Source organism: Vicugna pacos, chromosome 10 (assembly GCF_048564905.1).
Source record: "Vicugna pacos chromosome 10, VicPac4, whole genome shotgun sequence".
Classification (NCBI taxonomy): Eukaryota; Metazoa; Chordata; class Mammalia; order Artiodactyla; family Camelidae; genus Vicugna; species Vicugna pacos.
Genome location: NC_132996.1, coordinates 16,165,370 through 16,453,727, shown reverse-complemented (window position 1 = coordinate 16,453,727; position 288,358 = coordinate 16,165,370). Strand labels below are relative to the sequence as shown.

General features: G+C 37.6%; 3 protein-coding genes across 4 annotated transcripts; 1 reads left to right on the top strand and 2 right to left on the bottom strand.

Moving 5' to 3' along the window:
- Nucleotides 1-4,314: 4,314 nt before the first annotated feature.
- On the bottom strand, nucleotides 4,315-13,478 carry FZD4 (frizzled class receptor 4). Its single transcript, XM_072969033.1, has 2 exons — nucleotides 12,836-13,478; nucleotides 4,315-10,707 (listed from the first exon to the last, which is right to left on the bottom strand). Exons 1-2 carry the CDS (start codon nucleotides 13,118-13,120, stop codon nucleotides 9,379-9,381), a joined length of 1,614 nt encoding a protein of 537 aa, XP_072825134.1. The 5' UTR covers nucleotides 13,121-13,478; the 3' UTR covers nucleotides 4,315-9,378.
- A 52,541-nt stretch (nucleotides 13,479-66,019) lies between these two features.
- On the bottom strand, nucleotides 66,020-69,071 carry LOC102531656 (uncharacterized). Its single transcript, XM_072970711.1, is given in 2 exon segments — nucleotides 66,020-67,557; nucleotides 68,650-69,071. Coding segments are annotated over 2 exon segments (1,029 nt in total). The 3' UTR covers nucleotides 66,020-66,950.
- TMEM135 (transmembrane protein 135) lies at nucleotides 68,862-278,038 on the top strand. 2 transcript variants are annotated; one of them, XM_072969031.1, is made up of 15 exons: nucleotides 68,862-69,210; nucleotides 89,452-89,579; nucleotides 91,684-91,776; nucleotides 106,064-106,097; nucleotides 152,699-152,764; nucleotides 208,899-208,945; nucleotides 259,453-259,494; nucleotides 262,549-262,695; nucleotides 265,160-265,229; nucleotides 268,277-268,444; nucleotides 271,459-271,522; nucleotides 272,504-272,580; nucleotides 273,071-273,169; nucleotides 273,967-274,034; nucleotides 275,438-278,038. In XM_072969031.1, the coding sequence occupies exons 1-15, from the start codon at nucleotides 69,070-69,072 to the stop codon at nucleotides 275,568-275,570; spliced, it is 1,377 nt and encodes a 458-aa protein (XP_072825132.1). In that variant the 5' UTR covers nucleotides 68,862-69,069; the 3' UTR covers nucleotides 275,571-278,038. The 2 variants fall into 2 exon arrangements, with proteins under 2 accessions (XP_072825132.1, XP_072825133.1); XM_072969032.1 differs by lacking the exon at nucleotides 89,452-89,579.
- The last annotated feature ends 10,320 nt before the right edge of the window (nucleotides 278,039-288,358 follow it).

The window sequence follows — 288,358 nt, the reverse complement described above, 5'->3', positions numbered from 1 at the left end:
CCAGTCACTCAGAATGACTCGCTGCCCGCACCCCACCACAGGCATCTCTCAGCCAAGTTTACTCACACATTTCTTCCTCTTACTCTGGGTAGATGAGGTTGGCTGGGCAATTCCTTTAGCTTCTATAGGGTAGTCTCTTTGGATTTCTAGGATTATGACACGAGAGGAGCAAGCGAGCAGGGCTCAGATGACATAGCGTAGACACACAGACACAAACCACCTGCTCGGTGCAGGTGATATAAATCAACACATGTGCCAGAAACAATGTTCAGATGGAGGCGGCTGATCTGACGAGGAAGTGTCTCCAATGGCACCTCACAAGTAGGTTTTAATATTTATTTTTTACATTTTGGACAGAGGGTGGGGACAAGTAGACCAAGGTTTAGAAAAGTCTGGGATCTGCGTTTTCCCTTTCCTCTCCCTGCACCCTGCCGACGCCATCACCTGTTGGGTCAGAGGTATCCTTTCGGGGATCAGATGGTGGGATGACAATGGTTCAGACAGTTTTCCCATTGCCCTCAGCCCTTAGAAGTGCTCTATGCAAACAAAACCAGCAAGGCCCTGGGACTCAGATTAGGAAGAAAGTGCATAGTAAATGTGATAGGAATAGTAGCACTGAACCCTAGCAGGTTCGGATAGCAGCAGACGGGGTTGGTGGTGGGGGAATGTGGTTTGCTGCCATGAACCTCTGGAAGGAAAAGTTGTGTCTTATTTATCTTGGTGTACCCTACCAAGCTGGCACATGATGGACCCTCATTCAGCTAGTCCATAAATATTTACCAAGCAATAGAGGATTTGTTTTTCCAGGTTTGGAGTTTTAAGCTTGTTAATAACAGATGAATTCTTTCTCTGTTTCATCATCTGCACTTTTGGACTCAGAGTTGGACCTTGCCTTTTGCGGTTTTTTATAATCACTCCCCCTCTCCCTTCTACAGCCCACTCCAGTATTCTGCATACAGTAGGCACTCAGCAAATATTTACTGGAGGAGGAGAAGACAGAAGGAAAAGAGATGGTGTAACAATAAGCAACACAGTAGGCAGGCGATCATTCTCAAACCCATCATTGAGACTAGAGGGTTTCCTGCGGCTGCAGCCTAAGTGTCTATCCAGACAATCCTGCCTGTGTGATGGCTTTTGTTGCTACCTTTGGTTTCTTTCCTATGTTGGCCACATTTGTCACCAAAGCCCCTCCGTTTCCCCACCTAACAAGGTAAAACCCTCCTTCCTTCTATCTCCCCATCCTTCCTTCCTCCCTCCTTCCCTTATTCTTTCCATTGATATGTTGAAACTCATGCCCGGCCGGGAGCACACAGCTGGGAACCTTTGGGTGCTCAGAGTCACGGTCAGGGTGCTCAGTCTCATGGGGAGATGGACACATGAACGCATCGTTACAAACTGTGCAGTGAAGGCTCCCAGAGTTGCAAGCCCAGAGGCTTAAACTTACCTCTGGTAAGAAGGAAAGCGAGGCAGGAAGTGGCAAGGAGGGTCAGGGATGACTTCCCAGGAGAGATGAACTAAGATTTCGATCTTGAAGGAAGAAGAGACTCAGTCTCGTTGAAGAAAGAGGGAAGGGGCATTGCAGGCAAAGGGAAAGACCTATGAAAAACAAGGGCGTGAAAGGAAAACAATGGAACGAGGACAGGGTTTTCTCTGTGACTTATCAACCCCATCTTCCATCTCAGAGCTTTATACTCTCCCCGTTTACCTCTCATCAAGTGAAGTGATGCAATCCTCCGGCATGTTGGAAATTTCAGATAGCCAATCATTTAATCTCTTAAAGAGAAAGGCACCGATAATGTGGGCTCTCCGTGAGATTAAGCATGTTCTTGGGTGAAAACCGGATCGGGTGCTTGTAGGAAACCCTGCGGGAGGCTGATGAAATCAGGCAGTTGATGTGAAATGTAATAAATGTTACTTTTTATTCTTTCTTGCCAGGAGTTTGAGAAGTTGGAATCCTTTTGCCTTGAGAGCAGATGAATCCAGGGGTTCAACCTTAGCCTAAGGATGAGACAGAAGGAAAAGAATAGGGTGATTCCAGGAATTTCAGGTGGGGCCAAGGTCCATTTTGAAAACTTTCTGGACTAAACCTTTTCAGGGCCAACATTTTCAAAACAGTCAGCGCGATGTTCCCAGTCCTACACTCCAGCTGCATAGTGGAAACCGAGCCGAGGACAACGCCCTTCTCCCGATGTAGTTTATTTCTGTTCACAGAAACTCTGAAGACAGGAGGCCAAGGCTGACCTCTTCAGTCAAGAGTCTGCTCAACTTTAAAATTATGATTGCATGTGAAAGCTAAAACGGGAAAGAGAAAAAATCAGTTCTCAGGACAGAAATGCTAAAAACCCTTGGGCCACATTCCAGTCAAGGTCCCGGCCCTGCATACATAGCTCCCGTTGGGGGTGGGTGGTGGGAGACCAGCTAAGACCAGTTCAGATCAGCTGAGTGTCTGGGATATTGGGGTTTATTCTAGAGGTATCCAGCTTACAAAGATTATGCTACGTAATCCTTAAACAACAGAAGCTCGTGGCCAGATGTCATTACTGCTTTGCTGCCAAAACACTTACCCATTCCCAGCGAACTATTTGCAGTAAAGAAATCAGAGGATGGAGTATGTATTTGATTCCTAGGTCTACCGAAACAAATGGGGTGGCTTACGACACAGAAGTTCATTCTCACACAATTCTGGAGGCTAGAAGCCCAAAAGCAAGGTTTTGGCAAGGTCGGCTCCTATTGGAGGCTCTAAGAAAGAATCTGCCGTGCCTCTCTCCTTGATACAGAGATACCTGCCTGCCCTGAGACTGTGTCACCCTAACCTCTGCCTCTGCCTTCACTTGGCGTTCTCCCGCGTCTGTGTTTAAACTTCCTTCTTGTTATAAGGACACCAGTCACTGGATTAGGGCCCATACTCATCTGGTGTAAGCTCATCTTAACTTGATTATGTCTGCAAAGACCCTGGGTCCAAATAAATTCACATGCACAGGTACAGGGGGTTAGGACTTCCACATATCTTTGGGGCAGGCACAATTCAACCCACACTGAGTGTAAAACAAAAACGAAACCCTGGGCTAGGCACGAGCAGTCGTGGCTGTCCCACAGGCGACCCACCCGCGGAGCTCCCCTCGGCAAGTCCCTCACCCGAAGTTTCAGTTCTCGTCTCTAAAGCAAAGTAAGGCCTGCCCTGCCCGCCTCAGAGAGGCCATGAGAATAAAATGAAATCATGTAAATAAAATTATTCTCAACGTGGAAAGTGTTTCTACAAGTGCAAGGGATTATTATGAATTCATTCCAGATCGTTGTTGACTTTCCCTTAACTTCATGACTACCTGGTAAGTAGGTAATGAAATGAGAAACAGAGCCCGCCTCACAGGGAAGAGAATTTAAATTACACGCCTGCCTTCAGTTATGGTTTGAGATGAAAGTACAATAGCATTCTGCAGTGGAGAAGAGCGTTGCAGATTCTTGTTCCCTGTGCTTCTCACTCCCATCAAAACAGGGTGGTGTTCAGGGGAACCCCATGGGTGGAAGCAATTTAAAGGCAACCAAGAAGGCTGCTACGCTCCTCTGGGACATCAGCAGGCACCTCCAGTGGCGGCGACTCCCCTTCCCTTCCCTCTGTGTCTGTGTGGTCCACGGTATTACTTGCTCCCACGACAATGTCCTCATAATGGCCTTGAATCTGCTTTGTCTGGTGACTTTTCTGGCTATCGGGACACAGACCACCCAACTTATAAAATTATCTAAAGAGGCTGTTTTCCTGGCTGACTGATGTGACACACTCCCATGTCTACTGCACAAAACAGACCATTGTGTAGCCAGAAAAAAATTTTTTCTTTTAATGAAAATCTGAAGTTAAAAAAAAAAAAGCTCCCTTTCCTACCTTTGTAAGAGGCCTGAAGTTCTAGCAGTGATAGGAAAACTTTTTTCAGGCTGCCAGATGAAGTCAAAGGGACTTGGAAGGTGTGTAAAAATGACCACACATGTTGGAAATGCCAAAGAGGGGTGTCATGGGATGACAGCTTCAGAACTGCAGTTACATCTGAAGCATCACATGACCACTTGAGTGTTACTGATGGCCACAGTAGTGATAAAGTCTGTTGACCCTGGACATCAGGGGTTTGCTGTCCCAGGAGAAATCCCAGAGGGGAAAAATACCACCAGCAAAAAAAAAAAAAAAAAAAAAAAAGACAAAGAGGCTCTCAGAAAGAGGCTCTCCCTCCGCCCTGCAAACTCAATTCTCTATTTCTCACTGCTGGGTGAGTGTGCATCCCAGGGGCTTTCAGACACCTGCAGGAACAGACCAAATCATACACCAGCTAATAAACAAAACTTTATTTTCCTTTGATACAAAAATTAAATAGCAAAGTTTTTTTTTGTACAGTGATAAATTAGAAATGTACAGTACAGACATCAATGCAGACACATTTGTACATCCTCAAAAGCAGGGTCCATTTCCTCTGATGTTCAGCAATTCACTCAGGGTGTATAGTAGGGGTTCGCCTGGTACCTCTATGTTGAACATCTGAAAATCCCCCAGGGTGGCCTCGAGGTGGCTGGAGCTGTGGGTGGCGCAGGGGCCCGAGGAAGGCCACAGAACGCGAGCATGTCTGCCACACCAGCAGGCCGCAACTCATCTTTGCATAGATCACACCTGATATTTATTCTGCCTTCTACAAAGAGCTCAAGGGGCCTTTGTCCTCATCCCTTCTAAAGTCTCACAACATCCCTGTGAGGTAGGAAAAAATTCAGGACCACCTCGGTGCTCCACTGGGTGGGACCTGGAAAGCCACCTCTCCCTCCCAAAGCCCACAGCCATGCTGGCCCTAGCTGTCAGCAGGACGGGTGAGAGAGGTTGCCTCCCCTGGGAGAGCAGAGGGACCCAGCCTCCAAGGGGCAGGAGCCCTCGCCCCCTCCTCAGAAGCCTTCTGGGATGACAGTGGTCATGGACTGAGTATTGTAGGCAATCAGGGGGCTACAAAAGCTTGGAGGACACGGCTCATATAGGACCCCAAGCAGGCCCTCTACAAATCGCCTGGGAGAATGCTGGGAATGTGCTGGTGCGAAGAAGGGAAACCAGGCAAAACAGAAACAGGCAACTGGGTTTACCAAGGGGAGGAGGCCTGTAGGGGGGATCAGGGCTCACTTCCCTCCTGAAACGCCCAGTGCACCATCACTGCACATGTGCGTGGGGAGAGGCAGCAGCAGAAGAGAGCTCTGCCCAGGCCACAGCGAAACAAAATCCATTATTTAAGGCTCTGGCATCTGATCCTTGGTTGGAGCAAAATGCTCTCCTAGGAGTTTCCAAGATCTACAACCTAGGCCCAGAAGAAAACTGAGAACCCAGGTCCTTTGCCAGATATAATACAAACCCAGACAGGGACCCTGAACCCAAATACAATAAAGGAACAAAAAGAACCGTCGGAATCCAATGACTCGACATAGTTGGCTGGAACAGCAACTCCCTACAATCTCCTCCATCACAGAATGAAATTCAGGATGTAGATCAATTCTGGGGCTCCTTCCAGAGTCTGTGCTCCACGGCTCTCTTCCCTAACTGCTCCTGTGGCCCCTTCACCAGAAGCCGAAGATTGCACCATCCTGGTGAAATCCCCTTACGTAGGGTCTGCCCTCCAGGGCTGAGGTTGTCAAGTTCATCTTTACATCTTCAGGTCCCAGCATGGTTCCCAGCACTGAATTCAGTGACCAGGAGGCTGAGGGGGTTCCAGAGAGGACAGAGCCGGGGGTGCTGGTAAAGTCACAATTCAGAACCTAGGTACAGATGTTTCCCCAGTTCCAGATTTGGGGGGGGGGGGTGAGGGAGCAACTGGGGAAAGCAAAGTCAGAGAGTATCTCAGGGACATAAAAAGTGTCACCCCTTCTCCGGTTTCAGGTCCCTGAGTAAGCTGCCAGCTCAGAAGCAGTTTCAGAAATCAGGAAACGGGTCTCCACAGAGGAAAAAGGATATGAATCAACCAAGGAGCTCCACCAGGCAGTTCTGGCCAGTTCCACCCTCCCCAGGTTCCTCTGTCCTGGGGAGTGGCCTTTACCAAGGAGGAGAAAGGAGTTTGCCAGAGAGGAGGCTGGACAGAGGTGCCCTTGGGCCCTGCTGAGGCCAAGGGATTTTGTAGGAAGCTACAATTATACCTATTTATTCTAAATTTCAGAGAAAGAAAAAGAACCCGAAACTTTCCCCTACCAAGATGCTATCCTCAGATTCACCTGCACGAGTCACTGGAACACCCCAAGCCCTGAACTGCCTGCCCCTGAAGCCACATTAGATGTGGGAGCTCACATCCATACAGCCAATGTTCACAGTCTTCCTAGGAGATTTCCACAGAGATTGTCACGAAGCAGGGCTGATGCTTTCTGGGAGAACCCCTGCAAATCGATTTGCAAGGAGTCCCGGGAAAGGATGAGTGATGTGTTAAAGACAGAAAAGACCCAGGAAGAGGTTTCTGGGATGGAGACAGTCAAACACATGGCAATTCTGGAGCCTCTGCTCCTTCCTGAAACCAACAGCAAAGTTCAGCTGACCCAGGAGCATCCCAGGCCAGGCCCAGCAGAAGAACAGAGCTTACCCTCCCCGACATCCACTAAGGTACCTAACACTGGGCTTCACACAGCTGGCACTCAATAAATGTGCTGATAATTAACTTTTTTTTTTTTAAACAAACACCAACTTAAGAGGTGACAGAGTCGCCTCAAGGTAACTGGTAACTGACTCCTCAGCCACAAAGCTCCTTTCCTGAAACTGTGAACACTCTCCACGGTCTGGAATGTGAAAGGAACGGCCTATAGCCCCGTGACACTGCCAGGGTCACTCATCCAGTCTGCACCGATGGCCGCTTCCGATCAAATACACTTCCCCTGAGAAGGCAAGAGATTTATGGAAGAGAGATGTTAAAAGCCAGAAAGCTCCAGAACTCAGGTGTCCAGGTTCATCCAAGTCCTCTTATTGTTTCCATTTCATCATTCATAAACATTGAGCACCTATTCCGTGCCTGGCCCTCTGCTAGGTGCTGCCTTGGTCACACAATCACTGGAACATTACAAAGAGAACTGTGTTACACACCCCTACACTCCAACAGCAAGGTCTGTGCCTCACTGCCTGGTCCTTCTTCCCTTTCCTGGGCCAGCGTCTCCGCACAACTCCCAAGACACTGGAGCAGAGCGTGAGTAAGGGCAGGCTCTGCCCCTGGGTGTGTGCTCCAGGGCCCCGGCCAGCTATGGGAACCGTCTGCAAGCAGCACGGGGCGTTCACATTTTACATTTCATAGGCGATGCAGTCTCAGATGGAGTTCAACTGGTCCTTCTGGGGACCATTTCTCATGCTCCTGGAGCCCTGACTCAGAGTCCAGCCAAGATACTTAGGCCCAGCACACACAGCCGGGACCACCCGTGCCCACTTAGTGTGTGTCCAAAGCCCTAAGACTTCCTCTTCCAAAACACACGACAGGCCTTACACGCATCTTCCTCCCATACTGCTCAAGAACCATGCCAAACAAGAGAAAGAAGGAAGGGAAATGTCAAACCAGGGGCATCAGGCTCAAACAAACAAAAAAGACATGCTGATTTCCAAAATATGGACTCCTACTTGGAACTCTGAGTCCCTGGAAATACTTTTCCACAAAGAAACACGATAGAAGAGACTGCCCACCTGCTTTAAGGCGGGGGCGGAGGGCATGAACAAATAAATGAATGAATCATCGCGAAGCAGCTGCTGAAGCAAAGACAGGTATAAACTTCAAGAAGAGCTACCTGTGACATCGTCAACAATTTGTCCCAGAGATCTGGTGATTAGAAGGCCTCGGGCGGGTTAGGAGAAAGGCCAGCTACCATTTTAAAAGAACTGCAACTTTTGAGAGGCTGCTAGGGGAGGAACCCCTTGTGAGGAACAGAAAGCATAAAATTTAAAAGCTCTGGATACCTCCACAAAAGGCAACTAAGACCTGTGCTGTTAGAGTTTGCAGTTCATTTCATATGGTCTACACTCTATTCCCTCCTAACCAATCAAGCTCCTGGCTGGCATTCTGGAGATTCATTAAGCACCATACAAATACTCCAGGCCACACTGCCTCCAATGAAATCTTAAACGGAGCCTTTGCCAATTACTAGGAAAAAATTATGCACCAAATAGTTGGATTAGCTGTCCTTAGCTCCCTCTACAAAACTGAAAAAGTCTCCATTGTAGTACATGAACCAGACTCTGATAACATTCTTATGCTAAAGGAAAAAAGGCACTATCACTCTGAGAATGCAGGCTGACCATAGTTTTAAAGTCAGCTGAGTAACTATTATGTCACGGTCCAAGAATGTGCTTTTAATTGTAATTGACACACACAAATTACACAGTTAATCTGTGTGAATGCAAAGTTGCCAAGAAATTTAACATTTTAGCTCTTCCAGACTGGCGTCTGCACAGATGCAATCACACAAAGTAAAATATATTAAGTCCCCACTGCTCAGCGCAGTAGGTCTCTGGGGTGGGTAAGGTAAGTCGACTTGGTAAGTCTCATTTTCCTCTGAATTAAGTGATTGTCAGAAGGTGAATCACCCTTCCTTTCCCCCTGATTAGGTGTGCTGCAGTGCAAAAATTCTTATAAAAATACCTCTTTTGAGTATTAACATAGAATGGAGAAAGCAGTAGCAGCCTAGTACAGGGCTGCTGAAATTCAAGAGGAAGAGAGAGAAGAAATATTCACTGGATACCTTATGTGTGTTTGTATAGTACTTTTGTTTGTTCAAACAATTCTGCTTTATGACAAAGGCACTGAAAGATTCTGACACCACCTCTTGGGAGAGCAATCCACAAAGCTCTAAACAGCAGACAGTGCACCGCAGAAAATGTTTATGTTAGATCAGCCAAACTATAAAACTCTTGTAACACTTCTCTGAACCCAGCTTTCCAGTGTTTATAGATCGCTTCGCTATCTGAAAGACCCAGTTAGGATTTAAAATTTTAAAGGGTTAAAAAAGTTAATCTTTGTCCCTGCAAGTTGCCTACTCACAGCTCAAACCCCATCCTGCAGGGAAAAGCAGCATTGCCCTGGACCTCCTGGAATCTAGGCAGGACCTCCACGCTCCAAGCTCCAAGCTGCGACCTGCTAAAGTGATCAATGTTTTGATTTTTCACAGCTTTGAAAGCCTCTAACTGGCTTTTCCATTTTGGATCATTCCAAAGTCTGCAGCAAAATCATTAGTTTTATGATTCTAGGGGGAAGCGGGGAGAGTGGCAGTGGGCTATTGGTATGTGTGGGGGGTCACTTAAGTATTGCTAGTTGGTTGGAACTGAGATTCACTGCATGGAGCTTATAGTAGCATTTGCACTGAAATGCTGCCATTCCCCCTTCAAAATCTGGAAAGCGTGGAGGCTGGCTAGCCTTATACCACAGTTTCACTGCCTCTCCCGGGCTTCACCCAACCATTCCCTCTCTTTTGTCTCTTTACCCTCCCAGAATTCACCAATCTGTTGGAACACTTCTGCCACGTGTGAAGAGTTTTGGCAGACCAAATCCACATGCCTGAAGTGATGCCTACCAGCAAAGACATAAAAATTTTCAACATTTCAACCGCCATATTGGAATCATCTGCAGAATACCGAAAGAGCGCCCAGTTGGAGATTTCATAGAAATAACAGGCAATCACACAGGTTGCGGGCACTGTGTACAGGACTGAGAAGACCCCAATCTTAACCATGAGCCTTTCTAACTTGTCTGTCTTTGTCCCATCCTTTTGAAGATTCGACCGAATTTTGAACAAGGCCACCAAACCCGCAGCAATGAACAAAGTTCCGATCACCAGGTAAGTGAAGAGGGGAGCCACCACAAAGCCCGTAAGGGCGTCCAAGTTTTGGTTCCCCACATAGCACAGGCCGGTCAGTTCATCGGCATCCACCAGTCTCATAATCAAGATGACAATGGTCTTCACTGCAGGGATGGCCCAGGCTGCAATGTGGAAATAAGAGCTGTGCATTTCAATGGCTTCGTGACCCCATTTGAGTCCCGCTGCCAAAAACCAAGTGAGTGTCAGAATTACCCACCAGATGGAACTGGCCATTCCAAAAAAGTACATCAGCAAGAAAATGATTGCACATCCTGTGTTCTTAAGTCCTTCTTGGATGAGAACAGGTTCTGCTGCCTCTTCAAAATCGCAGGATATCCTTTCCCGGCCGACAGTCAGCCTGACAATATAAGCAATGCTATAAATATTATAGCACATACTGAGAAATATGATGGGGCGCTCCGGGTAGGAAAACCTGGAAGAATCGATCAGGAAGGTGAGCACAGTGAAGGCGGTGGAGATGAAGCACAGGCTGGCCCACACGGCCATCCAGATATCGGTGAACTCCTTGGCCGAGCGGCTGTGTAAGCCGGCATCGTAGCCACACTTGAGAACACAGTTCAGGCTCCTCTTCACCCAGATGTACTGATCAGAATTGGTTCCCACAGAATGGCACTCTTCCCCGGGCTGGACGGGGGTTTTGTGGGGTAAGGGCACCTCCTCATCACCTGGCCCTTCCATGCACATGTGGTTGTGGTCATTCTGTGGGGGGAACTTGCTGCAGTTCAGGCTCTCCGGCCAGGCAAATCCAAATTCCTTCAGGACAGGCTCGCAGCGTCTCTTGACAGAAAGACACATGCCGCCACAGGGGCCGATCGGGATGTTGACCTTCTCTGTGCACATCGGCACATACACCGAACAAAGGAAAAACTGGAAAAGTCACGAAATGAACAAAGAAAACAATGACTTGGAAGTTTGACCTAATGCTTGCACAAAACTGACTTGAATGCTTCTGAGCAAAGTACATGCCTACTTTTAAACTAGCCTATAGGGAGTTCAACTGTTGACTCTGACCTCAAACAAGCGTGCCTAATAATCCATCACTTACATACTTTTCTTCTTTTGGGTCTCGTAATCCTTTCCAGGAGAACATAGATAAATAATATATAAAAGGGATCCAAGGATCCAAAGAATTACATAATCCCTTTTTGCACAATACTTAAGGAAATAAACCTTAAGAAATGGACTTTGAGTCTCCCTCCCCTTTCAGCTACTATTTGAAAGAGCTGAACAGACTAATCAAATGACTCAGTCATTTAGGTGATGGAGTGATTTATTTTTAACCTCATACCTTTATAACCACAAAAATAAGTGTTAAAAAAATGTAGATCCAACTTTTCTCGGGTTAATATTCTCTTCTTTCTCTACTTTATGCCCTAAAATCACTTTTTAATCAGTCTCATATTGAAACAGAATATGTCCAAGTTGAGATACTATTAGACCCCAAGGAAAGGATGCAGGTTGAAGTCTTCTGGATACCAGGGGGTTTGTTCGGCCAGGTTTCCCCAATGAATAATAGTGAAGCACAATAGGAAAATATAAATGTTCAGTCCCTGAAACTGGAATAGCAGCAGGGGAGAGTCCAGTTGCTGTCCTCAATTCCTCCAGCATTGATAAACAGTCTGCTTGGCTCCTTACAGATGTTGTCTATGAAGTCTAGAGTTACAAGTAACTATTTTCCAGCATGTAAAGGGATCCAGTCCTGTCCTTCAAAACAGCTTGGCTGCCTCCCCAGGATACATGTAATTAAAAATATATATCCTTGCAAAAGCTGTTTCTTCAACAAAATTGCCACTGATGTCAGGATATGTGCTGTTTCCAAACTGAGAGCTAGAGAAGCATTTTCTTAAGCTTTTATAACCTAGTTCTAAAGTCCTGAAATTTCCAAAGGGACATTTCACCAGCGACAGGTTTAATCCCAACCATCTTTCTGAAACCACAATCCAACTTTTCCAATGACCTATGTAAAAATATGAACCTAGTAAGTAAGCTGCCTGCCTGTTTCTTATCTCTCAGAAGTTACAACCAGAACCACAGATTTCTGAAGCTTTTAGCCTGGATAACTATCCTCTATTTTTCTTTCCCAACTTCTCTCTTTTCTAAGTTTCTAAAAATCACTCATAGCCTTCACCAACCACAACACAACCAGTGCTAACATTTTTTAAAATTTCCTTTCAGTTTTTTTTTGCAATGAACTGATTGCTTTTGTAAGATTATAATCACCCTGTATAAGCAAATTCTTTCACTTCTTTATGGTAGGATGAATACTTTCTATATTATTACATAAGCTTTAAATTTTTTGAAGACTGTAAAAAAAAAAAAACTTCCAGTATACAAACAAGCGTCTGGAGCTTGACCATACCAACACCTTTTTCCCAAGTGATGTCTTCTCTCCCTCCAAGCACTAGACCTGCCTTTAACCCTGAGAATAAGAAGGAACTCAAGCTACAGCAACCATTCCTTTCTGCATGACCTCTAAAATCTTGCGGGACGACGCGAGAGGCCATTCTGCAGAAAACGGGGCAGAGGTGTTTCACTAAATAACATACCCAAAAAATATGGGGGAGAAAGGAGGTCGGTGAGGGAGGAGAAGTTCTCGTCTCCTTATCTCTCCTTCCAAGTCTTAGCTGCAGCTGGCTGCCCCGCCGGGGACTCGCCCACCGAGCAGCGGCGGCCAGAATCCTTGGCAAAGATAACTCTGAACTCCACTGGGGTTAGGGGCTTGGCCAGACTCGGGTGGGCAGGGGAGAAAAACGGAAGGGCGGGGTGTAAGAGTGGGTTCTTTCGCAGGCCAGATGACTTACACAACATTTTGGCTCCCAGTCCCTGAGAAGGGACAGAAAAGTGGGGGTGGGGATGGAAATCACTTTTCCAGGATAGTTACACCCTTCAGCCTAGGAAGAGGACAGGGGGCTCGACTTGGCAAGGGCTCCACGGAGATAGTTTGGGGCGTCCCTGCCCAAGGGGACCCGCCCGGGGTGGGGGTGGGGGCGCCCACCTGCAGCTGGCTGGAGCAACCGTACTGGATGAGCGGCGTGAAAGTAGTCAGCTGCAGCTCAGCGTCCGTCTGCAGCTCGTGCCCCACCAGGTTGGGCATCTTGGTCACGTTGTAGCCCAGGTTCTGGCACATGGAGATGCGGATGGGGTCGCAGCGCCGCTCCTCCTCGTCTCCGAAGCCCCGCGCCGGCCCCAGGAGCACCAGCAACAGCAGCAGCAGCCGCAGACTGAGACCGACACCCCCGGGAGCCCCCAGGACGCGCAGCCCTGCGCCCCGCCCGGCCATGGCCAGAACCAGGGGCAGCGGCGGCGGCAGGGGCTGCTCCAGCAGACACCCCCAGTTTGCACGGGGGTGCCAGCTGCCCGCGCTGCTCCCAGCTCCGGGAAAGAGAGTGTGATAAGGCGCCAAGAGCGACGAGGGGGCAGCGGCCGGCTCTCCAGCAGCTGCGCGCGACTGTATGAGGTATTAGACGCCCCGGGCCAGGGTCGAAGGACAGACTGCGAGGGTCATGGTTGCAGGCGGCGAGCCCCAAGCCCGGCGCCGGCAGCGTCCGCTCGGGGTCTCGGAGAAGCCCGCCTGCACCCTGCGCCGCGCGGCTCTCAACGCCAGAGCCCTCCGCGGCGCTGGAGGTTCGCTGGGCGGTGGCGGGACGGGACGGACAGCGCGCTTCTCCAATGGCCGGGCGCCGTGGCCAGCGAGGGGCGGGGCCACTCTGCCCCGGGCAGGGTCAAGCCGCCGCCCGCCAGCCCCCCTCCTGCGTCTCTCCCTCCCGCCCCGGAGCGCCCCGCCCCGCTTCCCGGCTCTCGCTTTCCTCCCACCGGGTTTGCGGCGCTCGGGGGCCAGGCGGCGATGAAGCCAAGTCGCTTGGCCGGGCCAGCCTGCCCCTTCTCTCTCAGGTGAGAAGTGCTCCCAGATCAGTTGGCTCCCTTTCCTTCCTTTCTTCCAGCTGTCACTTCGCCCGTGGCCACCTCCCCATCAGGCAGAGAAACGTACACACAAAGAACACGGGATTTGGATTTACAAAGGTTGTGGCGTTACATCCTGGCTGTGTGACCTTGAGCAAATTGCCCAACCTCTCAGCGTCGGTTTCCTCATCCGTAAAGAGACTTGGCAGGATTAGAGATAATGCGTAAAACGCTTAGCACGGTGCCTGGTACAGCGCGAGCTCGTAGCTATTTTCACTCCTAGCTTGCTCGAGTTGGAGCCCGGCCCCTCTCCCCGCCCCCAGCCTCGGCTCGACCTGCACCCGGGAGCTGCCTGTCTCCAGCCGCGAGTGGGGGAGGCGCCCCGGAGCAGCCGACCAGCCGACGGTCTTGCGCTCCGATTTCCTCACCGTATGAAATGAAATTCCACAGGGGGATTCGAAAGGAAATGAGACCGGGACGCTCCGTGCTTCTCGGCCCGCCGCCCTTCCTGTCTCGGGGACACGGTTTCTAAATAAGGTTGGGAGGGTGAGAGGGCGGGAGGGGAGAGGCTTGACCTGTGCATGGGAGGCTGAGAAGGCGCGCAACCACCGGGGCTCCCTTCCCCCAGCCTCACGGGTATCCCTCCCCTGAAGCCTAAATCTCTATTTAACTTATTCTGCGTCCGCGAGGGTCCTGGGGATCACGCGACCAGTGTTTGGATCCAAATTTCCCCTCTCATTCCTAACCCTCCTCCCGCCCTCCTCTCCTTGGACGGAGCTTTGTGCTAGCCCACCCTCTCCACTTTCCAGTCGGGCCAGTGAAACCCTCAACAGGTGGATTCCTAAATCATTTACTAGTTGCAGCACTGTGATCAAGCTGCTGTGCCTCTCTGAGCCTCGTATTGGTCAGCTGTAAAGTAAGGAAGCTAATATCTACCCCACACAGTTGTTCTAAGAGTTTAAATAAGATAATGCTTGTAAATCATTTAGTACACAGTAAGTGCCGAATAACTTGGTTATTGTTGTGGGGCAGCCTCCTTCCTTCCAGCCTGGTGCCAAAGACATCTCCTGCAGCCCAGGTCTGAGGATCTGGGTAAAGATCTTTCATGAAAAAGAATATATATAAAACTGAATCACTATGCTGTGCAATAGAAACTAACACAATATTGCAAATCAACTATACTTCAATTTTTAAAAAACGGGGGGCTTTCTACTCTCTTCTTGAGATCTTTCTGTCCAACACTTACCACTCTTACCCAGGGGTTTAATGACAGGGACCAATTTTTGTGTGTATTTATATCCTTCCATTTCAGCCAAGTCTGGCACATGGCAGAGACTGGCTACAAGTTGGAAGGACCTTTGTACCACTCATGTGGTGCTCATATTATGTCCTGTATTTTTAGTTTTCTTATATTACCAACTCCACCTGGCCGAAGGCAAGAATGGAATCACTTGTTTTTTGGGTATTTGGCTCTGTGCCTAGAACTGGTTGGGCACATAGAAGCTGTGTTGTCTCCAGCCATCATCATACTCTTCCAGGGAAGGAGACTGTGCTAGCCCCTTAAAGAAATGAAGAAAATGAGGCTAGAACCAAAGTGATTGTTAGATGTGAAAGACCAATCAAACAGTGGGCCAAAAGAGGCCTTTCAAAGATAGAGGCTAGGGTTATTTCCCCAGAAAAGTTCCGAGCTGAAAATGTACATACTTAGCAGTAGGGTTGAATCTTCTGTATGCCTGTGCTGAGGCATGCATGAGACCATTGCCCTCCAGAGATGAATAAATGATTAGATGAATGAATCAAATGAATAGATGATTCTCACCCTGTAGCAACTCATAGGGGGAGACAAAGAATAAACAGACAACTGTAACTCGATGTGATAAGTGCACACAGAGAGAATTGTGGGTAAATCAAAGGTAGAGGTAGATGAGTTTGGAGGGCTGCTTAAAGGGAGATGCACTGCCGAATTCTGAGCTACTTGACAAAGCAGAGCTATGTGCACTTGGCACTTCTAGGGTACTTGCAGGGAGGAGAGTGGGGCTTGCTTTGTGCTAAAGATATGTGTACCTGGCTTATTAAACAGTGGACTCCATAGGGTCAAAGAGCAGGATCTCTCTGCATAGAGCCTGGCACACAGCAGGAACCCATTAGTGTTGGGTCAATCAATACTATTATCAAATCAATAACAAGTGAGTCGTACAGAACCTTTACTCTGTGCCAGATACTGTATTACATGCTTTATATGCATTATCTTATTTATTTTGCTTAAGAACATTGATGTTCTGAGAGGTTAAGCAGTGTGTCCGAGATCACACAGTAAGTGACATAAGAGGACTCATGCATATCTGCCTGGCCCAAACGTCTGTGAGCACGCTAACTGCTCTCACAGAGGAAGTTGCTCGACACTCAGCCTAATCCACAGTTAAAGATGACCCTTTTGTGGTCTGGACCTCTTATTTCTAGAGCCCTGGCAGCCCTGCCTCAGCCTGCTTGAGGCGACTGTCTCCTTTGAGAGCACTTGAAAAAGCCCCTTGCCCGTCAGAAGCTTTGCCTGTCAACAGCTTTTCTTTCCCGGCATGGAACTCATCGCAGGTATTTTCCAAAAAAGAGAGCCAGGGGAATCACATTTCAGTCTGAATGTGGAAAGAAAACAAAGACCATGACTTAGAGCTAAATCTGAATGGCCTGGAGCCCCTCAGCCTCCCTCTCGCAGAGTGGTTTACACAGTCACCAATCTGCTCCCGGTGACAGGCATGGCATATTTGTCTTTGTTGCAGAAAACACTTCCCCAAGGGAGTTGCAGGCAGAGGGCTAGCCACTCTGTGACGTGTAGAGCACTTAGGAGATGTTAGGGGTAGAAGACAGGGACATGGGAATAGACCTCCCATTAACCTGGAGTGTAGGCCATGGCTCCCTAGTGACTCTGGCCTGAGAGCCTGGGCAGCTTCCTCCATCCACTCTCTGAGTAATAAAGAGGCAGCCACTTTGGAGCGGCAACAAACATGACTTCAGCCAGCAAGCTGTTGGGCAGTTGGAGGGCTCTCCATTTGCATCTGATGAGAGGCTGAGTTCTAATTAACTCCTGTGATGTGTTAATTTTTCAACCTGACATTTTCTGCTCTAACAGATTCTTGTAATGGTTCCTAAATTAAAGGCTGCATTTGAAGACTAACGTTTAGGTTAAAATCCACCACCTGAGGGGGCGGCTGGGGGGAGCCCATAAACATCCTTTCCCTCCTAAGGAAAACCTCTCATTTGCAGTTCTTTGCTAACCCAATTAAGTGCTGAAGTAGTCACCCTGAAGCCTGCTTTTTATTTCCTGTGAAACAATCCAACTAATCCATATTCAGCCGCTTCCAAGAAAAGTCTTATTCCAACCACTCATGAAGAAACCAGCTTCTTTGAATCTGGACAGAACATTTAAAACTCACAAAGAGCTGTCTTGATAGAAAATGCAAGAAAGTGGCTCATTATTACACTGTTCAGTGTTTTGAGGGGAAAATTCACTGGGACTAAAACCTCATCATGGTTGGGAATTTACCACGGGACAGCAGAAGCGTGGGGAGAAGCCATGACCCCAACCCATCGGTGTATAGACTATAGATAGTCTGGGTGCTGCATCTTCCCCTGCACCCAAACTAGTTCTAGAACAAGAACATGTGTCCTGAGTGAAGCGGAGAGGAACTCTAATCTTGCCAGACCACCAGAAACCAGGAGGGAAACTCCCAGATCATCTGCTGCAGAACTCAACAAAGAATCTGAGACCCACTGGAGGGAGATGACTTATCCGAGACGGGGCTAAAACTAGGTATCCTCTACCCTGCCTCCAGGACTCTTCCCCCCGCCTCACACCGTCTTCCTGCCACCTCCTTGCTGAGAAGCCAGGATTGCTATAGGAACCAGGTTCCAGGCAAACGGCAGCACACCCGTTTCTCAGACCAGAGGCTTCAGACTGCATATGCAGGGAGGTAGGTCATAGATGGCTCTGCAGACCAGGCCCTTTCTCATTCTCAGTAACACTGCCGCACATGACCCCTCATGCGTTGAGAACAACTAGACTTGCCCCACCTGCCTGCCCTTCAGAGCGGCCAGTCAGTCCTCTACCTCAGCCAACCCATTTCTCCTTCCTCCTTGTCCATACACTGTTTCAGAAATGCCATATTGAACGACTTCCTCATTTCTGCTTTTGTGACTGTTCAAGCCTCCCCTGAGGGGCGAGCCGAAGCACCTGGCTATGAAGTCTGAATTACAGCATCCTCACAAGGCCAGAGTGATGGGAGTGGCTCAAAGAATGTCAGGACTGGAAGATGCCTTAGAGACCAAGGAGTCTACCTCATCATCCTATTTGCAGATAAATGTGGATACAGAGAAAAAAGTACATGTCCATTGACTGTCCACTGTGATGCTGCTCACTGGACACAGAGAGGGGCTAGAACCAAGGCTTTCTGGCTTTATGGTTCAGTACCTCCTACATCGTGCTGAAGCCTTGGCACTTAGAACACGGGGGGGGGGGGGACACACTGAGCCCCCTGGACAGGGTGTTGACTAAATGACAATATCTTCCAGCAAGGAAATCAGAAAATTATGTTTCCTTCTTAGAATTAAGCCCCACCGTAGTAACTCTCTACAGGGAAAACAAAAGCAATAACAAAATTTCTTTATCATCCCAGGGCTTTTGTGAGAGTCAGACATACATATATGAAGGTTCTTACCATTGGGCTTGGAGGATTCTGTTAGCTTTTCTTTGTCATCGCATTGAGTTAAAACTTGCCTGTATTGTTTTACTTAAATTCAAGAATTCTTCACTCCTCATTCCAGAGGTGAATTTTCTGTGTCTTTTGGTAAGCGTGATGCTACAGTGAAGTTCCAAGGGCTTCTGACAGGCAAGGGGCTTGGATATGGTGAAGTCCCAGGGGTCCACAGACAGACCTGCGAACAGAGCAAACAAATTAGAGCCAGAGAAATCTGACTGGAAATTTTAACTTGACAGTTGACTAGCTGTGTGATGCTCAATCAACTCAATCTTTCTGAGCCTCAGTGTCCACATCTTTAAAATGGGATAATAGAAATTATGGCAGACACTGTAGGTTGTTTAGCCAGTAGCCTCCCCCCACCCTTACTTGTCACATTCAAACCTTTTTTCCTTTCTAACAACAACATAGTACAACAAGCTGGCAAGTGCTTCAGAGGAAGACGAGCTCTTTCCTAGTTCTAGGGCATGGAAGTAAATCTCTCCCCTTGCAAATGATTGGCTTAGGGATGGCACAATTCTAACCAAAGAGATCAAAGTACAAATGGGAAATAGGTGTGGAGGGCTCATCTCTGGGATGGTTTTCCTAACTTTTAGAAAGGATACAGAAAAAGATCTGCCTCTTCTTCCTCAAGTTTTTGGATGTTGTGTGAGGATGTGATGACTGGAACTGTTGCTGCCATTTGGCTACCAAAAGGAGTGCAGGCCAAATGCTAAAGATGAATAAGTGGTTAATTTTATGTGCCCACTTGGCTGGACCACATGTGCATATATTTGGTTAAACATTATTCTGGGTGTTTCTGTGAGGATATTTTTGGATGAGTTTAACATTTAAATCAATAGACTGAGTAAAGCAGGTGGCCCTTTCTAATGTGGGTGGGCCTCATCCAATCAGTTGAAGGCCTAAATAGAAAAAAAAAAAAGATTGATCCTCACCTGAAACAAAGGAATTCCTCCTGCCTTACTGCCTTTGATCTGCAACTTTGGTGGTGTTTTCCTGCTTTCAGTCTCGAACTGAACTATCAGCTTTTCCTGGGTCTTGAGACTGCTAGACTTCAGATTGTGACTACACCATCAGCTCTTCTGGGTCTCTAGCTTGCCAATTCACCCTGCAGACCTCCATGCACAATTTGTTGCCTAATATATATTCCCTTGCCATATATATATATACATATATATATGTATACACACACACACACACACATTCTATTGGCTTTGTTTTTCTGAAGAGCCCTCATACAATGAGAGAGCAGGAAGATGGAAAGAACCTGGGTTCTTAGAGATATGATTGAGCTACTGAATGAATCCATCACAGTAGTTCCTATGATTGAATTAATCCACTGCAGTAGTCCTAATTGCTAATTAATCAACCCCAGTGGTCCTTAAGTGAGATGATACATTTCCCTTCTTGTTTAAGCCACTTTTAGTTAGATTTCTTCCTAATTTCTTGCACCTGAAGGCACTATAACTGCTCCAGCAATCAAACCAGTGGGATTATTGTGGAAAGTTAATGGTGGTTAGTAAACATTTGTTCTCTTCTCATCACGTAAATTTTAGTGCAAGACTCTCTTCTTAATAATGATAATCCCTTAAGCGGTATAGTCTTTTGTCATAGAATGCTTCCATAGGCATTCTCTTACTAGACTGTGAATTTCTTGAACACTTAGATCACATTTACTCTGTCTTTAGCTCTAGTTCCTAGCACAGGTGTTGAATGTTTCTTAGGCTATATCTTTTAATGAGTTTGTTCTTCAATGACACTGATGCTCACTTGGAAGTAATTACCTAGGAACTGGGCAAAGTGAACTGATGCAACTCTAGATGTATGCCTCATAGTATAGTCGTTGGTTATGGAACAGCTCGGTTTGGTTCTTTGATTGGCAAGCCTTATGTTAAGGTGCTTAAATATTAACTGCTGTTATCTAAGGCCTATGATATATTGAAGGCATCATTGACTTTATAACCCATCATGTGAACATTCCCTGACTGTTAGGATTTCCACCAAGGGCAGAATTAAGTTGCTTGGAAGGGCTTAGGTAACCCAGGGCTCTAGGAAGAGCAGTAGAAAATGCTAGATGTGATCCTAAAAGATAAACAGGAGTTTTAAGGTTAGATAACCATCACCTAGTTGCCTCTGTCTGCTGGAGGATGTGTTCCTCTATACACCACAGACCATAAACATGAGAGGGAGGGAGAAGGAGAGGCCCTGTGAGAGATGATTTTGGGTCTGTGCTGGGGGAATGGGGTGTGGAATGGAATAAGGTTATCAAGGGAAAGGAAACCTTTGACTGTTAGTACCTCTGGGCTTCCAAGGGGAAGAGCCTCTCTAAGGAACATTCAAGTCTTCATCATGACTCCCATGGAGACTTCGTGAATGAAGGGGATCCCTGACCAAGAAAGCCTTCTTTTTGATCAGCAAGCCTGTGAGGGAGTGATTAATATTATTTCAACAGCTATTCTCTAATTTAACCTTCACCGTATGTAGAATATAGAAGGTCAGGTGTATGGCTTGGGAATAGGCATCCTCCGTCAAGCACACTGAGCGATGGTATCAGTAATTTTTCAGACTTTACTTTGTGTGTTACTGATAGAGTAGACATCTGAACGAGGCACCCTATTTTGAGGTGACCCCTGCCAGCTAATGACTGTGGCCAAAAATGTCACTGTCAGGCTTTCTCTGTGAGGGCAGGGCATGGAGGTGGGAGAGCATGACCCTTAGGTCTTCTCTTTATGAGGTCTTCATGGTCCCTTCTGCCCACAAAAGGGACCTTAACCCTGAACAAAGGGCATGAACAATGTCAGGGCTGCTTCTAGCCCATTTTCTGTGAGAATTAGTAAATTATCCCCTCTCGGTGGACACGGCCTGAGGGGTCCATGGCTTGGTGAGAGAAGGAAGGCTAGATTTTAGCCCTACTTGCCCACAGTGGGGTGCCTTTGGACACTATATACAATCTACTCAACCATATAGGATGACCCTCCATTTTATGAGACCTTTCCCTTGGTCTTCTCCAAGTGAGGATCTTAGTCATCTGAGAGTTAATTAAAATAAATAAATAAAATAGCTTTGGTGGGGGGTCCCCTGTAAGGCCCTAAGTAAACAGTATCCCTTTTTCCTACTTGGTTCAAAACAAGTTGAATAAATGAATAAATAAGCTAAACATGTTACCTTTATTAGTGATAGAGGCCAGAATGACCAGCAGATGCTACAGGTTGGGTCTAGAAAAATAGCTGCCCTTTATTTGCCAGGTGCTGAACTGACACTGTATCTAAACTCCTCAGAACTTTGGTAGATAAATATCATGGTCCCCGTTTTATAGACGAGGAAACTGAGTTCATAAGTTGGAGAATTCAAACCCAGGCCCGACCAGCTCCAGAGCTGCCCACGTCTTACTTGGCACTGCCGCTTCTGGAGAACCAGCTGGAACACCTACAACCAAAACCCAATTAAATCAAGCAACGGTTCTTCTGAGATTTCCAAAGTTGTCCTCTGGCAGAGTTTTTCCCTATTCCCAAAGCTCTTTTTTTGGCACCAGCCAAAAAGGCCTGGCTCGTCCAGCAGATAGAGAAATGTGTAAAGCCTCAAGTCCTCCAGATCCGCGTTATTTTTCATTGCCCCGGGGAGCACTAGGTCTAATGCCAGCACGGACGTACTATTTTGAAACTAAACGCATTTCTCAGAAAACTCAGGCATAGTGCCATTACAAGGATATATTTTATATCATCACCCGGATCTTTGGTCCCACAGCGCAGTATACTGCCGCTGTCCTTCAGGCTGGGCTTTGCTGCCTGTGGAGAAGCGCTGCTTTGTTCAGCATTGCTTCCCAGGCACGTTGGGAAAACCACATTCACAGACGCAAGACGCTATTTTGATCTCATGGATTTTATCATTACAAATATACATTTTTCCATGGGATAGTTCTAGCTTTAGGTCAGGTTCCTTAGAGGCAGAGCCTGAGATGAGTCTTGTTCAAGTGATTTATTGAGTTTTTTCAAGGAGAAGGAGAATCAGAGAAACAGGATAGGGCAGGGGAAAAGGGCTAAACAAGAATTTGGCTCCAGCTGGAGTCTAGCTTCCGTGTGATCCCATGGGGAGCTCTGGGGCGAAAGCTGCACCACAGGGTTAGGTTAGGAGGGCTGGCCCTTTGTACCCCCATGACAGTCACTTACTGGCCACTGGCCTTAGAGGCCACGTGTCTGTGCGCCTGTCCACGTAGCCTCCTGGTCAAGGTGGCTCCTGTTTGCTCAAGGTGGCTCCTCTTAGCCAAGGGCAGTACTCCAGAGAAAGGAGTAGTTTTGAATTGTATCAGCCAACTTTCCCAGCAGCTCAGGGAAACGGCCTGGGTGCACTGGCTGGTAAAAGGGATCTGGGCAGGGCACCAACACCAATTCTGAATCCCAAGACACAAAAATCATTTGAATCTGAGTATTGCTTCATTAATCTCTGTGTTCCCAGAGACGATGCGTCAATATTCCTTTGTACACATGTAACTGGCGAATAAACCAAGGCAAAAATCAATAGCAAAATTGTCCTGCACTTCTAAGTAGCTGTAATTAAAGATACTGTTCAAGCAACAGTCACCCTATTTCAACATTCAGCCAGCCTGCTGAAATACAAAACTGTGACAGTAACAGCATAAATTCCATTTTATATTCATTTTCATGATCAACAATAGTACAGATGGTTTGATCTTACAGTATGACCAATAGGTGGCACCAGAAGCACCCACACTTATTTCAACTAATTTATGCGTTTTGTATATATTTGCTAAAATGTCAATTCCTCTCTACTTAGATTTTTCATGTTAAAAAAGGCACTTATAGCATGAAATCCAAACCAAAATTTTGTAACTTACATTTTCCATTTGCTATTTGACCTCTTCCTTGTAAGGTTATTTGAATGTGAAAAAAAAAGGGGGTGATAGGGCCAGTGAATTCAGAAAGAAAACATCTATTCATTAGCAAAAGGAAGGAAAAAAGACTGGAGTCCTGCATCCTTTTCCTTCAAGGTCTCTTGAGTGTATAAATGCCGAAGATTATTAGGAAATATTTGAATAACAGGATAAAAAAGTCAAGGATACTGCCTCCAAAACATGAACTTTATTCCCCACTGAAAACAGACTTGGATGGCAACCAAGTTGTTCAAGGATTGCCCTGGCCAGTATCTGACCACAGGGCTCCACTCTGGGAAAGGTCTTTGAGTCCAGCATTCACCATTTTCAAATTTGTTTCTTTTGAAGTTTGTACTTTATTGTTGGTGAGGGGAAGTAAAGAGGTGGGGTGGGGGGCGGTGTGCTGCATCTTCAAATTTTTTTTCCCCAGCAATCCAGCATTGCACTTTTTTCCTCTGTCAGGCTATTCCAAGGAGCAGAATGACTTAGTGGAAAAAAGCACTGAACTGAGAATTAACCCAAGATACACTGAACTGAGGAGAAGGAGGCCACTTTTATTATGTGATTCTTCAACTATGTTAAAAATGGGGGTACTGAGCCTCAGAAAGGTCACTCAGGTCTAGCCAGGACCTCCATCCAGTTTCTCTGACCCCATGGCCGAGTTAAATCTAGATGTGCCATGAACTCACCGTGCAAATCTGGACATTTCACTGGACTGGGCTTATAGCTTCATCTGTAACATAAGAGGCTGGGCTGTGTGGCCCTGACACATCTTCCAGCTAGAAACCTCCAGATTCTGGATAGTACGTGTAGAGTGCAGTGTCTTGTGACAGATCGGGCCTGGAGGTGTGGTTTGGCACCACAGTCCGTAGGAAGGGAGGGTAAATCTCACTTTGATAGTGTTCCAAAGTGGAAGGTGACACGGCTATTACACAATGCGTTCAACAGTCTGGTTCTTGTACTTGGGGGGAAAAGTAAATATCAGGTCCTGATTAGCCTTTCCTATACCTGTCGTCAGCTTATTATACTGTAAACATTGTGCCTCTGGGAGCTTTCCTTTGCAAATGAAATGATCCCAGGGTTTGGAATTCCTTTTCATGCCATGCTCTTCTGCCATGCATGCCACAAATTATTTTCATTGCCCTTCTCTGAACTTTTACTATTTTTGCTCTGCCTTTTTTGACAGCAAGGCTGATTAAAGGGAGTTTTTGTTTTGTTTTGTTTTGTTTGCTTTTTTACTTAAAAGAGGCAGCAGGACTCTTTTTTAAAATTGAAGTATAGTCAATTTACAGTGTTGTGTTAGTTTCTGGAGTACAGCCTAGTGATTCAGTTGTGTATATATGTATATATATATATATATATATATATTCATTTTCATATTCTTTTTCTTTATAGGGTCTTACAAGGTATTCAGTATAGTTTCCTGTGCTATACAGTAGGACCTTGTTGTTTATCTATGTAATATATAGTAGTTACTATCTGCAAATCCCAAACCCTCAATTTATTCCTCTCCACGTCCTCTCCCTGCTGGTAACTGTAAGTTTGTTTTCTGTGTCTGTGAGTCTTTCTGTTCATTTGTATCTTTTTTTTAGATTTCACATATAAGTGATATCATATGCTATTTGTCTTTATTTTGTTGACTTACTTAGTATGACAGTCTCCAAGTCCATCCACGGTGCTGCAAATGGCATTTTTATTTTTTATGGCTGAGTAGTATTCCATTGTGTGTGTGTGTGTGTGTGTGTGTGTGTGTGTGTGTGTGTAAAATGTCTTCTTTATCCAATCATCTGTCAGTGGACATTTAGGTTGCTTCCATGTCTTGGCTATTGTAAATAGTGCTGCTATGAATATTGGGGTACATATATCTTTTTGAATTAAAGAGTTTCCTCCAGATACATGCCCAGGAGAGGGATTGCTGGATCATATGGTAAATCTATTTCCAATTTTTTAAGGAATCTCCATACTGTTTTCCATAACGGCTGCACCAAACTACATTCTATCTAACAGTATAGGAGCGTTCCCTTTTCTCCACACCCTCTCCAGCATTTACTTTATGTGGGCTTTGAATGATGACCATTCTGACCGGTGTGAGGTGATACCTCATTGTAGTTTTGATTTGCATTTCTCTGATAATTAGTGATATTGAGCATTTTTTTCACATCCCTATTGGCCCATTGGGTGTCTTCACTGGAGAATTGCTTGTTTAGGTCTTCTGCCTGAGGCCACAGGACTCTTGAATCATACATATAGATTCCTTGCTCATTTAGATCTCCATAATGTGAATGGGAAAAGTCAGGAAAGAGGAAGAAAAGAAATTAACCTTCACTGAGTGCCACAATCTGTCAGGCTCTCTGCCAAATCCATTTGGTGTCTTATCTCTTTTCACCCTCTTGAGTGGGAGGCAGTGCGGTGTAGTGGTTACGTGCCCAGGTGCTCCAGTTGGACAGATCTGGCTTCTCATCCAGGACCTGGCCCTGCTTCACCATGTAACTCTAGGCAATCAACCACCTTTCTAAGCGTTGGTTTCCTCAGTGAGACGATGTACATGGAGTACCTAGTTATTAGCGCAGAGTAAATAAATGCTCAGTGAGTATTAGCCAACATCTAGACGCAAAAACCGAGGTCCTAAGAAGTTAAGTGAAAGATTTTCAAACTCAATTTTGATCTGACACTGTGATGGATGGCTGTTCTTTCTTTACCCCAGTGCTCCTCTTCACTGGGGAAACCATCCCACCACCCATGATTTTGCTAGAACCGGCCCCTAACCTACCTGTCTCCAAGCTACTCGGGGCAAGGATCGGGGAGCAGGGGGCGGGGCACATGACTCAGATCGGGCCAATTAGAGTGTCCTATCTTGTTTACCATGATTGGTATGGGGCAGGGTCAGCAACATTTTTCTGTACAGAACGGAGAGCGATATTTCAGGCTTTGTGAGATATAAAGTCTCTATAGCAGAAAACACAACCCATAAATGAATGGGTGTGGTGTGTCCAATGAAACTGAAATTTGTGGACACTGAAATTTGAATTTCATATAATTTCCAGGTGTTACAAAGTATTATCCTCCTTTTGTTTGTTTGTGTTTTCAACCATTTAAAAATGACGAAACTATTCTTAGCTCACATACTGTCCAAAAGCAGGAGACAGGCTGGATTTGGCTCGTGGGTTTGTGGACTCCTGGTCTAAGAGATGGGCATGTGACCCACACACAGCCAAAGTCCTGCCGTGAGACTGAATAATACGTGGACACTGGGAGGGAGTGTGTGCCTTGTCCCTTTGGATTGTGTCTCATGGCTTTCTTGCTTTCCACGTGGAGAAATCCTGACTGTGGCAGGAGAGAATGAGACCAACAGCACAAAGAATCAGAGCCAAGCAGAGCCAGCTAAGGGTGAAGAAAGAAACAGAGCCCTGAAAACTTCATTGGAGCCTCTAGATCTAGCCATGCCTGGCAGTTCCACGAGGCAGTGGATTCTTTTCCTTTTTTCCCCCAATCCAGTTTAAGTCAGGTTTTTTGTTGTCGTTTTGTTTTTGTTGTGGGGGGGATTAAGGTTATCTGTTTATTTATTTTTTTAATGGAGGTACTGGGGATTGAACCCAGGACCTCTTGTATGCTAAGCACACACTCTGCCACTGAGCTGTACCCTCCCACCCACCAGTCAGGTTTTGATCACCTATAGTGAACGGGTTCTGAGAGAGACTTATGGGTTTGTTTTCAGCACACTATGCAATACCACCTTACAAAATTATTATGAAAAATGGAAAACTAGCATGTATTGTGTACTTACCGTGCGCCAGGCAGTTTAGTAAGTTACTTTCACAGGTGATCTCTCATTTAGTTCTTGTAACAATCCTCTGAGGTGGGCATGATTTTCCTCATTTTACCTGGAGCACACACACACTTGACGCCAGGAGATTGCTTGCTCAGGTCCAGTGTTTGATGGCAGAATGGAGAAGCTTGAAGGGATTTTAGAGGGTTGGGGGAGTGGACTTCTCAGGTCCCTTTGCTCTCCCATGTCAACACTCCAGCAAAGAATGATGGGAGAGTAAACTTTGTCAGAGCATGCTTAATCCCTTTTCTGGGAAAGAGAGCATGTACTGATCAGGAATCCTCACTGCTCCTTCTGGCCATGTGGGGCGGTGGGGAGTGGCGGTCCTGGAGTTCTCACCCAGCTGCCCGGCAGAGAGTGGATGAGCAGCTGAGGCGCTGGTGAACAGCCTGGGTTAATCCAGGCTGCAGTTTGCAAGTCCCTTGCAGGACCGATCCAGGATTTCCTTCAGAAGTATCACTTCACAGCAGCTGGCTGGCTTGACTTTGCCAACTGCTTGACCCCTGGCTGCACAGGAAGCTTCAGCAGGTAGAACTTGGCCAACCTGAGGAGCAGGCACCCCCTGAACTCCTTAGGACAGAACAGAAAGGTTTGCACAAACAAGGTTTGCATGATACAGGATGAGAAAGGAGCCAGGGAAAATAATCCTCCCCATCCATTAACCCTCACCGTGATAGGTCAGCCCTTTTGAGTTTTGACAAAGAACTACCATACTAATAGCTATGGTTACTTATTAGACAACTGCTGTATCTCATTCCATTTCTTATTAGAATAGCCACCATTGTCTATCAAATAATCGCTATGTGCCAGGTACTTTACTTAACATCATTCTTAATCATTGCAGCAACCCTGCAAAGTAGACAATAAATATTGCCTCCTATTTTGTGGACAAGGTAACTGAGGTGACTAGAGGTCACGGTTTGATGAACACGAGGCGGGAAGGGGAATTTGCACCTGGTCTGTCTCTATTTCCACCTCACTATCGTAGGGGGTGAAGGATTAAATGAGAAGGGAGGGGCAATACTTTTCGAGCCTCCAAGAGTTAGTTGCTCAGGACGGGTCAAGCCACCAGAAATAGAAATGGAACTTGAGGCTTGAATCCCTCCTCAGGCTCTGGGACTCTTTAAAGGCAGAGTTTTTTGTTATTTTGTATTTACCTGGTGTATCCTCAGCACCTAACTCATACTTCACCCTGAGCAGGAACACAAAGAATGTTTGTTGAATGAATGAGTGGGTGAGTCCAAGTGTCTGCTTCCTGTAAAACAAGAAAAGGCCGAGGGGACACTGACTTGATAAGGTCTTCTCTTTGTATTTGTTACTTTCAGGATCTCTTAAAAGTCATGAGATACAGGTGTCAAGTCAAGAGCCTAAATTTGGAGGCTGTGATGAATGACTTGGTAACTTCTTTTGTGACATCTGAGATGTTTCAACAAGAATTTATTACTACTAATGTGATTGAAAGGCTGTAAGTTTGCCTTTTTTTAATGGAGGTACTGGGGATTGAATCCAGGACCTTGTGCGTGCTAAGCATACACTCTACCACGGAGTTGTACCCCACCCCCCAAAAGGTTATAAGGTTTGCCTTGAGCTTGTAAGGAAGAATATACATCCTGGTCATAATAGATAAGATTTCTGCTGAGGGCACTGGCATTGTGACAGAGTTTCAGAAGATACCTGGCAGAATCTCTCATTTGTGGTGGGTTATTTAAAATTACAACATACGCACATAGTGCTTATGTACTTCACAATAAATAGTGTAAAAAATTTTTTAGAGAGTCATGAGAACTCACAGGGCATCCACACTACAATTTAGTGCAACAGACTAGAAGTTTACATAATTTCGCAGGTCATTTTCTAGGCAGTGATTTACCTAATGACACCCTAGTGGCCTAAAAGAGTTAATGCAGCTTTCAAAAATGCTTCCCACTGGACTGCTGATGAGTAGCTTGAAGCAGGGAAACAATTTGATTAAAAAAAAAACCTTTTTTAGGCCTTTCTTTTCTTTTTCTTTTTTTGCTAAAACTTAATCAGGCAGAGATCAAGGGCTGGCGCTAACAACGTTAACCAGAGACTTCTAGAAGGCAAGTCTTTCACAAGAGGAAGGAGGACAGAGGTGGAAGAAATTGGGCAAAAAGCTCAAAAACTGGAGCTCTGACTATTTCCTGCCTAGCAGGCAAGCCCTGAGCCTAGTTACCCTTTGCTTGCTCTTTGAGGCAAGGCTGAGTTAGCAAGCTATAAATTCCACTCATCTAAGTGTGAGGAATGTGGAGATGAATGTGGGGAAGTCTTCGTTCCAGAGGAAAGGGCGTGAGAGTGGGCCAGCTGGAGATGGAAGACAGGACATACCCCAAGTGCGAGCCAAAAGAGATTTGAAATTAGAATCTGGGCTCAACCTGCATCTAGGTTTTAAGAACTCTGCTTGTAAGTGGATAGGGCTGTCAAGTAGTTGGAGGACATTTTGTAGAGACCTGAAGTGACACAGCATTGATTTGCCCAGAAAAATTAACAGCCTATTTATCTGATCATTTGAGTCAATTTATCTTATTGGCAAGGAGGAGCATTTGTGCAGGGAACACTGACCTGCAGGGTGAAGGTAAAAAAGAGGAGAGGCCTGCAGAGGTGAGCAGGAGAAGGTCAACTGTGCAAAGAAGCTCATCTGGCTTTGCCATCAAAGGCAGCTTGATGGAGACGGCTTGTCTAAACAACTTGCCAAATTTCCCATGGGTTGTGGAGGACGGCCTCCCATAGAACTCATGGCCTGGGATCCAGGCCTGGCGCTTACTTTGGAACTTGTTGTGAAGGATCATTTTTATTGGGAAGTGTGGTTTGGAATGTAAAACTGTAGAGGATTCTGTCTATCTTTGAAAAATCAATGTTTGCTGGCACCAGCTAAGGCTCTCTGGGTTCTTGGATGTTTTACAACTGCCTCTTTCCTCACTGTGACTAGACTAGGTATAAACAACGACTATGTGGGAACTAAGAATTCAAGGATGATGACTCAGGGTGGCTCTGAGTGGAAGGACTTAAATGTATATTCTCTTAATGTGACCTCACCCAGTCATAGGGTGGGTGGATAGTAGAAAAAGTATTGCATTAAATGGCCATAAAGTGGGGACTCCAGGCTAACTCTACCATTGATGTGTGAAGTGGAGCAAGTTATTTAATTAATTTCTTGTATCTCACTTCTTGTCCTTACCTTTAGTATTTTCTTTCCTCCCCAAAGGAGTTCTTATCAAAGTTAAATAAGTGACCACATGCCTTTTTTAAGAATGAAAATTGATTCAGCTGCATTACATGAAGAAGGCTTAAGGGTCTGGGTTTAAATCCCAGTTCTATGACTTACCACCTGTATAACCTTCGATGTGCTTCTGAACTTGTCAGTGCCTTGATTTCCTGGTCCCTAAATATCTCTCTCAAACAGTTGTTGTGAAGATTGAATAATGTGTGTAAGGCATCTAGCTTACAGACGGGGCTTGCTAAATTATGCTGTTATGATTATGACTCCTACCAGTAAGAAACATGGTAAGTTCCTAGACTAGCACGTAAGCTGATATGTGGTAAGTATTGATGATGATTATTGTCATTAATGTTTCTATCAGATACGAAAAAAAATATTCAAAGGCAGAATTTCTCTGGCCTCTCTAGAGAATGGCTGAATAAAACAGAAGTAAATCCAATCTATGCTAAGCAACCTGGGCTTTATTGGCCTTAAATCTTTCCCTGCCACCTCCCTAACTTCTGTTTCATGCGAGTTTTCATTTTACTCATATAGGAGCAATGAAGGGACTAAAACCACTCACAGTGTTTAATGCATAGGCAAAACCCAAACTGGGGATGGGCCCTGGATGTGACTTCTTAGCAATAGCTCAGCAACAACCACAGCCCCACAAGAGTGATGTCCTGCCAGAGGCCTCAAAGCCAGGCTGTATCCTTCCACCAACTCACCACAAGGGCCTGAACCGAAACAGTGGGGGAAAGAGAGCCCTGCTTTAAAAATTATAGGACAAAGACATGCAAGTCCAAAATATTCATAGGCAGAATGCATGAAACAATCTTATAACACCCATAACTGCTGAGAGAGAAGTAACTACACACCAAGACCGTTTATCTAGTGAAAACTTACTGTTGGGTAATAAAATAGGTTAAGCTTGCTGGAAAGCTAATAAAACACCTAGATACTCATTTTTCTAGCCCAAAGGCACATTCATGGTTACATCTAAAACTTTTTCCTGCCCATTTAATCTTTTTAGAGGCAGTTCTATTTTTGTGTTTAATGAGCTTCTGAAAACTTACATGAAAAGTTTAATGTATAAAAATCAAGCAATAGCCTTGCATGCTATATGAGGAATTTTATCCCCAAGAACTAAAAAAAAAAAAAAAGATAAAGTCCCTCGTATATATTAAAAATGTTTTAATCTTAGATTAAAAATAGAAACCTGAGTGTTACATATATATAGTGACTATTTTATATATTTTATACTATATATATGTGATTGTTTTAAATGGTCAAAACACAATTTAAACATTAAATACAAACAACGAAATTTCCTTTCTAAAATAATTTCTTACCTCAAATTCTGCTCTTAGCCTATTTGAAATGACATTGTGAGGACATAAATATTGGTTTAAGGTTAGGAAGGAAGACTTCCTGATGGTAGTTTTTCACTGGCTTGGGCAGGGTATTTTGCAGCAGAATGAGGCTATTTAGTTTTCTGCCAAATTGTTATCTTGGATTAAGATGGTAGAATGATTATACAAGTTAATCTTGTTTCTTCCACCCTCAGAAACCCTTAAAATAACATAAATGATAATGAAAAGGAATTAGGGTTGGTATATTTAACAAAAGATAGAAAGGAAGAAAGGAAGGAAGGAAAGAAAGACGAAAGAAAGGGAAAAGAAAGAAAGAAGAAAGAGAAAGTACAGGACACCCAGTTCAATTTGGATTTCAGATAAACAGTGAATGATTTTTTTAGTATAAATGTGTCCCAAAAGCAATATTTTGGACTTTACTGTATTTTATCTGGCAGCCATAAAAAGAATACATCTATCACATTATACCATTAGTGTATCAAAATTAGGAAGAATTTTTGGATTGCATCTGCCTGGATTTGTCCTACAAGTCTACTTCTAGGCATTTACCCAATAGAAATGAAAAGGTATATCCACAGATACACTTATATAAGGATTTCACAGCAACTTTATTTATAATAGTTAAAAATATAGAAACAACCAAATTCTTATCGGCAGTATTATGGATAAACAATTTGCATTCCTGATGAGTTCCCAGGTTTTGTTGATGCGCTGGTTCAGGTACTACGCTTGGAGAACTACTGTTGTAGAGAAACCTATAAAAAAATAGATTGGAGCAGAAAGAAAGATGAAAGATTAAAAGAAACTCTCAGCTCAGATTAAGGGTGGCTGTAAGTCAAGAATAGTAGGGGGACCCAAGATAACTAATTATCTGGATAATTAATTACGAGATCATTTGGATAATAAATTATCTGGATAATTAATGACAGACTTGCATTCAGAGCAGCAAGGCCAGTCATGTCCCTGACCCCCACCCCCACCCCCATTGCCACCACCAGTGAGTTGCCAGCAGCAGCAACCTTAGCTCCTGGGTTACAACCCCGATAGAATATCTCTCCAAACAATGTGAACTTCTGATCTGGGACAGGATAGTGACGTGTGGGGGTAGAAGGCTGAGAGAGAGAAAGCGAAACTTCCAAAATGGATTCGGAAGAAATTTTTAAAAAATTGTCATCTTTGCTTAGGGGAAAAATTCATTGATGTCGTCCCATGCCCACGGAAAGCCCTACTTGTCTGGCAGTGAGGGGAGGAGGTGGGGTGGAGAGGACAAGGGGTTTTAGCCTGCCTGCCTGCCCCCCAGCCAAGTCCCTGAAGTGGGATCTCTTGGTCAAGGCCCTGCCCACTTATATGAAGATCTCAGCCACCCTCTCTTCTAAGGGAGAGGCCTGCTGGGGAAAGTGAGCCCGAGCCGCTGCAGAGGGCGCGCACGCCAAGTGCCTAAAAGTCGTGCGCATGTGGACAGACCACTGGGGATGAGCAGGCATCTGAGGGCCACCAGCATCAAGACCAAGGAGCAAGAGGAACAAACTGACCAAAGGGAGCAAAGCTAACTTAGCGAGCAGAGGAGAACCTGGAAAAAACACTAACTTGTGTAACTAGGAGCTATTTGAGAGGCTACTACATGTATTTAAAATATATATATATATATATATGTATATATATCTATATACACACACACACACAAAATTACAGCCTAAGGCTGCCAAAGAAATGTAATAGAAGCGACGACCATGTGGCTTAGGACTGTCGCTTACTGTTTCTCTCTTGTTTTCTTTGTAAATAATAATGGCTAGATGTAATAAAGTAGGCACCAAAACTGCCAAATAGAAAAAAATGTGCCCCTGCCAAAGCCGAGCTGTGGGTTGGCAGGTGGTGCAGCCGTGGGAGACCTCAGATTGCTCATTAAACTCCAAGTGTAGGAAATTCCAGATTTGGTGTGGGAAAGGCATTTTAGGGGTGGCATGTGTAATGTGTGAAAATTGGGTTGTATGAAAGCTGAATATGTGAAAGTTAAGAACCATCTGTGTCCACATTCCACTGGGTTTTCCCCAGAGCTTAGTAATACAAATCTTTCAGCTTAAACTTGGGGTCACCATAAGAATAACTCATATCTGTATGTCACTTTGCCACTTAATAGTTTACAAAACACATTTACTAATTACAATATTTAAGCCTTATCCTGAGAGGCAGCTAATATCCTATTTTACCCTTGAGGGATCAGCAGCCAGCAATTTGCGTCTTCCTTCCAGGAAATCTAGAAACTCGTCAGAAAGGCAATTGTGCAAATTGTTTCCCAAAGGATGATTTGCAGATTGTTGATCCCATAGGATAGTGGTTCTCAGACTTCAGTGAGCAGCAGAACTGCCTGGATGGCTTGTAAAAAAAACACAGATTGCTGCCCTCTCCTTTTTCCTCCTCCTCCCCCTAACCCCAGCTTCTGAGTCAGTAGGTTAGGTGGAGCCTGGAAATTTGCATTTCTAACAAATTCCTAGTTGATACTGCACCAGGATCCAAACTTTGAGAACCACAACCATAAGATATAATCTGAAGAAAGGGTTCCATGGTCAGACTGAGAGATATTAACTGTATAATAGAATACAAAATAGCTTCTGCTCTATAAGGGAAAGAGGAGGAAAAATGAGAATAGTTATACTAAAATAACAGGATTGTGAATAATTTTTATTTTAAAAATCTTTCAAATGCCATGAGTATCTTGTCTTTTAAAGTAAAATTGAGGGGGATGAAAAATAACTAAAATAAAAGTGTACCTACAGGTGTTAATGAAAAATACTTAATGATCTGGGGAAATATTAGTGATGTCTAATATGTTTTTAACCATAGACCTTAAAATAAATCTGTTTTTCCTATGTGCCAGAGAGAAAGATATATACGTACATACACAGAGAGAGAGAGAGAGAGAGAACTACCCCTGAGTTTTTACAGTGGTTATCTTTGGATTTTGAGCTTACACATAATTTTTAGTTTCTCCTTTGTGCTTTCTACAGGATGCACATATTATTTACACAGCCAGGAAAATAAACCTGTACTTTTAAAAAAGGTGCTTAGTGTCTGCAGGAATCTCAATTTTTAAAAAAATCCCCGTGCTGTTTTGTTTTTTCTTTAAGATCACCTTTAAAATTCTACCTTTTTTGTTTAACCAGTCTCTCTGATAGAAGTACACATTGCTTGTAACATAATTCATACAAAAGGCAATTTGGGGGCTATTTACTAGCGCAAAAAAGGGATTATACCATTAAATCAACTTGGATCAAATTACCACATTTCATTGCATTGCGTATGGGCTGTAATTAAGGCAAGTCTAAACTAGACTGATCTTTTTTCTTTCCAGCTTCTCATAACAATCTAATTTCATCTTGCCTACTTATGTAGTTTACTTAACTGTATTCTTATGTGTTTTACCCAACTAACTATATTTGAAAACTGCTCCAGAGTTACAGGCCAGCCTCTGACATTTATACATAACAATAAATGTCTTGTTAATTTCAGAAAAAGAATGATATACCTGTGCTTACTGGGATATGTTTATTGCAACAACCACACACTGGACAAGTGGGCTCCCATCGTACAAGTTCATACTGTACGAGTTTCGCCATAGGCAAAGTACTCCCCCTAGAGAAAAAAATGAATCAATAGTTTAAATAGCTGAATTTTAGAAGTTCATTCACTGAATTTTTAAAACATTTCCCAGATAGACTCAATACAATTTTTTTTTGCAATAGGTAGCTTAAATCTGACTAGGACCATTTAAAATAACCCCAAATCATTCTTATTCTGGAACATGTTCATCACAATGTAATATGCTCAAGAAAACTGAGTTAATAATGCATTTGTTGTTTACCTGTTAAGTGCCCAATTCTGTAAGGTCTACAAAAAGTGTCCTGCCATGAAAGAGCTTCTTTCTAAATTGGTAGAGAGAAAATTTACACATATAAAACAAATGAAGGACAGTAAAAACGGGTGGCTCAGTGAAGTTAGTCCACTAACCAAGAGCAGGAGCTGTATTTGCATCATCTTTAAAGCTCTCTAAACACTACTCTAACAGATCAGTGGCAGTTCAGGCTATTTAGCAGTATAGCAATTCCTCAAGGATTTTTAAACTGACTAAACTGAGTTCTTGCTCTGTGAGGAGGCGTTTCTCTTTTTCCCTCCTTTCTCCTACTGCCTTCAGTACATTTATTGTCCCACTACAAGCTAGTGAGGGAAATAGACAAGGGGGAGCTTTTCCTCTTGGGGAAGTATGGCACCTTGGATGCTCTTGGCTGCAATTAAGAGTAAAGCCCACTCACATGGACATAATAAAAACAAAAATCACCTATCTCAGAGGATAAGAAGCACAGAATGAGGACGGGTTCCAGGTGTATCAGGAGTAGAGGCTCCTGTCAAAGCACCAGGCTTCTTATCTGCACCTGTCCGTCTCCGTCCTCAGGATGGTAGGAAAATGGCTGCTGCAGTTCCAGGAGGCGTTCCCAGATGTGGACAGAGCCTGGAGCAGGGCTGGGCAAACTACAGCCACCACCTGATTCTGTAAATGAAGTTTTATTGGGAAACATCCTGCTGAGTTCCTTTATGTATTGTCTGTGGCTGCTTTCACATTAGAACAGAATTGATGCACCAGAAAGTTTGAAAAGTTTTCACAAAGCCAGCCAAACCAAGAGACAGCGGGACCACTGCTGCTCCTTGTTCGCAGTATCCGCGCCTGTCTCTAATGATCCATCCATCTGTCCACCCACCCATTGATCCATACTTTCAGAAACATTTATTGGATACTGTCTGTCTCTGCATGGCTTATTTTATTTTATTTTATCTGGGGGGGGAGGGGTAATTAGGTTTATTTATTTTTATTTATTTTTAGAGGGGGTACTGGGGATTGAACTCAGAACCTCCTGCACGTTAAGCATGCGCTCTGCCACTTGAGCTATACCCTCCCTCTGCATGGCTTCTTTTAAACACACATACGCACACACACACACACACACACACGCATGTGGCAATATTTTAAGAGACAGAAAGATTCCAGACACCTTCTTCTTAGAAACTTGTTTCTGACCTGCTTGATTCTGAACATTTCTAAACCCTTGTACCTTGTTGCTCCCAGTCCCTGGACTAATCATTCTCTGTCTTCTCCCCACCTCCTTCAGGCTTAGAGTGTCTTCTTCACGGGACTCCCTTGCACACTGATTCTTTAATAAGCTGAGACTGTGAGAGTGCAAGGTGGGGATAAGAGAGGACAGGAACACAGAACGGCATCTGCTGAGGGTCTCATTGTGCAGGACATCCTACGTGCTTCTTATCTTCAATTCTGAAGTCTGAGCAGGCAGGTATGAGGAACCTTGGCAAGCAGCGGAGGAAGGGAACGCAGAAGCACACTTTCATTAATAGTTACTGGGGAGAGTTTGTTGCTCCAATTTGTTTAACAATTACCTGGGATCTTTTCATACTCAGGCTCCTGCTAAACTAGATATTCTTTTTAGTCCTTCCCTTTCCTAGCCTTTCTGAGGCCTTGGAAACTTAAAATTAGAGTGAAACTAAAGATGGCACTGAAAAATATTCCATTCTACATGACTTGTTCTTGAGAGGAGCTTGTGCAAAAATGTTAACAATGCTGATCACAAAGGGAACGATATCAATTTTCTGTGAAATGAAATGTGAAGAGAACCATCATTTATTGAGTATCTACTATGTGATTTGCATATTAATCTCATCTCATATTCACGATCAGCCTGGGATATATTAAGATTACTTAGAGTTAGATATGGCTGCAAAATGCATAAAATCTGACCAGAGTGGTTTAACAAGTTAAGGGTTTAGCAGTCTAGTAATTGGTGCTGGCATTGATTCTGTGTCTCAGTGATGACATCAAGGAACTAGTCTCTTTTTTTACGCATTAGTCTCCTTAGCAAGTTGGCATTTAGTCTTATGCTTGTCTCATGATTGCAAGCTGGCTGCATCAACTCCAGATATCACATCCTCATTCAAGGTAGAATTAAGAGGGAAGTCGAGGCCAGCCACGTTAGTCCCCATTTTATCAGGAAAGCAAACACTTTTCCAAACCCTCCTCATCAGACTTCTAGTTAGTTATCATTGGCCAGAACTAGATCAGATGGATACTTTTAGTAGCAAAAAGTGGAGAAAGTAGGAGCTAGGTGGTCAGGGTGGCCCTCGACTAGGGATGGGCAAATAGCAACCACACCTGGACCACAGCCTGTTTTTGTAAATAAAGTTTTGTTGTGACATATGCACACTCATTCATTTAGGTATTATCATGCCGTTTTCAACGGCAGAGTTTTCACAGAGACTTGATGGTCTGCAAAGTCTAGAATTTTGCTTTCTGGCTTTTTACAGAAAAGTTTGCTGACTCTTGCCTTAGACCACTCGTGAGCCATCACCTAGTTTAGTTGCTTTCCTCCCCCAAACAAAACTGGGAGAGCTTCTGAGAGCAAAAAGGAGGGCCACTGTCACTGGCTAGGCCACCAACAGTATCTGCCACACACAGCTATTGTTAACCTGTTTTCAGTGAGGAGTCTGAGGCTCAGAAAGGTTCAGTAAGCTGCCAGGGACACAAGCCGAATGAGTACAGCCCGAAGTTCAAGCTCAGGGCTCTCTGACTTCGTGTCCATTTGACCCTATCATATTTTTCTGAGTTTTCTCATCTGGGAAGGAGCTGTGAGATATCCACCTGTCATTCAACTCAGCCCTTAAGTGAGGGCTACAGAAGGACAGAGAGCCAATGGATCGATTTTGGTAGGTTCACAAGATAGTGAAGCATTTACTTTTAAATTCTATTTCGGCGTTCATTTCCCACCTTGTTCTCTCTCCACTACATATACACACGGGCTAGTAGACCCTCATCTACTTCAAGAAAGGTTTTTTTTGTCTCATCTTTTCTCCCCAGCACTTCACATAGCACCTAACACATAATAAGGACTCCGTGAAATTCAGTTGTACTCCCGACTCCGCTACTGTCTCATAACAAGTGAACAAATCCCGCTCACGTGTGCATGTATTACCTCCCCAGTGAGCCTGTGAATTACATCAGTGGATACCCACTCTGCACTCAGCATATGCAGAATGACTGAAGGACATCTCTCACCCCAGCACCAGCTCCGTTTCCTTGGAACAGAAAATGATCACAATCGTAGTGTTTAAGGGCCCCCTGGATCACCTCTGGTCTGGCTGGTCAGTCTCATCTCTGGGTGATGGATCTCAGACCTCAACCTCGGGCAGTTTCTGACCCTTCATTTCCTCTGCAGCCTTCAAACGACAGCACAAGGGTTAAGAGAGCTGACAACAGCGTACAGGACAAATTAAAGGGCAAAGTTTTGAAACGAAGAAGAAGAAGGCTTTGGCAAATCTATTTTTCTTCTTTGTCCTCTCTCCCTTCTTCATAACTCAATCCAAGGGGAACAGGAAGAAACCACTTCCTCTCTCCCTGTCTTCCTTTCCAGATGTCGTAGGCTTCCTCAAATGCTCCCTCTCTCTCTGGCCTGCAGGTCTTAGCTACTTCCTTAGCCTGGAAGATGCTTCTTCCCCATCCTTACTCACCTTCATCAGGCCAACTCCTCTTCTAAAGTTTTACCTTAGAATCCACTTTCCTCCAAGGAGCCCTGCCCGGTGTTGGAAGATGTGGCTGATATCACAGGCCTACCATCCTGTATCCTGGGCCTAATTGTCTGGCTGACAGGTTACCTCTTGCATGGGTCTGTGAGTAAAACCTCTGAGGAGCCACATCTGGCTCATCCTACGAGCTCAATTAGTTACTGGCCAGTGAAAGAATGAGAGCAGGAGGAAGAATTCTGAAGGCCCCTAACCCTTCCCACGGGTCAGGCCAGGGAATTCCTACCCGTGTTTGATTCCCTCTTCCCCGGAGGTTTCTGTTTGCTGCTCAGACTTTGGAAGCTGTTAACCAGGACTAACGTCTTTGTTTGGAGATCTTATCTGCCTCCTTCACCACCGGGCATCGTTTTCCTCTGCCCCTCCAGCCAGGCATTCCTCCACAGCCAGAGAGGCCCACTGGTATGTGGTGGAGCCAGGCGCCCTGGACAGGGTGCAAAAGCTACAGTGTAATCTCGCCTTCTCTCAGGGCCACTGACCAGAGGAGACAAAAACAGCCCCAACTGGGCTCTCCTGACGAGAACCAGCCAGTGGCACTGAAGTTTCCTTCTGTGTTTAAAATTCCTTATCTGGCATTGCTGGCAAGTCAGCAGGCCCACAGGTCAATGGAGGCTTATCTCCAGCGCTGGCTCTTCAAAGAGATACAAGCACACCACTCCCCTGGGTCAGATAGCTGTGCCAGTGAGAGACGGGAGTAATTGGGATCAGCCAATTCAACATGTGTAACGCAACCCATGAACTGGTTTTTAGAAACAAAGGTTTTTCAGGGTTTTTTTTTTAACCATTATAAATCAGTGCTCATTATAAAAAAATTTGGCAAATCACAAAGTGTGCAAAGAAAATTGCTTAACAATTTAGGATTTTTGATATGTTTCTCTTTAGTCTTTCACTAGGTTATTTCTTTAATAGTTGTCATCATATACATTCTGTAATAAATATAAAAATTTATATTCTGGCTTTTTTTTTTTACAGTTAAATAGGAATATTTCCCCAACTTTTTACATAATTGGGTATGAAGTCTTAATGGCTACCTCATGTGTATTTATTGAGTGATTTATTTTCCTATTTCCTCATTGTTAGCTATTTAGATGATTTCCAATATTTTTTATCTGAATTGTTATGAATGTCATTGAACATAAAACCTTTTTTAAATTTACACTTATTTTCTTAGACTGGATTCCCAGGAAAGGAATCAAATAACATGAATATTTAAGGTTCTTGTTTTATCTTGAAAGACAGTTTGACAGAAAGGCACTCCTAATTTATGCCTCTAACAGCAATGTTTGAAAATGTCGGTTTATTACCTCCTAGCCAAGACTAGATAGCATCTTCAATGTTGTATCTTTTTTTTATTTGATAGGGGAAAAAAAAATTCATCGTGGGTTTAACTTGCATTTCTTTCATTACTAATGAGGTTAAACATGTTTTCTCAAGTAAATGTTTCTTTTTTGGGCCATAATTTATGTCCTTTTTCTGCCTCTCTATTTGGCCCTGTACTGTTTTTCTTATTAACTTTCATGTGAATTAATTCTTATCTTCCATATACACTGTGAATATTTTCTTCCTATTTGTTGCTTTCTGTTTGATTTTGATTTGTCAGGTGTATAAAAAATTATTTTTTGTACTTTGAGGTATACCTTTTTAACATTGTGTTATCCTCTGTTGCTTTTAAATAGTCTATCTCCTACATATTTGATAATTATTCTTTATTTGCTTTGACTATGATAGATAGTTTATTATGTTTGTCTGGCTTATGAGGGCAGTGATTAAGAACCCAAAATTCAGAGTTAGATTGCGTAAGTTCAAATACCATCTCTACCATCCATCAGCTCTATAATGTGGGACAAGTATCTTGATTTTCCCATCTGCAAATGGGAACACTCATGTACAGGCACCACAAACAATTGTTGTGATGATTGAATCAGCTAATATATGTAAAGCACTTAGAACTGTTCTTAGAGACTTACAGTAAGTGCTATAAAAGTGTTGGCTATTAGGATTTAACTAGTGGGGACTTATATTGATTTAAAATCTGAGAAAGCTAAGTTCTATTTTGCTATCTTAAAAAAAATTTAGTTTTTAAAAATTCTTGGATAATTTCGCCTACTTGATTTTCAAGGTGAAATTTCAGTCATGATCCTAAAAGGATTTTCAACGAGAATTTTATTGGCCTTGCCACATCCTCTTTTGTGTAGGCTCACAAGGTTGTATAGCATGGTAAGAGACAATGGAGTTGTGGTTGAGACAGGAATTAAAGCATCAGATACCCCTGGGTTTGTGTACATCTCAGTTGCGCCACTTTCTAGCTGTCTGACCTTGGTGAAGTTACCTTCCGAGGTTCAATTTCCTCATCTCTAAAATGAAGAAGTAGTAATCATAGAAGCTGCTACAACCCAAATGTCCATCAACTGATGAATGGATAAGCAAAATATGATATATCCATACAACTGGATATTATTGGATCATATAAAGGAGTGAAGTATGACACATGCTACAACATGGATGAAGCTTGAAAACATGATGCTAAATGAAAGGAGTCAGTCTACAATGATCACCTATTTTATGATTCCATTTATATAAAATATGGAATAGGCAAATTTACAGAGATAGATAGTAGACTGGTGGTTGCTTAGAGTTTGAGAAGATGAGGAACCTGGAGGTGATAACTAAAGATTTCTAAGCTAAGTCTCATATGGTTTGAACTGATTGATGGTACCAAGATTGTGTGCCTGCATCCTTGTTGCAAAGGAGAAGGACAACTACATTGTAAAATTTACTATTTAAAAATGGGAATTTCCCCTAACATAGGAAAGGCTATTTAAAAGACAATGAACAGTCATGATTACAATCAGATACAAGGACAAAGACTCCCAGGAAACCCCAAATCTAGGGAGTGGGAAGAGGAAGAGGACCCAGAGAAGAATACAGAACGGGACAGTGATACAGATGGAAGACAACACAAAAAGAAAAATAATGGAAGAAATGGATTAAAGAGTTTCAAGAAGGAGAGAGCAGTGGTCAGAATGTTAATTCTATTATGGTGAAAAAGAATATGAAAAAGAACATATGTATGTTCATGTATGACTGAAGCATTATGCTTTATACTTGAAATTGACACAACATTGTTAATTGATTATACTTCAATAATAAAAAATATATACATAAAGAATATTAGTTCTATGTAGAAGTAAAATAAAGGCTGAGAACTATTCATTGGCTTTGGCCATTAGGAGTTCATTTATGTCCTTCATAAGAAAAATTTAATTAGTATGATAAGGAGGAACCCTAATTTTAATGGACTGTAAAGGTAATGAAAGATGATGATATAAAGACATATACTCTCTCAAGAGTTGGGGATCTAGTCCCACCGTGGGGATGTTGTAATAATCGTCATGATACTTGGGTCTTTGTAAAGCCATATGAAGTAGGACTGTTATTCCCCTTACATTACAGGCGAGACTCAAGGTCATACAAGGGGCAGATTTGGATCTTAACACCCATGCTTGCCTGACATCAGAATCAGAAAGAAACCCTAGGTAGTAGATCACAATGCCAGTATTTTACAATAGTTTGTTTTAGGGCAATTCCCAAAGTAACAGATTCTCACAATAAGAAGGAATTTGAACTCTGTTCCACTTCTTGATTCCACTTCTGTGGTTCCTTCTTAGATCCTTAAAGCCAGAGTATGTCTCTACCCCATCTTCTCATCATTCTTTATTTATATTTTGTTTTTGAATCATGTCTCCCTCTTCTGGTAATAGACTTCTGATTTTATTTTTTTTTTTTCTCTGAGGAATCACCCATTCTCTCAAGCTCGGCTCACTTGCTTTGGCAAGTGCTGACTCCATCCTTGTGTCTAGGGCTGGGCAACGCACTCAGTCCTGACCAGTTAGACCATGGCATCCCTCTGGCCACTGTGATAAGTTTAAGGATAAGCTTGCGAACAAATTCAAGCCCCTGAGAATCACATACAGGACTTAGGTCGTACTGCTATGGGGAAGAAGCCCTATTTTCTGTTATATTTGAATCTTGGAAGATACAGAACTAGAGCTCTGGGAAGCTATCTTCCCTTCACATAGAATCTGAGAGTACAGCTTACACTTGGAAGAGCAGATCCAGAAGGTGGAGAGAGTTGAGTCCCAGTGAGCCCTTGGATCAAGCCCCATTTGAGGCCAGCACCTTGGTACTTTTCATTACATGAGCTAATAATTTTTGTTTGTTTAAGTCAGTTTGAATGGGCTTTTCTCCCACTTGTTACCAAGAAAGACCCAGTATGTAGCTTATCACTGCCTGTATGGTGTTTTCTCCCCCAGTAGAAGTTAGCCACAGGGTGTGTGAATCCTTCCACACTTCTTTTTGTGCTCCACCCCCACCAATGCCTAGGATTTTTAAAGTAGTAAGTACTTAAATGCCTGAAGAGTTCAACAGAATTGAATGTGGGCTGATTCTTCCAACAGTCCCTAAAAGTTGCTCCAGAAAAGCTTCCTGTCTATAAGCTTGCTCACTGTCCCTTTTGTGTCTTAATCACAAAAGTAATCTACAAAAGAAGTTTCAAATATTTGATCTTTCTGTTTGTTTGATTTCATGTTAAGCTGGAATTTAGTGTAAATATGTACTTGGAATGTCACTGCACGCTCCAACGAAACAGCTTGCAAGATGCAGAGTGGGCTGCTCTCTCGGTGGCTCAATAAAATGAAATGCTCATTTTCTGTCCTTTGTGAAAAACTAGTTTTTCTCTGGGGCTTGGCTCCTTTCACACAAAGAAACTGATATCCTCTCAAATAAAAAAGGGCCAGAGAAATAGGATGGCTTTCTGTTTATTACTGTGAAAACTTGGCAGCAGTCCTGTGCCCAAATGGCCATAGCTGTTGCTGTTGTGCACAGTTTAGGAACGCTGCTCTTTCAGGCTGGCTGGGCTCATTAAACAAGAAAGCTACGGACAGAAAGAAGTACTTCCAGAACACACTGAGGAACACCATTAAAGGATGTGTCATAGCAATGGACAGTTGAAAAATCCTGATTTGCTTGTATTAACAAATGCTGAGATTTTTGTTTCCTGCTGAAATGGTTGGGAGAGTGCTCTATGCCATATCTTTAAGACAAAAACCAGAAACACTAGAGGAAATATTGCAAGTTGATCATAATACGATTCCAATTCATCATAACTATAATTGTAGCTGACCCTTACTGAGTACTCATTATGTGCCAGACACTTAACTTGCTCAAGGTCACATAGGTTGTAATGCAAGAGCTAGAACTCAGACCAGGTAGTATTGCTTCAGAGCTTCTGTTGATAACCATCAGGCTTTATTGTTTTTCAGACTATTTGCACAAATAAGCTGATAAGCTTGTGGGAATATGGGAATGTGACCTTTGGGGAGTCATCTTGCAACATCTATTAAAATTTGAATTACACATACCTTTGACCTAACAATCTAGGAACATGTTCTAGACAAGAAATAAACTGTGAACTAGAGAAGAAATAAACTGTGAACTAATCATCTTTGACAGGTATATTTTGAATGAATTTGTTGACCTAGAGGTATATCCATGATGGATCATTAAATGGGAAAAGCAAAGAACGGAGACCTGTATGTAGTGTGATTGATTTGTATAAAACAAGGATCAAAGAATATCTATATTTGTATGTAGTTTCATGAGAACTGAGTGGCAATAGGATACAGCAGGCTGTTAAGTATTCAGGGGGTGGGGGAAAACGGACACAAGGAAAGGCGAGAAAACAAATACTTAAAAACAACTTGGAACAATAAGCATAGTATAATGTCAGGCTAAAATGTCCAATATGAAAGTCCATATGAGTGTTACTGCAAATATGTAATACTTGAGTAAGCATTTAGGGAAGAACTAGATGGTGACAAAGACAAGTGTTATATCAAACATTAATCTGCTTAAATAATTGTGTGGAAAAATTTTTTCTTGGATTTTGTTTATTTTCAAAGATAGATTTTTATAATAAAGCATCACTAATGGGAAGAGGGGAAAGGATTTAAACCTTTTTAGGAGAGGAACAAGTCTGGAACCCAATGGTAAAATTAAGATGAAATTGAATAGTGTGGCCAACAGGGTGCAATGCGAACACGGGCCATGGGGGCTGTGGTGGAGGCGGCACCGCCGAGCGTCACGGGCTGGGAGCCCACGAGGAAGCAGTTAAGGCAGCACTGAGCTGATATGGGACTAGATGCTGTTGCCACCTTTGCCCACATCCTTTTTCTTGGTGGGGGGAGGTGGTTAGGTTTATTTATTTATTTCCCATGTTCTTGATTTGTGACTTGTTTAGCCTCAAATCACAGCTTCTTGTTCACTCAACTAGTGTTTGCTGAGTGCCTACTGTGTGCCAGGCCAGATGCCTGGTACCTATTCTGTGGTAAGCTTGCTTCTGTCACAGAGGATAAAACAACTGTCTCCTTCCTCCCCCAAATCTTATCTGAGTATATCTGCCTTCCCCCTCAGCAGAAGAGAAAGGGAACGCTTTTTCTTATATTGGGGTGGGGGTAGGCAGTAGGCTTTTCACTGGGATCCATGTTTTACTCATAATGGCCCTCTTGAATATCCATGACCCACCATGGCAACATGAGGCTCTCCATAACCTGACCTATTTGATCTGTCTCCTCTCCTACCACTTCCCACCCTCTATCTAGACCACCATCCCACATTTCTGAGCATCCCCTGGACATAGCATGCTTTTGTAAGCCTCTTTGCCTTTATAATTGCCAGTCACTTCGCCTGGAAAACCTCTACCCATCCTTTAAGAATCAACTCATGTATTACCTCTGAAGCCCTCAGTCACTTTCTTAAAGGATTTATTCCTCCTTTCCGGTCATCAGTACTGGTTGTTGCTGGTCCTTGAGGTCTAGAATAAGTTCAAGAAGTTGGAAATCTGTGAAATAAAGTTCCCATGTGACATTGAGACCCTAAAGACAATGAATCTTATCTGGTTCAGAGCAGATGTGAAAAATCACCTTAGAGGTAGGAAAATTCCCAATCCTATAGGATTTGACTGCAACTTGATTGAAAGAAAAAAGTCACAACTCTAAGAGAGATTTTTTTTTCAGTTACAAAGCACAGAAAAAGAGTCTTGAGAAGCAAATGTATTTCCCATCCCAGCATTGCCCTAGAGGGAGATACTTATTGCTGGACATACAATTTGAGTTATTTCCAGGTCTAATGACAAGGGGGTCCCTACTATGCTGATGGACACAGGAAGTTATCAATTTCCAGTCCCATCAGCAAGACCATCATTATTGTGAGAAAGATACGACAGAATATCTTAGCCGGGCCCACTAAGCAATATTATAATTACAGCCTTGTTACATAGCTTAATAACAAGGAGCAAATGCATCCTTCAATATAATATTGATATTCCAATCTATTTGACAGTTTTAGTTCTCACTGAAAAATTGTTAAATAATCATTCTGGTGTCTGTTTTTGGTCTCCTGTGCACTTTATTTATCTTGAGTCATGGGCAGGCCCTTATCATCCCTGAGCACTGAACTCATAGAGTGTTTGTACTGACAAAGCAGAGGGAGAGGTCTTGGAGTTTGGTGGTCATCAAGACACAGGCCAGTGGTTCTCAGCCTTTACTCCACAGCACCCATGGTGAACGGTGTCCGTGTGAACGGTTCCCCTTGGTAGTCCAACGCTTAGTGACTTCCCACTGTGCTGGCTCTAATTCCGTTTCTTTCTTTTCTACTTGAGAAAGCATATCAGAATTCAAGTGAGTACCAGACGGCTGTGCAGTTGCCATGGAAACCTTGAATCTGCTCTAATTTTTTTTAACGTAAATGACTCTTTCTCTCTCTCTCTCTTTTTTTTCAGCAGCCCCACCCTGGTCTGTCTAGTTTTGAGGATGCAGTCTATAAAGGCCTTTAGTAGGTAAGTGGCATGATTATATTTGTATTTTAGGAATACAAAATGGCAGCTATGTAGAATGCTACTGCAGTATTGAGCAAGAGCTAATGATGATCTAAATCATGGTTGTGGCAGTGAGGATGGAGAAGAAAGGATAGATTTGAGAAATGTTTAGGAGTCGAATGAATAGAATGATGGGGTATTGGGGTGGAAGGACTGATAAGAGAGAGGGAGAAGTTATAGATAAAGTCAGTTTGCTTGAATGACTGGGGAAATAGTAATACTACTAATAGAAAAAAGACCACAGGATAAGGAGCTCGTTGGGATGGGAGAGGACATATTTCACAATATATTCGCTAGGTCCGAGGTTCCCAAGGGAAATTCCAATGTCAAGCAAGGTGTCAAAAATACAAGTCTAGAGATTTTGATAGAAGTATCAATATAAGTTTAAAGGTAATTGGATTATAAGTGACCAAAGTCAAGGGAGTAGTGTACAAGGTGAAAAAGAAAAACAGGTGAAGGATTAAATCTGAGAATAGTAATACCTAAGGGCTGACCAATGAAGGAAGAAGATAGGTAAGAAATTTGAGAAGAGGGATGTTGCGACCAGGAGAATGGATTGTCATGGAAACCAAGAGAGGAGAAAATTCCAAAAAGAAGAGAGTGTGTGAGGATGTCAAATACCCCAGAGAAAACAGGAGAAACAATGAAAAATAGGCATTGGCCTTGGCAATAAGGAAGTCATTGAAGATTTTTAAAAGAATATGCAGAGTGTGTGGAGCATGGGCCCTGGGGTGCAGTGGGTTCCAGTATGGACATGAAATAAGGAGTAAAAGGGAGCAGAGAGGAGTTTGGTGATGAAGGAAATAATTATAAATAGGATAGCTACTATTGATTGAATGCTTATTCTGTGCAGGCACAGTGCCTGACATATAACTTCTCATTTCATTTTACAAACTGTATACAATTATAATAGAAACACACTTTGGAAGTTAAGTGAGTTGCTGAAGATCATTCAACTAATAGGTTGTAAACAAACATGGTTCCAACCTAGTGCTGACTGACCCAAAGCCCAAGATCTTAACCACCACACTGAAGCCAGAAGATAAGGCAGGGCCAAAGGGTACTCTTGTTTATCTGGTTTTAAAATTATAGATGGAATGCTTCTTCTGAAACGATAGATTTCATTTTTAATAACGAAAATTACACACACACACACACACACACACAATCAGAAGGAAACAGTTTCCTTAATTGTCACTTGGATCTCATGTCTGGAATCGATAATTAACTACATCAGTTCTTTCAATATCAAAACTTTGCACTCAGCCAGCTGGCTGGTCAGTCATTAACACAAGCTGAGCACGCATCCTGCAGGATGGGGAACTTGCAGTGGAGTTACAACACCAGCTTTAGCCTTCTGGACCTTCGAGGAAAAGCAGCAGGGGAAATACAGAACAGCAGGGAGGGAGAGTTCCAGATCTATCTCGGTATTTCTGACCTGTAGTAGAGGCAGCCCAGAAAGGTGTTTTGGTTATAGTGTCCCTCTGGGGAGTCAGGCCTTTCTTGAGTTGGCCTGGAGTCTGTTTCACTTTGGGACTCAATCTGAAAAGACTTGAATTCTCAAATTTATTTTAAAAAGTGGACGTCCTGAGATCCCTTGGTCTCATGGATCCCCCATTGTGGGCCAGCTATGTGCCAAATGCTCTGAGCTGATCATGATAATAGAGAAGATAAAGCCCTTATGACCTCTTTTACCATCTCGGAATCCAAATATAATCATCTCTTTAACTTTTTCAGTTAACTGCTCTACCCTATATGCCTTCATTAGCAGAAAGTCCAATATCTCTCTCCCCTGAGTTATTTAAGAATTCAAAACATTTCCTCAATCCAGAAGGTTATAACTCACTTCCAAAAGCCAAGTTGAGAGAAAAATCAATCCAAAGTTTCTTTGTTTGCTTCTGTCATCCTGTGTCCCTGCTGCTCCTTTACAGTCTGCTGGGCTTGTCTCCTGCTGAGGTAACACTATCGCTGGTCCAGATCCTGCCCTGGCCGCGTGATGCACCAAGGCTTGCCTTCAGGGTTCAGCTCCTCGGCTCTCTTGGTGCGCACTCCATGTGTTCTGTCATTGCTTCCCAGTGGCATCCACAGAAAGCTTTGCTGGCCCCACCCTTTGACGACAGCCCTTCTCGTATGGCAGTGCTTCTCTGGGGCTCTTCATCTTCTTTCCTGCCAGCAGATCTCAGTGAGCACCATCCCAATCCACTTAAGATCCAATAACCTTGAACCTCAAAGAGGAAAGTGTCAGAGCCCCTTTCCTTTCCTCTTCCTAGGGCTGCCTCCTTGCACAACTCCAGGGGCACCATCCGTATTGTATTCAGAAGGAGTGGTATCCCTGGGAGCACATCATCAGAGTATATACATCCATCACACTAGACTGTAATACAGATGGTGCCCCCTGGAGTTGTGAACTGCGCACTAACCCCCTACGCCAGCTTTCTCCAAGGGGAATGGGAAAGAACAGATATTTCAAGACTAAGACATTCTATTATTCCCTCCTTCCAAGAAGTAGTAGGTCTCTTGTAGTTGCATAAATAAAAACAGTCATTCATGTGACTCCTGCAAAACAAATGAGATCGGCTTCAAGATGATTCTCTGAAGCTTTTTTTTTAAAATATGCTTTAAATAAGCTATGATTTCTGTTCCCCCAGGCACCCCGTTACATAAATAATAGTAGCTATCCTTTATTCAGCTGATAGGGCACGGATGCTTTACATGCATTATCTCATCTTGTAGAAGAATTCCGAGCCTAATAATGGAGCTAAAATGTACAGAAATTATAGTCTAAGGTAGAATATGAAAAAAATTACATGAGTGAGGTAAGTGCAAATCATCGAGAGAGCTCAGCGAAGGGAGGGATTATTTCCAGCTGGGGAAGCTCATTCCATCCACATTCGGCACACAATTATCGCGTGCCTCTTATATCCTGGTCTTGAGAGTCTCACAGACCATGGGGGAAAGGAGAAGGAAACAGAGCATCTGGACAGTGTGATATCATTTGATAACTGCAATCTGGCCATCAGGGCAGACTCCTCGGAAGAGGAGGCACGTGAGCTACAAGCACTGAAGGTTTGGGGGCCTTCTGAACAGACAAGGTTGGGGATCCCTGATATCCCAGGGTTGCACCTGGATTTCATTACAACCCCATCTTCTAGAATAGAAAGTGAAACAAGCGGTTGTTAACTTCCCCATTCAATTCTCCTCCGAGGCCCTAATTTTGAAGCCTTTAATGGTAACCAGTCCTTCCACTGTGCAACTGGCTTTTCTCCCACTGAAGATTGTGCTGCACTTTTCCCCACTTAACTCCGTTCAGTTGGTGACCTCCTTTCCAATTTACCAATTCTGATTCACATCCTCCATCTTTTCTCCCACTGAGAAGAAACAGCCAACTTTTGGATTTCCAAGCCTCCTGGAAAAAGGCCAAAGTTCCATAAACTCTAGAATATTATTGTGTGAGTTAAAATATTCACATGGTATCAACCGTGCAGTTACTCCAATGTTTATTTTGGAAAATATTACGTTTGGAAAATGGGAAGTATTCCAGGGCATTTTCTTACCTTGAAATATCAGTAGACACAAGGGTATTTTGAGACCATTTTTTTGCTCAAAAGTTAGCAAACAATCTGTACAATTAGACACGTAAAATTGCCTTAAATAACGTTAGTTAAGGGCTCTGGGGCTTAAAAAATGCCCATAGAATATTTGTGGAGAAATGTGGGGCAAAAGGCTGCAGTTCTAACTCACTGAAGCAACTTTCAAAATGCCTTTGAGTTAAATCCTAGTTGGCGCTTACTGAACACTTCTCTTCCAATGACTGACGACTAGACCTTGCTCAGGTGCACAGTTTCCAAGGGCTTGCGTACTTCAAACTCCATCCCTCCGGCTACAGGAGGCAATGCAGGCTACAGCCCCAGTGGGACCTACAGCTAAACCCAAGGGTCTGAGGGGCCTGTTTACCTTTCCCTCTCTCTCCCCTTCTCCCCACGTGTTTCCCCTCGGCGTGGTGATGCCGTGCAAAAGCCACAAGAGAAGGGTGTCAGTACGTCAGCTGCCCCAGGGAGCTCTTCCTGACGCATCTCTGTCTTTAATGTGGTGCAGTTCCCGGTGACTGTGATACGTTTGCAGGGTGAGGCTGGAGGGCCGAGGGGAGACAAAGCCTGGAGTGATGGCTGGTTGCAGTCCTTTTCGTGTGTTTTCTCAAGCTTTGAAACTTATAATACCTGAAACTCAACATTGTCTATGATCGCATTTATGAGAGAGAAAACACAACGCATATGTGCGCGAGTGTATGTGTGTGTAAATGAATAAAGAAAAAGTGGGACATACACTAACAGACAGCAATAGTTAGCTCTGGGAAAGGAAGTGCCATTAGATAGGTGTAGGTGATTTACGCGTATCACTGTTTTTCCATTAACAATTTATTCCAATTTATAAAGAAAAATGATTTAAATTTTTAAAAAATTTAGAAGAATTAAATAGTTTGATGTACTATTTTAGAAAGCTAGCTAAAACATGTTAAGTTAAAATAGCAAGTTTAAAGTGGTAAGTATCATAAGTTCGATTTAGGGGAAAAATGGAAATAGCCCCACACATAATTGGTAGTATATGCATAGAAAGGAAAAACAAAAGAGGAAAAAACAATAAATTATTGTAGTGATTATTTTGGGGAGATGGAATACTTCTGGGAGATGGAGATGGAGACGGGGATTTTAACTTTCTACACTGTGTAGTTTTGAGAATATTTACATTTTTAAATATTAGCATGTGTTGATTTTTCTAGCACACAAATTGACTGAGCAGTATTATACCCTTGTTTACTTGATATTGCCCTCAAAAGACTGCCTGGCTGGCATAAATGGACCAACATGTAACACCACATTGACAGATCTGAACAGCAAACTCACATCCCAACCCAAATGGTAAGGTTCGTGGGAGGTTCTCATGTTTAATAAGGTCCTACTTTTCATACCTGTACCTGCCTCAGACAAGCAGTTCCTTCTGCTGCAAGCTCCCTTCTTCCTCTTCTTCTCCTGGTAAACTCCTATTCGTCCTTTAAAACACAGCTCAACCATTAATTTTCCCCAACTCCCCAAATAGAATTAGTGATTTCTACTTTGCATTTCCACATACCTCTGTTTCCACAAGTTATTTTGTGTATTCTAGGACTGTTTTCCAACCCGTCTCCTCTTCTGAATTGTTAGCTCCTCAGAATAGGAATAGTATCTTCTTATTTTTTTAAATATATCTGTCTCAGGGCTTAATATCGTGAGCAATACTTAGTAAGTGTTACATTAAAATGGTTTGCTTCCTTAGCATGCCCTAGTGTAAGAGTTTTAAATCCAGAGGACCCCAAACATGGCTATGATCACAATCTCCTGGGGGAGCACTTACAAACACAGGTACTGACACCCAACTAGAGCTATTCTCAACTCGGATCTCCCAGACAGTTCTTCTGCTTCCTCTCCCCACTCCCCTTCCCATTGTTTTCCTTCCTGAACAATTCAGTCCAAAGCCATTAACTGGCTCTGAACAAAGTAGGCATCCCACATGATGGTGGGGGGATGGAGACCCAGCACAGGGCGGGTGACAAAGCCCAAGCTGGGTGAGGAGGGTGTCTGGGTGGGAGGGTGACGTGGCTTGGATGTCAGAGCCTGGGCAGAGCGACGGGGGCATTTACACAGCAGGGGGTGCAGAGGTGGCCTGGGATGGAGTGTCAGAGCCTGAGTCAGAAGGGTGTCCCCATGAGATGTTCAAGCAAGATGAAGGGTGTCTCATTGTAGCATTTTTCTGCTTAGATGGAGCATCAGTGCCCCAGAGGGGTAAGGAGAGTATCTCCATGGGTGTTAGGGGACTAGGGTGAGAAAAGATTTAGAAAATAAGTAAATTTATCAATGGCAAGTCCCTTACTGTCAGAGAATTACAAATACGGAACAGAAGAAAACTAGAATGAATATTATGTCAGATTAGAATTGGAGACTCTCATGGTTTCCAACATAGAAATAGATACAGAAATAAATACAGGTGTAAATAGTGTGAATTATAAATATGTATGAATTAATTTTTCTTTTATCTATCTATCTATCCATCCATCCATCTAATACTTAGCTGTTTACTCAAAGTGCTTGGGAGCAGCAACACACAAGGAGCAAAGAGCATGTTTAGCCTCTCGATTTCTAAAAGGAACCGAGTTCTTTGCAGGCTCGACTGATTCCAGTGCTGTGACAGTGAAAGTAAAAAAATGAACCTTGATATCTTGTGCCAAAAAAAACAGGAGTGCTCAAAGGATAACAGGGACATGTCTGAGGAGGACATGAGCCAGCTTGAAGAAGATCCCACTGGCCATAGCTGGGACAATCTGAGCATCAAAATAAGTAATGATAGTAGTGGGTTATAACCCACTGGATAAAACTGGAATCTATGAGTATATCGTGGTATAAATTAATAAATGAATAATTTTAAATTTTGATGAAGAATCAGATATTTACATAATCTTGAGGTTCTCTCTCATAAAAAAAAAATTAGTAATTACAAAAGTAGAAGAATGACTTCCTAGTGGACAGCCTGGCAGATAGCACCTTAAACAAATGATCAAAGTGCCCATACTGGTAATGGGACAAATCGAAAGTATACCAACTGATAGGATGTGATGAGAAGACCATGACATCACTTCTATGAAATTTCTTCCTAATTATGAGAAAACTTCAGACAAGCAATTTGAAGGTCATTCTACAAAATAGATGGACTGTAATTTTGAAATGTCAAGGTTGTAAAAATCAAGGAGAGACTGAGAAACTGTTTTCAGTGTAAGAGGCATGACATAAGTACAATACATAATTCCCTGCTCTTTTACTTTAAGGACAATTTTTGAGAACAATTTGCAAAACTTGACTGGGGTCTGAGGAGTAGAGGATGGTGACATATTGATGCTAATTTTCCTTATTTTGATGGGTTTTCTTTGGCGATATAATAGAATGTCCTTGCTTGTGGGAAATACTAAAGGATTTGGGAGTGCTAGGACTCCATGTCAACAACTAAGACTTAATTCAGAAAAAAGAAGTTATTTGTACTCTTCTTGCAACTTTGCTGTAAGTTTGAGACTATTTCAACTAAAAAGTGAAAAGAAAATTCCCACAGAGGTCCAAGGCATCTCTGCTGGAGCAAAAGCTTCCCCGGTGATTCCAGCTTTCTATGTTGGAAACTACTGGGTTAAACACTGTGAGTGGATCCTTATTAACTTGGATGTTCCTTCTTCACGTGGGCTTCTTTGTCCTATAAGAGTGCTTGGGAAAAATATAGAGTCCTAGGTCCAACCTGAAGCCCTCTGGATCAGAATTTAAGAAAGTAAAGCCTGGATAGTTTTATTTCTGATAAGTAGCCCTTAGGATCAGAGAAGTTTGGGAAACATTAAAATTCATCATAGAGATCACTGAACCTTTTGTCCAAGGCATGCAGGTATGTCAGTTATTATCAAAATAATGAATGATATCTGTGCACCAAGGAAGAGTAGGTGGCCAGAGCAAGCTTTCTAAATCCCAAGGAAGGGCCTTTGGTGTCCAGGGGCCAACAGAAAACTGCTGTCAGGAGAATGATGGCCCTGGAGATTGCCTACATAGTCACTTTAGCTGAGAGCATTAAAGGGTCTGTTGTCTGAGAGAGGAATGAAAATAGCACTGCAGTATTTTTACGGTTGAACAGGAAAGTCGGCTGGCCTCTGGTGGGACCCCAGGACTGGAAGAGCAGTGGTTTTGCAGTCTGAGTGCTGTGATGACGTGATTGGTGCTGGGGCTGGAAGAATAGTTGTGTGTGATAGAAAGGACTGAGCACTAAATGCCGCAGACTGGGAGATCCAGTGAGGGCCATTCTCTGTTGATCGGGAGAATGGAGTCTCTCATGAAGTCACCCTCCATGAAGCTACCATGCCGGCCTGTGCAGTGAGCTGGACCAGCATCTGGTAGTGCCTGGTCGACAGTGTGGGACCAACTTTCAACAGAGTACCTTGAGGCATCAAGGACTAGCAAGGATGCTTGGATACCAGGGCTTATCTTGGTTTGAAGTAGAAGTCAGATGGACTTCCTAATTGAACAGTGTACACCCTCTAGGGCTCCCACAGGATCTAGAAGAAGGGAAAGCAGCCCTAAGAAAGTGACACCAGATTCCGTAGTAACCTAGCATGAGAGGGCTCAAGTCATTTTTTCTCTTTAATTAGGAGAATTGAATAAGTGATCCTAATTCTACCTTGAGCATTAAGGAGCACTTTATAGCAGCTAGTTTCAGTGGATCCACTTTGATTTCTCCCGTACTGCTTGGCACATGCTGGAGTCCAGTACATGACTGCTAATAAATGGATAAACGGCATATGATCAATATGATTTCTACAAATTTGGTTGGGAACCTCTTTTAGGCCTGCTTTTATGTTCTGCAAACCTTATGGTAAATAAGTTACTAAAATACAAAGACTGTATTTTATAGAGTATTCCAGATGCATATATCCAGTCTCCCAGACCTCACCAGACTATGATTAAAAATGAGGTCAGGTTTACCTTGTAATGTCCAAAGATGGTGGCTCAAGCTTTCATCTTACCTGGTGACAGGAAGTCTGATCTTTTATGAGGCTCTTCTCCACATGGAAGTCTTTACTCTCCCCAGAGGCTCAGGTCCTCCGCAAACCCATACTGCCCCCACCACCCACGTGCTTCCGGATTGTTCGGCACAGCTCCTCCACTGTCGCCTCTCACCTCCCGCCACCCCACGACTTCAGCCACCATAGCCTCATTGGCCTCAAAGGAAGGCTTTTCTTCCTTTGACTAAATGTTCCCAAAGGTGGACACAGACTGTTCCTTTCATCTCCGGTAGCACGACCAGGACTAGAGCGCAACATTTAGCAAAATTTTATGGAAAGGTTAAGGATAAGAGAAAGGAATGATGAAACTGGCAACTTTTTAAATGGCTACGCAAAGCACAGGCTGTGTCAGGGCCGCGGAGGTGCCTTCCTGCCCAGTTCCCAGGCTTGGCTCCCTGGCAGGGGCTGCTTATCTGCTCCCTTCGGGAGTGACCTCCAGTGAGTTCACCCCGACGAAAGTTCAGGCCCGGATCTCCAGAGGCCCCGGGAGAAGACCAGAGCTCTCCGCGAAGTCTCTCCGGTCTCAAGCCTGCCCCCACCCCCGCTTCCTGTCCACTTCCTCTGAGGAAACTCCAGCCCTCCCCCACTCGTGGGGTCAGTCCGCTCCGATGGCCGCTGTGAGAGCATGACATAAAAGCAAAATATCCGAGAGACGACGTTGCCTGAGTCTGTGTTTGAGTATTTCCACGTGTGAGATAATGAGGCCAGTCTTTTGTACTAAGCCTAGACCAGTCCCATTCCTTTTTATGGCATTTAATCCACATGAAGTGAGAAACCAGAACTGCAGCTTCCCTATAGCCCTAAAGCCCTCAGTCCCCGTCTCCTGTGAGAGGCTGTTCAAACAGGAAGCCAAGCATCTCTACTAAAATAAACACTCCCATGCAGGCTAAGGGACTCCACACTTGCACCTTAAAGGAAGTATTTCTCCTAAGGCATCTTAAACTACAGAGATGTAGCTCCACCCATAATAAAGGCAACTTTTGATATTATGACGCAGAAAAGTTTAGGTCTTTGGAGTTGGAGCTCTCAAACTTCCATTCCAGAAAAGGGTTTGGTTCAATATTAGTATATCTAACCTTGTCTGTTTAGATCATTTCCCCCAAACCAAAACTACCCCTGAAAAAAAAACTGCTTAAAGATCTGAAATTACAAAGTTTAAGCCCACCCCCCTGACCCCGGCTTTAAAAATCTCAGACCCATTTTTGTTAAGAGCTCTGGTTACAAGCACCATGTGCCAGTCCACCCCTGGAGATCTCGGCTTTTCCCAAGGGCCTCACTCCCGAAGGGGAGTCAGGCTCCAAGGTGAGCGTGGAAGGGAAACTGCTTCTTCCTTCCAGGGGCCACAGCCCTTTCCCTGCCACATAAATATGGAACTAATTTTGATTTCTTTTTCTTGAACTGTAGATACCTGGCTTGTCAACAGTCATTCAAAAAGAATTTTATAAAGGTTAAAGAATTAGAGTTAGCCCAATTGTGAAATTGAGACTCTTTAGGGATTCAATTTCTGTAGTCATAGGTCATGCAGGATTAAACGAATTTGGAGGTGTGGATTTTAGTGGGTTTAGGTTGTGGAGATTGTCAACACAGATAAACTGAAGCAAAAGGTGAATTTTCTCAATACTGTTCTCAATAGGCTTTAAGTATAATTAACAACAGCTGGCAAGAGCTCAGGTCTATTTCCATTTATATTGGCCACTAGCCCAAACAAGAAAAATGGATTTTTGCCAATCATAAAGCTAAAAACTATCAATAGGGAATGCCGTTTTTAATTTCAAAACCGCAAGAGGACATGTAGCATACAGAAAGGAGTCCGAGAGAACTTTCCATTCTTTTCTCTCGGCTTCAGCTCCACTCATTCAAGTTTGTTTATTGCCTATGTGTCAGGTCTTGAAGTTGCTTTCAGGGAGCGGCAGGAAACACTGTTAACGAAAGTGTTAAAATGAAATGCCTGTTCTCAGTTGATAACAGAGGTGTGAATCATGCATTGTAGAAGCACAAAGAAGAGCAACTAACTCTGCCTGGAAAGCTTCACAGAGAAGATGCGTTTGAAGCTGACCTTGAAAGATGAGTAGAAAGAAGGTCACTAAAAGAAGGGCCAAGGAATTCAATATTTGATGCTGATCCTTCTTACTGCACTGACTATAAATTCCATGTGGTTGGGCTCATTGTTGTGTGCCTGGCGCCAGCTCAGGACCCGGCACGCAGCAAATGTTCTAAAATATTAGCTGACCTGATTGACGGAAAATATCTTTGGCAGAGAGAACCACATGTACAATAACAAATAAACAACACAATGATTTTTCTGGATTGTGATTTATCATATCAGCACCATTAGCTTCTGGAAAGGAAAGAGACATCTCCTAATATAGCTCAAAAGAGCAAGCACTGGAGAAGAAGCCACAACCTGAGTTCTAGTCCCAGCCCTGTTATTAACAAGTTTCCTGACTGAATCAGTGATTATCCTGTACCACCCTCAGTTTTCTCACTTGTAAAACAACCTTGGAAGGGTTTATGATTACAACATTACATTTTCTAAAAAACGGAAACAATTAATAGAAGGGGAAAATGTAGCACTGCAATTTTCCTTCTTTTTCTAAATGCAAAATTAACACAAGCATCCCAGCTTTCAGATGGCAGGCGGAGTGCGTACTGGTCATCTCTTCCTCCCTCGCCAAAATTGCAGGACTGATAAAAACAGGTTCATAAACATTTAAAAACAAGAAGGAACTTTCTTTCGATCCAAAGCTGTGATCAAGTGGGAAACCAGAGCGGTGAGCTGAGGCTCCTGCTGCCTCAAAGTGTTGCTCTTTGTCACATGCTTCCTGACTGGGGGCCTTCTGGTTCTCTCTAATCTAACCAAAGAGATGAAGAGATAGAAAAAATTGAAACTGAGAGGAAAGATAAGAGGCACTGAAGATAAGAGGCATGGAGAATGTATCATCAATCTAATGCAGGTGTTTTTAAAATGTTTTATGCTGTGGATCTCTCTTCAGCAGCTTAGTGAAGATGATGGATCCCTTTTGTCTCAAGTCTGGTCCGGCTGCTATAACAAAATACCATAGTTGGGGTGGCTTATAACAACAGAAATTTATTTCTCATAGTTCTGAAGGCGGGGTAGTCCAAGATCAAGGTGCTGGCGTGGTCGTGTTCTGGTGAGGGCTATTTTCTTGGTCTATAGCCAGTGCCTTCTTGCTGTGCCCTCACATGGTGGAAGGGGTAAGGGAGCTCTCTGAGGCCTCTTTATAAGGGCACTAATCCCATTCATGAGGGCTCCACCCTCTTGACCTAAGCACTTCCCAAAGGCTCCACCTCCTAACACCATCACATTGGGCATTAGAATTTCAATATGTGACTTTTGGGGGGACACAAACATTTAGGCCATAGCACCTTCTCAGACTAATACCTTCAACTGCATAAAATAAAATATATAAGTAATCAATTATATTGAAATGCAGTTATCAAAATATTAAAATTTTGTCATTTATTAACATATTAATGAATTAAATAAGATGTGACAGCCAGTTTATTATCATTTTTGAGATATCTGCCCCAATTATAATATAATATGAATATATCTATGATTTCTGTTGGTGATAATGTCACAGATATTGCCAGTATTGCTGTGTTTTTTTTTTTTTTTGCCTATATGCAAATAGTGGAAAATGTTATGATTCAGTTAGAGGTTAATGAAAATTAAAATATAATAGTTTTTTCCATCCAAGTTTATGGATTCCCCTGAGTTCTATTCACAGACCTCAGGTTAAAAAACTCTGGTCTACTAGAATTTCCAGATTTCCCCAAAACAGAGGAAATGTGATTCTTTAATGTTTTAGAACTAAAAAAAGATGCGATAACTCAGATGAATAGAGTTCACTAAATTCTAGCAGAATAATAAAAAAAATGAAATAAAGAAATATGGCTGAACATAGAAGCAACCTAAATGTCCATTGACAGATGAATGGATAAAGATGTGGGGTGTACACACACACACACACACACACACACACACACACACACACACACACACACAGGAATATTACTCAACCATAAAAATGAAATAATGCCATTTGCATCAATATGAATGTACCTAGAGATTATCATATTAAGTGAAGTAAGTCAGAGAAAGACAAATATAATATGATATCACTTATGTGTGGAATCTAAAAAAATGATACACATGAAGTTACAAAACAGGAATAGACTCACAGACATAGAAAACAAACTTATGGTTACCAAAGGAGAAAGGGAGGGACAAATTAGAAACTTGGAATTAACAGATACACATTACTATTTATAAAATAGATAAACAACAAGGACCTACTATATAGCACAGGGAACTCTATTCAATGTCTTGTAAGAACCTATAATAGAAAAAATCTGAAAAAAAGGTATATATAGATATATAAGCATAGCTGAATCACTTTGTTATATACCTGAAACATTGTAAATCAACTATACTTAAAAACAAACAAACAAAAAAAAACCAAACACATGACTGAAACATATGGTAAAAATATGAGCAATAAAGAGGAAACCCTAAAAACTACCAGAGTAGAAAGATGACCTACAAAGGAAGAAAAACCAAATAACCCTGGATACCTGATTAGCAACATTCTATGCAAGAAAACAATGCAGAAATATTTTTTAAATACTGAGGGGAAATTTACTTTGAATCTACAATTTTATTCATAACCAAATTATCAGTAGTTTGAGGTAGAGTGCAAGTAAATTAATGCCATTTTTGGACATACAAAGACTTAGAACAATTAGCACTCATAACCTAAAATAAACTATCAAGAAAAAAAATCCAGAAGGAAGTGTTGGAATGCAAGTATAATGTACACTAAGTGGGAAAAGTATTAAATAATATAGTAGTGCAAAAAATAAAAAGTGAAATAGCTCTGTCCTGACCCCTTTATGTGTTGTGTATTCTCCTGTACCTTTTTCAAAGCCAGTGTAAACATGTACACAAATGCAGATATAAAAGATATTTTTTATTCTTTCAACAATGAGCTCACTCTATATAAAACAGTTTGTAGTTTTTCCCACATTCAATGTAATGTCATGCACATCCATCAATCTTGATCCATGCAGATCTATCTTACTCATTATACTTTATCTGCATTCCATAATAGAGATATTCATTTAATGTGTCCCAAATGTGGACATTGAGATGATTTTTAATATTTTGCTCTTATAAATATAAGCTTGGAGAATTTTTCGGTATTTCTATAGAACAGAGGCCTAGAGTTAGAATTCCTGGGTCAAAGAATATGTGTATTTTAAATGTTCAGAGATCTTGTCAAAATGACTTCTAAAAATATTGATAATTTATACTCAGACTAGAAGTACATGAGATGCAGTGTTTTAAGGAAGGAAATTTTGACCATGAGACTAGACATCAAAACATCACAAAATCTTGAATGAAAGAAGCCAGATGCCAAAATATTAATGTATGCTTCCGTTAATGTAAATTTCAGGAAAAGGCAAACAGAAGCAATGAGGGTAGAAGTCAGAATTGCAGTTACCTCTGTTTGCAGGTACATCAACTGGGAAGGGGCACAAGAGAGCCCTCTGGCGTGATGGAAATATTCTTTTTTAAAAATAGTTGTCTCAGGAGTGAAGGCAAATGTAAAAATTCATCAAGCTGTACACATAAATATTTTTGCACATTACTGTGTACAACGATTGAAAGTTATACACAAAAAAATCAAACAAGCAAAAAAAAAAAAAGTGACCACTGAAAGCCCAGTAAAGATAGAGGAAACTTTAACCTTGAATCACTAGCTGGAGGAAAGTTGCCCTGAAGCGGTGGCCCACTTGCTTTGGACTTGGTGTGAGCACAAAACCCCTGAGATTTAGGGGTGTATTTGGTATCACAGCATAGCCTAAACTTTCTTGGCTAGTACAGTACTCATCATCCACAAACTGCCAAGGTCAGAAACATGGTTTGGTCAGCACACCAAGGCAGGTCTGCCTCTCATAGGCTAAGTGACACAAAACATGCTCATAAATGAATGTGTAAATGAAAATGCCAGTTTATTAAATGAAAGGGAGAGGAAAAAAGCCCTGTCATTCTAACTAGGATATCTAGTGTGTTACCATGATCAAGCCCATTCTCTCAAGACAGACCTGCACAGAAAGTCAAACCATAATAAAAATTTGGTGCATGTGTTCTAATAGTATTAATTAGATGAACCAAATGTTTAATGCCATCCTTTCAACAGAGCTTATGAATCCATTTCATAGTAAAGACAGCTTTGTCAGTGGGTCCCTAGGGAATACCTCAGGTCCCTAGACTGCAGTTTTCACTCCCCTGGGCACATACCTGAATTGCCTCAAGGAGTCCCATCTCCCCTGATCCCCCACCACCCCACTTTTTGCTTTCAATCCTATTAGCTTTTCTTGTGGGGCATGTTATTGCATTTTGTCTTATTTTTTAGATAGATGTATCTGGTCTCTGAATCATTCTTTTTTATATATCTACTCCTAACTATGTAGTTACGTATTTTTCCTTTCAAAGAACAATCATAGATCTTTTACTTTCAAATTCTTTGGTGGAAGTAATAGGAGTTTGAGGTGGGGGAGAATGGTGTCCTAACCATAGTCTCCAAGTACTTATAACATCCAAACTAATACAGACACTAGGAATTCTATACAGTGTATCTGAATATTTCATAAGGTTTATGGGAGCATTTTATAGAATTCTTGAAGGCTTGATGGACAGTGAAGAAATTGTTATTAGAGGCTGGAGAAAAGGGGGTTCCTGTTATGTACCTATTATATAGTGGAGGAAAGTTTGGCAACACTGTTACTTGCTGAATTGTGGAATATGGAAAATATCTTTAACAAATTGGCACATTTGGTAAGGAAACTTCCAGGCAGAATGTTGATAGTACCAAATGATTTTTTTTATTTAACTAAGTGTGAAAAGACACAGATAGAGATGAGATAAAACAACTATTCAATTTTTAGGCAGAATTGAGAGAAAATATAAAAAAAATCTAGGGTCTTTAGGTTAAAAAATAAAGATGTTTTTCATTCCTAGCCTGTCCAGAGGGCTAAAAAGTAAGGAATTGCTTTAAGGCAAAGGCTACAGCCAGGGTAGACTCTCTTTCAAGACTGTAGAAAGAGTTAAGAATGTTCTTTCTAGATCTTCTCAGCTTGATAAGAGGGCTTCTAAATATTTTAAGGCAATTTCCAACAGTTTCCTGACAGCTCAAGATGGAAAGTGTCTGTCTCAAAGAAATTTGTGAGTGGTTATAATTTGATCTATAAGAATCCCCCAAATTTTTAAAGAGAATTGTATTGGCAGAAGCAATACCTGTTTAGACTGAAAGAGCCTAAGTAGCTCTCAATATAGCAATGCTCAATTTTTATATGGGCAAAAATTTATATTTACATCTTAAAAGCTGAATATTTTAAATTAAGTGATGTGGAAAAAAATGTGAGGTAATGTTGCAACCAAAATTGGTAGAGAATCAGAATCATATGTTGCTATTTTGAAAAGCTTGCCTACTATCAACAAAGAGAAAGTGTTTCTGAATATTGCTGGAATTAGGCGGTACCACAGTGTCATGCTTAGTTTGAGCCATGCTTTGTCATTATGCTATGACTGATACGCGTTTCTACAATGACTGCCTGTAAAGCTGAACAATTTAGTGTGGTTACATTTTCTGCATAAGATCTTAAATGTTATTCCATTCTTTTTCAAAGACATCTTTAAAGCCAGGATCTTGCAAGAACAATGTGAGTAAGGCATGTCTTCAAAGCCTTTGAATTCCGTGACAGATTGTCAGGTTAGTTTCCTTCATTCACTGTGTATCTTCTTTGAAGAAACTCTTTGTTTCACCTTATTGATGAACCCTAAAGGTTTTTTTTTTTAATTTATATTTTTTATGGAAAAGAAGCAACGATGAAAGATCAAGAGAGTATCCAGTCACACTACTGCTCATACACAACCTAAAAGAATAAATGATCCATGCAGGTACAATGTGTAACATTACCCTTAAAATTAATGGCAACATTGTAAGAAACTTTTCTTTTGAATAACAGCCTTATGTATCTTATAATGACATAAAAAAAGGAATTTACAAATGTAAACTACTGACTTACTACAAACTGCTCCTTTTTTGCAATTTTTTTTTTCCTCTAAAGGACAGACCATCTTCCCTGGGAAATTATCAATGCCTCCTTGTTCTGGAATCTCTACAGTAGCATCACCAAACATAGAGAAAACTCTTTCCATTCCTTTGAATCTGAGAATTTGCCTTCACCATCCAACTCACTAGCACTGTCCTCTTTGGCACCTGTGACAGTAAGTGTGTTCTTCCCTTCTCAAATATCTTTAAGCTTCAAGTCTCCATTGAACAGTTAATTAAAAGAAATTGCCTGCTTTTAATTGTAATTTAAAAATTTCCTTAGTTATTGGTATGCATTTGCTGTGCCATATGGTAAACATAATGTTTATCATTATGCATGCAGACTACATGCACTGTTACACTCAAAAAGCAACTGATAATTAGCAATTGTATCAATTGTTTGGTGATTATAACGCTATTCTTTAGATATTGTACATCCTAACATGATAGTCTGTTACTCATATTTGGCATTTTACTTTATTTTAAGTACATGTTAAGAATTTGGGGGTTTATGTGTAACACATTTTATTTTTTTCCCCATTTAAAAATAGGCTCCCATTCAGCGTTTTCTTGAGGATCATCAGATTTTCAGGGGTGGATTATTGAAATGAAGCAGGATAAGCCTACATCACTATTCCTATAATAACCTGTGGACAAGTTTATGCTGTGTTTCTGACCCTCGCATATTGTGAATTGTAATTTTTAAAAAATTGTTATTGTTTTGTTCCTATACTACGATTGTTTTCGGGTATGTTAAGGTGGGGGATATTGAACATGAGAGTTGTATTTGATCCTGCGGAGGATCCTGGATGTTGAATAGGATAGGGTTACTGCATGGGAATTTAGGTTGTCTTCCTTGAGAATGAAAGGGTGTGTTTATCTGTGGGCAAAAGGATGTACCCAGATATTCCCAGATATTTGGGCAACCAGAGGTATAGATCTATGGTAGACACTTCTGGTAGCCGGTGGTATCTGTTCTTTTCGTTTTGCTCAGTAATAAAACTCCAAGCTTTAGCTGGGCATTTGTACAACCAATAAAAATAAAAAGATTCCATTTCCCAGCCTCTCTTGCAACTAAGTATGGCCATATGACTAAGTTTTGGGCAATGGATTGTAAGAAGTGGTTTGCATAGATCTTCTGGGGAGTTTTCTTGAAGAGAGGAAGTATTTCCTCTGTTCCTCTTTTGCTGGTCTCCCTGGCTAGCATGTGGATGATATGGCTCAAGGTGAAGCAGCCATCTCATAAGTTAGGAGGGAAATCACAGGTAATAGTTGGCAGAGCAAACTGTCAGAAGGAGTCTGGGATCCCTGATAGGTGTGGAGCCACCATTTTAGCCTAAGACTGCTTATGTTTATCCGAGAGAGACACAAACTTTATTTTTTACCACTGTTATTTTGGGCTTTCAATCTGAGCAATGCTCTTTTATTATCTTTAGTTTATACTGTCTCATATTAATACACCTATTTTATATTATCTTGTTTATTTCTTGCCTATTTTTTTCCTCTTCCCCCTCTAGAATGCTAGTTGTATGAAAATAGACACCTCTTTCCCCCTCTCCCTTTTTGGTAACATGTTACAATTTTTATTGTGACAATGGCCTTCTGGTGAGGGTGGGGAGTTTGATCTCAAAACTATTGCTCCATTTAAGGTTTAGTTATATGGAAATTGCCATCATGACTGATAAGTCAACCTATCTTCAGTGTTGAAAGACTCACATGGTAAACATAAAAGTACATACACGACTTAGTAGTGTATACTCAGTGGAAAACAAAAGAGCATTCATAACAGCTATTTCTTTTAAGACATGCAGGTAACACAAATAAACACTGCGCTACTAGGAATAAGTTGACACAGTTGCCACAACTTACTCAGCATTCCTTTTAGGGGTGGGGGTGGGGTTAAATTCATTACAAAAAAAGTGCCTTCAGTGCTTAGTGTTATACCCGTGCTGCCATGTCACAAAAATAGGCTTGCCAAGGTGGGCGAAGTGTATGAATGCTCGAGCCTCACAGAACTGCAATCAACTGCAACTATAATGAGACTGAATGAAGTTTACCATTTGACCAGTGGGTAATACTTCCAAGGCATTCAATTAGCTTAACTTCTGCAGTATTCTAAGCTGTTCACATTGACAATCGCAAACATTGTAGTGCTTGTTGCAAGGGAGGCATGTTGTTATGGAAATGACAGGCCAGCCAAGAAACAAGCACCACTCGGAGGGTTGGAGTACTCAGATGTATTACGCCGGCGGGCTCAGAGGGGCTTCTGCTCCGAAGCTCTGAGCACCTCCAAGATGTGCACATGAGGTTTTATAGGGTTAATTACAAGTATGGGGCTATTAGCCAATAAGGCTCAAACAACAAAAAGCAAGGAATCAGTACACTGAAGCTTATCAATTTGGAACAGATCATGTTACTGACACTTGTTGAGCTTGGATTTACAGTTAGCTTGTTAGACCAGTAAACTGACACTAAACTTCAGATTTACAAGTTAGCCCAGCAGAACTTAGATCAGTAAACTGACACTTACCACACTTAGATTTGTGACTTAGCTTGTTAGCCCAATTGGGCTTTTCCTTCACAATGTAACTAGCTGTTTCGTCTACAGTATTCTGGGAAAGCATTCCTTGGGTTCTACATAAAAGTAATAGTATTAAACAGTCTAGTGGCAATCGCTGATAGGCTGTTTACATGAATGGTATTTCCTTCATTAATTGTTTTGAAAGGGCCAACTAGTGAAGGGGAAAAACCCAAAACAACCCCCAGCACTATTCCAGTTGGCTGAGCTACAGAAGTGGAAGCTCCTTACCACACAGATGGCATTTGACTGTCATTTTAGAAGGGTTTTCCTTCAAGTGAGACTACTGCATTGTCTCCCAAGTTCTCTCCAAGTGGTGAATGCTTCATTATGTCATCCATGCCATTTACATGCCACTCATGTTTAATATCTCCAAATTTCTTTTTAATGACATCTTTAAAGCTGACATAAATAATCTTGCTTTTTAAAGGTGCACTCTCAGAAGCCCAGAATATAAATTCTTTCTTGGACTCTTCTGTTTCTCATGTGGCATCATACAGAGCCGATTAGCAATCATTTGGAGGTACCAACGTCACAACAGATGTATAGGGATCCTCTGCAGTATCACCAGTGTCATTCCCCAAGATCTGCTTTGCTTCCTTTTCAGTCTTTTTCTCTCCCCTTAAACAGAAGATAACAGTTTTATTTCTTTTTTTGATCTCCTCTTGTGTAGATTTCCTTATTTTCTTATCGTGAAAAACTCTGGTGATGTCATCATTCACTGTAACTCCTGAGCTCTGGCTCCAGCTCTGTGGCACTAGGAGGGGGAGAAGGAGGGGTGGTTGAAACTTCTCTCTCTTGTCCACATCTGAATCTACAGAGCTTAGAACAGTGCCTGGAAAATAGCATGTGCTCAGTAGATATCTGTAGAATGAATGAATGAAGACTAGATTAGAATCGGATTCCTCTAAAAGTAATAAGCGCCTGCTCTGAGAAGCTAAATTTAGAATTCCAAGGAACCTGGAAGGTTATTATAGGTGAGGAAACTGACATTTTAGAGGGGTTGTAAGACTCATAAGCCACTCAGGTTCCTTGTCATGCCAATTGTTGGCCTAGTTTTTCTAGCCAGGTGTGAGTTCTAAGATCACTGCTGCCTTACACATGTACTATTTGAAGCCGAGTCCCCCTAAAACTGAGTTCCCTTACTGAGTTTATGATTAATCTATCTAAAACTTAATTCCCTTTCTTATCCCCCGCTGACCTCAATCCCGTGCTGACTGAACTAATCAACCAGAGTCAGATGAGGAAAACTGCTGTTGTCAATAACATGGTTAATGTACTGATTGCTATCCTAAACCAGAAACATCCTGACTCACGAAACTATGATTAAGAAATGTCTCAAGATGATGATTAATCCCAGCCGCTTTGTTTTTACTATTTAAGAAACCTCTAACTCAAGACCAGGTGGGAGTGGATCTGAAGCTTGGCTCCCACAACCTTGCTTGACGCCCTGCAAAAATCCCTTACTTTTTTACAAGCACTTGCTGTCAATTCGGCTTTCTGTGCCTCTGGCACATGAGTCCTTGCTAGGTTACTTATTTGACTGATCAGCAACTGTGAGGATACTGTAGACAGGGCTGTTCAGTAGCCCAGAGTTTTGAAAGGATGACCTCCTGCCTTTTCCCCACACAGGAAGTGCAAGAACATGGCTAACAAATTTTTCAAGCCTTCCCAAACACTGAAGAGCTTAGAAAGCCCAGCAATGGAGAGCAGTGTGGTCCCAACCAGCAGTCAGCCTTAGCTATTTATTACCTGGCACTCTAGGGCAGGAAAGCTGGCAATTCTGAGGAGGACAGTTGTCCAGGCTCTCCTCTGGCAACCATCTTCCTCCACCAGCTCCCAACAAAGACATTTAATCCTTTTCTTCCACTGCCCTCAGTTCTACTTGGCTGGGCTTTGAGAGGACAGAGACTGGAGTACGACGTGACGCAAGTCACCTCTCCGCGCATCCTTTACAGCACGCGCGCGCCCGCGCGGGGCGTGGGGAGTGCGGAGGCGGGCGGCAGGCGCGCCCGGCTCCCTCCCTTCCTGCTCTCCCCACGCCCAGCGGGGCTCCGAGGGGCGGGCGCGCGCACCCTGCCGAGGCGCGCTGGAGGGAGCGCGCACGCCCCGCCTCTCCCCGCCTCCCCGGTGCGCGCCCCGCCCCCTCGAGCCGCAATACGCCGAGCGCTCAACATCCGAGGACGTTGGCCCAGGGTAACCCTGCTGGCGTGACCTTTCGCCTGTATTCCGCACCTCCCCCGGGCCCGCCCGGCGAGCCCGCGGTGGTTGGGCGCTCGCTTTCCTCCTTCCTTCCTCCCTCCCGAGCTTCGACTCTCTCCCTCCCTCCCGAGCTTCGACTCCCTCCCTCCCGGCCCCAGCGCGCGGCTCCTCGTCATGGCGGCTCTCAGCAAGTCCATCCCTCATAACTGCTACGAGATCGGCCACACTTGGCACCCTTCCTGCAGGGTCGCCTTCGTGCATATCACCAGGGGCGCCCTGGAGGAGTCCCTGAAGATCTATGCCCCTCTGTACTTGGTGAGACCCATCAGCCCTTCCCCTAGGATGAGTTGAGTGTGGAGGCTGGGCCAGGGGGTGCAGCAGTGCTCCGGAGGGGCCTGGGGCACTCGCCCTGTGTTACTTTCTCACTGGGAGGGGTCAGGGAGTTTTTGACTGTTGTGGGTGGGATGTGGAGCGGTCGTGAGGGGCGGATATCCTAAATCCTACGGGGGACGGGAGAAGGGGGAGGGGAATCAGAGGTTGAGTTGTCATCTGAATGCCTGTAGTTGGGGAGAGGATGGGGTCTCAACTTTAAATTTGGGACACCTAAAATTGTGAGTTCAGGGACCTGCGTTATTTTTCCTCTCTCCTGCCCTGTGGTGGAGAGAGGTTTGTAGGTCAGCGAGGCAATAAGAAATGGCCTGCAATCATTCCTCATCTAATTCCCTCTGTTTTGGCGCCCAACTCTCTAAAAACAATTTTTTAAGGGCATACTTGTTATCAAGTCTCTGTGGACTCAAATCTTGTCTCAGCTTGGGATGACAGGATTGTGGTCTGAGGGTTTTACAGATACTTTTGCAAGTTCGCGAAGTGATTTATTTCCTGGTTGAGCTTTTGCTCGGTGAGTCTTTGAGTCAGTGAAAATGAGTAGGAAATTTGACTTTATGTCAGGTAGCTCCTTTATTACACAACCTTATATGTAGGGCAACCTAAGTTTGGGCTTTTTAATAGAGAATCTTTGGAAATATGTATATGTATCACTGATAATTGTTAAAGAAGTTTATTCTTAAATGCTGTCACCAGCATCTCTTTTTTTCAGTAATCTCATCCTTGGTATTAGTGATTTATCACACGGGCTATTGAAGTTCATTCTCTCATTTTCTTGGCCAATAGAGCCTGTGTCCTAAGAAGGCAGCAATATTTATTTTTGTATGTTTCCTAACAGTTCCATTCAGTATAAAATGGATGGTCAATTTCCTACTTCTCATTGAGTAATAATTTAGATTTATACCCTAATATTCCTGAAGGTGTGTTATGGCCATATCTGCAGTACTTCTTGAAAAGTCTGATTATTTATTATAGAGATAACAGAGAAATGATAACTTTCTCTGAGGTTGCAGAAACCAGTTTCATTTGTGTCTTGTACACCAATGTTTTTCAAACTTTAATGCATGTTAGGAATATGCTGATGGCGCGTGTTAGAATCAGGGTTCTGATTTCAGTAGGTCTGGGTGGGGCCTGAAATTCTGCATTTGTAGCAAACTCCCAGGTAATACTGATGCTTCTGGACTCAGAGCCACACTTTGTATAGTAAGGATCTAGAGTAGAAGTAGATAGTGAATTTAATTATTAGAGCTGGAAATGTCTTCCTTGATTTTCTTTAGCAAAGAGCCATGTTTATCTGCAATTCCACCTGAGTTGTGGCCAGTCAGTAGCTCATTTTTAAAAACAGAATATCTATAAACATGGCTGAGCTCTTGATGTGTTCAGTAGTGCAAAGAGATTGTGCCTGCCCTTAGAGGATTGTGATGTAGGTGGGGAAAGAGATCATGGTATGTAATTTCTCCCTCTTTTATTGGGCCTCATTTATTTATTGATTCATTCGATAACTATTTGTAGAGTGTCTGATATTTTTCATGTCTACTGCCTAGATAATTTATTGGTTATGTTCCATGGTAGGGGAGTTCAGGAGAGCAACAGGAAATGGGTTCTTCTATTCCAGCAGGTGGGGTTGGAGCATGGGGGTCAAGAAATGTTTGTGTTTTACTGTTATATTTCCAAGTAGATTAAATATTACTTGAGGACAAATCCTCCATCTATTTTGGCCTTGTATCTGTATTTGAAATACAGCTGGTATTTCAGACTTTGGGTTGCTGTCCGTGGGTGTTTGTGAAATAAAATTGGTGGGAACTGATCAGTTTTTTATTTTAAGTGAAACAGGAGAATAGAAAAATCAGAGTCCATTGCAAGTGGTACAGATAAGCATTATTTCATAACAGTTTTGTTTCGGTTATATTTGTATGTGTGGCTGGGTCTCTTAGAGCTTGTAGCAACACTTTGATCTTTGTCAGTGTTGGGCAATTTTGATTAAATGTATAACGCCAGGTGCCAAGATACAAAGTGATGTGGGAAGAAGTGGGTGGACTTTTGAAAAGGATCTCAGCTCTGTCAGTTACTAGCTATTTGACTTTGTGCAAGTTACTGTGTCTTTCTCTGTGAGAATTAAGTGAAATAGTGCACTGGAGATGTATCATATTTTCTAGTTCATAATAGATCTTGAATAATTAGGCATTTTTTTCTTCCCCGTTCCCTCAGTGGCACTTAAGTTAGGTGTGAAGTTTGTTGCGGGTCGCTAGGGAGGGCTTCTGGAAAGAAGTGGCATTTGACTTGGGCCTTGAAGATAAGGATGTACATTGATTTATGTAGTGGATAGTTATAGAATTACTTACTCTTAATGGAGGGGAGGGAGAATAGTGTGAATTGAGGCAGAAATCTAAGCAGTTTTTTAAGAGAAGCAGTATGTATATTGATTGGCTAAAACAGAAGTTTTGTGTATAGGACATATGAGCGATCACAACTCTTATTTATTGAACACTCATGTGCTTAGACCTTCACATGTTTTCTCTTATTTAACCCTTACACAACTCCGTCTTCTTAGCCCCATTTCATAGGTAAGAATATGAAGATTAGAGACATCAAGCAATTTCCAAGATTCAGAGTTAGTAAGGGAAACAGACAGGATTCAGTTCTAGGTTTTTGTATTTGTTTGTTTTCTTTTGGCTCAAAGTCAGACTGAAGTCCAGACTAAAGGAGCCATTGAGATTTTTTTTGAACAAAGGGGTTACAAGTACAGAATGGTGCTTTAAGATGATGAATCTGGTCGAAATGGTTAGACTGCATTGGAAAGATTTGTTTAAGAATTGATGCAGTAGATTCATTTAAGTGGTGGAAAGAATCAGTTCCCATGGAATCCCACTCTGCAACTTACTAGCAGTGTGACTGTAGGAAAATTACCTTGCCTTAGTCTCCTTGCTTTGCAGAAGATAATTATACCCATCATTTAGGGCTCTTGTGAGGATTTAAATGGGATAATAGTGTGTAGGAATAGTAGCTATCACATCTTGGGGCCCTCATAAAGTGTTGCTATTATTAAAATAGTGCATTCATTATGGGTTATGTCTCTATCTCCAGTTAGAATGGTGGTTTTTATTTAGAACTAGCACAGTACTTCAGTAAGTGTTTCAGTGAGTGTCTGAATGAGTGCAGGTATGAATGAATGAACTCATGAATAATTCAGGAGTGAGGAGATAGTATTTGGCAGGTCTAAGGCACTGCCAGAGAGAATGGAAGGGCAGTTATAGAACCATTTCACAGGAAGAATGAACAGGACTTGGGGTAGTGTGAGGACTTAATTCTGCTTCCAGGATTTCAAGTCTGATGGATGCTGTTGCCATCAAGGAGATGTTTTGAAGGGAAGCTGGTTTGAGGGAAAATTTTAATTGAGAGTGTTTTCTGGAGCCTATAAAATGGGTCTTGTATATCAGCTTTACATTGGAAGTATTGTCATGTGTGTTATACTAAGCTGCTTCCCTCGGTTCCTTTCAGATTTACTCTCTTGCTCTGTACATCTGCTCCTAAGCTTCTTTTTCATCTTAGTATCTCCAGCTGTTCTTAGTAGTCACCCTATAATGCTTAAGCCATGTTGAAATATAGATGAACTATTCCTTTCCACAGGAAAGGATTCCACAGTGAATCTTTGTGTTTTCACAGTTTATAAAAACATCAATCCTCATCATGAATTCACTTTATGTAGTTTTTTTTTTAAAGAATCTAACATGTACTATATGCCAACAATTTTTGCCTGTACCAAAAATTATTTCAGGAAGCTATCTTTTATTGGGTGTTAGTTATCGCCACACATTCATAAGAAATGGTACCCCTCGCTACACACATTGAGTGAAACAGTTGTTGAACTGTTTAAACCCTTATCTCCGACTAAAATTAATGAAAGCGTGGTGCCCTAGGTACTTTGTGGCAAATTGGGAATACACAGTTGCCCATTTAGGGAGATGGATTCTATCTGTTCAAATTCTTAGGTACCTTTGCTAAGAAGGAAAACTTGTTCACTTATCTCAGGTGACTCTAAGGTTCTTTCTTATGCTTTTCCTTGTGTCTTTCCACAGGACCTCCGGATTAGGGTACTGGCACTTACTGTTAGCTGACTTCAGAGTAGAACATTTGCACTTTTGGAAAAGAAGAATTTTTTCATTGACCTTTAGATGTTCACACCCTTCTTCAGACTATGAAAAATGTTTACTTAATATTTACTCCCCTTGAATTGTATAATCTTAACAGACTTGTTAGATTACAAAGGGTCAGTTCATCGCTCCTAGACTCTGAATAAACACTTAAGCAAGAGTTGGACTTCTTAGGAATAAAAGAACAACTTATGGACAGTCCTTAGTTGTGAAACACTTCGAAACCACTGACTGTGAAATCATTTCAGTGATATGGATGGAGGTTTTTTGTTTTTTTTTTTTTCCTCTCACATGGTTTTATTTTGTGGAAAAAGTGGGAATTCTACAAAACTTTAAAAGCTTAACTCTGCTTGCAAGTTGCTGTTCAGATTTCTGTATTGATTTATCCTGGATTCTGGGGTCAAATTGCCTTTGTTAGAATTCTGGTTCACTACTTACTAGTTGGATAACCTCAGACAAATTACATAACTGCTGTAAGTCTCAATTTTTTTACCTGTACCATTGGAGAAATGGTAAAATTTAACTCCTGGTGGGGATTAAGTGGAGCGTAATATGTGGAGTGCTTCTGAGCACATAGTGTGCGCTGAGTTTTTACAAGGCATTGATTTAATGGGTTTTTCGAAGTTTTTGGTAATAGGCCATTTGTTTTTTTTTGTTTTTTCTTAGAGAGAGAGAGAGAGAGAGAGAGACAATGAAGTCATTAAGGAATATAAACTGCTAAGAATATTTGAGTTACTTGACCTTTGGAGATCATGGAATTTGTAAATAAGGTGGACTAATCCCCCTTTCATTTTTGCCTGAGGCCTACGTAGAGGTGGAGATGAGGGGCTCATTTTTTTCTTTCTTTTCAATAAGTAAATTTTTTTTTTTACAGGATTTCTTATTATCCTTTTAGAGGTATAACAGTCATTAGGTCTTTTCCTTTTAAACAATTAGATGATGAATTTTACTGTTTATTAACAAGAGATTTTGAGTCTGTTGAGCTTGTTTTTGTATGTGACTTGTTATTTTTGGTCGATCTCTGCTGAGTACAAAGTACCTTCTAGCACATTATTTCTAGTTCCAGGTTGCAGGTTTACGTTTTGTACTAAATTCTTTCTTAACTCACCCTTTTTTGTAGCAAATACATCTGAGTGAAGCTGGTCAAATCTTCTTTACGGTTGTTTGCCCCTTTATTTATCATAAATCAGGGACAAAAAATAAACATTGGAATATAGGATCTAAGTAATGATGATCCATTGCTGTTCATGTTTCTCAGTGAGTAGATTCTTATTAAAATGGACATTTGGTTGATTTAAAAAAATTTTTAAAAGCCTTCAGATCCTTAATAAGTATTTTTCATGATTATAAATCAATAAAAAATGTTAAAAAAAAGTATTTTTCAATGCCAGCATTATTTCCTTTTGCCTGGTTGTTAGAGAATTCTCTTCAAATCAAAAGGAGTGGTCCTCTATTTAGGAAAGTTTCTCCCTTCAGTAGAATACCTCATTTTGGTAGGGAGAGAAGCCCACCTGGAGAAGTGAGGGAACCAAATCCACTCTTGGGTGACAGATTTTTCCGTCGGATTGCCTTTACAACCAGCTCTCAAGTCGATTCACTGTGATACACATTATTTTGAATAACCAGTACTACTCAGGTACTATTTAGAAAATGTTATTTTTCATGAACTCTTGACTCATTGAAACATTTTTTTTGATTATTTGCTGATAAATATTTATGAAAAAATATACACAAATGGAGCAGAGACAGATTTGATGACTAGGTTTAGTAATATCTCAACTGTTAGTATTGGAATATTTGTCCCCTGTTCATTTACCAGTTATTTATTGAGTCTGCTATTTGCAGGGTGCTGTGTGCTGTGTAGTATGTGCTATGTGGTATGGTGGAGAATAAAAAAATGAATGGGACGTACTTCTTATATTGTAAGTTTACAGTCCAGGAGGGGAGATAAGGCATGTATTATCGTGTAGTAAATTCCATGAAGATAAATATTATAAGGTACAGATTAAAGTGGTTTGAGAGATGGAAGGTATAAGATCACATTTGGCTGGGAGGTAAGGGGAAACTTAATGGAAGAGACGCATTTCAGTGACTTTGAAGGAAACGCAGGACTTGAAAAGGTAGAAATAGGTGGTAGATAAGGGAGAGGAATGGCTTGAACAAAGACATTCAGGTAGAACAGGATATGGCATGCTTTGGGGAGTGGCAGGTGGAATTCAGATTTTATTTGATGTAGTAGGCGATCACTGAAGGTTGCCAACATGTGGTAGTATGTTTGAAGTTGTTTCATAAAGCTTAATCTGGCAGAGATGTATAGAAATCTTAGATTTAGTGACCCAGATGTGAAGCAGGGCGAAAAATTCAACAAAGCTGTTAAGATTTTAAGCCTTGTTTATTGGAATGTGTGGAAGGTAGTGCTTTGGAAAAAATATTTTCAGTGAAATATACTGGACGACTATGGGGCATATTAAGTTTTAGCAGCTAGTGCCATATCTGGGTGGAAAATGACCAAGAGGCATTGAGAAATGCAGAGCTGCTGTTCTAGAGTGAAGGTGGGGCTAGATATTTAGGTTTAAATACCAGAGAACTAGGGGTGAAAGTTGAAGCTGTGGTAGGTCAATGAGGAAGAGAGGTCCTTAGGGCAAAAGGGAGAGAATTTAGAAAGAAAAAACAACTTGAGGAATGCTTGTTTTTTCAGTGGGACAAGAAGAGCAGTCAGAGAGGTATGAAGAGATGGAGAAGAAAGTGTTGCAAAGAAGTCTTGAGCAGGGAGTTTGGGAAGGTATTGTTAAGGGGTAGAAGGAGCGTGGACTTGAATCTCAGTCCTGCCACTTATAAGCTTTGTGACCTTGAGTCAGGCTCTTAACCTCTGTGAACCTTAGTGTCCTCATCTATAAAGTGGTGGTAAAATAGTCATCTCATGACCCTTAAACTGTGAAGCAGCACTTGTTACACTTCTGCGCAGGGCGCTCCAGTGGTTTTCCATCTCAGTGAGATGTGCGGGCTTTACTGTGGCCTGCAGGGCCTTGCGTGATGTTGACTGTTGCTTGATAGTGTTTCGTATCATTTTCCCCTTGCTTATTCACCTCCACCCAGATATAATTATATGATTTTTTTTTATATTTTGGAATCTAAGTTTTGTTATTTAGAACAGAGAATTCTTATTTTTTATGGAGTGTCTTAAATTGGACAATAGATTGTCAAAAACAAACATTTCTATGGAGTGAATGAATATAAGGTGGCTTCCTCTTTTTGTAAGTTATGACCTTGAGACAAAAATCTTGCCTCATATTTGTGCATAGTCAATATACATGTAAGTAGTTGCTTTTATTGATCATGACAAGACAACCTGGATTGAAAGTCTGGATTTATGGAACAAACTTATTTTCATAAATCTATCTGTATAAGTTTTGATAATGATAAAAAATGTGATAAGACTTTGATAATAGATTTATAATTTATTCATTAAATATTTATTGAATAGCTAGCAGGCACTGTGGTAGGTGATAATTAGGGAAGGGGAGTTAATTAAAGTGACTGCTTAACAAAGAGCTAAATAAAAGGTTTTTGGAAAGTCTTTTCAAAATATATTGGTACAATTTCTTGCATTACTTGTATAGTGTAGTGAATATGAAATATATTTACATCCCCAAGGACTACTCTAGGCACATAGTAATGCATAATATTAGTTGATGCTTTGATGATTAAGGATGTTAAAATATTTTATCATAACGATAGTGTTGAAGATTTGTTTTAATCTCTATTGATCTGAAGTCAAACTTTTTTTTTAAGTTTAATTTTTTAAAATATATCTTTACTGAAGTATAGTTAGTTTGCAGTGTGTCAGTTTCTGGTGTACAGCACAATACTTCAGTCATGTAGGAACATACATATATTTGTTTTCATATTCTTTTTAACCGTAAGTTACTACAAGATACTGAATCTAGTTCCCTGTGCTATACAGTATAAACTTGTTGTTTGTCTATTTTATATATAGTAGTTAGTATCTGCAAATCTTGAACTCCCAATTTATCCCTTCCTACCCCCTTTCCCCCATGGTAACCATAAGTTTTTTTCTGTATCTGTGAATCTGTGTGTGTTTTGTAAATAAGTTCGTTTGTCCTTTTTTTTTTTAGATTCTATGTATATGTGATATCATACGGTATTTTTCTTTCTCTTTCTGGGTGAAACTTAGATTGTCTTTCGGTTTATCACTGTCATAGCTTTCTTTCTACTAACTGATCTCCTCTATAAGAGTGTTGTGATTTAAGGTATTTTTGGTGCATTTTTGTCTTCATATTTAGAATGAGATGAATCTGTTTCATCTTGGGAAACTAGGAGTATAGTTAATAAGCATTTGTTAATGAGCCTGATTTATTAGTGAATCAAATTAGTATTATAAACTGGTATTATCAGTTGCATATGAGGCTCGCTCTCTCATAATTATACTTGAGGAGAATCAATTGAAGTGAATACATGCAGATTTTGAGTAATTTTGTTTTTAGCAGCATGGAAAAATATTCAGTGAAATGAATTTAAGTATGGAAAAGAAAGTATGGAAAGAGGGAGAGTGCTAGGTCAAGTATCGTCACGTTTGAGCAGGTTCCTTTTATAAGACTGCTGAATTTACAGTGCTTTCAATTTATCATCCTTTATTTTGTATAGTCTTTTGACTCATTACATGTGTTAGGTTGCTTTGGTTTCTTGATTCTAACTAGATCTTTAGAGTTTGGATTGTGATTAGTTCAGTTTGAGAGTTGCCTTGAAGGATTTTGTATCTCTTAACAGTGATGGAAGGAGGCCTGTTCTGATCGTTTTTGACTTTAAACCTTGAAAAAAGTAGGCATGGGGCCATCTTTTCCAGACCTGTATCTCAGAGACTGTCAAGCCCAGGGGACGCTGAATTAATCAGGACCACACTGAATTTCAGAGTGTGTTCATAGTTCCATTTGGAGCCCACAGAGTGTTACTGTAACTGTATTTACTCTGAATCTTCCTTGTTTTTCTCTCTTTCCTACCCTCATTTTATTCTTCAAGTGTTTCAGATTGCCTGCAATGTGTCAGAAACATAGGGATAAGGGGAAACAAGATATATGTGGACATTACAGTTAAGGCGGAAGATCAACTTAAAAGAAACATACAAAAATTACTTTGTTTTCAAAAAAAGTTATTTCAACTGTGGTAAGTGCTATGAAGAAGTACAGGATGTCACTGGAGCGTGTTACGTGAGAACGCATTCTAGTGTGGTGGGATTTGTTTTCCTGGTGTTGGATCCCAGGTTCGGGGTGCTGTATATGTGGTTTAAATGCTTTACACCCCAAGGAGGATCTCCCAGCCTGTGATATCTCTTTCCTCTATGTCCCATCCTCAGGGTGAAGGTGCTGACCTGATCACTTCTTTTTTCTGTGTGGCTCTTTACAGAGTCTGTATAAGAGTCTGGCAATCTTGTTTGTTTTCAGTGAGAATTGCTCCATATGCAGATGTATTTTTGATGTGTCCATGGAGGGAGGTGAGCTCAGAGTCTTCCTACATTGCCATCCTAATCTCCGCTTTTGGTGGAAGGAAAGCACTGGAGGAAGCAGTGCTTCTCAGATGCTGGTGATATTCTGCTTTTTCATAAGCATCCTTATTCACTGATGAAGAGGGATGAGTGAAAACTTCTGGTTTTTAATAAGCTGGTTGTCAGTGTATGATGAGGCAGCATGGTGTAGTGCATTGGGTGTAAGGTAGAAGATCTGAGTTTCTGTTTTGCTCTGCAATTTATAGTACCACCCCCAGTTTCCTCATATATAGATAGATGATAATCCTGCTTAACTACTTCATAACATGCTGTCGGAATCATATGAGATAGTACCTGTGTGAAAGCTTTGAAAACTGCAAAAAAAAAAAGTAAATATTAGTCTACTTGGTTTTTGTCTTTCTGTTTTAGAATTTAAATTTAGCCTTGGTAGCTTAAAAATAGTGTACCCTTAAAAGTAAAAGTGTTGGAAGCACTTTAAATGCAGTGTAGAGACACAGAATCTGAAGGGTGTCTTGAGAGTGTGTGGTTGTATGTGTGTGTATGTATGTATATGTACGTACACACACCACACACACACGCACCTAGAGAGACAGACAGACAGACAGACAGACAGACTTGTAAGGAATTGACTCACACAATAATGGAGGCTGAGAAGTTCCATGATCTGCAGCTGGCAAGCTGGAGACCCAGACAAGCTGATGATGTGTAGTTGTTTATAGTCCGTGTTGTAAGGTCTAAGAACAAGGAGAGCTGATGGTATAAGCTCCAGTCCAAAAGACGACAGGCTTGAGACCCAAATGTAGCAGATGCTTCATTCTGGATCCAAAGGTGGAAAAAGACTAATGTCCCCATGTGAGGGCATGCAGGCAGGACGAGTTCCCTCTTACTCAGCTGTTTGTTCTGTTGAGATCTTCAGTTCATTGGGTTGGCCCACCCACATTAGCGAAGGTAACTCCTTTACTCAATATACTGAAAATGTTAATTGCTGTCAGAAACACCCTTCCAGACACACGCAGAATACTGTTCGACCAAATAAATATCGGGCAACCCTGTGGCCCAGTCAAGTTGACACAGAATTAACCAGCATATGCAGCATAAATTTATATGTGACAACAGAGTAATTTAGCCTCCCTTATTATGCTAAATATATATTTCTAAATGAGGTCTTATTCTTTTAAAAGGGTTTTGAAATTTGTTAGAGAAGAATATAGGAAGTCTTCTGACCATAGATGACTATCCTACTTTAATTCTGTTCGTTGGTGTTCTGTTTTATTTTGAATCAGTTGATGCTGTAAAAATGTGGTGTACTGTTGTTTCTCATGAGGACCACTTAACTTCTTCTATAGTTATTTTAATTGCCATTTATTTTTTCAAACATCTTGATTTACTAGAGACAAAAGTGTTTTCACAACACTTAATAGAACACACGTGCATAGCACGAAAAAGAATGGGTTGAAACAGGGAGCCATTGTGCAGAGTGAAGGAAAGTAATATTTTTAAAGTGCCTACTATGTGCTCTTCAATTTTTTGGAAGAGTTTGAGCAGGATTGGTGATACGGAGAGTTTTAATGGTGTGGATGAAAGATCAAGCCAGCTACAACATTCCCTTAAACCAAAGTCTAATCCAGAAAGCAAGGCTCTCATTCTTTAAATGTGTGGTAGAATTCAGAGATGAAGCTGTTAGGTCTTGGCATTTTCTTTTTTTGTGTGAGGTTTTTGATTATTGATTTAATCTTGTTTGTTACTGGTCTATTCAGATTTTCTGTTTCTTCATGATTCGATATTGGTAGATCGTGTGTTTCTAGGAATTCATTTGTTTCTTCTAGGTTATCCAATTTGCTCATTGTGTTAGTAGTCTCTATGATCCTTTGCATTTCTTTGATATCAGTCATCATGTCCTCTCTTTCATTTATAATTTTAAGTCTTACCATTTTTCCGTAGTTTAACTAAAGGTTTTTCAATTTTATCTTTCAAAACAACAATGCTTTGTTTCATTGATCTTTTGAATTATCTTCCTAATCTCTGTTTCATTTATTTCTGCTCCGCTCTTTATTATTTTCTTCCCCCAGCTAACTTTTGGGTTAGTTTGTTCTGTTTCTAGTTTCCTGAGGTGTAAAATTACGTTGTTTACTTGAGATCTTTCTTTTTGCTAAATATAGGCATTTATTGCTATATACTTCCCTCTTAGAACTGCTTTTGTTGCATCCCAAAAGTTTTGATATATTGTGTTCCTACTCGTTTCAAGATTTTTAAAAATTTCTCTTTTGATTTTCTTTGAATCATTGGTTTTTCACGAGTGTGCTGTTTAATTTCCACATATTTATGAATTTTCTAATTTTGCTCCTGTTACTGAGTTCTAGTCAGTCTTCTTAAATTTTTTAAGACTTGTTTTGAGCCCTAACACATAATCTGTCATTGAGAATGTTCCATGTGACTTGAAAAGAATGTATATTTTGTTTTCGTTGGATAGAATGTTCTCTATGTGTCTGTTAGTTCCATTTAATCTATATTGTTGGTCAAGTCCAAATATTCTTTATTGATTTACTGTTTAGATGATCTATCCATTATTGAAAGTGGAGTATCACAGTTCCCTGTTATTGTTATGTTGCTGTTTATTTCTCCCTTCAGTTCTATTGATATTTGCTTTATATAGGTGCTCTGATGTTGGGCATATTTACAATTATTTTATCCCCTTGATTGACTGACCCCTTTATCATTATATAATGACCTCCTCTGTATCTTTTTACAATTTTTGACTTAAAGTCTATTTTATTCTGATATAAGTATAGCCAACCCTTCTCTATTTTGGTTACTATTTGCATGTAGTATCTTTTTCCCATCCCTTCTCTCTCAGCCTTTCTGTGTCCTTAAAGTTAACGTGAAATGATTATCACAATAGAATTAGTGAACACTCATTATCTTGTATAGATACAAAATTAAAGAAATAGAAAAAGCGGAAAGAGAAGATCTCTTTATATTTAATCTATTTGGGATTCTTTGGGCTTCATGGTTTGGATGTCCATTTCCCTATCCTGAGTCAGGAAATTTTCAATTATTATTTCTTTAAATAAGCTTTCTGCTCCTTTCTTTTTCTTTACTTGTTCCTGGAACTCCCTCATTGTGTATATTATTTCTTTTGATGACATCCCAAAATTCTCATAGGCTTTCTTCATTCTCTTTCAATCTTTTTTCTTTTTGTTTTTCCATCTGGGTCTTTTCAAATGATCTGTCTTGAGCCCACCGATTTTTTTCTTCACCTAGATCAAGTCTGTTGTTAAAGCTATCTGTGGAATTTTTGTTTGTTTAGTCATTGTGTTCTTCAGCTCCAGAATTAATTCTTTCATTTCTTTCTCTCTTTCTTTCTTTCTGTTGTTTCCATCTCTTTAACTTCTCATTTTGGATGTGTATTGTTTTCCTGATTTTGTTTAGTTGTCTTATAGCTTACTGCATCTCTTCAAGGCAACTATTTACAATTCTTTGCCTGTCAGTTCATTGTTCTCCATTTCTTTTGAGTTGGTTACTGTGCTTTATTCTGTTCCTTTGTTGGTGTCATGTTTTCCTGAGCATTCGTAATTCTGTGGCCTCGTTTTGGTGTGTTTGCATTTAAAGAAGCAGGCACCTCTTCCAGTCTTTACCTCTGGCTTCTGTAGTGAAAGCCAATGAAAGCCACTTGGTGGAATCTGTGGGGTTTACTGCTAGAGTCTTCAGGCAGGCTTCTGGTGCCTGGGGGTGGGTTTGTGGCCTGGGTTCACTAATGTGCACGTTATACTTGGGTCCACCAGGGCAGGCCTGATGTCTGGGACTTTGGTTTTTGGCCTGAAACGTGGGTCCACTGGCTGAGCTTGGAGCCTGGTTTCTTGGCAGTTGGCCTGGCACTGAGATAGGCCTGAAGTCAGAGTCCACGGGGGCCGTTCTGCATTCTGGATCTGTATGGCTGGCCAGGCACCTGATTTTACTTGGCAGGCCTGATGCTGTGTTTTGTTGTGAAGTTGGGTGCTCACTTCATTTGTCTTCCTCCTTTGGATGGGTGTTCCAGGCTGGGTTGCCTGGGGTTGGAGGTGGGTGATGTGGGTAATATGACATTGTCTTTCATACCCTCTTCAGTACATCTTATTTTGTTGTTCTTCCTGGGTGTTTTAATCTCTTACCTGAAATCCTTAGCTCTTGTGAAGATATTTTTGCACATGGATATTTGTTCAAACTGATGTTTCTGCGAGGGGATGAGTGCTGGAAACCACTGCTCTTCTATCTTATAATGTCACCTCTGTCATTTAAGTCAACACCTTTATTTAATAAATGAGGAAGATGAAATCTAAAGAGCATTGAAATAAGTATCCATCATAGAATTTGTTGTCAAGCTGAGATTAAAAATCATATCTCCTGATTATTTTAGACTCCATCATGCTGATTATTTCTATTCTTTATTCAGATCTTTTTCTATAGTAATTAATCCCCACTTTCTCATACTTCTTCCCCTCCCACCAATTTTCTAAATGTAACATGTTTATTGCACAATGTCTGGAAGATACTCAAAAGCAAAAAGAAGATTAAAATAATCTTTTACCACCATTTAAAGATAACAGATGCATAATGTCCTAGGATTTGTTCCATATGTTCACTAGAAAATACTGTTTTCTAGTCTGTCTTTTTGCTTTATGTATTTTGATTCATTCATATTTTGATTCATTTTCCCCAGGTTATTAAATAATAGTCTTCTAAAATTATATAAATATAAATAAATAAATACAAGTATATATTTAAATCATAGTATTATTGTGTACTTTGCTGTTTAGCTAACTGTTCATACACATATTTGGAAAATTCATAAAGAATTTATTAATGTGGAATTACCTGGTCAAAACATGGAAACAACGGCACCATTTTTGCTATAAAATGTGATGGTTTGTAGGTGTCTGATGATGCCTGATAATGGTTTTATACATGTGTGTGTGTGCCATTACAGTTACTACATGGCTAGTACAGTTACTGTTGTGTTATTTGGTTTGATGAGTGCTTCTAAACTTTTTTCACACTGTAGCATGCTGTGATGTACATAGAAAATGATAAAAAATCACGTGGCATGCTAGGGAAAACTAAGATGGTTGTCACCCTGCCCTGTTACTGTAGGCTTGGCCTGCCTACCCAGTCTGTGGAGAGGATCAGTATTTTGGCCACTTGTAAATCCTGGTTGGAAGCTCTGGTTACAGCACAGTGATGATAAGATCTTAGATTATTTCCCAGGTGTTGTGTCAGATTTTCCCTTTTTCTCACAGTAGACTATACAATTTGATCTATCAATATTGCAAATATGTACAGTTTATTTACTTTACTGACATTTAGTTTTTTTGTGCTGTTTGTAATTACAGAGTGTTATGAATATGACTTTTTGTGGGAACAAGCAGTTATTTCTCTTGGGTATGTACCTGGGAGTGGAACAGTTGGATCACAAGATAAATATCCCTTTAGTTTCATTAGATAATACCAGTTTTCTGAAGTTAAGTATGCACAGTCCCACCAGCAATATGTGATGTTTCAGTTACTTCATTCCCAACAGTGCTTTACATCATTTCTTCTTCTTTTGACGTTCTGGGGGGGGTGTTTGTGTGTATAGTGGTATTTCATCGTGCAGGTCTTTGATGACTAATGATGCTAAGCGTGTTTCATATGCCCATTGACCAAAGGGATAACTGATTTTTTTTTAAATTGAACTTTTTATTTTGAGATAATTGTAGATTCTTACGCAGTTGTAAGAAATTGGTTTCTCCCAATGATGTCTCTCTGCAAAATGATAGTAAAATATCACAACCAAAGTAATTGCTGTTGATATAGTCAAGATACAGAACATTTCCATCACCACGAGGATCTCTCATGATGCCCTTTTATAGCAATCCTCACTTCCCTCCCACTTGCCCACCTCCTTTTAATGCCTGGTAACCGTTAATTTATTCTTCATTTCTATGAATTTGCTTTTCATGTATGTTATTGTATATGTGTGTTGTATGAGTGGAATTGTATACTTTGTGGTCTTTTGGGATTGGCCTTCTTCACTCTGCATAACTCTCCGGAAATTCATCAGTATTGTGTCACTTCAGCTTGTTCCTTTTTATTGCTGAATGGAATTTCATGGTATGGATACACCTCAGTTTTTTAAACTCTTGAAGGACAAATGGGTTGTTTCCATTTTTTCACTATTGGAGACAAAGCTGCATTTGTTTGCAATACATTTGTGCATACATTTTGTGTGAATATACATTTTCATTTTTCTAAGGTAAACATCCAGAACTGCAGTTGCTAGGTCATATGACAGTTGCTTGTTTAATTTTTAAAGAAACTGTCAAACTATTTTTCAGAATGCCCTAGCTATTTCACATTCCTCTCAACAACGCATCAGTGATCTAATTTCTCTGCATCCTTGCCAACCTTTGGTGTTTTCAGTTTTTTTTTTTTTTTTTGAATTTAAGCATTCTGACAGCTGTATAGTGAAGCTCATTGTGGTTTTATTTTCCATTTTCTTAATGCCTAACGTGATTGTCTTCCATTTGCACATCCTCTTTGGTGAAATATCTTTTTCTACTTTTTTGCATTTTCTGATTGGATTGTTTATTTTTTCACTGTTGAGTTTTGAGATTTCCTTACAGATTCTAGATACTGGTTGGATATGTAGTTTACTAATATTTCTCCCATTCTATAGGTGGTCTTTTTTTTTTAATCTTAAGAGAAGAGATCTTTCAAAGAGAAGAAGCTTTAATTCGGAAGTATAATTTATGATTTTTTCCTTTTATTATGAACTGTGCTTTTGCCTAGCCTTAGATCCCTAAGATTTTCTCTGATTTTTTTTTTTCCTGAAAGTCTTGTAGTTTTGTTTTACATTCATGTCTCTGGTTTATTTTGAGTTCTTGGAACATCTTTGCCATCATTACTTTAAACTCTTTCTCGGATGAGTTGCCTATCTCCTCATTACTTACTTCTTCTGGGATTTTATCTTGTGCCTTGGCCTGGGAGATATTCCTCTGCTGCCTCATATTGTCTTATCTTTCTATTTGTATTTTTAGGTAAGTTAGTTACATTTCTCGACCTTGGAGAAGTGGCCCTCTGTGGGAGACGTCCTGTGTGTCCCAGCAGTACACTCCTCTCTTGTCACCCAAGGGACAGGGTCCAGCCAGTCCCAGTGTAGAGTATGGCCTGTGTGTGTGGATTCCTTCCACAGGCTTTGGGATTGTTGTTTTCTTATTTCTGGTGTCTGCCTCGTTGATGGGTGAGGCTGGACTAGAGGCTTATGAAGGTTTCGTGGCTAGAGGAATCGGTGCCTGCCCACTGCTGCGTGAAGCTTGGTCCTGGACCTCTGGTGGGTAGGGCCGTGTCTAGATTCATTTGTGGCTCAGGAGGTCTGCTGATGGGTGGGGCTGTGTTCCCACCCAGTATGTTGTTTGGCCTGAGGCTTCCCAGCCCTTAAGCCTATAGGCTGTTGGGTGAGGCTAGGTCTTGGTGCTAATGATCCAGTCAAGATGTCAGTCTCCAGGAAAGCTCATGTAGATAAACACTCCTGGAATGTCCGCCACCAGCTTTTATGTCCTCTGGGTGAGCTGCAGTCATCCCCTACCTCCCAAGGAGACCTTCTAAAATTTAGCAGGTAGGCCTGGCCCAGGTTCCTGTGAAATCACTGCCTCTGCCCTTGGACCTGGCGCGCATGAGATTCTGTGTATGCTTCCCAAGAGAGTGAAGTCTCTGTTTCCCTCAGTCCCATGGGGCTCCTGGAGCTAAGCCCTACTGGCCTTCAAAACCAGATGTCCTGGGGTCTCTTCCTCCTCCCAATGCTGGAACTCTGGGCTGGGGAGCCTGACATGGGGCTCAGAACTCTCACTCCTATGGGAGGACCTCTGTGACCTAATTATTCTTCAGCCTGTGGGTCGCCCACAGTGGGAGGTATGGGGCCCGATCATATTGTGAGCATGCCTCTTCTACCGTCCCCCTGTGGTTCCCTCTTTATGTTTCCAGTTGAAGAAGGTCTTTTTCGCTAGGTTCCAGTCTTTTTTCCTGATTGGTGTTTAGCAGTCGGTTGTGGTTTTGTTGTAGTCAGAGGAGAGGCGAGCTTGTGGTCCTACTCCTTCTCCATCTTGACCAGAAAAAATCTGGTCTGTTTTGAGTTAATTTTTGTATAAGATGTGAGACTTTGGTTGAGGCTAATTTCTTGTTTTTGCCTATGGATGTCCACTTGCTCCAGCACCATTTGTTGAAAAGGCTGCTTTTCCTCATGGAATAGCCCTTGACCTGTGTGGAAAATAAGTTGGACGTATTTGTGTGAGCCTGTATCGAGGTTCTCTACTGTATTTCATTAATCTGCCCCTCTGCCAGTATCACAAAGCCTGATTGCTGTAGCTATGTGTGATAAACTTTGAAATTGGGTAGACTGATTCTTCCCACTTTATTCTCTTCTTCAAAGTTGTTTTAGCTCTTATAATTCCTTTGCTTTTCTATATAAATTTCAGGATAATCTTGTCTATATCTACAAATTTTTTCTGGCATTATAATAGAAGTTGTGTTAAACTCATGTATCACTTTGAGGAGGATTGACATTTTTACCATGTTGAATCTTCCTATCTATGAACATTTATTTGTATGTTTTTTGATTTCTTTTGTCAGCATTGTGTAGCTTTCAGCATGCAAGTCCTATACAAGTGTGGTCGACTTTTCCCTAAGTATTTCATATTTTTGAAGTGTCGTAAATACTACTGTAGTTTTTATTTGGGTGTCCATATATTCATTACTTTTATATAGTCATACAAGTAATTTTTATGTTTATCTTGTATCCTATGCCCTTGTTAAACTGCTTTATTAGTTCTAGGAGGGGTTTGTATGTGTGTGTAAAGTGCTTGGGACTTTCTATGCAGACAACCAGGTAACCTGCAAATAGGCAGTTTTGTTTCATCCTTTCCAGGAACAGAGGGGAATTTTTTCTGTAACTACTCGAATATATAACAGAGAATATATAATATATATTCTGCCCACTGTTAAGTCTAAAAGGAAAGAGACATTATATTCTAAAACCTGAAGATACACTAGGAAATCATTAGAACTGATGAGATGGTTGAGGATCCAGGGAGTAATTGAAAATGACACCAACATTTTGTTTCTAAGTATTTGGGTGGATGTGGTGCTATTTCTTGAGGTTGGAAACTCAGGAGTAAAGGCATTTCTGGAAAATATAACAAGTTCTACTTTGGTCGTGCTGATTTTTTTGATGTCTATGGTGCATCTTATGTTGACATGTCCAATAGAGAATTTAGGGGAGACATTGCAGTTATAAAAGAAATTCCTACTTTGATATGATAGATGATGCTATGGGAGAAAGCACATATAGAATAAGTAGAGATCTGAGTGAGAAATGCTAACAAAGGAATAGCATTTCGAGATATAATGGGAGAATGAAAAGAATGCACTGTCACAGAAACCACAGAAACTTGTCTTTTGTCAGAATTGACCTGTTTGTCAAGATCCAGCTTCCAGACCTTATTACCTGCCTCTCATCTCCTTTTCTGTCATTTCCTAGTATGTATTTCTAAAGCAGTTTGTCCTTCCTCTAGTCTAGCACTTAACCACACTGCTATCTTCTAGTTTATTGTTTACATGTTTCTTTCCATGTCCAGGTTTTATGTTCCTTGAAGGCAGGGATTCAGTCTTATTCATCACTGTGTTTCCTGTGTATGGCATAATTCTTAATAACTGTTCAATTGAATGAAGTAGGTGATGGTCAGAGTCTTCGGAGGGGAGAGTAAGAAAAGAACTGACAGTTGGCCATTAGATTTGCTGATCACTGACCACAGGGAAGGTGTTACATCTGGAATGGTGAGGAGTGAACAGAGAGTTCTCTGGTCTTCCTTTTCTCAAGTCACCCTAGCCCTTTCTTACATTTCCTCCCTCATTCCTTAATTCTGGTGTCTTAACTTCTGTTCCTTTAATAATATTGTTTCATCGTGATAGAAAAGTATTTCTTCCTGGTGACCTGTGAGAATTTACTCTTCTTCCAAATCCAGCTCATATCCCCTTCTCTATGAAACGGAATGAATGAATTTCTCTGTTTTTTTTTTTTTTATCACTGAAGCTCTTTAATATCCAGGTTGATAATCTCTGTCGTGTAGTTTTGTTTTAACATTCTATTTCCATTTTAATTGGACTTTATTGTTCCATTGAAAAATGTGTTTTATTTTTCAGTTTAAGACTGTTCTTAAGGCATTATAAGTATTTACCTCAGCATTTGGAGGTTGCTTATCATGTGATCCAGTTTGTAATTTCTTGGTGTTTATTTTACCCATTATACCTTCAGTAAATTAAAGTGTCTTCTTTTCCATCCTGGAAATTGTATTTTTGTAGAGGATCCAGTAAAATACCAGAGTTCTTAGTTTAATTTTTAAATAGGTGCTGTTATTCAGTGTCTTCCACATGAGAACTAATTTAAGTGGGAAAAGTTGGTTGGATTAAACAAAAGAGCCTTTTTCTTTCCAGATTGCAGCAATTCTCCGGAAACGAAAATTAGACTATTATTTACACAAACTGCTCCCTGAGATCCTACAATCTGCTGCATTTCTGACTGCTAATGGGGCCTTGTTTATGGCTTTCTTTTGCATTTTAAGGTTGGTACTCATAATCACCACTGGAGGTTATTACAGGTTCCTTTGTTGAAACTGAAACAAACAGATGTTTATATAAACGTTGTGCAGGTCACTGCTTGTTTATTTTTTTCTTTCTGTGAAATGATATTTATTTATCTCAAAGAAGGCTTGTAAAACCAGGGGTTGTGGGCCTCTTGGCCTAAAGATACAAGCTTCAAATTTTTGATGTGATTTTACAGCAAAAGTGCTTTAATGTATCATTCATTTTCTGAGGCCCACTGTATTTACTGAGTTGTTAACTAGGATTTCTTAGCTTCTCAGTTTCATAGATTAGGAATTCAGAGCAACTGTTCATGATATAGATTAGGTCCATATGCAGTGAGCAAAATTCAAAAGAACTATAAAACGCTCATGTTTATATATAAAACTTCTGGCATATTCTACTGATGAACCTTTTGGTCCTGATTTAGTCTTACATGCATTGCTTGTGTCACATGCTTTGCAAAATATAGATGCAATTAGAATTCAGTTTTAAGTGTTGTGACATACCTAGTATGTTTATTAGACGTTTACTTTTTATCTTTTTCCCCACTGATTGTTGAAAACCCAAACTGTTTTTTTATTTAATTTGTCAAGTTAAAGTACTAACTTCACATTATAAAATTTTAGATTGTGTAGAAGATAATTGATAAAAGTTATACTATTAAGTCACGTCTTTAAATTGACTTGCAGATCTGTGTAAGATACTCTTTATCACACGGCAAACAATAATAAATTGCTCTTGCAGCATATTTCTTTATGTTCTATGAACCTGTTTGGTTAAGTTATAGAAACATAAAATACTTATCTGTGTTCCTCCTGTAACAGACTCATTGGGTTATTTTCCTTTAATTTTTATATTCAATGACTTGTTACATCCTTTGTGGATTTTGTGTTGGAGGGAGAGCCACCTCCAGTTTTCTCAGGCAGAAAGTTTCTGATATCCATTGCAGAATAACCCATGTTGGTTTTCTAATTTTTTTTTAAAGCTAAGCTTCAATTGAAAAGATCATTTAATCAGTGATTCTTGATCCTTATCTGTATGTATATAGTATATGTTTTTCCCTATAATACATCATTTAGCAGTTAACCAACTTTGTTCAGATAATTTCTTGCAATTTTTCTGCTTCTCCCTTTCTTAGGAGCATATTGTCTTTGAAAGGAGAAAAGAGTCTTCCTAACATCTCCAGATTTCTTTCTATTTTCTCTTTAAAAACCCAGGCAGCCAATGGCCATTTATAATGTGTGAGACACTGTGCAGATTCTTTCTTTCAAGGGATACATGAAAATGAAAAAATTTCTATACATGTATAACTAAAAAGTATAAAATACTTTAGTAAGTGATGTAAGAAAAACTTAGCAAGGGTTGTTGAAGCAAAAAGGAGAGACATTTGTTGAATGTCTATCATGTGTTAAAAAACAGCAGTAAATAATGATGGTAACAGTAGTGATCACAGCTAATACTTTCTGAGTACTTCCTATGTGCCATGTGTGGTGCTGGAAAATATCTCATGTAGTTGTCATGACAACTACATGAGATAGATAATACTAATATTCCTATTTGATAGATAAGGAAGCTGAGAACATAGAGAGTTTGCTTAGTGAGCAGTGTTGGATCTGGGGATGTCTAAATGGATATGACTGACTAAATTATTGGAAGGAGACATCCCTGTTAGGTTGCTGTTGTAGCCTGAAGAAGAGACGGTAAGGAACTTAACTGAGGCAAGGGTAGTAGGTTGGAGAGGAATTTGAGAGATCAGTTGCATATGGAAATATTTAAGGGAATGATTTCACGTACGGAATAAGGGAGAAAGAGGAGACAGAGATGTCTCAAAGGGTCACACGTAGGTGGGTAAGTAGATGTTGATGTCATTAGCCTGGGAAAAGAGAGGAGAAAGAACGAGTTAATGGAGACAGGGGAGAGAGATCATGAGTTTGGTTTGGACATGTTGAATTTGAGGTGCTGTGGGTATTAAGCCAGAAGGTGGACTGAGAATGGGAACTTCTATGAGAAGGGGAGCTTTTACTTAATAACTGAAATGAACAACTAGAAATTTCATACAAACATTCCAAATTTCAATTTCAGGAAGATACTTGGAAAATTCTACTCATGGAGTCCCGGCTTTGGTGCCGCTTTGCCAGCATCTTATGTGGCCATTCTAATTGAAAGAAAAAGCAGGTAAAAATTTACATATCTTTGTATTTAACAGAACTGTTTTCCTGTTCCTCACCCCAACTAGAGATTTTTTTTTTGATTATTGTTTATCGTGGTCCAGGGGTAAAAAATATTTCCACATATATTCTTCAGTCTTGCAAATATTTGATGGACAATTTAATTTTATACTAATATTATTTGTTTTTAAGCCTATAAAATATAAAGACTGACATTGTATAGCAATAATGCCCATGGGTCTTTGTTTACTAAAAACTTAGAGAGTTCTCTGATGTGCCAAACTAAAGCAGGGCGTGCATAAATTCTAACTAAAGATCTTTTCCATAGCCATAACACTAGGAAAATTAACAATAGTTTTCTGTTATCATCTTGTTTTGTAATTTGCTTCAGCCTCATTGACGTCTATTAAATCAATTATTTTTAAGATGCCTTCTCATTAAAAACATTTTTCATTTTTATCAACTTGAAAATGTTTCATGTGGAATAATAAGATTTCCATAAAATGTTATAGACTGTTATGTAAATTGTTTAGTCAGGTTAATAGCTGAAGTTAAAGATTTTGCATAAAAGAATTTTTACCATCTCAGGAATAATTATTTTTATTGCTGAGAACTGCTTTAATTCCATCTTTATCCGAGAGAGTCAAGATGTGGTCATGTATTTATCAAAATGGGGTCATGTTTCAGTTTATGAAGATGTTTATTATAATCATTGATCCAGTAGTTGGAATATAGATAGATCTTATTAGGTAATTAAATATTTACTTAAATACCTGGAGCCATTTTAATGCATTGTAAATTTAGTAGTATCTAAATTTTGTGATTCTCTGTTTGATTATATCATAATACTTTCAGATTATTAAAATTACTAACATCAAAGGATGTTATAACCCCAGCAAAATCAAGTCAGCATTGCTAGAAACATAGGTTACCCTACCTGAGAGGACAGTACAGAAGAGTCATTAAGAGTGTGGATTCTGGAGCAGACTCACAGACATAGAAAACGAACTTATGGTTACCAGGGGGGAAGAGGGTGGGATGGGATAAATTGGGAGTTTGAGATTTGCAGATACTAACTACTATATATAAAATAGATAAACAACAAGTTTATACTGTAGAGCATAGGGAACTATATTCAATCTTATAGTAACCTATAATGAAAAAGAATATGAAAAGGATGTATGTATATGTGTGACTGAAACATTATGCTGTACACCAGAAATTGACACACTATTATAAAGTGATTATACTTAAATGAAAAAAGAAAGGGGTGTGGATTCTGGAGCTATCTTATCTGGCTTGGGAGACTGACTCTGCCACTTACGGTGCAACTTGTATGGCTTATTCCTTACCTGAAAAATGGAGGTAGGGCTAATCTACTCATGAAGTTGTTCAGAGAATTAAATGAGTTAATTATATATATAAACGTGCTTAGAAGGGTGCCTGACACATGGTAACACATGGTTAATTGTTAAGTATTTATTGGGTTTTGCCCAGAAGTAATGAGAGAGTAGTTCTGGTGATTGCAACTTCCTGATCAATTTAAGAGTGTGAATATTCGTTTTGGAAACATGATTCCAAAAATATGTTGCTCATACATGAAACTTTAAGGACGCTTTAAACCAAGTTTGCTTTGATTTATTTATTTTTAGCACTTGCATAAGATAGCATTTTTGAAGTTATCTGCCTACTTTTCAATAGAAAATGTTGAAATGAATACCTGTGTAATCATCACCTAGTCAGCAGTTGTGAACATTTTGCTATTTTTACTTTATGTGTCTGTGTGATTATATGTCCATGTATGTGTGGTATTTTGTGTGTGTGTGTGTGTGTGTGTGTGTGTGTGTGTGAACCACATGGAAGTATACTGTAGACATCATGACATGTTACTCCTGAGTACCTCAGCATGCATATTCTCAAATAAGGATACATTCTTACATAGTCGCAAACACTGTTACCACACATAAGAAAATTAGCAGTCTTTCCCTAATACCATCTTACCCATATTGTCCTAAAGTGCGTTATAGCTGTTTTTTAAAATCAGAATCTAGTCAAAGTTGGTGTATGGTGTTATATTTCTTCATTTTCTTTTAATATAGGTAAATCTCACCACTTTTTCCACTATGGAATTGATTTATTGATGTGACCAGTGCAGTTGTAAGACATTTCTAGTTTTGTCTGAAATTTTTCCTCAAGAAATTGTTTAATTGCTATTTCCTGTGAACTTGAAGTTCCGTCTAAAGACTTGATTAGATTCAGATTAAACCTTCTTGGTAAGAATTTACTTCATAGATGATGCCAAGGCCAGCAGGAGGTCCATAGTTCTAAATAGTTACAAGTGTGAATATGTGATTAAAGTGATAATCACCAGATCTTTCCAATAAATCTGTTATTTATGGTGAATTAGATGAATGGATTTCCTGACATTCCACAGTCCTTGCTTTGATAGAATGAACCTCAGTTGATCATGACATCCCTGTTTGTGAAATTGGCTAGTTGTGTGTGTTGTTTGTGTGTATAGTCTTTATCACGTTTAGTATCAGCACCATGTTTATAAAGTATGTCACAAGTTTTCATTTTTTTCCCCCTTCTCTGTATAGTTTAAGTAGCAAGGAATTTTCTAGCCTTTGAGTATTTGGTCTGTTCCTCTGTGAAACATCCTAGGCATGGTGACTCTTTCGGGTATGGTAGTTCTTAGAAAAAGTTATCAGTTTCCTCTGTGGAAACTGATCTGTTTAAATTTTCAACTCACTCGGTAGAGAAAGAATTTTAGGAACTTTGTGTAACAGCTAGAAAGTTATCCATCTCTTAAAAAATTATCCATTTCCCAGAAATTATCCATTTTATAAAGATTTTTGTATTTGCATGGAATTTGTACAAAATAGTCTATTGTGATTTGATTGAATTATGTTTTCAGTGGTTATTTCTCAACTTGTTATTTATTTTGTATAATTGTATTAGCTAGTAATTTTGTTAATTTTGCTTTTCAAGGAATCATCTTATTTATTAGGTCTTTATTTTGGTTTTTTAATTCAATTTTTGCTTTTATTGTTTTTTTCCTTCCTTCTATTTTGGCTAATTTGCTTTCCTTTTTAAAATCTCTTTAGTTTGATGTTTTATTTCCATTCTTAAAGTTATAATGATACAAGTATTGAATGCTGTGAATTTCTGATCACTGCTTTAATTACATCCCATAGATTCTGATATGTAGTATTTTCCTTATCATTTCTAGAAATTCTATAACTTCAGTTTATATCTTTCTTTTGATATAAGAATTATTTAGTAGAGAACTTAAGAAGATGGAAGAGCCTCTTTATTATTAATTTCTAGTTTTATTGCTGGCTCATGGTAACTCTGTTTAACCATTGGAGGAACTGCCTAAGTGTTTCCTGAAGTTGTTACACCCTTTTCATTCCCTCCAGCAGTAAGGAATCTCATTTCTTCACATCCTGGCCAACACTTGTAACTGTATGTCTTTCTGATTATGGTCATCCCAGGGAGTGTGAAGTGGTATTTAACTGTGTTTCAGATATGCATTTCCCAGGTAACTAATGGTGTTGAGCAACTTTTCATGTACTTACTAGCCATTTGTATATCTTCTTTGGAGAAATGTCTTTTTAGATCCTTTGCCTGATTTTTAAAATAGGGTTATTTATCTTTTTATTATTAATTTGTAAGAACTCTTTAGAAATTCTGATACAAGTCCCTTATCAGATATATGGTTTGCAAATATTTTCTCCCATTTGGTGCCTTGTGTTTTTTTGTTTGTTTGTTTGTTTTTTTACTTTGTTGATCATGTCCTTTGAAGCAGTAAGTTTTTGATTTTGATGTAGTCCAATTTATCTATTTTATCCTTTTCTTGATTGTGTTTTTGTGTCATATTTAAGAAGCCATTACCAAATCTAAGGTCACAAAAATTTACCGTTACGTTTTCTTTTCTAAGAGTTTTATAGTTTTAGTCCTTGTATTTGGGTCTTTGATCCATCCACATTGAGTTAATTTTTGTCTATGATGTGAGGTGGGGGTATTGTTTTTAATATCACTTTTCACATGTTTATTGCTACCACTTAAAAATTGGCTTTTGAGTGTGATCTTGACTCCTGGGACCTTGCTGAATTCATTCATTATTTCTGGGAGTTCTTTTGCATATTCTTTGAGATTTTCTACAAGGAAAATTTTGTTGTTGCAAATAGAGACAGTTTTATTTTTTTCCTTTCCAGTCTGTATATCTTTTATTTCCTTTTCTTGCTTTATTGTGCTGGTACATCCTTTCCTTGTGTGATGTGTGATCTAAGGGGTAAGAATCCAGTCTTTTACCATTAAGTATGATGTTAGCTGTAGGAAGTTTCTGTGGGATGATCTTCATCAAGTTCAGGGAAGTTCACATCTACTCTTAGTTTGCTGAGATCCTTGATGCCTTTAAGTTTCCTCCATGCCTTTTCATGGCTTGCTAGGTCATTTCTTTTAGCACTGAATAATATTCCATGATCTGGATGTACCAAAGTGTATTTATCCATTGACCTACTGACAGACATCTTGGTTGCTTCCAAATTTTGGTAATTATGGATAAAGCTGCTATAAACAGCCATGTGCAGGTTTTTGTATGGACATAAATATTCAGCTCCTTTGGATAATTATTAATGCTTTGAATAAGAAATCTGTTCTACCAAGTTTAAGACACATCATTTTTTCTTTAAGAGAGGGGTATGACTGCTGGATCATATAGTCAGAGTATGTTTGATTTTGTAAGAAACTGCCAGCTGTCTTCCAAAGTGACTGGCCAGTTTTTACTGCACTAGCAATGAGTGGGAATCCTGTTGCTTCGCATCTTCACCAGCATTTAGTGTCATATGTGTTCTTAATTTTGGCCACTCTAATGTGTGTGGTGGTATTTCATTGTTGTTTTAATTTGCATTTCCTTGATGTATGTTGTGGGGCATTTTTTCATAAGCTTATTTATTTTAATCTCTATGTGTCTTTATGTTTAAAGTGGGTTTCTTGTAGATGACATACAGTTGGGTTGTTTTTGGATTAACTCTGACAATCTCTGTCTTTTAATTGGTGTATTTACACCACTGACATTCAAAGTGATTATTTACCATATTTGTTATTTGCTCTTGTTGCCCATGTTCTTTGTTTTGATTTTTGTCTTCCACTCTTATTCTACCTTTTGTGGTTTTAACTGAACATTTTATATAGTTCCATTTTCTCTCCTTTCTTAACATGTCAGTTATATTTTTTTTAGTGATTGCCTTAGTTTTTACAGTATACACTTAGAACTCATTCAAGCCCACTTTTAAATAACACTATACTCCTTTACCGGTAGTGAGATTTATAGTAACAAAATAGTCCCAATTCCTTCCTTCTGTGTTTTGTATCATTGTTGTCTTTCACTTATAAGGATACATAGCACACACACAGATACTTAGACACGCAGACACACACACACACACACACACACACACACACACACACACGATACATACATAAGTGTAACTAATCAAGTACGTTGTTGCTAGTATTTTGAACAAATTGTTATCTGTTAGGACAATTAAAATTAAGAAAAAAAGAACAATAACATTTAAAATCTTACCTTCACCTCCTTGATGCTCTACCTTTCTTCACGTAGGTGAGTTTCTAACTCGTATTTTTCTTCTCTCTAGAGAACATTTAACATTTCTTGCAGAGCGGGTCTCCTGGCAACAAATAGTCTCAGTTTTGTTTGTCTGGTAGAGTCTTTATTTGTCCTTCACTTTTGGAGGATAATTTCACAGGGTGCAGAATTCTGGGTTGGCAGTTTTCTCCTTTCAGTGCTGTAAATGTTTCACTCCACTCTCTTGTTTGCATGGTTTCTGAGAAGTCAGATGTAATTCTTATCTTTGTTCCTCTATAGGTAAGGTGTGTTTTTCCTCTGGCTTCATTCAGGATTTTTCTTTATCTTTGCTTTTCTGTAGTATGAATAAGTTATGCCTAAGTGTAGTTTTGTTTTGGCGTTTATCCTGCTTGGAGTTCTGTGAGCTTCCTGGATCTGTGGTTTGGGGGTCTGACATTAATTGGGAAATATTCTCAGTCATTACTGTTTCACGTATTTCTTCTGTTCCTCTCTTTCTTCTCCTGCTATTCTCATTACACAAATGTTACACCTTTTGGAATTCTCCCATAGTCCTTGGATATTCTGGGGTTTTTTTTTCAGCCTTTGTTCTCTTTGCTTTTCAGTTTCTGAGGATTCTACTGATAGATCTGTAGTTCAGAGTCTCAGCTGTGCTCAGTCTACAAGTAATCCCGTCAGAGGCCTTCTTTATGGTTCTTAGGATTTCCATCTCTTTGCCTGCATTGCTCATTTGTTCTTACATGCTGTCTACTTTGTCCATTAGAGCTCTTAGCATATTAATCACTGTTGTCTTAAATCCCAGATCTGCTAATTCCAACACCCCTGCCGTGTTTGGTTCTGATGCTTGCTCTTCTCTTCAAGTTGTGTTTTGCTTTGTAACTTTTTCTTGTTAGTCAGACAGGAGGTACCAGGTAAAAGCAATTGCTATAAATAGGCCTTTAGTAAGGTGGTGGGAAGGGAGGGGGGAGGGGAAGTGTTCTATAGCCCTTTGATTAGATTTCAGCCTTCCAGTGAGCCTATGCCTGTGGACTGTGAACTTCACAAGTGTTTCTCAATTTCCCCCTCCTGCTTGGCGGGGCGGGTTGGCTAGTGTGTGCTGGAGTAGGCTGTTTCACTTCTTTCCTGTGGAATTCTGGAGCCACCTACAGCTGGGTATTTTCCTCCCCAGGTGAGTTAGTTCTGATAATATCCCAGCACGCCAGGCTCTGTTTAACTAGTTTCTCCTGTGGGCACGTCTTAAGAACAGGGCGCTCTGGCTTATTTCAAAACGGTTCCTTTTCCGTCCCCCTGCTTGGAAGCATAAGAGGATTTTTCTCTGATATTCACTGTGAGAACTCAGTCAAGCTCTAGGAGGTAAAACACAAAAGTGTGGGGCCCCCATAAGGCTGGTGCCCCTGGAGTTTTTAACTCTGACTGTGCCTCCTACTATTTGTCCCAACTCCCGCACTGAGCCTCCTGCTCCTTATCGGTTACAGTGTGGGTTTTCCTGTCCTAGGTCTCATTCCCTCCCTCCGGGGCTTGAGCTTGTGCCTCTGCTCTGGTACGTTGTGATTCTCTGTATCTGCCTGCAGTCTCTCCAGTTTTGGGCACACCAGTTGGCAGTGTGACCTTACGTCTCTTATGGATACTGACTTTTCAGCTTGTTCAGCTTTTTATTTAGCATTAGAACTGACTGATCACTTCCTAGCTCCTTACATGGAAACTGGAAACTGGAAGAATAGTTTTTTTTTTTTTAGAATTCTATTTTTTCTTCTTTCCTTTCCTTTTCCCTTTTCCCCCTTTCCTTTCCATTCCTTTCTTTTTTGTTCTTATTCTACAGACTGTTATCTTTAACTTTATAGCTTCTTAGTGTTAATATTGTCGTCTCGCAAAATGTAGAAATAAGTTTAGGTCCATCTTAGAGGCTGCTTTCCATGGATCTCTTTTTTTCCCCTTTTCTTTTTTTCTTTTTATTTTTTTTGGGGAGAACAGTCATTTACTCTGGCACTAGGAATTCAGTTGACTGCTCTTTCTCCACTGGGTTGTAATGCTCCTTGTCGTTGATCAGTTTTTCATATAAGTGTGTGTTGTTGATTTCTCAGTTCTTTCCTGTTGATGTGTTAGTCTAGGTCTTATCTTTACAATTTTAGTTTCAAAGCAGTCAAACTTTTCTTTGAAGATCAACATTTGCTTGACTACTCTAATACCAAACTAATACTGAGTTTTTAAAAGCTGTAACTTTTTAAGGCATAAAGAGATTTCCTGAAAGTGAGGTGATAACTTGGATTTTGGTTACTAGTTTACTTCCTATTCTTTTTTTACGTTTAATAGTTGATTTTTTTTGAAGCTTTCTGCTTTTATTTTTTTCAAGTAAGCTATTGCACTAGTGTTTTATTCATAGACACTGGGCATTCATAGAAAATTTATAGGTGTTCTAGATTATGACCTGTTCTAAATATTAATTGGAGTAATTTACTGTTTTGAGATCTATTCAGAATTTTAAACTTAGCTTCTTTTTAAGTATTATCCCATGGTTGCTGAAGAAAAATTGATTTTTATCTTTTTGTGATTGTTACGTAGTTGAACTTTTGTGATATATGTTGATTTTTATTTATTAGGTGATGCAGTTAATACCTGGAAATAGCTCTTGAGTTCCTTTTTTGAGAGATACGTGTGTATACATACATCAGCCACAAACACTAGTTTGGGGTCTAATTAAAAACTTTGAAATTTAATTTTATAGTATTGTTCAGCAGCTAGTGACTTAACTTTTTAAAAGGCGAGTTTAAAAATTGTTTTTGGCGTTAACTTTAAAGCCCAGGAAAGCGAGTCTTTTTGCTTTCTTTCTTTCCAAGTTGCTTTATAGTGTGTCTTATTTAAGAAAGTCTGGTCTGTGTTTATCTTGAATTGTGCAAAAGTTAACTTAGTGGTCTTACTTGCTTTGAAAAGTTTTTTTTACTTACTATAGATTTTTATTAAGATTTCATTAAATATGAAAAAAAGATTTCATTAAATATCAAGATCTCTTAATAGAGCGTAAGTAATTTACAAAGTTTTAAGTTGTGTGTGTTTAAAAATGATTATATCTAGTGCCCCAAGTGAAGCATGTTAGTATTATAGTTTTTACTTTAAGGAAAAGGAATTTGTAATTATGCCTTTAATTCACAAAGAAAATCGATGATGTGTTGGTGGAGACAGTAGGCAGCTTGAAATGTGAGTGTAAACTCAGGAGAAGCATGGAAGTTATAAAAGTAAGAAGGGACGTTTCCTCCTTGTAGGTGGCCATTGAAGCTCTGGTAGAAGATCAGGGTCTCAAAGCTCAGAATAAGGAATGGTCTGAAATTTATGACATCACTTATACGTGGAATCTAAAAAAAATGATGTGAACTTATTTACAAAATAGAAGGAGACTCACAGACAGAAAACTTACGGTTACCTAGTGGTGGAATTGGGCAGGGGGGTGCAGATTAGTTTGGAGTTCGGGATTAGCAGATGTACACTGCTATGTACAGAACAGATAAACAGCAAGGTCTTCCTGTGTAGCACAGGGACTTATATTCAATGGCTTGCAGTAACCTGTAATGAAAAAGAATATGTATATATTTATGTATAACTGAATCACTATGCTGTACACCAGAAACTAATACAATATTGTAAATCAACTATACTTAAATTAAAAAAAAAAGGCAGTCTGAGGTTAGAAGCTGGGAAACAGCAACATTTAAGGAATCAGTTTTCCTTGGATCTTTTATCAATGGATCAGTTGTCAGATCATCCTTTTAAAAATAAATATTTATAATATATTAGAAAAAGTGGAAGAAATAGAATGTGGAGGATTGGAAGTTTTTTTAAATTAGCAAATAGTGGTAATCTTAATTTTTAAGTCTAAAGCTTTATTTATAATGAAATCTTTATTCAGATTATACATTTTGTACTCAGTTGTATAATCAGCTTTTCAAAAAGCATTTAATGAGGTACAAACATACAATATGGTTATACACACACACACACACACACACACACACATGTAGGATGGATGTATAGATGTGTAAGGGAAGATCTATCTATATTCATAAATATATCTTCATCTGTATTGATTTAACTTTCTTTCCTCTCTCTCCAGCGTATTCATCCACTCATCCATCTATCCATCCATTCATCCATCCAGCCATCCTTCCCAGTCTGCCTTTACAGAATTAAGCATGCTTTGCCAGCTAGTTCTTGACACCTTGTAAGAGGGCAGCTTACTTAAATCTTAATCGCATCGCTGTGGGGTTCTTCGAAAGCTTTGAAGTTGTTTCCAGGGTTGCTTAAAAAATTTGTGCCACAAAGAACTGTGATCATAGTGACTCAGCAGGAAGCGTTGGTAACATCTAGTTTATCCCTAGGTGGGCTGTTAGGAACTAGTCTTCTTTCTCTTTATCTAGGAAGTGCTTTGTTTGTGATTCAGAAAGAAGTTGTTCTGATGGATTTTGTTTTGTAGAATTGTTATGGATTTGCTTTGATATTTAGTATTAGTTTAGATAAATTAAAACTGCAGGGTGCTCAAACACGGACATGGATTAAAGTATCAAAAACTGCACATTTATTCTAAGCATATTCATGGGTTCAGTTGTTAAATTACACTGTTAGTTGTGAAACTTCTAAGCAGATATAACCAAAATAATGCAGCTATATAATATGTGAATAAAAGAATACCATGAATTTGGCCTATAATAAATAATTGGTATTTCCAAGTTTCAGTGTCATGTTATCTTCACCAAAAGAAAATTAAATTACCTTGCAGTCTTCTGAAAGGCATACTCTGTATTATCTACTGTATATATAATAGAACATAATTATAGACTCTTGTTCTAGACTGGAAGTTTATCTTATGCATTCCTATACCTTAAAAAAGTATTTTTACACTCTTCTAAAACATTCTAACAGATGAAAATCTGTTATATCTTGAAAGACTTTCTAAAATGATTAAATAGCATCTCTTAGTAAACCATTACAATGTTTAGGAACATTCACTTTGCTTTTCTTTAATCTCTAATTTCTCCTTATCTGTAGAACACATATGTATATATAGAATATATAAATATTTAGAATTTAGACGTTATACCATTCTAACTGTATTCTGTAGTAACTTTAGTTATGAAATGTGTTACCTACAGTGTTAGAAATTTGAGCAAGTTAGCTAAAGAATATACACACTGAAGTTGCCAGAAAAAAACATTATTGTCCATCTACTTAGATAAAATAATGTCATTAGAAGGGAATACTTGGAATTTCAATAGAATGTGAGGATACCTTTTAGTTTACTGAGATGTTAAGAAAATTTAATTATTTTTACTATTTTCCCGTAGGAATAGTGATACTCTGATTACATAGAGTTAGTTCTTACAGCAGGGGTTCTTAATACTTTTTTAGATAATACCCTCTGCTGTGCACACCCACTTGCATTTTGCTTGAAGGTTTGAGAGATTCAGCCCCTTCCCCCATCAAAAAAAAAAAAAAAGAAACTTATCTGTAGTTTTAAAAAGTACTCCACTAACTTTAGACTGCTTATTCACTGAGCTTCACCAATCTTCTGATCTAGTGATGCTCAGTAGACTGGGAGTATTTGTGTATCGGATTTGTGAAGTTTAAAAAGATAGTGTCCTCCTTCTTGACCCCAGCCCTCCCTCTTTACTCCTAGGCAGTCTTTTGTTCTAATTGGCACCTCCCCCTTCCCCATCACTGTTGTAGCAGTGTTTTAATGTTATAACTTGGTTTCCAGAGAGAAGTTAACCCACTAGGAAGGGAGTGACATGTTTGTCTTCAGACTTAGGCTATATATAGTCAAGTGTTAAAATAATAAAATGGTATTTAATTAACTTATCAGTTTCCTGTAATACTGAACATCTCTGGAGAAGTGATAAAATAAATTAACTGTTCTGATATTCTGCACCTACCAGGTTGACATTGGAATGGAGGTGGAAGACACTGTAGCAGGGAAATGCACCAAAGAGTGGCTATGTAATCCAACATATCATGACCTTCACAGATACTGACCTCTCATTCTTGAGGCTGTTTGCTCTGGGTTGGAATTCAAATAAAGCTGGGAAGGAGGTGATCTTCCTCATTATTTGGAAACGATAAACTGAAACTTGAGACCAGAACAGGACATAATCTAATAACAGTACATCCTCTGCTTTTTTCCAGTGACAAGAGTGTGTCAAGGCTTTATTCATCCTTAAGGCACAGAAGCCTGTTAGGACACCATATTAAGCAAGTCAGTGAATTTTAGAATTAAAACTTAGTAATGCAAAGATTTTTTTTTGCTGTAGAAGCGGAGCATTGGAAAAAAACATGAAACTGGAATTGGATGAGCTTGCTTTTTGCTACTTTTTATCTTTAAGGAAACCACTTAATTTCTCTGCTTCTTGGTTTTCAATAGACTGAGGAAAATTGTATCTGTGTTACACTACATAGAACTAGTGAGAAGATAAAATCTGATTTCATGATATTAAGTATACCTTGTAAATTATTAAATTTTATGCAGGTGTAAGATAAAAGGATCATGTTTTTGCTTGCTAGTAAATTGGTATCATTAATCGGCCCTCCTGTCTAGTGGCTATCTTTTGTGACTATATTTCTATTAAGTATGTCTACTATGTGTTCTTTTTTATAAGGCTGGGTTCCTCTACCATTTGTTTAGTGCCTATCCTGGTACTATTGCAGGTTTGTGATATTATGAAGGTGAACAAGATAATCTTTGCTCAGTAGAGATAAACAGTTACAGATGGAAGCTAGTGGTGATTCTGGAGTTGGATTACTTGTCAGTGTTAAAGGCAGAATTGGATTAGAGGAACAAATGTTTTTGAAGATAACATACATTAATTCACTTTAGAATGAAATGTATTTTCAGGTACTACCACTGAAATTACAGAAATTATATTTTTATTTTGGTTTTGTAATTAAGAATTTCTTTCCTTCATATGTAACCAGCCATTGGTAAGAATAGGTGTCACCTGAGAAGGATTTAGCTTTGCTGTGTTTGTGTGACTCTTGGATGTTGATGTTACCCGAACTTTTCTTGATATAACTTGTGTAAAATAAGTACTATTAGAACATTTATGATTTAGAATCCGTAGGAACTATAAGATTGGTAAGAATTAGGAAGAACAATGTCAATTCATATGTACAAATCATAGACAAGAACAACTAAAAAGGGGTCTTACACATCATCAGTGATTCTGAAATTCTTTTTCAGGGGAGCAATAGAATTCTGTTGTTCTCTTGAGTTGCATTTCAGGACCTGCTGAAGAGGGACATTGGGGGAGTATGGCTCAATGGGTATGTCTGGACCCCTTCCCATTTCAAGCAGGGTGGGCCCAATATTATGTTTTATATATTGGTGATAAGTGTAAGTTTTTTTCTTTAAATAGGTTTCATGTTTAAAAACGTAAGTTATATAACTAGTTTTCTTCCCATATTTTAATGACAAAACTACAGAATGCTAGAGAATTAAACTTACCTGGAACCTGGATTTCCTCACTTCACTTCAGTGTTGTTCAGTTATATCATACTGCCTCCATGTGGCTTCAGTAATATTAAAAATCCTATTAAGTCATTTTAAATGATGAACAATCAAAACTAAGCATGACTGGATCTGACATCAAGATTTGACTGATGATGTTAATATCAACACCTGGCATTTAAATGAAAAGTGATTTGATTTTGGTACTTACCATGCTTTATACACAAGAAATCTTTTTCTTTGAGTAATAAAAATGTTTATAATTGAAACTCAAATAAATTTTTATAATTTTCAGAGTTTTTTCCCTTGAACTCTTAAAATGTTAAAGACCTCCTTCCGGGAGAACAGGATATATTTCATTTATGGTCTCATATGCAGTATAAGTATAATAAAATGATTCAGGCATAAAATTGTTCTTATCTTTGAGTTTCTTACCTGAATTCTCATTAGGTAGATTTAGTAAGTATGCAATTTTTCTGTCAAGTGAGTGTTTACAGAGCTTTTATTTATCCTTTGGTGTTAGAAAGTTCACTTAGTGCCTCGCTTTTCACTTGACAATGAAGTTAAAACAAGATGATTTAGTATGATTTGTCATGATATCTAAGGAACAGTTCCATTGTGTGTGAAACAAATAGAATCCCTGAATTTTAGAAAATAAATTTGCACTTAGTTAGAATTGTTCCAGCCTTGACCTCTTGGCAAGATGAATTTGTTAGGTTTCTTCACTAAATTTAGAATTCTCTAGCATAAACATGGACTAGTAGCAAATTGTACCTCTCTTCCTATTAATAAGTAATGATAAAGCAATAATGATAAAGCAATAGTAATTTTTGAAATTGAGATATGATTGACATATAACATTATGTTAGTTTCAGTTGTAGAACTCAACGATTCGATATTGATACATACTGCAAAATGATTACCACAATAAGTCTAGCTAACAATTACTAGGCAATAGTTATTTTAAAGAGAGAAATTAATGACCAGTAAACAGAGTGTTTAATGACTGCTGAACAGAATGAGTTGTATAATCTATTCAGATCCAACGATTAGGGTACTAAAAACTTAGTTCAGCGTAATGTACCCCTTTTTCTCAACTCCGATAATTGCTTTGATAGATTTCTAAAAAAAATGATAAAGTGATTATTAAGTCACATTGATGCTTAGTCTCATTCTGTCTCTTAAAATTATTTGCAGGAGAGGGCTGCTCACAATTTATATGGCCAACTTGGTAAGTAATTCTTTTTTGTTTTGCTTTTGAGGTTTCTCCATGTGCTTTTTTTTAACCTCTTTTTTTTTTTTTAAATCAAGTTCCCTTACAAGAGAAGGGAAAACCCCTTAAATTTGAGAATATTTTCTGTGTCTGTTTTTAAAGAACAGACTTAAATGTTTAAAATAGCCTTGCTGCTATCTCGTTCACTCCCATCACATGGACTGAATTGCACTTATTTCAGGAGGAAAGTGATTCACTGCCCTGTGCCCTTCATGATTCTTTTCTTTTAAGCTTAGATCTTCGTCTTTGATAGGATATATATCTGTATCTGTATCCCTCTCTTTTTCTGTCTTTAATTTCATTTCATGCTCTGCTTCTATTGCTAACTTCTTACAGGAAAAATGATTTAAGGATGAGCTTTTATGATGTACATTCTTCTTGGACATCAGAATAGCATTGATTCTACCTCCAAATACTGAGTATGTTTAATAATATAATTAGCCAGGCTTCTAAATTGTTAAGTTTACAGAATTGACATTACTGTCTAGTTTGATGTGCTTTATGGTAAGTAAATAATCAAGGTTATGTAATTTTCATTGCCAAATTTGTGTTTTAAAAAACATATCTATATTAAAATCTTTCAGAGTTGTTTAATGGAATTGATAGTAAACATTGAAAAATTCAATTAAGAAAAGAGAAATAATTATTTACCTAAGGATAGGTTTTTGAATTCTGTAGCAAGAGAGTTATATTTAGCAGCTTAATTTCAGTTCTAAAATATTTAATTTTTACTCTGTGCTTACCATGTATCAGTGACTGTGCTGTGTGCTGGAAGGCATGCTAGAGACAGTCCTTGTACTCCAGGAATTTGCTATTGGGTAGAGTAGAAATAATGTCTGAAGAGGGCTGAAAGATGAATCAAAGGGTGCCCTGGAAACTGTAATAGTAGCATCAAACTATTTCAGGTGCTGCCTTCCTTTCTTTTTTGTAAAAAAAACTTTGAAAATTATGTCTGCATACTAGAATGCATTTGAGTTTTAATGCATTTTTTTCCCTTTAGTCATGCACCTGCTTTCCTATGCTACCACATGGTGATACTTTAATACCCAAACGTTATATGTATTTATACATTTACCTTTAAGTTCTACGTAAACTTCCATAAACTATTTTTATGTTCCTTGATTTAGATTGTAAATACCTGGAGAGAAGATACTTGATTTTGATTGATATGATCAATGTTGGAAAGTACCCTAAAATTACTGTATTTTTTTAGACTTTTTATTTTGAAATAATCATAGGTTGATATTGCAGTTGTAAGAAATAATAGAGAAATATCATTTTCTCTCTACCTAATTTTCCTCAACGGTATTATCTTTAAAAAAATGTTAATAGTAGCAAAATTAGGACATTTACATTATTTACTGTGGTCAAGACAGAGAACACTTCCTTCACCGGCATTCTTCACGCTGCCCTTTTGTAGTTACGTTCACTTCTCTCTCACTCTAACCTCTATCGCCCAACCTCTGGCAACCACTATTTATTCTTTATTTCTATAATTCTGTAATTTCTACAGTCATTTCAAGAATGTTATATAAATAGAATTATATAGTACCTACTATTTGTCATTGTCTATTTTCACTCAACATAATTCTCTGGAGATTCATTCAAGCTGTTAGGCTTATCAGTAGTTTGTTCCTTTTTATTGCTAAGTAATATTCCATGGTATGGCTGTACTAGCTTATTTAACTGTTCACCCATTGAAGGGCATCTGGCTTGTTTCTGTTTTTTGGCTATTAAAAATAAAGCTGCTATAAATATCCATGTGCAGGGTTTTGTGTGAACATGAGTTTTTATTTCTCTGGGATAAATGCCCAGGAGTGCACTTGCCAGGTGGTATGGCAGATGAATGTTTAGTTTTTAAAGGAACTATTAAAATGTTTTCCAGAGTCACTGTACTATGTTGTTTTGATAGTATTTCAATTGTAGAGTAAACCTTTGAATTGTGTTCTTTCAAAATGGAAAATTTCTTGTGTGTGTTAGGGGAGTGATAACATATCTAAGTAGATTTGTATTTTTTATGTCCAGATTAATACATTTCAGTATTAGTAAAGTTTTTCAGAAAATGTAGTATATGAATTGGCATTTTATCTTTTGTCAGCCGGTTTTAAAGGGTCTATAATTTAAAAACTTAATGAGATCGAAGGCTTTACACATGGACTTTACTATGTCCAAAGGAAAGTAAATTTTGTACATGATCTGTTCTGGATACTAATGATAATCTTAGTATCTTCATACTTCCCTTTCTCTAAATAGAGCCTTTTATTTTTACTATTGCTGTGTAACTATTGCTATAGTAAGATGGTGATTAGTGCAGAATAGATAAGACTTTAAATATTTTCAGAGACTGAAAATAGCCTTAAGAAATAATTTTATTCTATAACTCTGTTACATCGCTCACTACACTAAGCTGAGATTGTTGGCTTATTTTAACATCAACAATGAAAATTCTAAATTTTGGGAGGTTTTAAGAAAAGTATTTAGGTTTGTGTTTCTGATTTGGAAAGTACAGAAAAGCCTGAAGAAGAAAGTGAAAATCATCTGTAATTTTACTGTGTAGTAATTACTTAACATTTTCATTTTTTGTATTCCCTTCCCTTTCCTCCAGTGTACATACATAAATGCACACAAATAGATGCACATTCACATTACCCATTATATACCCATTAAAAAATTGGAGGCATATTGTTTTGTGACATCTTTTGTTACTATGCCATACAATTTTAATTGCTCATAGTATTAAATAATCATTTTTTAGGGGGTCTAATCCTACCTTTTCACATACTTCTTGGTAATATTTTTATTACAGTGGGTTGGTTTTATACATATACATGTATACACAGTCCCACTGAAAATGCTGGGAGATAATAAAATACTGTTTGTTCATAATGGTATCATTTTGTTAGTTTTGGCTGTGACAGCTACCCATTCCTTAATTATTTTGACCAGAAAATGTCAAAGGCATTGCCATGCCTTTGAATGAATACCTGATAGAGAAATATGCAAAACTGGCTTCATACTGTCTTTATCATCTTTGTCTTTATTTTTATCAGGGACCAATTATTGAGTGCAAAACACTTTGGTAGGTATTTGGACACAAGTATCAGCCATAATTCTATCCTTGAAATTAATTTAGTTGAGGGAACAAGATATATCTAGATCTGAATTTTAGATGAATAGGTAATAAATAGTCCAAGATAGTAATATCCATGTCAAATATGTGGTTAGACAGTACAGTCTTTATAATTTTAGAAAAGGGAGTTAGCTTTGGGCTGGGGAAATCAGAGAAGGTTTTATGAATCACTTGGGACTTGAACCTCGAGGAAAGGAGAGGACTTGGAGGTAGCTGCATCTTAGGGACGTGACACTGGTGATCACAGGACAAAATTCTTGCCTTTCCGAGGATTGCAGGTTGAGGCCAAGTTTTAGGAAGAAACAAAGAATAAGCAACATTTGATGATTATCGACTATTTAGGCACTGTTGGTAAAATTGGGGTTACCAAAATGAACAAGGTATAGTCCTTGCTTCCAAAGACCTTATACTTTACTGGGGGAGAGAGTTGTAAACCAGTGGAAGTAAACCTCATCTGTGTTTTTTTGTTTTTGTTTTTTAACGTTGATAGTTGTCTCAAAACAGAAAACAGAACAGTGCTTATACTATGTAGCTGTGAATATAAATGTTGCTAATTGTGTTTATGTTAGTATCATAGGAAGCAGGTGACGAGCTATGTACTCTGAATAAGAGACATCTCTATTAATACTTCAGTTTTTATAAAAAAAAATCTGTCAAGCTACTTTTATTATTCATGATATCTGTCAGTAAGCCCTGGTGAGTCTCAGTTATTAGATCTAAGTTTTTGGCCTCAGTGATTAATGAGCAGTTTTAAAAATTACCAAGTCTTAAAATTTAATTAAAATTAATTTAGTTAAACGACATCTGAAAATGTCAGTCTTTCTTGTTACATGTTAGCATATTTTGAAAGGAAAAGTGTACTGTACAGTTTTTTAAGATTTTTATAATTGATAGAGACTTAGTTGTTAAAGGGCAAAATGTATAAAAGTTAGGCAGAAAAGGTATGACACAAAGAATTAAATATTTTCTCTGGCTTCTGCCCAAGATATGGCTATAAAGTGATAGAAATGTTTTCCTGGGGCTAATACGCCAGAACCAATTACCCACAAGAACACCAGCTGCTAGGATTCAGCCTTGCACAGTATGATTCAAAAGAGAACACAGAAGAGTTTACATTTACATGACTTCCCTTTATTTATGTTGGTTGTGACAATGACTGAGGATTCTAGTCTTTCAAAATTCATTATATGCTGCTAACAGTTATTTAAGATGCGATGTCAAGAGTAGTTCATTTCTGTTTAGTTTAATTATAGTTTATGACATTTAAAAATCTTTCTTTGTAAGTTCTTTTGAAAACTTCTGTCTACAGTTTCATTTATGCACTGGGCATTCAACAATGCATGCATTTTAAAATTGTAAACATATATCTAGCAGGCTTGTCTCTAGCATTTTTTTTTTTAATTTTAAACACACAATGTCTGTGATTAAAACATGTGTATTTGATTTTTCACATAAGGTTTGAAAATGTTGATTCATATGTTTTCTTGTAAGGCCACTTCAATTTAATTAGATTTAGCAGGTAGTTATTATATATCAGCTGTGCTGGGCACATGAGGATACAAAGGAAATACAAAACGGACTATAAACTAGTTGGAGAAATTTGATGGATGAACTTGAAAAAAATAAACTGAAAGTATTAAATTCAAAAAACAATTATAAATACTTTCTCTCAAATTGCCCCCCTAAGCTTTCCTTTTGCAGCAAATGGCATCAACCATCCATCCAGTTGCTCAGGCCAAAAACTTAGGAGTTTTAACTCTTTTCTCCTTACACCTTTGGTCTAGTCCATAACGAAATCTTATTCTACTTTGAAAATATACTCTGGATCATACAGTGACTCATTACCTACACAGTTATAACCACAGTCTGAGCCCCAGCATCTCTTGCCTGAGCTATCTGAATAGTATAACTGGTTTACATCTTCCCACCCTTGCCTTCTTATACAGCCTGTTTTCCACAGCCATCAGAGTCGTGGAAATGCAAATATAGAGTTTATCGATCTTCTGCTGAAAATTCAGAAGAGCCTTCCCTTCCCACTTCTCACTGCACCCCGAATACAATTCAAATGTCTCACAAAGCCACTACCTCTCTGACTCTGTCTACTGTTTCTTCTCGTTCTTTCCACTGGATTTCTTTTTGTCTGTGGAATGCTTGAAGCTTGTTATTCCTTTATAGCCTAGCACTTGCTTTTCTTTTTGCTTAGAAATCTCTTTCCTTAGATTTTTCTTGGCTGCCATCTTTTCCTTATGTCATTCTTAACCCAGTGTCACCTCCTGAGAGAGCCCTTCCTTACTCGCATAGTTAAAGCGGCTTCCCCTCACCCCTCTAACTCATAATCTTATCTTTTTTTCATGGCACTTATAAATACTGAAATTTTCTTACTTGTTTGTTAAGTTGTCTTTCTTCCCTCACTGTATATAAGCTGCTTAAGGGCAAGGACTCTTGCTTGTTCACTGACATTTCCCTGTTACCTATAAAGAGTGTTTAGAATATAATGTATGCTAAAATGAACAATTTTGAATGAATGGAGATTGGAAACAAATACCTTGGAAAATGGCAAAGCTGAGAGAGAATGACCCTTCTCTCTGGTGGTGAATAAAATATCTCTTCTTTCCCTACCCCAATCTGTTAGCCTTGAGACCCAAGTCCTTTAGGCCAAGTAAATTACCTTGTTTTCCCAGAGGAAGGTAAACAAAGGGGCAAGTGGATCTGTCCTCAGTTGAGTTCCTGAGCTAGTAGATTCTTTTGTTGGAAGCTTTCTTACAAGTACCAGGATTAGGGCTAATATTCCTCTCTCTGTTCTTACTCTGACTCTTTCAGTCACACTGAGGAATGTGTTTCTGGTACCCAGTATAACATTAGGCAATGTTGAGCTCTTCATTTTGTAGAAGCTGAGATACTTTGCTATCCAAGGTGAATAGGTTCCTTAAAGTTGCCATGGTCTTCTTGATCACAGAGGCACACATACAGGGGGACTTGTGAGTGTGAAAAGGGGAATTATTAGAGACTCTCTCTTATTTTTTTTATTGGACAATTTCATACTGTAATTTGAAGATCTGCCCATATTGTTAGTATTATTTACTTTGAACTTGACACCCTATTTTCAAGACCTGTGTGTGTTGCTTCTGACTGCTGCATAGTGTGCTAGAATATCCATCCCCTGTATGTACTTTATAACAGCTTTATTGAGATATAAGTTACATACCATAAAATTTACCCTTTTGCGCTAAAAACCACTGGAATGTAAACTTCATTCACAGAGTGGCTTTTAATACATTCACAGAGTTGTGCAACCATTATCACTCTAATTTTAGCATACTTTGTCTGCTACATTTTACATGTTCATTCTTCCAGTGAGAGATATTCAGGTTGCTTCTAGCATCTCGATATCACAAGCAGTATGGTGCTAGACATCGTTGTACATGACTGTTTTGTGAATTTCTCTGGGTGTGCATGGATGAAAGCTAAGAAGATGGATTTTAGATCATATACTTTCTGATAAAAGGGCAGAATGGTTTGGAATGTGAGAAAATATCATTATTCTAGTTGCCATTTGGAGGCAGGTTTATTGGTACTTCAGGCAATAATTCTGCCTTACACTTCTTTGTCCTTTGTTTCTATCTGAGTAAGTTAATTATTCCTCCTAAGGATTTCAGGTTTGGAGGTTGACTTTGAAACTAGTAGGTTCTCTGCTATAAGTGGCTTGAAGGACCACCACAGGGTCAATTAGGCCAGAAGAAAAAAGGGTGCAGTTTTCCTTTGGGCATGAGTTTTTATCATAACTAGTCAGTCTCTATACACCTTTATTTTCTGTTTGCCTTATAAAGATAATACCAAATATATGTCAAAAAATTGAAAAGCAAATGTAAAGAAAAATTACTTAAAAAAAGCAGATGTGAAGGAGCAGAAATTTACATGGGACTATAAATAAAAGAGACAAAGGAGAACAGCATATGAGAGAAGAAAATGGAAAATAAAAAGCAACCCACATAGTAAACATTTGGCTTTTGTTGGTGCCTGGAGGGAGGTGTGGCTCCTCTTTGCTGCTGGGTGGTCATGATCTGCACTGACAGCCCTCGTGGGGACAGGGGAGCAGAGGCCCAGTTCCAGCTGGTGGTGGGGATGCAAGTCTCGTCTCTCAACTTGGTCTCCCCTGACTCCTCCCCACTGAGGGTGTTAGGGTGCCCTGTTATAGCCTCGTGAGGGCAGAAGTCTAGGCTCTCCACTTGGTCACTGCTGGTGGGGTTGGGCCACAGTTTTTTCCTGTGGTGTTTACCTGGAGTAGAGTGGTTATGGTCTAAATGTTTCTGTTTTGATAGGCTGCCCTTTTCCTGGTCCTTTAGGAAGACAGAGCAGGCTTCTGCCTGTGCCTGTTAGCATTTCTGGCTTGCAGGCTTCTTCAGCTCCAAGACTGGGATATACAATGCAAAAAGAAACCCAGGTACTCACCCCCATGCCAGTCTTTGGATCTCAAGGTCTCTAGATGGTCCACCTTCTTCTTTCCACCTTGCAGTCTTTAAATGTTTGTTTTATATATAACGTCCACGGTTTTTAGTTGTAATTAATGGGAGAAATAGGCAAAGTATGTATACCTGATCTTCCCGGAAGCAGAAGTCCTTCACATACAATTTTTGTGTAGTAGTCAGAAATAATCAAGTACGCAAGGGAACAAGGCACAAAGATCAAGATTTGCCAGAAAAAATAACAGACACGGACCTTCAAGACTACATGTATTAGAATTATCTGAAAATGTGAAAAACGAGTGTGTTTAAATGTTTAACATAAAAGATGACTTCTGATTCAGGTCAGATTGGAATAACAGGAAACAGATTTACTTTTCTGCCTGAAACAACAAAAATAATTGAAACAACAGTTCTTAAGACATTGTACCTTAAGCAGTGAAGGATGGTGACCCCTGAAATGTTAGACGCTAGTGAGATGAGCCCTGTGATTGCTTGGCTTCCTACCTGGAGAGCATTGCTAGGCCAGGGAGCAGGAATGTGGAACTGGGGCAGAGCCTGGCTCTGTCCTGGGGTTGGCAAGGCACAGCTAGGAGTCCAGGGAGACATGGTGGCTAGAGTTTGCATGTAGCAGAGGAGAAAGGGAGAGAGCTCCCGTGGTGTACAGAGGGTCGCAGAGTACTCAGCTCAGTTCTGATCAGTGCGTGCATGTGAGAAATCTACCTGAAGCTGGTGAAAGAACCAGCCAAACCCACTAGAGGGAAAAGTCCTCTGAGCTCATGCAGGGCTAGGGATAGTTGCTATTCCCACCGTTGAGGGTAGAAGATTTAATAATTCACGGGGCAATGGGAAGATTATTTAGAATAAGGGTTTTTACCTCAGTGTGGGGCAGAGGTTAGTCCTACACTAAACACTGTTCTGGCCTCAAATTAAAAAGAAGGAAAAAAAGCAAGGTGTGAAAGGATCTATATCTGCAAAGGAATCTAATCTAGATAAAATCTATGTTAGTATAAAAAATATACAGCACCCAACAAGGTAAAATTTACAATGTCTGGCATACAATAAAAAATTACTAGGCATGAAAAGGATCAGGAAAATATGACCCATAATGATGAGAAAAATCAAACATTTGAAATCAACACAGAAGTGACACCTACGACAGTATCAGTAGACAAGGCATTAAGACAGTAATGTTACTGTATTCCATATACTCAAGAAGCTAGGGGAAATATTAAGCATGTTAAGCAGAGATATGGAAGATAGAAAAAAAACCCCAAAATAAACTTCTAGAGATGAAAGCTATAAAACCTGAGATGAAAAATACACAGCATAGGATTAATGGCATGGCAGACTTGTCAGAAGAAAAAGATTACTGAACCTAAAGGCATAACAATAGAAACTACCCAAAATGAAACACCAAGGGAAAAATTTTAAAACTGTGAACAGAATATTAGTGACCTTATAGGATAACTTGAATTGGCCCAATATGCATACAGTTGGAGTTGCTACAAGAGAGACGGTGTGTGGTCAGGAAAACATTTGGAGAAATAATGGCTAAAAATGTCCCAAACTTGATGAAAACTCTAAACTCTTATCCAAGAACCTAGATAAACCTCAAACACAAGGAACATGAAGGAAATTAATCACGTTATAGTCAGTTAAACCAGTGATAAAGAGAAAATCTTGAAAGAGAAATATCTTATACAGATGAACAGAAATTATAGTGACAGCAAATTTGAAGAAGAAACAGATAACCTGATCAGCCCTGCATTTATTAAAGATATTGGATTTATAATGAAAAGCCTTTTCCCAAAGAAAATTCCATGCCTAGGTAGCTTCCCTGTTGAGTTTTAATATTTAAAGAAGAATTAATACCAATTCTACTCATTTCACTCAAACTGTATCAGAAAGTTGAAGAGAAATAATCACTTCCAGATTTGTTGTGAGACCAGCATAATTTTGATACCAAAACAAGACACAGACATTACAAGGAAACTACAGACTTAGTATCCTTCATGCATTTAGATACAATATTCTTAGCAAAATTTTAGCAAATCAATCCAGTATTATATTAAAAGAATAATATACCATGACCAAGTGAGGTTTAGCCCGGGCATTAAAGTTTAGCTTAACATTCAGAAGTCAATGTAATTTATCATTTTACAGACTTAAAACATAAACATCTCAGTAGAGTCAGAATAAACTTTTGACAAAACTCAACATCCATTTCTGATTAAAATTCTTATAAAACTAGATCAGTGGTGTTCAGTCAGGAGGAGTGATTTTGTATCCTAGGAGTGATTGATATTGGCAATATCTGATCTGGAGATACTCTTGATTCTCATGACTTGAGTGAATGGTACTGGCATTCATCAGTTTGAGTCCTGGTTTACCATTTACTAGCCTTTGTCTCAGTTTCCTCATCTGTCAAATGGAATAATTAATATATCACTTTTATAATTATTATAAAGATTACTATGATCCAAGAGAAATAAGAGGCCTTTAAACATAGCATTTCTTTACTGTGATAATCATTCTAAAAAATAAGAAAAGACAAGTAATTTAAAGAAATATTTGATTGCACATAGAGCTCTATTTTTTACTGCTTTTTAAGATATATGTGTATATACCTACATATGTGTAATTATGTTATACTAAAATGGTTAGCTTGTTAAGGATACACTTTAACATTGTAGACATTGTTCCAAAAAGGAAATAATATCTGGGTTATTAGCACTGCATAGTCATTTTCATAATATGCGATTAGTTTCCCAAAAAGCTTGCTTGAAAGCTGATGTGAAAGTAGGTTCTGGGACCCAGACCTGCCATAGATGCCTTATTTACTGGAGTCTAGGTGTTCACTTTCCTAGTTTTGCATTCTTTTACTAAATCTAGACTATACAAGTCATTGTTAATGAAGTCTGGAAGTATAACTGTTCTTAACATGGCTGTGGGGTGTTTATAGATCAGCACTAGGATGTGGCACTCTTAGCAAGGGAGAAGACAGAATAAACCTGAGTTTATTTTTTCCCTTCTCTTCGCTTTCCTTAAATAAGCCAAGAAATATTTGTTGAGGGTATATTTTTTGTCATGAATTTAAAGGGAAATAAAAGCAGTGTGATTTTTTTTAACCTTTCATATATTTAATTTATTTACTGTATTTTTTGTATCTTTTTTCTTTTTCTTTTCTTTTTTTTTTTTTTCCTGAAATAAGCTCTTCAGAGTTTGGGATTTTGTTTTCTACTTCTGTCTTTCCTGTAGAAATAACCAGGATGCTTTGTATTCAGTGACTAATACCTGCATAGTATCATGTTTATCTGTTGCTTTAAGAAATGCTTTTCCCATACTGTTTTTCATTTAACATACCAGAACCACCGTGTTAAATAGGCATGATAGCTTTCATTATCCATTTATAGATTATGAAAATGGAGTATGGAAGGATATGTGACTTCTGAACTCGTATTGATATATGATAAGGTAGTATTGAAAACTCAGGTTTTAATTGGGTTTAGTGCTTTTTCTAGGCTACTGTATCCTACCTAAATGTTGTTGATTGATGACCTATTGATATCTAGACTTTATAAATGGATATTAAGAAGCAATCCTTAAATGTGGCAACAGTTGCAGTACAGAGCACGATTGTTTTCATTTGTGGTCTTGTAATGAAGGTTAAATCTGGAGGTCTGGAATGTAATGATGGTATTTAAAAAAATTTAGCACTGCTATGACAGCTTTAGGCAGTAGCCTGGGATGTTAACTCAGTACACTTCTGTGTTAAATCATTTTATGTCACTTTGGTCAAGAAGGTAAGCATTAATTGTATTTCTAGGAATTAAACTATTCAAGTGTGTTGCATGTTTAAGACCAAAGGGAAAGTAATTTATGTTTATTTAGCCAATAATTTAAGTCCTTAAAAAACTTTTTACTAGTTTACTAAACTTGAAAAAAATTTCTTTTTATTGAAGTATAGTTGATTTGCAGTGTTGTGTTAGTTTCAGGTGTACAGCAAAATGATTCAGTTATATATATACATCTATATGTTCTTTTTCAGATTCTTTTCCATTATAGGTTATTACAAGATATTGAATAGAGTTCCCTATGTATACAGTAGATCTTTGTTGTTTATTTTATATATATTAATCCCAAACTCCTAATTTATCTCCTCCCTGGCTTACTAAATTTTGTAGCTCCTAGTCATCTAACTACATTACTGGGTTTTTGTGATTTTTGTGTGTTTCTAGTACTTTGATATCCAACAATATGATTTAATGTAACATTTGATCATTTTTAAAAATAGAAGCAAAGAACTATGACTTTTGTAGTGTGGTATTTATCATGCTCATTTCTGTTGAAAGATACAAATTTAATTACAAGGCTAAATATCATCTTTTAATCATCTATATAAAATTATTAAAATACTTAAATCACCCTTAAAGGAAATTTAAAGGTAAGGAATAAAAACACATTTACTTATTCAAGGGCTTAAATACCTTAATTTTAAAATAATGCATTTTATGTTAAATTTTTTGGAGGGAAAGATACAGGTTCTCCATTTGCTAAATTATATGACTGAATGACGTGATAAGAGGTGTCTGTGATTGTTTTTTCTATCAGTAAATCTTGTACCGTTTAGTGGTACCTCTTAGCAATTTTCATAAATATAATATGAGCTTAAACTGACAATTAACTGTATTGCATGTTAGAAATGATATGCTGTTTGAGAAATTACATTTAGGTGTATCCTACAACATATAGGTTCTGGAATTATTTGCATTCTGGCGTAAGATACACTAATTGGTTCAATAAAGTGAGCAGTAAATGAAGAAATTTAAGAGATATAAATGGGTTTAATGTGTAGGAGAAAAATAGCTCATTTGGAATATGTCTCTAAGGCATGCCCTTCACACCTCTAATAACAATTAACAAAGTAGAGGATGAAAAGCCCTGGCCCAGCTTGTAAATGCCGTTTGGTGAAAGACAGTGGACTTTGCTGTTTTCATTTTGCTGAAAAAGTTGCAGGAGGCAGGTAAGGACTACTTTTCCTAAAACTTGATCTTGTATTTGTGAAGAAGTATTTATTTAAAGAAAAGTAGAAAAAAAAAAGGGGGGAGGGGGTAGGAGAAAAAAAAGGCATTTACTCTAAAATGTAGTTTGGCCACAGGGACCTGAATCTGTCAGATCTGGCTTTTATTATTTTACATCTACATTTTTTTTGTTGTTTTTGTTCAATGTTTAATATAAATAGAAGTTCAATAAAGATATTTTAAAGATTTAACTCTGTTCTCTAAAACCAATAGTTGTGACAGGATCTGGTTTAATGTTAAATTGACTTTCTGTCCCTGAAAGTGTGGCAGCAACCTGGTACAGGTCGAGAGACAGAAAACAGAAGAATGGAAGGCACACTGGTGTGGAACTGGCAGACTTAAATCCTGGTGTCAGTTTTCACACCAGTTAGTGTTCATGTTACTTGACTCTGTGGCCCCCGGTTTATTAGTCTGGGAACACTGAGATCTTTTCAGTACTTTCCAGTACCACTTCAGTGCTTTGTTTTTTTTATCACGAAGAAAGACTTTTGAGCCACTGCTGCTTGCTTATTGGTTGTATGATGACCTTGGTCAAACCATTTTGTTTCTGCCTCCCCAATCTTTGCAGCTGTGAAACTGGGATCACAGTAGTGCCAACATCATGGAATAATATGGTGAAAATTAAATAAGCTGATGCATATAAAAGGCTTACTAGTGAATAAGAAGGTCTCAATAATGTTTGTTTTTATTGTTATTTATGTCATTGTTATGACTGTGATTTTGACCATGTCTGTGAAAATCTTCATAGCATGAAAACCCTTATCAAAGGTGTACCGTAAAGGCAGCGAGGTTCCTTAGGTTTGGAACAGTCTTCGCACTTTAATCTGATCTTGTAGAATCTTGATACAGAGCTCAACTAAATGAGGTATCTAAAAAAATTTAATTCCCTTTCTTCTTTCTTTCCCTATAAGGTGGTGATTAGGTGAAGTAGCGATTAGAGGAAGAACAGTTGATGTTCTGTTTTATATGCTTTTAGTAGGTTTGAATTAGAAATGAAAATATAGTCATTGACAATACTGTTTGGCAAATTATATTTACCGTCCTTCCTCCAGGGAGCTCAAAACGTCTTAAAGATTTAACTAGACATTTTATAGACACTACTTTAATTATCTCTCTTTTCCTGAGGTGAAACGTGGAAAGTGTAAGAGTTGAGAATATTTGTCATATCTAAGGGATTTGGAAGTGCTAAAATGTTTTCACTCTTAGGGAAATTGTTTCTCTTATGCTATGGATATTATAAAAAAAAATCTTAAAAGTAATTTGTCCTGAAATTATCAGATAAATAAGATAAAGATTTTCTGCTTGTATGCAAAACAAACAAACAAACAAACGAGGAAAACCTGAACTTTTGTTACGACATCAAAGTCTGATTATAGACTAATCAGAGACATTATTCTTAGGTATCTGAAATACAGATTGCAATACAGAGAAGATGTCACCTGGCAACAAGTTGTCTACTAAAAAGAGAAAGAAACCATTCAAGCACGTCCTTGATGATGGGCTGGGTACAGTCCTTTGTCCTTTCCTCCTTTCTCTCAAATTTAATGAAGTGGTAGCAAACATTTGCAGAAAGGGAGCTGTCTTTAAGAGTGTTGGAAGAGACTAGAGATTTTAATGAATTTCTGGAAATTGGAATTCTAATTCTAATAACTAAAATCTATTATAACTGAAAATCCAGGGAGGAGTAGACCACAGTCTGGCACTCACAGGTGCATGCTGCTGGGGAGGCTGGGACCATTCTCCGTGGTGGAACTCTGGAGAGACCTCAAACCGGGAGCATGAATAAGAGCAGGAATCAGCAGGAGTATATCTGGAAAAGTGGAGTCATTTCCCATAAGTAGTGGGATGGAGTCAGGGTAACTTTGTCCAAGAGTAAAATTTATTAAGGGATTTTGAGCACCTGGGTAGCCTCTCATTCTTGACTTTCTTACCTGCTCAATATTTATTCTGTTCAAGTGACGTCTACCAATCGGTATTCCTAGTTACGTATATATTTCACAGTTGGCTTCCTATTCAGAGGAAAAGAGTGTTGGACAAACCACCCCTTAAGTGCAGTGGCCACTTCTGTTGTGTATGTGTTTGTGTATCTTCCTAGTTTTTCATTCATAAACATGAATATACAACCAAGTTTCACCAGACATTTTAAGAAAATGAACGACATGAATAGCTCATCTTGAATAAACAATTGATTTTGGAGAAAACGGAGTTTAGGAATAAGAGCAAATCTGGGGAAAAAAAAAGAATTCCTTCAGAGAATTTTGAGAAAATATAGCAATCAAAAAACAAGAATGGATTTTTTGGTAAAAGAAGCAGTTAGAGAAATAAATTATTCTGAGAAGTAAAAAGTGTGATTGATTTAGAAAGACCCATAAAAATGAAAGGCTGAAAGATTAAGCTGAGGTTGTTATGCAGAAAATAGAGTAAAAGCTGTAGATGGAAAACACTGAAAGATACACTAATAGATACGGTAGACTGTGATTAATTAGGAGTTCAAGAAAGAGAAAATAGGAGAGTGGCAGGTAGGGCTCTCTAAGGGCATAAAAGGAACACAGGTCCTGTTCACCATGTCCTGGACCCCATCAGGAAGCCTGCCTTGGAGTTGCTGGCGATGCTTTGCCTGCAGATTTCCCAGTTGACCCATGGACAGCCTCAGCGTGCTGTGCCCCTCACCCACACATCCCCCCACCCTGTAGTTGGCTCCTGGTGTATGCTCCTGATGGTGGTGAGAATGACCCTTTGCAGATGGCTGGTAAGCATGTGCAGAAAGCTGGCCTGACTCTGTGGGCCTGGGGGAAACCATAAACTTGAGCATTCAGCACAACCCTAAGGGAAAACATGAAGGAAGTTGGCTCTGTAGGAGTGAGAGAAGGCATACACGCTTAAGAATTCTTCCATAAGAAGGAACAAAAAGACTAGAGCAGGCATACCCATAGAAGGGTTCTGTGAAAGCCTTGGAATTCCTAGCAGGGCTGAGAGAAGGTGTTTCTCTCCTGAAGCAAGTCAGTAAGGAATGGAGAAGGTGGCTGCTTTTTCAGTTGTGAAGTCAATAATATAAACTTTAAGGAGCGTGAAAAATCAAGGAAAAATGACACCACCAAAGGAACACAGTTTTCCAGTAACCAACCTGAAGAAATGAAGATTTACAACATGCCAGATAAAGATTTCAAAATAACTGTTTTAAGAGAGCTCAGTGAGCTAATAAGAAAACATAGAAAGACAGTTCAGTGAAATCAGGAAAACCACATATGGTCAAAATGAGAGATGTAATAGAGAGGAATCATAAAAAGAACCGAATTCTGGAGTTGAAGAGTCAGTGAATGAAATGAAAATTGCAGTAGAAATCGTTAGCGTTGGACTGGATTAAGCTGAAGGAAGAATCTGTGAAGTAGAAGATAGGACCTTTTGAAATTATCAAGTTAGAGGAAACCAAAGAAAAATGAGTAAAAAAGAGTAAAGAAAATCACAAAGTGACAAGTGGGGTAATGTTAAAAGAAATAATCTATGTACTATTGAACTGTCAGAAGGAGAAAAGAAAAAGCAGAAAGCTTATTTAAAGAAAAAATGGCTGAGAACTTCCTAAATCTGGGTAGAGATTTAGGAATCCAAGTTCATGAAGCTAATAGGTCCCCAAACAAATGTAACTTAAAGAGATCATCTCTGAGACACATGATAATAAAACTGTTGAAAATTAAAGATACAAAGAACATTTTAAAAACAAGAGAAAAAAATCCTACACATGAAGAAAACCCCATAAGGCTATCAAAAATTTCTTAGCAGAAACCTGGCAAGCCAGGTGACAGGTGACAGTGGGATGATATATTTAAAGTGTTGAAAAAAAAAAAAAACCCCAAAAAACCCTACCAACTAAGAATACTTTACTTGGCACTTGTCCTTCAGAAAGGAAGGCAAGATAAAGAATTTCCAAAGCAAACACAACTTGAGAGTTAATCACCACTAGACCTATCTTACATGAAATGCAGAAAGGAATTCTTCAAGCTGAGAAGAAAGACACTGATTAGTAACATGAAAACATAGGAAAATAAACAACCAAGTGGTAAAGCATAGGGAAAAAGCTCCTTGACATTGGTCCTCACAATGATTTTTTTGGATGTGACACCCAAAGCTAAAACAACAGAAGCAAAAATAAACAAGTGGGGCTACACTAAAGTAAAAAGCTTTTGTACAGCTACAGAAACAATAAAATCAAAAGGCAACCAAGCTATGGGAGAAAACATTTGCAAACTATCCATCTGATGATAAGGGGTTTATATCTAGAATATGTAAGGAACTTATGCAACCTAATGGCAAAAGGAAAAAAAAAAGCTGATTAAAAATGGACAGAGGACTCGAGTGGACATTTTTCTGAGGAAGATATGCAAATGACCAGCAAGTACATGAAATGATGCTCAGCATCTCTAATCACCAGAGAAGTGCACATTCAAATCACAGTTAGATATCACCTCATACCTTTTAGAATTGCCGTTATCAAAAAAAGATCAGAGACAACAAATGTTCATGATGATGTGGAGAAAAGGGAACCCTCGTACACTGTTGGTGAGGATGAAAATTGGTACCGTAGCTATGAAAAACAGTATGATTATTCCTCAGAGAATTAGAGGTAGAATTGCTCTGTGATCTAGCAATTGCAATTTGGGGTATATAGCTGAAGGAAAGGAAATCGCTGTCTTAAAAGAGATAACCTGCATTCCCATGTTCATTGCAGAATTATTGACAGTAACGAGACATTTAAAGAACCTATTTGTCTCTGAGTGAATGAATGGATAAAAAATGTGATATGTGTATATGTATGTATGTATGTATGTATATATATTATTCAGCCATAAAAGAGAAGGAAAAATGCCATTTGGAACAACTAGGTTGGATATTGAGGGCATTATGCTAAGTGAAATAAGTGAGATAGAGAAAGGAATTCTGTTTGATCTCACTTACATGTAGAATTTGAAAAAACAAACATAGAAAGAGAGTAGAATGGTAGTTGCCGTGGGCTGGAGCTGTGAGGAGATGGGAAGATGATGGTCAATGGATACAAACTTCCAGTTCTAAGATAAATAAGTTCTGAGGATTTAACAGATAGCAATGTGACTATAGTTAACGATACTGCATTATATACTTTTAAAGTTGCTGAGATAGTAAATATTAAGTGTTCTCTTTTAAAGGTAATTACGTTGGATGATTGCAGTATTAATTGACCTTATTGCAATCATTTTGCAAGATATATCTGTATGAAATTATCACATCACATTGTATGCCTTAAACTTATACGAGTTTCAAGTGTATCTCAATTATGTGTCAATGAAACTGGACAAAATAAATATATAAGCATATTATACAGATTTATGGTGATAACCCAGCTGAATGACTAAAATCATAAATAGATGAATTGTGGGTTACCAGTTGAACTCAGAGTTGAAATATTCACTTTCATTTTATATCATTTGACTTTGTTTTTTCCCTTACTATTATTATTATTATTATTATTATTATTATTATTATTATTATTATTATTATTATTATTATTATTTTATTCAGGGGCAGTTATGAGTTGGGAGTTCTCATTATCAAGATCACTATTGTTAGGATGTATAGAATAGCCAGAATTAGTATAACAAAATACTCACAAATCCCTACTCAAACCAGTCTTTTAGGTTAACATTGTCATTGTCCTTGTCAGTCTCTAGATGATGTCCTATGTTGCAGACATTTGACAATTCAGTGCAAGTTCAATACAAATGATTGCAAAATGAAATTGCAGGTCTTGTAAAAGATAAAGCATATCATGAAGCCCCTAAAAATTAATATTTACAAAAAATTAAATCACTGAGAAATGTGGACCTAGCAGTTAACAGCTGAAGAAACTTTTTGAAATTTAGCTTTATTTTTCAAGTTAAACCATTTCCTCACTATTTACTTTAAAATTTTAGTCTTTATTATAATTTGACCAAATTTCTTTTTGTGGTTTTTATTATTCCTAAATAATGAGAGCCTTCTAAAGTTCTTAAATTTTTTTTTTATTTAACTAAGGAATAAAAGTGCTTAGACTATGACTTAGGAGCCCAAGTACAGAAAATAAAATCAACATTGTTCTGTCAGTCAGTATATTAGACTTAGTCCACAGGGTTGAGATTGCTTTGTAAAGTTTCCTGAATGAAGTTCATTTTATTGGTAGTAAAGTAGGGCTTTCTCTAAGCTACTCGTTGAGCTGTATATGTTGGACTCATAGACTACAATATAACACAAGCTATTCTTGTATGTGTTACAAATTACTGTGAGCAAGAAGGGCAAAAGAGACACATACTTATGCTGATTGCAAACTGAGGGACATACCTGTATGTTAACTATACAGATTAGGCAACCAAAGATGCAGTACTTGTAATGGCGTGTTACTTTTACAACAGGACTTTGGCAAACTAGCTGGGTGTGCAAATAGCTAGAAAAATTGAAGTCTAGAATAGACCACCTGTCATATTCCAGTATATTCACACATAATCATCTTTGAACTCAAACAGAAGCTGGATCTACGAAGACGTTTGGAAGATTGTTGAGTGTTGAGCTTGATAAGAGAAGCCCTGGAAGTTAATTTGTCAAAAACAAGGACTGATTAAGTACTTAATGATATAATTTATATTGTAATTTAAAAAATATATGAAAGATGAGGGGAGGGTATAGCTTGGTGGTAGAGTGTGTGCTTAGCATGCACGAGGTCCTGGGTTCAATCTTCAGTACCTCCATTAAATAATTAAACCTAATCACCCCCAAAATAAATGTAATGATTTAATTAATTAATTAGAAAACAGATGCAGAATTTGGAGAAAAAGTATTAAAGAAATTTGTTTATTTTTAAGAAAACTTTGTAAGCCAGATCTTAAAGAATATTTCTATATTGTCCATTATTCTTTAAAAAAATTCATTAATAATGCTCAAGGCCTGTGATATTTTATTAATACCTTCTTAGTCATTTATTAATAAATTAATTTGCCTAAATTCTAGACCATTTTAGCTTGTAGATTTTGTTCTCTACATTGGAAATGTCTTTAGTAACTTTATTCTTTGAAGATTTCTGTCTCTGTATTTCAAGTTGAACGTTTTTTAAGGTAAAGTGATTTTATTCATCTTGAGAGCTGTGGTTTATCCCTACCCTACCTCATGCCAGCCTCTCTTTTTTTTAGTAAACACTTTTAAAGTCACCTTCACTTTTATTCTTATGAAACTGAACTATATTTACATTGAGTTTACTACCTGTGAGGTCTGTAAATTGTGTAAGCTTAGCTGGCATTGACTTTTCTATCAGTTTTTTACATCTAGCTGATATTAGGTAGGTAGTTGAATTTAGAAATATTCACTCTTTAAATAGAATATTCATGATTCAGCTTTCTTTGGGAGTACTGTTTATAAGAGAAGTTTTCTTAGAACTTCAAGATTTTCCTTTCTAAAGCAAAAGGAAATTTTATGCACAGCAACTTTAGTTTAATGTCACAAGTGAAAATGAAAAAGAGCAAAGCCTGTAATACTTGAACTAATTATTGGGCTGGTCATTTTTGAATCTCAATCTAGGAAGATCTTTGGGAACCCTGTAGCATAATCTTACAATTCACTAACCATTAAATTAATTATGTAGAATTTGACTTATTTATATATCAGCAAAATAAGTAAAATTAAAATATCAATCTATTGTTTACTTTTCATTTTTGTAAGAATACAGATTAAAGGTAATTTTACTTTAGCAAATCTGAAGATTAAAAATAGATCTATAAAATTACTTGTTTTTTTCTCTTGAAAAATTAATTAAGATTCATTCTGTTTTAAGATTAATCAATGAAGATTCATATTGTTTATAATTTTCATCTCCCACCAATTACATATATTTGAGTATATGCTAGTAGCTGTTAATTGGTGTACTACAGCTTTGTGTATTGACATAGTTTGCAATGTAAAATTCCACATTTTCTACTTCTAGAATTGCCAGAATTCATCTGGATAATTGTGAGCCTTTGTAAACATACTTTTATTATGCTTAAAGTCAGAAAACAGTGACATTGGAAGCCTGTGCTTTTCTAACATATGGCTTCAATTTGCATTTTAATCAGAATATGGAAGTCATTACTCTGACATCTGAAACTGAGGTAGTAATAAAAAATTATCACTAACAGGACAGCAGACACAATTTATTTTGTGTTTATTACTGGGTGGCCGTCTTGAAACTTTCCTGAACTTAATTGATTCCAGATATTAGAAAATTACAATTAAATTATGACATTTATTTTGGATATATTTAAGTTGAACTGTCTTAATAGGATTGGTATAAATTATGATAATATCTATTAAGATTTATATCATGTTCAAACACTATATATATGTGTATATATATGTATATATAAATGTATGGAGAAAGGGTCATTTGAATATGTGTATGGCTTTATTATTGTTAACATCCCTGAAATGGGAATGTTGGTGAAAAAATTAGATTTTATTCTAAATATTTTGAGTCTTATGGTGGGGATATTTTATTGCTACAATAATTTGTGACAGGAGATGAAATTTCACTATACATTTTATTTAAAACGTGCAATCATAATTGTTTAAAGACCTGTTCAATAAATTATTAAAACAAGGTAACTTGTAATGAAAAAAATGCCTTAATATACACTGTTATGAATTAGAACTTTTTTGTTATCTTATGTTTCCAAAATAATTTTAATTTATATAATCAGCAAATATATTTTGATTTCTCATGTGCTCCATACATTGAGCTAAGTGTCAGGGGAAACAATAATGAATAAAGCATGGCTTTTGTCCTTGAGAAACTCAAGGTTTAATAAAGTGTAAGTACGAGCAAGTAGAAACATTACAGTATGATACGTTGCATATTGTCTTAGTAGTGTGGAGGAAAGGACCATTTGCTGGGAAATAATAAGGAAAAGTTTTACTGAGGAGACTGCATTTGAAGGATGAGTAAAGAGTTTTCCAGACAGGTAAACAAGGCAAAGGTAGTTCTCAGCAGAGAGGGAGCATTACGGGCAAAAAATGTGGAGTCCTGAGTCCTGGCATATTTAGTCATCCTTGTCAATTTATTCATCCTGTTTTTAACTTACATTTATTGTACCAGTTATTGTGTGGCATGCTCAGTATATCATAGTGAACCTGACAGACATGCTTCTATCGTAAAATTCAGTTTAGTGTGGAGGAATAAACAAGTAATGAAAATCATAATGGGTGTTACAAAAAGGGAAGCCTAGGGTGTTATAGGTGTATGTAACTAAGTTCAATATAGGAGAAGCTTCTGGAATATTGAGGAGTGGTATGAAATGGGACTGGATGGGGGCTGGGTCTTATTGTGAACGGTATTATATACTGAATGTAGGAATTTAAATAATATCTTATTAAAAAATTAACTACAAAAGTTCCATAGTATGATCAAACTTTGTATTTTAGGGCAATCATTCTGAAAGTACTCTTAAGGATGGATTATAGTAAAGATAGATTTATAACATGGCCATTTGGGAGATTTTTGTAATGTTTAGTCAATAAAAAGTTTTAATTGATTAGCAGTGGCATTTAGACTGCAAAGAGAAGTCTAGGATGTATTAACCTATGTCTGATTTTTTAAATCACTTTCTCGGTTCTATCTGACACTGTTTTCGGGAGACCTCTATTAGTTGGTTTCTGCCTATCTGAAGTGGTACATAATAAAGCAAATTAGTAGTCTTATTCCACATCCTTCCACTGTGCCCAGCTTCTTCATAACAATTACTAATGTCATCTAACTTATTTCACAAAGTGAGACATGTCAGACTATTCTTTTTTTAAGTTTATATGTTTATTTATATTTATTTAATTTAAAAAGTTGAGGTATAGGTGATTTACAATATTAGTTTCAAGTGTACAACATAATCAAAATTTTTATAGCTTATACTGATTTAAAGTTATTATGAAATACTATATTCCTGTGCTGTACATCATACCCTTATAACTTATTTACTCTGTACATGGTGGTTTAACTCCTAACCTCTACCCTTGCCTTGCCCCTCCCCTCTTTCCTCTACTCACTGGTAACCACTAGTTTGTTCTCTGTGAATGTATTTCTATTTTGATATATTCTTTCATTTGTTTTATTTTTTAGATTCTACATATAAGTGAGAACATACAGTATTTGTTTTTCTCTGTCTGTGTCAGACTGTTCTTGACTAGCATCTTTTTCCAAATCCTGATTTATTTTAAAACTTGACACCATATTTCTCATGATAAAAATCCCTTGGTCTTATGTTTGTTTGTTCCTTTAGGTTTTTAATGTCTGTAGCTACTGCTTGGTCCTGCCTTACTGGTAGAGATTGGTTTTAGAGCTCTACCATTCATATCTTAGGCATTAATGCTCAAGGTCAGGGGTAGTCAGACTCTATATAGAGCCAGATAGTAACTGTTTCCAGCTTTGAGGGCCATGTGGTCTCTGTGGTAACTGTTCAGCTTTGCCCTCGTAGGGCAAAAGCAGCCCTAGAAAATATGTAAACAACTGGGTGTGGCTGTGCACAGTAAAACTTTATTTATGAACAGTGAAAGTTGAATTTTATACCATTTTCACATGTTGGGAAATGCTATTCTTCTGATTAAAAAGAGCACCTCTGTATTAGTTTCCTGGGGCTACCAAAACAAATGACTATAAACTGAGTGGCTTAAGATCACAGAAATGTATTTTCACACAGTTCTGAAGTCTGGAAACCTGAAATTAAGGTGTCAGCAGAGCCATGCTCCCTCTGAAGTCTCTAGGGAAGAGTCTTTCCTTACCTCTTCTGGCTTCAGGTGGCTCCTGGTGGTCCTTGACATTCCTTGGCTTTTAGCTGCAGTGTTTCAATCTCTGCTTCCATTGTGTCATGGCCTTCTTAGGCCAATAAATACCGTTATTGGACTTAGAGCTCACCCTCCCCAATATGACTTCACCTTGGTTACATCTGCAAAGGCCCTGTCTCAAAATAAGGTCACATCTACAGGTACCAGGGTTATGATTTCAACATATTTTGGGGGAGAGGGGTGGACAATATTCAACATGCAGCTTTATTTAAAAATACGAAACCCATTCTTAGCTTGTGGGCCATACACAACAAATAGTAGGGTGGATTTGGCCCATGGCTGTATTTGCTAACCCCTGTCCTAGCCAGAGTATGTTTTTCATTTATTCTCTGATTAAACATCTTATTCTTACTGAAAAACATGGTGAGAATTAACATTGAGCTCTTACTATCTTCCAGACATTTGGCTGAGTGTTTTGACATCTTTTATCTTGTTTCATCTTCAGACAACCCTGTGAAGCAGATGGTATGATTGTCATCAGTAGCTTAGGAAGCAGACGGAGAACATTAAATTGCTTCTTGAAGTTCACATCACATAGGGAGCAAATAGTGAGTCTAGAATTTGAATCTGTATCTGAGAGTGAGTGACATTAATGTTTTTCTCTTCCTACTTTATCACTATAGTTTTTATGTATGTAGTAACTGCACATTACTTGGAATAGAGCCATAATCCTTAATCTCTGTTTTAGCTATTCATTAGGATGATTGCATATTTCAAGTATTTCACAGTTGCTTTGGTTTTATATGACAGAAACCCAATTTGGCTAATTTAAGACAAAAGTAGGGATTAAGGGAAGGACATTGAGATGGCTCACAGAATCAAAGGTAGTACTAAATAATCAAGTCTCAGGAAAGACTGGAACTAGGGCAGCTGTGGGGAACTCAGTGGTAGCCCCCCCTTTTCAATAGGATGCTTTGTTTAAGTGGCTTGACTCCAACATCTCCATGCCACCCCCTACCCCTTGCCTTTACCCTAATCTGATAGGCCTACTTTGAGTGTAGGATATCTGATCCCAGGTCAAACGGCTATAGAAGTGTTAGGGAACAGCAAAGGAGGAGGCATAGCCCAAATGTGACCTCTGGAGTATTCTTCATGAATTAAATAGCATCCTGAAATTTGTCAAGGACATCTGTTATAATTTACACATTCATGGCATTTCTTTGTGGTAGAAAGGGTCAAATGGAATCATCCCCATTTAATACTTGGTATGTGTCATTGTTATTTCCTGGTCTTGTACCTAAGACAGTGGCAAATCTGAACTCAGAAGTCTTTCCTCTAGAGTAGGTTACATTCTCCTCTGTTCTCCCATGGCCCTTAGTTTAGATTCTGTAGTAAAGCAGTGTCCCTTCCTTGCCCACCTTCTCCCCTCCTCCCTTCTTTTCTCCCCTCTCCTCCCTTCTTTTCTCTTCCTTCTCTCCCACTTCCACTTCTCTTCTCTGGCATTACACTGGTAAGCTCTTCCAGGGAAGAGATTTTATTTTAGTCATATCTGTATTCTAATGAGCCAGATGTTGAGAAGATCTTGTGAAAGAGTGTTCAGGGAGAGTGAACAGTAAGTAAATTAAACCCTTAGATGGAGCAAGCTTGGTACATTTGCTTTGCAGCCAAGAAGACTGTCATGGGTGGACAGAATGGAAGAAAATGAGATTGGAAAAATAGGCAAAAGACAGTTCGTCTTTAGGACATTGTCGCCATAGTAAGGAGTTTAGATTTTATTTTGTATTTAATAGAAAACCATTGGAGACTTTTAAACAAAGAATGATATGAATGATTTGCCTTTTCAAACGGTTACTCTAGCTGATTAGGCAAGGTATAATTATAGGGGAGATGGGCAGCAGTATTGGAAGCCTTGGGGCCAGTTCTCAGGCTGTTGTAGATTACAGGCTCTCCAGAAAATTTAAATTTTGGTTAGCCTCTAGAATTTGTCCTAATTTGTTTAATTCTTTTACCAAAGCAGAATTTGTAATCAGCGCACGGAATATACCTTCTGTCTCAGTGCCATCCCCAATTCTCTTGTATCAGTTGTTTTTGGCAATTGTATGAAGAAACAATATTGTATTAAGGTCTGCTATGAGGCATGCTCTAGTAAATTTTTACTTGTACTAGTGAAAATAATATAATTATCCTTTTAGTAACATAACTTGCCCTGAATTACATCCTGATATACTTTTTTGAGTGAGAAACAAAGGGGTGAGTTACAGCTAGCATGATGTTAATTACTCATAATCTTGGGAACACCCATGGGATTGTCAAGTCAAACATCTTAGTGGTCATTATGCAAAAGAGGTTAAAACCACTTTCCAGATGAAAGGTAACCATTTTGTTTATTTATTAATCATTTTATTTTTATTAAAGTTAGAAATTAAATTATTCCATATATGAAGGTGATTTGTTAAAGTACTGTGCAATTATAGAGTGTTTCAATTTACAGTATAAATATAAATCTATTAATTGCTTTGAAAAATAATTATAATTCACAGCTTTATCAGTAGGCTCTTGGCAGCCTTTGTGGCTGCCTCTGTAGAAGTCTGGACTATTGTGCCTTTGTACATAAATGTCTATTTTTACATATATGGTAGAGTAAAAATTTTTAATCTTAATTTTATTTCACTTTCATTAAATATTTTATTTAATGGTTGATAATTATTCATTCTTTCATTAAAAATGACAGTTTAAATGATCATAATTAAAACAATTACATTATTTAACTTTCTTACAGAAAATTTAGTATACTGTATTCTTGTGCTTTTTTTGAGAAGGAAATTTAGTCCTTGCTAACAGTATATAGATGCAGAAGTGCTATGGGTTTTTTTTCTCATGTGGCACAGTATTTGTTTATATAAACACTTGTGGGAGAAAGGGACTTACTGATTGTACTATTATGAATCTGATGTTTTTAAAAAGGCATATTTTCCATTTTTGGTGTTAAAAATTGCTAGTAAAATAAAGTCCCTATGAAGTATATGCATATTTGAAATATGCATATTTGGAACTAGAAAGGCAGCATTACATTTAAAGAAGGCTGGTTTTGATTATTAAGTAGGCATGTATACTGTATGTGTTTATAAAATTTATGTATGGATTCTGAATTCTTATTAGGGAACTTTATGATGGAAATAAAAGGCAACAGCAGTGGCAAACGAATACAGGAAATGGTGAGAAATTGTGGATTTAGTGGGAATGATTAAGAATTGGAATCTATTACATTCTTTTTAAAAACACATACACAAGTGTAGATTAAAAAAAAGGCTAAGTTCATTTACAATATATTTATTAACAGCCTAAACCTGGTAGACAGCAACATTGATTGAGCAATTTTGGATTTTTTCCAACTCCTGTTTACTTTGTTAAAACCATAACAAGGTCTGGTTCCTTTCCACTTAAATAAGACAATGAATTCAATAGTGAGGTACTGGAACATTTATAGGTTGTTAAATATTTGTTTGGTGTCTGAGGATAATGTTTAGCATTGTGTTCAATTAGGGTGAACCTAGCCAGTTGAAGGGCCAGATTCTTAATGTCGTACTTCAATTAATACAAAACATTAAGGGTTCCATTCATCCCAGGTTACTTGCTCCGTGGGTGCCAGCCACACAGTCTCCATGAGCAGGCTTTTCTGGGGACTAATCAAGACTCAGAGCCGCCAGGTTTTGTGCCACTAGCATGTCAGTATCTGAAACGTAACTTTTTCTTTTTATGAGCTTCTCTGTTTTTATCCCTAGTCCTCTCTCTCATTTTGAGTTATGTGTGGACTAGAACTTGTATGATTGTACTCTAGTGTGGTTAGAAATGAGAGCAATTTGATAGAACACACTGGAAAGTTATAACTATAAATAAACACACTCAGACAAAGTTTATGCCAGTTTAGAATATTGGTCTTCAGTAGATTGAAATTCCTAGTCAATTAAAGACTGGTAATTTTGGGGCCAGATATCAGTAAAATAATGAAAGTTGGCAAAATTTTTGTTTAGTATTCTCCTACCTTCCTTTTCAGGATATGTGTTCCTATTTCTGTTTTTCTTCAGGTGCCTATCCTTGTCAGCTAATTTTTTCATAAGTTTCCTGTGTCCAGAGAGATTTGCAGCTCAATGCAAATATTTGTTAATGAATGAAAAATCCTGAATGTCCAACAAAACTGAATAATGCAAATGTGGTTTCAGGCACAGTGAGAGGAAATGAAGATCTGTTTTGGAGGTGAGAGGGACTTTCAACATCTCTTAAATCCAAATAGGCAAATAAGTAAGTTCTCTGACTCTGATCACACTGGGTGTAGAGTATCACTTTGGCTTTTGTGTCTAGTCCCAGTTATTCTCTTGAGTTGGTTAAGTAGATAGCAGAGAAATTGCTGTAGATAGTTACAGAATCTAGTAAAATCCTTGGCTTTTAATCTTTTATAATTTCCTGTTAAGAATATTAGAGCTGGAAACAAAACTATAGCCCCTCTACACTTTGACAACACCGTTCCTCCTAGTCTTAATTGTGCACGTATATGTACATGCATGTTAGATGTATGATTGCACGTGCACATATATGTGTGTACATATTTCCTTCAAACCTTATACTCCTCTGATGCTAGATTTTTGCTCCAGCTGTTTCAACTTTATACTCCTTTTTTTTTTCTTGTAGGTTTCCATTACTTGTAAGAACAGAATAGTTAGCACAGCTAATGTCTATGATTTTGCTACTAGGAGAAAGCTAAGGAAATGCTTTTGGTTACTGAGTTCCTACCACATGTATGGTACCATTATGTAGGTAGTCAAGACATATTTATTGACTAAATTAATAGTTTCATTTTGAAGTTTCATTAGATACTTACAGGACACTTAATGAACTTTCTTTTGTTAACTTTGAGAGAAATATTACTAAAAATAATGAGAACTGTTATCTGTTGCTGGTAAGAGTGAACATTAATACAACCACTTTAAAAGACAGTTTGGTACTTTTTAGTGAAGTGGAACAAACACACAGCCTACAATTCATTAATCCATTCTTAACTATGTGCTAGAGAAATTTTTTTCTCTTGTGTAGCAGGAGAAACCAACAAAAATGTTTTGAGCAGTATATTCATAATTATAAAAACTCAGTTCAAGTCAGGGATCCACAAGCAGTTAAGTCTATCAGCAAATTGTATTGTATTCATATACTGGAATACTATATGGCATGGGAGCTTCAAGTTGGGTCTAAAACTTCAATGAATTATTTCTTCCAAATGCCCATGCAGTTTCCTGTTTGGAAATTAAGCAGCTTTAACTTTATTTTTCTTAAGAGTTATGGCTTGACTCTGAGTATCTGGGTATCTTTCATATCATCTCACTTTCTGATTTTATAATTTATAATCTCTACTTTCTTTTAAAAAAACTTATTTGTCTGTAGGTATAGATGAAAGGAACAGCAAGGTTTGTATTATCAGCACAGTTTACTTTTTGTCATACGTGTTCCTTATTCTTTTTGTCACAAATACTATAAAACTTTATATTTTTTCTTTGGGTAAAAAATAAGCCCCAAACTAATAAAATATAAATATTTAGGAAACTAGTTTATAATTTGCTAGACATCTAGAACTCAGAATATTTCAAGAGTGATAAATAAATGCAGAGTTCCACTTTAAGGTAAAGATTTCATTTTAACAAATTTGGAGGCAAGTTCTTCATTGGGTCTATAGATTCGTTTGGATGTTAAGTAGCTGGATACACACCTGCAAGAGACTTAAAGTATAAATACTTAAATTTTTTCTTAATATTTTGCTTATTTAAAAAAGTTAATTTCAAGGAGTTTTAAGAGTAGCAGTTTCAGGATTCAGTGATGTCATCAAGAGCTTGGGCTATTTAAATCCTTCCAAAACACCATTTTGGTTTGTTAGCCTTTTGCTTTCATACTTGTCTATAAATTCCATGATAATGATGATGGTGGTAAAGGACATACAGTTTCTATTTGGTTTTTTCTGGGAAGACCTGGATGAACAGATTGGACAGTAGGATGTAACTCTTTGAAAATAATGTTCTCCTGGTATTTTTGGAAATCATATGAGTGAAATTCTGACATCATGGAAAGGGAATGGCCTTCCGTATTTTCATTCCCTCCTTCTGTGTTTGCTCCTCCTTTCCTTACTGTCCTTTTCAGTGGCTGGTAGAGACTGGACTGCATATCTGGCTATTACAGTCATTGTTAATGATTACTCTAGTACAGAATGAGTAGTGGTTAGATGTTTTAAATAAATTTAAATTCACATTGTCATCTAAGTTCACTCACTTTTTTGGTATTTATTAAATTAATTTGGTTGTATAAAAGGTGCTATTTCTAATTTAGTTTTGTTAGTTTTTTCTTTTATTTTTTACCTTGGTATATGACTTCCCATTTTCATTTTAGTTTGAACATATATACTTTTTAAAACTAGACTGAATTTTCAGAGCAGTTTTAGGTTTACAGAAGACTTGAACAGAGAGTACAGATAGTCCCCATAAGCTCCCTTATTATTAACAACTCCCATTAGTGTGGCACATTTGTTACTGTTGATGAACCTGTACTGATACGTTACATTACTATTAACTGAAACCCATAGCTTACATCAGGGTGTACTCTTTGTGTTGTACAGTTCTATGGATTTTGACAAATGTGTAATGTCATATATCCATGATGACAGTAGCATGTACAATAGTTTTCACTGCCGTAAAAATCGCGTGGGTTACCTATTCATCAGTCCCTTGCAACCACTGACCTTTTTTATTTTGTTTACTATCTTTATACTTTTGTCTTCCCTAGAATGAAAAAGTTGTTGTTTATTTTTTTAGCTATTATTAGAATGTCATCTGGAAAAATAAAGAAAATTTTACTTTTTTTTAACATTTTTTATTGATTTATAATCATTTTACAATGTTGTGTAAATTCCAGTGTTCAGCACAATTTTTCAGTCATTCATGGACATATACACACTCATTGTCACATTTTTTCTCTGTGATTTATCATAACATTTTGTGTATATTTCCCTGTGCTATACAGTGTAATCTTGTTTATCTATTCTACAATTTTGAAATCCCAGTCTATCCCTTCCCACCCTCTACCCCCCTGGTAACCACAAGTCTATATTCTCTGTCCATGAGTCTTTAGATTCCCACATATGAGCGATCTCATATGGTATTTTTCTTTCTCTTTCTGGCTTACTTCACTTAGAATGACATTCTCTAGGAGCATCCATGTTGCTGCAAATGGCGTTATGTTGTCGGTTTTTATGGCTGAGTAGTATTCCATTGTATAAATATACCACATCTTCTTTATCCAGTCACCTATTGATGGACATTTAGGCTGTTTCCATGTTTTGGCTATTGTAAATAGTGCTGCTATGAACATTGGAGTGCAGGTATCATCCTGAAGTAGGGTTCCTTCTGGATACAAGCCTAGGAGTGGGATTCCTGGGTCATACGGTAAGTCTATTCCTAGTCTTTTGAGGAATCTCCACACTGTTTTCCATAGTGGCTTCACCAAACTGCATTCCCACCAGCAGTGTAGGAGGGTTCCCCTTTCTCCACAGCCTCTCCAGCATTTGTCATTTGTGGATTTTTGAATGACGGCCATTCTGACTGGTGTGAGGTGATACCTCATTGTAGTTTTGATTTGCATTTCTCTGATAATTAGTGATATTGAGCATTTTTTCATGTGCTTTTTGATCATTTGTATGTCTTCCTTGGAGAATTGCTTGTTTAGGTCTTCTGCCCATTTTTGGATTGGGTTGTTTATTTTTTTCTTATTGAGTCGTGTGAGCTGCTTATATATTTTGGAGATCAAGCCTTTGTCGGTTTCACTTGCAAAAATTTTCTCCCATTCCATAGGTTTTCTTCTTGTTTTATTTCTGGTTTCCTTTGCTCTGCAGAAGCTTGTAAGTTTCATTAGGTCCCATTTGTTTATTCTTGCTTTTGTTTCTTCTAGGAGAAAATTTTTGAAATGTATGTCAGATAATGTTTTGCCTATGTTTTCCTCTAGGAGGTTTATTGTATCTTGTCTTACGTTTAAGACTTTGATCCGTTTTGAGTTGATTTCTGTGTATGATGTAAGGGAGTGTTCTAGCTTCATTGCTTTACATGCTGCTGTCCAGTTTTCCCAACACCATTTTCTGAAGAGACTGTCTTTATTCCATTGTATATTCTTGCCTCCTTTGTTGAAGATGAGTTGACCAAAGGTTTGTGGGTTCATTTCTGGGCTCTCTATTCTGTTCCATTGGTCCATATGTCTGTTTTGGTATCAATACCATGCTGTCTTGATGACTGTAGCTCTATAGTATTGTCTGAAGGCTGGGAGAGTTATTCCTCCAGCCTCTTTCTTTCTCATCAGTAATGCTTTAGCAATTCTAGGTCTTTGATGGTTCCATATAAATTTTGTTATGATTTGTTCTAGTTCTGTGAAATATGTCCTGGGTAATTGGATAGGGATTGCATTAAATCTGTAGATTGCCTTGGGCAGTGTGACCATTTTAACAATATTGATTCTTCCAATCCAAGAGCATGGAATATCTTTCCATTTTTTAAAGTCTTCTTTAATTTCCTTCATCAATGGTTTATACTTTTCTGTGTATAATTCTTTCACCTCCTTGGTTAGATTTATTCCCAGATATTTTATTACTTTGGGTGCTATTTTAAAGGGGATTGTTTCTTTACTTTCTTTTTCTGTTGATTTATCGTTAGTGTAAAGAAAGGCAACTGATTTTTGAACATTAATTTTGTAACCTGCTACCTTGCTGAATTCTTCAATCAGCTCTAGTAGCTTTTGTGTGGACCTTTTAGGGTTTTCTATATATAGTAACATGTCATCAGCATATAATGACACTTTTACCTCTTCTTTTCCAATTTGGATCCCTTTTATTTCTTTCTCTTGACTGATTGCTGTGGCTAGGACTTCCAGGACTATGTTGAATAGGAGTGGTGACAGTGGGCATCCTTGTCTTGTCCCAGATTTTAATGGGAAGCTTTTGAGTTTTTCACTGTTGAGAACTATGCTGGCTGTAGGTTTGTCATATATAGCTTTTATTATGTTGAGATATGTTCCCTCTATACCCACTTTGGCAAGAGTTTTTATCATAAATGGGTGTTGAATTTTATCAAATGCTTTTTCTGCATCGATTGAGATGATCATGTGGTTTTTGTCCTTTCTCTTGCTGATGTGATGTATTACATTGATTGATTTGCATATGTTGAACCAGCCTTGTGTCCCTGGGATGAACCCCCCTTGGTCATGATGTATAATCTTTTATATGTGTTGTTGGATTCTATTTGCTAAAATTTTGGTGAGGATTTTGGCGTCTATGTTCATCAGTGATATTGGTCTATAATTCTCTTTTTTTGTAGTATCTTTGCCTGGTTTTGGTATCAGGGTGGTGGTGGCTTCATAGAATGAGTTTGGGAGTATTCCCTCCTTTTCAATCTTCTGGAAGAGTTTGAGAAGGACTGGTATGAGTTCTTCTTTGTATGTTTGGTAGAATTCCCCGGTGAAGCCGTCCGGTCCTGGACTTTTATTTGTAGGGAGGTTTTTAATTGCTATTTCTATTTCCTTTCTAGTGATCGGATTGTTCAAGTGTTCAGTTTCTTCTTGATTCAGTTTTGGTGGACAGTATGTTTCCAGAAACTTGTCCATCTCCTCTAGGTTATCCAGTTTGGTTCCATATAGTTTTTCATAATATTCTCGTATGATATTCTGTATTTCTATTTTGTTTGTTGTAATTTCTCCATTTTCCTTTCTTATTTTGCTAATTTGTGCTCTCTCTTTTTTCTTCTTTGTGAGTTTGGCCAGAGGTTTGTCGATTTTATTTACTTTTTCAAAAAACCAGCTTTTGGTTTGGTTGATTTTTTCTATGGTCTTGTTAATCTCTATTGTATTTAATTCCTCTCTGATCTTTATTATTTCCTTCCTTCGAAAATTTTACTTTTTTCTTTGCCATCTGGATGCCTCATTTCTTTTCCTTGCACTGGCTAGGACTTCCACTACAGTGTTGAATAGAAATCAAGCTGACCTCTTGCCTTGTTCCTGATTTTAGGGGGAATATATTTCAATCTTTTCATTCTTAAATATGTTACCTACAGATTTTTTGTAGATACCCCTTTTCCATTTGAGATAGTTCCCTTCTATTCCTAGTTTTTATCAAAATTTTTATTATCAGGAATAGACTTGATTATGTCAGATGTTTTTTCCGTATCTCTAGAGATGATCATGTGGTTTTCTCTTTTAGTTTAGTATGGTGAATTACATCGCTTGATGTTTGAATGTTAACTTAACCTTGCATTCTAGACAAAAATCCACTTGGTGTAGTATTCTTTTTATGTATTGGATTCAGTGTGCTCGCATTTGGTTAAGCATATTTGTATCTGTGTTCATGGGGGATATGGGTCTGTAATTTTCTTGTAATGTCTTTGTCTGGTTTTTGTTGTTTGGGTAACACTGCCCTCTTAGAATGAATTAAGAAGCATTCCCTCCTTTTCAAATTTCTGGAAGAGTTTGTGTAGAACTGGAATTATTGCTGCTTTAAATGTTTGTAAGAATTCACCAGTGAAGCCGCCTGGACCAGGAATTTCCTTTGTGGGAAGATACTTTGCTATTTCAGTTTCTCTTGTGGACGGAGGGCTGTTGAGGCTGTATTTCTTCTTGTGTGAGCTTTGGTCGCTTGTGCCTTTCAAGCAATTTGTCCATTTCATTTAAGTTGTCTAATTAGCATAAGATTGTTTTTATAGTCTCTGATTATCCTTTTAACTTCTGAAGACTCTGTAGTGATATTACCTCATTCCTGATAATGGTCATTTGTGCCTTCTCTCTGTTTTCTCCAGAGAATAGTCTGTCTTGGGGAATGTTTTGTATGGATCCGAAAAGGATGTTTATTCTACTTTGGTTTAATGCAGTTCTGTATAAATATCAGTGAGGTTAAGCTGATTGATAGTATTCTTCCAGGCTTGCATCTCGACTGATTTTCTCTCTCCTTTTCCAATCAGTTATTGTAGAGGGGCATTGAAGGCTCTGACTGTAGTTGTGGATTTGTCTTATTTGTCCGTGTAGTTGTATCAATTTTGACTCATGTTTTGAATATCTGTTTTTAGATTCATAAACATTTAAGTTTATTATGTCATCCTGATGAATTGACCCCTTTATTATTATGAAATTTTCTTTTTTATCTCTGGTATTATATATCTGTATCTTAAAAAATCACAGGCAAGAGGAATGGGATTAACGTTACTGGTTTAGTTAAGCCAGTAGCCTTGTGAAAGAAGGTAGATGATCTAAACAAAGTCAGCATTTTGTTAGAATAGAGGAAGGAACTGAAGGAAGCGGGAGAGATGTTGGGTAGTCATCTAACAATTATTATATGTGCTAATCCTGCCTATTTAAAAATACTATATATGCTGATTAAGTGAAAGGTCAAATTTAGATGTAATTCTTTATTCCCACTCTTGAATTTGAAGTTAGACTCTCAGTTATTAAATTTCACATTATCACCATTTAATGGTTGAGAAAACGCTGAAAGAGTGACTCACCTCTGTTTTTTTTCTTGTTTTGAAATAGAATTGAAGTCTAACTCTAAACCTCAGCATTTGTGGGTTTATTCTTATTTGTTGTTATCCTTTCTTAATTTGTTTTGATGCTAAGTCTGATAACATTGTGGGGGAGAACCCATGCTTTTTGTAAGTTGTATTATGTTCGAAGAGGAAAAGCAGAACATAACATAGTATGTTATTTCATCATGTCACGTTGGATAGAACATGACAGAATATATATTTACAAAAGTACACTCTTCTTTAGAGCCAGATGACTGCTATCAATTTGGAAACTAACCATCTGCTTATTGTTTAAATTTCTGGATAACTTAAACCAACCTGCATCTATAAACAGAGGTAACATTCTTTATAGCCTTAAAACCATTGCTAAGGTCCATTATCTCCATATGTAATGCATATTTCCTGTGTACTGAATGAAAACAGATTATGACTTTTGTGTCGGAAAGGATCAAGTTGATTTCATTAACGTGAAAGTCTCATGAGTTATACTTTCAGCAATTGAAATTGTTAAAATATAGTTTGGGGCATATTCGTTCACACCTTGGTAAAGCACATATCCCAAAACTATCAGTAAATAAGGGCTTACTAGACATAGTCCAAATAACAACTTACTCATTAGCTCTTAATTCTTGGATTTGTTCAGCAATTATTAAGTGTTTCTCAGGTGTTAGGTGCTAGGGGTAAATTGATGAGTGAAGTATAACCTACTGTGTAGTGAGAATTTTAGATGAATAAGTAATTGCTATAGTAAGTATCATACTCTAATAAATATTATCAGTATAATATTATAATAAGTATTACTTATAGCAAGTATTATAGATTGTTGAGAGGAAAGAAAGATTCAGAAATGACTCAAGTTTCTGCTTGGGCAAACAGTGGATGGAAACACAGGTACAAGAACATTCACCTGCAAGTAAAGGTGAGATTGGTAATGCTTGTTTGCCAGTTGTTCAGTTTCTATATATAGTACTTATTTTCCTGAATTATCAAGTTAAGTGTATAATAGGGCAGTGGTTCTTAAATGGTGGTAATGTAGAATTTTGTATGGAATGCAGAGTTTTAATAACAATTCACTCTTCTTGGATCCCTAAGTCTTCCTATGACTGTGACATACAGATTATATCTTTCCTAGATTCATCTCTTGCGTTTATTGTTGACTTTAGTATTATTGCTAATTTTCTTCTGCCTGTGCCCCCAGTTTGTATGAATTAAAGATGAAATCTATTTCTAAAACATGGAAATATTCTTCCTTACAAGATTTGTCATTAGGGTAGTACCCAGATTCTTTTTAATGGTTGGTGGTGATTGAATTACCAATTAGTTGGAAACTGCCTTGGGGAGGGGGACAGGTGTGCTTTCTTTTTTTAAAAAATAGCTTTGTACTTAATGAACATCATCTGTTTTAAGTATACAGTTTGATGAGTTTTGACAGATGTTTATAGTCATTTGACTACAACCATAATCACACACTCTTCCCTAAAAAAGTGCCTCTGCCTCCTTTGCAGTCAGGTCTCCCCACCTCCCCCCATGTCTCTCAGGTCCCAAGCAATCACTAATCTGCTGTCACTGTAATTTTGGCTTTTCTGTAATTCATACAAATGGACATATGTTTTCATTTCTCTTGGGCAGATACCTAGGGATAAAATTGCTGGGTCTTATTATGGTAAGTGTATGTTTAATTTCATAGGAAGCTGCCCAACTGTTCTCCAAAGTGACTGTACCATTTTGTCTTTCCATCAGCAACAGATGAGAGTTCTAGTAGCTCCATATTCCCACTATCACTTGCTGTTGTCATTCTTTTTAGTATTTTAGCCCTTCTTGTGCATGTATAGTGGTATCTCATTATAGTTTTAGTTTGCCTTTCCTTAGAGGTTGATGATATTGAACATCTTTTTGTTGACTTTTTGCCCATTCATGTATATATGTGTGTTGTGTTTTGTTAGTGTATATGTACATACAAGATACATACACACATATATGCATGCATACATATATATGAATATACTATATGTATGTGTGTATGTACCTTTTTTTTGGATGAAGTGTGTTGAAGTATTTTGCTTACTTTAATTTTTTTGGTTATATGTCTTATTTTTGAGTTATAAGAGTTGTTTATATACTCTGAATGCAAATGCTTTGTCAGATATATATTTGCAGATATTTTCTGTGAGTGTGGCTTGCTTTTTCATTTTCTCAGTTTAGTCTTTCAAAGAGCAAAAGGCTTTTAATTTTGATGAAGCACATTTTTATCAATGTATAGTTATCTGATGCTAGGTAACAAACCACACAAAATTTAGTGGCTAACATTAACAGTAGTATTTACTTTGCATAAATCTGCAGTCTGGGAAGGGCTTGGCCAAAATAGCCCATTACTGCCGTACTTAACATTGGCTGGTGCAACTAGAAAGCTAAAGGCTGGAATCATCTGAAGACTCACTGGCATGAATGGCACCTTGGCTTGGAGTTCTGGAATAGCTGTGTGTTGAAATAGCTGGGGCATCTCTAGTTTTACAAATCTTCTAGCATGGTGGCTCCAAGGTAGTGGGAGGTGGCTCAGGGCTCCAAAGGTGCATGTCTGGACAAAGTGAAAACACCAGGCAGAAGCCATTTTGCCCATCATGATTTAACCTTGAAAATGAGCATCACTTTGCCCATTATGTTTAAGGTACAGTTTCATAGGTAGTTTCAAAGGGCAGGGAACATATGACATAGGGGAAAGGCAGTGTCGCATTATAAGAAGTACATGTGGGATAGTACTTATTACTATGCCCATCTTTGGACAACAGCTGCTGTAATGAATTTTTTTCTTTAATGTTTTGTTCTTTTTTTCCCTTTGGATGTCATCTTTGCCTAAATCAAATTATAAAGTGTTTCTTTCCAGTGCTATCTTTTTTTTTGGCAGATGTTTTATGGTTTGAATGCCAGCATTTAAGTCTGTATTCCATTTTGAATTAATTTGTGTGTTTGGAGTGAAGAGTTGGTTGAAGTTCATATATTTCCATTTGGAAATTCAATTTTTAAAGCTCCATTGGTTGAAAAGACTACTCTCCCCATATACCTTAGTAATTTTGTAGAAAATCAGTTGAACGTACAGGGTGGGTCTGTATGTAGGATTGTTTCTCTTTAACCTTAGGAATTTCTTTAGCATTTCCTTTAGAGCAGTTCTGCTGTTAACAGATTCCTAGTTTCCTTTACATGAGAATGTCTTTATTTTCCCTTCATTCCTGAAGGGTATTTTTGCTGGATATAGAATTCTGGGTTTATAGTTCAAAATCTTTAGAGATATTTTCTCTTCTTGCTTCCATGGTTTCTGATAGCAAATCCATAATCATTTTGATAGTTGTTCTACTATGTAATATGTATGGGCTTTTTTTTTTTTTTTTTTTGTGGGGGGAGGCTACTTTCATGATCCTTTCTTTACATTTGGATTTCAGCGTTTTGTTTATGATCTGTCTGGGTATGGTTTTCTTTGCACATATCTTACTGGGGGTTCATGGAGCTTCTTAAATCTGTAAATTTATGTCTTTCACCAAATTTGAGAAGTTTTTAGTTATTATTTCTTTGAGTGTTTTCTCTGTATGAACCTGTTTTTCCTCTCTTTCTGGATCTCTAATAATATGAATGCTAGATCTTTTGTATGCAAGTCTGTGGGGCTCTGCTCATTTATTGTTTGCAACCTTTTTGCTTTTTGTTCTGTAGAATGGATAATTCCTATTGATTTATCATCAAGTTCACTGATTTTTTTTTCCTCTTTCATCTTCATTCTGCTGTTAAGCCCCCAGTCACTGAATTTTTTATTTCACATACTGTATTTTTTAGTTCTAAAAGTTCTATGTTTTTTAGTTTCTGTTTCTTTGTCAAGAACTTCTCTTTCCAGCCATTGCATGTATGTTTAATCTTACCTCATGGACTATAGTTATAGTAGCTCCTTCACAGGCCTTGTCTGGTAATTTCAACATCTGATTGTCTTTCCTTTGAGAAGTGGTCATGATTTTTTGTTCTTTGCAGGTTGAGCAATTTTGGATTGATCCTGGACATTTTGAATATCATGTTGTGAGACTCTGGGTTCTGCTAAATCCTTGGGAGAGTGTTGATCTTGTAAACATTTATTATTTTTTATTTATCTTTTTTTTTTCTTTAGGAGTAGGCAGTCACTTGTTAGATTTGGACTGAAAATTCTTTCTCGTCTTCAGTGGGCAGTGGTTCTAATGTCGGTTGCCTTTCCTGCGCTGCTTTGTGTCTCTCCTGTCTGTGCGCCCCTCATGGGCTATTCTAGGAGTTGGGTGTCAGTTTTAGTTGTAGTTTTGCTCAAAGCCTTTGCTTTGCTACTTGGGTCTGTTCTGTGCATTTGCTGATGAGGGTGAGCTCTGTACTTGGTGCTAGTTCAAACACAGATTTAGCTAGGGGATTTCCTTTTCTAGCTCATCCTTTCTAGGATTGCCCATTTATTCTCTTCTTCATGGGGCCTCCTTTTCCTGGTTCTCTGGCCAGGAAGATGGGGTTTCTCTCAGAGTTGTAGCTGCCCACACTGCTATCTAACTGCACACACTCATCAGGTTCTGCCTTTGGGACAAAGTGAGTAGAGAAAAGAGAGTGAAAAAAAATACATATAATGAGGATTCTTCCTTTCTCCTTTGGACTCCAGAGGTTCCCTTTCCATATGCCTTCTGCAAAAAAAAAAACAAAAAAAAAAAACAAACCAAAAAAACAATTTATTTTTCAGTTTTAACTTCCTGCAGTGGTGCTGCTTCATCTTATAACTAGGGCCTGTCCTTGGGGCAGAGTCAAGAGAAAGAAGACACCTTCCAAGGCCTTGGGTTAATTCCCTACACATTCTGTTCCCTCTGTTTTACTTGAGCCCCTCTTCCCTGTTTTCTGGCCAGAAGGATAGAGTTTCTCTCAGAGGTTTTGCTCTCTGTGCTGTAGCTGCTGCAGGGCTTGGGCCCTGAAGTTATGAATCGCAGTTAGTGAGCTGGAAAGGGTTGGGCTGTAGGCAGCTGCCTGGAGGAAAGAGAGAGTGGTTTGGGGACCTCACAAAGGTCTTGGCTGCTATGCTAATGCAGTTGTGTATTTTGAAGTCGTAGTATTAGGTTTGTATCATGCAGCGCTTCTTTAGTGCGAAGCAGATAGCTAATGCTCAGTTTTTCTATTTTTATTTTGTATTTGGATCATCATAAAGAAGGAAAGCAGCTGGTGCATAAAACCCTCAGTATTTGAATCTTTTTTCTTCTATGGCCAGGCTAAACAGCTGGGGATTGACTTTTGCGTATGATTTCTGAAGACTTTTGCTAAATTAATCTTATTGAAATAATGTAAGTTTTCTTTTTTCTGGTTGTCTTGTCAAGAATTTTAGCATAAATACATAGCCCTATGGCATAATGTGCTCATTGTGGTTGACTGTTTTACTGAGTACATTTTTATTACCATCTGGTGTAATTTTAATTCCAATCTGATGACCACTTTTTAAGGTAGAATTGGAATTCTGCGTTTCCTTTGAGATATCAATAGTAATAAAATGATCGTTTATTGAACACTCACAGTTTTCCTTGAGTTAAGTATCACTGTTATCCTTGTTTTCTTAATGATGAACTTGAACTCAAAGATATAAGTTGCTTGTCTGGATCACATATTTTGCAAAAGGCAAAGCTAGAATTTGAACTCAACATTGTTTCTAAAACCTGCTTTCTTAATCTTTGTGCTGTATTGTTACATTTTGCGCAAGGTGCTGGAACACGTAAGTAAGAGGTAATCCATGCCCTCCAGGACCACAGTGTTTAGTTGGTAAACCAGAACAGTAAAGACATAGGCAGAGAACAGTGAAGTTCTCTGACTTAACTGTTTTAAGCTGTGACTCTTTGATAACAGACTTTTGTTTTTCATTTTCACAGCTTTGATTAAAGCTTATTCATTTGGGAGTTTTCATTAGTTCATTCCTTATTTTTACATTTAAAAAGTCAAAATTAGTATTTCTGGAACATCTTTTCATCTCAAGAAACTAGACCTGGGATTTAGTATTTTACGTTTATCTAGCTCTTTACAGAGCTTTCCACATACGTTAACACCTCCATTGACCATCACAAGAAGCCAGGTTGATATTAGCTGTCACCTTTTCACAGGGGAGGTCAGAGCTGAGAGAGTTTAATGACCTGCCTAAGGTTGCCCAGAAAGTAAATAGTGGAAGTAAGATAACTAGAATTCTGGTTGCTTGACTAATAGAAAATAAATATCTGCTAAATACAGCTTTTATATTTATATTTATAAACTGCATGTGAAATTAACCTACTGAAGTCTTTCTGTAATATATGATGCTTTAAAGTTATCATACCACTTTTCAAGGTAAAATCTATTAAATATATGTTTCTTACTAATTTTACTTATTTTGTGTTGATTTAAAGAATTAAAAAGCATTAGACTGTAAAGACATGAGTCTCTATTGCATTTTGATTATTTCTACTTTGGGAGTCACTCAGTGTAGTACTGCTTGTGTTATAACAGTTTACATTGTTCCAAAATTCCATTTTAAGTGTTTGATCTTTCAATGTAACAAAAATTGTTACTTTATATTTTCACTCTTTATTTTTATTGTTACCAAATAGTATATGTGTGTAGTAGAACACTAGAAAATAAAGAAAAACACCCAGTGATTATCAGTGTTATCAGCTCATTGTTTAGCCTTCTGGATCTTTTTAAATTTGCACACATACATATACAAACACAAAGATTCAGTCCAGAACTTTGCATTTCTTACACCTAGATTTCATGTCTCCTAAGTCACTTTTGTCTAACACTCTTCTTAAAAGCAGTCTCTCTTGATAACCTGTTTTTAACTAAGGACCTACAGATGTTTTTTTTTTCCCCTGCCACTGACAGATGTTTAATGAATGTTTTTAGTGTTGATCATTTTAGTTGTTACCAAAACTCAAGGAGAGGGAAATTTCAGTGAAGAATTTGCTAGCGGTAAATTTACAAGTGCTGAGAATTAGCCCTGTGTCTCATTGTTCTGGACACTTGTTAGTTGTTGTTTGGGTACAAGTAAATTAAAAGCAGTTTCTTTAGTAGAGGTCAAAAGAATGTTGTACACTCCAGTGCTTTCCTGTAGAATCAAAGGAAGTTAAGCTGAATTGACAGAGTGCTGTTAGAATGAGACATCCTTAAAAATGTTGGTGGGACGAGCTCATGAAATAAATCAATTTAGTTGGAAACAAAAGATTGAATTTGGTATTCTTCTTCTACTGGAGAAAGCGCAGAAGAATTAGATCTTCAAACTGCCTCAGGTTTTGAGACACAAAAAAGTAAGGAGTTTGATATGGTTTAGAGGAGAGGTTGTGTATTTTTATCCCAAGTGCTTGCTGTCTCTGCCTTTCCCCTTTTGTTCCTCAAACATACACAGTAACTAACCTGACCTAGACGAGGACTGTTCATCACATCACTAGATTAAATAAGGTTTAAAAAGAAACAGGAAGATGTAGTTTAATATACACATCATTAAGAATAGAGAAAAAAAGTATATTATTGGTGAGAAATTTATTTCCTTTAATAAAAATTTCTGTAAATAGTTTTTTCAGCATCAAGTTTTATATGTTTTAGTAAAATTCTGTCATAGCAAAGTCATTCATTTATAATCAGTTTTTCATTTGAGTATAGGAAAAACCCTTCTTCCTCCCCATGACTGGCCTATTTTAAGTCTGTATGAGTTATGGATAGAATTAGATTCATATTTTGCTGCAATCACAAATTTAGCAGTGTTTGTCTTAAAAGTTTTGTTTTGTTTTTTTTTTTTTTTTGTAACTTAGCATGTAAGTATCAATCGCCAGCTCCACTCCTTTCTTTTCTAATCCTGTCTCCTAATACAGAGGGGAAAGGAGAGTGGGAGGGAGGAGAGAGAGGGAGGGAAAGCTCTTTCCTCTATCTGCACCTTCTCCCTTTAATGTAGCTAACACATTGCTCTGTGTGCTCTTAACCATGTCTTCAACAGGAATTCCCTTCGGTCAGTATCCATTTTCTTTCCTGTGTCTACAACGTCTTCTACTTAGCCATTAAAAAGTTTTCTAAATCTTTTTTATCCTCAAAATACCCTGTTGTCAGTTTTCTCCCAACTCTGCTCTTTCTAGCAACTACTCAGTCTCATTCCTTACTTGTATTGTCAAACGTTTTGAAAGAGTTGACTTACACTGTTTGACTTTATGTCCTCTTATTCAGTCCTCAACTATGTTCTTATATGCCCCACTCTATTAAAATTGTGAAGTACTTGACCTTTTTTTAAAGTCACCATAACTGTTTTTATTACATTACAACACTTAGGAGCTGTACATTTCATGACAAAAACATTACAAATTTCAGATCACTTCACAGCACATACTCGTGTAAACATTTAAAAGTTAGTTAAAAGAGTGGTCACTTTTAAATTTAATGTTTGATATGACCAACATTCCTAGGTCAGCACATCCAAGCGATGGAAAACAACTGGATCACACTGCACGTGTCCCACGAAAAAAAAGCACAGTGTACAAAATGTGTGTGTTTCAGTTTATCCTATGCAAAAATAGTTAAAATACATTCCAGGTAAACATGTTACATTAAGAAATAGGGGGGAGGGTATAGCTCAGTGGTAGAGCACATGCCTAGCTTGCATGAGGTCCTGGGTTCCATCCCCAGTACCTCCATTAAATAAACAAACAAACAAACCTAATTACCTTCTCCCAAAACAAACAAAAAAAGAAATAGTAGTAGTAAGAAATTGGCACTCAGAGGAAAAATGCAAAAGTATTTTCAACACGAAAACACAGGACAGTGGAATTGGAAACTTTTGGATAAAACATTACATAACCCATTTAAGCTTGGTAGGGAAGGGGACCTTCTGTAATTGACATTTCTGCAGGTAATAACTTTGTTTTTCCTAAATTCATCTGAAATTGCCTATTATCATCCCAAACAGGCACTTAAAACTACTAAACTAAAACTAAATATTATTAGTCTAGTTATAACTGTTCTATAAGAACTGATGTGACTATGTCTTTAGAAAGAAACTTCATTTTCTGAAGGAATTTACAGCTGTCAGTTGTATGCTGTTTAGTTTCTCAGTGCAGATCTCACACTACCCAGTATTAACACTGAAGTATTAAATATAAATTCAGCTTTGAAGTAACGAATGGGTTGTTAAAATCATTAATATATAGTCATCAAAAAATTATTTCTTTTTAACAAATGGAAATGACAGTTTGTATTGCCTACCAAAAAAAATCTAAATTGTATATATTGTTTAGAAAAACATGGTTAGAAGAAAAAAAATCATTGGAATATAAATGAAATGAACTTGTGCAAACTGTAACTTAACATGTCTCACAGTTCCTATATATTTTAGGGCAAAATTGTGCAGCAGTGGCAAAGATTTTGATAACCCACAAAAGTTGGGTTCTAGTTCCTATGCAGTGTGACTCAGTTAAAATAGAGCGTAGAATTCCTAATTGGGAATATTTGACCTCTTTGCAAAATTGTATAGTAGTGATGACTAATTCCTTTAAAAGTTTAAAAAAAAAGCTTTGATCAAGGATTTACATGTGGTTTAAGCAAATAATGTGCTGCAAACTAATAGAAAAAGAGTAGTACTCTTTACTTGTTCTTTTGCCTGATTACCACAGCCCAGAGGCAACCACTTGTAATCCTTTCTTTACTTCTTCTGCTGTGTACATCCTTACAATGAAATTAACATGTTTCCACTGCCCTCTGTTACACTGATCTTGTACACACACATCAGTTTCCTTACAGTTCCCTCCAGTTTGCCGTCCCTGCTACACTTTGGATTTCTTTAGATACGCATTCAGTTTTTACATTTAAACCTTTCTCTCTCTCTCTTTGTTAATTCTTAAAATTTTGTTTAGTAGAGCATGCTTTGAATTATATTTTCAATTAATGAAAGTTGGAAATGCATTTCTTCCCTACCAGGTTGAAAGATAAAAACACGTATTGCACAGATGAGCTTGCATCCTCTTTTCTCAACCATACTCTCATGCAGTCTTTTTCTTTCAGCCTCATTGGCCATCTTACCTGTCTTTGAACATACCAAACGTGATCCTACCTACTGGCCTTTGTGCTTAATGCCCCTCTGACTGGAACACCCTTGTTATAGACTGAATATTTGTGTTCCCCCGAATTCATATTGAAACCCTCTCCCCCCAGTGTTACGGTATTAGGAGGTGAGACGTCTGGGAGGTAATTAGGATTAGATAAGGAACTCTTGTGAATGGGCTTAGCTCACTTGTGAGAGTACAAAAAGAGCTTGCTTCTCCTTGTTCTCTGCCGTGTGAGGAAACAGCAAGACCAGACACCAATCACGACGTGTCCCTTATGTTTTCCTCTTAGAGTCTTACGGTTTTAGCTCTTACAATTAGTCTTCGATCCCTTTTGAGTTAATTCCTGTGTATGACATAAGGGTCCAACTTCATTCTTTGGCATGTCGATATCCAGTTTTCCCAGCACTTGTTAGAGAGATTGTCCTTTCTCCATTGAGTGGTCTTGGTCCCCTTATTGAATATCATTAGAACATATATGCAAGGGTTTATTTTGGGCTCTCTGTTCTGTTTCATTGGCCTATATGTCTGTCTTTATGATATATCTTTATGATTATTGTAGCTTTAAAGTAAGTTTTGAAATCAGAAAACATGAGTCCTCCAACTTTGTTCCTCTTTTTCAAAATTATTTTGGCTACTTGGGGTCCTTTGGTTTCCATATGAATTTTAAGATGGATTTGTGTGTTTCTGTGAAGAAGTCATTAGGATGTTCCGCTTTCACTCTGGATCATTTTGGGTAGTACTGACATCTTAATAATATTAAGTCTTCCAGTTTGTGAATATAGGATGTCCATTTATTTCTGTTTTTAGATCTTAGCAGTGTTTTGTAGTTTTCAATGAGCAAGTCTTTTGCTTCTGTAGTTAAATTTACTCCTATGTCTTTAATTTTTTTGGATGCTGTTGTAAACAGAATTCTTAGTTTTCTTTTAGGATTGTTCATTGTTAGTGTATAGAAAGCATTAAGTATTTTCATGTGTTATTTTATGTGTGATATCACTGAACTACTTCATCTTCTGTGAGTATTTCAGTAAAAGGTGATTTGAATTGAACTCACATGGAAACTAAAAATCAGAATAAATGATAGTCTCTGAATTGAATCTAAGTACTAAATTTTTATTTAATCTTTGATAACCAAACTAAGGTTTAAACTTATTTAAGTGTACTAATTTGAAGCTATAGGCATGGAATGACAATAGCAGATCAAAATAACCTTCGAAAAATTTCTGTCTGCACTCTTGATGACATTAAAATATTCTGAAAATGATATTTTTGGAGTATAATGTAGAGCTTGTAGCTCTTTTTGTGCCTTATCGATGCTTCTCTAGAGGTTGCTGGAAATGTAATAGTATTGAACGTTTTACCTTTTAGGGTTGGGATGTACAGTTGGATACAGATTACAGTTGATATATTTTTGCTTTTTTTTTAATTCACAGGCCACAGAAACACTATTTAGAATGGGTGTAGCAAGAGGAACCATCTCAACGTTAAGAAATGGAGAAGTAAGATGAGAATTTTGATATAATTATTAGTTCTTAATTCATACTATACCTTTTTTAAAACATAAAATGTGATGAATTCTGTGATGCTTTATGTAACAAATTCAGAAATACCTGATGTACATAATATTGAGTGAATCTGACCTTCAAATCTATTTCAGTTTAGTCATGTTGGAACCAAAATTTGGGTTGAAAATACATTGCTGAGCCTTTTAATCTTTGATTGCCAATTGTTTTTACTCTTAAAAGAAAATGACATTTTATTTAATAATAATTTCTGCAAACATATATATATACACACATATGCATACATATATGTATTTAATGAAAATAACCCTATACTTTTTACTTTCTTCCTATTTTATGTTCTGCAGATGTGATACCTCTATCTTAGGATAAAATAATTTGAAATGTTGACATTTATCACAGAAGGAAGGGTAGAGGGAGGGAGAGAGATGGAATTTAGTCTGCTCTTTCTTGTAGTTGAGGCTCAATTCCAGTAGAGTCTAAGTTTAAACTTTTCTAAACGCTCCTACCAATTCTTAGAAGAAAAAAATCTGCTACCTGAAATAAATTTTCGTTACAAAATTATTGAGAGCCTAATTACCACTCTGCTTTTTCTTTATTCAGTCCCTCAGTAAGACATTCTTAAGTTGAGGCTGAGTGTAATGTCACATTGCCATATTCTTTTTTCTATTTTGCAGGCAAATACTGAAGGATAAAATATAGTGCTTTTTATTCTGGAATTAAGTTCTGTTTTATTTAATGTAATGCTTGTAATTCAGTAACCTAAACATTTAATTGTGGAAGTGAGTAAATATCTAAGGAGTTAACTGAAACTGTATTATTGTGTGATTATAAAATTTATCAGTCAGTATATCTGCTTATTAGGTGAAAATGTACAGTCATTTGGAAATTATATACTGTTTTAACTTCACTGTTTTACTATCATGAGACACAAGTAGAAAACATTGTAGAAGTATATTCTTTACTGCACGGAGATGGGATAAGACATTTGTGTTTTCACTAGAATCTGTCGTGCAGTACTAGCCACCATACCAGTGGCTTTCCATAGGAATTTTCTACTACATTTATGAAGTTTTATCATGAATAAGAGAGCTCTCAGGTCTTTTAAACCATTGAAGATTTATATTTATCTTAATGTTGCTGTTCAGCTGGTTTGGAAAACTGTTAAGAAATACAAAATTGCCTTAGGCAAGCGTTCTGAGCAGGTAATTGTGTTATTTCACTTTGGCCGAGAGCTCCCTTGTGTTGGCATTGCAAAGACTCTGTGCACTTGTATCAGATCAGAAACAGTGTTGTCTCAATAGCCCTTTCACTGTTTAGGAAGGCAGTGGAAATTACATACTCTTAATTGTTTAATTGTATATTGGCAAATTACTTTGGTATTAATTTGTAATATATATTTTGTCTATGAAAAAGACTTAATTCATCTCTTTGGTATTCTCAACAAACTGCATTGTGTGGCGCCATTTTGAGAGAAGAAAATATTTCCATTAATAAAGTCAAGATATATTTATCTGCCTAAAATGTATCAAAATGAATTTTAGATTTTAGTAATTACTATGAACTTTTTTCATGAGAGTGAGCAATGACCTTTTGAACTTTATCTTCTGTCGTAAAAAACTGGGGGAAATAAATGATGTGAGACAATTTATAAGTAATCTTCTGAGCATATCAGCACATAGTGCATATACATGTATTTTACTTAATGGCGAGGAAGCAGTTAAAGCAGCTGGGTTTTGATCCATTTCTCCCCCAATGACTAGGGATTGCAACAGGTAACTGGCCTGGTTAACAGATATTAACGTTGGACAGAGTTTTTAAGCACTCCCTGAGCTTCAGTTTCTAAAATAAGATGTTAACAGTAAGATGCACATTTTTTTCCTTATATTTTAAGATCTCTGAAAATGGAATGTGTCTTCTAATCAATGGCACCTCATAGTCACCATTTACTGTTTTTCACATTTTAACACCTCAAATTAACTATGTGATATTTTAGAGTTGATAAATTATAGCATTTTGTCGATTAAAAAAACACAGAGTGATATGTAGTATGTATTCAGCGAATGGTAGCTAGGATAGGCCACAAATTACATTTAATTATTTGACTGTGGGAAATAGAGAATTAAGACACAACAAAACAAAAATATTGTTGAATATGTGTATTTACAAGTGGCACAAATTTTTGGAGATGGTAGGCTGAGTTCTGTGAAAATAGCTGATACAATGTGGTTCCTGCCTTTAGAGGAGCTTATACTCTGGTGGAGGAAACAGCGGCATCCTTACTTGGGGAGAAAATCTGAGAGAGGGTATAAGTGCTTAGTTAAGGTTAGTTAAGGTTAAGCCTGGAAGTAAGTAGAGTCCATAATCTACTTAGAATGTGCTAATTTTTAGTATCTGGCCAATAATAATTAGTTTGGAAGTAGGAGATAAACTAAAAGATTAACAATTTAATGGACTAAAACAGACACTGAAATCACTGTATTTATCATATTAGAAAATATATGATATGCTAAGGGAGAAGAAAGGTAAGGAGTTTATTTGTCCTAGGGCATTTGAAATATGGTTTTAGCCCATTATTGTGAAACCATCTGTTAAGCAGGGATTCATAAGTGATGCCATGAAAGTGATATCAAGTAGGAGGAATAATAAAGACTGGTTATATCCAAATTACAGAAATACCAGTCTTTGAGTAAATTTGTTATCTGGATGGTTGATGACACTGAACTGTGCTTGTCTACTGTCTGTTCTTCCTTGTGTTTCAGCTTCAAGCTTACATTTTGTTTACCTATTGGACATTTCTGTTTGGCTATTTTAAGAAATATTGAGGCTAGAAAACATAATTCCGTGATGTTTATTTTGTAAGTTATAATTAATCATTGGAGGATTTAAGCAAAGGAGTGACCCATTATCTTTTAGAATTTTCATCACAACTCTGAGAGGGGAAATTATTATGCTCATTTTATAGATAAACTAGTCTCAGAGAAGTTAAACATTTTGCCTATTATCAAACATCTGTGGAAATGGGAGACATGGGATTTGAACGGCAGCCTGACTCCAAAGCCCATTCATTCCACTATACAATATAGTCTCCCTCAGTGTAATTCACTTACTTAGACTGGTTTCCTAATCACTCTTTTGTCTTATAGTTTGACAGTTGAAAATAGCAAGTAGCTACGACCTCTGAGATTATGTCATTAGCCATGCTTAAAAAAATGCATTCTAATTATCACTGTTATCTTTTCATGTGTGTAGAGAAATATATGGCTTAAAATGAATAGAAAAAATACTGACCCTTAACAATTTTGTCACTGAAAATGCCTCAGTATGTTGATATTTTCTTTTTATAGTCCTATATATGGGCTAGTTGGAGTTTTATGTTTTGATTAAATTACATAAGCTAAAAAGTTGATAATTTTTTGTGAGTAGAGTTTTAAAAAATGTGTTTCTTTGGGAAGGCTAACTTGTATAATTATCACTATCAAAAATAGTTACTTGAATGTGCTTGGCTCAAAAATTATACTTTAAAAATGTTTTCAAGAAAGGTATGATCCTTTTTTTAGGTTTCCAGATATTTATATATAGAGTGAAACAAGTACTTTGTTAAAAGATAAAGTTACTCTCTAAAATTTACGTATTTTAAAAATTATGTACTGTTATTTTATATAACTTGAAACCTGAGTAAGCCAGAAATTGGTGTTTTTTCATTAGCTTATTCTTAATTGAAAGTTTTAAGAGACCAAAGTTTAGCAACTCTTTACCATAGGAAGGTAGGATTTCAAACTCTAGGTCTTAATTAAAGCCTTTATCTTCTGTTTATCAGCTGCTGCTGTATGTCTAGTGAATTACTGAAAGTATGAAATGAAGAAGCTCAATGACTTCCTGTAGCTAGTGAGTTGATTTGTCTATTCATCTAAGTAGCTCTGTTAATTTTTAAAAATTCTAAAATACAAGCATATTTCTTCATTTTTCCAAAAAGTTTAGTATTTCAAATCTATCTTTATGTTGGAGAGATTCATGAATGGAAGGAGAAATAATCCTGGTCTGTTTGTTCATTCAGCAAGTTTTTATTGGGCACCTTCTAAATAAGTAATATGGCATATTTAGTTGTAGTGTGATGGCTGCAGTGAGGGTAGGAGCTCTTTGTGATGAATTTCTGTTTCTTCAGGTTTATCGCCTGCCTAGTACATAATATGGATTTCTGTATGTGTCTGATAACAAGGAATAGATTTATTTAGAAAGAACTTACGTGGCAAATATTATTTTGACTTAATCAACTCTGAGTTTAAGATAAATATAGTTATAGATATCTTTGTAGATTTATATTATATATAAATACTATGGCTATTTTATTTCAAAATCATGAAGTTTATAATACAATGATATATTTTTGACAAAATTTTTTCATGCACTAAGGAATATTTGAAGAGTATGAAATTACATATTTAATATTCACTCTTATTCACAAAGTTAATGAATTATTAGGATATTAAGATGCATTTCCAACATTGTTAAAATTATATTTAAAATTGTATTCAATTGAATATAATACTTAAACTAAGTATTTTATTTTTTTCAATGTGAATTCTTTATATAAGGAAACCTAGAAGTAAACTTTCATTTATATTTTTAAAATTGCATCTATTTTTTTCCTAATAAAATACATTTTTTAAACTATGTCTCTTTTAATACCATCTCAGGAAATAAGTATTTAATATGCAAAGTATTAGTATTTCAAATAGTGAATTCTCTGAGGCCTAGCACCTGGTAGAATGCCAGTAACTAGTGGCTTGTGAAATTTGCAAATACTCATTGAGAACATCTTAAAGGCAGATGTGACACGTGGCACTGGTATCAGATCTAGTGTCTCTCTCCTTCCCTTTCTTCTCTGAATATTAATTGAGTGCCAGGGGCTAGGCTAGATGCTAGGTTTGAACTGTAAATAAAACCAATACGGTTTCAGCTCTCAGGAAGCTTTACATTCCAGTGGCTAAGTTCCTGACCTTCCACTTAGGACCGTGCCACACAGTGACTTTTTCTTTAAATAGGGATAACAGCATCCACTTTGTGCATTACTCTGTGAGAAGTAAATTTATAAAGCAGCTAGCACAATAGCACGAAGTAACAAGCATATCAGAATTTAGTCTGTATTAAATAAGTCTTTTTTATTTAATTAAATATGATTAAGTATTTTGTATATTAGAGTGAGTATGTGGAGATCTCTGGACTGTGGTTATTTATAACAGTGTATGAACTAAGAGTTTATAATGAAAGACAGATATTTTGGGTCTGTAGCTATGTTAATAGCAGTGTTACTGGTAGTTTTATTAAATGATCATTTTCTCCCTATGGGACTCAAGGTATTTGGGTTGGCATATGTTACCAGTGCCCTCTGCTGTCTAGTGCCAATAGCTCATAATATACAGAATATATTTGGTTACAGACTTTAAATGCACAACTCAGAGTCTGTTGAACATGATTTTGTTTCTATACAGAGAATAAATATAGCAGGGGGGGAAGTTCAGTGGTAGAAAAACTGACATATATAAATAGACAAAAGAATCCTATTAGAAAAACAGAGTAGAGTCATTATGTACTGAAAACTTAGTTCTTCAGATAATGGCAAGACTTAGTTGGGCAAAAGTCCCACTGAGAATGACTAGACATTGACCTCTCAGAAATGCAGACTCAGGCTCAGTTGATCCTGTCAAGGAAAATTGGATTATCTCTCCTGTGGTAAGAACTCTGATTTATGTATTGTATTTTAACAGGAAGAAAATATTAAGATACTTTACATATGTCTATTGCCATTGAAATATAGTTTTTGTTAACTGGATTAGCTTCCTTCCACATCCCACAGCATCTAAGGAAAAGAAAATAAAAAAAGAATTCTGACCACCTTAGAAGGTTTCCAAATAACGTTTCCAAGTTTATTGTTTTTTGTCCCCCCCGCCCCCCCCGGGAGTAATTTTCTAATTGTAAGCATGTTGATAAGCCATACAAATACAGTTGGCCCTCAGTATCTATGGATTCTGCATCTGCAAATATGGAGGACCGGCTGTACGAGCCCATTTTATATAAGGAACTTGAGCATCTGAGGATTTTGGTATCCCTTAGGGTTCTGGAACCAGTCCTGCTTCAGAAACTCTAATTTATTAGATTGTAGCCTAGGAAACTTACGATATTTTCCCTTTCAAGCAGGTAGGATATAGCTTTAAAAAGTAAGCATATGGGGAAAATGGGTAACATCCTGAAAAGGAGAGAAGAAATAAGTATGGAAAAGGATCTGGAGAGAAAGGTTAAGGCCTGGAGAGTATTTGTAATAAGCAAGGTATATACAGAGAAGTCTCAAACCTGTCTCTGATGAGGTGGGGAGAAATGGGTTTTGATTGCAGAACAGAAAGTTTGAGATGACTGTAGCCATTGGTCATTATTTCAAGATGACAGAACATTAAAAGAGGCTTCACAGAGGTTGTGGGTTTGCTATCTTGCTCATTTTAAAAAAGTTATTTTTCTTAATAGCTGTCAATCTGGATGCTGTATACTGAACTGCCAGAGACAGAAGACTGGTCTGAGTAATATCTTGATATTTTTCCTCCAGTTTTCTATTTCCATGAATTAAAAGAACATTTTATATTTTGGCAGGTGCTTAGGAAATTTAGAATTCATGCCAGAATTGCATTGTAAAACATTGAGCTTCAGAATTTGTATTTTATTCTTGCTGGAATATTTTGTCTTTGTCACTAAATCTACAGTAAATGACTCATCATGTTTTATACTGTGGCATTATTTCATACTCTTGGTGAACAAACAGTTTATTTTGAAAATTCTGGTGCAAAGAAGGCCAGGGGCCAAAGTGAGGTTTTAAAAATATCAGATCACAATGTTTAAGCATGATGGCCTCATCTATACCAACTCTATATGCACCTTTCTGTACTGAGATAATTATCTTTCAAATGCCCTTACTTTCCTCATAATAGTAACTCTGCGTTTGATTTAAATACAGAAATAAATGTGCCATAATTTTGTCCTTAAACAAAACTAATAGTATCTGGACAATATCTGGCTAACTATGGAACACTTAGGTTTTATTTTTCAAAAATTGGAAGGGTTCTTAAGATAACATCAGTTTGTTTTGACCCTGATAGGAAGAGGTTTAGGCCAGGAAAGCAATTATTTCCACATGGATAAAGGCCAGTTCCTACTACCTCCCCTCCAGCAACCGCCTACTGAACTTAAACTTGCCTACTTTGGTTATATAGCTAAATGTGACTGAATGCATTAGAAAATGCAGGCTCTTTTTTGAAATCTTTAGATATACAGAAAATGTTTCTTCATATAAAGCATACCAAAGGAGTTTGTGTGTAGTCTTGGGGTGAGTTCAGTAGAAAGTAATTTAAACTTTATGAATTTTCAAAGAAATTTAAAATTTTACACATACACGTGTCCAAATAGAAGTTTTATCATTTTGTTTGTATATCTTTTTTCTTTCTTTGTTGATTCTTGGTTGTGTTCTCTATAGATGAGTTTGCTCTCTAGAGACAACTCTATTGTTTGTGGTGGTTCACTAGGGATGTGGCAGATCAGAAAAGAGAGGATTTATGTTAAATGATGTGGTGAGTCTTTCTGGTGATGAGTCCTGATCCTAAAGCTATGAATCACCTCATTAGCATAGCAGACAGTCCTTTCACTCAGGAAATTCCAAGGATTTTTGAAGCTATATATTGGCAAGTAGGAACAAATCCCAGATATATTCTTTATTATAGCACAATCTATAGATTTGCTTTTTCTGAAAATTTCATATACATGGAATTATGCAATGTACATTCTTCATGTCTGACTTCTTTCATTTAGCATGTTTTTGAAATTCATCCATATCAGTTTTTCCTTTTCATGATTGAATAGTATTCCATTATATGGATACTATTTTGTTCATCTGTTAACCAGTTAATGAACATTTGGATTGTTTCCAGTTTTTGGTTATTATGAATAATATTTCTGTGAGCATTTACATAGAGGCCTTTGTATTGACATATGTTTTAATGTCTCTTGGGTTGATACCTAAGAGTGGAATTGCTATGTCATTTGAGTAACTTTTTAAGAAAAGGTGGCTGTACCATTTTACATTCCCAGTGGCAATGGACAGGAGGTCCAGTGTGTCAGCATCTTTGCCAACATTTGGTATTATCAATCTTTTTGATAATAGCCATTCTTAGCCGTTCTATAAATATGTGGCAATATCTCACTGCGGTTGTAATTAGCATTTCCCTAATGACTAATGATGTTGGGTATCTTTTCATGTGCTTATTAGTCTTTTGTGTATCTTTGATGAAATGTCTATTAAAATCTTTTGCCCAGTTTTTTATTGAGTTTGTTTCTCATTATTGAGTTGTAGGAGGTGATTTTTTTAAAAAAAATTCTGGATACAAATCTCTCACTAAGTATATGATTTGACCTTTTTTTCCCCCTGTCTCTGGCCTATTTTCTGTGTAGTGCTCCTTTGATGAAGTTTAGTTTGTTCTCTTTTTTTTGATATCATATCCAAGAAATCTTTCCTAACCTAGTCCAGGGTCATGACGATTTTCTCCTATGTTTTCTTCTAGAAGTTTTACAGTTTTTGGTTTGATGTTTAAATCTGTGATCCATTTTGAGGTGGTATTTGCATACTGTGTGAGGCAAAGTTTCATCTATTTATTTTGCATTTGGATATCCAATTGTCCCAGCAGCATTTGTTGAAAGAACTCTTCTTTGCCTTTTGAATTGCTTTGACACCTTTGTCACATATCCGTTGACTATAAATGTTGGAGTTTTATTTATCTGGAAATTTTGTGGTTCTGGTTCTGCTAAGATGGAGGGAGCACAGTCTGTCTTTCCTGCTGATTATGACTAAAAACTCTGAACTAAATACATAAAGCAACCATCTGAGAGCCCTAAAGAGTAAATAATCACAGGAGGTTTAGGGAAGGAGGTCAAAACTGGAAGTGTGACTGATAGCAGTGAGTTTCCTGTTCCCTCCCAGCCACCATCCTTTATCTCCTGGCTTGTACTCTAGGGAATTCCTTATTCTTGATCCCCACAATGGATCCAGATGGAAAAAGCTGTAAGAGAAACCCCCCTCTTCCTCTGTTTGTGGTCAGAGAACTGGAAAGGAGGGCTCCTGCATAGAGAAGACTGCTCAGGAAAGCCCCATTTTCTTTTTGTTTTGTATTTTGGTTCTTCTGGTGGGACTGCAGGCAGGCCCCAGTCATGAGGCTGTACTCCAGCAGTGGTGGCACTACTGGCAGTGGCACTGTGCAGCCATTTAAAACCTCGAAAGATAATCTTCCTCTATGACCAGAGAAACTGGAAAAAGAGGCTCCTGTAGCCCCTCCAAAGAGTGTGGAGAGAATACTTGTTACTTTTTGCTTCCTTTTTTTTTTCTTGCCCCTTCACCCTTCAGGCAGATATAATTGCAGGAAATATGCAACCATATGGCGAACCAAAAAACCGAGTATAGGCAGAGGATGGAAAAAAGGGACCTGGGAGACAGACTGTGGGGAGAATCATGGAGAGGCAGGAGGTGGAGAAAAACACAACTTCAATCTGTGTAATAAAGTCTGAAACTCAGCCCTGAGCTGAACATGGGTGGAACTTATCTGGGGAAGCATAATAAAGGCTTTGAGAACTGAACTATAGCATAGACCACTGCCGTTTGGTGGCACACATGAGGAGAAACCGAATAACACTGAAAATACTTGGGAAACTGAAAATGATATTGAAACCACAGCCCACAGATGGTGGGTTGGGACTTGTGGTTGGAACCTAACAGGGTTGACTGCCTACAACAAAAACAGAAACAAAAACAACAACAACACATCGCATCTGCAGAGGACCAAGAGTCTTTAACATGACTAAGAATGACATAATGCAAGTCTCTAGAATACAATCCAAAAGTATCTGACATATCAAGAACTAGAAAAATCATAACCATTTGTAGAGTAAACATCAGTCAACAGCTACTAACTCTGTGATGACCTTGATGTTGGAATTATAATAAAAAGTTCTCAGAGCAGCTATTACAACCCTGCAAACACTTTTGAAATAAAAGGAGAGATTGAAGCTCTCCGCCAAGGAAAAGAAACCCCCAAAAGAACCAAATTGAAATGGAAATAACCCAGATATTAATATTAAATGTCAACTAAAAACTCAGATGATTCAATAGCAGGATGGAGAAAATAGAAGAGAGGAAAGTGAAGTTGAAGAAAACTCAGTAGTAATTGTACAATTTGAATATGGAGAGAAAGACTGAAAAATGAACAGAGCTTAAGGACCTGAAGGATAATAGCAAAGGTCCAACATTTGTGTCATAAGTGTCCTAGAAGAGAAAACAGAGATTTGTGCAGAAAAAATACTTGAAGAAAGAATGGCTGACAACTTCCAAATTTGGTGAAGCACATACATTTACACATTCATAAAGCTCAGTGGACCCCTACAAGTCCAAATATTGTATGATTCCATTGATATGATATTCTGTGAAAGCCAAAACTACCGGGGATGAGAGAACAGATCAGTGGTTGTCAGAGACTGAAGGTAGAGGAGGGGTTGATTACAAAAGGACAAAACAAGGGACTGTTTTTGGTAATGGAACTGTTCTGTATCATGATACTGGGTGCACAACTCTGTGCATTTTTTCAAAACCCATCACAGTGTGAATTTTATTGTATGTAAATTAAAAGATGAAAAGGTAGTGGTTAAAACAGCAACAAAAAAAGTATATTGGAAGACAGTATCATTACTGTTGAAGATTAAAGAGCATGATTAAGGAGGCTAGTTCTGCAGGTTATTTTTTTCCTTTGGCTTCTTTCAGGATTTTTTCCCTTATGTTTGATTTTCTCTAGTTTGAACATGATATGCCTACATGTAGGTTTTTTGTTTGTTTGTTTGTTTTGGCATTTATCTTGTCTAGTTTTCTCTGTGCTTGCTGAATCTGTTGTTTGCTGTCTGATATTAATTTGGGGAAAGTCTCAGTCATTGTTGCAAATATTTCCTCTGTTCCTTTCTTTATCCTTCTGCTGTCCCCATTGCATGTATGCTACACCTTCTGTAGTTCTCCACAATCCTCGAATATTCTGTTCTGTTTTTTTCAGTCTTCTCTCTGCTTTTCAGTTTTGGAAGTTCCTATTGATATATCCTCTAGCTCAGAGATTCCATCCTCAGCCATGTCCTGCCTGCTAATAATCCCATCAAAGGCATTCTTCATTTCTGTTACAGTGGGGCTTATTTGTTTGTTATTATCTTCAGCATTTCTTTTTGGCTTTTTCTTAGGATTTTACCTCTCTGCTTACAATGCCCACCTGTTTTTGCATGCTGGCTAGTTTGTCCATTAGAGCCCTTAGCATATTAATCATAGTTGTTTTAAATTACTGTAATTCAAACATCTTTGCTGTGTCTGGTTCAGATGCTTGCTTTGTCTCTTCAAATGGTGGGGTTTTTTTTGTTTGTTTGTTGATTTGTTTGCCTTTTAGTGAGACATGGTGTGCTGATTAAAAGGAACCTCTGTAAAGAGAATTTTAGTGATGTGGTGATGAGGTAGGAGGGGAAGGGAAGCAGTCTGCAGTCCAGATTTGGTCTCAGTCTTTTAGTGAGCCTTTGTCGCTGGACTGGTAACTTCGCAAGTGTTTCCCATTTGTTTTCAGCCCCCTCAGGTGGGACAGGATGGCTACAGTGGGCTGGAGTTGGGTCATTCTAGGCCAGTTAGGCTCTGATAATATCCCAGCAGGCTCTGCTCCGGTTAACTAGTTTCTCCTGAGGGCACGCCTTGTTAAGAACGCGGTGCTCTGGCTTTTCTCAAAATGGTTCCTTTCCTTTCCCTCTGCTTGGAAGCAGAAGAGGATTTTTCTCTGATGTTTATTGCGAGAACTTAGTCAAGCTCCTGGAGGTAAAACTCACGAAAATGTGAGGGTCCCCTTATGACTGGTGCCCCTGGAGGGTTTAACTCTCAGAGGCATCCACACTGAGCCTCCTACAGCTCAGCCAGTTACAGTTCAGGTTTTCCTGCTCCAGCACTGGTTCCTGTGGTTTCTACTGTGGATGTCTGCTGAGGTAAGCTGTTTTTTTTTTTTATTTGCTAAGTCTCTTTCTTCAGTCTTGGGGGCAGTGGTTTGCCCTGTATTCTCACCTCTCTTATGGGTCTAAGACGACTTGCTGGTTTTTTGGTCTGTTCAGCTTTTTAATTGTTAGGTTGGGAAGGCAGATTCCAAGTTGCTTACATGTGGAAGTGGAAACTCTTAACTCTCCCAGATTCTTTTAAGAAAATTGAATTCTTGTACTCAGTATTTCTATATGATGTTGAAGTCTTCAATTCCTTTTCAACTAAGGTGCCAATTTTTATTTTAAAGAGAGGATTGGTAACATGGAGTGTCTTTGAAATAGGAGCCTTAATATCCTTAATGAAGCCCAGGAAAGAATTTGAAAAGCATTTGCCAAAAATAAAAACTCAGAACATAATTTTGAATATGTAATGATATTTAACAGTATTAATATGGAGACTGTTTTATTTTTTCCATGCAAACTTTTAGTTTACATGTCAAAATGAAATATGTATGTCTTGTATTTCCTGTTAGTATTTACAGTGTACATTTTGTGACCTACATGCTATTTCTTCTTCTTTTTTTTTAAATTCTGTATTCAAATTCGGAGGAGGAAGATAAACAAAACTGCTTTCTTGTACGTGTGTTTAAGTTACGGTTTCGTGTTCATTTATTAAACCTGTGATACTGGGTAGAGGTTCTAATTGGTGAGGCTGAAAACCAGGTGAATTGGATGGAGGACTATAGACTCAAATTAGAATTCCCAGTTAGTGACCGTTTAGCTCCAGATCTTCTAGCTCTGACAGCTATCTTAAAGCATTGTTTATCCTGCACTTTAAAAATATTAATTCTTGTCTTAAGCGCTGTCTTTAGCTTTAGTTACCATGAGTTTTGTGAAGACTGTTTTGGCAATTATATTTAGTATTTTTTCTCAACTAGTGTGTTATATTTTCACCTAAACTGTAAGTAGAAGAAAACCTTTGAAAAGAAAGTCAAGTTATGTACTAGGTATGCAGTTTTTTCTGTAGTTTTCTTAAACATGGTTTATTACTAAGGCACAAATACAAATTAACATTTTAAATAAATCAAACTTGGTAAGACCAGTTTCTCCCAGAGAATTACAGTAAAACCTATGAAGGTGTTTTCCTTTTCTCGTATTCCCTGGGCTATGCAACATTATGGGGAAGGAAACACCCGGACTTTGCAGCCTATGACAACCCCTTCTTGTCACCACCACTGCCAGAGAAAAAAGGAATCAAGCTGCGTGCTTACCTCACAGAACGCTAAAAAGCAGATGGAAATAGCTGGCTGTACCATGCCAAAAGAGAACGTACGATTCAAAAGCAAGTAAATATTTGTTGAAAACAGACTCTGTCCCCTTCCCCATTTCTTCCACTTCTCGTATTCAAATTCTACTTTTTCCTCACGTGAGACTCATTTCAGTTGTTACCTCCTCTGCGAAGCAAGCTTTGCTATCCCCAGCTGGAAGTCATTTTTCCTTTTTCTGCAGTATCACAGCAGAGCATTCCCACTCCCTAAAAGCCTTCAGTATTTCCGGCATTTACGTTTGTTATTTAGTTACTTGCCCTCTGTCTCCTGCTAGATTTTAAGCTCTTTAAGGATGGTTTTGTGTGTGATTTTTCCCTTGCATTCTGGATAGCAGTTGGTACAGAATTCCAATTTGTGTTCAGTGAGTTGAGGAAGACAAATTGAGAGTAAATTAAGAGGAGAAAACTAAAAATGAAAGTCCTCTCTTGTATGTATGTTTATTTAGGTTTCAGTTTCTTTTTCTTTTTAAATTGAAGTACTGTCAATTACAGTGTGTCAATTTCTGGTGTACAGCATCATGTCCCAGTCATGCATATACATGCATATATTCATTTTCATGTTTAGGTTTCAGTTTCCTGTTCACTGCTTGGATTTGTGATGTTAGATGGAAGGCCGTTGAGTATAGTCTGTAATAATCACAAATGCCTGTTTTGATGTAATGATTAAAATAATACCACCATAACCCACATGCTGTGAACTGTAGGTGATGAGAAATATTGTCTGTGGGCAGGAATTTGAACCTCCTTAAGTTTCCAACGCCTAGGGCTATGACATACGTAATTTCTATTTGCTATTCTATTTTTGCTGGGTTTTTTTAAAATTATTGAAACAACTGATTTGAATGTTAATATAATGGGAATGTCTGAAGGTACTTTGTACCAGTTACTACTTTGATTATTTTACTCAGTGAAGATTAGATTTGCTTTAGGAAATATATTTTCTTTAGAAGATTGTATTTTTAGACTGTGTTCTAGACAGAGGGAACGTAATAATAAATGGCATAGTCCCTCCTCTCACAGATCTCGCTTTTTGAAGTATTGATTCATTTGGGTTAAAAAATTTTTTTTCTCTTGAATTCTTATTAAATATTATAAACGTCATTTTTTTTTTTTTGGTTAGTTTACTTTCATAGAGAATGTAAGTAAAATTAATATTTGGTTCCACTATGGTATTTGTTGGAAATTTTCTCTTTGACATGCACATGATATGCTAGAGTTTAATTACTTTTAATTCTGATAGAACATTGTTCTATAGAGTTGAGGTTAAGGAAGGGCAAGGAAGAAAAGCTATTGCTTGAAGCTAAAATCTCTATTGTATCTGAATTGTAGGCTGTCTGAATGACTGATGTTTCTTTTCAACTGGCACGATTCAGTCATCATTAAAATTTGTTTCCTGTATAGTCTATAATAAAGTTAAAGGCAAGTAAAATTTAGCTCTTAATGTTTTTAATTCCAGAGCACTTTTTTTTAAAAAGGGCATTACAGTTAAATCATCTGATGTCTTTCTGAACTCTGGAATTTCTTTGAATTCTGCCTGCCAGACCCAGTCAAGTTCTGACTTTCTTTGCAGACCCTTCACTCCAGAACAGTAGTGTTCAAATAGTCCCTCACTTTCTCACTGCTTTTGCCCAAGAATCAGCCTCTGATCCCCTCTGCTCAAAGTAATAGACTATGCCTTTAAATGTTGCTCTTTGAAAAATGCACAGTGAGAAGTTAATCTGTACTTTTGCTTGACAGAATCACTTTTAGGTAAGAATTTCATAGAAGTGTCTGGTTACTTTAGGTCTTTAAAAACAGTAGTGATAAAGAGTGATTTTTAGAAAATTGTTTAGTCCATGTAGTAAATGGAGTTTCTAATGCTAAGTATGTTTCAGAAACTGTGCACATGACAGATTGTGTTATAGTTAAACATATTTCTTAGCACTAGTTAGATGCTCTCTTTTTACCTTTAAATATTCTTCTATTACATAAGGGGCTTTTACCTATAATGAAGTTATCTTTATTCTGTATGTGTTGCCTTCTATCCTGACTGAATGTCTCTAGCTTCTAGCCAAATGTCTGGAATGTGGCATATGCTTAATAAAAGGTGATTGTTAAACACTCTTATGAAGAAACATTGATTTGTAAGATTTTAAAATGCCCAAGAGATAAGTATTAATAGATATTCGTTTACCTCTCTTTAATGAAAACTCAGTGGCAAACATGCTCTTTGTTAAATAAAAAATTTAGGGTGCCATTTATTACAATACAAAAGGATTTTTCTGACAATTTCTTTTTACTATGGAAAATTTCAAATTTACATAAAAAGTAGTCATCTTCCAGCTTTAATAAATTAACAGTGGTTGCCAATATCTTTAACCCATGCCCCCACCAACTTTCCTATTTTCTCACCTCAATAATTTTAAGGCAAATTTCAGACATTGTATCATTCAGTCTGTAAATACTTCAATGTATATCACTAAAAGATATAGACTCCCTTTTTAAAATATAAACACAATGTCATTTATCACACTTGAGTTTTTTCTTATTCATATATTTATATGAACATATATTTAATATATGTTAAATACAAACATATATTTAATCAGTGTTCATATCTCCCAGTCATCTTTGTCTTACTATTAAAGTAAAAATGCAAGTAACATTTCAATTGGTTAATAAATCTTTAATTTATTTTCATTGGCCGGCTCTCCTTCCATCCATCTCTCTCTGGTTCCCTAGAAACTGCTCCAAAAATGAGTAATGAGGTTTCAAAAATTATTATTATAAAGTCATAGATGTAAACATATTTTGTGTGTTTGAACCCACTGTAGTTATCCTTCTTGATGGTTAGATTGTCCCTTCTTTGGCCAGTAGAAGCCTTTATGAGTTGGATCTTGAATCCTTTTGATATAATAACCCTAGTAGTGTTCTGATAAAATGATCATCTTGTACATTTGCTGGCCCCAGCTGGAATCAGCCACTTCTCTAAGGAACTATGACAGTTTTGACTCTATAGGATATTTGAAATTTGTCCACTATTGAAGTCAGTAGTCTGAGATTTAGTCCCCCCCCCCCTTGGAATCTCTGTTACTTAGAAATAAAATTCATTTTTAAAGATGATTAAGTTTTTTCAATGTTAAGATTTGAATGATTAGCCTTACAATATTCATGTAGCTTTATGCATATAAACATTTCCATTTTGTAAGTAGGAAAACAAAGATTTATAAAGTTACGATTTTGTTTTGTTTGTGAAGCATTGTGAAACTCAGTAATTTGAGTCACTAAGTTTATGATCCAGTATTTTTCACTCAGTGATATGTCACTTTTAGATTTAAAATTGATGTAGGAGTAAATAGAAAATTATTTTATAAAACAAGAGAGGGAAAAAGTTAAGCATTAAAAAAACCAGTGTTTAAAGATGATGTATTGGAAAATGTGGTTATTACCGTGTGGTTAGTATCATGGGTACTTTTTTTTTTTTCATGGTTTATAATTAAATGAGTCCTAGCCAAAATAATAGTTTGACCAAGTGCTTGTATGATTAGTTAGGAATATTTTATTCTTTTGGGTTCTCAGACTTCTGACTTTGAGATTTTAGATGTTCAGAAATGTCAGTGCTTGGTTTGTGGTCTCAAAGGGAGATATGTCAAACCAAGCATGAGTTCATTAATAAAACTCTCGTAATTTATTTCCCACAGAGATTTAGCTTGAATTTATATGTCAGAGTTTACATAGAAGTACTTCACAGAAAGTCTCTGAGGGAAAGATAGTACGTTAGAGGGACCAGGCAGGGAAAGCATGTGTATACTCAGTTGAGTGGGGTACCTAAGGCCAGATTCTGATTAATGCGTTCACGTGAAATGAAAACAGGGAATGGAGAAATAGTTACTGTCTGCCATAAAGTATTGTGGTTGGGTTGGAACTGCCAAACTAAGAGATCCTGTTGAACTCGATGTAACCCTCCCATGGGCTTTGAGGACCTTTCATATCTTGACCTTAACTGCCATGGATCCTCAAACGACCCTCTTTTTGAGCCCAGGCAGAATGTGGTCTGTTGTAATGACTGCGGTACCATGACCTGAAACTTGCTATGTGTATGTGTGTTTCTGTGTGCATTTGATTTGATTTATGCTTATAGTACTTTGTTGAGAATCTTTTGATGGTATTTTTCAACTTTAGATTTCAAAGATTGGAGCATTTTTCAACCAAACTTTAAAACCAAAGAAAATGTCTAGCCTAATGCTGTCTCAACAGCTTCTTATTGTTTGTGGTGAAATAAACAAAGTCAGATTCTTTACCATTCATTCATCTAGCACAAGATGTTATTTATGGCTGGCTAGAGGCTGCTGGTCAGTCTTCAGAAGTAACTCCTTCTTAGGTTGTGTTATACTTTGAGACTCAGTTAACGTCTCTATCTGACTTTGTTTAGGAAGAGCGCTTTGGACATACGTTACAGGATATTTTGCTAAATAACGTTGTTTATTCAGAATTTCCAGCTACAGGTTCAGAGTTGAACAATGAGGGAGCGCATCATCATAGACTTCTCTTTGTTGTGATGATGAAATTTGGTGAATAACTACATGGTGTCAGGATGCCTGTTTATCCTTAGAGTTTGGAAAGGGAGGCAGTGCAGTTTGCACAGTCATCTTTTTGTTCCTTCCCTACCCCGAATCTCATACAGAGGCTTTTATGGGGAAAAAAAAAAAAAAAGAAAGGAACTCATGGAATTTTTCTAGGTTAATTGAGTTGAACTGATTTGAAGTAAAATCTGAAAAAAATAAGTTATAGCCTAGCATTCTGCGCTTTGTTTTTTAATCACTCTCTGCTTCTCCTTACCCTGTCTTTTAATGTTTCCACTGGATTTTTAAAAAATGATAAAAGTAATTTATGCTATTTGACACTTTCAGGGCACACAGAAATGTATAAAAGAAAAAATGTTCCCTCTTTTTCATTCTCACCTTCTGGATTAACCACTGTTAACTGCCTGATGTTGTATCCTTCTTGACTGTATTGTATACGTCTGCATGAACATGAGAGAAGACTGTGTACATTCTGTAGCTATTTGAATAATAAAATGGGATCATACACACTCTGCCTATCACCTTTTTCACATAAAAGTGGATCATGAATATCCTTCCAATTGGCACATATGCCAATCCAGCTTATTCTTTATAACTTTCATGTAATTATTGTGTAGAACAGATTCACCATCATTTATTTACTCATTCTCTTATTGTTGAGCAGTTGGTTTGTTTTCAGTATTTTATTTCTCTGATGTTAAAATGAGCATCCTTGACTACATACTCTTAGGCACTTTTGTTTGTTCTTATGTTGGATAGATTTCTGGAGGAAGAATTTGCTGAGTCAAAGGTTTAGGACTAGTTTACACCCACCCCAGCACGCATTAGAGGAGTGTTCTTTTTCTCACACCTTTGCCAACCCTGTCACTTAATTGTTGGCCTTTTTTAAAAATGTCACTATTTTCACCCTTCTCTTTAAATTCAGACTGTTTCTTAGGTTTCCTGAATTAAATTCTTCTCATTTGAGACCTTTATTGACAGCTTACCGAGAATACAGGCTCTGGTCAGAGACTTCAGGAAAGAAAAGAGAAAGGGTAACAATCGTAGTTTCTTGGCATCTTGAAGATCTTCTCTTGATGCCTCCTTAGTATTTATTTTTACTGTTCAGATGTGAAACCAGCTTGTTCTGTTCATGCTGGAGGATCCACATCACTCTTGGTAACATTTATATTTTTATAATTTATACCAAGTTTGAGGCTTTAAGAAGATGAGTGGTAAGAATTGAGGTAGTATGTTAGCACACTCCTAAAAGCACTTCTCATAGGTTGGTGAAACTTAAGAGATTCTTTTTTTCTTTTCTTTTTAAAATCTCTAGTCTTAACTTGATTTTTTTTAACCTAGGGAATAGTAAACCCTTCAGGGCAGGATTATGTCTTCTACTTCCCCGTTTTGCTCCACAGAATCTGGATATTCCTTATTCAGGATTTACTGAGTTAGGCTGACTTGCAGTCCATTATTAGACCCTGGATACTAACTTATCTGTCCTGTGAATTCATGGAGGGAATGTCTGTATTGAAGAAGTTTTAAATTTCCGTATTTGAAGACATGAAGTCTTAATGGTATTTTTTTTCCAAACATGGTCAACTGTCGCTTGCCTGGGGAGGTAAATGATTGATTTTGTGAAATATTTTTATGGCCAGTTTTGAGGCTTGGTTAACAGCAACCCTCTGCTATTCCCCATCTTTAGAAGATTTTTCTTCAATATTATTTTCTGATGCGTCCTGTAGTGTGCCCAGGGAATTCAAACTAATCTTATGACCATCCTATGAAGGCTATATTATGAACATAAATTTTCTACAGAAGCTACTACAACATAAAAAATTCTAATGTACATTTAAAAGTAAACACACATCTATTTTATATGCCTTCTTGCTTAAGTTTTAACTTTTTAATATATATTTTCCCCTGTGTATTGTATTCTATGCTAATCAGTTTTCCTTGATTTTGTATTGCCTTTAAATTTTTTCTGTATATTATCTTAGCTTCGTAAGTTCTCAGAGGTCAGAAACTATGTCATTTGAATTATATAAAATTTTATGCTTTCCCAATTCAAAGTATTCTTTCTATGATTACATAAAGTAGAAAAATGTTTTTTTATTTTCTTAAGTCTTACTAGATGGTGGTGTGCTTTTAAAGGCCTTAACCAGTCCCACGCACGGGTTATTACCTATCCTCTATCAGCTGTACTCATGGCCATTCTCATGCTTCCCTTCTAGGAATCCCAGGCATTCCCAGCCACATAGTAATCATTATAAACATGTGAAGAGTTTGGATACTGATGGGGATGGTAGATAGAATATCTCAGTGGGCAGCATCACTCTGATAATGTTCGTTTGACAAAAGTATTTATGGGACTGGGAAGTATGCATTCTGAAACTGCTATTAAAATAGGATTAAAAAATCATTTTGAAAGGCCAAAAATAGAGCAGGTTTTCCAGATTCTCTTTTTAATTCAATCATGTGGAACAAGGAGCTGCTATTTTAATCCTTCTGCATCTACTGATTCCTAAGAGAGCTGTATGGTAAAAATCTCATGGACTGTGTTTCATAACCTTGTCAGATAGGGCCAGAATTGATTTACCCCTCAAATTGTTTCTTGCTTGTTTACAGATATTCTCCAGACTTCAGACCCCTTCCAACTCCTGATAAAGATAATCACCATCTTTGAGAAATACTATTACTGCCTAATTCCAGTTTACCTTTGCTGTCTTTGAGGATGTATAGATAACGCCATGGAAAATAGAAAAACATCTGGTTAAAAGAGAAGCAGTGGCAAAAGTGGTACTGGGTGAGAGAGGGTGGGGTGGGGGAAGTGTGTGTTTTGAACAGGAATCAAGCAAACTTTCTCTTAAGTTTTTTCCTATTTGGTGGTGTTTTAGTAATTGGAGGACTTGAAACTGACTCTTAGATAGTCACACCCTGACACTTAGAAATCTTTTGCAATTTCAAAGATTAAAAAAAAAAAGATACCCTTACCCTTGAATGTTCTGAGAAAAAGCAAGGAAGAAGCCACAGTGTCTCTTCATAAGTCACGTATCGTCCCTGCTGCCACAGTCTACTTGTTAGAAGTGAGTCACTAAATAAAGCCAATGCTTAGAGGGGAATTAGGCTGTGCCTTTGGAAGGGAGGCGCATATAGACTTTGTGCAATGTATTTTAAAACCACTACAGTCATGATACATGATTTGAAAAAAATTGCTGTGAGAGTCTATTTGTACTTTTTGCAGCAGTGTTAATAAGTGAGATGTGCTGTGATTTGTTTGGAAGTTGTTTTTAGGTTTTGTAGGCAGTGTTATAGTCACTTTACAGAAATAACTTGGAAGATTTTCTTATGTTTTTGAAATAGTTTCAAGTATCATTGAGTGTTTACAGTTTTTAAAGGTACACTAGAATTCTCCTGAGAAGCCATCCTGGCCTGGGGCTTTTTTGTTGAGAGCTGTATAACTACTTTTTCTATTCCTTTCATAATATTTGATTTATTTAGACTTTCTGTCTCTATAAAAATCACCTTTGATACCAATTTCAATATTCTTAAGATAAATTTTGAAAGCAGATTTATACTCAGAAGAACGTATCTTTTGTTTTTTGTACTAGAAGCCAATGATAATATAAATGAAATTATACACTTACATATTTTATATATAAGGCAAGCATCAGAAATGTATCATTTTTTGAAAAAAGAAGTGTATCTTTCTTAACACATACTTGTTTTTTAATCTGTAGATGAAGGCATTGCTAATTAGGTGAATATAAGAGTAAATATGAGTTTTCAAAAAACCACATATACTTTTTTTTGTGATGTGTGTGCTATTTGAAGACATTAGTCATATTACTTATAAATGACAGAGAGATGTTTTATTCCATGTAATTTGATACAGTGACTTGAATTTGAATTTATGATCTATTCTCACTGAAGCTCTCTTGAGTTTATTCTTTACAAAATCACCCCACATATTGGTAAGAATGTGATTATATGTGTGAATAATACATGTGATACTGTTTTTAATATTTTAGTTGTCAGGTTTTTATACTTTGTTTATTCATAAAAAGGAATGAAAAAGACAAAATGTTATAGTCCATTGCTAAGTTAGGATTGGATGATTTATAGCACAGGAGATAACATGGTAGCTATTCTTGAAGCTTGTGTTTTGTAGGTTCTAGACTAGCATAGTAGTAGTGAGATCTGATTGGAGAAGGAAGCATTTAGGAGATGTCTGAAAATTGTAAGAGAAATTTATGGAATCACTTTGTCTATAATTTTTCTGAGATTAAGATATGTATCATTAAATAGTTTAGTCTCTTAATTTTTATCCACCTGCCTTATAATTTATATAGTTTTTTAGATTATTATAATTTTATTTTCCCATTTATTTTTCCATAGAGCTAAATATTAATGAGATTCTAGATACCAAAATTATATTAGTTTGGTACTAAGAATTGGAAATGAACGCTTTCTTTGCGGGGTAGGGGAGCAGTGTGGAAATAACTATTAGTTAATTGCTGCTGCGTACCCAGGGAGTAAATGATAAGCTTTTAATTCTGTGGTTATGACATTGAGTGAATTTTCTTTTCATTGTGTAATCAGAAAAAGAATTAACTCAGTTTTCTCTTATTTTTCTTTGGTTGCTTCACTTTCATATCTTAGGTGTTGACTAATGAGGAGAATTAAACATTATACTTGTTTCAAATTTTTACTAGGACTAGGTCATGCTAGGATATAGCAGATATCCAATAAGTTTCTGTTCAATTCCTATGTATTGAAGCATTGCTGTGGAAAATAAAATATTTTTGTGGTAAGATGTAGTCTTGCTAATTTTGTTTTTTTCACTTACTGGCAGGGAAGGTTAGTGAAGTAATGCACAAATTATGATATTCATGCTTATTCTTTAAAATCTTTATAAAGTGTCTGTTTTGAATCAGCTAAACACATTTAAAAGAACTGTGAATTTTAAAACTTTTAATGAGTTTTACTTCTGTTGTATTTAATGAAAAAGGAACCCTTTTTGGCTCTACACAAAAGGCAGCATATTTTTCTGCTCAAGTTTAAAACGAAAAAGATGTAGCTCTTCATTGAGTGAGATGCTGACAAGGCTACTGTTTCTTGTACATACTCTTTAAATCAACAAAATACTGCCATAAGACAACTAGCAGCTGTGGTTGGACTTAGAAACTACTGCCTACCAGGCTAAAGCCTGCAGTATCCTAGTGCAGCTAACTGTGCACGAGTCTGCAGATTTAAAAAAAAGAATCTCTCAAATCTTTCAGTGGACAAAGACTTCACAATTTTTCTCCTATTATAGCGTTTCACGTCTTCTTTGGAACTGTTTACTTTATGTTTTAGTTTCCTTTACATTTTATAGTACTACTTTTTTTTGTTTTTTCAGTTGAAGTGTAGTTGGTTTACAGTTTTGTGTTCCTGGTGTACAGCAAAGTGATTCCGTTTTATATATGTGTGTGTATATGTATAGACAAAAGAATCTGGAAAGGAGTATCTGTTATAGGTTATTACAAGATACTGAACTATATTCAATATTTTGTAGTTCTTCTTCCTGAAGGAATAGTAATACCAATAATAAATAGCAATACCAATACTGGTAATAATACCAATATGTTTATGTATAGTAGAAGATTTGACTATCATAAACTACACAAATTAAAGCAACCATAAAACTAGTTAAAATGACTGCCTCGTATTCATAATCTACTACATTGAGCAAGGTTCCCGTTGTCCACATCCTCGGTCAGCCCTCCAGAATTCTCTTTGAAGTCACTGGTTGCTGTAAGTATGGAAGTAAAGAGAGAAAGGCGAGCCTAACCCACTGTACTTGGAGCTCTCCTTGAAGTCGATGACAGTTAGCTGTGAGCAGATGTGTCCCTCTTTCAGCCTTGAAGGATCTAGAGTACATAACAAGTCACATGTGGTGTGGTTTGTTTTTTCTTTAAAGAAAATTATTAGGTATTTTGCTTACTTCCTGATGCTTTGTCATAATTTTAGCTTTTGTATAACAAATAGGTGAATTCCATCTTCTTACTAAAGTGATGCATGCATATGAATATTGGGTTCTGTTTTTCTTCCCTTTAAAGCCATATAAGTATTATACCGTTTACTTTTTAAAAATGAAGTATGCCTTTTTATTAAGTTTTAGTTGTGTTCTTTGAAGGAAGTTCATTAAAATCTGATTTTTTTTTAAACTTAGAATATTTTACCTTAGAAACATGTGTATTCTTTACAAGATAACAAATGCAAATCCAGCTAGCCACATTTAGGCCATTTATTTACTGTGAAATGTCTTCCTTTCTTTCCTCCTTCTCCGCTGTCTTCCTTCTCTCCTCTTGCTTGAATATGATGCTGCCAAGAATGATAAATTTCAGTTCAGTTTGATTGACAAGTCATTTCCTCACTGCATACAAGTGAGAATTATTTTGCATGGCTATTACTTTCAGCCTGCAGTTCCTGGGGCTCTGCCCCCTATTGTTGATGTACCATATTAATAACAATGAGTAAAATTTGAGACATTTAAAAAGTAGGCCATTTGCTTAATATTATTTTGGTAGCATTTTTAAATTATTTGCAGTATCTGGGCAAGATTGTTTTACAGCAGTTATAAACTTTTATGGAATGATGCCACTCCGGTGGCTAGAATATTAAAGAAAACTAACTAGTTTTTAAAATCTCCCTTCATAATTTTAGTTGGGAAAATAAAAATCGTGTAAAGATAATATTTGTGACAGTTTTGTTGGGAAATATTTTGGGATTTTGCACTAAAAAGTGATCTATAACTTTTATCAACCTTTGCAGTGGTGAAATATTCAAAAATTAAGTTAAATATTTGATTAAAGAATGCAGGTATGTTCATATTATAATTTTTGGTATACTTAAAATCAAAATGACGTTTGTTAAAGTTACATTAGCTATCATTTAATAGACTTTTTCCCCCCCTATAGTTAACTTAGTTAATTAGGCACAAATGCTGGGGAAATAAAATTTTAAAAAGAATGGTAAAGGCACTTAAATCCACTATATGTTTGGTTATTTGGGGATATGCCAGTCTTTCTAGCCAAAAAGTTGTTGTAATTTGACTCTATCAGATTTAGATGCCTGGCTAATAGAATGTTTTCTTTTTCTTTTGTGCACAGATGGACCCTTTATTTTTATGGAGTTTGGTGAGGGGAACCTGAAATTAAGACTTAGTTTTACAGGAAGATCTTTTCAGAGTTGTCAGGAAGTAGATTCCAAATATAATTGTGCACAATCTGGCCACTTATTCAGTATTTCCTGACTTTCTGATAAGACAAAGACCAGATTGAGTGAAATTTTCAGTGAAACCTGAACTTTTAGACTTTAGTGCACAATCCTGCAAGTGGTATAACAGATACTTTTAATCAGCTTTAAAAAATACAAAGAATTTTTTAAAAATTACTAGCCAAAAAGGAATTAAAATTACTTTTTGAATAGATACACGTTTTGGAATGCATATTGTCTAATATTAAATATTGAGAGGATATTGATGAAACATGGTTATATTTCTCCAAGTTAAAAAATGTGAACCTTACTTACCAAAAAAAGGAAATAAAGCATTTTTCAGGTTTAGGCTATTTTTATCTTCAGACAAACAGAATTAAATAGTTTAACTCTTTTTAGAAATTTCCTAATATGAACAGAAGTTGCAATAACTGCATGATTATGTATTTCTTTTAATTTAATGCAAAAAATTCCAATTCAGCATAAATGATAAACATACCTGACTCTTATACAGATTATTGTTAAGTAGGATAAAAGGAAAAATAATGCTAGATTCATTTGTGTTGTCACATGAAAGAATAAACACTTTATTCCTATATCAGACTCAAGAAAGGAAGTGGTAACCTGTAATTTGACAGTAGGTACAGATCTCTTTCTAAATTAGCAAGTGAAATTTGCTAAATTTATGCTATTGATGAGAAAGATTTCTTTAACATGATATTTAAGAATTCTGTTAAAATCAGTAGTTTTTCATTATTTTCATGATTTGTTTTTGGCCAGTGTGGTTTTATGTGTGGCTTGGCAAAGTGTCACTTTATGTTACCATGAGTTTAAGCTTAAATTTTATTTTCATATTTAATCACTTGAAGCATTTCTAACAAATGCATTTATCAAGGGTGTCACATAAATACATGCTAATTAGAATGAAACAATTACAAAATGGTTTTTAAAATTTGTATGTTATCACAGAAGAAAGTCGACATTTTATTTACTTGGAAAACAGGTAACAAAGCATAAATTAATTTCATCTCAGAATCCATTTTTGTCTTACACATTTTTATTAGGACATATCTTTTCCATCTAAGTTTAAGAGGAGGCATACTAGATAGAGCAGGAACCATGGAACCTTTGAAATGCATTAGAATATTCTAAGAACAAAAGAATAGAACAACACGACAACAACAACAAAACAAGTTAATGGGGTTACTTTCCAAGTTGAAAATGTGTAATGCCTGAGTTTGGTTAGTTGGTCCTTTTATTCCTTCTTTCCCTTTTTTGCTCCTTCCTCCTTCCCTCTCTCCCTTTCTTCCTTCTTCCTAGTCTTTCTTTCCTCCCTCTCTCTCTTTCTCTTCCTTTTTTTTTTTTCTTCAATGAATGAACAAAGGATGATTAAGCACCAGCCATAGTCCATAATTCAGGGACTATGCCAAGTGGTAAGGTACTAAGAAGTTTTCAAGTAATAAGTACATGTTTTTCTTGAAATTTCCAATAATTGTTCTGGCTTTTCCAAAGCATTTTATTTTATTGGCTAGATTTTTAATAGTAGCTGTATATATCTTCTAAACATTATTTTATGGTAGTAGTTACTTTTTACCTATAACCCCACATCCCAGAAGTCAGTTATAAGTTTTATTACAAGTTTGTGACAGTGTTAGGAGTGCTTACAACTATTCATCTTGTTAGTCCAAGAGTGTTAGCTTTCAGTTGTTATAATCTGTCAATTCTGGTGCTATTCCTCCCTAGCTGATTAAGTTTCCACTAAAAAGTCGACACCATTGGAATGGAAGGTACACAGCAGTTTTTACTGACAGTGAACTAAGAGCACTAAGCAAGGATTGCAAGTTGATAAGGATAACATAAAGTGATGCCATATTTGACAATAAAGATGGTGACTGAAGCATGAAATGGTTACTACTTTGTAAAAATAAAATTGTAATTTTTTTTGTTAGCTTATTTTTTAACTATAAAAGCATTTTCAAGCTATTGATCCTTAATCAGAGAAAGAAGTTTTTCTTTACAATTAGGCATATCTTACCTACCGGTGTGCAGTTTTAACTCTGTATAAACAGGCTAATTTTATAAGAGGAATATACTTACAGGATTTATGTTTTCTCTCAGTAATTGCTTGTGTGTGTATATACATATATGTTTTTTTTTAACTCATTTTCCCCCATTTTAACTGTTACTGTGTAGTGTGATACTTTTCTGTCAACATTTCTGTTTGGATAAAAACATCAGTTTGCAGAGGCTATGGTGTATTGTGTGTGTGTGTATGGCTTGATCTGTATGTTTTCTTCTTCCCTATATTTTGAAAAGAAATTGAGAAATTGTATAGGAACTACCTTTTGGGAAAATTAAATCATAATCCAGTAGTTGAATGACTTCATATTCATGTAACACTTTTATTATATTCATCCATGTCTTTGGTATATTAACATAAGTGTTGGTATGAATGACCTTTTATCATGATTTCTGTTTTAATGAAAAGCACTAGTTTGTATTTTGGGGGAGAGAAATTTAACCTCAAATCCTAGGTTTGCAATCATTGTCCTTATTCTTTCAGCTCTTCTGTTTTTGCTGAAATGATATGACATCATCATTGGAAATTTGGGCTATTGCTTCATAATGAACATTTGTTTTTTCAAAAAGCTATTCATAAAGAAGGGGACACATTCAGATACCTTTTGCAATCTAAAGCATCAACACCCCCTAAAGAGAATTTTCTTAGAGTCTAGACACTGGGAACTCCTAGTGCAATGCTATTACAAGTGGTTTAGTGTTTCTGAATAGCGGAGGTTAGAGGGAGTGTCAGGAGGATGGAAACCTCCTTGTATTGACCTTTCTGAGACAGTACATTCATGTTAAAAACTAATCAAGTGCAGCTGCACGATTAATTGTGTGGAGAAGCTATAAACATAGAAAGCTGTGACCTCTACTCAGGATTCTGTTTTATGTACAAGCATTCACTTCTGACTATGAACTTGAATGAACAGTAATTTACTCAGTTGAGCATGTAGTAGTAGTAGTATTTAATAATTACTGAGCTTGTGGGGCATGAGATGGACCCTTACGGATTTCTAGTTTGAGGCATTTCAAGAACTTTGTGAAGCCATGAGAGAAATTTCCCATTATTAATCTTTGAATCTTTTTCTTGATGTGTTTATTTCTGATGAAATTTCACTTTAATCCATAATATAACTTGCTTCCTTCCCCTAAGTCTTACTGATAATTGTTAAAAATCCTCATTTTAAAAAGTGTAATTATCAATTTTTGACTTACTAATTATCTTAAAGGAGTGAAATAATGTTTTAAAACTATGAGATAATGGTTTTTTTCTATTTTTGATAGGAAATGGTTTATCCACCTAAACACTTAAAAGATGTGTGGGCATTCGCAGGGTTTTAGGGTTTGTCTACAGCCAAAACTCTTATTTGGAAAGTAACCTAACAGGATATTTGAATTATCTTGTTAGGTTTTTACTAATCTTAGAAGTCAAGATTTTCAAAGTTATTATAATGATTTATCTTTACAGTGTATAAGTTATTTTATTTATTTTAGGGTTTTTTTGTTTGTTTCTTACATTAATAGAGGTGAGTTTTTAGAGCAGTTTTAGGTTCAGGGCAAAGTTGAGCAGTACGTGTGGAGTGTTCTGGTGATGCCCCCTCCCCCAACACCTCTTCCTGATTGTCAGCGTCCTCCAGCAGAGTGGTGGATTTGTTACAATTGAAGAACCTACATTCCCACATCATTATCAACCAACGTCCACAGCTTACTCTAGGGTTTACTCCAAGGTTTACTTTTGGTGTTGTTCCTTCTGTGGCTTTTGACAAATCTACAGTGGTAAATATCCACCATTACAGTATCATACAAAGTAGTTTCACCACCCTAAAATCCCCTGTGCTCTGTCTGTCTTCCCTCTTCATAAAGCATTAGCAACTACCAACCTTTTTAGTCTCTTTGCCTTTCCCAGAATGTCATGTGGATAGAATTATATGGTATGTAACCTTTTCGTATTGGCTTCTTTCACTTAGTAATATCCACTTCAGGCCCCACCATGTCTTACTGTGTGTGGCTTGATAGCTCTTTCCTTTTTAGTGCTGAATCATATTCCATTGTATTCTGTTAGCTTTTAGGAATTGGAAAAGGCTTACATATGTTAGTGCTGTTACTTAAAACATTTTTAATTTTAATTTTTTTTCTTGCCAAGTAAGGTACAGTTATTCCTGTTCACACATGAGGAAACTAAGGTACAGAAAAATTCCTTAACTGAAAGGAACCGTTCAAATCTGGGTACTGAACTGTGGAAGATCTTGCTCCTGCTCTATCTTCCTGTCTTGGAGAAGGAAAATGCGATTGATATGTATAAAATCTTATGTGTTGTGATTTTAAGTGCAACTTAATTTTTATTACTAATACTGTCTTTTTACCTCTCTCATCCATTGACATTTTTTGTATGGAAGATAAACTGCTTTTGGAAAAGAAAACGTAACAAGTCTGTGTAGTGTATATTGTCATTTTACTGAGGTTGTAACTAGCCTTAGTAGACACAGTTTAAATTTCACTAACTTTAAGATTTCATGTGGTACAAAGTGTCCCTTGGCTTTCATCCTTCTATGATCTTGTGAATTACGTATCTTTCCTGATGCAGTCAGTGGATATAACATGGTAATTAAGGTGATTGTTAAGAAAGCCTGCTACTTGGACAAGTTAATTTTATCATATGATGACAGCTAATGTCAGCTGTATATTATGAAGACCCCTACTTTGGGAAATGTGAGAAGTGATTTAGGTTCATGTTTAATGTGCTCTTTCTCTCATATTTTCGGAAAACTGATGCTAGAAAAAATTACATATATAATTATTACATTGAAAAATTTCACTTAGTTTACTAAAGTGTATTAATACTGAATTTATATTAAGCCATTCAGGAACTTTATTTTAATGACCATTAAAAAGGTATTATACATGCTTCAAATTATAATAAAAATCTGTCATATGACTACATTTTCTTAGACATAGGAGATTTAGAAACACATCTACACACACATGTGCACAGATACTTGTAGTTTTTATTTTAAAGAAAACTCTAAAAGTATTTCTTTCATTTCCGCTTTAGTAGTTTGCATTTTATTAACCTGTATAACTGTTGAGCAAGTGGCAAACCGTATGTGTATGTATATAAAATATACTTTTATATCGTGCGGATTGTGTATAACACGTTGCATATATATAATAATTGACATTTGTTGTCAAGCATTGTAATTTATTTGTATGATTTTCTCATATAACATGGTATATAACCTACAAAGTAGATGCTGTTTTTATTTTCATTTTATAGTAAACTATGGCTTGAAATGAATTAATTGCCACATGATCATAGTCCTGATAAATAGAATATTGTCAAGACTTATGAAGGATCTGAGATTTTGTTTTATGCTACTTGAAGGCCAGCTTGTTTATGAAACTCTCCATAGGGTAATGGATGCTGGCAGAAGACACGAGATTTCTGGTTAGAGACTGAAGATTTACTCACAGCAATAGCAGTAGACAATACCACTTTTTTTGGGTTTTTTTTTGGTAATTCCTTGAGCTCCAGTTCTCCTAGGGTGGAGTGAAGAGGGCCAGGTGACACCTGCAAACATGGTATGTTGAATGATGAGAGAAGAACTCTGAGCCTGGGGGACCTAAATCATTTATAATAGTCAGTAAGCATGTCTTTTAGCGACAGAGAAAAAAACTGTGTCTTGGAAGTTGTTCATTGTGTACAGACATACTTAAAGAATAGTCTAGAACAAAAGATGAGTGCCTGTCTTATAAAATATGCAGAAAATGAAAGGCCTATGCAGAATTTTTCCTCTTAATCATATGTTGGTGGAATGACTCCAGAGTGATTCTCTTAACTACTCTTTGTTGTCGTATCTCCTCAAGTAAAGAATTTTTGCCTTTATTCTATCTTTTCCTTTTCTCCTCTATGTAGTCTTCTCTAGGCTCTTCTCAGTCATTCAAGATAATTTTTACAATTATCCTTTTCTTTCCGCTTCACTGCCATTACCCATTTCTGGATTCTTGTCCTCTTTTGACTCAGTTATTGCAGATAATCTGGAGGTCTTGTCCCTTGCTCTCCTCCCACCTCTCTCATTCATTCTGTTTTTGGCTAAAATGCCTCTTTCTGAAAGTCCCTTGTGAATATAATAGGTTTACTTGGCCAATCTTTGTTCATGAATGAATGTATTGAATATTCATATAAATTATCCATCAAATCCAGGCCCTTTGGCCTAGTGTTTAAGGCCATGTCTAGTTTGTTCCTTTCTTGTCTATTCATCTTTCCTTCCCACTGCTTCTCTACAGAGCTCAGTGTAATACTTGTTTTTATAACTGTTCTTTTTTCATGTTGTTTCTTCCATCTGACATGCCCTTTGTAGTTCTTTTCTGAATTCCTCCTGTTCTGCTCTACTTGCTCCATGAAACTCTCTCAGCCAATACTGAATGTGCATTCTGTGAGCTCTTACCATGTTTTTCATCAATATTTATTGATTAATGCTAATTATCCTTTCATTAAAATTTTTGCTAGTTTTGTCTCTGGCAAAAGTAAGAGACTGTGTTATCTTTGTATACCTACTGCTGAATGAAGTGGTGGCTGTGATCTTCAGAAGAAGAAACGAGAAGTTCCTTGGATGAAAAAAAATGTGTAGAGATAGTTGTAAGAAGATATGGGAACATGGTTGAAACAAGGTTGTTTTAAGGAGTAATGTGAGGTGGGATGGGGTAAATATAAAACTGCTTGATGGAGTGGTGACTGGATTTTCAATAGGCAATAAGGACCTCCTGTAGATATTTCAATAAGAGTGGTATGATGAAAGTGATGCATTAGGAAGACATGTCTGTCAGTTTCCTATGGATTAGGAGGATTAAATACTAAGACACCGGCTGGAAGATGTTTGCAGGTTTTACTGGTGGATAGCTATTTCTGATGGATGTATTGTGGGTAGTGTAGACAATACTTGGCAGGGTTCTGAGGCTGGAGTAGGATGGAGGCATTGCCATTTCTGAAGAGCAACATAATTTTTTTTTATAATATATAAACCTTTATTTATATTTTTATTTCGGTATTAGTATATGTGAAACTCTCCATAGTACCCCTTTTCCTAGATCTAAGTGTCATGGTATTTGTCCTATCACCATGTGGCGAAGAGCAACATAATTAAACACCACAGTTTATGTAAAACTTTGGTATCCTTTCAAAGTTGGATGCAGCAAGCTATGTTATCACCGTATTTTTAAAGGATACCACTTAAAAATTACTTAACATTTGTGATGCCAGTGTCATGGGCCCTAGATTTATACAGATGATTAAGACAGTCTCCTGTTTTCCAAACCTAAGGTAAAAGTTGGCTGAACATATTAAATTAGATTCTGTTCTTGTTCTGTATCCTGTTCCTTGTCCTGAGTCCACATGACGTGCTCTGCCCCTCACTGGTTCTGAACGTGCTGCTCCTTGTCAGAGGATAGGGAATTGGCAGTTAGGAGGAACCGCGGGTGCTTTGGTGAGTCTTCGTCCTCCCCAAGGTCACAGAGATAGCCTCTTTGGCAGACAGGCTCGGTGGGTTGGACATGGGGCTCACCACCTTATTGCTAATCATAATAAATCTTCATTTTCCTTTTATCTCTAGGTCTAGCTGGTCATTTATGTTTGCACAGGTGGGTGTAAACTACTGTGCTAGTCATTTAAAATGTGATTCATTTTGCAATGCGTTTGTTGAAACACAGCTTTGTGGTAACATTTCATAGAGTGAGGAAATAATGTGCATCTGGTTTGAGAAGACCATGCTCTGTTCCAGATTGTTGGCAGAACTTCAGAAATTGCATCTGAGAGTAATATGTAGTAATTTGTGAAATGCTGTGATTTAGTGTTATGTAATACTTAAGTAATACTTGTCTGTATATAGTGGATAAAAACTGAGAATTGTGAAGATTTGTTATAATTAATTTCAAATTATTCTGGGACTATAGAAAGGCAAATAATAGTACATTTAACTCATTCAGGAATTTTTAAACATTATGCTCTTTTCTTCCCATCTCTTGGTGCAGATTGCTAATGTAAATTGTTGAGAGATGAAGATTGGTTAAATGAAACAGTGTAAAACCAGATCTTACAGCGAAGGCAAATTTCTCTGCAGTATCCACAGTAAAACCTGTGGTAGTGTTGCCCAGAGGCTAATCAGAAACATCTGTTATGAATATTCACATTTAATGTTTAAGATACATGTAATGTGGTTCACCAGAATAAAAAGTTTAGTCTACACAAGTGTGGTATTTAAAAGTATTTTGGCAGGATACCAATAGTTTAAAAACCATTAAAGCAGGAACAGTTATTCTGGGGATCTCATTTTCATTTTTACTTAAGTTTAGTGTACATATTATAATTGCAGTAGATTACGTTTTAAACTTAAGATTGTCTCATGCCTGGATTCCTTATTTTAATATGTGTTTTAGTTCAGTATGTGTAGTAGAAACTGTTGGTCAGCATAGCCCACCTGAAAGGTAAGGTTAATAAAGATTCTCTCTGCCTAGTTTGCTGTGTTGCCGGAAGAACTCATGAAAACATGCATTTTATCTAGGACAAGACATGAGGAGACGGTACCTTCCAAGCTAGTAGCAGTGATTTTTCTGATAAAATTTATTGACGAGTATGGAACAGAATGTTAGGGTAATGAAACAAAGGATGAGGCAAAGAGGTCGGAAACTTTTCAGACCTTGCAGCTCAGATATATTTTAGTTTGGAGCCCTGAGCTATTTGCTTTGGACACTGGGTTCTCGGGGTGGACTCTGCAAGCCGCGTTAAGGGTCAACTTTGCTTACAAAGCTTTTCCTGGGGTTTGTGAGATTAATAATTCTGCTTCTACATTGTCCTTGGAAATTCTGCTGTGATCCTCTTCCCTTATGGCTCTGTCCTGTGATTCTCTGTGTTCTTTGCTGTACCTGAAGTAGTTTTAGTCGACTTTCCAGGTGTCCCTGAGACCTCTCTCTGGGATTCAAGGACCACATGTTGTGGGTTTAGTGGTTTGTTATCAGCTGCCATTGTGTACTTAATTGAGAGCATAACATCTCTCCAAGCTATAGAGTAACAATAGCCACCACCATTTATTGAACCTCATCCTTGTGTCAAGTGCTTTATCAAGGTGCTAAATGCTTTACCTAGTTCACTATTTTATTAAGTCCTCAAAACAGCTCTAAAGATAGGCATTCTTTGCCCCAATTTATAAACATAAAACTGAGGCTCAGAGAGGCTATCTCACTTGCCCAAGGCCACATACGGTAAGGACTTCAAAGCATTAGTACTTTCCAGAATAAGACACTGCCTCTTGGAATATGAAATTTTTAATGAAGTTAGATTTTGGTATGTCATATTACTGTTTATTACCATCACATAACTATATACTTTTCACTTATACCAAGTTTATTGACTTTTAAAAACAGAGCTATTACTGCTATGGCTAAGTTCTATATTCTTGTATTCCTAGTCACCCTGTTTTCATGGACTTAGTAAGATCCGTAGAGTGAAAAGCGAAATGAAGAGGATTAGGAAAAGAACGTGGATTAGGAAAAGAACGTGGATTAGGAAAAGAACGTAGAATCGGGACGCCGCAAGAACCTTTACAGAACTTGGTAGCTTCGACTCAGCCGCTCGCTTGAGTTGCTGTGCTTTGCCTTCCCTTTGTCTATTCGTTTTAAAGATCAGTTAGTTGGTTGGGAGATGGAGGTTGGGAAGAGAGGGAATATTTTAAAAGATCGGTTTTTTACTCACTGTTTCCTGTTGAGCCCTTGTTTGTAAAGATTGCCAGGTATGAAGCACTGGAATTCTCTTGCGGTAGTACAGCAGGGTAGTCAGTTGCTAAAGGAAGGGGCTCTTTGACTTCATAGCGGTGAGATCTTGGGCGTGTTTATTAAGGTGAAGTGGGCATAGTGAGATCTGCTCATATGATTATTAAGAGGATGAAATCAGGTATTGTGCATCTGACTATCCATTTGTAGGTTTGATACATAGCAAACACTCAATAGCTGATAGTGAATATTAACAGGTTGTATAGTTAGGCTGCATAAAAACCATTGGATTTTGAATACAATTTGTAGACCTCTTTCCATTTTGGATTATTAAAAGATAACTGAGGCATGTTAAATTTTACTAGCGTTTATATGAGCAAACATCAATTCTAACTGGGCAGTGCCAAACTGTCAGTGGTTAGGAGTGCTCTGGAGTAGGGGAAAGGCTTTTAAACAGCAGACGTGGAAGCAGTGCGAGGAGATTATTTGATTGGCTGTAGCTTAAGCTGTTGCCTTCTTTGAGAAAGCCTAGTTAGTTGGCTTGTGATTGATTGTTCTTAGCTTTTTCTTTCTTAACTCAAAGCCTTTTACAGGAAATTATCCTGGCTTAGGTTTTGGTTTGCTTACGTAGGCTGCCAAGGCATTAGAGCCACCTCCACCTAAAGGCTTCCTTGTTTAATTACTTTATAATGCTGAAATGAACTCTTCTGCATTTTTTTTTCCCTTGGCAGTAAATGGTAATAACTATGAATACGTCTTGCCCCAATTGTGAGAGTCATAAAACGGATTAGCGCAGAGATATGTAATTAAAGGTTCAGAATGATTCCTAGGTAAGAACAAAATTTGACTGAAGTATAATTGAATTTATCAATAATGCCAAAGGAGAACTTTGTAAATTTCAGAGGGTACTGGTCATTCAAAAAAGGGAGGACCAGGAGTGGTAGACAGATCAGAGGTTAGCAGTGCCAGTACAGAAGGGAACACCATGGCCCCAGAATATGAACGTCCTGTCTGTGATAGGTGTATATCCACTGATTTATAGAAATGGTGGTTTTTTTTTTTTTTAGCTTGACATCACTATATATTCAAACCTTAATTAACTCATCTTGCCCTGATCACCAGTTCCCCAGTAAATCTTCTGATTATAATTAGGCTTCTTATGGAGCTTATGTTCAGGGGGAGTATTCATTGATAAGAGCCTAGAGTGTTTTGATTTGTTTTTGTTTTTAATTTGATAATTAAATTTCATAAATTCATTTTGGCTAGAGGTGTCTCTGACAGCTTTATTGATGTCAGTAAGTATTGGTAAAACAGGTCTCTTTCCATGCTAAGAGGTTAGATTTCTTCGTCTGCCTGCACAGAGCCAACCTGGTGCTTCTCTCGTAGTCTCCCACGGAAGGTGTGCCACCAGATTTTAATAAACAGACTTCTGTTGCTGCACCTCTGCAACAGCAACTGTTCTGCTGTGGCAGCCTGTGGCAGAACACTGAGCTGAATGAATCACGAGGAGTGATGCAACCTGGGGCACCTGAGAGTGTCATGAGAAGCCAGCACCAAGGAAGGATTTCTGGACCATTTGAGAACTTTGCCTCGAGAGTAAATCATTCTTGAGAGTTAGAAGAGTGTCCGGTTACACCCAGAGACTACAATAGAGCAAGTTTCAAGTCTCCAAACTTGTGCGTAATGTTACCTGTTGTTCTCTACTGCACCCCAGCATGACAGTATGTGTTCAGTAAGTTTTTGTGAAATGAGTGAGTAGGATGAATATTTCATCAGTGTTGAATAGGAGGTCAGCTGTGGACCTATACAACATAGAAGACACTTTCTTTTTTTTTTAAAAAAAACACCTTATTGAGGTGTAATTGACATTAAATAAGCTGTTCATATTTAAGGTATACAACTTGATGAGTTTAGAGATAAATAAACATCTATGAAACCATCACCGCAATTAATACCGTAAACGTAGCTATCACCTCCAAAATTTCTTCCCGCCTTCTTTGTTCTTTGTTGTTGTTGTTTTTTGCAGAGCACAGCCTTTAATCGTATAAAAATGCATATTTTGGCTGATAACACATCTATTGTCCTGTTCTAAATGGCGACTGAAAAAGATCTTATAGCTGTTCAGTTGCAACAGAAAGCCTGTGCAAGTGAACTATGACTTCAGTCTTTCCTTCCCGTTACATTCCATAATGATGTGATGTAGGAAAATAGAGTTTAAGTACCTAAAGTGAGACTAAGAACGAACCCTTTTATGGGAACTGTGAGGTGTTGCTCTATTGTAGTAAGAGTTGTAGCATTGCTGACGCTAGTGTTGTTCTGAGTCTTAATTCCGGAGTGCTCTGAGAACCCTAAAAGGCTGAGAGCCTCTGTTCTAGGCTGTAAAGCAGTCCCACTCGGGACGTGGGGCCCCACCAGGTGATCTTCTTCAGGTACTTTGCCAGTGAGAACCAGCCTGTTTATAAACTCCTGTGTACTTACAGTAGGATTGGCGATAGGTGTGCTGAAGTCTGAGTCACAGAAGACCTGTGTTGGGAACTTCTTTGTAGGCTGTGCTATAGATTATCAAGTGAAGGAGAGCCTTCTTTAAGGAGAACACACACTGCCTATGCAGATCAGACTCTCTGACCCTTTTTTTTAATTTTAATTTTCTCTTGGCTATGGCACCAGGTTATGAGGCAAGAAATATACAGGCTAGTAATTTTGGTGTTTGCTTAATTAAATAGTCTTATTTTAAGTATTTAAAACACTTTCCTTTAAATTACATCACTATGGAATGTTGTGGGAAGGAAAGGCCGAAGCTATGGTTCACTTATGCAGTTTCTGCTGTTACAACAACTGATTAGTTATAAGATATTTTTTAGCCAACATTTTGAATAAGGGATTGGAGTAAAATGTATTAGCAGCCAAACTATGCATCTTTATTAGGTCATTAAAAGGTATGTTCTAGGTTTTATATATCCATAATTAACTTTCTGTTCAACACTGTTGGAATATATACAGAAATATAGATGCTAAGGAATTTTTATTCTATTACCTATTATAATTTCTAATATATATCTAATACCAATAGAATCCATTGTTATTTCATAGTACAAAGCCCCAAGTTTTCTCTGAGTTTTGGATTCATGAAAATATTTTAAATTGTTTTTGATTAAATTGTTTCCAAAAGGTGTCACATATGTTTCATTATTAATTAGAACATATTAAACAACTTAAGTAATTCATTATTAATATGAACTGTTTTATAATACCATATTTATACATTGAGGACCTATCAAATTTTGTAGGACTCTTTACACTAAATGATTGACAGGTGACTATTAATTTTGATTTTGGTTACTCATTATTTATTGCTTTGTGATGGACCACTTTAAAATGTAGTGGCTTTAAAACAGCAGCCATTTTATTTGCTTGTGATTCTGTGTATCAGTAATTTAGTCTGGGCTTAGCGAGACAGCTCTACTGGTCTCTCCCTTCCTGGTCTCAACTTCAAGTTGGCTAGCCTGGGCTTCTTTAAATGATGGTCTCAAGGTTCCCAGAGGTGAGAGTGGAGCCTAGGCTTGGGAGTCACACAGTGTCACTTTGGCTACATTCTGTTGGTCAGAGCAAATCATGGGCTAACCCAGGAAGGGAGAGGGGCTAGTCTCCACTTTTGTCTCTAGCTCTAATAATCAGAGCAGCAAAGTCGATTGCATGGGGCTATGCTTGCATGGGTGGGAGAAATCATCGTGGCCAGCTTCGCAAACAATGTATCGTTCTTAACATTTTTTTTCTTTTGCTTTTAACTGTTACTTCATTATTATTTTTATGCCTTCCTCTAGCATCTCCTCTGTTTTCCCTCCTATGCCGATTTTGCTACTATATTTTTAAAAATCACTTAAGTCACATTAGAATGTGCTAGAATGATACGTAAACTAAGAAACTGACTTCCTTTGAGAAAGGATCTGAGATATTCTCCTACAAATCAAGTGTATGGTAGTTGTGGAATCTTTCTTTCCAGTCTCTGAACTTTCTTTCCATCTCTACTGTGTGCCAAGACAGTGTTTTCTGACATATTCTTGACAGATTCCCAGAGTTCTGCAGGGCTTCCAGGAACTGCTGTGTAATGTGGTGTGGGAGACAAAGCATAGAGAGAATTTCTACATTCAGGCAGAGAATTTCTGCTTTCATTTATTTTATTTATAGTGTTTACAAATCTGATTTTGTTTGAACAGAGAATTTCTTGGCTTAAAAAACAAAGCCACCTTTTAGGTGATTAGACATGTTGGCTAGCTGTGTTTGGGATATACGAGGTTAATTATACAGTTAAAACACCAATGATTTAAGGCTTAGAAAAATATTTTTGCCTTAAGCCATTTCTAGAATATATTTCCTAAGTGGGAAATTTGTAGGCTTTGATTTTGTCAGATACTTTAAAAACATATTCTAGAACTTAACACCCTCCAAATTCAGAGCATCAATTACACAAAAAAAGTTACATAAAATTAAGCACTAACTTATAACTAAGAAAGCAGTGAATATAGTAAAACAGCAAAATGAAAAGTCTTTCAGTGTATTGAAGGAGGCATACCATATACCAATGAGGAAGTAGATTTTTTTAATTAAAAACTTTATCAGAAATTGACTGCCTATTTAAGTGAAAAAGAGATAGTTAGAAAAGTAATAAGTTATTCCGTAAGTTACAGGTGTATTTTGGGGGATATGAAAGCTTAAATGAAAAAAACAAAAGCGTTTATAAATGTTGCTGTAAACGCGTATACGATCCAGGGCTGGACCTGTCTGGTGCTGGGAGATAGTCCATTTTATCTCTATCTCCATGGGATGGCTTGGGCGACTCCTTGACCACTGAGTACATAAAATGTTGACTGAGATCACTTATATGTCTGTGGTGCTTCTGACCTACAATGTGATCAAGGTATAGAAGTTATTATATTTGAAGGCCTGGTTTTGTAGAAGAAAGATTCGTTTTCTATGAAGATAAGAGTTACAAGTATAATTTAGAGAAAAGCAGATTTCATTGCAGTAGGGAGGAAGAATTTTCACATAGAACTGTCCAAAAAATGGATTTGGTTCCCTGGTAAAGTTGAGAGTTTCTCATTCTGGGAGAGTTTTTAAGCCAAGACTAAATAGTGATCTTTTAATGGTCATTGCAGAAGGGATTCAGGTCACAGAGAAAGGGTTAGGTTTGATAGTTCTTAGGGTTTTATTACGCTAAGATTGTATGAGTGGTCCAAATAAAGCATCTCTTGGTTTCCTTTAGGCCAGTGGTTCCAGCTGTGGGCAATTTTGTACACCCTCCAAGAAATGTTTGTTGGTGTCTGATTGTCCTCACTAGGGGAGGGGTTTGCTGTCGTCATTTGTGGGTAAAGGCCAGAGACGCTCTGAATGTCCACAGTGCACAGGACAGCCTCCCACCTCCCTACCTGCCAGCAACAAAGAATGATCCACTCCCAAATGTCACTGGTGCCCTGGGCGAGAAGCTCCGGGATCTGGCTGAGTGAGTGACTTAGGTGGTGGTCCGTTCCATCCTTGAGACTTGTCTGGGCCTAGTGATCAGGCCAGCTGATACTGGCCTTAGGCGAACGCGTGACGTAGGACACAGTGACTCTCCACAGCTCCGTGCCGTGCCCGTCGCACTGTCAGTTCCGCTGCTCTTGTGCTCTGTCAGGTCTGCTTCTGTACCACCTTTCTGGGCCTGTCCTCTCAAATGATTCTTGATCTCATCAGACTGAGGTCCCTTGGGCCCTGTTTCTTCAACATCTGCTCTCTGTTACCGAGGTAATCTGAAAAAGGAATACACTTGATGATGCTGAGTTGCTACTCATTCCTTAATTGGTGATAGTGCCTGAATCTTTTTTTGTCCGCCGGAGATTCATGGTGATTCTGCAGGAGCCTTCCAAGATGACCAGTTGTCTATGCACAGGTTCACACAGATTATATGTGACTACTTTATTAAAGCAAGACAATGAGGTTCTTGTCTAATATCTATTCAAAATTATTTAAATAAAAATTCAAACAAGATATTAGAAATATTTACATGCATTGATATGAAGTTAATAAGCTCCAGCAACTCAGAAGGAAATTAAAATATCAATGGCAGCAATTTGGAAAGTATTAATAACTAAGAATGGTCTACAGTTACTTGGTTAGAGATCACATCTCTGTCAGAAGATTAACTGTCAATTTTATTTACATATGTATACAAAAATGAAATAATCAGGCAATAGTTTTGTGTTGAAATTGAGTTGATATAAATAAACTGCTCTGATTTTTAGTTTAGTGGTATAACAACCTAAAATAAAATGCAGATGTCACCCTGCTGTGATAGATAAAGGGAAAAAGTTTTCTTCTTGTCATTCATGCTATACTCACTACAAAATACTGAGTATATTTAATTGCAAGATTTATTTTTTGCTCAGATAAGTCTCTATGTAAAAGTCTAGCTCTAATGAAAATTTTGAAGCAGAGTAGTTACCAATATTTTAATGTTTAGCTTTCGTTTAAAACTGGTCATTTAAACTCTTTCCTTTATAAAAATGAAATCATGCTTCCACAAATGCCAATCTATATTTTTGGCTCCCAGCTTGATTAAGATGAAGGAATGTGTACATGGGATAACCTAGACAACTGAGGCTGTGTGCACCAGGAACCACCTGCTTTCCTCAGGGCCTTTCCTATTAAAATATTAATCAGACTGTTTGTTGTTATAGACAGAATTTCCATGTGAAAAATTTGGCGAACATACACACATGCCTCATTCTTGCCATACCCTGTGTTTAATACACTGAGAAAATTACATTTAGAAATACTCTTCAGAACTTTGCAGCTTGCACCCCCAATTAGTCTGGTTTATTGTTACTAATTAAATTTTGAAGACCGAGAAGGCCAAGTCATATCAGTTGCAAAGTCCTCTGGGTGTTGTGAGGACTTATTTTTGAGGCTATTACTCTGTTTCCCTCCGAATCATCTTGCCAGCGTGTGATGCCGAGCTGTCCTGCTCTGCTGACACACTGCTTGTTCATCTCATTCTAACTTAGTGGGTGGAGACAACAGTGGTATTTAGACATGGTGTTTTAGAAATATTCCAGGGAGGTTTTTGTATATGCCGTGATTGATAGAATTTTGTTTAGAGAAGTCTCTAACTTTCTAAACTGTAAGATACCGTTAAAAATAGTCACTTGAAAAAAATCTGAGTCAAGTGAAAGAAAAATTTAAGACTGTAATTTAAATGAATGAATAAAATGAGTTTCTTTTGTTCTTAACCACGAAATCTATCTTCCATGTGTCTGTCTGTCTGTCCAGTAACTTGCATTTTCAAGGTACTGCTTTGGAATAGAACCTGGAGTAAATATACATTTATGTTTTTGGTATTTTTAAATAAAAATTAATATATATGGATATATTCATAAAACAGTACTGGAGAAATAAGCTGTGCTACTGAAAAAGAATGTGGGACCATTATGAATGCTCTTGTGAGAAAGTTTAAGAAAACCTTTGTTCATTTCTTCCCATGCCTTTTAATGACATCTTCTGGAGAAAAAAAAATTGAGAAGAAAAAACAAAACTTATAATTCCTTTCATGACGCTTTCTATAGGAGTAGATGATTACCAGGTTGCGAACAGAATTGAGGAACTAAAATACCCTGCGAGGATCACAGTCTTCATTCTGAGACCTCTTCATTCTCTTAGATGCAGACGTTATAAAAAAGCAAGTAAGATGGAGAGAAAAAACAAGGTGGAGATTTCTCTAAGTACAAACTGTCCTCAGATTTACAGGTACACTATTTTGAGTTTATTTAGAAAGTTCAGGGAATACTATCCTCTGGTAGGAAGTGTGCGTATAAACTAGCCTGTCTCTCTATCCATCCATCCATCCATACAAACAAAATGTTGACATCAGCAGTGTAAGAGTAATGTGCTTTTAAGGGCTGAAGAGTTTGTACAAACATTCCTAGATATTGGTGCCTGAAATTAGGATTTTGACTTTTAGACAGATACAGACTGCCTTGCCTGCATTTTAGGTCATGTGGTCCAGATGCATCCTTAAAACTGGCTATACACCCATTTCCTGTGAGGTCTTAACCACATGCAACCAGAAGACAAAGCAGAGAAGGCTTTTTCATGGTGGAGGTGACTGTAACCTCCGGTCTAGAAAGCTCCTCTCTTTAATCACTTTGGAATCCATAACTAATAGCTAATACTGGATGTAAACTCAGTTTTACAGCTGCACTAGGTTTTTCTCTCTCTGTATTCATAATTCATTTTTACCGTTGGAACAAGATTTGATAAGCATTTAAATTTCTTCTCATTGCCCTAGATCTATTACATACTGAACAAAGTTGACATTGGATTTAAAAAAATCAGTAGTGATTTTTTATTCTTTTATCATTTGTATCTATAAACTGTTAAAATACTTTGCGGGTATTTTGAAAAACTGTATATTTCAATATCATCGTATGGGTTAGTGATAAACTGGATACTGAATCTGTCGTGCTAACTGGGGAGGGAAAAAAGCACAGAAGATTTCTTCAGGTTACTTAACACAGCCAAGGGGCCTTGGTCTATTGTGTTTCCTTGATGTGATAAGCAGGGGAGGCTCCAAAGGAAAAGTCTGGTGTGTGGAATGAGTTTGAAAGACATAAGTGAAAAGTCTTCCACAGTTTAACTGATTCCGAATTCATGCCCCCCCGCCCCCGTTTTGTAATGTCCACTTTCATTGGGCTTTAAGAATTTTTTTTAAATACTCATTAGGAAAAAAAAATTAGTTCTGGACCTTTGCTGCCTAAAGAAGTGGTAGTCAGTGGGAACTGAGTATGCAGAGAGGAATCTGCAGCTGGATAGAAACAGTGAGAGCCAAGGCAGATATGGACGAAGCCATGCCTAATCACGGGAGGATTTTCTCCAAGGATTTTCAGAGTGAACATATGCCCCGAAACTGGCAGATGTGGGCACAGGGTATACCATTTGGGAAAACTAAGTGACATTCCATGATATCAATACATGAGTAAAGTATACACATGCTGTCTTTAAAACAACAGTTGAGAGATTGTATACATCCTCCTGTGCTTTGGTGATGGCTGGCTTTTTGCGAATTACGTGTTGCGGTTGATTTGGTTCTTAGTGGATACGTCACGCACGTGGAACTCAGCTAGAGGGCAGCTGTCGTCCTTTTGTCTGTGCTTTGGTGAAGCAGGGAGTGAGTGCTGTCTTACAGGCCACCTTAGTTAGGATTACAACAACCCTCACCCTAATGGTCTTCCTTACCTTCATCATGTGACAAAAATCTGAACTGCCATATTGCCGTGTGCTGTCTGTATGTGGCCCTGCTGTGACCTCTCTGGAAGCTCTTATTTATTTATTTTTGTAATGTCTCTGAGGGAAAAACATGGTATCACGCCAAACCTGGTTCTTATTTGAAGTTAATGGGAATACCACCCTCTGGCTGAAAATAACTGACTACAAATTGTCTACTTATAATAATGAGGTTTCACTTAGGCCACCCGTCTACTTTGCCTTGCTGAAAACACAATATTTTTTCAGCTTTAACTTTGCAGTGAGTCCATATAAAGCCTTTCTTGATCTTCCATGTGCTGAGTGACTCGTGAGGCGTTTTTTGTTTTGTTTTTCTGAATTGAAACGGTAACATGTTTGGCAGCATTAGAATAAAGAATGGTCCCTTGCACAGTTCTGTAAACGTATTGGAAAACTGGCTCATGCAGCCTTTTTTCCTCATTATTATGTAAACATGTAAGGTTTTTAGTTTTTGCTTGTAATATTTAGATTACTTACTTTGGAAACTTAAAAAATGTTTCTTAGATCTGTTTTTCTTTACTAGAATATTTTATAGGTATTTTGAGGATTATGGAATTTTTTTGTCACCTTCACTTGTCTTAAATCTGATTCATTATGTAAATAGCTATTTAACACAGGGACTATATCTTAACTACTATTTTATCTGCTGTGCATGAAAAGATGTTTCGTAATTAAGCTGAATGAAAGTTATAAAAGCTGTCATTCTTTAAGGGGAGTTTTTTTTTAACATTTTTTATTGAGTTATAGTCATTTTACAATGTTGTGTCAAATTCTAGTGTAGAGCACAATTTTTCAGTTATACATGAACATACATATATTCATTGTCACATTCTTTCTCGCTGTGAGCTACCGCAAGATCGTGTATATACTTCCCTGTGCTATACAGTATAATCTTGTTTATCTATTCTACATACGCCTATCAGTATAAGGGGAGTCTTTAAAGAAATCCTTGAGAGAATTCCGTGGCAGCTCATGGGCTTTGGAATCACACCTGGATGCCAAACCTGGCTCAGTTCCATCGCTGTGTCTCTCAAAACCTCTTCTCTGAACTGGGGATAACAACCCCTACACTAGAAGGCTGTTTAGGGGCCTGTGTACAGTGATGTATGTCAGGCACTTAATGCAGCATGTGACGTATACCGAGGATTCAGTAATGTCAGCAAGTGGAGCTATTGTTACACTGTTAACTTTAATTATTACCGTATTGAGCTCTGAAATATTTCCCCTCACTCCCCTTCTGTTTAAACGACAGACACTGGTTGTATATAGAGCATGAGGGAATTATTCCTACCTCAGAAGCACAGTAGCCGCTAAATCAATGTTACTAAGAATTCTCTAGAGGCAGACGAGTATAATTGAAAGCCTTGAATTTGAAATCAGATAACTGGAGCGGAGTCTTAGTTCAGCCACTTAAATATTCTGTGATTTTAGGTGAACAGCTTATTTTCTGAGTCCAGTTACCTCATTTTTGAAATGGGAGTGATAAAAACCTACCTTGAAGAGCTATTGGTAGGATTAGAAGTAAAGCTTTAAAAATGTCTTACACAGTGCCTGGCACTGTCAATCAGTAGTAGTTTATTACCTAGTTTTTCCCTCTACTTTCCTCTTTCTCCATGTTCTCTGGTCCTTTCTTTCTTTCTTTATTTCTTTCTTTCTTTCTTTCTTTCTTTTTTTTGACTCTACTTTTACCAGATTTCCATCTTTAAACTGTCCTATGGCTTCTTTCAGCTCTTTACTCTTCCTCTTCGTGTTTATTTCCTTTCTTGTTTGTTTTCAGTTGCATTTTTAATGACTTTTAATGACCAGCTAATTGATCATAAAATAGAGAAATGGGTATGAGAAAGAAGACAAGCAGCTGAGTATCTTTGATAACTTTTAAATACAAGCCATCGGCCAACCATTACTTGCAATAACCTGCATTTCCTTTGCATGATAAAATGATAGAGATGTAAATAAAGTGCTGTGGGTATTCGGTGATCATGTTGAGCTGGTTTTTATAGTTCCAGTTCAGTGAATATACTTCTAGTGAGAATTTTATCCAGTGAATGAATTCTCATCTTGGTTTTTATCTGACCATTAAATTTCCTTTTAAAATTTCAATAAAGACTGAATTCTTTTCATATGTCAACCCTTATCTGTAATCCTTTAAATAGTGAGTTGTAATTGCGAGCTGTTTATGGTTTTCAAGTTTGCCAGCAGAATTAAAATTGTGTTGTAATAAGAATTGTAACTTCCAGGTTGTATATGTTACTACATACTGAAATTTTTTGTGGTTATATACTTCAAATTATTTCACTTTTATAGAAGACAAAATACAACTTACTTCCTTACCATAAAAGGACAGGACTTTGTATAGGCTGTACTTCCCAGCCACTATTTAACATACTGTTTCTACAACTGGAAAATTTCAAGGTTAATATCTTGCCAGACTTTGTTTGCTGACCTTGAAGTTATAAATCAAGAATGGTGAGCAGTACAAGGAAGAGACTAGGTGCAAGTTTTTGGCGTACTTAATGTAATTTCCCACACTCCTTTCAGTCAGAGCAAATGCTTTCATTTGCTTAGTGGTTACAAACATTGAGATTTGTCTCATATATTAGCAACAGTTTGTTTTGAAATATTTTTGTTGTACACTGAAAAAAATTGACTCATGGAATCACAGAATTTTGGAGTTCTGAAGGATCCTAGAGATTAACTTCTCTGAAAGATGAAAAAAATTAAGGCTTAAAGAATAGAAGTGATTTGATCAAGTGCATAGTCTTAATCTGGAGACCCAAGTCTTCTTCCTTACTTATAGACTGGCATATGTGGTCCTAAATTCCCTGTAAGGTGTTTTGTACTTTTCCTGTATTTATTTTGTCAAGTGAGGAAAACTTAAAAAAAAAATTGGTGAGCAGAACTGCTTTTCCAAAACAAAGGGACAGATTAAAAAGATGTACTATATATTATGTAAGATTATATAAGGATTTTTAAAAATTATAAAGCAATTCATAGCTATTTAACTTGAGAATCACACTGCTTAAAACTATGCATTATTTAAAGCAAATTAATATAATGATAAGATCTGTTGTGTGTTCAAAGCAAAATTATGTACATTGCAAATTGTGGTAACTTACTCATCCAATAAGAATGGTTTCCCAAAGAGGCCATGTATTGTTACATGTTTTCATAAAAGTCGAAAATGCTATTTGAGTCTAAAGTTCAGCCTTTGCAAAGTGTATGAATGGGAGTACTATTTAGTTTTTTGAAAGATGGTTGCTATAAATAGAAACTAACATTATCAAAACCTCATGTAGTATATCAAGAAGCTGTCCATGTGTGGAATTGGGCAAGGTAGAGATTGCCCTTATTCGTGTTTGAAGTAATTTCTGGTATACAGACAACCAACAAAGCTTTGCCTAAATATACTGAATAATTAAAATAATAATATAATCAGTTGTTTTGGTGAGTACCTCTTGGAGGGTGAAGTGTAAATATTCTATCCTGGCATATTGTATTGGGATGATTCATTAATATGTCTGCATTTTCACTAGACTGACCTCATAAGGGCAACAAGAATCAATATTATATAGTTTTGTATTCCCTAGTACCCTGGCAATATTGCAAGAACCTGAAATAAAGATGGAAATGCAGGTGAGAATTTGTGGTTTCTTGTCTGTTACGTTGCACTGGGACATCACACGAGCTCCTAATGGTCTGGCTCTTCCCTCTGCCTCTCTCTCCTTTTGACTTGCTCAGTCACAAAGTGTTAGAAACACAGAGATACCAGATCAGTTTTTGTGAATGGGTGGTTGGATACATGGCTAAAATATGGATGAAGTACTCATGGGGCAAGGAGAAATATATTGCTTCTTTTCCAGAGACAAGGTTTCAGTATTTATTTGTGTAACGAGAGGAAAGGGGCTCCGTGAATATGGGAGAAAACAGTCCTCATGAGTAACAAAGGCCAGGCAGCAAAAAAAGCATCGTTGTCTTTGGACACGTCCGAGCAGGAGTGGTCAAAGGCGCTGAGCAGGGCTAAAGAACATTTAACTGAGTATGTTAAAGAAAAGCAGCAGATTTCTGCTGTAGGAAGTTGTTAAATGCACCATCTGTTTCGGTCTCCAGTAGACTTTAAAATGACTTCAGGATATGTGTTTTAACCATTTTGAGACTTAAATAGTAAAAACAGCCTTCTTTACCAGGCTGTATTCGTATTTTTTACATTTCTGGTTATTTTTAGGTTTCTAAACTATTCATATATTGTGATATTGTTTCTTTGTTAGAGCCTTGAGAGGGGTAGCTTTCATATAATCCTACATGACATAGTGCTGACAGCCATAGTAGGGTTTTTCCCTGAAAGTTTTGTAAGCTTTGTAACAGGAAGCCGTGTATTGTAAATCTATCACTTCCTGAAAAGTCATTCCAGAGAAAACAGTGTTTTTCAGATGAATGAACTTTACCATCACATTATTTGTTATACTTTCTGTACACTCTTGGCTTAAAGTGTTCTTTTGGTTTAGTACATTATGTGTTTTCCTTTATGTGATTACTTTTATTTAACCCACTTATATTCTTGGTGCAAATAGATAATAATGAAATTAATTTTATGTTTTCATATAAGTATATTCAGTTCCAAAAATAAATTGGTTTCTAAAAGATCCACGATCCACAAATAGGCAGAGGATGTGAAAAAGCAATTAAAACAACTGACCAAGAAAATAAAAAGATTTATAAACCTGTTCAGCTCAGTTTCGCTCATAAGAAGAATGCAGCTATAACATGAAATACCATTTCTTTCATTCATCAGATTGACAAGGATAAAACACAGTTTTTGTGGATATAGGGAAATAGCTCATGTAAGGATTTGGCTACTTTGATATATTGTTGATGGGAGTGTGTCAAAATTAAAAATGGACCCATCCCTTGAAACAGTAAATTCAGTTCTAAGAATTTACCTCTAGAGATAATAGTATACAGGTTTACAAAGTATACTTTGGTTTCCAATATATTTTGCATCCACTCTATTCATAGACTTTAAATAAACTTCAGCATTTCCATGTGTGTTTGTGTGTATGTGTGTATGTGTGTAAAATTTAAAAGAAAAGTATAAAACAATATCTTTTTTTAGGCATGTAGCTATGTATAAATGAACACACACACAGTTCTACACAGACAGGATACCAGAGATCTGGAATAGAAGGGAACTTTCATTTCATTGTATTTTTGTCTTTCAGTTTGAATTTTTGTTTTTATCATGTACATATATTACTTTGTAAAAAAAAATCAGTTTTAAGTGCTCTTGAGATGTAATTTACATGCTATAAAATTTACCAAAGTGTCAATTCCATAGGTGTTTTTAGTATATTTACAAAGTTGTGTACCTATCTATACAATCTAATTTTGGAACATTCTCATCACCCTCAGAAGAAACCTGTGCCATGAGCAAACTATCACCCCTTTACTCTGCTAACTCTGGACATCCATTCTACTTCAAGTAAGGAGACTTGTCTAATTCTGGAATTTCATATACATGATATTATACAGCACATGGTCTTTTGTAACTGGCTTCTTAAGTGAAAGTGACAATTTCAAATTTGCATATCTTATTTAGGTATATTGTGCAATGGTGAAATGGAAGGGAATTACAGAGAAATTATTTCTTGTCAGTAGTTACCATTTCTTGAGCATCTATGATGTACTAGTCACTCTGTTAGGCTTTATGTATGTTATCTCATTTAATCTTTTCACTACATGTAATAGATAATATTGTTTCTACAAATGAGTAAATTGCGATATTATTTTTTATGTTGATTTAGACATACAAGTATAAAGTATAAAAATAAATGTGTGCAAATGCATACTTTACTGCCAAAGTTAGAATAAGTTAAGTGCTACATAACATTATCATGATGCACAGTGAAAATGTTATGCACTAGCCAGACAGGTCTAATAGAACTTTTTGTACTTACGGAGATACTCTGTATCTGCTTGTCCATTATAGTATCCACTGCCAAATGGGGGCCACTGATTACATAAACTATGGCTAGTTGGATGAGGAGTTGAATTTAATATTATTTTATTTTAGTTAAATTTAAATAACCACTGTCTGCTTCTGGCCATGATATAATAACAGTAATCCTTACCCTTCCTATTGAAACAACCAAAATGTGGAGAAAACACATGAAATAATGATTTTATAATCCTAGATACCAGGCACTGAAGGGCAAAGATCCCTAAGAATTGGGAAACAGATGAAATGAGCCTAAAACTATGCTAGCTTACTGCTTTGAGGGAGTTTCCAGGCATGGATCAAAGAGGAGGCATTCAGACAAAGTCTCGAGTAGACTTTCTCACTTGAAGAAACAGAGTGGAGAATGAGAGACCATGCTGGATGGAGTTCACTGAAGCCCGGAGAAGAAAGTTTTCAGTTTAGTGCTGATTAGGGCACGTACATGAGGAAAATACCCCAGGTCAAAGAAAGAATGACCTGAAAGGATTGGAAGTACTTAACTGAGTGCGTGGCACTCAGATAGCAGCAGGAATAGTGTCTGTTCCTATCAGCCAGACTGGAAAATCTCAAGATTAATGTGGCATTGGGTAGCGTATACATATCTTATCTCAGCAATGGGGGATAATTAGCCCTAAACTGAGCACGATTCCATTCCCTCCTAAAATATCTTGAAAGCAGGTCCTTAAAGGATCACTGTTTCCAAATTTAAGGGAATATGAAAATATCTAATGTCCACCAAGCTAAATTTCACATTGTCTGATACCCAATAAGAATTACCAGGCATGCAACAAGAAACAAAATTTGACCCATAATGAAGAGATTATCAGTCAATTAATGCCAAACCCAAACTGACAAAGCTGTTAAAGTTAGCAGGCAAGGACATTAAAAAGAGTTGTTGTAAGTGAATTCTGTAGTTTCAGAAGAATTAGAGACATGGAAAACAGGGGGAAAGAATCTATATCAAGTTTCTAGTGATGATAATTACAGTCTGCAAGGTGAAAATTTACTGGGTGGCATTAATGGCTTATTATACATTGCAGAAGAAAATATTAGTGAACTTGAAGACATAACAATAGAAATGAGCCAAAATGAAGCATGGAAAGTAAAGAGATTTTTTTTTTTAATGTTGCTGCTCTATGTTTGCTCTGTTGTTGTTGTTGTTGTTTTTATGAGGGGGAGGTAATAAGGTTTATTTATTTCTATTTGGGGGAGGTACTGGGGAATGAAACCAGGACCTCGTGCATGCTAAGCATGCGCTCTACCACTTGAGCTATAGCCTCCCTGCTCCAAGAGATTTTTTTTTTTTTTTACAAAATGAAGAGCATTAGTGAGTTGTGGGAAACCTTCAGGTGACGTACTGTGTATTAATTGGAATTCCCAAAGGCGAAGGGAAGAGAGAAGAAAATATATTTGATGTAATTATAGTTGAAAAGTTTTTTAATTTGATGCAAACCATAAACCCACAGATCTAAGAAACTTAATGAAACCACAGTACAAGAAACGTGAATAAGACTACTCTAAGGCCCATCACAATCAAGTTGTAAGAAGATAACTAAAGTGACACTGAGCCAGCTGCTGAAATAAAATGATCCATCAATCTAGCAATTGATACCAGCAAGAATATCTTTCAAAACAAAGGTCAAAATTTTTTTAGGCCTACATTTTCAAGAAAAAAATGTTTAAAATACAGTGGTTTCATATGGTTGACAACAATAGCACAAAGATCTGGAAGGGAGAAATAGAAGTGTGTTATTATAAGATTCCATATTTATATATATATGTTAAGTGATATAGTATCACTTGAATAGAGACTGTCAATTTAAGGATGTCTACTATACTCTAAACAAAGAAGCCAACAAAAGAGAGAAAATGGAATCATAAAAAATAGTGAGTCAATTAGAAGAAAGGAAGAAAGAAGAAACAAATAAGCAACCATAGAAAAATAAACAGCAAAATGATAGATTTAATTCTCAACTCACCAATAATCATGTTAAATGTAGACAATCTAAATATGCCAATAAAGAGGTGGAGATTTTCAGATAGGATAAAAAAGTAGAAACAACAGTACATTGCCTACAGGCAATGAACTTCAAATATAAAGACCCAATCAGTTAAAAATAAAAGAGTGGAAAAGTAACAGTAATCAAAAGAAAGCGGGAGTTACTTAGTATCAGATAAAATAGATTTCAGAGCAAAGAATATCATCAGAGATGAAAAAGATAATCTCATCGTAAAGTAGACATAATTCTAAATGTTTATTTTTATGTCTCTAGTAACAGCTTCAAAATATACCAAGGAAAAACTGATGGAACTGCAAGGAGAGATTGTGGAGACAACTCCACAGTCACAACAGGATATTCTGATACTTTCTCTTAATAATTGAACAGGTAGACAAAAAGTCAGTAAGGATTTAGAAGATTGGAACAACACTGTCAGCCAGCTTGACTCAACTGACATTTGTATATCCCTCTGCCCAGCAACAGTAGAATTCACATTCTTTGAAAATGCATACGGGATATTTACCAAATGTGGAAAATAAAATAAGTTTTGAAAAATTTAGAAGTAATCAAATCATAAAAAGTATTTTCTGACCATAATAGAATTAAATAAGAGGTTGGTAAAAACAGAAAGGTAACTGAAAATCCCCAAATATTTGGAAACCAAATAGCACACTTCTATGGAGCCGTGGATCGTAGAAGTGAGCAAAAGCAAAATTAGAAGGTTTTTTGAATGGAGCAGAAATGAATTACCAACTTTATTAAAATTAGTAGGATACACTGGATCTTAGGGGGAAATTTATAGCATTATATACCTATATTGAAAAAAAAACTTAAATCAGTGGTGTAAATTTCTACTGTTAAGAAACCGGAAAAATAAAACCAGAGCAAACAGAAAAAGAGGAGTCAATAAAGATTAAATTGAAATCAATGACCTGTGGAAAACAAAAAAGATAGATTAAATCAATTAAACAAAAGCTCATTTCTTGATAAAATCAATGCAATTAATAAATCTATACTCAGGCTGATCAAGAGAATAAAAAACAACCAGTATTGAGAATGAGAGGTTACATCACTACAGATTATATTAAAATGATAATAAAGGAATGCTATTAAGAACTAATAGCCACATATGAAAGGTAGCTACAGAATTGGACTGTGGAGCAGTATTTTGTAAGCTCCTTGAGGGTTAGGATTGTATTTAAATGTCTTCTGTGTAGAGCAGATACAGAGTAATCACTTGACCAATATATTTTTAAGAGGAAATGCAACATACAACATACAACTAGCAGGGTGGTGATAGACGTATCACTTACCTTTAAGGATCTCAGTTTCCTAATATGAAAAAATGTACTATCTGAAGGTCCTTTTAGCTCTAAAATTCTATAATTTGAAACACAGAAAATATTCTTTATTACTTAACTGCAGATTTACATTTATTTGGAAAAGCACTTTGTTGAAGTTACAGTGTTTAACAAAGTAGCACAATTGATTAAAGAAGACCTTTGAAAACAGTGTATTACTAAAAATGATATCCTTTCTTTAGCATCTTTAACTAACATAATATTGAACATCTTTCTTAATAAAATTCATAATTTTTCCAGGGATTCTGTTGACACAGTCCCCTTGCTTGTCCCTCATCTCCTCAGTGTCTCTAACAAGTCTCTGCTTCCTTGACCACTTTGTATGAAACCACCACCCCTGCTCTCCTGCTTTTTATTTCCTTATCCTGCTTTGTTTTGCTCCAGAACGCCTATCACTGCCTAACGTACTGTTTTCTTTTAGTATCTTCTCTCACCTCCCTAGAAGATAAGTTCCATGAGGACAAGGGCTTTGTCCATTTTGTGTACTCTTGTAGACACTCTAGAACCGTGCCTGGCACATAGTAGATGTCCTAAATATTTCTAGAATGAGTTGATCATTTGTATTTTAATATCCCTTAGATGTTTCCACTGCTTGCACAGATTTTCGTCTCTTAAATCTCTGCTGTATAAAAAAGTAAGCTCCAAATATTGGTGATTTGAGAGATTTCAAAAGGTCTGCCTGTTTTAAAACAACGTTTTTTCTGGACTTCTCTCTAGAAGAGGTTTATATATCTAGGTCACTTCTGTGAATAACAAAACAAAATAAAAACAATCTGTTGAATGCCTGAGACCTTTTGCAAGTATTGTCTCATTTAATCTTCCCAACAATTCAAAGTGAGGTAATATCCTCACTTTACAGATAAGGGATCTAAAGCTTAGGGAAATTGTAAAAAGCATTGGAAGTCACACAAACCTAGATTCAAACCTGTATCTGCCTACTCCAGAGCTTCAGTTCTTAAACATTGTATTCTTACCCAGTTTCAAATGTATTATTTGTAAAGATAATTATTAGTTTAATATGAGCACAGATAGGCTTAGCATCTGAGGTTAGAGCACAGCAACATTCTGAGTGAAAGATTTGGTTTTGTTGATGGTTTCCTTTGCTGTGCAGAAACTTTTTAGTTTGATGTAGTGTTTGCTTTTGTTGCTTTTGCTTTTGGTATCAGATTTTTTAAAATCACCATGACCTGTGTCAAAGAACTTACTGCCTGTTTTCTTTTAGGAGTTTTATTATTTATTATTTTTATTCTATTATTTATTATTTTATTTTTTATTATCTATTATTTTATTATTATTTATCATCCTATTTCATTCGTCTATTCTGTTTTCATGCCAATGCCATACTGTTTTGATTACTACAGCTTTGACATAGGTTGAAATCAGGGAGTGTGATTCCCATCCTCTTTTGGGTAGTAGGTTTATGTATTTCTGAATCATTCCTGTTATAGTTATAATGCTTATCTTAAGCAAAGGTGGCAAACAAGCTTGATTTATAATAGCACAACTACTGTATTTTCTTTAAATTGACTAGAAATTGTGTTGGAAATAGCTAAACAGTATTTTGTATCATTTTTGTTTTTGTGATTCCTTGTGGTCAGTCTTTAACAGTTGAAGATTGTTCCTTTGTCATTTGTCTATGACATGAGGCCATTGATAATCCTTACGTTCGACTTATGCTGCTACTGTTGGCACAAGAACACGTTTTACAACTTCTGTTTTACTGATTTAAAACAGTTTTATGGAAATTCACTTTGTTGGCATAACTACACTTTTGGTCAGGACTTGGGTTTTGGATTCTTTCCATGTAAATCTTAGTATGTTTTGTTCAGTATATGTTTTAGGGGAGCTTCTTTAATCCAGACTTGTTGTGTTTTGATGCTTGCTTTTAGAGGAATTTTTTTTTTATAATGAGTCTATATCCCATACAGGATGCTTATATTTTTAGGAGCTTTCCTTATTGATTAGAATTGGTTGACAACTGGACTGTATTTTATATTAAAAGAAAATTTGGTCATCTTGATGTAATAGTTAATAAGCTTTATGGGGTTTTTTTTTTTTCCTGACTTCATTATATAAAAGCCATTGCCTTTGTTTTTAGACTGCTTGCTTCTTCAGGCATTCTTAGACATAATTTTAAAAATTGGCTGTTCCTTTTTGAATTCTGTTATCCTCTACCCAGCCTATATACACACATACATATTATATAATTTTATACAATTTTATTTGTGTATGTGTATAAATATACAAATCATAGTCTTAACATGGTTTATTTGAAAGGTACAAAATGTGATATGTGTATGACTAGTTTGCACATCTTTAAATTGTTTCAGGCACGAGATTTAATAGTGGGTATTTTGCTTTTGTAAGACACACCAATGATGATGTCAGTGTTCTTTTGTAAGTAATGTATTTTCTCCTTGTTACAGGTCCTTTTGTTCTGCATCACAGCTGCCATGTACATGTTCTTTTTCAGGTATGTCCTATTTATTTTGATAGAAAAATACTCTTCCTTTGTAATTTTAAAATCAACTGTGTAACTAAAATGTTTTCTAAATTATTCTCCAAAAGTGTCATGAGTTTTTGTTCTGTTCTGTTCTCTAGAGTGGTCAGATTTAAGTCACTGCCCCTTAGTAAGTAGAGAGAGAGAAGGAAGATTTGATTTTTTTCACACTATGCTTATAAAAGTTCACCTTGGAGAGATAGATATGTAAATGAATACTCCTCAGGTCCTGAGAAGTGAAGTTTTGTTTGTTGTGGACCTGATTTTAGATATTCTTCACTCTCCTTATAAAATAATCAACATTTCAAATTTAAATGAGAAAAATGTGATGGTAGTGCTTAACCTAAGTCTTCTGTGAAAGTAACCTTGCACACTAGTCACTGTCGTTGGGTTAGTCCATAATGTCAGAGTTGTATTGTTCATTGGCACTGAGATTGAGGAATGTGGGGGAGTGTTAGGATGGCTCAAGATTTTAATGCCAATAAAAATGATGTCTGTCATAGTTACATAACCACAACAGCAGGGAACTGGAGTTTTGACTAGGAAGAGTCTGCTCCTTCATAATCTTCAGTTCCAGTGAGTAATCCCTATTTGTTTCACTCTTATTACACTCACTTGAATACATTCCTCCTTGGTTTTTCTGGAAATAGGCAGAATTCAGTCACAGCAGGAAATGCTAGGCTTTTAAAATTAAAATTTGCACTTGATTGACGAAGGCAATTACGGATTTTAGTAAGATATATCTGGTAGACATCTTTATCTTTTTTATGAACCTAAGTAGGACAATTCAATCATACCAGAATTTTTAAACAAGTGATTTCCTGCCAGAACATTCTAATAAATATTTGATAAGCACAATGATAACAATTTTAACTTCTTTTGACTTTATCAAAAATGTATGTAAATGTAAAATTATGTTGCTGTAATTATTCTTATAAAGGGACAGTCGGGCTATTAGAAGGGGAAAAATGGATGAAATTTCAAGGTGGGGAGGTCTTACTCATAATGGGGTGCATAGTATTTTATGTCAGTTAGTGACTAAAAAAAATCATTGCAGCTCTCTGGATGTCTTTGTGAAGCTGTTTGACCTACCATTTTTAGTATACCTTCATATACACCTTACAACTCCTGTGGTCTCTTTCATGTATTTTAAGAATTTAGGGGTGTGGTAGGAGAATTAAGAACGATGACTATTTCATTTCATCAGTTTCCAAAAACTTCTTAATTGTATTCAGGCACATTATTACGACAATATTGCAGAAAGTTCACATGGTTTATCTTTATGTTCTGTCTAGTCTGAAGATAAAGCAAACCTAATGCGAGAATCCTGTGTTGACATGCACAGGAGGAAAATACAAGTTCAAGTAAAATGTGTGTGTGTGTGTGTGTGTGAGAGAAAATTCCCAGCAGAGCAGATAATTAAATAAAGCAACAGTCCTTCCTGAGATAGCACTTAAAGACAGCATATTTGATCAACATTTAGCATTTCTTAGTCATAGAAGTTTTTGAGGTTTAAAAAATGACTTGTATGTTGACTATAGTGATAATGCCCAATCTTTAGCGTGGTCCTAGCAAACTGTGCTTTTAAAACGGCTGCCATAAACCTAGTATTTTTGGTGTAGAAAGAAAATCAACCCTATAAATATGTATTTTGGTGCAGAGCTACGGAACCTTTTCCTGTTTCAGTCACAAAGTCTAGGTTAAAAACAACAATTTAAAATACTTTCCAGAAGGCTCAATACAAGGTTTTAGTGCCAAGATAAACATTTTCAATTTTCTGAGGAAAGGGTTGTTTTTCTCCAAAAAGAAGCACTATCACCAAATTCCTAGTGTTCTTGGCAGGAGTTAGTTTGCATAACTCAACAAAAGAGGTTTGGTAAATGGTAAAATAAAACTATTTATAAAGTACTACAACCAAAGAAAACAATGTTATGTGTTTGTCTGAAGCCTCACATGTGTTCGGAATGAACAAGAAAGTCAGCAGTTAGCAAGTCCAATTGCATTAGAATATTTTATTTTAAAATTCAATTTTATTATAAATATAGATATTTGAGGACACATTTATTCCACTTATTAACAGTTATTTTAATTCTAGTTGCATAAAATTAGATAAGTAAATTTCAAATGATGTTGTCCCTGTGACTTCATTCATGGTAACCTTTTTTGAGAAGAGGGTAAGGGAAACATTTTATGTTAGAAGTGAGTAATCTTGTGTTTTTATCCTACCCTTACCCTATAAATGGGGGGAAAAGGGAAATGAGACCCTCTTTCAATAGAGAGAAAATGTGTCAATTTTGTTTTTTTAAAGAAAGAACTTGAAGAAGTAGTTCCTTAAGTATTTTCTACAAGTGACATAGGATGTGATGGTTTTCCTATGAACCTACTTAAAAAGCAACACAATGTTCATAGTATTGAAACCATGGTTATTAAAATGTGTGATGAAAATATCTTACTTTTGAATAGCTCTTAATAGTTATTTTATATAGTTCTTTTCACATACATTATCTCATACCTGGTGATCTTGATTTTTAATCTGTACACCAGAAATAAGGCTTATAATTATGGAATCCTGGGAACACTTCAGAGGGTTGGGTGGAGGGAAGGTAATTTGTGAACAAAGAGTTCTAGTTTGGACTAGTTCTTAGCTAGTAGGCTGGCTGTCTAGCCACCCGGCTGTGTCTTGGTACCAACACATGCTATGGATTCTGTTAGGAATTGGGGTACAGTATTTTGAAGAGTGTTGAGAAAGAAGCAGGAGCTCTGTACAACCCCATGGGCACTCTCCACAATGGTTCTGCCTCCTTTGTTTAAGCATTTTATTGTTTTGTATGTTATTCTCATCACTTTGCCTTAGGGCATATCTATCACTGTCAATTCAGGCCAAGCAGAAGTCATGGCTGAAAACCTGATAGAATATTTTGTCTAATGCATCGCTTTAAAATATTTCTTTACTTCCAACTCTGTGTTTATGGGTAAAGCAACCTAAGTTTTTTTTGAGTTAAAGGATTCATCATAATTACCGATTCAGGCTAGCTTGGGATCTTCCCAATGGTCATATGGAGAAAAGAAATGAATTTCTTTTGAACCACTAGCTTTTTTTGTTTTAATTCAGAAACAAAAGAAAAATCAACAATAACACAGATTCTACACCGAAGCTATTACACCTAATCCTGCTCACAAAAAACAATGAAACATGCAGCACCTTTAAACCTTATTTTATTGGTTTTCTTTTCATCACTAGCTATCTGTGTGATAAGAACACTAATATTTTAGGAAAATGAAACAGTTCACCTACATTTTCTTTAAATAATTAAATTTAAAATAGTATCATAAAGCATATTTTGACAGCTTTGATCCCGTCTTAGCGTGTACCTAGCTAGAAATTCTTTCCATTTGCCTGTGCAAAGGCAGCACTGAGTCTGACAGCTTGTTTGAACACGTAGATTGAAAGGCTCAGACTTGTTGTCAAAGCAGATAATCTGCAGACTATATACGGGTGATTCACAACAGATAGACCTTAATCTGCTATAAACTTTGGAAAGCAATGGATTTTTAGTTAGAACCAGTGAGAATTAAAGTTTATTGTTGTGTTTTATACATATTTAGAAACTGTTGATGCCTGGTGTCTGATGAATTTGTGCCGTTCTGTGAAGGCACAAGTAATAAACTATTTCATTAGTCTCAACATATGGATGTAGGTTTTTTTGTTTTTGTTTTTGTTTTGTTTTGTTTTTAATCTTAAGAAAATGAACACTATTTACTGGCCGGACAACCTGTAGTTCTAAAGTGAAAGACATTTGTGATCGCCCTTGAATCTGTTTACATGAACTTAAATTAGTATCTTTGAAATAACTTAGCAAGTAAAGAACTTTTGATCTGGGTCTTTTAGCCATTTACTGATTTTAATAAAAATCCTTTAAATATCAATTAGGTTCTATTTTTTTTTAAAGTGTTGCCTAAAATTACCATAAAAATCCAGTCTAGAAAATTAGATATCACATTTGGAGTCTAAAGGTTTTACTTCAAGTTTGGGAGAGTTTGCCCTAAATAATTACGTTTTTATTTCAAAGAGATTACTTCCAGCAGTGCAGAGAATGAGTTGGGAGTTTCGAGGGGGCTTAATAACAGGGAATGAGGGAATGGGAGGACATTGTTGCAGTGACTGAGGAGAGAAACGGTGAGGACATGACTGAGAATCATGATGAAGAGTGGATTTATCTAGGGTAGGATTGCTGCTGGGGTGAGGAAGAGCAAAATACTGGAAGGTGAGCAAATTAGAAAATGCATGGAAATTGCGTACAGGTTTTGCTGATACTGAGACAGTTGCTTTTAGGACATTCACATAAAGAAATACAGATATTTATTTGTGTGGAGTTCAGGAGGTAAATAGAGACTATTCTTGATTGTCATACTAGCTGTTTGACTTTGGACAAATTAACTATACAACTTCTGTGTACCTCAATTTCTTCATTATTAAAAAGTGTAGATTGCCATATGGACCTCATAGTTAGGGTTGTGGGGATGACATAAGAAGCAATGTCTTTCCAGCTTTTGGGGACGTTACCTAAAATAAGGACTACGTTTCATACTGTGAATATACACACACGCACATACATTTCCCAGAATAATACTTAACCTTACTACAAGTAACCCATTTGGATATTTTCTGTCCTAATTGATTTCATTTATTGAAAAAGCTGTTTTGACCCACTAATTGGTAACAACCAGTAGTGTGAAAAACCATTGGGCTAATAGCACCTACCTAGCACAGTGATCATCTTAGCAAAAATAGAGTTAAGAGTAGTGACTTGTTTTTAAGCTAAGAAAGGAAGTTAATTAAAGTAGGGAATTTGAGGAATGAAATTGTGTTTAGTGTTAATGTGGTAGATATATCCAGTAAGGTAAGAGTTAAAAGTGTTCATTTGCTCTAGCAGTCTGGTGGTCAGTGGTAACCTGTTGGAGAAATTTCTGGAGTTGAGTTGCAGTGGTAGATTGAGAAATAAATGTGACATGTATACTTTAAATGTATACAATTATATTTGTCAGTTATTTCTTAAGTTGGGAATTTTTTTAAAAAATAAATTAAAGAAAATATAAGAACTGTAAGATGGGGAAGTAGAATGAATGTAATAAACTCAAAAGTTTGAGATGAGAAAGACAGGACAAGTTATTATAGGATTAAGGGTTTTCCTTTTGTATTCCTTCTTTATTTACTTAGACAAGAGAGACTAGATTATGAAAAAGTTTAAGTGGATAAAAGAATGTTGCACAAGCAGGAGAGCTTGACAAGTTGGGGAATGGGAAAGAGAAGAGAAACGGTCTAACAGTCAGTCCAAAATGTCAACAAGGATGGCTGGATTGTTCAACCTGCTTACGGGGGAGAGATCATGGTAAATGAGTAAGAGGAAATTGAAGCTCCGTTTGAAGGCCTTGGACACATAGTTTAAGCAAAAGAGGACAGATGTATAGAAGAGGTAGGAAATAACAAAATCTAATGCCTTTGGCTTCCTAACTTCATTGTCATTCTTAAAAGGTAAGTTTTTAATAAGAGTCGACATGGACTTGTGAAGCCAGTATTCCTCAGGAGACATGCAGGTGAAGCAAGGTACTTCTGTCAGCTTACCAAAATACACAATCTGTTCTGTGGAGAGAGAAAGTATAGACATTGCCAGGACTTTTGCTTTCTTCAGAGCAGATGGAAAAGGTGAGGAAACAAAGGTTCATAAATGTTGCACATCACTTCCCTGAGAAGGCAAAGCTTACTACCAGGTCACATGACCGTAATCTGACTTTTTCTGGGGGGGGGGTAGAAAATTGTTCTGCCTGTTTGGTGAATGTGCTCCATCTATGGATGAAAGTTGTGCCAAATCTGTTTTCACTTTTTGCCTGTTAACCTTTGAGGTACTTGGGCCTAGATAAAGAAATTGCTCAAAAATATTTTTTTTACCATATAAAAATGTTTACTGATTTTAGAAGACAAAAAGAAATACTGTATGGAGAAATAGTCTGAACTTAAAGTGCAGCTATTAAAGAAAGGACTTAATGGGACACAGTCAGGTCTGAAGTGGTCAGTTGCCTTTCAAAAATTTGTTGAAAGTCTTTTGTTTTATGAATAAAATTGGTATTTTAGGTGGTTTTTATAATTGTAAATATTTTGTTCCTTTTCACTGATGTCAAAGTTCAAGAAATGGATGGCATTCAAATGTTATTAGATCAGTAAAAAGTTTATACCATTAACATCCTGTTATCATTCATTGCCAGTAGGCTTATTCTGGTTCTGAGGTTCCAGTGGACATAGGAGCCTCTTTGTGAATCAGGATGGTGGTTTGCAATGAAAATAAAAGACGAGCCACAATTATGTTTATCTTTTTTTATACTAATAGCCTATTGTACACTTCTGACCCAGTGCAGTTTTAACCACTGTTAGCATTATTAAATTAAGTCAGGTTGGCCCCATATAGTCTTATTTATTTTTTATTTAATCTGGAAGCTAGAGTTTAGCTAGAATTTTTAATAGCAACAATAATTGTGTCATGAGAAAGAAGTGATTTGTTCCAACCCTACAGTTGTATTTATATTATTGACCGAACAATAATTCTTCCTATAAAATCAGTCTATTCCTTAGTAGTTATGATAAGTGAAAATATTTTTGTTTTAAAAATGACACCTCATAGAATATGCTAACAAAGAATTTTTCAATAAAACATTTTTGTTTTTGAGCAACAAGAAATTCTTCTTGGTCTTAAAAATCTGTTACCTTTTCAGAAGTCTCAGCAAATCAGATATTCATGGGTAAGAAAAATAATAAATCATGATAAATTTCTAACGGCCATGGTGAACTCTTAAATAATTTAGACACTTTTTTTCCCCTGATGATGTCAGTAATAGTTTTTTAGCTTTGGTGATTATTACTAGATGGAGTTTTGGGTAGAAGCGTACTCAGTAAATGTTTGAATGAATGACACTGAGTTTAAAACATTTAATGATTAGAAGTAAACATTTTTAGCTTTTCAAAATTTTCATTGACTTAATGAAAAACATAGATGTATTTTAGGAGGTTCTGTGGTATAATAGAAATTACACATTCTTTGGTGCCACACAGAACAGACTTTGGGTGTTAGCTCTACCATGTAATAATTCTGTGGCCCTTAGCAAGCTACTTGTCTTCTTTCATTTAAAATTTTTCATCCATGAAAGTCTCCCTATGGCTGTGAGAATTTAGAACAAGATAGTCCCATAAGAAGAGAATTTTTCAACGGTATTTGTGTTTCCAAGCCATTCCTTAAAAGTTATTTAACCAATAAATGAATCCATAAAATGTAGTTGGAGTATATGCCAGTGGTACTATAAAAATAAATAATTCTTTGGGAAAATATGTTTATGTTCAATGTGTTAGAAGTTAAAGCAGAAGAACTGGGAATTATCCAGTTTTTGAGCTACTGCACGGAGTCCCAGGTTTGGAGCAAGAGTTCGGAGCACAGGGGATGACAAGTGAGGGGACAGAGGACAGAACTGGAGTTCTTAGGCGGAGAATGGATACAAACGGAATAAACTGAAACAGGGTCATCCTGCAAATGAAAGAGCCAAGGAATTGTGATTCTGGTTTAAACTGGAGCTTTCCTTTCTCTCTTCTTCCTTTTTCTTTCTTCTTCTCCGTCTCTTCCTGACCCTGATGCCATTCTGACTAGAGGGACATTGGGGCAGCACAGTGAGTGGGACTAGAGAAGAAGGGATGTGGGAGGTCTCCGGTGGATGGGCACTGTGTGTGGGGGAGGACAGCAGAGTGAGGAGGAGGAATGTATTGGCCTCGATTTCCCAAGGCAGCGAGGTTTGCCCACCTGCCTTCCTATTGCCACTGTTACTTTCAACTAGTTGCTAGTCTATCCGTTGAAAACTGGATTTAAAAATCTTAGCAGGTTAAAATGGGTAAAGAATGGAACCAAACAAGGTATCTTTTCCCTTCCATGTTCCAGATCTCCCTAGGCATCACATTGCATCATAATGTAACTCAAGTAAGTAAAGCCACAGTGATTCTTAAAAGTATCTGCAAGCACTTTTCCATCTTTTCATAGCCAAGCAGTGGCCATGCACTTGACCCTGTTTTTGACATAGTGGACTCTGTTTCACCTCTTGCCTGTAGAGGGTGGGAGCAATGGAGAAGAGGAGGAATAAAAAAGAGGAAATGATTAGTAGAAGCAGTGGGGTGAGAGGAGGCCTGTTATATTTGGCTGGAGTGGCCATTTGCATTTAAATTTTCATTTTTGTGTATCTTTGGTGTAGTTATACAGCAGTATTTCCCAGAATTTGCTAGTATATCATCTTCTTGGTAAATTATAAAATTAGTGCTATGGTCTAAATGTTCCGGTCCTCCCACAATTCGTATGTTGAAATCCTAACCCAGGGTGGTGGTTTCAGATGATAGGGGCCTTTGGGATGTGAGTAAATCATGAGGGCAGAACCCTCATAAATGAAATTGGCGCCTTATAAAAGAGGCCTGAAGGAGCGCCCTTGCCCCTTCCACCAAATGAGGTTACAGTGAGAAGGCGGCCGTCAAGTCAAGAAGTGGGTCCTCACCAGACACCAAATCTGCTAGCACCTTGACTTCTCAGCCTCCAGAACTGTGAGAAATCAATTTTTGTTGTTCGTAAGTCACCTTGTCTATGGTGTTTTGTTATAACAGCTTGAGCTAAGACAGCTGGCAAGGGCTTTTTAACTTTCTGATGAGTGGGTTAATATTTCAGGTGTCTGTTACAAAAATTGACTTGGAGACCTGCTTGCTCCCCTGAGGTGTGGGCCAACTCCTGATTCCACATCAGCTTCCTTTCTCTTAAATGAAAGTCTTTTAATAGGGGTCTTTTAAAGTGATGCCTGAAATTAAAAACTTCTTTGAATTAAATTTATTACTCATTCTTAACCTGAATACCACTTTATGGCTAAATATTATTAGGAGATCTGTTGCATTAGCCCAAATCAGGAATTTGAACTACATTAACTTACACATCTGTACACCTCAGTCATAGTTGTAGTTTACTCCATCTCCTTCAGGCTTGAGATGTAGAGTGTTTTTGAAAATATGGGATTAGAATTATTTGGAAGTGAGTGTAATTTATCAGTGATAAATATAGAAGTTAGAAGCTGTTATGAAAAACAATTAAGTGCTTGCAGATATTTTTAAGAAGCACCTTTTAGCTTTATTTTGTTAAGCTATAATGCCTAGAGAGATTTTTTAATTTGGGAATTTATGATAAATATAAAAGAATGATAAAACTTACTCTGTAATGAGACATGATGCCTTTTGAGTTAGAAAACAGCCCGAGTTTTGTAGAACACATTAGAGGGCAAACAGCCTCAAATTAAGATTATAATAAAGTAATTTAAAAAAATATCTTTCACTTATTATCGGAAAATACCACTAAAAAAAATCATCATCACCACCACCACTACCCCTTCCATAATCTCTTCTTTCAGAGATGAATGGCTGTCACCTTTCTGTCTGTCTGCCTGCCTGCCTGCCTATCTGCCTACCTGCCTACCTGCTCTACCTCCCCCACTCCCTCTTTGTCTTTCTTCCTTAGTCTTTTTCTTCCTCTTATCCCTCCCTCCTCCACTTTTTCTCTCTCTCCTTTCACATGTATATGATCTCTCCCCAACTGCTCAAATGCGATTGTATCCCAGTGGCTGCTGTGTGTTGAGATGCCTTTTCTAGGCACATCTGCATGAGGAAGGACTCAGGACTTTCTGTGATTAGTAATAAGCACAATGAAGCGGAGACAGGCAACCCAACACAGGCAGCCCAAAACACAAAGCTTTCTGTTTAATTTACACACACTCATACTCACATCCACTTGCACACGTACACACAACAAATTATTGGAAGTCATAGCAGATACTCTGATACCATTGTTCAGTTCTTCACTAAGAAACTGGATATAACTCTTAACAATGTGCACATGACTTCAACAGTGACATCAAGTTGCTATTCTTTCAAGCTCTGGGAAGCCTCTTCTGCATGCTGTCTGCTTCTTGTTTAAGGAATATTATTACTGACCACAGAAAGTTCCTATGCTAGACTTCGCTGATACAGATGCTCAAATTGGAAGCAGTTAAGATTAACTGCCCGCTTTATCAGTTTTGAGGAATGCTTTAAGTCACTATTTGCCTGACTCTTTGCTGCTGCTAGAGCTAATCAAGGGGCACTCTAGTGTTGGTTAAATGCATGAATTCTGGGGCCAGACTGTGGAGATTCAGACCCTCCAGTCCGTCTAACTTCTCTTGTGATCTTGAGCCATTTGCTTAGTCTCTCTGTGCGTCAGGTTTGTCATCTTAAAGTGAAGATAATAACAGTAGTTACTTCATGGGATTACTGTGTTAAATGACTACCACATTGTAAACACTCAGTAAATGTTAACTGTTTTTATTATTTAAATCTAAGCTGTAAAGATCACATGTTATATAATTCCAATGATATGAAATGCCCAGAATAGGCAAATCCATAGAGATAGAAAGTAGATTTGTGTTGCCTGTGGGTAGGGGACTTGGGGAGAATGGGGAATGACTACTAATGGGTATTTTTTTTTAATGGTGATGAAAATTTTCAAAAAGTAATCATGATGGTGGCTACACCAGTCTGTGAACATATTAAAAACAATTGAATGATACTCTTTAAATAGTGAGTTGTATGTGAATTATATCAAAGTTATAAAAATTCTGACCTGAAAATAGATGTTTGTCACACGATGGCAAGGTGTTTCTTGTGTTATCACCATTAAACATCGCTGTGGTTGCCACGTCTCAGGGATGGGCACACAGGCATATACTGAGAGAGGACATCAGGACACCTGTCTTTTTCTCAGGTGTAATTTGAAGGAGGAATATTCTCGTGGAGAATGACAGACAAGTGCACCATAAGACTTGACAGCTTTCTTTCCAGAATTGCCAGAACTGCAGTGTAAATTATGTATGCTCTTAGTTCTGAGACACTACGCTTCAGAATTATGAGGGAGGCGGCAGAGGAAGCTACAGCAGAAACCACGGATATATATGAGGTTGTTATTACAACACTGTCCAAATGAGACTGAAATTTGTCTCTGATCCTTATGGGTTAGGAGGTTTTTTACTTGGTAGTGACAATTTGAAAAGTACAGTTTAAAAAAAGATTTATAGGATTGCCAATGAAGACTAACTTCAGAAATATATGCAGACTTGGTGTGATATCAGAGGTGCTTACTAATTAGAGGAAAGCAAGATTGAAATATGGAGATTACATTTATTTCTATGAAACATTTAGGCTTTTAGTGAATATATTCTCAAGTATAAGTCTAATATATTACTGCTGATCAAAATGAAAAGTCATAGATTGTCACTTAAAGACTGATCACGGGTGGGAAGGGATAGACTGGGATTTCAAAATTGTAGAATAGATAAACAAGATTACACTGTATAGCACAGGGAAATATACACAAAATGTTATGATAACTCACAGAAAAAAAAATGTGACAATGAGTTTGTATATGTCCATGAATGACTGAAAAATTGTGCTGAACACTGGAATTTGACACAACATTGTAAAATGATTATAAATCAATAAAAAATGTTAAAAAAAAAAGACTGATCACAAGCATGCTCTTTAAATATTTATGAAGTCCATGGCTAATACATTCCAATTTAGTTTGAATGGAAATTAAATTTACAGTCTTTAGAAATATAAATTAGCAGTTCATAACTTGATTATACTCTATGTATTTCATAGACTATATTTGATTGTATGTTGATATTGATTAATATATTTTGAACAACAGTTTTGCTGAATTTTCTGTTTATTTTAGGGGAAGTGTTTCAAAATGACTGTCCTTGCTATAGAAAATTATTGAAATGCATAGAAGGGCATAGAAGGAAATTATGTTAATATTTACATAATACCATATTTTTCTCTCTCATGATCTATCCTAGATGTTTTTCCAAAAATTGGAAATATTTAGATTTATGTCAGTCTGTATCCTTAAAATTTCAAATAAAATATCCATGTATGGAGGCCACTTGTCATGCTGTCCGGGTTCAGTGACAGCTTTCTGGAAGAGGAAATACATTGCAGCTGCCCTGAGCTGAAATTCCCAGTAAAACAATATTTTCCCACCATTATCAATTTTTAACACAGATTCTGAGTCACTGAACCAGGAAGGTGTTTACCTGCAAGGTGAGCAAGTCGAAATGGGAGAAGCTTTTAAGTTCTAAAATTTCAGCCAGAGTCTTCCCTAGAGGAAGGAAAAAGTGGGTCTACTCCCTTTTTTATATTCTCTTGTCAATCACAAAGCCTCTTTGTACTTGTGGGGCCTTGATGGTGACTGAGTGCTGGCTATTTGTCATGTTTCTGTCATCCTAAATACAAAATAAAGGGCGAAGAACATGGCTTTGGGTTCTCAGGCGTTAGAGAAGTTGTCTGTGGCAGCCCAGGAACTCTGAATCCAAGCTGCCCTGGGATGCTTTTGAGGTGATTTGGTCACTGAAATGGAGTATGTGATTCTGATGGTTTTGAGCTCCTTAGGCGCATTCAGAGGAATGATATTCAAAGTTAGACGATGGAAAGCAGCTGAGTTTATCAGATTTGATTTCTTCTGTCACAGAAACATCAAGCTCTAATATTAGAAGCACAATTGTTATCTTGACTTCCTGTTTCTTGCTTGAGTGTTAAAAAATGTTTTGGGAATTGTATAATTCCGGTTCTGAAATTTTGGACAAACTTTCCTTGCAGGGAGGGTGTCATTTTAAGATGTTTTCAGGGATTCTTATGAAAGATGAGACTCTCCCCACCTCATCTTTTAAAATCACCAGCAACTTGTACTGGTATGAAATGTATAGGGAGATTTATTATAGCAAGCCAACCTTGTTGAGATTACTTGAGTCCTAAGAATTTAAAGATCATTAAAATTTTTGATCACTTTTTTGAAATTATTATCTATTTCTTTTGGATTTTAGCTTACATCTCTTATAGTTTCCTGTTACCTTTTAATGATAGGAAGACTGTGCGAATGAGTGTGATTCGGACTGATGGAGCTTTCACCTTGAAAGAACATAGGCCTAAATAAATTGTGTTCCTTTTTTTAGTATTTGGGAAAGTGGAAAAAGTACCTGTAAGGATGAAAAAGGCTTTTTAAAAATTGATTGATTTTTTTTGTGGGGGGTGATAATTAGGCTTATTTATTTAAATGGAGGTGCTGGGGATTGAACCCAGGACCTCATGCGTGCTAAGCGCATGCTGAACACTGAGCTACACCCTCCCCTGAAAAGGAAAGGTTTTCTTATCAAATGAAATATTTCTTTTTACTGATTCCAACGTATGCACTTGCTAATGTTCAAGAGACATAAAATGAACTGTTACCAGTGTAAATAAAGGAGTTCTCAAACTTTAATGTGGATACAGATCACTCAGAAATCTTACTAAATGCGGATGATGGTCCAGCAGGCCTGGCCTGGGGTCTTAGCTCCTGCATTTCTAATAAGTTCCCAGTGATGCCAGGGCTGCTGGCCCTGGGATCCCACTCTGTGTAGCAAAGCTGAAAGTCCTGTCAAGAAATAAGTTATTTTAAAAAAAGAAATAAACTACAGAATGTTCCTTAAAATCTGTAATTAAAAAAAAAAATCCAGAGAATTTAATCCGTCTGCCTGTCTTGGTGACGTGTTCTAGTAACTTACAGCATGCAGAGTCAGGACGTTTCCCCGCAGTGTCCCGAATGTCTGTACTAAAAGGGAAGGGGCTCACCCTGAAGTCCTTTTCTCAGCTGAAATAGAAACCAGCTATTCATGTACTCTCTTTAGATGCTTAAAAATATTAGGTTTCTTTCTCTCTCTCTTAGTTTCCTATCAGCATCAACCTTTTTTTTTTTTTTTTAGCATTTTAACACGTATTGTACTTTATTACCCCAGTTTTAACTGCAGCTCATCTATGTAGGGTAGAAGTGATGAGTCTGATGTTCAGTAAGTGAATTGATGAGAGGCTTTCCCGATCTAAAATTTAGCAAGTCTTCTCTTTTTTTTTTAAAAAAAATTGTTAATTGTACAAGTAATACACCACTAAGTTCTTTCAAAAAATTCAAATCACATCAAAGTGTACAGAGTGAAAAGCAAAAGTTCTTCCTTTCTCCAGCTTCCTCTTCCTGCTTCTCTCTTCATTTGAAACCATCTTAACAGTTTGGCATATATGTATCCAGAATTCTTTCTACACATACCTGTGTACCTGTATTTATTTTAAAAAATAGGATCACATTTATTTTTCTGCAGCCTTTTTCTACTTAATGCTGTAATATCTTTGAAGATTCTGTCTGTGTTTCTGTGCGGGTAGATCTGCCTCGTTGTTTCTAGGGGCTGCAAATTGTGTAAGCCTGTAAATAATTCTCTAAGCGCTGTCAACATTTATACTGTTTGCAGTTTTTCACTATTACAAACTGTACAACTGTGAACATTCTTTTAAAAATATCTTTTTGTGCACCTTCCAGTCTTTCTGTAGACTAGAGAGGTGCCTGCAAATGTATTCTCTGGGTCAACTGGACTGGACCTTTTAATTTTGACAGAAACTGCCAGATTGTCCTCCACAAAATGCAGCGCCAGCCTACCTTCCTGCCAAGGGTACTTGTTGATTCTCAATCTTGGTTCATGACAGTGACTTTTACCTTGTCAGTCAAATGATCTAAAAGATAAAGCCTCATTTCTGCCTTGCATTGTATTTCCCTAACAACTGGTCAGGTGGAATGTCTTTTTACCAGTTTGTTAGCCATTTTGATTTAACGACCTCTACCCTTTCTTAATTTTTAAATTTACTTCGTTGATTTGTAGGAGATCTTTATATGTTATTAACATTTTTTCCTGTTACAGTGTTGTGTCAGTAGCTATTATGTAAACAACAACCATAGAATGGTAGTGACGCATAACAAGCAGGGAGGTGGGTCTCTGGGTCAGTTACGGCTTCTTATGTACTCATGCTGATGCCCGAGCTGAGGGGACAAGCTGTGTAGGGCAAGCTGTCCTCATGGCAGTGGCATGAGATTTGTTTTCACTATCATCATCTCCAAGATAACCATACATGTATACCTTCAGTACTTTATTTCAACCAAGGGCACACAATGTCTGCTCATTTACCAAGGCGTTTTCTTTGAGTTCCCCAGCTGGAGTTCTGAGTTGTTTTTGTTGTATAAATCATGCTTGTAAATTATTGTCTTTCCAAAACATTCAACTCAGTTTCCATGGGGAAAAAAAACAATTTTTTCCTTTTGGTTTATGTAATATGTAGGTCAGTTACATAATTACATTAACAAATACAAGTGGCATAAACACATTTGGGGATAAACACAGCTGATTTTTGGCAAGCACCGAACTCAACTAGTATGAGCAGGCATATGTGTATTTGGTAGTGGTGTTTTATCTTCCAGCAGTCAATGTGAACATTAGAATGCTTAACGGGGAAAAGAGAGAATCTAAGACAAATGTATCTTATTAAACGTAATCTCTTAAATGGAGATTGCATAAGAGAATTTTTACTGTAAACTGCACCTTTAAAAAATATTTACTAAGGTCTTTTGTCTCTGCAGTGTCATCATCACTGTCCTGGTTTCCATTCTTTTAGGATTTTTTCAGTGCCTTAAAGTCCTCAAGATTTGGTTTCTACCTTTTTTTTTTTTCTTCAATTTTTGGCTTGTTTTTTATCCTAGTAGAACCAAGTTTGAGAGTCATACTTTTACAATATGAACAGTTTATATATTTTACATATATCTTTATGCTTATTTATTTGAGCCTAAAAATAACTGAGGTTCAAGAATTCATGGAATACATGCTGATTCAGTGTTACTTCAAATCAATTTGATCTGTTGCAAAATTTCATAAACAGAAGTGTTTTCCTTTCACCAATACTTAATGTTTCAAAAGAGCAAAGATTTTTAGAGTAGAGAGCAAATTAGAGATTATGTACCACAATATTGTCACTTTCCTGGTGAGGAAACAACCTCTGAGGGTTTTTGTGATTTGTCTTAGCTCATTCAGCAGTTAGCGGCAGAGACAGAAGTAGAATTTTGAATAATTTAAATACCATAAATTATGTCAAAACAGTTGGATATTTTGAAATTTCTGTGAGGAACATAGCAAAAGAATCAGTTATTTTTGTACTCATAAATACTACAGTGTGATGGAAAGCCTTTTTGAGAAGGAGATGAGATTAAACAAAGACCTAGAAATTAAGGAAGGCGGAAATTTGTTCAAAATTTTCTTAATGCATATTTTGGGTTTTGGGTATGAAATAGTTTTAACTGTGTGAGAAATATCATATCATGGGATTATTCATCTTTCTATTTAAAATAATAAATATTTCTGATTGCTGCCATTAGAAATCTCTGGAATTCCTTTCTTGTGACTTGACTTTAAACCAGAAAGAAGGATAAAAGCTACTTTGTAGTTGGATAGCTCTGCTTTCTGTCTCTGCTGCAATCTCTCTCTTTCCTTCTCTTCCTCTCCTACCTCCCCCGCCTCCATCCTGTTTCTTTTCTAATCTTTTTGTTTTTTTGTTTTCTGCTTTTTTGTTTTAATATACAATGTCAAGGAAATAACTAACGTTAAATATCCATCATGTCACTTCAAGTGGGACAAATGTATGTATTACTGGCATTTTAGAATGAAATTAAGTTGACGTTACTACTTACTTATGCCTTACTAATTTTTTAAGAGGAAGAAACTCCACATTAGCCTATATTTATAATCAGTTCTGATTTTTTAACATGAATTGATCACTGCTTCCTTTATGAGAATGTAAACATATATATTGAAGATTTATCTGAACAGCAGTTTGTATATTTTAAGGATTTCAGTTATTTTAATTCCTGCAATGTATTTCCAGGCTTAAGCTCACTGGATATAGTCAGTTGTCATTTAAATTCAGTCTTCTAAATTTAAGATACATTAATTTCATATGGGAAATCAGTAACAAATTTTATTTTGTGTTTATTACCTTTGAGAATATTTTATTTCTAGCATTAAAGTTCATTTTATTGGAAAAAGTAGACTAGATTTCCAAAGAGATTTATAAAAGGAGGTCATTATTGTTTAAAGCTGTGAAGTACTTGAAATTTCATAAGATGGATCTGAAACTATGTTACAGAATATAGGTTTTACATTCTTATTTTTCAAACCAAATCAGCCACAGTAATAACAGGCTACATTTGAAATGTGAAACTTTGACATAAAGCAGAAATTGGACTTTTACAAACAGCTGTTGCCATAAGAGAGATTGACTAGATTTTGTTGTGTGTCTAAAACATCGTCTTCTCACAAGTCTCCTTTTTTAAAGTACAGAATATAAGTTCTAATTCTGCTCTCTTAATCTTATTTCAATAGTCAAATATTGTTTCTTCTTGTTCCATACATGAATTAAATAGATATTAGGCACATCATATCTACCTTATATAAGTTCTGTTTTGTCTAAACATGTTCTTTCCAAATCATAATTCCTTTGGATTTAGCTGTTTTTACTGGTTAATAACATCCAGATCTGCTCCAGAGTTTGACCTCCTGCCCTATTTCTAACCCTGCACATCTAAACAGGTTCCCCATTCTTGGCTGTTGAACTTTTTGTTTAGATTCAGCGTATCTTTTCTTTCCGACATCCTCTCCCCATTTTTTTTTTTCACCTGTCAGCGATGTCTTCTCTGTAAGGGGTCATCTACAAAGTGAGAGTGGTGATGCAGACCACATTTGGGGCACATCATGCTTTCTTTCAGTGCCCAATTTTATGTGAAGCATAATTTTAAAAATGCTAACGTACCCTAAGTTGAACCTGTGTATACGCTCACATGTTGGTTAACAGTTTTCTATAGAAAAATGGTACAGAAAGTCAGATTTCTGGGTATGCAGCATGAGTGGGGTAAGTTTTGAATTCTTGTGGGGAGAGCTGACAACACAGTGGTGAGAGATTGATGTGATGAATCTGAGGAAGAGGGGTTTATTTCAATTTATCAGCTTTGAAGGAGTCAGAGGAAGAATTCTACATGTGAATAGCATATAAGCTCATATGCCTGAAAGAATCCACTCTACTAGTCTGTTTCCTACAGCTTCAGAGCCAGTGTCTCCCTTTCTGCAGCTGGAAAGGCCTGTGGTTGGTGAGGTGCTGATGAAAAATGAAATAATTACAGCTAGCTAATACGTACTGAGTGCTGACTGCATGCCAGGCACCGTGCTCTGTGCTTTATAAACAGTATTGGATTAACCCTCCCATCACCCACTACCCTCTAGAGTGGGGACTGACATTTCCTTCATTTCCCATGTGAGGAAACTGAGACTCTGAGAGGTTGAGGAACTTGCCAAGGATTGCATAACTAGAAATAAACAGAGCTCGGATTTGCATTGGGGTCTCTCTAACCTCAGCGCCAATTCTCTTCATTTCTCAGTCTGCCTGACTTCACCAGTGCTTCCCAAGCTTTTTCACACCATGCCGTGCGTAGAGAATGTTAGTGCATGTCTTTACGGCATCCTGGGGAAAGTGGCTGAGGCTGCTTACAGCTGGAGGCAACTCAACTGGAGGTTCTGGGCACCCTCGAGGTCTCCCCACACACCCCCGATGTGAAGTCAAAGGAAGGAGGGAGTTGGTACCTAGTCATATTGTTCAGGCGTTTGTGGAGGCACGCCTGTTGGGAGGCTGTTCCACACTGCAGGGTGTCACTGGGAGGTGGGAGGCGAGAGGGGAATGCCCTCTCTCGCAGTCTCACTGTGCCTCCATCTCCCCTGGTCGTCACAGGCCAGGAGGGAGCGTGGGCGGGTGATGTGTTTCCAGTTCTGTTATGCTCCGCATTCTCTTCTCTTGTTCCATCTGCTGTAGTTGATGGTTGAATTGTTTTCATTCAGGAAATATTTATTGAGTATTTACTATGTGCAGTCCTATGTGTTTTGGTAATTAAAAAGATACACAGTCTGCCAGAGGAAATGATATTTGTTGCTGTGGTCTAGAAGTTTGCACCTCTACCCCTCCGCCCCCAACGAAATTTATATGTTAGAATCCTGACCTCCTAGGTGACGGTATTAGGAGGTGGGGCCTTTGGGAAGCAATCAGGTCATAAGGTCAGAGCCCTCGTGAACAGTGTAAGTGTCCTTATGAAAGAGGCCCAAGAGAGATCCTTTGCTGCTCCTGCCCATGTGGAAACCTAGCCAGAAGACACCACCTATGAGCCAGGAGGCAAGCCCTCACCAGGCACCCTGTCTGTTGGTGCCCTGAATCTTGGACCTTTTACCCTTCAGAACTTTTGAGAAATAAATTTCTTTTGTTTATAAGTTATCTAATCTCTGACCTTTTGTTGAAGCAGCTCGGATGGGCTAAGATGTTTATACATAAATTACCTTAATATGGCGTGTGGAATGTCATAACAAAGTGGCATGGACAAAGCGCAACAAACAGGAAGGCACTGTGATTAGTTTAACTAGGAACTGTAGCAGCTGTTTCCCTGTCAAGTAGCATCTTCTCCAAGCCATGGAAGATGAAGAGAGTTTCAGCACAAAAGGTCAAGAGGTTGGGGATGAGGACAATAAGGCAAATATAGTTGATAGCCTCAGCAAAATCTTAGAGGTCGGAAAGCTTAGAACCATGTTTACAGGTTGAAAAAGAAAGGGAGGGAGGGTGGGAGGGAGAAAGAGGAGGACAGGGAAAGAGAACCTTGTTTCTTGTTCCTCTGTCCAGCCAGTTGTCCACACTTGCTGTTTGGCCTTATAATGTGCCACTGTAATCTTATTTTCACTGCATCATGCTTCTGAAATTGATCTGAGGTCAACAAAGACGCCCTGCAACTAAATCTACTGGACACTTTTTTGTTCTTGTCTTACGAGGTCTCTCAGCTGCTTATGACTTTGTTGCCCACTTCTCATCTCTTCAAATGCCCTTTTCCCTTAGTTGCCCTGAAATCATGCTCTCCTGCTACTTTTTCTGCTGTCTAGTCGCTCCACCTCCTCTCACTCTTCTCTTTCCTCTGTATTCCTTCAAGTGTTTATACATTCAATATTCTTTTCTAGGACCTCAGCTTTTCTTTTTGTACTTTCTGTGGGGAATCTTACACATTTTTATGGCTTCAGTTACCAATTATGTACTGATGACCCTCTGATCGAGATCTCCACCTCAGATTTCTCCTGAGTTTTAGGTCTGTATATTAAACTGCTTATTACTTCATTGCTTCACTGTCCCTCAGAATAAATTTTTCCAAAGTTGACCTTATTTTCTCTGCCTCAACGCTTTTCCTAACCCCTTCTCCGTCAAACTCTGTTTTTCTTCGTTTGTTTGTTTCTGTGAGTGGAAATGCCACTTACCCGTTTGGCCCCAGTTGGAAATTTGGCTGTCATCTCAAACTCCTTTTCTTTTCTTTTTTTCTTTTTAGTAAAGTACAGTCAGTTACAATGTGTCCATTTCTGGTGTGCAGCACAATGTCCCAGTCATGCAGGATAAATTTGGGGGTTTGAGATTTGCAAATGTTAACCACTATATATAAAAATACATTTTTAAAAAAGTTTCTTCTGTATAGCACAGGGAACTCTATTCAATATCTTGTAATATTCTCTAATGAAAAAGAATATGAGAACAAATACATGTGTGTATATGCATGACTGGGACATTGCGCTGTGCACCAGAAACTTCTCCTTTTTGATTGCTGGACTATTCAATCACAGAGAATTACCTATTTTACCTCCTTAATGTGTCTTGAATCCCCGAGACTCTCCAGGCCCGCTGCTTGCTGCTCTACTCCACAGTTAAGGCCTCTGTTGCCCTGGTTACCACAACTGCCTTCTCATAGGTCTTCACATCTGCTGTCTCCTGCCCAGTTTGCTCTCCACCTGTAACCAGACAGCATCCCAATCCTGTGCTTCCAGTTTAAAGCCATTCAATGAATTTCTTGCTCTCAAAGTCTAAACTCTTTCATGTAGTTTATAAGGTCTTTATAAAGGTCTGACCTCATGTAGGGGACTGGGAATGCAGGAACTGGAGTCTGTTTCTTAGATTTGAACATCACTTACTGTGTGATCTTGGACAAGTTGCTTATCTTCCCTTTGCCTCAGTTCTTTGCTGTATTAAAATGGAATTAATAATAAGGTCTAGGGATTATTGCTAGGTTTGAATGAGTGGGTAGTCAGTAATTAGAGAATAGATGTTAACTCTTATTGTTGTAATTGTTACCTTTCTCAAGTAATTTTTAAAAATCCCATCTTATGACATCACTTAATTAACATCATCATTCATTGGTTAGAGCACAAGGAATTCTGTGGCTTCAGCTAATATACGGGGAGTATGTGGTGATCGGTGTTCCTTATAGACACGTACTAGCAAAAAATAAACAGTTTATATGCTTGGTACCAAATGAGAGAATAGACAGTTGGACACCATAGGAGTTGAAAAGAGGAAAAAGGTATTTTGCGAAAATTTGATCTTTCCTTTAAAAGGTTAATCAAGGCAGTGGCAGCTGCAGTAGTTAACATTTATTGAGCTCCTGCTATGTGCCAGGCATGGTGTTAGAAACCTGACGTGCCTTATTTTCCTCAAAAGAACTTTAAGATGCATCATTTGTAGCCCTATCTTACTGCGGAAACTGAGGCTTATAAGATTAGGCAGCCCTATCAAATATAGAGCTAAAATTCAAACCCAGATAGATGACAAAGAATTCCTCCGATTATTCATGCTTTAAAATGTTTTTCCGTATCTGTCATAAGTCTTTAGAGGCAATGTGCACACCCATACACACACACACACAGACATACATACACACAAAATCTCTGTCTCTCTAATGGTGTTTAAAAACAATTTAGTATTATTTTAAATGCATACAAAATATGGTATAGTTATCCAAATTTTCTCATGCAGAAAATATATTTTGCAAGTAAATTATAATATCAGTGTATAGAAGGGAAAAAATACCAAGCATCAACCTTGTAACATGAAAGATCTGGTGAGAATATAATACTCAATTGCAAAAAAGACAAAACAAAACAAAGCTATTTTACAGGTCGTGTTACTTCAGGCTTTTTAAGTGAGACATTCTGAATTATGTTTAGAGGTGCTTGTGGTAAACATATCTACCTCGTTGCTGGCCCTTTGTGATACTGCGGATGTAGAGGGAAACACTAAGATCCTATTGACAATTTATAAGTTCTGTTCAGGCTGGATTTAATCTGACTTTATAGGCTTAGTATATTTCACTGACAGTAAAGCATTTAGAACAGAACTTTTGTTTGAGGATTTAGAATATTGGGTTTTTATCTGTGACAGACTTGAAATAGTGTTACATCAAATACTGTATTTTTGAACACCAAACAGGCTAGATTCTCTTGTGAGGACAGATTGGCTGTGGTTGCCACATATGTGATAATACCTTTTTTCTTTCATTTCATTGGGAAAGATTACCTAACAATTAAGTGTCATTCATCTCAAATACAATTTGATATTATGCATACCTATTGCACAGCTTACTTTTTATTCTTTCTTTTAAAAGATCTTTAAATGTTAATCTTGATGCCTTTTCTTTAAAAAAATAGCTTGCCCTAGCAGGCCAAAACTGTGAAAAATTTTCAGTTTTCAGAATGTGTAGTCTTTTGTTCTTTTTATTTCTTTGATAGAGAGATTATAAACTAAGTTCTTAACTGTCAGAATGTAGACAACACAATTCACAAGTTAATGGAGCTCTTATAAAGGGATTATGACTTACTTCTTTTTACTAATATCAGATAAAAGGAGGCTTTTTTCTTTGATTTTTCTTAGATGTATTAATTTGTATTAGTTAGTGCAGATGTACCCAGGTGACTTCCGCTCCCCCTCTGTGACGTCTTGGAAATGAAGTGTTGGGTGTTGATATCTCTTTTCCACTATTTATATCTGTATCAGTGATTTCAGATCATCCATCCTGACATTTTAGTTTGAATTAGAAGTGGAGAAAAATGTAACCTTAAGGTCTCATTTTTTTTTAAGAAAGTTGGATCTTGAACGTAACGTTAGCAATTTTTTAGTGGAGTGAGCGCCAGCTTTAGAGTTAGACTAATCTGAATTCACAATCCACTCTCATCACTTACTGGTTATGCAACCTTGAGCAATTTATTTACTCTCCTGGAGCCCGTTACTTCACTGAATACTAGTAATTTCTCTGCTGATTGTGTTGAGGATTATCAGTGCTGGTAAGGCCCCGGTCAGTGCCTGACACATAGTAAATACTCAGTAAACTGTAGAGGTTGTGTCACTTCTGTTAAGGAAGATATTTTAACACAGTTGTGAAAAATATTTGTTAGCTCTTTGGTAGTCATTAGTGCTAATCACCAAATATTTCCAGATGGCTCCCTCCCACCCCTTGGGTCGCATGGTATGGACGTATTTCACTGACCCTCGAAGCTGCCTTTACCTGCTTTGGCCAAAGGACTGTGAATGAATGTGTTGTGTGTCACTTCCAGGCAGAAGCTTTCAGAGCCCATGTGTCAGATGCCGTATCCCTTAGTTGTGTCTCACTGATTGGGGAAATATGTATCAAGATGGGAGCATCCATCAGCCTGGTTTTCTGAGAGACTGCAGTGAACAGTCCTCCTGCTGATCTTGCAGTGTGAGGTATAAATAAACTGTTACTGTATTACACCACTGAGATTTCGTGGCTGTCCCTTATTGCTGCAAAACCATATTCCGAATGATAGACTACTCAAAAATTATTTGCAATTTTTATGGGAGTAAAGCAAAGTCTTTTTTTTTATTGTAAATGAAAATTTGACCCTAAGAAAACACAAATTGCTTATGATAGATCTTTAACTCAGAATTAATCTTAAGCACCCTGGCCTTCAAACACAATTTATTGTATGAGAATATGGTGCTTAAAAGGCATGTTGGTATATTTCTACAAAGGTATATTTATACAATAGAATAATACTTAGCCATAAAAAAGAATAAAATAATGCCATTTCCAGCAACACAAATGGACCTGGAGGTTGTCATTCTAAGTGAAGTAAGCCAGAAAGAGAAGGAAAAATACCATATGATATCACTTAGATGTGAAATCTAAAAAAATGACACAGTGATCTTATTTACAAAACAGAAACAGACTCAGAAAAGCAGACATAGGAAACAAATGTATGGTTACCAGGAGGTAAAAGGGGTGGGAAGGGGGTAAATTGGGGTTCAAGATTTGCAGAATCTAACTACTAAATGTAAAATAGATATACAACAACTTTATTCTGTACAGCACAGAGAACTATATTCAATATCTTGTAGTAACGAATAATGAAAAAGAATATGAAAAGGAATATATGTATGTATATGTGTGACTGAAACATTATGCTGTACACCAAAAATTGACACAGCATTGTAAACTGACTACTTAAATTAAAAAAAAAAAGCATGTTGGAATCTAGTAGTTAAATTCTTGATGAGTATGCTTATAGAGCAACATTGCAGAGGCGGAGGGGCATTGTTAGGCAGTAAAGCTCCTGGGTTTCATTCAGCGTAGCGCACCCCAGGCCTGATAATAGCAGCTGTAAGAGTAGCTTAGTGTTTCACACCGCTGAGCATGGCAGGTCCTGGGAGGGAGGTAAAAGACAGGCGGATGAATGGTATTTCATAAGTGGTTAGTTATCGCCATGGAAGTTGCTACTGTGATTGCCTATCTGAGCATCTGCTCTGCATTCCCTGGGGGTTGGGAGAAAAAGGAGATCAGGTAATGGGAACAGTTTGCCTTCAGGTGTGAAAATGTGCACCACTTGTGGCTAGCTGCTTAATCTTGAGCAAGTTCTTTAATCCTTTTGGTTTTGTTTTCTTACTCGTATAATAGGGAAGATAATATCTAGTGATGATGTAAAAATATGAGATGGTGTGTATAGGATAACACGTTAAATGCTTAGCTCTGTGACTGTAACCTGGCAAAAAATATTGGGGTTTCTGTCCCCTCTTGTTCACTGCATTTGTTGAGAAAGGTGATAATGGTACATTATCAAGACCTTCCTTTTTCTACATGATTTTACAAAGTATAACACTATTCCTTTTCTTGTGAATGGTTTCCTTTTATAAAAACCCTTTATTTTCCTTAGTATCACATAAAATTCACTTAGACCATGAGTCTCTTAAAGGGCATGAGTTCTTTTTTATTCCAAAGACCTACCAGAGTACCCTATTGAGATATAGGTCCTCATTTCCTTCTATAGAACAGGTCCTCAGTAAGTAGTACTTTAGATTGGATTTCTTCTTTAATTATCCAGTAGTATAATTATGTTCCTATTTTACCTATAAACTGCATTTTTAATATGAGATATTTCTTGCACATCTTAAACATAGATACTTACCTATGTGAACAGAGATTAGACTAGAAATCTTCCAGTAAATTAAATTGTCAGAATACTCTTGACCTCATGCTCATCTGATAAGAAAAAGTTGTTAATGAAGCAAATTTCTCTTATCAAATCCTGTTTTGTTCATTGTCTTGCATTTGAAAACATCTTGGTTCTTTGTTTAATCCTCCCTGAGTATTTTTGCCACATGAGAGAAGAGGCAGTATTCAGCTGAAATTGCAGCAGAGGTTAAAAAAATCCCGCAATTGCAAATTTATCCTAATCTATGTAAGGAGACTTTGTATATACATTGTTGATTTTGAAGAAGGGATAAAATTTATAGATTTACTAATGCATAGCTGAAACATCTTCGGTAACAAATATCAATGTGAAAAAGTTTTAAAAACCCGAGTTTAGTCTTAGAAATGGTCTTTATGTTGGAGTAGCCTGAATATTTTTCATGAATTTCATATACCATGTAAGAATTGGATTTCATACTGTGAATGAGTGAAACAGTGTTATAATCAGAAAGTTGAATTCCTGGGTAATTAATTCTACGCTGATTAGCATATAAAATAACAATACATTATCCAGAATATTGGTCCATTTGAAATTACCTTGTAATAAAATACTAATTATCAAGTCATTGCTTTAATGGCATACTGAACACCAGGATTTTGTATAATAATAAACAGAGTAAGGAGTATGAGTAACAAAAGTATTGAAGAGTGCCATATTAAAATAGATAAAAAACAGATTTCTTCTATATAACACAGGGAACCATATTCAATATCTTACAATAGTCTTTTATGAAAATGAATATATGTATGCATATACATGACTGGGACATTGTGCTGTACACCAGAAATTGACACATTGTAACTGGCTATACTCAATAAAAAAAAAAAAGAAAGTAAATAAAGTCTCTTGAGAACTGTTTAAAAAAAGTATTGAAGAGTGCCATCCTTTAAGAAATTTATAATAGAAAGCGTATGCTCTTCTAAAATGGACAGATCCAAAGATTGATATGATACTTGTTTTATAAAGCAGCCACTAACGTTGAATGATAACTTTAAAGTTTGCTACATGTTCATGAAAGGTTTCTTGTGTCACATGCTCATGGCTTCTCTTCATGTCTTACAAAAGGGAAGAAAAGAAAATGCTCTGTTACACTTTAACTAGAATAATTTAAAGAAAGCATGTGTTCTTTATTTCCCATTATTCTCTTTTTTTAAAGTATATAGTTTTTTTTCCTTAAAATGTGTATTTTTTCCCTCCAACATATTAGATTTCTATTTATTTCGACTTAACATATTCAGTAATAGTAGCATAATGTTTGGATTCAAACTCAAGCTAAATCTTATCTTCCCCAGTGTAGCTTTTCCCTCCATTTTATCCCAATACAATAAAGAGTTTCACAGTTATAAGATGGCTATGGTGTTTGCCTCAAATTCTCTTATTAGAAAAACTATAGTATTACTTAAGAATCTAGGGTAAAATTTTCTATCATTTAGATAATAATACAAAAAGTATCACATTAATTGAATAGGGGAAAAAGCATTGCTGGTATTCAACAACTGCAGTTCCTGAGAATCGAATTATACAGGAGGTGAGAGAACATCTGAGTCCATATGTCCCACCTGGAAAACAGCCAGCTGCAGCTAAAACATTTCTTCATCATGTTCATTAACTTTTCATAGAGAAAATGTTTCACACTTAGGTCAGCTCTTTTAGAAGGAGGAAATTTAGAGCTAGAACAAATAATATTTAATGCTCATTTTAGAGACCAACAGTGAGAAACCCAGCCAGAAGCCAAGAGTTTTAGTCCCGCACATCTGGTCGTGGTGATGCTGGAATCTTGATACTCTGATAATATGTCTTTGTTATGACGTTAGAATGTTTTCTGGCCAACTCATTAAGCAGGTATGGAAACAAATCCTGACTCAGACCAAGTTGCTGTCATGCATGAAAAATACTGTACTCTTTTCATCCTAAAAGAGAAAAGCAATTCTTTGGATAGTTTCATGGAGCCATTTTGCCATGTTATACTTAAGTGGAGTCTGTGACTCCTCAGTGTTTTCCCTTCTCCATTTCCTCCAAAATAAGGAAATCCGTTTCCTTTCATTGGAACGCTACTTTTCCTTATACTTATATTAAATTTTGATAAGGATCTGAGGACTTCTTGAAAATGATTGATATGCATCATTTATAAAATATTCTTACATTCTTTTAGATACATTTAACCTAGTTAGCTGTCATTTTGATATAATATTTAAAGAATATGCAAGACACATTCAACTTTAAACCAGTTTTTAGGTGGCTTGTGTAGTAGGTCAAATAGTCAATAATAAATTATCTCTCAGAGAAAAACAGGAGCATAGGGTGTTCATAGTTCATTTCGTCCCCAGGGTCATAGCTCTTTATTAAACACTATGCAAAAAGGGTCAGTAATCATTGTATGTAAGAAGATGATTTGTTTCTTATTAAGCATCTTCCCAGTTTACTCAGATTGTTTCTGGAGATACTGAGAAAATCATTTAAGATCTTTTTATATGAATTTAATGACGAATGGTATCCTGAACTATCCTATTAAGTACATAGACTTAAAGCTAAAAGGTTTTATTAAAAACTTTCTGGTTTTGAACAAAGATTGAATCTTTTACATGACTCAGAGTAATGAAAAAGGAAATATTTATTTTGAGGATAGGCCAATTTATATATTATTGGACATAGCACAGACCACCCAGGCCCGAAGCCTACTGTTTATAGTTAAAGATCTTAAATCTACACATGCTCTTGATGAGCAAGAGTTATCTTTGTTCCAGCTAGAAAGTTTATGTCTACAAAGGGCAGTAATTTTATGTTTCTTCCCCACCCTTGGCTAGTAAAATTCTGTCAAGTAGATTATTTCATTTCCACAGGGGAGATTTCTTTGGACCTCAGTAATAATAACATTCTAAATTTCAGCTATCAAAGGACTAATGTTTAATATTGTTGGAAAACGCTAAAGTTATATTTGCCTTCAAAACCAGTTTCTTGTATAAACATATATATGTGTGTGTGTATTTGTGAATGTATATATGCACACAAAATGTAGCTGAAGTGTGTGAAATGGATTAAAAAATACACACACACACACACACACACACACACACACAGAAAATGTAGCTGACTTGCTTTTAGTGCAAAATTTGTCATTTGGTTTGAAGCTTTCATTCTCTCTAATCAGCCATCCGATTTTAGAATTCTTTAGAGATTTGTTTTACTCTTCTTGTCTCTCTCTGTATTCTCATTGTAAACAGCTGACCCCGTGTTCATAGCTTTAACTACCACCTAATGTACTAGGAGGGAAGAAAGAGGAAATGGTTCAAAGCAGAAGCTGTCGGGCATGAATTCCTCAGTTTCGTATTGAAAAATCATATCTGTTACTACTGTGTCTCTCCGTAAAGTAGAAGGTGGGCCTGGATAGAATTCAGAGGGTTTGAACTATCTGCTTTGTATAAATCAGAGTAAAACGGTAGGATTGCTGGGCTGTGTGCCGGAGCCATTTGGGCAAGGTGATCATATTCTGTTGTGGAGCTTCCCCTAGCGGTGCACACTTGCTTCATGATAGTTACGGAGAAGGTAGGTAGTTTTGCCAATGGAGGTGATGCAAGGACTGAATGAGAAAGGAGTCCAGGGTCACAAAGTATTTCCCAATGTCATGGAATTTAAGATGGATAAGAAGGATAGTGAAGAAAGAAGGCACTGATAGATGGGAGGAAATATGAAGCTAATGAATCAAGTTTCTTAACAGGCCAGAGACCCTTCATCGTGGGAGTGGAACATCAAGGGAATTAGAAGTCAAGGAGAAGGTGGTTAAAAGGTGAACTGCTTGAGTAAATGATTCAAGTGCAGTTAGGGTGACAAGATTATGGTAGTAGCTATGGACGTAGATGGCTCAGGTGAGGCTGAGTTACTCACTGGCATGGAGAAGGCCAGTGTACGCATGGATCACACATGCCAGTGTTGAAGTCACCCGGAATAATGGAAGGATTTGGGGTTGAGAGGAAGACTTTGGGTTAAGTTCTAAGGCCTTTGAGAAATAAAGGAGAATGATGGAGAGCTTGGTAGACACACAGTGATAAGGAGGCAAAGGGTGTGTATAACTGAGAGGCATGAGTTTTAAATGATCAAAATCTATGCTAGTGAACTGAGGATAATGGTATAAAGCTAGAAATAGTGAGCAAGAAAGAAAATGGTAAGTAAACAGACAGCCTTTATTTGAGATGGCTCCCCGGCATGTATATCTGTAAGGGGTAGCTAGTTTTCACTGGAGGCAAAGAGACAAAAAAAAAAACCAAAAAAACAAAAAAACAAAACTTTTCCAGATGGGGTTAAGATTATAGAACAAAGTAAAACATCAGTAAAGGTGATTTATTTATTGAGTAATAATAAAAAGTTGATTGAAACACTAATATTATGTGCACAGCCCTTTTGGTTTTCATGTGTATTGGTGTTTGGAATGGAGTATAGGTACTACACATGGATTTTAATAATCTCGGCCTCAGTGGGATGAGGTCAAGAGTATGAGGATGGGGAAGAGAAATGATCAGAACTGTGAGTGAAATCAGTGCAAGATTTATAAGTCATATGAGCCATTTACTATCCAAGGACTGTAGAATTCTTTTGTAAATGTGGTAGATTATGTACGTGTTGAAATTGTTTCCCTAAGTGTCTGATGCTGTTTCAAGGAAGTGCTTCAAAGTTTTATATTCTTGAGTTAATGATCATATGGTCACACTTATCAATTAAGACAGTATGAAAATTGCTTTCTCTTTAATAATTCATTTAACCCATTAAGTGGTAAAACTAAGTAAAAATTGTTTTCTTATCGAATGATGTCATTACCCTTTTCTTGGAAATATTTTTCCAAAATTTCCTAGGTGAATAAATTACCTTTTATTAAATAGATACATTTGGCTGAGCCCATATTCCAAAGTTGAGAAAATTTCCTTGTGTTGGAGAATTTCCTCAAACCCATTTAGTATTGAAATACAAATACATAATGAAGACTGTTTATTAGTAGTAGAAGTATCAGTAGTAATCATGGTAGCTAACATATCTGTAACACTTACATTGTGCCAAGTACTGTTGAAGTACTTTACAGATGTTAATTAATTAATCTTTAAAGCAACCCTGTGAGATAGGTACCATTATCATCACCCCACTTTTATAGGTGGGTAAACTAAAGTATAGAGAAGGTTAATTAAGTTGCTGGTAAGTGGCAGAGCCAGGACCTGGGGCCCAGATGTCTGTAACCAGAGTCTTTGTTTTTAACCATTATGCTAAACTACTTTAATGTGATGTCAGGTAGAATATGACTCATAAAAAATAAAACTTTTTCTTTCCTACGTTCTGTTATTTTCTCAGTCACTATGGATTACTTAGAATTGGGTCCAGTGCTTAAGACTGAAAAACCCAAAATACAGTGGCTTAAATATGAGATAAATTTATTTCTTACATAAAAGAGGACTGTAGGTGGACAGTCCAAGGCTGATATGGTAACTTCACAGTCATTGTGCGCTAACTCACCATCTGATCTACCACCCTTCTGCATAAGTTTCATTCTTAAGATCACTTCCTGTACTAAGATGGCTTCCAGGACTCCAGCCATTGTATTGTCTTCTAGGTCAGGAGGAAGGTGAATGGCAAAAAAAGAAAAAAAAAAAAAGCGGGGTGGGGGGACTCCTCCTGTGGAAATCAGCTTTCTTTACACAAAGCCTCACACAGCACTTCTGCTCTCCTCTCGTTGAGTCACATGGCCATACAAGCTGAGAACTGTGGTCTTTTATTGTGGAGAGCAGCATGCCGGTTTCTGTTACTAAGGTAGAAAGGGAGAATGGGTTTAGGTAAGTACCTAGCAGCCACCATCCTTGGATCCACATCTTTTTTAGACTGTTTTTTAAATACTTATTTTATCAGCACATTTTGAACTGAGAATTTGAATAACTGACACAGGTGAAGACAAGGATTGAGAGACAGAATGGCATTTGGGGGGCGCTCATGGCATACAGTGATGGTAATGCAAAAAACAGACTGGACAGGGCACAGGTCATAATTTCTCTAGTTTTTGATTACTTCAGGGAATCAAAGTGGTAAGTGAAGTCTAACTGTACGTTCACATGAAGTGTGTTATATTATTAATAGGTTAAATAAAAGCAATAGTTTTAAATTGGATTTCTAGTTCTTTTATTGGGAGGGAGTGGATGAAAAAAATTCTCACTTACTGCATTTGTTTAGGTATGTAAGAAGAGATGGTTATTGAACTGAGAAAGTCCTAAATGATCAGGAAAAATTCCTTCCTAATTCTCTGTCTCACGGGAGATAAATACTCTTGTCCATCCCCTTTTAAAGAATGGAAGACATCCTATATCTTATTTCACATGGTTGTGGGAGTTTTATTATGTACAAAAAGAAAAGAAAAGCATTTTGGAGGAAAATGTTTTGTTGGAAAGATATTTTCCCCCCACTGAAGATAGTAGTAAGCTGCCAAATACTTAAAGCTTATTTCTTGTTTTATTTATATTGTTTTTGGTGATAACATAAAAACTTTTCATGGAAGTAGAGAATTTTATGCGTGATGTAGATTTCAAAAATTTCATGAAACTTAAGTGTCGTGCTCAGTACTCTTCCTTTCCTGTAAGACTGTGCTCTATACAGGACAGCTGAGTAGTCGGGTTTGCTGATTAAGTGCCCACTCTTTTTTTAAAATGGCCTGATGATGAATGTTTACATAACTTGTTCATTATACTTTTATCAACTATCACATTTTAAATGACTTAAGTTTCTACTAAATGATTTAAGGATTTGAACTAGAATAAGAAAACCTTCTATATTTTCATTTCACGAGTGTATTGGGAACAAAATTCTGACCTTAAAGGTCAAAGATACTGAATGGATGGTAATGGATTTAACAGAGTTCTATTCTGTCTCTTTGTTGCTATTGTATTTTTTCCTCTTGCTGCACAATTAGTGAACCCAGTTTACTAGTGTTAATGTTCTTCATTTTGTTTGTTTCGTTGCTTGTGGAAACCTGATTAGAGCTTTTCAGAGTGGGTTGCAGTCAGAAGTGATTTATTTTGTGTATCTAAGCGGGATTCCAGCTGTCTGAGGTTTTCCTCTTGGCTGTTTAGATTTCAGACAGCATCTAGATTGAAAAGACAATTCTGGCTAAAACAATTATCTTAGTCTTTCTTAAATGGTTCAAATTCTTTGTTTTTCTAAGTTTCTAAGAACTTTACTTAGATTTTTATGTTAAAAATCACTGTGCTTTAATTTGTTATACTGATAGGATTATAGATTTTAAGATTTGCTTTTAAAAATGTCTAGTTTTAAGGAAGAATTATATCTTTTAAAAAAATTACTCCTACTTTTCTAATCTCAATTAGCCAAATCAATAGAATTCAGTAAGCTGTCTCTCAGAAAAGACCTACAGTGTATAACAAAGAAATTTTCCTTTAGTGCTTCTAATTCAGATGTTGTAACCTCTATTAATGTAAAGAGACGGACTCTTACTCATACGTAGCATATGATTTGTCGTATCCTAAATCTTTCCATTAATCTTTGCTTCTTTATTTTATTCACCAAAGTGTAAGCAGTTTCACTGCTGGTTTTGACTTACATGACTTGTCAAACTCTTCTGTTTATTATTAAAATTAACTTCCATAGCCATTTCCATAATGTCATATACTTAAAAAATTCTGTGCAATAACATTTTCCAGAAAGGTATCAACCATCGTTATTCTTAGACTACAGATTTCTGTAGACGCTCTCACGAGTTTATTTTTTTTAAGAGAAACGTTCTATTTTTCTCAGATTCAAGTCATACATACCTGAAGGAACGTCTGTAAAAATCTCAATTCTGTTTCTCTTCTGTGAACTTCCAGTTATAAAATACTTTTCATGTATCAGGTTACCTATGGGTTTACTTTTAGAAGGGTCATTTGTGATTGCTTCCTTCTTGACTATAATCCTTAGAAGAAAAAGTCCCCTTGAAAAATTATACTCCAGCACTAAAAAAAAGTCTGTAATCACAGTCTTACTGGGTTTAGTCGATCAATATCAGCTCCTTAGAGTTCCCTAGAGCTGCAGTGTGGCCACGTTAACTTACTGTGGGTTTGGTTTCATGGTTCTAATGTCAACGAAGAGCAGAAAGTTGTATCGCACATCCTATTACCACGCTATTAATTTTCATCTTTAGAAAGTCATTCAACATATGCAGGCTGCAGTTAATTTTGTGATCATCTTGAATTGCATTGTCCAGTGTGATAGCCACCAGCCACATACAGATACTGAGCATTTGAAATGTGGCTAGTCCAAATTTAGTGTGCTATAAGTATAAAGCACACAGCAGATTTTAAAGCCTTAGTATGAAAAAAGATGTAAATATCTCATTAAAATTCTTTTATGTTGATTATTTGTTGACATGATAATATCTTGAATATATATTGGGTTAAGTGAAATATATTATTAAAATTTCACATCTTTTTACTTTTTAAAATACGGTAACTAGCAAATTTAAAATTGTATGTATATAGCTTGCATTGTATTTCTGTTGGACAGCTCTGCTCTAGCAGGTACAGACTAGAGATGATCTCTGTAGATCCTCTGGTCCCAGCATTCTGATAATTCTGATGGATCTGATTGAGAATCCAATAAAACACCATATAAACGTTGTTATTACCTACCTATGTTCTTAGAGGTCTTTTCACTTTTCTTCTTGACAGTAGTTGCCTTCAAGGGTGCTATCCTTTCATAGGACCCTTTATTCCCTACTGTTTATGCTTATTATCATTTTTAAATCTTCTCATTCCCTTATCCATTGATACTTGTGGTCCTACCAGTTTTTTGTCCTTCTAGCAGACTATGGTTATAAAGAAAAATAGAACAAATATATTGTTCACAAAAATGGAAAGCATCACTTAGAATTTGCACATAGATTTTTAAAAGCTGAGATTATGGATTCAGAAGAAAGTTCCAAACCCCAAGGGAGTAGGAAGGAGAATATCACGAATTATAGAAGACAAGACCTTAGGAAGGGGAGAGAGGAACTTAACAAATAGCCAATACCTGCCTTGTTCCAGGCCTTGCTCTTGGTGGATGGTTGTATGTTACCTCATTTTAGTTATTTCCACCCCTTTATTACAGAGGAAGAAACTGAGGACCAGGCATATTAACTGACTTGCTTTTAGTTTACTCAGGTCCATCCTTCTTGTTTATCTGCATTTCTCCCCCTGGATCCTGTTTGGTAAATACTATTTCCTTTCGGCGTTTGAGTTCTGTGCTAACGGTGTATATAGAGTTGGTCTTCCGTGTACTAGCAAAAGTGAGTGAAACTTGAGGTGCTTTTTGTGGGTGTGTGTGTGGAGGGAGGTAATTAGGTTTATTTCTTTATTCTTGGAGGAGGTCCTGGGGATTGAACCCAGGAACTCATGCATGCTAAGCAATGGCTCTATCACTTGAGCTATACCTTCCCCGGAAACCTGAGTTGTTTTAAACAAGGATACCAGATAGGAGATTCATGAGCTGGATTTTGTGCTGTTTGGGGAAACACAGGTCTCCAGACCAGTCTTTAGAGTGGGTGGGATGGGTGGTGGCAGTAATGCAGGAAGCCTTCCCCTCCCAAGCTAGAAATGTCAGCAGAATTGTCAAGTCTGAAAGCTGCTGAACACTGAAAATGAAACCCTTCTCAAGGTCTGATTTGCTTTCCCACATTCCCTTAGGGCCCGACTCGCACTGTTCTGCCAGCTACTCCCTTTCCTGGTAGGCAGAGCGAAAATGGTAATTGTAAATCTGTGAGTGATGCTGCAGCCTTCAGGGCTAAATCCAGACTTATTTGAAATGTCTCTGCAAATGTGGCTCCTGCCAGTCTCTGCCTGCTTCCCTCAATGCTCTCCTCCCTGTCTGTACTTCTCTGCTTATTAGCATCCCAGTGCCCTGCCCCAGCCAGACCTTCCTCAGCTTCCACCAGCACATTCCTACCTTCTGACTGTCTGGCTGTTTTAGGAAGACCCAGATATGCTAATAACCTTGTCTTGTGGCAAATACTCTATACTGACTTTAGTATAGAATTAGCAGCAGGAGTGAATGAACTCTTGGGAAGTAAATAGCATATTTTCAACTCCATGTCCTCATATTAAAGGAGGCTAGACAAGGTATTAATAAAATTTGATTTGTTAGTGTACCGGTTTCGGAAGAAATCTTTTTCCCTTCAGGAATTCTAAGAGTCATCTGTTGTATTTCTAGAGGAACTCATCTTTAACCTCTCCTTCATTTTTTGTTTTATTTAAATGAATGAATATTTGAGAAGCCCTTCTCTGCATGTTCAGGCCCCTACAATTTTTCTACTTAAAAAAGTGTTGTGTTGCTATTACATTGGGTAATTTTATTTCAAACTAAGTACAAGAATGTTATTTTCTTCTGTCCTGCCCTATGGCTGGCTTTTGTCTTTTCACTTGACACTCTCTCCTCTTTAGCCTCTTAGAATTTTGCCTCTAAAGCTTGACTCTCTTTCCTTCTTTCTAAAAAAATGAGATGCAGAACAAGGCATGGCTTGAAGTCAGAAGTAAATTCCTGTACTTAAGCGCTAGCAACCGTTACAGGCGCCGTGAGGCCAAAGCCTGCCTGTCAGCCACTTGGCTGTTGGGTGATCATATGTTCTAGGAAAGGGCACTGGACTAATGCTAAGAATGTTGAGTTCTGATACACTGTTGCCAAAAAAAAAAAAAATCACTCTGTGTATAAAGAGTTTGGCAGGATACTGAAAACCTAAAATAGAGCCCACACATACAAACTTGTTGGAAGACAAAATACATTTTTCATCAAGTTAGAGTCTCAGTGAGAAGACTCAAGCTAGTTTAGATTTTAAAGTTTTTCCCCCACTGCCAAGCTCCATAGGGACCCTGATTATGCAGCACTGAAAAGATTATTTTCTGCCTTTTTAAATAATATTACTGCTTTTGACTCGGCAGCCTTTCAGTTTACATGTACCAGGAAAAATATAAAATTACAAGGGGTGGACACTAGCTAGGATGGTATTTAAGGAGAGAATTAATGTGTAATTAGAACTACTTAGATGTACACATTCATCAGTTTTGTGCATCTTTAAAAAATAATATATATAATCTAAAAGCGTGTATAATCTTGTTAGTGTCTTTAATATATTTTTAAACATTTCTAATGTAGGTCTATGAAATGTTCTAAGATATTTTCTTACTAAATCTTAGGTCATACATGCATGAAATATTCTAAGACAGTTTCCTATGAAATATTGCACAACTATGGTCCACTTTTCAGAACAGGTAAAACAAGACTGAGTTGCAGAGTCAGCGTGTGACAAATGCAGATGGTAGTAAACAGCACACTCTAAATTCAGCAGAACTCAGTTACTTGCTATGCTTGATTCAGCAGAATCAGATACTTCTCACATATAGAAGTTATTATAGACTAATACAGATAAGCTACCTTGAAGGTGAAAATACAATTTTGAACATTTGAGTATTTAGTTTGTTCACTTGTATTAAAAGTTATTTTACTTTGGGTAGACTGTTGATTGTACAATATTTTTTCTACTTAGAACATATAAAAAAGATATCTTCGGTGGCCCCTAGAATTGAATGTTTCAATCCATCCCATATAAATTTACTATGGATTCAATTATATTTAAATTTGAGGCCTCGAATCAGATTGGAACTGTATCAAGTTTGAGTAAATAATAAAAATCTGTAGATAATATTTTGCATCAGAATTTTTAATTTGTGCGGAAGCTTAAGGATCTTTCCATTTCATCTTTTCATTTTATGTTTGGAGAAATTAAGGACCAGAAACATAAGTTTCTTTTTAAGGTCTTGTAACTGTTTAGTGAAAGGGTCAGAATTAAAATTGAGATTCTCACACTCTGCCTTACCGTGATCAGTGATGGAGTCTAAAATGGGTGAACACTCACCACAAGGGAGAGAATTAACCTCTCAGTGTATCAGGGCATGTGTATCTACTGGCCTGTTTGTGGATGAGCAGTCATTTCTGTTGAAACTCATGATAACCTTAAGACCAAAATTCATGATAACCTTGAGACTGTTCTAAGTCATTCACGTTGTTGGCTCTGATAAAATAAATGGAATGTTGCTCAAGTAGGAGTAGCTGTTTTCTTTCTCCTGCATTTCGAAATTATCAATGCCACATGATCGATATCTAAGAAATACCTTCCAGATGGCTTTGTTTTTGTTTACTGAACTCTCCTGCAGTGGACTTCTTTGGAAGAATATGGGCCATATAGTTTTGAATAACCTTTAATTCCTCCCTGCTCCTCACTTAGGCTGGTCAGATAGGGTTTTGTTTTTGTTTTCAAGATAAGCATGACTGCTTGCATATAAATCCATTGTCACATTTTATGTGTATATTCAAAAAACGTTAATTTTCCAAACAGTTTGATGAGTTAAAACCTTTTTATTCTCATTTTCTACCTTTGTAGAATTTCACTTTTAATAAAGCTTGAGGGAAAATAGAACATCTTTTTCCAAAGTTTCTCAAAAATGTCAGGTTATTCCTGTAACAGTCCCCTAATCTCTCCTTCCCTGCTCAACTCTCCCGTGAAAAGATCCACAGAGGTGGAGTTGTAAGGCCGGTAAGATTTCCCATGAGATCCTCATCCAAGGGACTGGGAATCAGGAACCCGCTCTCCCCCACACCTTCCCCTCCCTGAATCTTTTTAGGTCGTCTTTTCTGTCTTTACCATTTACTTCTTCCCTGGGGCTGATTTGCCAATTTTGTCATTTTTAAGTGATAATGCAAAGGATTATAAGTCCTATGTTCTGTGAGTAGTTTTGAGATTTTTATAACTCTTTGATTACAAATACTTTATCCTGTGATGAGATAGCCATTGGGTAGAATGCTCAAACCCTCACTTTCCCAAGCTCCTCCCAGGAGGAAGCCAGCCAAACCCTAAGGCAGCAACGGTGTATCGAGCACCTTCTCTGTTTCAGACTGTGTATTATGTCCTTTAATTTTCACAACAGTCTCTTGTGGTAAGTAAGATTATCTGATTTTATATTTGGAGAAACTGAAGGTCTGTGAGGTCAAGTAACGTAACCATTACTCCTGAAAGTCCTCTTGTGCTCTTTTGCAGTAAGTCTTCACCCTGCCTCCCACCCCTGGTACCAGGGGAATGCCGATCTGCTTTCTGTCACTGCAGAGTGGATTTCTGTTTTAGAATTTCGTATAAATGGAATCCTGCACCATGTGCTCTTTTTCCTTTCTCAGCATTTTTTGGAAATTCATCCAGTTTGTTGAGAATATCAAGTTTTGTTTCTCTATTGCTGGGTAGTATTTCCTCGTATACTACAATTTCTTTACGCATTCACATGTCGATGGACTCATATCTAGTTCAGGTCAGTTTTCTATTGGTCAGTTTATGTTACATGTACTGTTTTCCTCAATTTGTAAATAATGGTGTGCTAACGTGACTATGTCTGTTTGTATCTTTGGAGAGAGGGCTGTCATGTTGGACCTTTTAGATAATGGTGTTAATTTCATGGCAGATGCTGCCTGTACTTCCTCTTGCTCTTTGTGGCTGTTTCACTTCCTGGTTTAAGCCTGTGAGCCTTATGTGGGTAGGGACTATTCTGTCGCCATCATAGTCCCAGTGCTAAGGACAGAAACTGCCATAGCTTCATCCTGGTAGTTGTGTTTGTTGTAGCAGAAGCAGTAGTAACAGGTGACATTTACTGAGCATTAAGTGTAATAATCATATAAGGTTGGTGCTATTATTTGCATTTTATAGTTGGAGAAACACAGAATTTAAACAACTTGCTACTCTGACTCTGTAGCCCTCCCTTTTAACTCTGCCGCCTCAGTGCTTAATAACTGTTTGTGGAACAAATGGACGAATGTGTAAATGAATAACCATTGCTTCGCAGTCTCTAGATATGGTGTTAATGACACAAAAGTGAATAACTACTCTATCCGATACACCTTGTGGGTAGTCTGGCTTTTCACCATTCCTCTGTTCCCATGATAAATAAGTTGTGAGACTGTGTTAGCTGTGCACACACACAGCAAATCTACAGCTGCATTATGGTTGCTGGAAATGAGGTTGCTCTCTGTGGCAGAGACAATCGGGATGAATTCCTGATTGGAAAGTGACAGGCAAGAAATAGATTTTAATTATGTTAAAGCACTGAGATTTTTTGGCTTTTTAAAAATTACAACAGCTAGCATTAATTGACCTGAATTTTATAGTATCATTAAGTTTGATATTTTATGTCTTCATTTAGTTGTGGTTTTGAAGGGTTATTTTTAAACCAATCTGTTAATCTATCAAAATGTATTAAAAATCTGTCGTAAAATGGATGTGTAGTTTATTATTGTAAAACAAAATGAAGACAGTATAAGTTTTTAGATCGCTTTTCATATTTGTTGCTTTCAACAGAATTCAGTTTGTAAGTTGACATTTAAAGAGTTTAAACAAATATTAGTAAGTGAAAGGATAGTTTAAAAAAAAAAAACATGAGATGGGATTCAGTAGGAGGTCATGAAAGCTACACTCGGAACATCTTGACTAAGCACGAATTTGGTCACATCCTTCTCCCGGGTCAGGGTGCCTTTTGCCATATAGGTAAAGTTCAAACCCATTTTGGACATGGTCTGGCCTGTGCCACCTTTCTCTACTCTGCTTCCTTATCTCCCTGTGCCAGTCATTAACCCTCTTCAGTTCCCAGAGTACCCTGTGTTCCCTCTCCTCTCTGCCCTGTGTATATCGTCCCTCTCTGCTTTCTGCCTCCTCTTCTTCCTTTAGGTACCACGTTAAATATCCTCTCTTTCTGGATAGCCGTCCATGACCAAGCGAGGGGTAGGCACCCTCCTTCGTGCTCCTTTAACACTGTGGGCTTTGTACTGAAGTGCTTTCCATAACGTAGTAGCACTTTTCACTTACACGTACATCCCACTCAATTGTGAGCTCCGGAGAACACGGACACCGGCCATGCCCAGCCCTTGGCAACCTGCCGGGTACACGGTCGACTCATAGTAAATACCTAACTGCGTGAATGAGTTGAGTGAATGGTGAGTGAGTGTGAATCACGCCCCGGCCTGCAAACTTTATGGTCTCACCTCTTACTCAGTTGCAGTTCCTAATACAGTGCAAACGTGCCTGTAGCAGCATTCGCGTTCCTGCCTTTGGGACTTGACAGTTTTATATTACGGTCATTGTTGTATTTAATTTGGGGTATTAAAAAGTAGCTCCTCATTCAGGAAAGATTGGAGACCCCAGCTTAGACTCCAATTTATGCATATTTATGTCTACATGTAAAAATTCATACCAATTATCAGTGAAAAAAACTAGTAGAAACTTACAGTAAGTATGAACACTGGGAGTTGTTAGTAAGCAATGGGGTAGCTCATTTAAAAATAAACATTGTTTTCAGAAACTAAGTATTTTCGAAAAGTGTAGAATTGCTGTTAAAAAAAATGAATCCAAGAAACATGGTGCTCAGTTAGAAATATAATTAACTATAAAATACAGTGTTTTTAGTTACTGCACAGATAAAAACTTCTGTCTTTCAGCATGTATTTATTGAGTGACCTAGACGCTATGCCCTGATGTGAGCACTTGGGATACATAACTGAACAATGTGAGATTCCTGAATCCTTTGGGAATTAGGGAAAAAAAGGTGCTCAGAATACACACACACACACACACACACACACACACACACACACACACACACACATGTGCTTGTGCATATGTGTAAAATACTGATATGTTGTAGACAGGCTTACTTCTGTAATCAGTAACATAAAGATTAATGTAACAGTGATCATACTTGAAGTGAAGTATGAAATTGAAATTATGTGAAGGATGAAATTGAAGTATAAATTGAAATGATTGTGAAAATGACTAAATGATGGTAGAATTTGGGAGAAAAAGGGAATTGTGCCATGAATTTTCTTAAATACAATAAACAAATGCAGTTGATCTTCAACAGAAAAATGCTCGGCCTGCGCTGATCGGCCGTGTTACTGCTCAGGCACCCCTGTTGTCTCTCCCCGGGGAAGCGGGGTGCTCCCTGCCCGATTAACATCAGGCCTGGCCGTAGGTTTGCTTTGGCTAACGAAACACGAGTGAAAATGATTTATGTTTACTTTGGGGCAGAAGCATTGAGTCAGCACACAGTGTCCTGAATTCCCTTCTTTCCTCTACTTTGACAGTCAGCAGATCAGATTAGATGCTTCTCCATCACCCCGAGGTCCGAAAGAAAGATGACAGGTAGCTGAGCCTCAGCCAAGCCTTGTTTGACACGCAGCATGAGCAAGAGATAAACTTGCGTTATTGAAACCATTGAAATTTTATTACTGGAACATAAGCTAGCCCAGTGGTTCTCAAACTTGAGCATGCATTGGAGTCACGTGGAGATTTTGTTAAAATGAAGATTGTACCAACTGTTGGGCCCCACTCTTGGAGTTTCTGACTTCAGTCGGTTTGGGGTGGGGACCAAAATTTTTATTTCTAACAAGTTATTACCGTCTGACACTGATGCTTTTTCAGGAGGTTCACACTTCAGGGACCTCTCACCTAACCTTTCCTGACTGATACAGTCTGTTAACTTCTATTTCTAGGTGCCTTAAGCACGCAGTAAATGATATAATAACAAGATGCAGAATAGTTCCCAGACTCATTATTAGAGAAGTAAACTCTGTAAACTGCTCCTTTGGTTTCTGGGACATGGACACACAAAATGCCATAAGAAACCCTAAATTTGGTGGAGTGGATTAGATAACTATGGAAATTAGTATCACATTAGCCAGAGCCAAATGAAAACTGCCCAAAATATACAAAGAGCAAAGGGAGTTTGAGAGAGAAACAGTCACATCTAATTGTGGGAGAAAATTGCCATTCCTGATGGACTTGGTAGGAATTCTCTTGACGAGAGATTGCATATGGAAGGACCACAGAGACCAAAGTGAGAGGAGAGAACATGTGCAGTGTGTCTGCTACAATTTGTCACGGAGAGGCAGGTAAGGGAGAAGAGAACGTGTGAATTTCTTTCAGAAGTCCAGTTTCTTTCTTGGTATATAATATAAACACAGTAAAGCTTCCAGTCCTGTTTTTTGTTCTCATGTCTAAGATTGAAGTGCTTTTGGAATTTAAGTTGCTGTAGGTCACAAATTAATACCAAAGGTAGGCCTTATGACTGTCCAGGAAATTTTGGAGAGACTGATGTAAAAAAAAAAAAAAAAGCTATTGTGCAGAAAAGGTGGATAAGAGAGTCAGCGTGGAGTCCTGCCCAAAGTCGGGCCAGTCACGTTTAGGCAGGAAGACGTGCAGAAAAGAGGAATCAGAAATTGGTTCCTTTGAAACTGTCCCTGCTCTCGGTCCCTTGTAAAACCTTTGCGTATTATCAGTTGGAAGAGAATTGCTCTCTCCCTTCATTCAGGGGGTTGGTGATTTCTCTTCTGCAGCCCAAGACCCCCATCTTCCCTGTAGTATTTCTTCTCACAGTGAGACCTGCAGGCACAGAGAGTTCGTTGATTGGGATGTAAAGTGATTTTGTTGTTGTGTGAGGATGTCTTGGACCACACTCTGGGGGCAGATGACTTAATCTCCCTGGACCTCGGTTTCTTAATCTGTAAAATATAATTCTCTCAGGTTACTTTAGCACCAGTATTTCATTTTTCTAATACTGTTTATAGTCCAGCAAAATTTCAGTATGTTAACTTGCCCAATTTCTGTCATATGTAACACAAAGTTTTATAATCTTTGAGATGAATGAAGCAAGCTGGAGTTTTTAAAGGAAGGTTTTTCTTTTATAGTTAAGATACTCTGTAATCCTCAGTTACAGAAGCTTCCAAAATACTGTTTTTGCTCCATTACCTGGAGATGCGTATTTTATTTATTTCCCTTTCTGAATTTGAACTTTGATATTAAATAAGCATAACTTTATGAAAAAGTATAGCCTAATCTTAGTTTCAAATAGCTGCTCATTTTGTTCAGTGTGAAAAACAATTACTGTATTATTTTAGTTAACATAGATACCAACATGCATTTGAAAATAAATTAGTGTTGATTCAAAGAGTATATATAATTGAAAACATTTGTTTTCATCTTTGTCCACAACCATTATAGGAGGTGGAAAAAATGAAAATACTTGCCAGTCTTGAGGCCTTTAAAAGAGAGATTGGTTCAGTATTCCGGTTACATTTTGTTTAATGTAAACAGGTTTTGTCCACAGTAATGCCATGCTTCTAAGAGATTTGCTAAGTCTTTTTGGGGGGAGGTGGTTTATGTAAACTACCGCTCTGATCTTAAATTTGGTTTTTGCCTGTAGTTAATCTCAAGTGTAAGCACATGCCATGTCCTCAAGACCCGCGCACGGGTGAGGTCCAGTGGAACTCAGCTCTGCTCCGTTTACATGTTCTTACAGTTCGACTAGTATCGCTGCTACTAGTTCATTTTGAGAGGGAAATTCATCCTAATTAACATTTCTTTTAGAAACAGCCTGAAGGTGATTCTTGGTTTCTTCGCAATTGAAGCCGGCTTGGAGCATGACCTTCTTAGTTTGGATTTGAAAGCAAAAACAGTTCCAGTCTCTCCCAAGTTTAAGGAGAAATCTGATTCTATTGGAGCTGTTACTGTAGGACTGAATCCAAATGTTTCCAATTTATGCTTAGGACGCACCAGAAGAAAGTGCACAACAATCACCTGGGGACTTACAATCACACTTGATTACCCGTAACTGCTGCCGGTGCCAGCAGCTTCCCTTAGGTTCTTGGGAACAAAGCTGAACACCAGTGTTCCATTTTGTATGAAATAAATGTACTGTAAAATATTTACCAGAGTCAAAAATAGTATTTTTAATGCACTGGGAGAATTCACTATTTAAAGGAATCTGATTGAAAGTTACTTGGAAGGTATATATGTTTGTGAAGCAAACAAAATAATCTTCGCCAAATTCCTTCATTGGTGGTGTTCCAACTTCAGATGTTTGTATGTGAGATTTCTTTAAGTAGGAACATAATAGTTATTTTGTTTTCTCTTAATTGAGTGCCATGTGCAGGCTGACACTGAACTCTATTTTAATTATTCAAACAATACGAGACTTAAGAAGAAAAACCTGTTGTGTGTATATAAACAATGTAATGTTTTTTAATTGTACATCACAGACTTTAAATAGTAAATCGAAATGATTGATTTAACCCATTGACGTATATATATGTGATTAGACAATGAAGATTTTTTTCCTAAACAACAATAAGTCTGGAAGTCCATGTCAGTCTTTTCTGATATTTTTATGATGAACAGGTGTCAAAATCTATAGTTGTTGGTCAAGCTACAGTTACTAAATTATAAGGGAGTACTAAGGTGAGCGTCTATACTTGAAAATGGGTTAGTAAAATTAATTAGAAAAAGTGGGGTTTTTTTAATGTGGGATTTTAAAAACAAAATAAGAAAAATTTAACTTAAGAACTATATAAAATTATACAAATTTTCTTTATAATGAAGACAACAACTGTGAAACAAATTCAGGGCATTTAAATAGGCGTTCAGTGTTTTTTTTAATTTTCAAATTAAACTTTCATATTCACCCCAAATGTATTTGTTTTCAGTACCAATGATAATTAGATAATTAGATGAATCAAAATTTTAAAGATTCAGCCACTGTCTTTAACTGTTGTTTATTAGTTCATGGCACTCTTTTCACACTTCCAGTATGCTGATCTTTAAGCATTTTCTGTATTAAGTAACTTTCTTCACGTAATAATGTAACTTTTATCTTTGATACTGAGTCACTTAGGTGATTATGATATAATCTATAGAATAGAGTATTTTAAGAATTATTGGTGTGCATGACTTTTAAATCCAATTTATCTTTTTTTTTGCCAATTTTTGGCGCATTTTTAATTGTGCTATACAGATGGTTCCTGACTTATGTTTCAATTTAAAAATTTTCAGTTTTATGACGGTGTCAAAGCAATGCACTGAGTGCAAGTATTCAGTAGAAACCATACTTTGAATTTTGAATTTGGATCTTCTCCTAAAATAGCAGTGTTGGGCACGATACCCCGGTGATGCTGGGAGCAGCACTGAGGCGCAGCTCCCGGTCAGCATGCGAATCAAGAGGATGGACGACCGATGGCCACACAACTGCGCTGCACCCAGACAGCCATTCTCATTTGACGCTCAGTACGGTGTTCAGTATGTTACATGAGACATTCAGCGCTTTATTACAAAATGGGGTTTGTGTTAGATGAGGTCCCCCAACTACAGGCTAAGTGTTCTGAGTACGTATAAGGTAGGCGAGGCGAGGCTCAGCTACCTGGTTGGTGTTAAATGCATTTTTGACTCGGTATTTTCAGTTGAGGATGGTTCATCTTCCTCCATCATAGGTGGAGGAAGATCCATACTACTTTTCGCAAATCAAATCATGTAAGATAGGCGACGTAGAATGCAGGACTGAAGCTGAACTCAGAAAGTACAAAGTAACTGAGCTCTTAGAAAGCACTAGTGATTCGGGACATTGTGTGTTAGAACTCTTAGTCAAAACAACAAATTTCTTCTATACAGCACAGGGAACTATATTCAATATCTTTATACAAAAATTCATTTTATTTTCCATTTTTCTAATAATAGCACTAAGTAAAATGTTAACAAAGTAAGTGATGAAATTTCAGAATTAGAAATCATTTCGTGAGCCAATTAGGGAAGTCATTTACTCCCAGGCTTTTTTTGTAATGGATAGTAAAATTGACTCCTAAAATTAAGTGATTTGCTCCAGGTTGTAGAGGAGTCACGACTAGCATTCTGTATCATTGTTCATGTCAGTTTTCCCACCACAGCATGTAGTGCTTTAGAAGTATTTAAAAGGAAAATTTATAAAGAACATCTTTTATATCATTGTATTTACCAAATAAGTGGAAACTGAGTAGGCAAAAATTTTTAGCGCTGAAAATACTTGCCATTGTTTTCAGCTTATTAGAGAACATATAATACAGCAGTATATTCATATCATCAACTTTATGTCAGTGCCCAATAGTATTCTTAGATTTCATAGCTCTGGAATGATAGGATGGGAAACATCACCTATCATTAAGTCTCATATTATGATATTTAATTGGGGGAACTTAATACAGTTTATCTAAGATAGTAATATTTCGAATGCCTGTAAATGTGTTTTTAAGGGAAAATATGCAACAAAACATTTGATACGGAAATATGATTAAAGAACTACAAATTCTTCCAGAAACGGTTTACTAGTGACATCTGCTGGTAGAATGTTGTAATTAAGATAAAACTATCTCAAGGAAGTAATTCCACGGAAATTAAGCATGAGACAAAGAATCTTTGTGAGCAAAATTGTTCCTTTTTTAAATCATTAACATTTTTAAATGAAAAAAAGATTATCTTTTTGAGTTCCATCCCATTGGCATTTGACTAAGAGTATTATTCTAATAAGAATAACATTAAACTCCTTTATACTTTCTTGTATATATAGAATGTCATTCCAACCTGATCCTCTTTGTTAGTTGTGTATCAGCTAAATTGTTTGATACAATGCTGCAAATTGTTTTTCCTCCTCGTCTCTGGCTTTGTTTTATATCTGGCTTTGTTTTATATCACCCATAGCACAGGATCTTGCAGACGCAGAGATACAGTAACTGTGGATTGAGTCATGCTAGTTATATCATTTGCATAGACTAACTTAAATAGAAAAGTCTATGTATACATAAGTTAAATGCATTTTCTCTTTTATGTGCACTCAAAAGTAAAAATAAGGCTTTATATTAGAGTATTTTGTTAGAAATTAATTTTTGTTTTTCCTTTATAGAAGAGATTTTCTGCACTATAAATTATGGAGGAATAAAAAAATCCTCAGTCCTTTATACTATTTCCTCAATGATTGTATCTGGTCCCATGGATTTAAGTATGTAAATGAATGAGACCTCTTCCTTGAACCCAAACCTGAATAGCCAACTGCTTGATTCCTTAATGTTTCCATTTATAGCTGTCCTGCACCTCAAACTTAATATGCCCCCAAACAAAACTTTGATACTCTCCTCAGACCTGTTGCGTCCATAGTCCTCCTCACTTCAGTAAAAGAATATTTTATCCTTCCATTTTGTGAAACCAAAAATCTTTTAATAATTTGTGAATTCTCTCTTGTACCCCGCATTCAAACCATCAAGAAATTCCACCAACTCTGCTTTTGAAGTACATTCAGAATCTTAACTTTTCTCCCCCTCTACCACTATGATCTGGTCCAGCCACAGTCATCTTTCTCCTCCTAGTTAGCCTCCTTGCTTCTAACTTTGCCCCTCTGTGGTCTCTTTTCCAACCAGTGGCCAAAGTGATTATCCTAGAATTTAAGATGGATCTTGTCGCTCCTCTGCCGAGAACCTTCCAAAGCCCTTACCTCGCCCAGAGGGCCTGCAGGAGCCGCAGACCACGCCCGCCCCTCCGCTGTCTCTGTGCCCTCATTTCCTACCATCACTTCTGCCCCGTCCTGCTCCAGCTGCAGGAATCTACTTGCTGTTCTCCTTACATGCCACACAGACTCCTTATCACGGGCTTTGTACTTGCCCTTCCTTCACACTGAAATGCCCTTCCCTCAATTCAGTCAGGTTTCTGATAAATTACCAAGTTCCACCTTCTCAGAGAGGTCCTTCCTGACCACGCTGTTTTGTTTTTTGTTTTAAAAAAAAAAAAAAGAGGCCTAACTCGGTCACTGTTTCTCCCCTTATCCTGCTTTGCTTTTTGCCATAGCAGTTACCACCACATGCATACTTCCCTTTTTCATCCTGCCTCTCCCCCACCAGGAATGCCAGCGGTATGAAAGCGGGGGTTCTGTACTGTCCACGGTTACGTCCTTAGAACCTAAACGAGTGCTTACACGTACACATAGTAGGCACTCAGTCAATATTTGTTGAATAAATCAGTGAGCCTTAATACATGAATGGAGACTGTGATTTGATTTATGTTATAATAGCTGAATCCATCAAATAGTGAGGCACCTTTTAATGGAATCTGTTTTGGATAAATCTTCATGTTCAATGCCATACTTTTTACATTTTACAATGGTGTTTCATAGTTAGGCTGAGACTCAGATAATACTCTTGCTGTCAAAATGCAGGGCAAAATTACTACTTTAAAGATTCTTTTTATGGGAATAATTCCTTTTTTGTCCTTTTGACATGGACATCTGACCCCCAATTACATGACCAGACCTTACACACATGAATGGAGGGAAGAACAGCCCCTTTTGAACCGGTGCTAAGACTTTATCAGTATGAAGTGCTTCCCACAGGGTTCTGCTGAAAGGACCCAACTTCCATCAGAATGAAATTGCAAATTCATTTGCAGACGCCCTTTTATATTCGAAAGCTATTTTTTGATGTTTGGTCTGCGATTAGATTTATTGTTTAAGGTCACAAATAGGCAATCCTGACTAGACCAAGTTGTCAGAATCCTTTATCTCTTCAGCGTTGCACGAAGACAAATGGCTATCTTGTAACAATAACGCCCCAAAGCCAAAATTTGTTCCCAGTTGTACATAATCTTTTAATCAATCTGCTGCTTTCTGTTTTCCTGTCAATAGACTCCCAGCCTGCCTCCTCACCACCCCACCTATGTAGAAGTTAGCCAATTATGGGTTTTAAATTACTGAGAAACACTTTCTTCAGATGGAAAAAGATAAGTTTAAGAATTTTAATGCTATAATTTTCCCGTGTACATTTTTAGCTTAGCATACGAATTATTTTGTCTTTACCCTCATTAAGGGTAGATAATTATGTCGTATGTTAGCTACATTCTCTGGTTACATTCTCACTGTTAACATGACCACAAAGTAGATGATGTTGCTTAATTGAAATGAATTCTTAAGTGTTTTAAAACATCTCAGTGAACATAGATTAAATTTTTTCCTGAGATTCTGTATGTCCTCTGATAAAAACGTATGTTTAAACGTTTTAAGATAAATTCCTTACATTTTTGTGCATTTCCTTTGTGACCTTTCATTTAAAAGGCATACAGAAGGAACTGCCCAGTTAGATTTAATGCTGTACTTTTTATCCAAGAATATCCAGGGTCTAATATTTACATATGTTAGAGCATCATTGTATCACCCATCTTTATAGTTTCTCCAATGGATTTTGAAGCTAGATGCACAAAGATTTTTCTTAGTAACTTGATTATACCTATAGATCAGGCCATTAAGACCAGTATAGTAATGCCTCCCACTTTAAAATCTTGTTTAAACACTTTCTGCAGATGTGAGACTCCTCCACCCCACCCCCACCCTTAATTGCCACGTAGTTTCAGTCTTCCCCAAGTAAAATGAATACACTATTTTAGGAGGAGGTATAAGAGAAAACTATGAATATTAAGTCAAGTGAAGTCCCTCACCCCCTGCCAAATTCTTACTGCTGTTTGTTTTGTGACCCCTGGGAAGCTGCTGCATTTTGGGGGCCTCTGCACAGCTATGGAACAGAGAAACGCCTATTCATAGAGCTGTGATACAGTTGGATGAGATAACACATAAAGCGGGCGCAGACAGCGCCAGCAGGAGTAAGCGCTGGTTAATATTTGGACCCTCTCTTTGTGGCCCCCGCCCCTTCCTCATGCTACATCATCTGTTCTGACTGAGCTTATTCACAAGTTAAAACTGGTGAACTAAACTTGAAGCCTTTTTGTGCCTGCCAGCTCTGCGTTGCTCTGCATTCGCTGAATTAATAAGCAGGGAGCAGTCAGGACCTTGAATTGACCTGTGCATAATACCCAGCAGGTGTATGTGGCCTTTTTCTTCACAGCAATCCCCCAGGGATTGGCTAGAATGAAGAATAGTCCACTCCCAGCCTTCATGTTAAGTCCACATGAAGCCCTTAGAAGATTTACTTCAAGTGTCTCTTCAACCTGTAAATCTGAGAATTGAGCCTTGAATTGTGTTAAGATGCCATAGGGAGGCATCCCCGTTTTAATCATTCTGTGTAAGGTGGGTGGCTTCATTATTTGCTGTTTGATGATTTGTACTGCTCAGGTCAGTGTCTTTTTAAAAGAGTTTCACCTTAAAAAAATCATTTTCAGGAAAAATTTTAATAGCTGTTTAATATACTACTTTATATCTCAAAACGTGTTATTTCACCATTGTAAATTTTTGTTTCAGGTGCAAAGATGGTTTGAAAGGATTTACGTTCTCTGCACTTAGGTAAGTAGTGTATTTTATTTACCTTTATGTTAAGAGAATTAACAGTCAACTTTTAAAAGAAATATCATAATTATAAAAAATACTTGCTGACTCCATTTTTAATCAGAAAGTAATGTTAAAAATCACAAATGTGGCTTTGTGGACATTTCATTAACAGAGTAATTTGTTGATTTTTTCCCCCTAAAAATCAAGTCAGTCAGTCAACCACATTTTCGAGGCCTATTGAGTGCCTTAAACCATGGAGTGTCAAAGAATTACCAGAACTCTGTTCAAGGAGCTTGGGGAGACAAAACTACACAGGAACAATCACTGGAAAACTCAGTACTGAACTGTGTGGTACCAGACTATGTGCAGGGCTCATGCGTCGTCAGACATGTGGATTATCAGCTTCAATAGTCACTGGCATCTTCTTTTGACCTCATAGCCCATCTCTTACCACAGTCATTGTCACACAGTCAATGCTGCAAACATGTTGGTTAGCATTGTACTTTATAGTTCTCCAAGCATTTTCACATACATTAGACAATTAAATTTTCTATATTATTGAATAGAATGTTTTTGGTTGTGGAAACTTTGTGGTAAATAGGAACTAAATCATAATGCACAGTAATTTCTTCATGTCATATTTTTCATGAAAAGGTCATGAAACTTACTGGAAAATAGCTTTTTGTTGTTGTTGTTGTGTTAGGTGCAAAGGATTCTGTGTTAAACCGACAGTTGGTAACAAAATCAAAAGTTGGTTTTCCAGCAGAAAGGATACAGCTCAGTGGTAGAGCACGTGCTTAGCATGCACAAGGTCCTGGGTTCAATCCCCAGTGCCCCCATTAATATTAGTAAGTTTTAAAAACCTAATTACCTCCCCCACCCCAGACAAACAAACAAAAAAGTTGGTTTTCCTAGAGAGAAAACTCTGCCATTGTCCCTGTATCTTTCCTTAGACGCCCAGAATCCTTGCGAAAACTCAAAATGTGTCAGATATTTCTGTGTGTTTTCTTCAAATCCACTTATAATTAAGGGCTGATTTGGACTATTTGAGCTTAACATTTTCTCTATGTTCTAGGAAAATATTCTGGAAAAGTTAATTCTTGCTAGTTCTGCAAGGTAATAGTGGAAGTTATGGGAATAGAAGAAGTCACAGCCAGAACCATGGGCGAAGAGCCAGTGCAGGCGTCTGAAGGGAGCCCGAGCCCGAGCTGTCATAGTTTAAAACACAGAAGCGTGCAGAGCTCGGTGATGAAGACCCTAGAGGCGTTAGAGTCAGACAGCTCTGGGTTCAAATAATTACTGTTATTTTTGATTGTGGACAAGCTGCTTTTGCATGCTAACTCTCATGGAAATTATGGTGCCTACTTCATAGTGTTACTATGACGGGTAAATTGATTTAATATTTTTTAAAAGGCTCAGTACTGTGCCTGTCATGTAGTAAAAGCTCAGAAAATGCCAGCTATTACTGTATTCATTTGATGTGTATTAACTAAGTATTTACTATGTGCCAGACTCTATGCAGGGCACTGGGATGACAGCAGAGAAGGTAAGCGTTGTCTCACAGATCCCACAGTTTAGTGAGGAAAGGAAACTACTAAAAAGCTGCTTCCCGTCCTAGGGGTCCACTGGGCTGAGAGTACAGAAGAAGGACGGCCCAGTCTCTCTAGCTTGGGGCAGGGACAGCTTCTCCGAGGAAGTGAGCTGTAATCTGAGTGGCCAGTCCTGGCTAAAATAGCAACAGTTTCTGAAATGTAGGAGAGGTGTTATTCTGTCTGTTCCAGCATACTTTTGTCCTGTTTGTTAAGAGCAGTAATGCACATCTTCCACTCTTCATTCACACCCACGATTAAGAACCAGATTCCTTTGGACTAGCAGTTACCAAGGAGGCACTGCTGCCACCTGGCGACAGTCAGTCTCATTGGACACCCCTTACAGTTTGATAAACTAGGTGTGTTTGGTACCAAGTTTATCCAAACGAGATGGGTTGCACTTGTTCATAGTAACGGTTTTTCTTTCTCTTTTATGAGTACTTTTAATTTTCTTACTGTTTGTCATAGTTCCCAGGTTCCAGAATTTTCGTGTAGTATTATTGATCTCCTGTTTTATCTGTGTTTTGTGATATTTTCTGAAGGTTCAGCAGGTAGAGTTGCTTAAGGAAAGTTTAGCTATTCTTTATAAGAGCAATAACTCTTACAGTAAAGGTGCAAACAGCAAAAATGAGAGCTTTGTTGAAGGAGACTGACTGTTGGTAATGTTTTCTTTGTATTGTCTTTGGAAAAATATAGTCCAGCTTTGATGAGACAGGAATGGTGTCTCCTCCTGGATATTAGATTTTTCCGCATTGAAATAAGATTAGAATAACATCAAACTTGAGATTTTCTTTTCTTTCTTTCTTTTTGTTTTTAATGCAGGTCCTGAAAATTGAACCCGGGACCTCATGCACGTGCTCTAGCATTGAGCTATAGCCACCCCTCCCACAAATTTAAGATTTTCTAATGAAGTAATGTGAGGAGGACACACAGAATCTTGACTACTTTCTGACTCTCATTCTTCGGTTCCGTCTATTTCTTATGTGCATACAGTTGACCTGCAATGCAGCTGTTTTATGACTCAAAATGACATTAGATATAAATTTAGAGTAAAAAATGAGAAATGCATTCAATTGTAATATTAGTAAAATTTGAGAAAAAATAGAATTTTTTTGTCATTAACTAGTAGATCCAAGTTAATAGTTCATCTGCTTTCTTGTTTGAAAAAACTTTAAGGAGTGTAAAAGAAAGTACCCTATGTTAAAAGGGTGCTGCATCAAAGTGCTATGCTGTATTTTAGTTGGTAAATTTGATTTTAAGATAACTGCATTGTTAAAGAAGCGGTGATTAACATTTTCTATTCAGACTCCAGAAGCCCATTTTTTTAAAGGATGATTAGACTTTATATAAATTATGGAAAGTATTATTTAAAATGATAAGGTACTGTCCAAAATGTATTTGTATGTAAACAAAATCTGTTTATTTTCTCATTGATTTTTTTTTAAGGGAAAAATGCCTCTCATTGTACTCCTTTCTTTAGGTTCATTGTAGGGAAGGAAGAAATTCCCACACATTCTTATTCACCAGAGGCAGCATATGCAAAAGTGGAACAAAAGACAGAGAAACATGAGGAAAAACCAAGAAGAATGAATATAATCGCTCTAGTCAGGAAGCTTGTGGATTCAGTGTGAGTTCTTTATCTTGACATTTTAGCACATTTTGTCACTGTTTTATATGTTTTTGTACCATGCCAAGATATTTTTGGTTTCTTTTCAGGTAATTTTTTTTTTACCAGAAACTGCATAGAGTTTTATAAAAAAGCACATGATGACAAGTGAATGTTATGTGTTATTTCTGGCAGGACTAAAGGCCATTATATGCCTTTAAAATAGATTTACATGAGATCGAAATACTTTTGTATTTCAAACTGAGCAGAGTGGCAGGAGGCTAGAATGGGGAGCTTCTGGAAACAGATTAATATGTGCTAACCGAATGTGTCAAGTGTGGAAAGGAGAGAGAAAAGTTCCAAGAGAGATTCCAGAAGATATGGGAATAATGAGTAAACCTCAAGTAAAGGGTATTTTGCAAGAGGGGAAATGTTTAGGGCTTTGGAAATAAGAAATCTTTATTTGCATCTTATACAAAGAAGTCTAGATACAGATGAGTCTTCATTTGTATTTCAAGTGCAGATGTTTAAGAAGATAAATTTAATGGTTTAAGACTAGAATATCAGACAATAAAAATAATCTTGGAGTGCTTTATAGAGTGTGGAATGAGTAGGCAATACAGAAAATTAGGGGACCACCTACAGGAAGCTGATGGCCTTTAGGAAGACTGTGTCGACTCATTTTGCCCCTCCTGGCTTTGTGACTTTGAGCAAGTGATTTAACCACTGTATCCCAAGGTCCTCACTGGTTAACTGGGGTTAACATTCTTTAAGGAGTGTTGTGTGCAGTAAATGAAATAACATAAGCGTTGCCTCATATACATGAGCACAGAGTAGGCGCTCAAACTTTTTACTGAATGTAAAGACTTTGTCTTCATTTTAGCACACAACGCAGAAGGTAAGAGGAAAGAAGGGATCGTAGACGGCAGGATGAATTGTGGTAGTGAATTTACTGAGCAGGTGCAGAACAGTTCCGTGCTACCTTAGTAGAGGAGAGGGACAGGGTCTTGCTGGCGGGCATCATGTCAGAAAGGGTCACAGGGGGATGCAGAAAATGCATGATGTGGGGGAGTGAAGTCTTGGGTATCAGAGCTGACGAGGTCATGGCAGAACGTGTCAGAGTAGCCTCAGTGGGTGCACGGTGTGACAGCAGGTGCAGGAGAACATATACGCAGAGTGGGGAATATAGGATAATGAGCCGTCCGGCACTTGGGAAGCCATTTTGATGACAGACTAGGAGAGATTAAATGACAACATAGTTGATGTCAGAATCTGACTTCACTAGCAAAGAGTTGAACGATTTCTCTGTAGTTCATGTAGCAATGGCTGAGAAATGTCTTTGAAGAGGACACTTGGAAGTGTGAAGAGTGATGGTTTACACAAGGCATCCTTCTCTGATTCACCACTTTTCAGGCCCCTAGCTTTAATCACTCAGCAACTTCACATGACCAGATATGTCATATCATTCTAACGACGTAAGGACCATGGTCAGGATGAAGTATTGCCGTCACCGCTGACTAGAAAAAGCCGCTGATATACTCCAGCTGCTGTGCAGAACTGCAGCTTTCGGGGAAAGGTCTTGATAATCAATTTGCAAATGGAATTAGAGAGATGTGGAGCCAGACTATCACTCTACAAGTTACTGTTCTAAACAGGAAAGAGTTAATGTGTTCCGACCATGAAGATAATGAATTAACCACGGTCTGAAAGGGTTACAAAGGGTGCTGATTTTGGAACATGCACTCTTCAAAGGCAAAGGGGAAGAGCTAAACCCACATTAGATGTTCTGCTTACTTGTTTACGCCCAGAGTGAATAAACAGTCCTGGAGTCAACATACCAAATAATTAACATAAGTGTGTCCTGAACAGTAGTCCTTCCAGCAGAAGTGTTTATTAAATATCAGAGGACTAGGCGGTCTACAGTTAAATCGCAAATATGCTACTTTTGAATTCCCACATGATCCATTTTTATATTTATTTTAAAAACTGGATTTTATATTCTAATACTATATTATGTTTCTTTCCCATATGTTTTCTCTCAAATATAATTAAGTATAAATTCCTGTAACCTGAGCACATTCTCATTATGATTTCTGCTCAAGTACTGACTTCATGGATAATTTACGACCGTTATACACTACAATAAGCGATTTAAAGCTTTCAAAAGATCTGGCATGTATAGAGATAACATGTACATACTTTTCATATTTAGTCACAAATATTTACCAGTATGGTTTTTCTGTTCCACATTCAAATATTTTGACAGCAGTCGCATATTTTGTACACTGTGTCAAATGGGGAGCAGCAAAGGACAAAAAAATCTGTTATCTTTGCCTCTGTACGTCCTGAGAAATCAAAAGATGCACAAGATTAAGAAAAGTTGATAACGTTTTCTCCTTCTTTGGTTAGAAAGTTTTAAGTAGATCAACACACACACACACGCACACACATTTTAATTATGTTAGTTTTTTTGGTTTCATTTCAGATGTAAGCATGGACCAAGGCATAGATGTTGCAAACACTATGAGGATAACTGCATCTCTTACTGCATTAAAGTAAGTATATAAAATCTACTTTAATAACCACAGAGAGTGTGTATAGAAAGAACTTATTTATTAAAATGTAATTTCAAAGTAAATGGAAGAGCTGACAGTAATTGCTGTCATTCCTTGCATGTGACTTGAAGACATTTGTGAGAAACAGGAAACGGTTCAGCCTTCAGATCCTTAGTTAAATAATTTTAAAATTGGCTTATTAGTGTAAAACTTACAAAGTAGAAGAGAGAGTGAAGCAACGACAAAGACAGAAAAGTCAAGTCATTAGAATGAGTACCATGCAGTGTATCCTCATTAGACGTCTTAGGAGAAGGCCCCAGGCCGTGCCTTGGGCTGGTGGGTGAGCGGGCACGCACACACACTGTGCGCAGTCTGGGACTGTGGCATTTGGTTTTGGACTCGTAGAGCTGTTACATTTTTTTTAAGGCATGGTGGTAACTGGAGCATGTCCACAGTTGTTCTACATTAAGAAAGTTAGTTATGCCCCCGGCATAAATTCCCTGCTCCCTAATATACCAGCGTGCCAGTGCGGCCCAGTGTACTCCACCCACCCCCACGCCCTGCCTGCCACCCCCCGCCTCCCAGTCCCCCCCTTCCCCCCCACCCCCGGCAAGGATGTTATTTTCATTGCCGTCAGTCTGGCACAGGTGGCACCACCTGCTACAAGTTCTTTAGTTTTGGATGGCGCTCTAACAATCCTCATGCTTTAGAAAATTTATGCTCCTTCTCCCACATCTGATCCCCACTCCACTGACGGTGAGAAGAGCAGAGCTGTACAGCACCCCAAAGACAGCCTCCTGATGGGCGCTCTCTGGGGGAGGGACTGTTCGCACGAGTGCTGAGGAACGCGAATGCCTGTGGCCCAGTATTGATGGTGGCTGTCAGCCAAGTCAACACTTACCTTTCGGGGTCCCAAAGACGGGACCCAGGGGTAGAGGCAGGAGAGTATTTTTTTTAGTTGTGCAGAACTTTCTGATACACTCCTTCCAATTAAAAAAGGAAAAAAAGAGGAAAGTAGTAGCAGCCTCAAGCCCGCCAGCTCCCGGAGGGTCGCCATTCCCTCCGCTGGACAGAGTTCTAGCGCAAGGGATGCTTCAGGCGGGAACTGAGAAAAGTGTTCTGATTACATCAGCAATTTGAGAAATTTGGGGGACAGGGCAGGTGATACTTTGCTAAAAATTAGACAAGTTAGAATTACTGAGCAATGAAAAAATAGTCATTCTTTCAAATGTGTGCCAGTACTGTAAACTTGCTAACTTATGTACAGTTCTGTGTCCATGGATGTAAAATTATTTGAAGAGCTGTGGGTGAGGAATGTACATCACAAATATAGTAAAATATTTTGACAGTGCACCTCATTATTCCATAGATGCAGTTACACTCCATGTTAAATCACATCCCTGAGTCAACATTCAGATGAATTGCCTTCCCCGTGACTCACTGTACTGCATTCGCACTAACTTTTTGTTGGTACCAGCCAATCTCTGCTTTGGCTTTGTCTTTTGATCCAAGCTATCTGAAGTGTTTTCCCATGCTCGCTCCTCTTCTGTGTCTATTTAAATGCCACATCCTCAGTAGCCTTCCCTTACCGCTCTGATACAGATTTCCCTGTTAATTTGTCTCCCAGTGCCCTGATTAATTCCTTCACAATGCTCATTATAACCTGTAATTATTTTCTGTTTGTTTGATTACTTATTTTGTCTTCCTCCAATGAGCATGGAAGCTCCATGAAGGCGAGAACTTTGTGTCCGCTTCACTACTCTTTCCCCTGCGTCCAGGGTAATGTTTGGCACATATGAGGCATTTGGCACAGCATGAGATGACTGAACATGAGTGTGATCTCTGAATCCTTAGATTAATATTATAAGGTTGTCAATGACAAGAAAGACGTTTGTCCACTTCATGCATTAAACAAACACTCGGCAGTTTCAGTTCAGCAAATGCATGGTGATTCATACTAGTTGATTAGACTATTTAATTTCCATGTTTTAACCAGGTATTGGGTCATTTCAGGTTAATTAATGAATGTTTCTTCATAGGAATTCAGTTTTTTTCTAAAAAAGAAGGCTACTGTCCAGAAGATACAACCTGACCTTTGGAAGTTAGCAGCACACATTGCTCAGAATGTGGACCTTTTCCCATTCTGGTGGGGGTAACAGAGGAGGGGGTTGGAGGCCAGCAGTACAGCGTATTGGTTGGATCATGTATATTCTTTTTGACAGTATTTTGTTTCAGGATAACTGGAATTTTTCAGTCTCTTGGTTTTAAGTGAGATCAAACTTCATTTTCCTAAATACTGAAACGAAATTGACCGACACCTGTCATCCTCTCCCTTCCCCTTTGCACTATACACGGTTGCAGGTGATGCGGAGAAACATGGACAGCAAATGTGGATTTGTGGCAGACTTGCTTTTCCAAGTTTTGTTCAGTTTACCTTAAGGCTACTGTTCCCTCAAGATACTTTAGCCTGACACATTAAGCAAAGGAAGAAAAATCCAGATAGAATTATTTCTTTTCCTGGGAAACTCTCTAAACCTGATTGTTTAAAAAGATACCAAAGATGTAAACAAATAACACAAATTAATTTTTCTGTCAGAAGAATCCCTTTTCAAAGTAATGATTAAGAGACATTTTCTGTTAAAATTTTCCAGAGCATTTGTTTTTGTTAACTGTTTTTTTGGAATTTCAGTCCTTTTGTTTCTAAAACTCAGTTTTGGTTTATTTAGGATTTATAAATCCTGGTTATTGTCAACATAATGTCAAGAAGTGGAAGTTTGGTGCATAGACAGGCTTGGCCAGTGCTTGGGAAACTTAAAGTTTTTGTAAATCAAAGAAAGTATATTCACTGCAAGATTTAGATTTCACCCTTATTTTTGAGGCAATTATTTTAAAATTGAGGTTTCAGGACTTAATTTTGAAAATGGCTGCAATATAAACTTGCCTTAACTATTTATTTAGTGCTGTTTTGATTCTGCGACAGTAAAATTCATATCTATCACACTTCAAAATTTGGTTGTAAGTCAGCATTTCCTCCCAATTTTCTCCAGGGCTTCATCAGAATGTTCAGCGTGGGATACCTGATCCAGTGCTGCCTCCGCATCCCCTCCGCGTTCAGGCACCTGTTCACACAGCCATCCCGGCTGCTCTCTCTCTTCTACAATAAAGAAAACTTCCAGCTTGGAGCTTTTCTGGGCTCTTTCGTTAGTATATACAAGGTAAGGCTTCCAGAACAGGGCAGAGAAGGGGGAAGGAAAGAACACGGCTTTTGTTCAAATAACTCATCTATCATTTTTTTCAATGCTTCTTTTTGTAGGACTTGTAAATATCTCATCAGCAACTTTGCACAATACATTGGGAATTTTCTTTTAAAATGTTATTTAATAGGCTTGAAAGTGTGGTTATATTTGCATTTATACATAGTATTAATGGTTTTCAGACTCGTTTTCTTTCTTTCTATGACATAGACACTGAGAAAACATGAATGTCTTTATTTCTAACATCAGAAGTGATACTAATCTACCTGATCTATTTGTCTCTTAATCATATTTACTACCTAGTTATTAATTTAAACATTTTCAGACCCTTCTAGCTGATATCAACCCTTGACAGAACCAGTAAGGATTTTGTTGTACCTTATGTAAGCGGTGACTTACTTTCTGTGTCTCCTCACTGTTTCTGCTACACTCCCTCAAGTCAACAAATTTAACATTCTCCCACCTCTCTCTGCGTGTTCCTATTGATGCACCCACACGTGTATGAACACACACCTAAACACGCGCGTAGGGTGTGTGACACAGTACCCTGCAGTTTGAAGTAATGGCCTTGTGTTTAATGGAAATCACTGATAAGAAATCACATTACTGATATTTTATTAAACACCCGAAATTTAGATTCTAAATTTAAATGGTAAAGTATGTTAACTCAGGTTGATCTGTATGTGTGTGTGTGTGTGCATGAACACCCACACCGTTGTTAAAGACTGAATTCTGGAATTACTTTGGGTAAGATAATTGTGTATCATTTTATGTAACAGTTTATTTTTAAAAGGTAGATATGGAGAAGGTATTTAGAAATGGAAAGTAACAACTGACAAAATATAAACTACAGGGAGCTAACCACTTGTTATTGAAGTATTACTAGCATTGAAAGCATCTTCAATATGATTTGACTAAGAAGCATTACTAATGTCTTTGAATATACAAGGGTTAATAGGGCAGAATATGGGTGATTTTATTTATAGTCACATTCTTTTTCATCTCTTGCATCAGAGTGTTTGTACTTATTCTTAAAATACACTCTTAAATGTTTATATGTGGATTATCTCCAACACTTTTTAGCCCAAGTTGGTTATTCTCCACCATCCAGCATATCTCAAAACATGGCTTTTTTGCTTTTCTTGTTGTTTTTTTTGTTTTACTTATTTCCATTTTTGTTACTATATTATTTGCTTAGGTAATACAAACTAATGGTATTAAACTAAGGATAATATGACTGGGTCAGAAAATCTCTTGTAAGAAATATTCATACGGTGTGCTCTAAAACCGTATGTGATGAAAAATTTTTATCAGTTTTTTGCATCTTCCGAAGGACATAATTAAGACTACAAACTAACCTTATTTCTTCTGTATCTTCTTGGTGGACTGACAGTTTTTCCATTTTGTAATGGTCCTCTTTATCCCTGGTAATATTCCTTATTCTGAAGTCTTCTGTGTCTATTAATATAGCTACTCCAGCTTTCTTTTGATTAAGTTTGGTGGTATACTGTTTTCATCCTCTTTCTTTAATCCTTCTGTGACCTCAGTTTAAAAGTTGGTTTCTTTTAGACCACATATAGCTGGTTCTTCCTTTTGTATCCAGTTTGATAATCTGTCTTTTAATTGGTATATTTAGAATATTACATTTAATGTACTTACTGGTACGGTTGATACCTACTTTCTTTTAGTTGTTTTATATTTGTCTTTTTTTTTTTTGGTATCCTGGATTTGGGGAGTATTTTTAAATATATTTTAAATTTATTTTAATTTTTTAAAAAATTTTGTACTTTTTTGTGTTCTGTCTACTATTGCCTTATTATTTATATCTCTTTTTTAAATTGAGTGATTGCCTTAACATTTATAATAAACATTTTAAATGTATTAGTTAACATTTTCAAATAATATTATATCACTCAGTATAGTGTAAGACTCTTACAACACCATACTTGTAATTCTTCCTTCCCATCCTTTGTGTGATACATTTATCTTTTCATATGTTATAAACCTCACAATACATTGTTACTATTTTTGTTTTGGACCAGGAGTCAGAAAACTTTTTCTGTAAAGGGCCCAGGTAGTAGATACTTTAATCTCTGTGGAACATATGGTCTCACTCATAACCACTCAACCCTGCTGTTATAGTGTGAAAGCAGCCACAGATAATATACAGATGAAGGAGCCTGGCTGTGTTCCAATAAAACTTTATCACATTATGATTAGAATTTCATATAATTTTCACATGTCACAAAATACTTTTAATTCTTATCCTCTGCAAGGTGTAAAACATTCTTCACTTATGAGCCTTATACAAATAGGTGGCAGGCCAGATTTGGCCTGTGGGGTGTAGTTTTTGACCACTGCTTTAGATGATTCATTTTTATAGCAATTAAAAATAAGAAAAACATGTCTTCTACATCTGCCTTCATTTTAGCATTTCCAGAGCTCTTTATTTCTTTTGATAAATATAAATTTTTATCTGTTACCTTGTTCCTTCTGCCCACAGAACTACCTTTAACATTTCTGGTAATGCAGGTCTGCAGGGGATGAATTTTTTAGCTTCTATCGGTCTGAGAAATTTTTAGCTTCTATCACCTTGATAGTGAAGAATATTTTCTCTGGTAAAGGATTCTGGCTTGACACAGTTGTAGTTTATCCAGCCTCTTCTCTTTGTGACAGTGGGAGTGATAGTTTTCCCAGCATTCTATATCTAGGCAAAAGTAGAATTTATGAATTCACTTTGAAAAATCATTACAATGAAATATGTTTGTATACTTTCTTGATAGAGTCTGTATAAACAATAACTTTATAACAGGTTATTGTTCGTAATTTTCCCAATCATGTATTCAGTTTGATTTTAGATAAGATCACCAGTTTGCCTCCAAGATCAGCTAATGACTCACTCATTACAGATGTTACATGTAGTCTTTTCCTCGAACTGAAACAACCGAAGTCATTGTGTTTTCTTCTTGATACAGGGTACGAGTTGCTTCCTGCGCTGGGTCAGAAACCTGGATGATGAGCTGCATGCTATAATAGCCGGTAAAGCAGTGATAAAAAACTGTTATTATTTGCATCAATCAGTGGTAGGAATGAATCAGAGATAGTTTCCAGTTTCACCTGATGGCTTTGTATCTTCCTTTCTCTGTCATAGAATCCCTGCTGAGGCATTAGTCAAAACATTTTGTACTTGTGAAGTTTCACGTATCAGGCAGGGCGCTGTTGCCATCTGGTGTTCTGAGTTGGCAATATAATGACTTGGGTATCTGCCCTGCTATCGACTAGAAATTCTAGGCAGTGTGTCGCAGAAGAACATAAAGACAAAATATTTAATTGACTAATGGAAGTGAAATTAGATTTCTTAAAATATTCTGATTTGACCACTAGCAAGTGACATATATTTTAATAATTTTTAGGAACTTAAATTTTATAAAAATAAAAACTAAAGAACATTTTCTGTAAGTTCACTATATGTATTACTTAAATTAAACAGGCAATTTTTCAGATATTTCTTAGTAATATCCCTACTATTAGTGAATTCCAGGCCTCCTGCCACCTCGGTTTTCCATTTGTAAAATGAAGACAGTGCTATGGAGAGAAGTGTGATGGCAGCACCAGACGTAACCTGAGCTGTTAGGAGAATCAAGGAGTAAACATTTCCACTTAAAACAGAAATGATACCAGTAGCTTTTTAAAAATATTTTTAAAAAATCATTACATTTGGCAAGACCACTGCTGTTTATAAAGTTAAATTTAGAATGTAAAATTTCCTGTAATATGTTTATCAGAACTGTGGTTCCTAACTCTGAAAGTCAATTTTTTTTAATTTAAAAATATGTGATAATGAATTAGAATTCATCCTACTTTAATGCCATCATGTATATTACTGTCCTTGATTTTGTTGTAACAAAAGGCAGTGCTAAAATCAGTTCTTTGCTATTTAAGTGAATTAACATTTCCAAGTGACTTAATAACCAATAAATATTCAGGTTTTGATCAGTTTTGCCTTCTTTGTTGTTCCAGGATTTTTGGCAGGAATATCAATGATGTTTTATAAAAGCACAACAATTTCCATGTATTTAGCTTCCAAATTGGTGGAGGTAAGCAAACATTTTTATGCACGTACAGTTCCAAAGGATATAGAGCTTTTTTTAGCTGCTTTAGCAGCAAATATATATCCCAGTTACAAAAAGGCAAGTTCTAGCTTTAGCTTCTAGTATAGTGCCCAGCACAGAGCTACCACCACTAGATGCTGAATGAATGATCTAACAGAGATGGGAGCACTTGGACACTGTACAGAAGGCATTGAACAGTAAATGTCATATTTAGAAATATGTAGAAATAAAGTGATGTTGAATTTCACAGAAAAGTGCTACTGGCATTTGGAGTTTTGGGTGAGGGACTGAGGGAAAGGCTGACACTTAACGCCATCATGAAAGAAGCGACCTATGATTTGAGCTCTGAAAGGATTGTTAGGATTTTGAAAGGTAGAAAAAATAGTTGTAGGTAGGGAGCATATTGCTCCACCTTACTGTTGATGTGATTTAAAGTTGTTGTCTTTCTAAATCTTGCACTATGCTTGTTTTGTAGACAATGTATTTCAAAGGCATTGAAGCAGGAAAGGTTCCCTATTTTCCCCATGCAGACACTATCATCTATACCATCTCCACGGCAATTTGCTTCCAGGCAGTAAGTACAGCCTTCTGAAATGAGAAATAGAAGTAATTCTGTTTCTACTGCACATTAAACCACTGGGGGAAAAGTAAAGGCCTGGGAACGTTTCAATTTATTACATTTTGTGCTTTTTTGGTTGTTTTTTTTCCAGCAAGGTAGCTTGCAAGTTTCAAATCATTAAACATGTTAACTTTATGGGCCAGATCATGTTTTATGAATACAACAGTTCTTAGCTTTAAATAGTACAACATTTATAGGTAAGTTATCACTCTAGTACCTTGGCTAGAATGCCCTAATTGTACTTCTGGAAAAAAGATACCGTGAACATAAATAATATTTGCATTTCCCCAGTATCACTCTAGCAGTGAGGACAGGGGCAGAACCCTGTTTAATAGAAGCATCGTTCAATCTCTTTAAGTTCTGTAATCAGCATTATTGATACTCATGGTTTTAGGGCTGTTGCAGAATTGTGGGGACAGCTTTTATTTGCAGTTTCTGACAGTAATGTTGTCAAGTTGGTGAACTTATTGTAACTAGTGAAGTGCCAGATATTTAATGGGTATTTAGTAAATGCTTCCTAATGACTAGTGTAACTCAGTTATTATTTCAGGAGCAATATTCTTATTTGAAGGCATATTTACAAAGACTCTTGATAGTCGTCAGCTTAAACATAAATACGTTCTTGTTATTACTGTCATCACTTGTTTTTTTAACATACAATGGCCAATAAAAATTTAATTCTGTTGCCTAAGACTGCTGATAATATTTGCTGTCTACTAAAAGAAGGCTCAGACTGCCTATTCTAATCTTAGGCTATCATGGAAGTTCAGAACTTGCGACCGTCTTACTGGAAGTTCCTTTTAAGGCTCACCAAGGGCAGGTAAGCGACTGACATGTTTTAATTGGTCATAGAAAAAAAAGCAATTTCCATAAAAAAGATTTTGAGTATTTTTGCCTGGTTTTGCAAGCGTGTTTTCCTTTGCTTTTATTGTCATGCTCTTTATTGTGTTGTTAGCACTTCCTGATTTTAATCTAATTCTTTGGGAGGCAGCTTGACCTAACAGAAAGACCATGAGCTTCGGAGTTGAACAGACATAGGTTTGACTCCCACTCAGTACCTTTAGCTGTGTCAGTGGTTGGGAAAGTTGTTCACCCTCCTGCGCCTCAACTTTCTTTCTCTATGGTGAAACAGTAATACATACTTTGTATGGCTGTGGAAAAATCGTGATGTTTGTAGCAGCACCTAGCAGGCACTCAGTATTATGCCATTAGTATTACTGTTATTAATTATAGTAAGCACCATACAATGGTTTGCTATTACGTCCCAGAAATGGTTTTAAGATACACACCTATAGATACGTATGTATTTAATCCTTAAAATAGCTCTATCAGATAGGTACTATTAATATCCTGGTTTTACATGTGAGGAAACTGAGCTTCACAGAGAGGTTAGAGCGCCTGCCAGAGTCACAGAGCTGGTAAGTTGTGACCCAGGCAGCCTGGCTTCAGAATTCTTCCCCTTAGCCAGGACACGGTGTAGCCTTTATATTATTACTGAATCATTTATCACTTTGTCCTTTAGATTTTTTTGGACACCACTGAGTTTAACCAGTTGATTTTGAACGGGAATTGACTTTGGAAAGGAACAAAAAATCTTACTTATTGGCTCTTGGAATCTTGATTCTGGCCAATGACTCAAAACTAATGTCTCCCTGATATGTTCTCCAGAGAAGATACAGTCAGGCACAGAGACACACAAAGTCCATCTTGCACATAGCTAAATATGTGTGTTTTGAAAATTTTTTGTCTCTTAGAAATTTGAAAACCTAATATGTTGTTTTCAATTCAGTCATTAAATATTTGTATATTTGGATGTGTTTTCTGAGACGTTAAAATTTTGAGAGAAACTACATTTAATACCTTTGCCTCATTGGTGAATTATTAGCTCACTCATTGTTTATGTAGTTTTCTGTGATTTTATTCATCAGAAAAATCACAATGAACCTATTTTTCTATTTGACATTCATGGAAAGAACTCTTGAAGGGCTTGACATGATGATAATTTCTGGGGTTCCAGGTTTGGGGATTATCATCTCTAAAGAAAATATGAGACAGTGAATCTTGAGGAAGAATATCAAAGTGACTTCTGAATCTGCCTTGGAGTCTTTTGCCACGTCAGCCTTTTCTGTCTCCCTGTCCCATGAAAGAGAAGTCAAATAGAGTGAACCATCTTATTTTATAAACTTCATTAAGTATTTGCTCACTGTGTCCTGTGTTTTACAGATTTGCTGTCATGAACCGGAAAGCCCTTGATGTTTTTGGTACTAGTGCATCTAAACACTTTCAGGACTTCACCCCTAGGTTGGATCCACGATACACAATTGTACCACCAGAGTCGCCCATCGAATTTTCTTGAAGATGACTGTAACTTGTTAATGTGACTTAATGTTTCATTATTTTGTCCTGGAGAGTTAATTATGTTGAATGCAAAGAAGGGGGCCCGAGCTTGAACTTCAGTGTTATTTTAATGAGAGATGCTCTTTTTTTGTTTGTTCTTCTTACCGATCAGAAATACAGAAGCTTTTTAGGAAGATGTTGCTTAATAATTAAGCTCTCTCTATAGCCAGAATCTCATTCTGGATCACTGCAGTGGTTGACGTTATGATATATTATCGATTAAATTATGTCCACAAGCAATACTGAATAATCTATGTAAAATGTAGTAACAAATAAGAGTATACTTAAAATTACTTTAAAAGCTGTTTTAGTTCATTCCAATATAATTCTTGGTTAAAACTAAGAATATGTCTACATTTTTAGGATACAAAGGATCACGGGTACATGGATTTAGTCTGTATGTTTTTTTTTCCTCTAACTTTTGAATTGGTAAGTATAGCGGTGAGATGTTATGGATGTGGAGTAACTCTTTTTACAGATGATGCTGCTTTAGTATAGAGCAACTTACTCGGAGAAAGTGGCCATTCTTACTTCAGGGACGCAGAGACGGGCCTCATACTGTCGGGTGAGTGCCGTGGTGTCCATGCTCGTCTTCCGCCGCCACCTCCCTCTCTCTCTCCGCCGTCAGCTGGGCTCTTGGACAGCCCGGGGAACCTGAGTGCTAGGGGCAGGTTAGGAGCAGACGGGGATGGGCATGTCTGATAAAGCTGAAACGTTTTAATCGTTTATAGAAGCATTACACTTGAATATTTAAGAGCAAATGAAGTTCCTTTTAAACCTCCCGTAGGTTTCTTATGTTTGTTTTCATTTATAAGGACTGACTTCTTCATAGGTAAATTGTTGACTCAGAAGGGATCAAATCCTATGGAACAAAGTATTTTGGGCAAGTTTGGCAGTTTGTTCCTCAGCTCTTTCACCTGTATCATGGTAGAAGTCCAGTGGCTGTTAAAAAGTCCATTTCGTCACTAATTGGACACAGGTTCTGTAGCCTCTTTTCAAAAAAGTGTTGTCTCTATTTTTATTCCTGTTAAAGAAGTGATGAAATGTAGTCACTGCTGCTTATAAGTTAGTTCAGGACAGCTTTGGTTGAAGTATGATCATGCTTCAGGGTTTTTCAGGGAAAAGTTGCTCTTTTCTAAATGAATACAGGGCTTAAGTGGTTGTGATGTCTCCAGGTAATGTAACATACAGGGATAATGGTATGTTATCAATACAATTTCGTTGCTGAAAAGTTTTAGACTATTGTAAATTATTCAGTAGAACTTCTGTTGCAACAAGAACTATAACCTAGAGTTTTAAGACGCTTAACCCTCCATATTCAGTTTCATCACGCCTTGCCTACTTCTGTGTACATGTAATCCTAACCTTTGCTGTTATGGCAGATTGAAACCCGACAAAAAGACTGGTACTATGGTAACAGAGAGCCACTTTAGTTTAATCAAACTTGTGCATTGTCATTGCCTTTTTAAGGTTGACTTGTCTACTATTTTGGCTTCAGACTCCCAAATTGATTAATAAATTACGTTTTAAGTTTTTATTCACTGGAATCACAATGATGACTGGTACTGTGTTTACTTTTAAAAATGAAGTATTACAGCAGTGAAGAAAGCATTTGCATCTCATTTTCTCTACTCAGAAATTATGATATTTTTTCCTATCAGGTCAGGGTAAATGGAAAACTTTGTAGTCCATAAGTTACTGTTTTCATTCACATTAAAAGACTATGAAATTTAAAGACAAATTCTACTGAAATATGATGAGATTGTTCAGTAGAATTTTACTGGTCAAAAGGTGCATTTCTATGATTTATCTTTTTTTTGATACTAGTCATCTTTATGTAAAATGTGATAACTATCAGGAAGCAGAGCACAATAATGAATGTATAGCTAGAATGAACAGAGAAGTACAATTTGATTTTTTTGGGACAGACTGCAGAGTATAGTTGAGCAGACAAAGAAACTGTGTTTGTGTTCCTTGAAGACAATCAGAATGAATGTCTTTCTACCTCTAACTAATCAGGTATGGACAACTTCGCATCATAAAATAAAGTCAAATAGATGTCTCCATTCCAAAACATGTTTTTTAGTCCATTTATATGCTGAAGAAATCCTGTCTGTGGTAAGCTTCCTTCCACTAGGTCTGATTACATTAAACACTTACTATGCTTCTCAGTATTTCCTCCATCTTTAGGGAGACTGCAAAATAGTGCACTGGGGTGGTTAATAGGATTTTAATCAACTGTTTGCTGTGTTAATAACTTGGTTGGCACTAACTCTAGGATTTTAAGACTGAAATTGCAGGATAAAAAAATTGTCTCAAATCTTACCTGTTCTTCATCAGATGGTCCATTTTATTACCCATTTCTGAAATACAACCTTTGGTTTGGTTATTAAAAAAGTAATAAATGCTATGGCTTATTCTGTTACATTTTCTCAGTTGATACCTAGTATATTTTTTGCTTGCATTTGTTGTCTGGTCAGTATTAATTTAGAATTTTACCTTTTTACTCTGCTCTCTACTCTGCTCTCAGACCTTGCTTTTGTGATGAAACCCAAACTGGTGAGTTGTCACATAGCTTGAGTATTTATCTCCTTGTGGGTTTTGTGCAGGCTAACATTTGATACAGTTGTGAATGATGACAAAATTGTTTCTGCCTGTTTTTTGTCACATCCCTGAGTTTCTAAGCCCTCTGACGATGCCTCGTTAGGGAAAATCAATTTTCTTCCACTTGCTACAGCACATTCTCCTCACAGTGGGGCTCAGGCAGTCCCTCGGCAGGGCCAGAAGGGACGCACCCACTGGGAGCAGTGGCAATCAGAGAAGTCAAGCCCTTACAGTACCTGAATTTTCCCTGTGATTTATGTTTGTTTGTATAAGGATAAAGTCATTTGGCAGAGCAACAAAATCATTCTTAAATATGGGTGGGTTTTTTGGCACCACAAAGACAAAAGTATTCAGCTGAATTGGGACTTTGCTAAGATACCTGATAACCTTGTCCTGTTGCTGCTTCTCTCTTCAGTGTTCATTTTTACATACACAATTGAGGTACCTGAAAAATGAGTGACCAAGAAAGAGATATAAGAAAAAGCAGTAAGTATTTTCTGTAGGACTCAGCTGAGGCTGTGCAGAGTGACAAGGCTAGCTTAACTGTGGATGCCCGAGACTGTTCTCACAGTTGCCACAACGCCGTGCCTGCCTCTTTCTCGCCCTGTCCTGGTGGTGCTGGGGCCAGCTCTGCACGTCCTTCCTGTGCAGTTAGCGAGGAAAGGAGCGTGAGGGGCTGAGGTGACCCTGAGATCAGGAATGTGGTCTTGGGCCCTGGGGCCTGGGGCCTGGGGCCTGTGTGGTACTTCCCTCTAGTTGGGACCTGGGGGCCTCAGTGACTTTGTAAAACCTCCACAGTTGTGAAAAGGGTAACTACAAAGAAATGAGGCTGACACTGTGTGACTTCTGGAAGCAGAGGAGGGCCAGGAACTCGACCATGACTGCAGCAGGACACCGCATGGCCCGAAGCCCACAGCTGTGGTGAACAGAAGGTACACTGTTTACACTGAGAAAAGTGAGTGACTTTTAACTGAAGGAAAGAATTAATATCTGGGAACTGACTTCGTGCTCTTCAGTGTGGCCTCTCCCTCTCCCCGTCTCTGTCCCCGCTCTGTCCCTCTTCCTGGCCTCGTGCTGCCCCCCCCCATCCCTGTGCCTCCCGCCTGCCTTCTGCTGGCTGCTGTCACTTCCAACTGTGCTCCCGGAACGTGGGCGCCCATCGCTCCCCTGGTGACAGCTGGTCGGGGTGGGGGTGGGCTCTAGAAGCATCGTGAAGATGGAGGCAACATTTCCAGGGACAGTGACTTTTGATATAGCTCCGCATTTCTGAGGCAGGAAGGTAGGGAGGATCCATGCTCAGATGTGGAAAGAGATGTTCCTCTGTCTGTGCGGCCTTTAAGCAGGACAGTCTCTTCTCACCAACCCTATGTCATGACCCCGACCCTTGCTATGGCTGCGCGGAAGGGGCAAGAACTCATTTCCTACCTTCCTGTTGCTGTCTCTCCACCTTTCCCTACCCACATGTGTCCTAAGGAAACAATGCATCAGGCCTTACCTTGGTCTTTGCAGAGCTGAAAATCCCAGCGATAACACACGCACACAGATTGGTCCACGGCAGCGGTCTCAGGCCAGGTGTGACTGGTACTTTTTCTGCAGCTCTAAGCCACTGCAGCTTGCCTGTTGAGTTTTTTGGTGCAGGTTAGTGTATGCCACCCCCGACCCCTGCCTCCACCCCCGCCAAAGGGTAACATTCTGACCTTGTCAGCAAACCCCAGGCTGCAGTTCACAGAATGTACCCCAGTCTCAGCGTCCCTCCTTGGCTGGGGCGGTCCGGGCTTCCACAAGTGGACCTATACTGGCGGAAGTCACCCAGAGTACTAGTTTCCCCTCTCCCTTAATTTGGATCAGGCAGTTTCTGAGGCCTATCTCCTCAATGTCTATTAAACTTTTTTCAGTCGTCAATTGACCCTTGAAATGAATTTTCTTTTCCGATTATTTTGGTCACACAAGAGGACCCTGGGAGTAGAGAGAGACTGGGGCCTAAAAAGGTTTAAAGCATGAAGTAACCGTGTTGTTAACAGGTCATTATGAGATGGGGTGGCTAAGGAGACTGTAAATACACATTTCAAGTCTTACCTCTTCCCCCGATGTCTTTCTTCACCTTCCCAGGCCTGTGTTTTCCTCCCGCGTCTTTGCCATTTATTCCTTCAGTTTTAAGTCCCCAGGGAAAAAAAATGTAGTAGTACTTTCCCTGTCTGTTCCCGGGAAAGTGAAGGCAAGACTGGTGAGAGCCCACAGGAGTGCTGTGGAGTCTGCGAGGGAAAGCGGTGGCGTCTCTGGCCCTCCTCTCCCCTCGCAAGTGAGCCAGAGGCTTCATTTGGGTCATGTCCCGGGGACGTGTGACAGACAGGTGCCCTGCCACACTTGGCGGAGCGGCGAGGCCCAGTCTGTGAAGGGGGAGGAAGGAGTTTGTTCTCAGAATTATCGAAGTGTCGTGTCTGCCGCACTGTTACGGATATAAGCCTGACTGGGGGCCAGTGGTCAGACTGGGTACTGACTGGTAATGAGGCACTTGGCTTCCTCAGGGTACTCAGTGTTTGTGGCGCGAATGACTGAATGGCCTTGCGGTGCGTCAGGAAGGCAGCAGTTATTTCCTCATTAAGTTGGAAATGTGTTAGATGTATTGAGAGGTTTTATATGAATAAAGTTCTTCCTCCTCTTGAAATTTCATTTGTAATACAGGTAAAATTGGCAAAAACCACAGCAAGGAATTCAATCTAAATCTGAGTCTGCAGTTTCTGGAAGCCTGTCCTTCTTAGGCATAGCAGTAAGGTTCTCTTAAGACCTAGGAGGGGAGAATAAATCAATCTACAAAACTAGAGGTATGATTTGGAGTCATCTGGGCTTTTTTTTTCCTCTCCCTATTAGAACTCTCCTTTCACTAGAATTTGGATTAAAGTTCAAAAATGGAATTGCAGTTATGGTTAATTGCTCATCTAATGGCTATTTAATCCCTCTTATTTGCTGAGAACACTTACTTTGTTTAAGGCAGCAATATGCCCCGCCCCGGGGGGTGGTCATGATCTTTCTAGGCCTTTTATGTTTCTCCTTCTGGTCCAGATATTTTTCCAGCCTTTCCTCTGAAGATGGTCATGTGACCCAATTTGGGCCAATAAGATGTAATGGAAAATCTGGGAAACCCTCGGGAAATTTTTTCCTCCCTGATTAAAGGAAAGCTCTTTCCAACTCCTTCCCTTTTTCCTGTTCATAACACTGGCTAATGGGATCGGGATCTGTGGCAACAATTTTGCAGATATGAGGTGAGAAGTACAAAGATGGAAACCCACCACGTTAAAGATGTCAGAGCAGAAAAATGGAAAGAACCTGCCTCCCAGATGACATTCTTGAGCCACTGAATCAACTCCAGTAACCACATACCTCTGAGCATTTTGAGGAAAACAAACCTCAATCACTCAAGGCTCTGTTAGTCAAGGTTTCTGTTACTTTCAGCTAAAAACATTTCTAATTGACGCATTCCAATCCTATATAGGTCAGGCCTCAGATCCATTTCACCAGACACCCCTCCCTCCCTCCCTCCCTCGATGTAGGATGCCTGCTGCTTCCCCTGCTCAGCTTCTGCCTGTGTCCTGGACTATTCAGTCACCTCGTCTGGGGAAGCTTTTCTGGTTTTTATCTGTCTTTCTGAAGCAGTTCGGTAACACCTCCCATAAAGCACATTCCATTTGGGTAGCTGTGTATGCACCTGTTGACCCCTTTCGATTCTGGTATATATTTGAAGGGCAAAGGTCACAGCCTCTGCCCCACCTCTGTGCCCGAGTCTGGTCTGGCCTTTGGATGGGGGCCAGAGGGAGGAGTTAAGAGTGGGAGAGGGTGGTCTGAGCAACTGTCTCTTGAGTATATGCCAACTCTGGAATCTGCAGACTAAAAATCTACCCTTAGCCCTCCCTGGGAGCGTCTGGAAAATATTATCCTTACAAATGATTTTGTAAATATTCCAGGAAATTGGCTCCTACTACCATTCCAGCAGCTATTGGAGCCAGTTTGGCTTCGGGTCTTAGAGAAATGATTTGTCATCTGTTTCATTTGTTTGCTTTTTCCTGACAGAGCTGGAATTCTGGATTGTTCCCCACTTAAACTGCCAAATCCAAACCAGAAGTAGACAGGGCAAGACACAAGGCTCTTCCTTCCCCCTCATTTCACAGGGTGAAAATTCACAGGTAGTTTTCCTAGAATTACACTTTGTGTCTGGCTTTTCAATCACATATTATGATTTTTTCCCCCTATAACAGAGAGGATCTTAGATACTCGAAAGGGAAAAGCTTGGAATCATTCTCATCAATACAGGAAGGGCCCTAACGAAGAGCTACTTCTGATACTCATTTTTAGAGGGAAAAGAAAGAAACTGAACTGTATGCGTTGCCTCGGATTGTTTACGTCACATTCAAATCTCACGCCCTAACAATACATGTTATGAGTTCTATTTTACCAGTAAAAGAACTGGTAATTTGCCCAGGGTGGCAACACTGGAATCTGAGCTCAGATCTTCAAGAGTTGAAGTTTTGTTTGTCTCAGAACATAACAGTACCAAGAAGTGGCATCTTTACTCCTCTCTGTTAAAGGTAATTATGTAACAGGGTAATAAAAATCTTCCCACCAAAAATGGTTTTGACACTCAGATACAGGAACAGGAACTGGAATTACCCACTAACTTGAAAAAACTAAAAAACCTGATTATATATATTAAAACAGCAGTTTTCAGCCGTGCAGAGCAGGGATGCCTGAGAGAAGGACAACAAATGAACCGAGTCCTGCCAGTGCCCCAGTGATGCCTGGAGCGAGACTCCAGACCGCAGCTCAGGGAGGGAGCACCACAGCTCAGAGGTCTCCCTGAGTTGAGAGAACAGACCTGGGAGTCCAGAGAGGCCAAAGTGGGCGAAGCTCATAGGGCAGAGTACAAAAGAGGAGTGAGCTGCACAGGAAGAAAGCATAGAGATCTGAGGAGTGTCCCCAGGGCGTCATCACCAAAGTTCACACAAAGCAGTGAATAGTTCGTGTTCCTGCTTGCCAGAGTAGAAAACTCCATAACTCAAAGGCACTGGAGAGGAGATGCAGAAAGTATTGCTTCAGTAAGAGAGCAATATTAGCCTTGGACTAAAGGCTGCAAAGTATCAAACAGTTTATGTGTAACTGTCTCCTAGAACACAAAGTATAAGAATTTAGGGATACAAATTTTTGAGTATGCAACAAGGTAAAATTCAAAGTGCTTGGCATCCAATAAAAATTATCAGGCATGCAAAGAGACAGAAAATAAGAAATAAGCCATAAGAAAGGGGGAAAGACCTGGAAATGACACAAATACAATTACTATTTGTACAAAAGGACATTGTAACTATATGACATATAGTCAAGAAGGTAGTGGTCCAGAAGTAGAGGCAAGATTGAGCATACTAGAGGCATAGAAGATGTGCAATGTCTAAAATTTTAAAAATAAATCCATCACACTGAGTGAGATTAACAGTAGATTAGACAGCAAAAGAGAAGGGCAGAGAACTTGAGACTCTCATCTCAAACTATTTAGAGTGAAATATGACAGGAAAAAAGTGGACAGAACTTGAGTGAGCTGTGGGTCCACTTCAGGCAGCCTGATGTACATACAATTGGAGTCCTCAAAAGAGAACAGGTGAGTTTGAGGAGGAGAGGGGTACAGAAAAACATTTTTTCATGTTTTCGTATTTATTAGGGTCATTTGAAGACAATGGTCAACATTGTTTTCAAACGATGAAAATTATAGACCGACGGATCCAAGAAGTTCAATGAATTCCAAGAAATAGGAAGAGGATCACACCAAGTCCATCTTAATCAAATTGCTTTAAACCAGTGATTTAAAAAAACTTAAGATCCAGAGTGGTGGTGGGGGGGAGACTTACTACACACACAGAAGAGCTCAGATACAAATGCAGGAGACTTCTCACTGAAAACAATGGAAGCCAGAAGACAGTGGAACAACATCTTTAATATAATAAAAGGAGTAAGACAATGAAACTTGTCAGCCTAGAATTCTATACACAGTGAAAATATCTTCTCAAACAGCAAAGGCAAAGTAAAGACTTTTTGAAACATCAAAAAGCTGAATAAATACATCACCAGCAGACCTGCATTATAAGAAATGTTTTAAAAACCTTTTAAGGAGATATAAAATAGTAACCACATGGGAAATATGTGGATAAATATTAAAGTCCCCCTTTTTTGTTACTAAATTTATTTAAAAGAGATTTGCTGAAAGCAAGAATAGTAACAGTTTATTGTGGAATTCCTAACACATTTCAAAGTAAAATTGCAGAAAGTTGAGGAAGGAGAAAATGGTAACACGTTATACATGAAGTGGTAAATATTACTTGAAGGAAAACTATGATGAGTTAAAGATATATAACATAAGCCCTCAAGTAATTCCCCTCACCCCCAAGAAGTGTTACAGCCAGTTCGCCAACAACATACAGTGGCATCATTAGTAAGTATTCAGTTAACTCAAAAAGTGGAAGAAAAATGAGGGGAGGGAACTAAGGGAAAAAAATAGCAAGATAATAGACTTAAGCCTAACCATATCAGTAATCACATTTACTGTAAATGGTCTAAACACCTAATAAAAAGGCAGTGATTGTCACATTAAATAAAAAGACCCAACTATATACTACTTACTCAAAATCCACTTTAAATATAAAGACACTAGTTTACAATAAAATATAAAGGTATATCATACTAACACTAATTTAAAGAAAGCAGATGTACTACAGTAAGTACATTTACTAGAGAAAGTAGACTTCAGAGCTTGAGAACGTTACCAAGATTAAAATTAAGATGGCTATTTAAACAACCCAATTCAAAAATGGGCAGAAGACCTAAACAAGTAATTCTCCAATGAAAGACATATGAATGGCCAATAGGCACATGAAAAAGTGCTCAATATCACTAATTATCAGAGAACTGCAAATCAAAACTACCATGAGGTATCAAGTCACACCAGGCAGAATAGCCATCATTCAAAAGTCTATGAATGATAAATGCTGGAGGGGGTCTGGAGAAAAGGGAACCCTCCTACGCTGTTGGTGGAAATGCAGTTTGGTGCAGCCGTTGTGGAAAACGGTATGGAGATTCCTCAAAAGACTAAAAATAGACTGACCACACGACCCAACAATCCCACTCCTGGGCATATATCCAGAGGGAACTCTAATTCTAAAAGACACCTGCACCCCAGTGTTCACAGCAGCACTATTTACAATAGCCACCACATGGAAACAACCTAAATGCCTATCAACAGATGACTGGATAAAGAAGTTGTGGTATATTCATACAATGTAATACTACTTGGCCATAGAAAATAGAAAAATAATGCTATTTGCAGCAACATGGATGTCCCTGGAGAATGTCATTCGAAGTGAAGGAAGCCAGAAAGAGAAAGAAATACCATATGATATCACTTATATGTGGAATCTAAAAAAAAAGACAAATGAACTTGTTTACAAAACAGAAACAGACTCACAGACATAGAGAACAAACTTATAGTTACCAGGGGGAAGGGGGTAGGAAGGGATAAACTGGAAGTTTAAGATTTGTAGATACTAAGATATATAAAATAGATAAACAGGTTTATACTGTAAAGCACAGGGAACTGTATTCAGTATCTTGCAGTAGCTTATGGTGAAAAAGTATGAAAATGAATATGTGTATATTCAGGTATGGCTGCAGCATTGTGCTGTAAACCAAAAATTGACACAACATTGTAAACTGACTATACTTCAATTTGAAAAAAAAAAAGCCTAAAAAAAAAAAGATGATTGTTTATAATGATAAAGGGATTAGTTTAACAAGAGGAAATTACAGCTCTAAATATGTGCATAACACCCTAAATACATGAGAAAAGACTGACAGAACTACAAGGGACAATAACCAACCCACAAATATAGCTGAATATTTGAACACCTTCAGTAATTGTTAAAACATGTAGACAGAAAATCAGTAAGTATTTAGAAGACTTGAAAAACACCATAAACCACCTTACTTGACCTTAACAGAGCACTCTACCCAACAGAAGCACCGTACACATTATTTTCATGTGCATTTGGAACATTTCCAATGGAGAACATATTCTGGGACATAAAGCAAGTCACAGTAAATAAAGGATTGAAACCATACAAAGCACATTTTTTTGGCAAAAAAAAAAAAATAGAAATCAGTGAGAGAGATCTGGAAAATCCCGAGGATTTGGAGACTAAACAACATGTTTCTAATGAAAAAATAATAATAAATTAGAAGTATATTGACCTAAAAGAGAATGAAAACACTATATTAAATTTACTAGATTTCTTGAGGACAATTTATAGCAGTAGTTGCCTATAATAGAAGGAAATTCTCAAATCAGTGATTTAAACTTCTATCTTAAGAAATCAGAAAAAAGAGCAAATTACATCCAAAGGAAGTAGAAAAAAAGGAAGCAATTAGGGTAAGATTAGAAATCACTGAAATAAAAATAGGAAAAAAAGTGAAAAATTAATGAAACCAAAAGCTGGTTCCTTGAGAAAAGTCAATAAAATTGATAAACCTCTAGCCAAACAGATGGGCAAAAAGTGGACAAGACTTATCAGGAATTAGAGGTGCCATCACTATAAGATTCTTCAAAAATTAAAAGTATAATCACTATTATAAATAATTTTATGCCAATAAACTTGACAATTTAGATGAAATGGACAAATTCCTCAAAAGATATAAACTAACAAAGCTCATGTAAAAAGAACTAATTTGAAGAGCACTGTATCTATTAAAGAAATGGAATTTTTAGTTGAAAGCTTTCCCATAGACAAAACTCTAGGACCAGCTGAGTTCACTGGTGAGTTCTACCAAACATCTAACGAAGGTGTGATACCAATTCTATACACACTTTCAGAAAATTAAAGAGGGAAATTTTCCCATCTAAGTCTACGAGGCTAGCATTTTCCTGATACCAAAACCAGGCGAGGAAGTTACAAGAAAACTAAAGCCCAAATCGCTCCTAAATACAGAGACAAAAATTCTTAAAACACTAGCAAAGTGAACTTAATGTGTAAAAAGGATGACATGACCAAGTAGGGTGTATCAAAGGAATTCAATGGGCTTCACAATGGGAAATCAATGTAATTCATCATATTAACCCACTAAAAAAGAAAAAAACAAACCATATGATCATATCAATTGAACCAGGAAAAACATTTAACAGTATCTAACCATCCATTTTTCATAACTCAGCAAACTCAGAATAGAGTATTTTTTCAAAGTAGGAATAGAAAGGAATTTTCTAATAAAGAACATCTATTAAAAAAAAACCCACAGCTAACATCATGCTTAATTGTGAATGACTCAACATTCTCCCTCTAATATCAACAAGGCATGAATGTCTGCTCTTATTCTATTCAGCATTGTACAGCCATTGCAGTAAGACATTAAAAAGAAAGAAAACCATTCAAATTGAAAAACAGTAAATAATGCTGTCTAGAATGGCAGACAGCAGGCTTGTTGATGTAGAAAATCCCATGAAATCTCCAAAAAGTAAGCTTATTACAATTGATAAATGAGCTTTGCAAGCCATTTCTAAAATGTATATAAAAATGCAAAATGTATACAATGGCCAAAGCTACTTTGAAAAAGAACCAAGTTAGGAGGCTTACATGATCTAATTTTAAGACTTATTAGAAAGCTACCATTAGCAAGATGTTCTAGTATTGGTATAAAGATAGACAAATAGATCGATCGAATATATTACAGAGTTCAGAAATCAAGCGAGACATACTCAGTTAACTGATTTTTTTGGCATAGATGCCACAGGAGTTTGGTAGGGAAAGGATAATCTTTTCAACAAATGTGCTGGAACAATTAGCTATTGATGATTGGATAAAGAAGGTGTGGTGTATGTATACGATGGAATACTACTCAGCCATAAAAAAGAGTAAAATGCCATTTGCAGCAACATGGATGGACCTGGAGATGATCATTCTAAATGAAGTAAGCCCGGGAAAAAAAATGCCATATGGTATCACTTATATTGGGATCAAAAAAAAAAAAGGCCACTAATGAACTTATCTACAAAACAGAAATAGATTCAGAGACAAAGAGAACAAACTTATGGTTACCAGTGGGTAAAAGGAGTGGGAAGGG

Bases quoted from the DNA above. Each gene is read 5' to 3' on its own strand.
- FZD4 (XM_072969033.1), bottom strand. From the start codon at position 13,120: ATGGCCGGGCGGGGCGCAGGGCTGCGCGTCCTGGGGGCTCCCGGGGGT. The intron at 10,708-12,835 runs GTGGGCGCCCCC...TGACTTTTCCAG, and splicing joins GTTGCTCCAGCCAGCTGCAG to TTTTTCCTTTGTTCGGTGTA.
- TMEM135 (XM_072969031.1), top strand. From the start codon at position 69,070: ATGGCGGCTCTCAGCAAGTCCATCCCTCATAACTGCTACGAGATCGGC. The intron at 259,495-262,548 runs GTAAGTAGTGTA...TCCTTTCTTTAG, and splicing joins TTTACGTTCTCTGCACTTAG to GTTCATTGTAGGGAAGGAAG. The intron at 262,696-265,159 runs GTGAGTTCTTTA...GTTTCATTTCAG, and splicing joins AGGAAGCTTGTGGATTCAGT to ATGTAAGCATGGACCAAGGC.